The sequence below is a fragment of the Cherax quadricarinatus genome, chromosome 79 (genome assembly GCF_038502225.1).
Source record: "Cherax quadricarinatus isolate ZL_2023a chromosome 79, ASM3850222v1, whole genome shotgun sequence".
Taxonomy (NCBI): domain Eukaryota; kingdom Metazoa; phylum Arthropoda; class Malacostraca; order Decapoda; family Parastacidae; genus Cherax; species Cherax quadricarinatus.
Window position 1 is genome coordinate 16,106,978 of NC_091370.1, and position 271,388 is coordinate 16,378,365.

General features: G+C 39.9%; 6 protein-coding genes across 17 annotated transcripts; 1 reads left to right on the forward strand and 5 right to left on the reverse strand.

The window, feature by feature from the left end:
- Positions 1-24,700: 24,700 nt before the first annotated feature.
- Positions 24,701-75,772, reverse strand: LOC128702667 (heparan sulfate glucosamine 3-O-sulfotransferase 5). 4 transcript variants are annotated; one of them, XM_053797028.2, is made up of 7 exons: positions 75,510-75,772; positions 70,402-70,628; positions 69,852-70,126; positions 64,063-64,283; positions 60,185-60,314; positions 58,918-59,083; positions 24,701-32,203 (listed from the first exon to the last, which is right to left on the reverse strand). In XM_053797028.2, exons 2-7 carry the CDS (start codon positions 70,607-70,609, stop codon positions 32,154-32,156), a joined length of 1,050 nt encoding a protein of 349 aa, XP_053653003.1. In that variant the 5' UTR covers positions 70,610-70,628; positions 75,510-75,772; the 3' UTR covers positions 24,701-32,153. The 4 variants fall into 4 exon arrangements, with proteins under 4 accessions (XP_053653003.1, XP_053653005.1, XP_053653002.1 ...); XM_053797030.2 differs by lacking the exon at positions 24,701-32,203 and having other exon boundaries at positions 51,264-59,083; positions 69,852-70,078; XM_053797027.2 differs by lacking the exon at positions 24,701-32,203 and having other exon boundaries at positions 51,264-59,083; positions 69,852-70,114.
- A 22,947-nt stretch (positions 75,773-98,719) lies between these two features.
- Spec2 (CDC42 small effector protein Spec2) lies at positions 98,720-114,664 on the forward strand. Of its 3 annotated transcripts, XM_070101976.1 has the most exons (5): positions 98,720-98,848; positions 98,996-99,179; positions 105,497-105,684; positions 110,128-110,328; positions 111,290-114,664. In XM_070101976.1, exons 3-4 carry the CDS (start codon positions 105,604-105,606, stop codon positions 110,326-110,328), a joined length of 282 nt encoding a protein of 93 aa, XP_069958077.1. In that variant the 5' UTR covers positions 98,720-98,848; positions 98,996-99,179; positions 105,497-105,603; the 3' UTR covers positions 111,290-114,664. The 3 variants fall into 3 exon arrangements, with proteins under 3 accessions (XP_069958077.1, XP_069958080.1, XP_069958078.1); XM_070101979.1 differs by lacking the exon at positions 98,720-98,848 and having other exon boundaries at positions 98,909-99,179; XM_070101977.1 differs by lacking the exon at positions 98,720-98,848 and having other exon boundaries at positions 98,914-99,190.
- A 144-nt stretch (positions 114,665-114,808) lies between these two features.
- LOC128702664 (uncharacterized) lies at positions 114,809-129,850 on the reverse strand. 2 transcript variants are annotated; one of them, XM_053797025.2, is made up of 6 exons: positions 129,107-129,850; positions 125,424-125,598; positions 124,995-125,242; positions 124,579-124,689; positions 123,367-123,430; positions 114,809-116,434 (listed from the first exon to the last, which is right to left on the reverse strand). In XM_053797025.2, the coding sequence occupies exons 2-6, from the start codon at positions 125,512-125,514 to the stop codon at positions 116,289-116,291; spliced, it is 660 nt and encodes a 219-aa protein (XP_053653000.1). In that variant the 5' UTR covers positions 125,515-125,598; positions 129,107-129,850; the 3' UTR covers positions 114,809-116,288. The 2 variants fall into 2 exon arrangements, with proteins under 2 accessions (XP_053653000.1, XP_053652999.1); XM_053797024.2 differs by having other exon boundaries at positions 129,021-129,850.
- A 147-nt stretch (positions 129,851-129,997) lies between these two features.
- On the reverse strand, positions 129,998-144,936 carry LOC128702663 (uncharacterized). Its single transcript, XM_053797023.2, has 6 exons — positions 144,687-144,936; positions 141,634-141,827; positions 137,576-137,793; positions 134,485-134,592; positions 133,732-133,945; positions 129,998-132,388 (listed from the first exon to the last, which is right to left on the reverse strand). The coding sequence occupies exons 2-6, from the start codon at positions 141,704-141,706 to the stop codon at positions 131,625-131,627; spliced, it is 1,377 nt and encodes a 458-aa protein (XP_053652998.2). The 5' UTR covers positions 141,707-141,827; positions 144,687-144,936; the 3' UTR covers positions 129,998-131,624.
- Positions 144,937-147,661: 2,725 nt separating this feature from the next.
- On the reverse strand, positions 147,662-173,052 carry Alg12 (Alg12 alpha-1,6-mannosyltransferase). Of its 4 annotated transcripts, none has more exons than XM_053797020.2 (12): positions 172,829-173,052; positions 167,305-167,430; positions 166,062-166,194; positions 163,972-164,145; positions 163,605-163,758; positions 158,659-158,803; positions 158,121-158,347; positions 157,358-157,603; positions 156,349-156,535; positions 154,342-154,927; positions 153,872-154,035; positions 147,662-149,387 (listed from the first exon to the last, which is right to left on the reverse strand). In XM_053797020.2, the coding sequence occupies exons 1-12, from the start codon at positions 172,829-172,831 to the stop codon at positions 149,277-149,279; spliced, it is 2,256 nt and encodes a 751-aa protein (XP_053652995.1). In that variant the 5' UTR covers positions 172,832-173,052; the 3' UTR covers positions 147,662-149,276. The 4 variants fall into 4 exon arrangements, with proteins under 4 accessions (XP_053652995.1, XP_053652994.1, XP_053652992.1 ...); XM_053797019.2 differs by having other exon boundaries at positions 154,297-154,927; XM_053797017.2 differs by having other exon boundaries at positions 153,872-154,927.
- Positions 173,053-178,067: 5,015 nt separating this feature from the next.
- LOC128702661 (glutamic acid-rich protein) lies at positions 178,068-243,577 on the reverse strand. Of its 3 annotated transcripts, XM_053797013.2 has the most exons (17): positions 243,446-243,576; positions 224,817-224,910; positions 222,549-222,800; positions 220,830-221,020; positions 217,019-217,155; positions 214,929-214,992; positions 214,649-214,693; positions 211,920-211,994; positions 191,097-191,156; positions 189,117-189,241; positions 188,340-188,411; positions 187,721-187,800; positions 187,342-187,421; positions 183,919-184,108; positions 182,121-182,213; positions 181,214-181,349; positions 178,068-179,030 (listed from the first exon to the last, which is right to left on the reverse strand). In XM_053797013.2, the coding sequence occupies exons 2-17, from the start codon at positions 224,896-224,898 to the stop codon at positions 178,811-178,813; spliced, it is 1,902 nt and encodes a 633-aa protein (XP_053652988.1). In that variant the 5' UTR covers positions 224,899-224,910; positions 243,446-243,576; the 3' UTR covers positions 178,068-178,810. The 3 variants fall into 3 exon arrangements, with proteins under 3 accessions (XP_053652988.1, XP_053652990.1, XP_053652989.1); XM_053797015.2 differs by lacking the exon at positions 188,340-188,411 and having other exon boundaries at positions 243,446-243,577; XM_053797014.2 differs by lacking the exon at positions 191,097-191,156 and having other exon boundaries at positions 243,446-243,575.
- Between the last annotated feature and the right edge of the window lie 27,811 nt (positions 243,578-271,388).

The window sequence follows — 271,388 nt, forward strand, 5'->3', positions numbered from 1 at the left end:
GTGACCTAGCATGGTCCCCCTCCCTCCACCGTCAAGGTGACCTAGCATGGTCCCCCTCCCTCCACCGTCAAGGTGACCTAGCATGGTCCCCCTCCCTCCACCGTCAAGGTGACCTAGCATGGTCCCCCTCCCTCCACCGTCAAGGTGACCTAGCATGGTCCCCCTCCCTCCACCGTCAAGGTGACCTAGCATGGTCCCCCTCCCTCCACCGTCAAGGTGACCTAGCATGGTCCCCCTCCCTCCACCGTCAAGGTGACCTAGCATGGTCCCCCTCCCTCCACCGTCAAGGTGACCTAGCATGGTCCCCCTCCCTCCACCGTCAAGGTGACCTAGCATGGTCCCCCTCCCTCCACCGTCAAGGTGACCTAGCATGGTCCCCCTCCCTCCACCGTCAAGGTGACCTAGTATGGTCCCCCTCCCTCCACCGTCAAGGTGACCTAGCATGGTCCCCCTCCCTCCACCGTCAAGGTGACCTAGCATGGTCCCCCTCCCTCCACCGTCAAGGTGACCTAGCATGGTCCCCCTCCCTCCACCGTCAAGGTGACCTAGCATGGTCCCCCTCCCTCCACCGTCAAGGTGACCTAGCATGATCCCCCTCCCTCCACCGTCAAGGTGACCTAGAATGGTCCCCCTCCCTCCTCACCTTCCTCCACACATGAGACTGACACATTTCACCACCCTGTATGAACACCATCCTGTAAGATGGAATATAACAGGGTAACACAACTAGCTTTTATTCCCATTATATAACTATTGCATGGAACAGTGCAGTAGCACACTGCTCATCTATCCAACTTAGATGGAAAAAAGTGACCTCGGACTAGTGGTGGTCACATAGAAGAAAGTATTTCTCGAACCACAACTCTTTCGACTACACGATGGTCATTAAGGCTGCATGTCACCACCTTTCAAGAATATTTTAATACCCTAAAAAAGAATTAAATACATTTTCAACCTGTGTACATTAAGAGATACACACATCTCAGTGTGTATACACTGAGAGATAAACATTTCCCAGTTCAAACACTAGCAGGCCAGTTCTAAAACTAGCAAGCCAATTTTAACACTAGCAGGCCAGTTCTAAAACTAGCAAGCCAATTTTAACACTAGCAGGGCAGTTCTAAAACTTGCAAGACAGTTCTAACACCAGCAAGCCAATTCTAACACTAGCAGGCCAGTTCTAAAACTAGCAAGCCAATTCTAACACTAGCAGGCCAGTTCTAAAAACTAGCAAACCAGTTCTAACACTAGCAAACCAGTACTAACACTGGAAAGCCAGTTCTAACACTGGAAAGCCAGTTCTAATATTAGCAAGCCGGTTCTAACTAGCAAGCCAGTGCATGTGCAGTGTATCTGCACATTTCGGGCTAAAGATCCGCATCAGTCACCTTGCCCAGGTTTTGTGTGACATCCAGCCAGACGATGCTGTGATCACTGATGATCAGTGTCCCGTAGCTTGATCGCTAGCGCACTTACCTCAGGTGCGGCTGGAAACATTAGGACGTGTTTCCTTAAGACACCTGCTCTCAATGTTCACCTAACAGTATAATAGGTACCTGGGTGTTAGTCGACTGGTGTGTGTCGCATACTGGGACAAAATTAATCTAATTTGCCCGAAATGCTCAGCATAACAAGCGGCTTTCTATACAGTAGTATGTCATTGGTGTCAGCTATGGTCTGTATAAGTTGTATCATGCACGTGTAGAAACAAAGGTTATTATTATTAAAATATTTTAGATTAACTCTGAAAATCTTTTCTTCCTACATGACTTGGATTCAGTAAATCCGACGACTGGTTTCCATATTTGACTCTGATTGATATTCAGATATAGAGACCGCTTCTAGGTTCAAACTGTGTTTTGTTGACAGGATAAGAGATGTTATCCTGTCTCATCTCATTTCAAAGGCAATCCTATCTAAGGTATTATACCACCACCCCCAGGATGCCACCCACAACAGATGAATAACAGCCAGGTACCTACTGAGTGCTAGGTGAACAGGGGAAACAGGTATAAGGAAATATTCCCAGGTGATCTCTCCTTCCAGCTTCTCGTGAGGGACAAGATGGAAACTGCTACAGGTATTGCCTCGCTTCCTCGGGTACTGCCTCGCTCCCTCGGGTACTGCTTCGCCCCTCAGGTACTGCTTCCTCCCTCTGGTACTGTCTCGCTCCCTCGGGTACTGCCTCGCTCCCTCGGGTACTGCCTCGCCCCTCAGGTACTGCCTCGGCCCTCAGGTACTGCCTCGCCCCTCAGGTACTGCATCGCCCCTTGGGTACTGCCTCGCTCCCTCGGGTTCTGTCTCATCCCTCAGGTTCTGCCTCATCCCTCAGGTTCTGCCTCATCCCTCAGGTTCTGCCTCATCCATCAGGTTCTACCTCATCCCTCAGGTTCTGCCTCATCCCTCAGGTTCTGCCTCATCCCTCAGGTTCTGCCTCGTCCCTCAGGTTCTGCCTCGTCCCTCAGGTTCTGCCTCATCCCTCAGATTTTGCCTCACCCCTCAGGTTCTGCCTCGTCCCTCAGGTTCTGCCTCGTCCCTCAGGTTCTGCCTCATCCCTCAGGTTCTGCCTCGTCCCTCAGGTTCTGCCTCGTCCCTCAGGTTCTGCCTCATCCCTCAGGTTCTGCCTCATCCCTCAGGTTCTGCCTCATCCCTCAGGTTCTGCCTCATCCCTCAGGTTCTGCCTCGTCCCTCAGGTTCTGCCTCGTCCCTCATGGTCTGCCTCATCCCTCAGGTTCTGCCTCATCCCTCAGGCTCTGCCTCATCCCTCAGGTTCTGCCTCATCCCTCAGGTTCTGCCTCATCCCTCAGGTTCTGCCTCATCCCTCAGGTTCTGCCTCATCCCTCAGGTTCTGCCTCATCCCTCAGGTTCTGCCTCGTCCCTCAGGTTCTGCCTCATCCCTCAGGTTCTGCCTCATTTCTCAGGTTCTGCCTCGTCCCTCAGATTCCGCCTCGTCCCTCAGGTTCTGCCTCGTCCCTCATGTTCTGCCTCATCCCTCAGGTTCTGCCTCGTCCCTCAGGTTCTGCCTCATCCCTCAGGTTCTGCCTCATTCCTCAGGTTCTGCCTCATCCCTCATGTTCTGCCTCATCCCTTAGGTTCTGCCTCATCTCTCACGTTCTGCCCCATCCCTCAGGTTCTGCCTCATCCCTCAGGTTCTGCCTCATCCCTCAGGTTCTGCCTCATCTCTCAGGTTCTGCCCCATCCCTCAGGTTCTGCCTCATCCCTCAGGTTCTGCCTCATCCCTCAGGTTCTGCCTCATCCCTCAGGTTCTGCCTCATCCCTCAGGTTCTGCCTCATCCCTCAGGTTCTGCCTCATCCCTCAGGTTCTGCCTCATCCCTCAGGTTCTGCCTCATCCCTCAGGTTCTGCCTCATCCCTCAGGTTCTGCCTCATCCCTCAGGTTCTGCCTCATCCCTCAGGTTCTGCCTCATCCCTCAGGTTCTGCCTCATCCCTCAGGTTCTGCCTCATCCCTCAGTTCTGCCTCATCCCTGTTCCTCATCCCTCAGGTTCTGCCTCATCCCTCAGGTTCTGCCTCATCCCTCAGGTTCTGCCTCATCCCTCAGGTTCTGCCTCATCTCTCAGGTTCTGCCCCATCCCTCAGGTTCTGCCTCATCCCTCAGGTTCTGCCTCATCCCTCAGGTTCTGCCTCATCCCTCAGGTTCTGCCTCATCCCTCAGGTTCTGCCTCATCCCTCAGGTTCTGCCTCATCCCTCAGGTTCTGCCTCATCTCTCAGGTTCTGCCCCATCCCTCAGGTTCTGCCTCATCCCTCAGGTTCTGCCTCATCCCTCAGGTTCTGCCTCATCCCTCAGGTTCTGCCTCATCCCTCAGGTTCTGCCTCATCCCTCAGGTTCTGCCTCATCTCTCAGGTTCTGCCCCATCCCTCAGGTTCTGCCTCATCCCTCAGGTTCTGCCTCATCCCTCAGGTTCTGCCTCATCCCTCAGGTTCTGCCTCATCCCTCAGGTTCTGCCTCATCCCTCAGGTTCTGCCTCATCCCTCAGGTTCTGCCTCATCCCTCAGGTTCTGCCTCATCCCTCAGGTACTCACATGAACTTTAGAGAAGCCTTGAACTTTTATGAAATGACAATAAAAACCTGTTTTCGTCTCTCCTCATGCATTTAATTAGGAGACTTCACCTGGGCAGGTCAGGTGACGAGGTGGTTGATGTGATGGATGATTATGTGATGAATGGCGGGTGTGGAGGGTTGATGTGATGGTTGATGTGTTGGTTGATGTGAAGGACGGCAGGGCGACAGAGGCAGGGTAACACAGGCAGGGTAACACAGGCAGGGTAACACAGGCAGGGTAACACAGGCAGGGTGACACAGGCAGAGTAACACAGGCAGGGTAACACAGGCAGGGTGACACAGGCAGGGTAACACAGGCAGGGTAATACAGGCAGAGTAACACAGGCAGAGTAACACAGGCAGGGTAACACAGGCAGGGTAACACAGGCAGGATACACAGGCAGGGTAACACAGGCAGGGTAACACAGGCAGGGTAACACAGGCAGGGTAACACAGGCAGGATACACAGGCAGGGTAACACAGGCAGAGTAACACAGGCAGGGTAACACAGGCAGGGTAACACAGGCAGGATACACAGGCAGGGTAACACAGGCAGGGTAACACAGGCAGGGTAACACAGGCAGGGTAACTCAGGCAGGGTAACTCAGGCAGGGTAACACAGGCAGGGTAACACAGGCAGGGTAACACAGGCAGGGTAACACAGGCAGGGTAACACAAGCAGGGTAACACAGGCAGGGTAACACAGGCAGGGTAACACAGGCAGGGTAACACAGGCAGGGTAACTCAGGCAGGGTAACACAGGCAGGGTAAAACAGGCAGGGTAACACAAGCAGGGTAACACAGGCAGGGTAACACAGGCAGGGTAACACAGGCAGGGTAACACAGGCAGGGTAACACAGGCAGGGTAACACAGGCAGGGTGACACAGGCAGGGTAACACAGGCAGGGTGACACAGGCAGGGTAACACAGGCAGGGTGACACAGGCAGGGTAACACAGGCAGGGTGACACAGGCAGGGTAACACAGGCAGGGTGACACAGGCAGGGTAACACAGGCAGGGTAACACAGGCAGGGTAACACAGGCAGGGTAACACAGGCAAGGTAACACAGGCAGGGTAACACAGGCAGGGTAACACAGGCAGGGTAACACAGGCAGGGTAACACAGGCAGGGTGACACAGGCAGGGTGACACAGGCAGGGTAACACAGGCAGGGTAACACAAGCAGGGTAACACAGGCAGGGTAACACAGGCAAGGTTATACAAACACAACAAAGTTATATTCAACATTTACCTTCACGATACTTCATTATGCTAAGTTATCAACTATCATGAAGGAATAATTCAATGTTTGATGGAACCCATAAGAAAGTTCTACAATAATTCCCTTTACTCTGATTTTTCAGTCTCTATATCTGGCTTATTCAATTAACCAGGTTGTTAGTCTTTATGTGTGTCCAGTGACGTGAATAATGATACATTGTTTGCGTCATTATTTGTGTACAGTGACGTATATAATGATACATTGTCAGTAATTATAAAGGTCTCCAGTAAACGCACGAGACAAAAACAAGGAAGAAAAGTACTGGGCCCTCCTTCCCTCCAGCCTTCCCTCCCTTCCTCTTGTCACACCCTCCTTCCCTCCCTTCCTCTTGTCACACCCTCCCTCCCTCCCTTCCTCTTGTCACACCCTCCTTCTATTCACTATTATCGTATATAATTGGGTAGCAGCACACTGGTGATATTTCCAATTTTGCTAAAGAAAACTATTTTCTCCCTCTCTTTATTCTTCCCTCCCTCCTTCCTCCTTCCTCTCTCCCTCTTTCTCTCTCGGTTTCTTGACCGGAGGGTAATAATGCTATGTTATATTAAAGAAAAGTACGACTAATGTAACTAATTATAGATAGTAGGGATAGTTTACTTTGTCTAATTCTCAGTACTGGCCAAGGTTGGTATGTCCGTATGTATGTACGTAGGTACGTGTGTGTGTGTGTTAGTTACCACTTTGTCAGAGGCACTTGTCGATAAGACGGCCTGTGTGTGTGTGTGTGTGTGTGTGTGTGTGTGTGCTGACCTATTTGTACTCACCTATTTGTGGTTGCAGGGGTCGATTCACAGCCCCTGGCTCTGCCTCTTCGCTGGTCGCTATCAGGTCCACACTCTCCCTGCTCCACATTCTTGAGTTCTGTTCGACTTACAGAAGCTTATTTTTACTGACATTTGAGTCATGTAAACAAGGTGTCCGGAAGTGCCTTCCCCAGCGTGTACATTGTCCAATGTATTTCCTGGCATAGTGAACACCTTGATAGGACGGCTACCACTCACTATACAGGCTATACTACCCCCTCTCCCTCACTACCAGTTTCTGTCAATATTAATACCTTCTATCAGAGAATGCTTTAGACTGCTAACTAAAAAAAATGAAGTATGGCAGAGAATGCTTTAGACTGCTAACTAAAAAATGAGGTGTGTCAGAGAATGCTTTAGACTGCTAACTAAAAAATGATATGGCAGAAATGCCTCATACTGCTAACTAAATAATGAGGTATGTCAGAGAATGCTTTAGACTGCTAACTAAAAAATGAGGTATGTCAGAGAATGCTTCAGACCGCTAACTAAACAGTGAGATATGTCAGAGAATGCTTCAGACTGCTAACTAAAAAAATAAGGTATTTCAGAGAATGCTTTAGACTGCTAACTAAAAAATGAGGTATGACAGAAAATGCTTCAGACTGCTCTGAATCGTCGAAATATACAATATTACAGCACATTTTTCTTATTTTTAATTAATTTGCGTAATTTTAAAAAATCATATAAATTGTCCAGTAAGATGTAAGATCCGCAGGCGGTCTTCAGAAGCTCCTTTATACAGTGGAATGTGTTGAAAATGCATATGAAAAAATACATTCAGAATTGAATACCACAAGCTATGAAAGCCTTTTTATGTGGTTTATTTTTTTTTATTTTTTAAATGGCATTTATAGTGGTATTTTTTTTTTTATATTTATTGTGATTTTTTCATAATATACCTACTGGCTCTGCTGCTCTAGCCAATAATGGTGATGATGATGTTGTTGATGATAATAATAATAATAATATTAATAATAATAATAATAATAATAATAATAATAATAATAATAATCTTTACAAGTACATATACAAGGTATACAGACCATAGCTGACATCAGTGACATACTACTATATAGAAAGCCACTTATTATGCTGAGTATTTCCCGCAAATTAGGTCAATTTTTTCCCAGGAAACACTTTCTGATGTTTCCACCCGTACCGGGGATCGACCCACGGACCTCAGTGTGTGAGGCGAGTGCGCTAGCAATCGAGCTATGGGCCACTAACATTCTTCTGAACTTCCCTCTTCTGGCACTCTTTCCCTCTCCCTCTCTCTCCCTCTCTTGTGATTCTACTACTGTTACTAAGAGCATATTTGTACATTCTAAAGCGTTTTGTAGATAAATGGGTCAGAGAACCGACAGGATAAAGAATTAAGACACTTGCGCAATGCTTGGGTATCTTAACTGTGGAAACGTTTCGCCAACCAATGGTTTCTTTAGTCCAGTACAGAGATGAATGGTTGAAGAACAGAAGGAGTTTGAGGTAATCAATCCCTCAGACTTTTTTACTCTTAAGACTTTTGGCGTAACTTTTAGAGTTTTTTTATGGAAATTTGAGTGTAAATATCCAATATTGCCACTAACAAGCGACTGTGAGCCACCCTCTACCAAGTCCTGAACGACCCCTGCTCCAATCTCAGATCCCTCACTGGAATTTCACAGCAGACCTAGAGACTGTTGACTGGCCTACAGAATTCTCCAATGCCAATGGTATTGACGATTGGACAGACATTTTTCTTAACAAAATACTTAGACTATACAACAATGTCCTATAAAAACGAAACAGATCACGAATAAACGGCTTGATTGCCCATGGCTAACCAGCAGCATTCTGAAATCCATAGATAAGAAACACCAATATGAAAAGCAATATAGACAGGGCTTAATACACAAAGATATTCTTAAACAATATTCAACAGTTCTCACCAAATTAATAAAGAAAGCCAAACAACTGTACTACTCCAGCAGATTCACTGACACAAGAAGAGATATAAAAAAGACCTGGAAAACACTTTCCCAGATTCTGGGGACCCACAAACTGAAAAAAACAAGAATATTGTTCTAACTAAACCTCATGAAACACCACTGCATCCCAGTGATACAGCTAACAAGATAAACGACTTCTTTTCAAACATAGGATCTAATCTCGCCAGTAAAATCCCACATACCAATGCCCGTGCCGGGGACTACCTAGATGGGAATTTCCCAAATTCCTTCTATCTTGTACCAACTGAGCCCACGGAAGTCACTGCGATCATAAAGTCACTTAAAAATAACTCGGGGAATCTGTCTCACGTCCCACCATTATTGTACAAGCGAGCGGCCCATGTCCTTTCGCATGCTATTACATTACTAGAAACTAGCACTTTCCCGACACTACTCAAGACAGCAAGGGTTACACCAATACATAAAGGTGGTGACCCTACAGACGTAAACAACTATAGGCCAATATCAAACTTACTACTGCTATCCAAAATCTTCGAGAAACTCGTGCACAGGAGACTACATTCATTTATAATGTCACAAAACATACTCAACCCCTGCCATTTTGAATTCAGGAAAAATAAAAGCACTAATGATGCAATTATAAAAATGCTAGACCTGCTTTACACAGCATTGGAAAATAAGGAATATCCACTAGGAATTTTTATTGACCTAAGAAAAGCTTTTGACACAGTAGACCACGACATCCTACTCCACAAACTAGACCACTATGGTATAAGAGGCCATGCGCTTGCATATTTCAAATCCTACCTTTCTAATAGGTATCAGTATGTCACCATTAAAAACACAGCCTCATCAATACGGCCACTTAATACTGGAGTTCCGCAGGGAAGTGTCCTTGGACCCCTGCTCTTCCTCATTTACATCAATGATCTTCCAAACATATCCCAACACCTGAAACCCATTCTCTTTGCTGACGACACGACTTATGTCATCTCCCACCCTAATCTTGCCACCCTCAACACCACTGTTAACGAGGAGCTGCTTAAAATATCGACTTGGATGACAGCCAATAAACTTACACTTAACACAGGCAAAACCTACTATATTATGTTTGGTAGCAGAGCAGGTGTTGCGCAACTTAACATTAAGATCGACAGCACTCTAATTGCCAGACATAATGAGGGCAAATTCCTTGGCCTATAACTCGACAACAACCTAAATTTCAGCACCCATATCCAGCACATAACAAAAAAAGTATCCAAAACGGTGGGGATCCTCTCCAAGATACGATACTACGTGCCGCAAACTGCCCTTCTCACACTATACCATTCACTTATATATCCATACCTCACCTGTGCTATCTGTGCTTGGGGTTCAACTGCAGCAACACACCTAAAGCCAATAATAACCCAACAAAAAGCCGCAGTAAGAATAATCACTAAATCCCATCCCTGGCAACCCCCCCCCACTCTTCATAGATCTAAACTTACTCCCTGTTCAGAATATCCACACTTACTACTGTGCAATCTATATCTACAGGACCTTAAATCCCAATATTAACCTTGACCTAAAACGCTTTCTTGATAGCTGTGACAGGATTCACAGGCATAACACCAGACACAAACATCTCTATGACATTCTCCGTGTTCGACTAAACCTTTCCAAAAATTCAATGTATTTCAAAGGATCTAAAATCTGGAACACCCTACCTGAAAACTCTAGAACTGCAGACACATTCATCACTTTCAAAACTACAGTTAGAAAACATCTTATCTCCCTGATACACCCCGACAACTAACTACATGATAACCACCTGGTGGTTCACAATTACGCTCACCCACTGACTATAAACCCAGAAATACTAATCTTAATCTTAAAATAATAAATCCTAACTAGTCATAAGTTTGCCTATGATACTCCAATATAGACACTTCGTATTGTGCCAAAACAAAAGCATTCACATTGCTAAACTCACAAATTATGATGTAGTCACTTAGCCTTAATACCATAATCTGTAAGGATTTAATGTTAAGAATTAATCTAAGTCTGCCCGAAATGCCTAGCCATGCCAGGTGTCCTAGTGGCCCCCTCTGTAATTAGCATTTTATAACATGTAAACCACGCAATACCCAAAACCTGTAAGCCCCACATTGTAACCCTTATAGAGAATAAACTTGAACTGAATTGAATTGATAACGAGGTGTTACCCTTTTAAATAGAGGAAATGCGAACAATTTCACGTGCCCTGGAAAGCTTTTTATTAGACTTGTTTTCCCTTATTAAATAGAGGCAATATCAACAATATCATGTGCCCTGGAAAGCCTCTAATCAGATCTGAAAAAAAAAATGACACTGTATAGCCTAACTCTCCCGACGAAGGGTTTAAATTAAAGTAGTTACCCCGTGTCTCTCAGTCCACCTCATTTTCCCTTAATAGAAAAATCATCCTCTGGAATATTATCATCTTTATTACTCTGACCTCTATATCACTGGCTGGACTCGTTCTTTCCACCTTGTTTCAAAATTCAAAAATTTATTTCTTTGCATAGTAAACAATGTGTAGTTTGCATGTAGTAAAATGTTAACGACAAAGAAAGCCACTAGCATGGATGAACATTTCGGGCAGTACTTGTCAGGGCGGCTTCACGTCCAGTATGGCTGACAAATAACCCTTGACTTCACATGCAAAATCTCATGAAACTAGAGCTCTAGCTCTGAGCTCCATCTCTTAACTTTCGATTGACTGGTGATTGTGATGAATGGTTTTGAAAACCATGCTTTGTATAAGACTGAACCTGCTTTGTATAAGACTGATGAAGCCACTGTGTGGCGAAACGTTTCTTCAATAAAGATTCCCATATGTTGCATAAGTGTCTCAATTCTTCAACTTGTCGGTTTTCAAAACCATTCACCACATCTGTCAGACACTGCATCATCATGAGATCTTGATACAAAGAATTCTTCAAAACTTGTCCAATCTTAGGACCAAGACCTACTTCGACTAGTGGATGGTACCACTATGACCCCGCCTCCTCCTGCTTCGCCTCACCTAACTACAGTATATAAGCCACGTCTACGGCCCTATGCTGTACATTCTACAAGATTGATGAACTGAACACATCGACTCCAGGCTGAGGGACTGATTACCTCAAACTCCTCTCCTTATACCTTCCTGCTTTGTATAAGACTGATGAAGCCACTGTGTGGTGAAACGTTTCTTCAGTAAAGATTCCCATATGTTGCATAAGTGTCTCAGTTCATTGACTGGTGAATTTAGTGTGCTCGTACATATACACACACACATACATAATATACATGAAAAAAAATATCACAGTGGAAACAGGAAATAAAACCAGAGCGCTTTTATTTTCTATTTTCACTGTGGTATTTTTTCGTATTTGTAGTCACGCCTTTTATTGTTATTTTTTCCACACCTACAGTCAGTACCTGACCAACCGGGCTGAGGTTCGTACGTTGGACTACGTGCGGCCAGCAATAACAGCCTGGTTGATCAGGCCCTGACCCACCGCGAGACCTGGTCATGGTCAGGCCGCGGGGGCGTTAACCCTCGGAATGCCCTCCAGGTGTACATACAAACAATAGGTACATATACATGTCTGCCTAGCCATTAAATATCTTTCAGTAGAATATGACGGGAAAGTCCCGAAATGATGCTCCCTTCCCTCCCAGTCTCCTTCCCTCCCTCCCACCCTCCTCCCTTCTCGCCGTCCCTACTATAGTACATCCACCCACTGACCACTTCACTGCTGAAGAGGCAGTTACCCACTCCCACATTCCACCAACCCTCATTAATCATTCCTCACTTCATCCACCCTCGTTAATCATTCCACATATCCACACCCCTCCCCTCATTCATTACGTAACAATTTCCCACACAAACCCCACAGTCATACCCACCCTTTCTTCATTACCTAATCATTCCCCACAGCCACACCCACCCTTCCCTCATTACCTAATCATTTCCCAGTCACACCCACCCTTCCCTCATTACCTAATCATTCCCTACAACCACACCCACCCTTACTTCATTACCTAATCATTTCCCACAGCCACACCCACCCTTACTTCATTACCTAATCATTTCCCACAGCCACCCCTCTCTTAACCTCAACGCAGCCTCCTACTCAGACCATATCGAGCGTAGTGTACCTGGAATCTTGAGAAAGAGTTATTCCTTCAATTATCAAGCTGATCTTGTTTATATGCTACACCCATACGGAAGGCACGTAAGAGGAGGAGGAGGAGGAAAGGGAGAGAGGGTGAGTTGGGAGGGGAAGGAAAGGCGAGGAGGGGAAGAAAAACAAGCACCGGCCATGTTTATAGACCAGTCCAGAGGCCAGGTCAGCCATACCCAGCGGCTGCTATCACGCTACCTCTAATTATAGGTCTCGCCCAAAAGAGGAAAATATGCTGCAAGAAAAAGCAAGTAACCAGCACCAGCTGTGCTTGAAGGCCAGTACCCAACATTATGTGGCAGGGATCACTGCCCAAAGTTCCTGGACCGAAGTAATCCCTTCTACTAGGACCCACCAGGTGACTCTGGTCAAGTCCCCCCTACCAGGCGCCTCCGCGCAAAGAAAATGGTGACCAGTTGCAGGGGGAGACTGATCTTTAAGAAATAAGTAAGTTTGTTAAGTAAGTAAGTAAGTTTATTCAGGTATACACAATACAGTTACATAGAATTATCATACATAGCAGCATATGTGTAGAGAACCTAGGATAACCCAAAAAAGTCAGAATTTATTCAAAATTTTATTTAAATTCATTTATTTGTTTATATAAGTTGCTCGTATTTAGGCTTAAATATGTGTACTTATGGAAACTCTACAATATTAATTGGGCTGTGTTATAGAGGCATTGATATTTTGAACTTATAGGGAAAGATTTTTTGACAAAAAAATGGGAACCCAACCTTATGTATTCCAGTTTTTTTTAGTTAAAATCTTTATTTTTCTCAAATATTAATTTACTCTACTATTTCCATACATGGACAAACCTCCACTTACATAATGCATTTCATGTATTTCTTTAAAAAGTGCATTAACAGTACCAGTTCTAAACGTGTATTCCTGTGTCAATAAATTAAACTAACCCAGCATAATCTCGCACTATGTGGGATAAACGTTCAGATTTAAACGTTTCCTGTTCATCATCAGTCGTCTCTCTGCTTAGCGTTTTATGGCTGGTTTGTGTAAATGAATTATTAACTGTATGTTTCTATAGTCCATATACCCATGATAAATTGTGATGAATGACTGTCAATAAGCAAATACAATACTGCTGGCTGTGTTGTATTGTAAGCTCCGTGGCTCACTGGTTGGTGTTAGGTTGGTATGTAACACTACCACGGTTCGAATCCCAGCCAGCATTTCTCTTTATTCACATGATTTTAGAGATTTATGCAGCCTACCTTAACCCAAACTAACCTAACCTAACAACTACTTCATTCTTCAGTTGCAGCACTGATTCATGTTTATTATTATTGGTAGTAGTAGTAATAGTATATTTATAGGGGAAACTCTAAACCCTTAAGAATCATACAACGTCTGAGGAATGAGACGTCTTCAAGTTTATAGGTAGCCCTCCTCCAGCAACAAGGTATACCCCTTTGTGTGTGTACTCACCTATTTGACTACAGGGGTCGGTTCACAGCTCCTGGCCCCGCCTCTTCGTGTGTGTGTGTGTACTGGCCTATTTGTAGTAACATTTGTCGTTGTAGGTGTCGAGCCACTGCTCCTGGCCCCGCCTCTTCGCTGGTCGCTAATAGGTCCACTAATAGGCCACCGGTGGCCCGGTGGCCTGGTGGCTAAAGCTTCCGCTTCATACACGGAGGGCCCGGGTTCGATTTCCGGCGGGTGGAAACATTCGACACGTTTCCTTACACCTGTTGTCCTGTTCACCTAGCAGCAAATAGGTACCTGGGTGTTAGTCGACTGGTGTGGGTCGCATCCTGGGGGACAAGATTAAGGACCCCAATGGAAATAAGTTAGACAGTCCTCGATGACGCACTGACTTTCTTGGGTTATCCTGGGTGGCTAACCCTCCGGGGTTAAAAATCCGAACGAAATCTTATCTTATCTTATCTTATCCAAAAGCTTTACCGTACCTCTTCGTGTGTGTGTGTACTCACCTATTTGTGGTTGCTGGGGTAGAGACTCAGCTCCTGGTCCCGCTTCTTCACTGACACACACTGTGTGGTGTGTTTCAGGAGAGGACTGGACGCACGGAGCCTGGGAGCAACATTACAGTTTGTAACCAAGTGTTATTACAACCAGTTCTGAACATTATGCTCATACCTGTGGGAAGACTTGACATCCTCGTGCTCACGAAGGCAAGAAGGTCGACAGTGTCACCAATAACGTGGAATATATAATCCCGATGCCAAAAATTTCGTTCTGCATCGATGGGTCGGCCATTTGCTGGCTGGAGTCACCCTGACTCCTGTCACATTGTATTTATTCTCAGAGCTGTATTTGGCTTTATTTAAAAAATAATATCGAAACATTGTCACAGGGGGGGGGATTAGGTTAGGTAAGGTCTGTCAGGAAACAGGACAAGTGTTTCCTGAAGCGGGTCTTAGTCATATGATGGGCCGCAACTGGGGCTTTTGGTTATCTGATGAAGACCTTCCACTGGCTAATTCGTCCAACCCTTTAAAAATTCTCCGCCCTTCCTAGTAATAAACCAAGAGGTTTAATACTAGGAGAGCAAAACGTCTGGGCAAGACTGAACATACGCTGCACCTGTTTATTTAGGTACAGGTACACATAAATACAATTATCATACTTAGTGTGAGAAATTATGTGTATGAATTTCACCGGTAAAGTATATTCAGTTACAGTTACACATAAATTATCATACATAGCAGCATATGTGTAATCACCTAGAATAACTCCCCCCAAATTCAGGTGACTTACTTCCATTGGACAAGCACCTAAAGTCAGTTCCTGATCAGCCGGGCTGTGGCTCGTACGTTGGTTTGCGTGCAGCCAGCAGCAACAGCCTGGTTGATCAGGCGCTGATCCACCAGGAGGCCTGGTCACAGACCGGGCCGCGGGGGCGTTGACCCCCGAAACTCTCTCCAGGTAAACTCCAGACCTGCATTAACATTTCACACACACACCTGAGAACTCTGGCACATCTAAAACTTATTGATATTGATGTACCTCGGAGACATGAAGTATTAAGAAGTAATAGGTTACCATATTACTCTTACTTCGATGTCCACCGTATACCTGGAACATACAATTCTTGAATTTTTATTAAATAAAATATTTCAAGCCAGTAACATTGTATTAAAAGTGGACTGTATATGATTTAGGAAAAATTACTGTGAACTTGATGACTAAGGATTTGTTTATTCTATATTTTTTTTTTGTTATACAAAACGAAATATATCTTATCAAATTATGGTCTTGATGATATATCCAAACGCCTCCCTACAAGCAGGTACGGTAATGTTGGCAAATAACTAGTTACCTTACCTCTTGTGTGAAGATTAAAACACACCGTGAGGCGACACACTAGTACAATCCACACGGTGGTCAGTTCATCCCATTAACACAGCGTCTCATTTTCTATTATTATCAGCATTAATTTGACAGTTATTTCAAAGATCTGGACCTTTCCAGACACACTACACATTAGTTCGTCCGGTCATGGTAGATTTTTGGCAGTAATATTTATATCGGCCCCGATGACCCACGATTAATTATCACTCATTACCACACTACACATTTCGCCATATGCCATTTTCCCCCCAAAATACGACGTACCAAGATATCTTACCTGGAGTTCACCTGGAGAAGGTTTCGGGGCTCAACGCCACCGCGGCCCGGTCTGAGACCAGGTCTCATGGTGGATCAGGGTTTGATCAACCAGGCTGTTACTGCTGGCCGTACGCAAGCTGACGTACGAACCACAGACCGGTTGGTAAGGTACTGACTTTAGGTGTCTGTCCAGTGCCTTCTTGAAGACAGCCAGAGGTCTATTGGTAATCCCCCTTATGTATGCTGGGAGGCAGTTGAACAGTCTTGGGCCCCGGACACTTATTGTATTGTTTCTCGGTGTACTCGTGGCGCCCCTGCTTTTCATCGGGGGAATGTTGTATCTCCTGCCGAGTCTTTTGCTTTCATATGGAGTAATTTTCGTGTGCAGGTTTGGTACCAATCCCTCCAGGAGGTTTGGTACCAATCCCTCCAGGACCTTCCAAGTGTATATTATCATGTATCTCTCGCCTGCGTTCGAGGGAATACAGATTAAGGACCTTCAACCGTTCCCAGTAGTTTAGGTGCCTTATCGCACTTATGTGTACCGTGAAAGTTCTTTATACACTCTCCAGGTCTGCAATGTCGCCAGCCTTGAAGGTGGCCGTTAGTGTACAGCAGTATTCCAGCCTAGAGAGCACAAGCGATTTGAAGAGAATCATTATGGGCTTGTCGTCTCTAGTTCTGAAGGTTCTCATATCCATCTTATCATTTTCCTAGCAGATGCAGTAGATACATTGTTGTGGTCTTTGAAGGTGAAACCCTCTGACATTATCACTCCCAGGTCATTCACATTACTTTTCCGCTCTATTGTATGGTTATAATTTGTGGTATACCCTGACCCATTTTTAATTTCTTCAAGTTTTCCATATCTGAGTAGTTGAAATTTTTCCTCGTTGAACTTCATGTTGTTCTGAGTGGCCCATTCGAAGATTTGGTTGATGTCCGCTTGGAGTCTCGCAGTCTTTGATGGAGGTCACCGCCATGGTGATCCGGGTGTCATCCGCAAAGGAAGACACTGATATATGACTTACATCTCTGTCTATGTCAGAAATGAGGATGAGGAATAGAATGGGAGCGAGTACTGTGCCTTGTGGAACAGAGCTTTTTACCGTGGCTGCCTGGGACTTTACTGTTTACTATTACTCTTTGTGTTCTATTTGTCAGGAAGTTGTAGATCCATCTACCAACTTTTCCCTTTATTCCTTTATCCCTCATTTTGTGTGCTATTACACCATGGTCACACTTGTCGAAAGCTTTTGCAAAGTCTGTGTATACTACATCTGTATTTTGTTTATCCTCTGCAGCATCCAGGACCTTGTCATAGTCGTCCAGTAGTTGGGACAGGCAGGAGCAACCTGCTCTAAACCTGTGTTGCCCTGGGTTGTGAAACTGATGGGTATCTAGGTGGCTGGCTGTCCTTGCGACTTAGAACCCTTTCAAAGATTTTTATTGTGTGGGATGTTAGAGCTATCGGTCTGTAGTTCTTTGCAATTGCTTTACTGTCACCTTTATGGAGTGGGGCTATGTCTGTTGTTTTTAGTGTGTATGGGATGACCCCTGTGTCCATGCTCCCTCTCCATAAAATGCTGAAGGCACGTGACAGGGGCTTCTTGCAATTCTTGACGAACACGGAGGTCCACGAGTCTGGGCCTGGGGCAGAGTGCATGGGCATGTTATTAATTGCCTCTTCAAAATCTTGTGGAGTTAGAATAATATCCGAGATTTTGGGGATGACCAAATTTTGGGTTTCATTCATAAAGAATTCATTTGGACTGTCGATCCTTAGTGGGGGCAGTGGCTCGCTGAACACTGAGTTGTATTGAGGCTTTAGTATCTTAATCATTTCTTGGCTATCATCTGTGTATGTCCCATCCCGCCTAAGCAGGGGCCCACTACTGGATGTTTTTTCCCCTTAGATTTGGCATAAGAGAAGAAGTATTTTGAGTTTTTTTTCAATTTCCTTTATGGCTTTTAGTTCTTCCTGTGATTCTTGTCTCCTATAAGATTCCTTCAGCTTAAGTTCGATATTTGCAATTTCATTGATTAGTGCCTCCTGTGAAAAATTACATTCACCTGGATGAATCTCATTAGATAAATACAAGTAAACGGTAACAAAGATAATTATTATTTATCAAAGTTACAGAGACAAGTAGGAATTTTTTGGACACCTAGGTCGCAAAAAATGTCCCCCTTCGATACCTACCATCTATCTCTCCACAAGTTGCTCTAAACCTATATTAACTGCAAATGAAATGTACATACACACCAGGAATTCTGGTAAAATTTAATGTAAATTTGTAGACTGCATATTAAAATTAATAAATGATTACATATACACATTTATATAACAGAAGGAGAATTTATAATCATAACACTCACCAATTAGTCTTGAGATTACTGTGTATCGTGTACAGAACCCCCCTCTACCCAAATTTATGATGATAATACTGGTCAGAATTACAAACATAATTTAGATAGCTTATCTGAGGTTCCTGGAGCTGTCTTGTACATCTGTTTAATGCTCAAGTTATGCAGGACTGCACATCCAACAATTTTGGCTCCTATATGAGAGGTTTTAAGCCCAATATAACCCCTAGAGCGACGAAAATTAAGCACATTACATTAACGTGTTTGTAACACATTCAAAAAAAAAAACAGTGGCGACTCTCCCAGCTCCTCAGTGCAGGCGCAGAGCCTCCCTGTCGGCTCCATTCTCTAAAATACACTTTTAATCAGGTTTATTTACACAGCATAATTTTGGGAAATTATTTCCTACACCTCCCTTCGTATTTCAGATATATTGACCCCACTCAGTAGCTCTGTGACTCTTCGCCTTCGTCTGTATAGGGAACGTCTCTTTCTAGTAAAGGACCCCAATGGAAATAAGTCACTCTGACTTTTTTTGGGTTATCCTAGGTTCTCTACATATATGCTGCTATGTATGATAATTCTATGTAACTGTATTTGTGTATACCTGAATAAACTTACTTACTTACTTACTAGTTTACATCTTCTCTTTCTTTTTCTTAATAGAATGTGTCTTGAGTAGATCTCAAGAACCACATTATTATTATAATCAAAAAAAAAAAGAAGCGCTAAGCCACAAGGGCTATACAGCTCAAGAACCACAGAATTCATTTTTTCAAGACATGATCTTATCCGTGTTGTTTAGGACATCTTCCCAGCTTGTTTCATTTAGTACATGGTTTACTTGATTTAATAACACTTCCAGGTGTGTAATACGTTTTCATTATTGAAATGTTAATTTCTTCCAACATTATAAATTTTTTTCCTTATTTAATAAACTCCTTACACTATATAAGGAAATTACAGATAATATTGGTTGTCATGTGACCCACCTAATAAAAGTCATATTGATGATACGCACCTACACGATTCCGTATAAACATTATTATCCCATCAATTCTTATACACAAATTATAGGAAAGTTATCAAAATTTTTCACACCTAGTAATATATGTGTAAATTACCTGGATAACCCAAAAAAGTCAAGCAAAGTGACTTAATTTCCACTGAGGTTTTTGACTGCTGTGGGAGACGACCTAAAAAAAACCAATAAAGAAGCCATACTTCTTGGCTTTCTTATATTAATATGGGTTATTACTCCTACGGGGGTACTAACCCGAAAAACAAATGTTTTACATCACTTTTTTTTCTGGTATTGGTGCAGGATACTGTAAATAGAGATCCACAGACGACAATAACAAATATTGAGACTTACTGACCACAGATGTTACACAGATTAACTTTTTAGCTACACCTCATACATAATTTAGAACTTTTCCAATGGTTTCATAGAGTAAATAATGTAGAATTTAACTAGGCTAACCTAGTGAAGTCAAAGAGTAAATTGTGTAGAATTTAGGCTAGTATAACCTAAAAATGCCAGAGTAAATTGTGTAGAATTAGGTAGGGTAGCCCAGTGAGGTCAAATAGTGTCTTATTTCCACTGGAGTCCTTGAGGTGCAGTGGCTGGTGGATCTTGATGCTTGTTGTCTCAGACAACACTAATCCTAAGTGTCCTTCATGGAACACTAACGTCAAAACTCAAGTCTGGCTTCTTGCTTTACATTCTCGTATTATTTTAGCGCATTCTCGTTGTTTCTCTTTCTGTTTTTTACACAGGGTTTTACAAGGTTAGGTTAAGGTTCCTACCTTATTTACAAGCTAAGAGCTGTTACCTACTTCAGCTCTCTCTCTATCTCTCTTTCATGGAATAGTCTAGTGATATTATGTCTGCCGGCTCATGAGTGTAAGGCAATAAAATACCAAAGTTAGTTAGATTTAAGACTTAGTGACTACACAAGCGTCATTAAAATCGCAATTAATCTAACACTAATATCAAGAAGGCTGTAACTTTCTGAAGTAAGACTGAGCAGCATTGGTTCCCTATCAAGGCAAGACCTGAATGTAAACTCCTTTTATTAGCATTTAAGGCTATTAAGTTTAATGAAAGTAAGAATCTTTCTGATATGCTTTGTGCCTCTTACATGAGGCTCAAGAATGTTTCTTCGAGGATGCTAAATGTTTAATTGATCTTACAGACTCTGCGGGGAGATATTGTGGAAAATTGCATTTATCTGAATGTAACTAATTATGTACATAACAGTAAATGATAATAAAGATAATTATTATTTATCAATGTTACATAGACAAGTAGGAATTTGGGACACCTAGGTCGCAATAAATGTCCCCCTTCGATACCTACCACTGTCATAACCACAAGTTGCTCTGGACCTATTAATTAAATGAATTATACATCAGGAATTCTGGTAAATATATAAATTTGTGGACTGTATATTAAAAAAATATTATATATAAACACAATTACATGACAGAAGGAAAATATATCTTAATATCACTCACCAATTTGACTGGATATTAAGTTGTATCATACTCAGAAAAAACTCACTAAATTTATGAAAACACTGGCCAGAATTATACACAAATCTAGAGAGCTTATCTGAGGTTCCTGGAGCTGTCTTGTCCAGTCGTCTGATATCTCAAGTTATGCAGGAATGCATGTCCAACAATTTCGCCTCCTATTTGAGAGGTGTCAGCCCAATTTCAACCTCTAGAGCACGAAAATTCCTTCCCATCACACAATGTTGTACACAATTCAAAACCAAGATGGCGAGTGACTCTCCCAGCCGCAGGTTTCCGTTTTCTATGACATAAATATTATTAAATACAGTATGGCCAGCTATTTACATATAACTACGTACTGTATTTCTGGAAAATATATACAGTATTTTCCACAGATATCTTTCATAGATTTCTCCCCCCACAGCTCGAGGAGAAATCTTTCACAGCAAGATACTTTTTCTTTGGTAGTTCACAGACTATATAACAGGCTGGCAATAACTGTTAGTTGGGAATCTGTTTTATGTCTCAGTTGAAAGAGCATCTCTTCTCGAGAGCTGAGACAGATTTAGGTGTATATGCAGAACAAGCCACATTGGGACAGAAATCTTTAGACCTAAATTTTTAGCACTCTTGTGCATCGTCAGGAGCTATGAAATGTTCCCTCAGATAATTTCACTTCTAACTATTGCTGTCTTGCAATATTACATAGCTCCTGACGACGTACGAGAGTATGAAAGATCTAAAGATTTCTATCTCTATGTGGCTTGTTCAGCATAGTTAAGATCGCCTGTTTGCATCTGGGTGTATATACACCGATATACACATTTTGGTGTATACAGACAATTCAGTGTATACACACTGAGACAATCACATCTGTGTATATACAGTGAGAGATAAACAACTCTCGGTATATACAGAATTTGCGATGCATACACACCTACATATACAAATCTCGAGTGTACATGACTTTGTTCATCAGCTGACTCATAACTCACCACTACTCTGAGCACTTTATTATGTAACCACACTTTTATTGCTATTATGAGCACTTGTGAAGATCATTTACTGCATCCTTTAAAATTTATTTTTCAAATAATTTTTGTTTTTACATTAGGGATGGTGGTGCCTTGATGCTAATGAAGGGAGGGTGGTGCCTTGATGCTGAAGGGAGGGTGGTGCCTTGATGCTGAAGGGAGGGTGGTGCCTTGATGCTGAAGGGTGGTGCCTTGATACTAGTGAAGGGAGGGTGGTGCCTTGATACTAGTGAAGGGAGAGTGGTGCCTTGATGCTAGTGAAGGGAGGGTGGTGCCTTGATGCTAGTGAAAGGAGGGTGGTGCCTTGATGCTAGTGAAAGGAGGGTGGTGCCTTGATGCTAGTGAAAGGGTGGTGCCTTGATGCTAGTGAAGGGAGGGTGGTGCCTTGATGCTAGTGAAGGGAGGGTGGTGTCTTGATGCTTGTGGAGGGAGGGGGTGGCTTGATGTTAGTGAAGGGCTCTGGATCCGTGGAACTAGAGCTGTGACCCTTACGGGTTTAGCGCTTCCACGGTGATGAAATAATTTCTACAATCATTTTTTGCACCCTTTTTGGATTTTTTTTTTTATAATCAATCTAAAGAATTGGTCACACAGCGCCTTGGAGAAAGGGAGGTAATTTTGCTTGATCCGAAGATGGAAGGGGGGTAACGCTAGCTCCTTGAATCAAGAACCCTTCACCAGTATTCCTTGAAGGTGGCCTGGTGGCAAAAGATCTCGCACGGTGAGGGATCCAGGTTCGATTCCCGGAAAAGGTTAGTAACATTAGGCGTGTTTCCTTACACCAGTTGTCCATGTTCACCTATCAGTAATAATGGGTACCTGGGTGTTAGTCGACTGGTGTGGGTTGCATCCTGGGACAAAATTGACCTAATACCTGTATACCTTGTACTTGTACTTGTAGAAATAAAGATATTATTATATTATTATTATTAAATAAGCTTCAATTTACTTAGGCACGAGTACAAATGGTGATACCTGACGCTGTCAGGAGGATGAAAAGAAGGGAAAAGGAGGTAGAGAAAATTGAGAAGAGGGGGAAGAGAAGAAGGGAAAGAGAAGTCAGGGGAAGAAGTAGGGAGGAAAAGAGAATGTGGGAAGAGGAAGATAACACAGAAGGGACTGGGGGCAAGAGCAGATGGGAGGAGGAGGAGGAGGATCAGGAGGAAAAGATGACTATTCTGCACTCTCACTGATCAAACACCGATGTTTGAATGTTGGACTCAAGCCTGCTTGGTTGTTAGGTCCCCTTGTTTGTCTTATATACAAGTCTCTCTCTCTCTCTTTGCCAACCCTGATCAATCAAGCTGATGGTTCTGGCTGCACACAGTTCAACATATGCACCACAGCCCAGCTGATCAGGAACTGACTTGAGGACATTAACAAGTTCCCTCTTGAAGACAACCAGAGGTCTGCTGGTAACCCCCTTATATATGATTATTATGGAGGAGCAATAAACCCATAGGGATTATACAGCACTTGTGGGGAGGGGGGGGTGAAAAGCATTCAGGCTTAATTCAGGGAACTGGAGCAGATCCAATTCCCTAGATCAAGAGCCCCTCACCAGCATCAAGAGCCCTCCCTTGAGTGGGGACCCCTTATATATGAAGGAAGGATGTTACAGCATATGTGATAATAACATTGATGCAATTATTAAATATCAGCTTTGACATTATCACTCCTAAGTCCCTTGTATTACTCTGTTGAGTTGTTTAAGGTTATTTTATACACTGTTCCAGTTTTTAGTTCCTCGTTTTTTTTCAAAGCTTGAGTAACTGAGGTAAAGCCATAGTAAGAGCGTATTAATATGTATTCATGAGGAAGCACTAAACCTGTAAGGGTCATACAGAGCATGGGGAATGGTAATTAGATTTGATCCATGGAAAGGGTAGTTCGACTCCCTTTGATCAAGAGCCTTTCACCCGCATTATGGCACTCATCTTCATATGAATTTTCATCCATAAAAACATGAATGCATCCATAGACACCCATTTTATTTAACTTACTAAATAGTCATATAAACTTGCCAATGACACTATAATTGACCGTCAAGTAATTTCTGATGAGGACACTAGAGGGCGCCACAGGATGACCTGGATATTATTATTATTATTATCTTGAGAGGGGTAATCCTAGATTAAATCTGCCCAAAATGTGCATTACTCATGGAGGTGGTCACACAAAACCCCCAGGGTACAAACAGAGCCTGGGGAAATGCGTATCGGTTTTTCATAACATTATATCACTTACAAAAGTTCTTCATTCATTATTATCACAGGTAATTTACAAATGTGGATCTGCCCTTCAAAATGGCAGAGTTTGGCCCACCTTAGAAATATTATAAGTGTTTATATTGGTAAGTTCTAACCTTGTAGGGTCATATAACACTCAGGAAATGAATCAAAAGCCCTTCACTGACATCAAGGCACCATTCCTTGAAGGGCCTTTCCATTATTTTTATATTCAGCACTAAACCCATAGAGGTCATGCCGTGTCTGGGAATGAGAGGTAATCAGGTTTGATCCAAGGAAAAGTAGCATAGTTCCAATTCATTAAATCAAGACCCCTTCAACAGCATCAAGGCATTTGAAATATCAAAGCAAACAACTGTCCATCACCCATCAAAGTAGTGACTTGCTAACATAATGAAGCACTGAGCCCATAGGAAATATATTTTGCAAGAGAATGAGATAGTAGCTGTTATTCCTTGGATCAAGAGCCCTTCACCTTCAAAGGTATTCAGTGGATAACCTTACACATCTAGGCTGAATCATTCCACTCAAACTCCCTAAATTTTTTACATTCACATACACATTCTCACTAGAATGTTTTAGTTCAATAAAAAAGAAAGCACTGTAGCTCTAAAAAATGACTTAGGCTATAAAACAAATCTGTATGTTATGCTTTTATTACATCAACAGTTATTAAGGTGGCATGAGAACTTGGTCATGTAAAAATAAGGCGATAACAAGTGCAAATGTGGGGAGAATCAGAACCAGATCTACAAGATTAAAACAAATCTATATTACAATATCCTTCACAAGGAAGGGATAAAAGAAGGCTCCCCATTATGTCCTTATTCTTTACAATTATCAAGGAATATACACTTGTAATGGTGGATGAGCCATCCTAATTAAGGGATAAAAACTGTATTATGACACAAATTATGGTAATACAAAAATAGATGTGGTAGTGAGTAACAAACTTTTCAATGTCTGCCCTCAACACAATTCGTGCATATTTGCTGCCTTTCTGAAATTACAGTGCTTAAATCAATAAAAAATATTTAAGTAAAGTGATATACTGTATAAATCCATAAATAAATTTACTGATACAGTCATAGCAACTTATTATCCCAAATACAAATACAATAAATGCTATTTACTCTGTACTTAATTTAGTTTAATCAATATACATACTATAGCATAATTTTCACTACTTCAATAATATTTTACACATTTTCTAAAAAATATATTTTTCAAAGAAATACTTGTATATATTTTTAATTTCTGGACATTTCAAACTTCACATTAGTACACTGCCTTTCATAAACATCATAATTACATAAATAAAAATGGTGTGCTTTCAGAAACACTGTACTTAATATATATCTTTCTTAAAATATCTTTCCATGTACTTAATATTGTAGGTAAGTACATGGAAAGATATTTTCCTGCTGCAGGTTTCTCAGCTACATCAAGATCAACTTATATTTTTCATATTCATTGGGGTAGAAACCTTAATGTACATTGTTGAAGCATTTAAATGGTTCACTGTTAACCCATAATTTGGTTAGGAAGCTTCAGAAAACATTTTAGTCAATCCTGAACCATTATCAATTTGTAATAGCCCAGAACAGCCCGAAACATTGTCTATAGTTCCATCTCTAAACAGTGAGTTAACGTCCGCAGTATTGTGACTTAGTCTTCGTTCAGGTGATAATCTTTCAACACAGCAAAGGGTAAAAGACCTTTCAATATACGATGCAGCCCCTTTAAATTCCTTCAAGAGGTGGTAGCATGCAAAGTTTAGGTGACCACGTGTCAAATCTAGGAGACAACTTGAAGAGTTGGGTGACCATATTCAGTCTTACCATGATATATTACAGGCACTGATTTTATTACAGTGGACCCCCAGTTTTCATAATTAATCCATTCCAGAGAGAGTGACTAAACTCGAATCTGATGATTTCTGAATTAATTTTCTCCATAAGAAATAATGTAAATCCAATTAATCCATTCCAGACACCCAAAAGTATTAAAAAAATAAGTTTGTACATGAAATAAACATTTACCTACACAGAAAAAATAAGACATGCAGAATAAAACAATAATAAAATGACACTTACCTTTATTGAAGACTTGATGAGTGATGAGATGGGAGGAGGGGAGAGGATGGAGGTGTACTACTGTTTGGAAGGGGAATCCCCCTCCATAATGACTTCAGGTACCTAGTCCTTTTCCGGGGTTACTTCCCTGGGATTTTCAGTGATACACCAGTAAAGGTTTCACTTTGAAATCCCCACTAGCATTACTACAGAACATGAGAGTTAGCCTGTCTTTCATAGGCTTGTGTCCTGGTAGCTTCCTTGATTTCCTTTGTCTTAGCCACGATAGAAGTGATGGTTGTATGGGGTTTGTTATACAACCTGGCCAGCTCTGCAACATGTACTCCACTTTCATATTTTGCAATGATGTCTTTCTTGAATTCTAGTGTTTCTCACCCTCTTTACCAAAGGACTGGCACTAGAAGCTTTCTTTGGGCCCATGCTGGCTTATTTAGCAGTTACAAGCACTAAAAAGAATGGAATAATACAAAATGTATCATATGAATGCATGGGATCATCTTCAGTAGCTGATAAACAATGGCACACTGGCTGTAAATGGTGTGTCAGGCCGCTCAGGCCATGCGGACACATTCGGGACGAATGACTATTACCAAGTTCAATGACGATCACCGAGCCAATATTTTGACAAAAAAATATTACTATTTCTGAATAGTGGTACCTCGGGATACAAACTTAATTCGTTCCAGAAGGCTGTTCGAGTGCCGATAAAAGCACGTACATAAATACACTTGTATAAATGTTTCAGTTTTGAGGTGTTCGTATCCTGAGGTACCACTGTATTACAAAATCCAATGACTACAAAATCCGGCGGTCAACTGTATTCTGGTAAAAGCACTTTCTCAGTGATGATTCAGCTCCTGTTAAATCACAAAAATTGCCACTTCCTGACACCAAAAACAAGAATGTGGAAACTAAAGAGGATCATCCAAAGCAAGCACATACAAGCCAGAAAAGAAATGGAATAAAGAAGACATCTTTGAAAAGCCATCACCAAATAATCCTCAATGAACAATCATCAATAATGAATCATTATAAAGAATAATCAATAAAGAATCATTAGCAAGTGAGTGAATTTAGGCACAGGTACACATAAGTACAATTATCACACACAGTGTAAATTATCTAGGATAACCCAAAGACTCATCAAAGAAAAATCATACTGCAATTATCAATGAAGGATTATTATAAACAATCATTAATGAAAAATAATCATCCATAAAATCATCAACAAAGAACCATAAAAGAAGTATCTATAATCATCAGTGAAGAGCCATGAAAGAATCATCATAAAGACTCATCAATTAAGAGCCATGAATGGCAGAAGTAGTGCTTCTATATGTTACTATAACACCTGTATGAATTATTATTATAGAAAACTATTTCCTAAATAACCTATGAGCATGATAATAAATGCCCATCAGACTTTGCTGTGTCGACAGATCGCACCACTCTGCTTTCTTGACACTAAACACAACACGCGACTGTGTGGATCTAAATGAAGTACTACCAAGAATAGTGAAGAAAAGGCACTTGTTGCTGAACAATCTTTTGTTGGGAGAATGGCTCTTTTCACATGTAATGAAAAGTTATCCCAGTGAAAGCGTGTTATGCAATGCACATTTTCTCGTCACATGCAAAAGTAGTACTATATTTTCAATGAACACGATTTTAACACTAAAGGTCACAAAATTTGTTTGCAGCTTACTATTCCAACTTATACATGATATGCAATAAAATAATTCATAAACATTTAATATGTAAGTACAAAAAAAAGAAACAATAATAGATTGGTACACAATATAAAAATGGTACAAAATGCATATTTCAGATTGTCAGTTCAATGGGTACATGATAAACATTAAATGACTAGAACATTTTGTAAACTTTCACCTTCACAGCAAAATATTGAAATTAAGTCTGATATAAAGCAGCTTCCTTACACATTACTCTATCAGCTACTACTACTGCAATATCAACTATAGGAACACAACCAACAAAACTCACAGAGGTAGAGATAACAATAATATTTACATATATTTTCTAACATGTTTGGCATATAGGAAGCTGTTGGTCACTTTCAAACAATTAAAATTATTACTCGTACAATTAAATCCAAGACATTGTCTGGAATAAGGGCAGGGTCAACATCTGTACTTTGTTCAAGAAAAACTTGCAACACTAAACATTAAGAAATAAAAATTACTGATATTTTTACTTATATTTTTTCTACATGCATGAATACAATACTATTTTAAGGCAATTTAAAGTTCAGATATTGCCAGCGCCCTTATTTCAGGCGCTGCCTTGTGTATTCTTCTGAATATAAGACTTTCAAAGAGAATGCAATTTCTTTGGTTATAAAACAGGGGCTTCTCCCTGTGCCACTCAATACTATATAAATTAGGGGGGAGGGGGGTTAACATTTCCCAGCAAATTCTGTTCATATTGAGAATTCTTGTTAGTTTAACCCATCCTTGGTCTCCTCACTCAGCACATAGGACAAGCTTAGAGGAAGACCAAATGGAAGAAACACACCATGGAACCAGAAATAAATAAAAATTATCTACTAACGTAAGACCTTGAAAAGTCACACTAAACTTGAGGAAGAAATCATGTTAAAAAGAAATATCTTAAAAAAAAAAAAAACACCTGTTTTACAATTTGTTAAAGCAATACATACAACGCAATTTCAGAAAGCATTACACTATGCTAGTTGAACCCTATGGAGTTCATTAAATCTATAAATTACAACATAAGTTGTTACTACTAAATGAATGTAGTCTCTCCTTATTTGCAATTCATTCTTGTTCACTACAATACTAAAACACTAACACTATTAATTTGAATTAAAATTTCATGCTTTAATTTATTCAAGCAATATTACTAAATGAAATACACCTGTGGCATTTTTAATCTCAACTAAAAAATAATTTAACTACCAACTATTTTGCTCAAAACATAAAAATATAATTCATCACAGTACAGTATAAGAAAACTCCCTTTAACTATGCAACAAAAAATCTTTTCAACAAAAAGCAAGACAAATATTACCCATGCTACAATATTAAATTAAAATAATCAAAAGTGTGGATTTCAGCCATTTAGCGAGGAGAAGGAAGATTAAAAGACTTTAGCAAACATCTCAATGAATTAATTATAAGATGAAATTTAGTGACATACAAAAAGCAAAAATCTCAATAAGTTAATTATAAGATAAAAATTTAGTGATGTACAAGGAGCAAATCTGACTTTAATTCACACTTAACACAAGTATTAACCAAATTTTGGTTGACAAAACAGAAACAATACTTGAACAATCTACAAAAAATACAACTACTGGTATTCCACAATTCTTGATAGATAAAAAGAAGAATATGAGTACAGTGGACCCCCGGTTAACGAACTTTTTTCATTCCAGTAGTATGTTCAGGTGCCAGTACTGACCGAATTTTTTCCCATAAGGAATATTGTGAAGTAGATTAGTCCATTTCAGACCCCCAAACATACACGTACAAACGCACTTACATAAATACACTTACATAATTGGTCGCATTTGGAGGTGATCGTTAAGCGGGGGTCCACTGTATTTGCAAATCCTTGAGATAAAGCTGCAAAACAACTTACAAGAGTACTGTTATTATCATTCTAGTGTATTAAAAAGCACTAAACACTTATGAATAATCAAATACAGACAACTAACAATGATAAATGCTAATTCTTGAGGATAAAACTACAGTGAATACTTTACTGCTGTATTTAGTCTTTTAGTAACACAGGAGTAAAACTACAACAAAACTAAAGTACAGTATTTGACTCACAACCCATAGGTCCTGGGTTGAAATCCTGGGCCAAGCAAAACACAAACAGTCAAGTATCCTCACAACCACTGTACCTCATTCAAGTCCTGGATTTGAAGCATATGGCAATATTATTATAATGTATTTGCCCAAAGTGTTAAATTTGCATGGGTCATTCAGTGCTGTATGGTAAACATTTGCTGAGATTAAAGAACATAAGAAAGAAGGATGAACACAAGAACAAAAGCTCAAAATTTGTGCAGTGATTCAGCTTCACTGTGCTCCCCTTCCTCGGACTTAACCTGAATGCCCACCATCCTCTAGACACTGCATGACCCATACAGATTTGGTGCTCCCCCAATAAATTAAATAATAATAATTCGGTTTAAGTTAAGAAGTCATAGAATTTATTTGCATTAGAGGTAAGACTCTCAGAGAGGAGAGCAGAGTAAGCAAGTCAGAGCTTTGAAAAGGAGGTTGAAAATAAAGTTGATATACCTTTTGATAATTATCATATATATTGGGAAGAGCTAAATCATAGTGCTTGGTTTATGTGAGGAAATCAGGTTTGATCCAAAGAATAAAGGGTAGCCCCAACTCCTTGGGCTCTGACTGAAAGAACAATCTATCAAAGATGTTGGACTGCTAGCATGACCTAACATTCAGTGGCACTGGCTGCCTCTCTACAACATGATTGTGTGTGAGTCTAGTAAGTTTAATACATGACTGAGAGACTCATTTCTCACAAATGACAGTGATGAAAGATGGATAGTTCAATTGTAATTTGATTACCAGCACCTTCCACTTCATTAAATCTGACCATCAACACTACCTCACATGTGCTAAGTCAGGGATAGAAAATATTGTGGGAGGGAGATGGGGGGAAAAAGAGGTAATCCCATTAGAGATTGTTAGGATGTGAACTGAAGAAAGTGTCGAGGAGTTTGCAAGTTTACTGTCCTGAACACTAGAATCTACAAGAACCTAGCACAATACAAACTCTTTCCATCTACCAGTGATGCAACACAGCTGGAAATGAATATGAAGGACACAGGGATATGAGGAATCTATGATCTATATCACTTGTAACACACTTCATGAGTGTGAAACGGCAACCAATTACATGGCTATGGTAATGACGTGGATACTGAGAAAATGCTACCAGACTCCAGCCCTTCAATCACTCAAGAAAAACAATGAGAATATCTCACTCCATCTAAGGATTTGAAACTCACTATAATCTAAGTGAAAATGGTAATGTGCAAGGAGGAGTTAATGCTGGTGTTACTGTGGTTAATGTTGTTGTTACTGTGGTTAATGTTGTTGTTACTGTGGTTAATGTTGTTGTTGTTGCTGTTGTAATAATGTTGGTAGAATTACCGACAATATGTTAGGTAAAAGGACACAAGTGCAACTAAAGCGACATTTTTATTGTGGCAATGTAAGCACAAGTCCAAGGTTTAGTACAAGACTTTTAAATGTAATTAAATTTATGCTAATAAACCATTTGAATATATGCAAACCATTTACTAATGGGGAGAACTCCACTGTATAACCAATCTACGAAAATTGCCAAGACTTGTAAAACATTTTAATGCTTACTTGTGTATGGGAACACAAAACTATCTCAAAGACCCACCTGCACTATGTACATCAAGGGTAACTCAAAGAAATACTACAAAATTCAGTGATATCTAGCAATTTAGTAAACTGAACAGTAGTTTGACTTAACAAAGTTGACCAGGATTTAATATTCTGCCAAATGTATTTGCTATTGTGTCTTGGGAATGATCCATTACCATGAAAAAAGTATACTGTGAGAAAATCAATTCTGATTTAATGAGATTCTATTATACTGTTCAGTATCTTCAAGCCACTCCTATGATATGAACTAACAACATAAAACTCTCCCTCTACTGCAAAAAAAAATTACAATTATTTGGTAATTTTTTTTTAATCTCTAGTGAAAAGCTGTATGGCATATGAAAAGATAATAAAAAAGTTAGAATGTAAAAAAAAAAAAAAAACGGTTTAGTTCTTAACCATAATTGCAGTTAATGTTTCCAATTTAAAACCCAGTGAGGTGGCTCAAACCTCTGTGGCAGCACCTCCACCTCACTATTGAAGGACCTGGGTTTGATCCTGGGATAGGCAGAGATGGCAGGCATATAGTATCCTCAGATCTGTTGCCCCTTTTCACCTAGAAGTTAACAGGTACCCAGGTGTTAGCTAACAGTTGTGGGTTGCATCCTGCAGTTAAGGGGAAAGGAACAGAATACCTTAGACAAAATGAGTCTTTGCTAAGGCAGAATAATAGCTCTTAGCCAGTAAATTCAACACTGTTAAAATAATGTGATTACCATATATCAGCAATGATACAAAGAAATATTAATACAAAGTGCAAAGTAAATAAAGAAAACATCCCAATATATATATAAGTTACTTTCAACAACTATGTTATCACTACTAAATCATGCAAAACTCCAACACTTGCCTATACTGATCTAAAATAACACAATAACGTATATGTAATCTACAACATTCTGAAATACCCCTCGGTGTCTCCCTTATTCCAAAATAAACATATTGCCTCAAACATTGCAACCTATTTCTCCTGAAATTGATTTAACACTGACAAAAAATTTGGTAACATTAATTAAACTTTGACCATACTCTTCAATAAAAAATAAAAATATATGAATCTAAGTTTAAATAATTACTGGAATATGTACAAAGTGGATGAATACTAATAAAAATAGCAATTACATGTGTGTGTGTGTGTGTGTGTATGTATGTATGAATATATATATATATATCTGAGTTTTCTTTGATTTTATCTTAATAGTTCTTGGTCTTATTACTTTTCCTTTTATATCCATGGGGAAGTGGAATAAGAATCTTTCCTCCGTAAGCCATGCGTGTTGTAAAAGTCAACTAAAATGCCGGGAACAATGGGCTAGTAACCCCTTTTCCTGTAAAGATTACTAAAAAGAATAAGAAGAAGAAAATTGTCAAAGTGGGAAGTCTGAATGTGCGTGGATGTTGTGCAGATGATAAGAAAGAGATGATTGTGGATGTTATGAATGAGAAGAAACTGGATGTCCTGGCTTTAAGTGAAAAAAAGCTGAAGGGGGTGGGAGAGTTTCAATGGAGAGGAATAAATGGGATTAGGTCAGGGGTTTCAAATAGAGTTAGAGCTAAAGAAGGAGTAGCAATAATGTTGAAGGATAAGCTATGGCAGGAAAAGAGGGACTACAAATGCATAAATTCAAGGATTATGTGGAGTAAAATAAAGATTGGATGTGAAAAGTGGGTTATAGTAAGCGTGTATGCACCTGGAGAAGAGAGAAGTGTAGAGGAGAGAGAGAGATTCTGGGAAATGTTGAGTGAATGCGTGGGGAGTTTTGAATCAAGTGTGAGAGTAATGGTGGTTGGGGATTTCAATGCTAAAGTGGGTAAAAATGTTATGGAGGGAGTAGTAGGTAAATTTGGGGTGCCAGGGGTAAATGTAAATGGGGAGCCTTTAATTGAGCTATGTGTAGAAAGAAATTTGGTAATAAGTAATACATATTTTATGAAAAAGAGGATAAATAAATATACAAGGTATGATGTAGCACGTAATGAAAGTAGTTTGTTAGATTATGTATTGGTGGATAAAAGGTTGATGGGTAGGCTCCAGGATGTACATGTTTATAGAGGGGCAACTGATATGTCAGATCATTATTTAGTTGTAGCTACAGTTAGAGTAAGAGGTAGATGGGAAAAGAGGAAGGTGGCAACAACAAGTAAGAGGGAGGTGAAAGTGTATAAACTAAGGGAGGAGGAAGTTCGGGCGAGATATAAGCGACTATTGGCAGAAAGGTGGGCTAGTGCAAAGATGAGTAGTGGGGGGGTTGAAGAGGGTTGGAATAGTTTTAAAAATGCAGTATTAGAATGTGGGGCAGAAGTTTGTGGTTATAGGAGGGTGGGGGCAGGAGGAAAGAGGAGTGATTGGTGGAATGATGAAGTAAAGGGTGTGATAAAAGAGAAAAAGGTAGCTTACGAGAGGTTTTTACAAAGCAGAAGTGTTATAAGAAGAGCAGAGTATATGGAGAGTAAAAGAAAGGTGAAGAGAGTGGTGAGAGAGTGCAAAAGGAGAGCAGATGAAAGAGTGGGAGAGGCACTGTCAAGAAATTTTAATGAAAATAAGAAAAAATTTTGGAGTGAGTTAAACAAGTTAAGAAAGCCTAGGGAAAGTATGGATTTGTCCATTAAAAACAGAGTAGGGGAGTTAGTAGATGGGGAGAGGGAGGTATTAGGTAGATGGCGAGAATATTTTGAGGAACTTTTAAATGTTGAGGAAGAAAGGGAGGCGGTAATTGCATGCACTGGCCAGGGAGGTATACCAACTTTTAGGAGTGAAGAAGAGCAGAATGTAAGTGTGGTGGAGGTACGTGAGGCATTACGTAGAATGAAAGGGGGTAAAGCAGCTGGAACTGATGGGATCATGACAGAAATGTTAAAAGCAGGGGGGATATAGTGTTGGAGTGGTTGGTACCTTTGTTTAATAAATGTATGAAAGAGGGGAAGGTACCTAGGGATTGGCGGAGAGCATGTATAGTCCCTTTATATAAAGGGAAAGGGGACAAAAGAGATTGTAAAAATTATAGAGGAATAAGTTTACTGAGTATACCAGGAAAAGTATACGGTAGAGTTATAATTGAAAGAATTAGAGGTAAGACAGAATGTAGAATTGCAGATGAGCAAGGAGGCTTCAGAGTGGGTAGGGGATGTGTAGATCAAGTGTTTACATTGAAGCATATATGTGAACAGTATTTAGATAAAGGTAGGGAAGTTTTTATTGCATTTATGGATTTAGAAAAGGCATATGATAGAGTGGATAGAGGAGCAATGTGGCAGATGTTGCAAGTTTATGGAATAGGTGGTAAGTTACTAAATGCTGTAAAGAGCTTTTATGAGGATAGTGAGGCTCAGGTTAGGGTGTGTAGAAGAGAGGGAGAATACTTCCCGGTAAAAGTAGGTCTTAGACAGGGATGTGTAATGTCACCATGGTTGTTTAATATATTTATAGATGGGGTTGTAAAAGAAGTAAATGCTAGGGTGTTCGGGAGAGGGGTGGGATTAAATTATGGGGAATCAAATTCAAAATGGGAATTGACACAGTTACTTTTTGCAGATGATACTGTGCTTATGGGAGATTCTAAAGAAAAATTGCAAAGGTTAGTGGATGAGTTTGAGAATGTGTGTAAAGGTAGAAAGTTGAAAGTGAACATAGAAAAGAGTAATGTGATGAGGGTATCAAATGATTTAGATAAAGAAAAATTGGATATCAAATTGGGGAGGAGGAGTATGGAAGAAGTGAATGTTTTCAGATACTTGGGAGTTGACGTGTCGGCGGATGGATTTATGAAGGATGAGGTTAATCATAGAATTGATGAGGGAAAAAAGGTGAGTGGTGCGTTGAGGTATATGTGGAGTCAAAAAACGTTATCTATGGAGGCAAAGAAGGGAATGTATGAAAGTATAGTAGTACCAACACTCTTATATGGATGTGAAGCTTGGGTGGTAAATGCAGCAGCGAGGAGACGGTTGGAGGCAGTGGAGATGTCCTGTCTAAGGGCAATGTGTGGTGTAAATATTATGCAGAAAATTCGGAGTGTGGAAATTAGGAGAAGGTGTGGAGTTAATAAAAGCATTAGTCAGAGGGCAGAAGAGGGGTTGTTGAGGTGGTTTGGTCATTTAGAGAGAATGGATCAAAGTAGAATGACATGGAAAGCATATAAATCTATAGGGGAAGGAAAGAGGGGTAGGGGTCGTCCTTGAAAGGGTTGGAAAGAGGGGGTAAAGGAGGTTTTGTGGGCGAGGGGCTTGGACTTCCAGCAAGCATGCATGAGCGTGTTAGATAGGAGTGAATGGAGACGAATGATACTTGGGACCTGACGATCTGTTGGAGTGTGAGCAGGGTAATATTTAGTGAAGGGATTCAGGGAAACCGGTTATTTTCATATAGTCGGACTTGAGTCCTGGAAATGGGAAGTACAATGCCTGCACTTAAAGGAGGGGTTTGGGATATTGGCAGTTTGGAGGGATATGTTGTGTATCTTTATACGTATATGCTTCTAAACTGTTGTATTCTGAGCACCTCTGCAAAAGCAGTGATAATGTGTGAGTGTGGTGAAAGTGTTGAATGATGATGAAAGTATTTTCTTTTTGGGGATTTTGTTTCTTTTTTGGGTCACCCTGCCTCGGTGGGAGACGACCGACTTGTTGAAAAAAAAAAAAAAAAAAAAAAAATATATATATATATATATATATATATATATATATATATATGTACATACATGTAAACTATTATATATGATATGCAACATTCCTGCTTGCTACATGCAATGTTTACAACTTCTAAGTATGGTAATTCCTTCTGTAGCTACAGGAATTTTGGAAATTTCACACCGAACCAAAAACGAAAAATATGCCAATGTTCAATACAGTGATAACAAACAAGACATTAAAGTACACATAATGGCAATGTGATGCATGCCACAACATTATACATATACATGTATGTAATTCAGTGTAAAGTGTATATCTTGGTGAACTGTGTGTGTGTATGTGTGTGTGTGTGTGTGTGTGTGTGTGTGTGTGTGTGTGTGTGTGTGTGTGTGTGTGTGTGTGTGTGTGTGTGTGTGTGTGTGTGTGTGTGTGTGTCAGATCTCTCTTGTAATTTAATTACATTAAATGTCAAAGTTACCAATACTGATCAATTTCTAATTAGAAATTTGCTGTCTGGTATAATTCTTCCTAATGGTTAAAAAAAAATGACCAATATGCTAAATAATGTATAATAAATTTAAGATCAAAATTCTATAATATGAACAATCAATCAAGAAATACATTGTGTGATTCAAGTAATATATCAAATATTACTGTAGAAGTTTGCTTTCTCTCATTATTTTATCCGAATAAAAAATTAAATTTCGTACACTAGCAGTGGGCATACATCCACAATTTTTAAAAGAGTGGACCGCTAAGCCAGATATGGGTCATCATATGACTAAGACCCATGTCAGGAAACACTTGTCCTATTTCCTGGCAAACCTTACCTAACCTAACCATATCCAAACATGACTACGTACATACATAAAATTTATTTAATAATCAGGCTGTTGAAATTAAAAAAATGCATATGGCAAAATTAGGTGGGGGAGAAATAAATAAGAATGTTGTAATTGAGAGGAATGGAAAGAAAGTCAGATGCAAGGCATGGAAGAAGAGTAGGTAACAAACACTGAGTGATAGCCTGGATACTTGGGAAGGATGGCTTCAAGCAGACTTGTCAGAAACCTATGCAAAAGCAAAATACAGGTGCTCGACTTACAATAGTTCGATTTATATTTTGACTTTACAATGGTGCAACTTGATGATAATTACCCAGCATGAAAGCAGTAAGTCAGTAACTTCTATTCATTCATTTACTTTTCAATACTGGTATTTAGGAACAGTAATTATTTATTTACTTATTCAGTGACAGTAGTTATTCATTTACTTATTTATTTAGCATATCATATATGTATGTACATGTTTGACTTACAATATTTCTGACTTACAGTGGGTTTGTTGGAACTTAATCCCATCATAAGTTAATTAAGGAGCACCTGTACTGTACAATGGGAGGTGCTACAGATCAAGCATAGGAGTGGGAATGAGCTAGGTCTTATATTATTATTATTATAATCAAAAAGAAGCGCTAAGCCACAAGGGCTATACAGCGCTGCAGGGTAGGGAAGGAAGCGAGGGTATTGGATGGCAGAAGGGAGGAGGGATGATCAGCAGGTTACAGAAAACAGCGGGGCAGGGGATAGTACGGGGGTAGAGGGTAGCAAGAGATTGAAGTAGAAAGGGCTGAAGGTATCAGAATTTGTGAAGTAAGTCAGTTGTTGTCAAAAAATCAATGAGAGAGTCCGGATGAAAGGTGGGTCCATCAGCGAGAAGGGAAGGTAAAGAGAGAGTAGCGGAGCGAAGACGACGACAGAGGTAAATTCTGCGTGCTCGTTGATAAAGTGGGCAGTCCAACAGAATGTGGCTGACTGATAATGGAGCTTGGCAATTCTCACAGAGAGGAGCAGGACGCCTCTCCATGAGATATCCATGAGTAAGACGAGTATGGCCAATGCGAAGATGGGAGAGAGTAGTCTCCCAACCTCGACACTGGTGATAAGAAGACGGCCAGTAACCTATACTCGGTTTAATAGATTGAAGTTTGTTGCCGAGCATAGTAGACCAACGTTGTTGCCAACGGGTGTGAAGGTGGAAAGATATTGCAGCAAAATAGTCCGTAAATGGAATACCTCTATAAGAAACTGGTAGGTCATGTACTGCTGACCGCGCAGCAGTGTCTGCCTGTTCATTGCCCTGTACGTCAACATGACCAGGGACCCAACAAAAAACAATATCTTTATGCTTGGTAAAGATGCGGCGTAGCCAAAATTGGATACGGAGGACTAAGGGGTGAGGTGTATCAAATTTTTGCATAGCCTGTAAAGCACTAAGGGAGTCTGAGACAACCACAAATGATGACACAGGCATAGATGCAATACGGATAAGTGCTGTAAGGATGGCATACAATTCAGCAGTAAAAATACTAGCCGAAGATAGTAAATGCCCTTGTACGACGCTGTCCGGAAACACTGCTGCGAATCCTACGCCGTCAGAAGACTTAGAGCCATCTGTGTACACGGCAATGGGATGAGAATGAGAGTGAAAGTGGTCAAGAAAAAGAGAGCGGGAAGCGACCGTAGACAGTTGGGCTTTCGAGCAAGGGAGGGAGAAAGAACAGACTCGAACAGCTGGAACTTCCCAGGGGGGTAGGGAAAAGTGAGATGCTACATGTACATAGAAAGGTGGTAGTTGAAGAGAAGACAAGAGCGAATGAAGGCGAAGAGAGAAGGGACGGAGTAAACAGGGGCGGCGAACAAATAAAGAATGTCTACTAATATCAGTGACCATTCTATAAATGGAAGGATTGCGGAGATCATGAGAGCGTACATAGTAGCGCAGGCAATGGGCATCACGGCGATCGGATAAGGATGGAACGTTCGCTTCTGTATAGAGGCTCTCGACAGGGGAAGAGCGAAAAGCACCAAGGCATAAACGTAATCCTTGGTGATGAATGGGGTTAAGGCTAGAGAGAGTAGCAGGAGATGCCGCTGAATAGATCTGGTCACCATAATCAAGTTTCGATAAAATAAGGGTGGAATGTAGGCGGAGGAGGGTTCGACGATCAGCTCCTCATGAAAGATGAGCAAGGGTTTTAAGAAGGTTCAGCCGGCTGTGACAAGTTGCTTTCAGAGAGGTAATGTGAGGTTTCCAGGATAACCTACGATCAAAGAGGAGGCCCAGAAACTTGACTGTATCATGTTCAGGGATACGGGAGCCATAGAGGTACAAAGGATGATCGGAGATGACAGAGCGTCTAGTGAAAGTAATTTGGTGGGTTTTAGTGCTGGAAAATTTAAACCCATGTGTGGTGGCCCAATTGGAAACACGGTCGAATGCATGTTGGAGAGAAACTGTAATGAGGTGACAGTCAGCGCCTGCACAGGCAATAGCGAAGTCATCAACATAGAGTGATGACCAAATATTTGATGGAAGACTAGAGGCCAAATCATTAATAGCAAGGAGAAAAAGTGTTGTGCTCAGAACACATCCCTGGGGGACACCTTCAGCTTGGATAAAGTCCGGGGAGAGCACATTATTAACCCGAACACGGAAATGCCTGTCAGTTAAAAAGTTCTTAAGGAAGGATGGTAGATTGCCTCAAAGGCCTAAGGAGTGGGCTTGGGCTAAAATATTATACCTCCAAGTTGTGTCATATGCCTTCTCAAGGTCAAAAAATATGGCAATAACTGAGTGGTTATTCGCAAAGGCATTACGAACATACGTATCCAAGCGTAGTAAGGGGTCTATGGTAGAACGTCCCTTACGAAAGCCATATTGAAGAGTGGAGAGACTGTTATGTGTCTCTAAATACCACACTAAACGTCTATTTACTAGGCGTTCCATTACTTTGCAAACTGCACTGGTAAGAGCAATGGGACGATAATGGGAGGTTTCATGTCCCGTAGTGCCTGGTTTGCGGAAAGGGAGAACAATGGCGGATTTCCACAGCTGTGGAAGAACTCCTTGTGACCAAATAAGATTGTAAAGGCGTAATAGGATTGCAAGGGCTGACTGATGTAAATGTTGTAGCATATGAATATGAATGTCGTCGGACCCAGCTGCCGATGATCGGCAAGCTGAGAGTGTTGCCTCCAGTTCTTGAAGTGTAAAAGGCACATTATACTGTTCTTCTCTGAGAGAAGAAAAGTCCAAGGGTGCTAACTCTCTGGCAGACTTTGAGGAAAGAAATGAGGGGCATAGATGGAGTCCCTGAGAAATACAGACCAGATGATTGCCAATTTCATTGGCAACATCTAGTGGGTTTGCTATATCAACACCGGCAACCCACAGAACAGGAGCCGGGTCAGGAGAATATTTACCACTCAGTTTTCGTACTTTTTTCCAGACTGCACTCATAGAGGAAGCAGAGGTGATGGTGGAGACATAATCTCGCCAGCAAGTGCGTTTAGCGTCACGGATGACATGGCGAGCGATCGCACGCTTCTGTTTAAAATCAAAGAGTCTCTCTGTGGTTCTATTGTACCGGTACCTGCCCCATGCAGCGCGTTTCAAACGTACTGCACGAGCACAAGCAGGAGACCACCAAGGCACGCATTTCTGAGAATGCCTGCCTGAAGTTTGGGGTATAGAATGAGAAGCTGCGGTTAAAACGGAGGACGAGAAGAGGTGTAAAAGCTCATCGATGGAGGACGAAGAAGGAACCTCTCTAAAAACAGTTAGGTGTGAGTAAAGGTTCCAATTTGCCCGATCAAATTGCCAGCGTGGGATGCGAAGAGATGGTGAATATGAAGGGGAAGTAAGAATGATTGGGAAATGATCGCTGTCATGCAAGTCCGGGAGAACAGACCAAGTGAAGTCTAATGCGGTGGAGGAAGAGCAGACTGAGAGATCGATGCAAGAGAGAGTATGAGTCCGAGGATCAAAATGGGTGTGCGTACCTGTATTTAAAACATGGAGGGGGTGGGTGGCAAGAAAAGCCTCTAACTGAATTCCACGGGAATCACAGCGAGACCCCCCCCCAGAGGAAATGGTGGGCATTAAAATCACCAAGTAACAGAATCGGTGGCGGTAATGACGAAGCAAGAAAGGCAATATCCGGAATAGATAATGCCCGAGAAGGAGAGAAATATAAAGAACAGAGCGTATACCACCTATGCAAGTGGATACGGGCTGCTGTGTAATGCAGCGAAGTATGAACAAATAGCTGATGGTACGGAATATCAGTGCGTAGAAGAAGGGCACTTTCATTAAAGGTCCCATCAGGAAAAGGATCTGAAGAATACAATAAATTATAGCCTGAGATGGGAGAGATAACAGCAGAGTGTAATTTTGGTTCCTGTAAGCAAACACCAAGAGGGGCAAACTGGGAGAGTAACATCTGAAGCTCACTCCGATTACCCCTGAGGCCGCATATATTCCACCGTAAATAGGCCATGATTGGCAATGATAAAGATACTTGAAATCCACAGGTAAGGGTTCCTACGGACTAGAGGGGTTAGAAAAGTCCACATGCGAAGGCAGTGGAAAACGTTCAAGCAGCGAAGGAACGGTGCGCTGTGAAGAAAGGAGTTGCGCAGATGGAGGAGAGGAGAGAGAAGGAACAGAGGGTGGATCAGTGTCCATTGATGGTTTGGTCTCTGCAATATATTCAGAGATTGCTTCAAGTGTTTCGGAATTCAGAGACGTCGTATGGGAGACAATATTGGAAATGGTAGGGGGAGGATGAGTAAAGATTGGAAATGTATTGGACTGTACCAAGGTACGGGGGGGCGAAAGGGTGGAGGGAACTGGAGAAGCGTGGAAGGGGACAGAAGAGGCAGAAACCTGGGAGGTGGCAGAAGAGGAAGAAACCTGGGAGGGAACAGGGGAGGAAGGTACAGTACGAGGAGGAGGGTGAACCTCTACACTTGTAACAGAGCCAGTGAGAGGGGGAGAACCAGGGACAGAGACAGGGAGGGTAAAATGAGGAGGTGGAAGATGGGTAGGAGGTGTTAACGGACCTTTTTTTGACTTTTGAGAAGTAGAGGGACGATTGGGAGGAGGTGTCATACGAGATCTCGTCGTTACTGAGACTTGTGAGAGAGAACACGAAGAAGCGAGATCAGACTGAGGCGTTGAAGTAGGGATGTCTGAGCCGAGGACAGCAAAAGGATTAGATACAGGAGTGACTATGGGAGAGGCAACCACAGAGGTGGGTGTAGAAGATGGGATACCAGAAGTGGGGGGACGTTTTGAAACAAGGGAATAAGAAACATGTGGGAGTCTTCCTTGGAGGCGGAGATGAGAAACTGCCATGGCATAAGGGAGACCTTCTGTCTCTTTGAGGTAACGGATTTCCCGCTCGTTTAAATAGACTTGACAACAGTGAGAGTACGAAGGGTGAGCCTCATAACAGTTAAGGCAAGAGGGAGATTGATTGCAAGACATATGAGAATGGTCATCGGCACCACAGACTGGGCATTCGGCGATAGATCTGCAATATTTCGCTGGATGGCCAAATCGCCAGCAATTTCTACACTGTTGCGGTGTAGGGATCACCTTTCGGACTTGTAACCGATGTCCTGCTATATAAACTGAGGATGGGAGTTCTCGGCTGTCAAAAGTTAAACGAGCCACATTGCTAGGGTATCGTCTCCGCCCGCGGGCAGGAAGAACGTAAGTGTCTACCTTGAGGATTGGGAGATCTTGGAGTTCCAGCTGTTCAAGAATGTCAGTGCCACATGTCTGGAAATTTTGTTGAACTATGGTATGGGGCAGAATGACGGTACCACTACAAGAATTGAGGGAATGATGTTTTTCAAGAGTGACAGGAACAGTATTGATATGGGAAAGACGAGAGAGCTCATGAGCCTGGGTAGCATTCTGTACGGTGATGATGCGCGTACCGCTCTTAAGAGCATGAAAAGAAATATCTTTACCAACATGGCGTAGGAGTGCCTTGCCAATACTGTGGTCAGAAAGATAGGCAGTAGAGGAAGTCGGTCGTAAAGTGAAGAATTTAGTCCATTGTTCAGTCTGAAACTGAGCGTGGAAAGGTAGTGAAGGACGTGTCGATCGTTTCTGAGAAGAACGAGAAGGTGGAGAAGTATCATCAGCAGGTAATTGTCGTTGGCGTTTAGGCGTGGGACCAGAGTTGGTCCGACGTGGAACGGGTCGGTGATTTGAAAATTGCCGCACCGTAGAGGGAGAGGCCGGAAGCATAGTCAGAGGAGAGCGAAGGTCCGATAAATCGAAGGAGTCAGTCTAGGCCTCAGTACCTGAAGCGGGTGAGGAAACAGCACCGGCAAGAGGTACAGAGGCATGAAGAGTGTCTGAAGAGTGGTCCAAAGACGAGGCGGGGTCAGAACGGGGTGCGGTATCAAGAAGGGGCCCGGGGGTAGGAGGTTCATGGACTAGGGCTGCCATGGTTAGGTTACTTCTTTCTTTTTGTTTTTAAGAAAAAAAAGAAAGAAGAAAAGAAAATAAAAATAAAAAAAAGAATAAAAAAAAGGGGGACTGGGGAGGGATAGTTCCTAGGAGGAATGAAAGGGCCAGAAATCTCCCTCCGCGCCCAAGAGGACCTCAGCACCACAAGTAGCGCAGATGCAGCATGGAACCCGTGCCATACCCTACCCATCATGCTAGTAAACTAACAATCCGGGATAGCAACCTCACATCTGCCGAGCTACCTCGGTGGACAAAAGAGAGGGCGGCCGGATATCCGCCACAAAGCATACCTCCTTCGGCCACCACCCCCGGAATCCGAAAGGTAGCTTCCAGAGATACACCCGTCGCCCGAAAGACACCCAAAGCTACTCCGGGATACCGGAGAGGGATCGGGACATCCCCAGGCGATCCAGATTCCACGGCAAACTATGCCACCGCCAAGAACCTCAACGGAATGGGATGGACCCCGGTATCCTTTCCCCTACCTAGGAACTAGCGCGCCTGTGGGAGACATCCCAAAGGCCGAAAAGAGGAAGGGCAAAAGGGAGGGGTGGGGAGGAGGAGGAGGAAAGGAAAAAGGGGAGGATGGGGAGGATGGGATAGGGGAGGGGAGATTGGGGGGTAATTAGGTTCGGTCTGAGGAAGAAGACCGACAGGTCTAATTCCTCAGACCAAGAGCCTCTTCACCATGCCAAGGAGCCCCCCCTTGAAGAGGCTAGGTCTTATAATGCAGCCCATTTTCATACCATTCAAGATTTTAACATGTATTTTCACCGAGATATCTTGTTTTTAAATGTGTTGCACCAATTTCTTTAAATTTGCTGATTTGTATTTGAATATGCATTCTTGAAAGTTTACACAACCTATTGTAACCAATCAAAAAAAATCTGTAAACAGGAACATCCAGAAACTGAAGCTAGGTAATGCATGTGAAAAACAACAGTGTAAAAATAAGGCTGGGTTGCATAAGACATGTAGAACAAACCAAATCAAACCAAACATTTCCTCAATAAAGGTATTTATCAACTTGTCGGTTCTCTGAACCATTTATCTGCAAACCAAATCATGTCTAGAAAAAAGAACACAAAGGCACAATACCGTGACTTAAACAGTACACAAATAACCCGCACATAGGAAAAAGAAACTTATGACATTTTGGTCTAACTTGGACCATTAACCAGTCAACTGTGATTGATTAATGTCAAAAGTTGGACCAAAACATTGTCATAAAGCTTCTTTCTCCTAAGTGTGGGTTATTTGTCCATGTTAGGAAAGAAAAGATCCCTGATTTTTTTTCCTGTCTTGAGAACAGCACCTTCAGAGGAAAGTTCCTAGTGTAGCATGACGTTGGAGGGAAACGTTTATTACTTGTAATCTAACTGGGAACTTCTGTTAATTTTTTACTTTGAAACTTAGTCATTCATCACTCAAAATATCTCTGGCTTGGCAAACTTCTTTCCTGGTGGACTGAGAACTTGAACCACATAATTTTTCTGGCCTCATGTTCATACAATAAGATCAACAATTTGCTGTTATAAAGTCATTATATATAAAATACAATAAAAAAATTAAATAATTATGAATTTTCCTGGTATTTTTAATTACTAGAACTGTTACTTACCATTTAAAACACTGTTCTTTGATAGTGTCTAAGAAACTTGTATACTCCAAGAACTGCCCAATAATGCAAAACATTATGCAGTAAATATATAATTTATCATAAAAAATCAATTGAGCACTGCAGATTCTATGAAAAGATTGTGTACATATTATATATGGACCCATTGTCTATTTCAAATAACAAAGATAGGTAATTATTCTCATAACAGTAGCAGGTACCTTGATGACCTGCCGACACAAAATTCTCACAGAATACCAGTATATATTAAAAGCAGCAAAAATGCCTTAGAAATTGTAACAATCACATATTTATTGACATAGTGGTAAATAATTGTTGAACATTTCTATTTCCATGGCACAAATTTGGCCATTTACAGATCTTGACAAAAATATCTGGGAACATCACACAAAAAAGTGATACCAAAACTTGAGAACAATTAACACATATCCTCCCAGTTCTTATATATTATATCCAGCTATGGAATAAAATATACTTCAAAGTAACTAACCTTCATAAAACTGAAGTCACTCTTATTGCAAAATAAGTATCCTTCATAAAACTGAAGCCAACATTATTACATATTCATTACCATGTGCAACATCAATTCTACATCAATAATTTTCACTATGAAAAATATTCGTTCACCATAGGGAACAATCTGAGAAAGCTTTGTGGTTTAATATTCATCTATCATCTAAAGTGGCTATAAATTATGTCAAGAGATATCAGAAGTCAAGTCAATGTAACATTAATATTTTGTATTACTTTCTAAAGTGTCATTTAAGATTTCATTACTTAAACAGTATACGATGTCTGGAAATTTCCGTGCATAAACTATCACTGAAATTGTACATTTTTGCAAGTTAAGATATTATGATCTTGACTCCATCACACCCAAACCCATTTTTTTTTTTCAAAGTCAATTTATATCTTAATTTACATTGCAAAGGTTATAACTTCCATAATCAACATACAAAATGTGTGTATGCAACACATGACAATATGCAATCCTCAGTGGACACTTCTGCGAACACCAGCTAAAACTGACATTCTTACATAGGACATTACAAAAACATCATAAAAAATATTTCACTTAGAATGATATTGCATATTTTCTACACCTTTCCACGAAAGTGACATGTATTGGTAGTCATTGAAATACTGTACAAGCTCCACTGTCAAAATGTGATGTATAATTAAATTAAGAATGTTGGAAAAAATAAGAAGGTATGGCAGAAACCCTTTCAAAGAAACCACAGAACTGGTGGAGTTTGAACCATGGTGAGTGAGTTTTACATCTCACTCATCATGGGTTCAAACTCCACGTTCCGTGGTTTGTTTGCAATCGTGTTATGATGATTTAATGAGTTGTTCAAAGAAAAATGTTGCCTCTGATGGTGCTGTGTATGACAACCATGCTTTATAATAAATATGTGCTTTATTATGCAAGGTCATACCTGTACTTATATGTCATTCACAATCAGCATAACTACTATATTTAACAAAGTGCTAAACCCGTATGGATCATACAACAAACAGCAGGAAAGAGGCTTGTGAAGGGAGGGAATCTGTGAAAAGGAAGGTTAACATCAATGTATTATTATTATTATAATTATTTGTTTATAGGGGACCATTAAATCCATAGGGGTCACACTGCACCTGGGGAATGGGATGCCATCAAATTTGATAAAGGGAAGGGGAGGTTAACTCCAGTTAATCAAACCAAGAGCCCTTCACCAGAGTAAGGAACCTGCCATGAAGGGCAAAGCCAGTGTAACAAGCCAGTTTTGTCTAAGTATTCATAGAGAATCTGCATTGAAGGACAACTGTTTGAGAAGAGGAAAGCAAGGGCATTTAAGTATAAAAAAATACACATGTCATTGCAATCAGTGTTAAAGAGGCTGTGTTTCTATGTGAGTGTGCAAGATTATCTGATTGAGATTAATTATCTGTAGTTACAAGAGCGGTGATATGCTCAGGGTGTTCTATCCTTAGTGTTCATCAAATAAATTTTATGAAGTTTCAAGTGACTGTAACACTTACTATCTCTTCCTATGAATAATAAAAGTCACAATACCATGGCTGAAACAATTCACAAATAACCTGCACTTAAGAGAGGAAGCATATGACCATGCTTTGGTCTGTCCTACTTCTACTATTACTCCCTTCTTCTACCACTACTCCATTTTTCTACTATTACTCCCTTCTTCTATTACCCTCTTACCCCTGTTTCCTCCCAGCCTGTTGTCTGATTCTCTGTTTTTTCCCTCTCACTTGTATTATTACTTTAATCATAACCATGCACTAAACCCATAACTGTCACCTCTCACTTGCAACTCCAATGGTCCTGTACAGACCAAAAAAAGCCACAAGTTTTCTTTACTAATGGTGGAGAATTATTATTATTATAATTAAAACTAAGCGCTAGACCACCAGGGTTATACAATGCTACAGTGGAGAAAAATGGTATAAAACAATGACACGATGGAAAAATAGACACGAATGCAGTGTTATGCAATCCCTTGACTGCTGCATTTGCATCTATTTTTCCATCTTTTACTAACTGTGGGTTATTTGTATTTTTTATATTCCATTCCAGTATTCTAATATTTGTGCATTATTATATTCACAGAGAAGTGATAAACATTTAGGTCACACAGTGTCTAAGGAATGGGAGGTACTGTAATTAGATTTGATCCAAGGGGAGGGCAGTTCAAATTTCCTGAATCAAGAGTCCTTAACTGGTATTCAGGACTGCATTCACATTGCTACTGCCCATCTTTGATTGCACAAATCTACTTCCTCTCTCTCTCTCTCTCTCTCTCTCTCTCTCTCTGTTTACACAAATAACCCCTACATAGGAAAAAGAAACTTATGATGATGTGTCAGTCCAAGTTGTACCATTAACTAGTTAGTGGTCCAAGCTGCACCATTAACTAGTTAGTGGTCCAAGTTGCACTATTAATTAGTTAGTGGTCCAAGTTGCATCATTAACTAGTTAGTGATCCAAGTTGAACCAAAACATCACCACGAGTTTCTCTCTCCTATGTGCGGGTTATCTGTATATTGTTCCAGTCATGGTATTGTTCCTATTTTGTTCTTTCTCTTTGTTTCTACTGTTTAATTCATCATATCATTATTCATTAATTTTATTTTTTCCTTTTTTTCATTAAGTCCCCATATTACTCAACATTAATTTTCCTACGTGAGGAACTGTTTCTTATTTTGTCATTACCCTTATCACTTTTTTCCCCATCTATCCTGATTTATCTTCAAGCTATTTTTTTATCTTTGAGCTTCATCTGCATTGCAAAACCTTTAAAATTATTTTTATGTTATTGTTCAAAAAACAAAAATCTAAACCCATATGGTTCATTCATGTGTGCTTACTTCTTTTGCCATATAATATTTATAGTTTATAGAACATTCAGTGGTTGTATTTTCCATATTATGTTTATCATTTAAAATTTACCTTTTAGGAATTAGTATGCCTCTTTAGCTCTTTGAAGAGCAATAAGTGATGCTTATTTTTTAATTTAATGGCTAATTCCTGCCAAGGCAGGGCAACTCAAGAGTAGAAAATACATTCACCATCATTCATTTAAACACCATCTTTCCAGAAATATGCTCACGTCACAATCAGATTGCCCTCCAACTGTAACATTCCCTCCCTCTTTCAGAGTCCAGACACTGCCCTTCCCACCTCCAGGACTCAAGTCCAGCTTACTTTTTTCCCTAAATCTCTTTCATAACAGCTACCTTGCTCACACTCCACCAGTATGTCCATTCACTCCTATTTAACATGCTCAGACAAACCTGCTGCATGCTCAATTCCCTAATTAACTAGTTATGCAAAACTTTATAGTTTTGTTCAGAGAAACAACTTTTCCATAGCAGACTAGAATACAGCATGTGAAAAATTTCTGATTATGAAACAACATATTATACAGATTTTAGTACTCTTCAGGTCAATTTTCAGTCATATTTTAGTACACATATAACCGTGGGAAGCGGTTAGCCGAACTTGAGTCCTGAAGAAGGGAAGTACAATTCCTGCACTTTAAAGGAGGGGTTTGGGATATTTGCTGTTTGGAGTGACATCTCAGCTGTCATATCTGCACACCTCTGCAAAGTCAGTGATTATGTGTGAATGATGGTGAAAGTGTTTCTTATTTTTTTTTAGGTCACCCTGCCTCAGTGGGAGGGGGCCAACGTGTTGAAAAATAAATATCCGTGGGAAGTACAGTGCCTGCGCTCTAAAGGAGAGGGTGGAGATATGCTGCAGTTTTTGAACTGTAATGTTAGCATGCCACTCACAAGACAGTGAAGGAGTGAGTGCTGATAAAAGTGTTTCTTCTTTTTTGGGCACCCTGCCTCGATGGGAAACATCTGGTGTAAAAAATAAAAAATATTTGTCTTCCTTCATTTGTTCTTCTTATTCTCATGTGTTATTAAATATTTACTTTAATTTTGGATTTCTACTACAAAGAATTTGACATTACCTTCAATTTTGAATTTTAATTTCAATGACATTTATAGATCTTAAACAATAGTAATATTTCACCACTCTTATTCTGACTGTCCATTCTCCATACAATTACCAAGTATTGTAAGTTCTCCTGAATATTACATCATTTAGTGTATGTTCCTCCATTACTATTTTCATGGGGAAGCAATGAACCCATATGAGCCATACAAGGGCTGCACATTTTCCCAGTTCACTGTCAATATCTATTGTGGCATTATCCACCTTATGCCATAACTGTACTACTCTTATAGTAAAGAAGTGTTTGTGATGTCTCTATGATGATTAGATGTGCATATCTTTGAAATACCTTTGAAGAGTTTCCAGAGTTTCACTACTCTCGGAGCCCAGCCATGGGCCAGGCTCATCTGGTGCTGCCTGGTCAACCAGGCTGTTGCTGCTGAAGGCCCACTGCCCCATATAACCATCACAGCCTGGATGATCTGGCAGTTTATATTTTTCTTGTTTAGGAACCTACCCTGTTATTCTTTATGCTCTAGTATATATCAGCCTGTTAGGAATTCTTCCATTCAATACTCTGACCCCTAACTAAACAAATACAGTGTATATGTCAAGCTCTGTGGTCAGGCAGAAATGAAGGGGCTTTCTTATAGCAGTGTTCAAAGAGTTCATCACTCTCCTGCCTAGCTCTTACAAGAGATCAGCTCTTGTCACCTGGAAGCCTCAACCCTTAGATGGGAAGAGCAAAAAATGGCATAGAGGGCAAAATTGTCTTACTACAATATTAAGGAACACATGATTCTCTATGACAGCTTTTGACAAGTAATTTCTCTTTCCACATGTTATGTAAATTCCTAAGCTTATGCACTAATACTAATGATATGTTTCACTTGCTTAAAATATTGAAGAGATACCTAAAAAAATAAAGTACCCTCACTATTAATGCTAAGACATGCAGCATAGAGGATAAAGTAAAATATAGGTACAAGCTAGCAATGTGCAAAGGTACAGTCTCCACGAAAAAAATTGTTGGTGGGCAATGCAAAAACAAAGTTTCTCACCAATCGTTTACCAGTCGGAAAGGATTAAAATTGTAACAAATGACTAGATACTGACATTTTGTACAATTTAAGTTCCTTAATAAAGATCCATAAAGGGTTTGTGTATTTTATGCCTCCATTTCCAAACCTTTTTTTTTTTTTTTTTTAGCATTTTTTTTTGTGGAGACCAAAGAGTAGTTAAAACTTTCTTTGTTGTCTCACCATCACCTAATACATTAAAATTTCTACATAAAATAAAAAAAAACAGCTAAAAGTACTTCTCTCACTCTTACAAAATATAATGGTTCTTGTTTTAAAAAAGAAACTGAGAAATATATACATACTATGAAAGCAATATTGATTAACAAATAATTTACCATGTGATGAGATGCCATAAACATTCTCAATAATAATTCAGAATTTTTTTTTAATACCTATTAGTATGGGACAGTTAAGATATTAACATTAGCTTGAAAAGTGGAATGACTGTTAATAATAAATATTATTTGCTAGGGTTTGAATGAGAAATGTGGCATGTGGAATGATCAGTTTAAAAATACAAAAAAAAAAAAAAAAAAAAAAAAAAAAAAAAATAAAAAAAAAAAAAAAAAACTGGAGTTTACATGAGAATACTACAAGCTGGGATATCGATATTTGCAAAATAACAGCTGTGAAGAAATAGTGAAATTCCAAGTGCTTTCATAATTTCTCACATTATCAAGGGCCTTGATAATATGAGAAATCACAAAAAAGCTTGGAATTTTACCATTTTTTCCACAGTGGTTATTTTGCATATTGTGATATCACCTGTGTACTGTGATCTTATTGCACACTATATATTTATATTTATGTGAAGTGCTAAAGTCATGTAGGTAACTGAGGGCAAGGAGTGGCAGAGGCTCAATCCTCTACCTACTAATCACGAAAGAAACTACTCTCACAGCCAGGCTTTTCCCTAAAGACATGTCAAAAACTGCAGAATCAAGGAAATGTCTGCAGTGCGCTGCAAGACAAAGCTCATATAAATATGCATACTATTCAACATTTGTCTTACAAAACATGTCATAAACCGTGCATTAAATTCAAAATATTTTCACTGAAAGCAATTCTTTGTCTGCAATAATTTCTTGAATATCAAATTAAAATAATTATAAGTTCAGCAATTTAAAAACAAAGCCAAAAAATATATTGCACAAGGCATCCTTAATATTAAACGCTTCCACATCATTTATAATTATTATTATGTTTGAAAATAAATGCCAACCCACGTGGGTTGTATAACGCAGCATTTATAAATGAGAAAAAAAATATGAAATTCTTATTTAGCCATATCATCAGGGTAATATATGTATATATAGATATATATATATATTCATAAAAATATAATTTCTTGTTAAATATTTCCTGATGAGTCAATATATAACATAGTGTATATCTTAGCCTAATACCACAGTAGAACTGTCTGGTCCCAATATGCTGCACATTTTCTTTACAAGCCAAACTCAGCCAAGAGTGTTCAGAGATGAGTAATTGGTTAAAATGACTAGAAGAAAATAAATCATGTCACTCACATGGTCAGGTATAAATGTAGCAAAGTATTCAGATATGGTCTGATATCAGGAGTAAGTCTTATTCACCACCTGATGCAAAGCTTACAACACAAAGCTTTCTTTGTTTTTCAGTAATTAGTATATTTATACAAAAAAAAAAAAAAAGCTAAACGTGTGTAAGTCATACAGCACTGTTGCTGATCCAGAAATTGTTAGTGTTGCTTACCAACTATTAAGTACTGTACAATAGTTTCCAAACCTTTAATGCTAGACTGGCAATCCCCCAGAAAAATATTAATTTGGAAAATGAGGCAAACTCTGGATTATATTTTCAATAATTATGAACTTATAATCCTACTAAAATCATAAATTTTACATTATTGTTTGTCTCCTAGTTTCCTTGCACTGACCTCTAATAGTCACAACTTTTATTTTTTTTTTTTACCACATGAACTCTCTCCTGCCAATGTAGTGACCCCCCTCCCCCTCCCCTCAAAAAAAAGAAAGCAGCACATTAACTTTTCATTCAATAGCTGTCTTGCCAAAATATGTGTACACCTGACAGGACAGCTACTGAATGAATGATAGTAAACGCACAGTGATACCTCATATATCCGGCCTGCCATTATCCGAACCTCGCCGATATCTGAAGAGGCCCTGGGAATGGGCAAAATTCTAAAATTATTACCAAAACATCCAAACAGCTGTTTGGATATGGCGGAAGGCTGAATCAAACTTGGCAAGCACTTTAGTGTACTGGTTGGGCACTAGGAACCATGCTCTTCGCCTTCCTTTTAGCAATACTACAGCTGTGTTTTGTCCTAGCTATCTTGTGTATGGCACCAAAGAGGGCCAGGAATGTGCTTACACTAGAAAAAAAAGAGGGAAATATTGTTGCATGTGGATGCAGGTTGGTTCAAGGCTGGGGGAAAAACTACAGAAGACGACGTGCAGGACTGGCTAGTGTGATGAAGATATTAAGGGTGTGCAATCTCTGATAGATGCAGAGATTGCAGAATCAGTGTTGGACCTGGAACATTCCAATGCCTCCAAGACCCAAAACTTCAGCAGCAAGGGCAGGTGTCAAAACACTTTTGAGTATTTGGAGCATCCACTATCCACAGCCCATTTGAAAAAATACAGGCCTGTGGTCCATGAAATCCAGGAGGCTGTTATTTGAGCGCAGAGTGTCTAGTCCCACTGCCAGACGACATTGGATTCGTTTTTTAAACCTACAACGCCGTCGCCAATGGCGATATGACGGGGTACGGATGGCGATATGACTCTGCAGATGTGAATTTTTCCCCCCTCACATATCCAGAAACTCCGTGTTTCCAAACCAGTCTCAGCTCATGTAGTTCAGATATGAGAGGTATCACTGTATTTCCTTTTTCTGAGTTATCGTACTTTAGTAGGAGAAATCCGATGTGGCTAAAACACAAGGAGGCATGGCTAGAAATTATTCAGCCAAAATTTTGATATTTATGCATCAATAATTACTAAGAAAGTTATTTATGATGAGTAAAAATTTGTTTTAAATATTAGGGGCACAGTGTATTAAGAAATGTAGTGTGCTATATATGCAGCATCAAAGCAAAAGTGCTCCTTTGAACAAGCGATCACCAAATGTTAGCATTCTGCAACCTAAAGGAAGTGAAACCAGAATTAAAAAGGTGGGAAATACAAGAGATTGATACCCAGGGAAAGTTGGGGTGTGAGCAAGGTAACATTTTATGAAGGGATTCAGGGAAACCTGTTAACCAGACCCGAGACCTGGGGGTGGGAAGTGTACAGTGACTGCACACTTAATGGAGGGGTTAGAGATATTTTCTGTTTGGAGGGACATCTGAACTGTTGTATCTGTGCACCTCTGGCAAGACTGTGATAGTGTGAATGATGCTGAAAGTCACCCTACCTCAGTGGGAGACAGTGTGTTAGAAAAAAAAATTCTGGCACGAGAACAATGGAATCCTTAATTCAGTAAACAATCCACCCAGGAAATTATGAAGTTTTTCCAACCAGAAGTGCAGAAGCAATAGAAAAATTTGTACCTCTGCAGGGAAAATAAATGAGATGCTTAGAGAACCCATAATTCAATTAATCAATGTAGGGAAGAGAACTAAAAACAACAGAGAAATGAAAAAGTGCAGAGTAAACCTGATGCTGAAGAAGAGTAATTAGCAGCTCTTAGAATTTCTCAGGAAATGGGAAAAAGAAAAAAGGGCCTATGAGTTACCAGCAACAGATAGTAAACTAGCAAATTACAAAATTCATAACGTAAATACAAATGTAAACATGATGCATTTTAGAAAGAGGATCTCTACTTTTTGCATTAACACCAAAGCATGGAAAAATAAAAAGCAGATCTGAAGAAACATTAATATAGCAAAGCTAGATAAATTAAATGCAAAAATATGAAAGTACAGTAAATAATTTTCTATGAGAGTGCAACCCTATGTGAGCATTAAATATAGAACCCTTATATCAAACCATTAGTAACATTAACAAATGGTGAATAAGACTTACTCCTCTACTGCAGACCCATCAAAGCTTAAGATATGGCTAACTAACAATAGCTAATCATTAGCATATTTTTTTTGGTATTACTGATGTACTGTACAGATACAGAAACTGGAGAAAAATATATCCTAAAAGACACTTTCTTATAAATAATCTTCTCAAAGAAAAATAAATGTTGTACATAAGATAATATTAGAATATTACACATGTATGATAGATAGCAGCTAACCACAAAGCTGTACATTATTCAATATACATCAATATCAGTGCAAATAGAGGCCTGGAAGGGATGTAAAAGCCACTTCCAGGCTAAGTGCAGGACTGGACAGACTCGTTACTAAATGTCGCTTGAACATGGACACAAGATGAACTTTTTAATCCACATTAACATCATGCATCACTTTGTAATTATTTCAGACATATAATATATGTAATTAGTTAAAAAGCTAGGATTTTAAGGATACTAAATAAACATCAATCTTTGGAATTTGAACCTGTTCCAGCTTTCTTAATTTAAGAGAACCTCGTCACATGCTATTCAGAAGTGCAGCATTAAGCTAAGACTGTAGGGGGAGTCAACCCTTCTTATCATTGGGTTGTAAGTGTAGCTCAAGACGGGCATTTAAACCTTCACATCAGTTAGTTGTAAGTTTAGTTTAGGGTGGGAGATACAATGAGAATTAAACCTTCACATTACTGTAGTTGGTACTTGCCAATGATGTAAACTTCTTACCCAGTCCCAAACAAGATACAATATTGATATGTATCGAGGCTTTTATAGGCTTACACTTAAATACACTACTGCATTACTACTGTTTATGAATGTAATACAGCATCCCATGCATTAATCATTAACACTATTGGTACTTTCCTCTAATCTTCCTTACCATGGATGATTCTCAAACTGGTAACTGGTGTTCATGATTTAACTGAATTTCTTTTTATACAATAACACATATTTACAAATATTGCTGACTTTTCTAATTGAAAAGTAGAGTTGAAGTTCATCTTATGTCCCTGGATAAAAGGCAACGACAGTGACAAAAAAAAATGACAACACCCACAACTTGTACTGGACCCTACTAAGCCCAGACGTTGGTGCAGTGGGAACTTGGTGCTCCCTAGACATTCACCAGACCCAATAAGGTCTAGGTAATGGTGCAGAGGGTTATACATGCTGTGCAATACAAGAAAAAAGACGAGAGCTCACCCGTTGAGCTAAAGGTCAATGACCTGGAGACTTTTTTTTTTTCCTTTTTTTCCCCCTTTTTGTCAGCTGCAGCAAATATAACTACTGTATATCCCCAGTGCTGCTACAAAAAGATGCTGTTCCAAGATTCAGCTCCATTCCTGAAATCCACTAGGTGCAGCTTGGAAGGTTCTCATCTGATTCTGATTATTGTGGATAATTGACACCCTGCCTCGGTGAGACAGCCAGTGTGTTAAAAAAAAAATTGTACAGTGCATTCTGTACCACCTTATGCACTTTTACAGTATAGTGATACTAGGATTAGTATCATGAACAATGACCGATGTAAAGTGAAAAATCACTTGGACAAAAATAAAAATCACAGGTATGAAAAATCTGTCTTGCTTGCGCTTCATATTTTTGTCCAAATGGTGCATCACTTTCTACTTATTGATACATTTTTAGATACCAGTGTATAGATTCCTGTCTTAAAAACTAACTCAAGTTGTATAAAAATCTGAATACATCAAAACTATCAGTTCACAAAACATAAAACATACTTCTGTTTTACAATACACAGAGAGACAAACTTTCAATCAATTCTTTAACAACCACATCATATATATTCTTTGGAACAGAACAACAAGCATTCAACATGAAAACTTTGTATAAACCATATGCAATGCACACTGTACAGTACATGTATATATTTATTGCAATGGGATAAATTATAGAGCCACTCACTATGTGTGTACATATGTGGGTGTACGCTTATGTGTGAATGTGCGTTTGAGTGTGTCTCAAAGTTTGGTGATTGGCGGTAGTACATTATAAGTTGTTAATATGCTGATGCTTGGTATTATACCAACTTTCTGAATGAAAATGAATATCCAGCTATGGCAATATTATCAATGCCCTGAGGTTATAGTTATAATCCTAATAGTTTACATTAAGAAAAATAATTAAATTTATATCTCTTAAGAAAGAGAATACATATATAAAACTAATTTTCACGAATTTTCTAATCACCCAATGACATGCAGACACTTTGCAATGACACTGCATTCCATTTCTTAGTGAAAATAAAACAGCAGCATATTTTGTTGCCAAGGTACTATATAACAAAAGTAAATAAAAGCACTCTAGTTTTTCTGAAGAAATTATTCAGATTCACACACTTAAAACTCAGTGTCAAATATACAACACTAATTATACATACAGAACTCCCAGTAATGTGCAGAGAACATTGAAAACTCAGAGTGGATGAAAAGTAGAATAAGTTAACTAAGGAGAGTGGCAAAGACTTCCTTCATTCACAGCTTCAAGAGAAGGTATGAGAACTTGAGAGGCTGGAGTCCAGTAACCGCTGGGGTGACTTGAGAAATCATAATAACACAATTGCAAACAAACCACATTAAGGGTGAGATTAGAACCCATGGTGAGTGAGCCGTACCCAGGCCATGGTTTCTAGCCCCACCTGTACTGTGGTTTAATTTTTTTTCAGGGATGATGTCTTAATCCTTTCAAGACAGCTGAGTGAAATTTTTATAACTGAGACAAAAGGACATATTTAGGGAAGAAGTATAAGAGGACAGTGTATCAGCCCACTGAGACATTCTTCTGTGCACATCACTGAGAATTCCTAATCTTGGTCAAACCCTTTTAGCTATTAGCATCATCCTCATTCATACTAGAATAACAGACATGCATCCACATTCAGTGCATCCACCTCCACATTACAAAAAATATATTAGATTTCATTTGTGTACTGATGCTAACCCTTGTTGTTCACCCACAGTCCTGATGATGGTTTGCATCCAAACAAATTTTTCTTTAAAGAGCTGCAGGCAAGACTAAGGCATAATAATCAGCAGTCAAACCTGCATCACATAGTACATTTTGAAATTTTAATTTTTTTTTTTTTTTTTAACCATTACCATATGGGTATTTAAGTCTCAATATTAGTTGCAAATAATGGTGATTCATTTACAAATTGCAAACTATGAATACAAGAATTTCATTGCTACATACTGTTTTACTTGGATACCAATTAGAATAATGTACCTAATTTTGTAGCTCTCTACATGGTTTTTAATGTAACTTTCTATGTAACATTTATTATATCATTATTAATATTATTATAATTATATTAACAAGAAAATGCTAAGCTTTTTTGAGTCATACAACACAGAATGCCAACCTTAAATATATACCTCAAGTGACCTGTCATCTCAAATGTGGGTGATCACATGGTGTTAGCGACTAGTTGGAAAACATTGCAGTCAATTTACTCAATGTTGGGATAATAAATAACATTAAAACAACAGCGGAAATGAAACTACTTTCAAAAGTAATTCCCTTTGACTCACAAAAGCCAGTTAAAAAAAAGTTATCGTCTGGTGAGAATTATTAAATGTGAGTTGAACCAATTTGTGTGAAATTATCCGACTGCGTATGTTGTGATAGTTAACCTATCTTCTCTTGCATTTTATCATAGAAAAATTAACAACAATGATACAATTTGTGTTGCTATACTAAATTTGATTATTGTAAGTCAAATATAATTCCCAATGACCCAGACTGAGCCAGAGCACTGTCAAGTCACTTACATTTGTCATTTTGTATTTGTCATTTACTATTAAAGAAAATAAGGAAACAATAAGTAAAATACTCTCCCACATCAGTAACAAACACTGCAACATGGTGGGCATTCATCAATGATATTATCATAAAATTAGAGTAAAATATATAATCACCATAAAATTGTACTATAATTACAAAATATACAAAAATCAGTCTATGTGATGATTGTACATTTGCACTGGAAACCACTGGAGTCACACCTCCCATACCAGCCCCACTTTACTGCAAAATGTGCATTAAGAGGTTGGCCATCCAAAGTTACGTCCCATCATCTCATAGAACTGCTCATTAAAAGGGGCAAAAAACTTACGTAGCCGAGACATTACTGCAGGATCAACGTGAGGGTGTGGTCGACCCTTGGCATCTGTTAAGCATTTTTGGAAGGTTTCATTTCTCATACAATAAAAACCTTTGGTCTCATTGAAGTAGAAATTATCAGGTTTTATATGAAGAGGAAGTCTCAAAAACTGCTGCACCTGCAATAAAATAGCAACAAGTTGATTGACTGCAATATACTACCATGCATGTACAAGTGATAAGATTTTTTTTAACATGTCAGCCATTTCCCACCAAGGAAGGGTGACTCAAAAAGAAAAAACTTTCATCATCATTCAACACTTTCACCATCACTCATAGTGATAAGATATGAAGACATAAAAAATACTAAAATTCAGGTCAAATGAGAATTTTTTTTTTTCAAAAAAAAAAAAAAAAAAAAAAAAAATGAGAATAATGTTAAATATTCAAACTACCTAATTTCAAAATATCTTTATTTTTCTTCCTGGTTATCCATTACAGAAACAGAGATAATCAACCGCTTGCTTCTGGCAATTTAGTTAGATTAAATAATAGATATTACGATGGGAAGAATTTTGATTTGCTTTTCCCAAGAAGTTAGCATGACAAGTTACAAGTTTCTGAAACTGATCTGAGAAACACACAGGAAAGTAGGGAAAATGCATACGAATTTAAGTAAGACTTAGTAAGATTATCCTGATATCCTCTTATTTAAGAGACAGAAACTACTTGGTCAGAAATGTGGAACACAGGTAAGAGAGATCTGTATATTTTTGCCTTAGTCAGAGACCCTCTTCAGCAGACAGAGGATCTTGGACTGAGGACAAAATGTACAGATCTCTCTCTAACTTGTGTTTCAAATTTCTGTCAGAGCAGTTTCGAGCTTCTCATTGATTTGTGTTCATAATGATTAAATCAAAGCACATTTAACAAGCTTCCACGTTATAATCCTTAACATTACTGTAGTACAGTACAGGAAGTTTCCCTACTTACAAACTCCCAAGTTACAAACATCTGCACTTGTAATGGGATACTCAGAAACTTATTAAAGCCTTACAACCACTAAGCTGAAGTACACACATGAAATTTAATCATCTTTTGTACTAATATCACGTACATAAACTCATTTTGAGCTGGAAAAAAGAAATGAATCTTATTTGCAAGCTGAAGACATCCTGTACCTCCCTATCATTTGTCTACTAAGGGCAAGTGGATTCGAAATCTTCCTCTGCAAATGATGGGTGTCATATAAGAACACCAAACTAAGTGAAGGTACTAACCTTATCAATTTCAGTAAATGGATCAGATACAAGATTATCACCATCAATGATATGTATTTGCTCACGGGGAAATTCTCTCAGCCATCTCAGGACATGTACAGCATACTGGCTTATCTGTATTGCTTTGAATCTGCAAGAAGTTACTGTATTAATTATACACTTTTGAGTGTATGTGTATATGTATGTATCTATGTGTGTATGTATGCATTTGTGTGTGTATGCATGTATCTATGTACAGTGGACCCTCAACCAGCGATATTAATCCGTTCCTGAGAGCTCATCGTTAATCGAAATAATCGTTAGTCAAGTTAATTTTCCCCATAAGAAATAATGGAAATCAAATTAATCCGTGCAAGACACCCCAAAGTATTGAAAAAAAAATTTTACCACATGAAATATTAATTTTAATACACACAAACTGAAGAAGACATGCACAGTTACATGACCTTACCTTTATTGAAGATCTGGTGATGATTGATGGGATGGGAGGTGGGGAGACCGTTGATCTTCTTAGTGTTTAGAAGGGGAATCCCCTTCCATTAGCACTTGAGGTAGCAAGTCTTTTTCTGGGGTTACTTCCCTTGTTCTTTTAATGCCACTAGGACCAGCTTCAGAGTCACTGGACTTCTGTCGCACAACATATTTGTCCATAGATACCTGTACCTCTCGTTCCTTTATGACTTTCCTAAAGTGGTTCACAACATTGTCAGTGTACAGGTTGCCAACATGGCTTGCAGTAGCTGTGTCAGGGTGATTTTCATCAAAAAAGGTTTGCACTTCAAGCCACTTTGCACACATTTCCTTAATCTTAGAAGTAGGCAACTTCTTCAATTTCTCTATCCCCTCCTCTGAAGCAGTTTCCTCAGGTCTGCCCTCTTGCTGTTCAAGATGATCTAGCAGCTCATCAGTGGTTAGTTCTTCATTGTCCTCCTCCACCAGCTCTTCCACATCCTCCCCACTAACCTCCAACCCCAAGGACTTCCCCAATGCCACAATGGATTCCTCAACTGGCATAGAATTCTCAGGGTTAGCCTCAAACCCTTCACAATCCCTTTTGTCTACACATTCTGGCCACAGTTTTTTCCAAGCAGATTTCAAGGTCCTCTTAGTCACTTCCTCCCAAGCCTTACCTATAATGTTTACACAATTGAGGATGGTAAAATGATCTTTCCAAAACTCTCTTAGAGTCAGTTGAGTTTCTGAGGTCACTACAAAGCACCTTTCAAACAAAGCTTTTGTGTACAGTTTCTTGAAGTTGGAAATGACCTGCTGGTCCATGGGCTGCAGGAGAGGAGTGGTATTAGGAGGCAAAAACTTCACCTTAATGAAGCTCATGTCCCTAGAAAGTCGCTCTGCCAAGTCTGAAGGATGACCAGGAGCATTGTCTAATACCAGGAGGCACTTAAGGTCTAATTTCTTTTCAATTAGGTAATTTTTCACAGTAGGGGGGAAATGCATGGTGTAACCAGTCATAGAAAAAGTCCCTAGTGACCCATGCCTTACTGTTTGCCCTCCACAGCACATTGTTTTTCCTGAACACTGGGAGTTTCAGAGTGATACACCAATAAAGGCTTCACTTTGCAATCACCACTAGCATTGGCACACATCAACAGAGTAAGCCTGTCTTTCATAGGCTTATGTCCTGGGAGTGCCTTTTCCTCCTGAGTAATGTACGTCCTGCTTGGCATTTTCTTCCAAAACAGGCCTGTTTCGTCACAATTAAACACTTGTTCAGGTTTCAGTCCTTCACTGTCTATGTACTCCTTGAATTCCTGCACATATTTTTCAGCCGCTTTGTGGTCCGAACTGGCAGCCTCACCATGCCTTATCACACTATGAATGCCACTACGCTTCTTAAATCTCTCAAACCAACCTTTGCTGGCCTTAAATTCACTCACATCACTAGTTGCTGGCATTTTTTTAATTAAATCGTCATGCAACTTCCTAGCTTTTTCACATATGATCGCTTGAGAGATGCTATCTCCTGCTATCTGTTTCTTGTTTATCCACACCAATAAGAGTCTCTCAACATCTTCTACCGCTTGCGATCTCAGTTTCCAAAACATAGTTGCACCTTTGGCAAGAACAGCTTCCTTGATTGCCGTTTTCCTGCCCACAATAGTAGCGATGGTTGATTGGGGTTTATTATACAACCTGACCAGCTCAGAGACACGCACTCCACTTTCATACTTAGCAATGATCTCTTTCTTCATCTCCATAGTAATTCTCACCCTTTTTGCTGTAGGGTTGGCACTAGAAGCTTTCTTGGGGCCCATGGTGACTTATTTTGCAGGTGCAATCACTACAAATGCTGTGATAATAGGAAATGTTCCAGTTGTATTTTTGGAAGCGACCGCGGTGGCTGGCTTGTAAACACTGGCACCCACGGGACAAGTGAGGCGAGCTCAGGCCAAAGTGGACGTGTCTCGTACGGAACGAATAGCGCTGGTTGGGTTTTTAAGCGCTAGTCGAGGCAAAATTTCTGCGTTAAAATGTATCGCTAGTCAGATTTATCATAATCGATGCCATCGCTGGTTGAGGGTCCACTGTATTTGTGTATGTGTATGTATAATATCATGCATTTGTATATGTTATTCGTGATTTCAATCATCAGTTATATACAGAGCTATATACAGCACAATAATGTGAAAAAATTATGTTGTAGCATAGTGTTACCATTAATACAGGAGGGCCCCTTTTACACCACTTCACTTTACGGCATTTCGCTAAAGCAGCTGTTTTCAATTACAGTAGAACTCCCACATCCACAGATTCGATTTCCATGGTTTACCATGGCTTGAAAATAACCCTTAATTTTGTTTAATAATGACCCCAAAGCACAAAAGTCGTGATGGTGGCAGTTCTTGAAAACCTAAAAAAGCCATGAAGTGTTTCCCATCAGTGAAAAAATGCTAATTCTCAACTTACTGTGCATAATTTATTAATTATCCTTTATCACTGGTATGTATGTTTTGGGTATCCACATATATCCCCCGTGGATACGGGGGTACTACTGTATACCCAATCTTTATTTTTTCAGACTTCCTACACCATTCACTATAAGCCAAAGATGAAAATATTTTTAGTTAAGTAATGTGTGTACTGTATATGCATTTTTTAGGCCTAACCCTATTGCTCACTTAATATATGATAGTGTAAACATATTATCAGGCTTTCATATGCATTGGAAAGGGAAAAAATGCAGTTTCACTTTACAGCAACCTTCACTTTACAGTGGTAACCCAGAACCTAACCTGCTGTACAAGTGGGCCCTACCTGTAATTACATATTGCATGTATTGTGGCTAAGATGGTGTAGTTGTCATGCCAAATAGGTAAAACTGGTCAATTAACAATAACTCACTTAAAATTAAGTCCTTTCTAAAATTTTCTCTTAAACGTTTAAAGATATATTTTTTCCATTTAAGTTATGTAAAAACTAATAATTTTGTACCGAAAGAACCTTAGAAAACTTACCTACCATTATTATAGCAAGTGCAATTTAATTTAGCCTAATCCAACTAAATATATTTTAGATAAGTTTGCAGTAATTTAACAATAAACAAACACAATGAAATATATATTTTTCATTAAGTTCAGAATGATTTTTGTGAAATTACTGCATACACAAATTTTCGCTTGCCTTATTCGGCAAGAAGAGCGTTGCTATTTAGGCCAAAATCACAAGTTTTACCTATTCGGCACGACACAGTCATGGTCATACAGCAGTAATGCCACCGGTTCATTCCTTAAGGGCACTGCTTATACTGCTCCAAATTTAGGTATCTTCACTATCAAGCCTTCCATGTTTTTATATACAGTATTATACACTACTGCACTTTGGTCATCAAGTCACAGAAACTAAATTATAATACCAACCCATCATTAATTTCACCGTCAGGTGTTAGAACTTTCTTGTGAAATGGGGCGACCTGTTTTCCTTTCCGCATTTTGGCCTCCATTATTTGGGCATAATCGGACAGGACTCGCATTGCCGGCTCCCGAACGATCAACAAGAGTTTAATGGTCTCGTTCATGGCGCGTATTCTCGCTGGTGCCTCACGAGAGATGAAGTACGACGGAGTCTTTTCTATTGTAACCTGCCAGAGAAAATTATATTTAATACTGTGGGTAATACTGTATAAATTTTGTAAAGGCAATTGTTTATTGCCATTTTCACAACCTCAGACTCATCAATTGTATCTTCTGTACAAAATATCAATTCTTAGATCTGTGTTTATAAATTCCTTTTTCTGGTGATTTACAGCATATTATATAATACAACATCTGAGACTACTGTAGTAGTCCTTTCTTTGCCTCCATGAATAACATTATCTCCACAGTATTTTTTTTTTTGTCAAAAGCACTGGCTGTCTCCCATCAAGGCAGGGTGACCCAAAAAAGAAAGGCAAAAGTTTTTCTTTTTACATGTAGTAATATATAGTATGTATACTGTGATATATTTTCTATCCAATGACACCTATGATATATTTTCTATTTAATAACACCTGTTGAATTATGTAGTACTTTTGGGGGTTGACCTCAACACAAGCCTGCTTTTCAAAATAGGAATTTAAAATTTATTATTATTTTTTTTTTATTAACACACTGGCTGATTCCCACCAAGGCAGGGTGGCCCGAAAAAGAAAAACTTTCACCATCATTCACTCCATCACTGTCTTGCCAGAAAGGGTGCTTTACACTACAGTTTTTAAACTGCAACATTAACACCCCTCCTTCAGAGTGCAGGCACTGTACTTCCCATCTCCAGGACTCAAGTCCGGCCTGCCGGTTTCCCTGAACCCCTTCATAAATGTTACTTTGCTCGCACTCCAACAGCACGTCAAGTATTAAAAACCATTTGTCTCCATTTACTCCTATCAAACACACTCACACATGCCTGCTGGAAGTCCAAGCCCCTCGCACACAAAACCTCCTTTACCACCTCCCTCCAACCTTTCCTAGGCCGACCCCTACCCCGCCTTCCTTCCACTACAGACTGATACACTCTTGAAGTCATTCTGTTTTGCTCCATTCTCTTTACATGTCCAAACCACCTCAACAACCCTTCCTCAGCCCTCTGGACAACAGTTTTGGTAATCCCGCACCTCCTCCTAACTTCCAAACTACAAATTCTCTGCATTATATTCACACCACACATTGCCTCAGACATGACATCTCCACTGCCTCCAGCCTTCTCCTCGCTGCAACATTCATCACCCATGCTTCACACCCATATAAGAGCGTTGGTAAAACTACACTCTCATACATTCCCCTCTTTGCCTCCAAGGACAAAGTTCTTTGTCTCCACAGACTCCTAAGTGCACTACTCACCCTTTTTCCCTCATCAATTCACCTCATCTTTCATAGACCCATCCACTGACACGTCCACTCCCAAATATCTGAATACATTCACCTCCTCCATACTCTCTCCCTCCAATCTGATATCCAATCTTTCATCACCTAATCTTTGTTATCCTCATAACCTTACTCTTTCCTGTATTCACTTTTAATTTTCTTCTTTTGCATACCCTACCAAATTCATCCACCAACACAAATATTCACACCATTCATGGTTTATTACATTCTTTTAATGCAGAATTTTCCTCAAAAATCTATCCCACTATCTACAAAATATGAAACTGCATGCAAGGCGACTAGTGCAAATATTTTCTGCCACTCCACACAAGCGGAACACTATATTAAGATATCTCCCTATACAGAATACAATATATTTTTTTTAGACCATCAGGCATTTGCTACCACCAAGGTAGCATAACTCCAAAACAGAAAAATATTCCGCTTTTTTATTTTAGTAAACACAAAGAAAATGTACATATCAGCCTTCCATTGCCAACATTTTAGTCACCTATGATACACATGACTTAAGCAAATGAAGTGTAAGTAGAAAGGAAATACTACAGAAATAAGAACTATTAAGTGATATAGAAAACAGTAAAAAATAAATGTATACTAAATGTCAGGAAATGCATATAATATTTATCCATCATCATAAATGTTCATGAGACAGAAAAGAAGGTTCAATAATACAGCCAGTGCAAAACTTTCTAACAGAACAATCACCAGAGTGTTCCGTAGCTCAACTGCTAGCACACTCAGCTCACACACTGAGGTCCGTGGTTCGATCCCCGGTATGGGTGGAAACACTCATGCGTGTTTCCTTAAGACACCTGCTCTCCATGTTCACCTAGCAGTAGATAGGTACTTGGGTGTTAGTCGACTGGTGTGAGCTGCATCTTGGGGGACAAAATTTACCTAATTTGCCTAAAATGCTCTGCATAACAAGGGCTTTCTGTATAGTAGTATGTCACTGATGTCAGAAGGGCCTATATACATTGTTAAATAACAAAAAAAGGCACAATACTGTGACTGGAATGATACACAAATAACCCGCACATAGAAGAGAGGAGCATACGACATTTTGGTCCGACTTGGACCATTTACAAAGTCACACTAACAAAAAGGAGAGAAGGAGGGGTATATATAGGCAGGAGGTGGTAGTAGTAGCAGCGGCGGCGGCGGCAGCAGCAGCAGCAGCAGTAGTAGTAGTAGTAGGGGAGGTAGTAAGAAAAAGGAGGAGCCAGTCAAATACTAAGAAAGAGGAGCACTGCAAGGGAGCTAGGTGCCCACAGAGGGTAAGAGCAAGAACAGAGAGGGGGGATAAATAAATAAATAAATAAATAAATAAAGGAACAAATACACAAGGCAGAAGAAAGACAACCCAAAGGAGAAAAAGGAAAGAGGAAAGAGGAAAGGGGAAGTGGGGAAAGAAGAAAAAGGAGGAATCAGGTTAAGTCATGGGTGTTCTGAAGTTTGGAGCATTTTACAGTGTAGTGGGAAAGGAAGGCATCTACAGAGACGAAGCCAGGACTAAGATTCACACAAGGAAAGTTGTGTACTAGGGAGGATTCAACCAGACGGCGACTTACTACCTCCCCCACTACTACTACTACCATCTACCTCCACTACTACTACTACTATCACCTCCTGCCTATATATACCCCTCCCTCTCTCCTTTTCATTAGTGTGACTTTGTAAATGGTCCAAGTCGGACCAAAATGTCATTGTAAGTTCCTCTCTTCTATGTGCGGGTTATTTGTGTGCTATATACATTGTACTTGTATTTGTAGAAACGGCTTATTATTATGGTAGCACCTTCTTGTAATCTGCAAGCTTCTTAAATCTCCATAAAACCCAAGAGTTGAGAATGAAATAGTCTGTTGCCACTGGTATCAAGAAAATATTGGCAATCTGACTGGCATTTCATCAGCAGCGGTGAGTTGCTATGTGCTTTGTTTTCTTTGGTTTATCACTGTTAGATCTGGCCAGCTATTGGATGGATAACCACACTGACAACTTCACCCTAGACTAAAGGTAACCTCACAAAGTCATGATTTGGAGCAGGTTTATATACAGGCATTCCTCATTAATACAACGGGTAAGGCTACAAACTGCTGCCATAAAGCAAATATCAATTTAAAGCGATCATAGCCATTTTCTTGCTTGCCAGTGCATGTAAAAGCCTAAAAACATGTTTACTTGATCATTTATTAAGTGTGCAATAGGACAATGCTACAAAATTATGCAAAAGTAAAAATAATATAAAAAATTGGAAACTGCTAAAAACTATCTTAAGGTCAAGGCAAGCACCAGAAATAATAAACATGAACATAATTGAGAAGCTCTGCATCAGCGAAGTGCTCTAAAGTGAGCGCCATACTAACAAGGTATGCCTGTATTTAGGTGATCATATTATAAATAGCATACAATATCAGCAAGTTGATGTGTAAGACACGTGCAACACTCAATATTTACCAGAGCAAGTATGCTTTTATTTAGATTTTAGGTAAATAACAAAACAACTACCAATAACATCTACAATAAAGGGGTCAAAAAAATTTTATTTTTGACAAATGAGAAACTTAAAAAAAAATTCTGGGCTTTCTTGAAGGTGTCATGAACCCAACCCAAATTTTCCCAAATATTGTTCACATTACATAGGAAGAAATTACATAAAGCCTCAATTTTAGAAACATAACTCTCTCATTATATGAGATTCTGAAGTGTAGAAATTTTTCTGCAAAACAACAAGACAAAATTAGAAAATTCACTGTATTGGAAAAATGGAATACTATACCATGACAGTACTGTACCAGAGTACAATCTGGAAAAACGAACATGAAAAATAAGTGAAATTATATGTAATTAATACAAACATTGGCTAAGAGAAGGCAAAGAAGGAGCGGTGATGCCAAAGACATTAGTGAACAAAGATTATGCAAGGAAGTACAAGAAAATGATATAGCACATGGATAAGGTCTTCTCTAAATTACCTTTTTCTTGCATGGTGGGAAGCAGCAGCTGGCTTATAAAGATCATTTCATGGTATTAAAGAGCCCTTTCTTAAGATTATATTATTCTAGCATCTTAATTATATAAGAATTTAGCCATTATGTCTGGCACAAAATGTTACTGACCAGAGCTAGGTCAAAAAAATAAATTTTGTTGAATTTACTGGTTGTTGTTGTAGTTGCTGCTTTTTAAGAGCAATGACAGCTTATTTTCTGTGAGCCCATAACTTAGTGGCTAACAAATAGGGATTTTTCAAATTAAATACAGTGGAACCTCTGTTTTTCATATGCCCTGATTTTCATATGATTTGGTTTTCGACGACTTTTTTTTATCAAAATTTTGTCCCAGTTTTCATACATCCACTCAGTTTTCGTAGAGTTGCCATACCAAACGTGTCCATCTGCCCGTGCCCACACAGAGCATCCCATGCATTGTGACTCAGTCTGCCTTTGTTTCTCATTGCATGAGCATCACCTCACATGTTCATCCGAAACATTTCATAAAAATCCATTGTTTTTGTGCTTGTTTATTGAGTGCCAGAGAAAGTTCCGAGTGCCAGCCCTTTGATAAGTAGGCAAGAAACATGGTAGAATTCAAGAAACAACTCGTAGCAAAGTACGAAAGTGGAATGAGTTGCAAAGGTTTGTGGAGAAATATCCCCCTAACAAAGATGTTGCAAGCCGTGTCTGTAACATGTTCAATGACAATGCCTTGTCCCATTTTTAGGCAAATCTTAAAGAGATGCCAGAAACAGGCCTCTCTGGACAGATTTTTTGTGCGACAGGGGTCCAGTGATTCAAACTGGTCCTAGTGCCAGTAAAAGACAAAGAAGGGAAGTAACCTCAGATCAGGCCTTGATACCTGAAGTCCTTATAGAGGGATGTTCCCCTTCCAAACAATAACTCCTCCTCCCTCTCTCCTCCTCGCCATCTTCCATATCCCAACAAGTCTTCAATAAAGGTAAAAGTGATGTTAAATGTTCATTTATCCATTTCATTAGTTATTTATATTTATTTCTCATTGTTTTCAGTTTTTGTACGAATCGGTTTTTGTCAGACTTTTTGGAATGAATTAATCACGAAAACCAAGGTTCCACTGTATTGTATATGTAAACAAATATGATTAGGGAATTTACTCAATGAAATATTTCCTCTAAAGAAGTAAGAGGAAAACCATTTTCATCATAAAACTTAATTGTCATAATTCAAGACTGGTTCAATAACCATTATTGTACATCATAAATACCATGGAATGATCTAAACACAAAAGCGAATTAAAGCAAATTTTGTAGTTACCTGATTATCAAAAGAGTATGGCATCCTTTTTCTATACCACTCTAAGCCATTTGCATAACGTTCATCATCATCAAAGAAATGCATCTCTAATCCATTCTTCTGTATATGGGGATGCAGATTGAGCATCTCAATGAGGGCTCGAGTACCACATTTACGTACACCAATGATCAGGGCTTGGGGTAGTCTCCGTTGCGTACCTCGGATACGAAGTCGTTTGCGGTAAGCCTCTGTTGTGACGGAATCAAGCCCAGTTGTCTCAGATGCTGCTGGTGGAGCTGGAATTATTTTCTTGTCACACTATCAACACAAGCAAACTGGCACACAGTTATGATTCAAAAAGCAGTTTTGAAGCATCCCTCTAAAAGCACTGATCAGATTAAACAAATCTAACTGGGTTATTAACTTTAGTCTTTAGTGTCTACTGGAAGAGTAAAAGGAAAGATGAGTAATGTACTGTGACAAAAATAGAAATATTAGAAGAGAGCTTATAAGCTTAAAACCGATCAAAGCATGAAATCCAGTGTGCCCTACTCACAAGAGCATCACTTACCATATACTGCAGCAGCTCCCATGGGGAAGGTATAGTAGAGAACTAGACAAACAAGTAGTGATGTGAGAACAATGACGGGGGCCATCCGCCGCAATGAATTAAGAGGTGAGGAGCTCTCGCAGCGTGGCCCCATCAGTGGCCCCCAAGCTGGCTTACGTCCCAAGTTATCACTCCATGTAACGTGACAGCCCTCATTCCCACATGACATGGCTATCTATCCATGCCACCTAAAATATATGCAAATCTGATGAATATTATGCCTGTCTTTTACCCATCCTGTGGGTGGTAGTCAAAATATTACAGAGGCACATAATGGGTCTAGGGACTGCTTTAACATTACAGATTCACATAATGGGTCCAGGGACTATACAGACAGTTGTAAAACTGCCAATAATTAGTTTAAAGTCACCATATATCCTAAAGAGGAAAAACAGCCACCTATACACCAAAGAATGCTCAACCATCTACTTATTTAGAGTGAATTATTATTATAGTATTCATATTATTTTTTTTTTTTATAATCATAAATAAGCACTAAATCCATAAGGGTCATACAGTTATTATATTCACATGAAAGAGCTATGGCACAGGAGTCATACAGTGCCCGGGGAATGGTAGGTAATCACATTTGAGCCAAGGAAGGGGAAGTAATCTCTAATTCCCAGCACACAAAGCCCTTCACCAGAAAAAATCAGTGAAATCAGTGAGTTTTAAAGTATCCACAAGAGGTCACTTATATAGAAGCAAAAGATGTACACAAGTGTGAACCAAAACATTAATTTAATTTTCTTGAAAAGCATTTTCCACAAAATCAAATACATTCCTTTTTTTTTTTTTTAACATATTGGCTGTCTCCCACCATGGCAGGGTGACCCCCCCCCCCAAAAAAAAAAAAAAAAAATTTCACCATCATTTACACTATCACTGTCTTGCCAGAGGCACACAGATACAACAGCTTAGATGTCCCTCTAAACAGCAACTATCCCAAACCCCTTCTTTAGAGTGTAGGCACTGTAATTTCTTCCTTTCTTGGAATAGCTAGTACTTTGCATCAGGTCTGTACAATGTTTAGGGCTAACATCTAAAGAACAAGGATAATTTACAAGGGTAAGTCCTCCTCTACCTGTTACCCCTGCTCACTTAGCAATAAGCAGGTGTTAGCCAATTGTTGTGGAAGAGGATCAAACGACTCCAATGGAAATAAGCCAGACATAGTGACTTTATCGAGTAATCCTGGGTTACTAACCCTCCAGGTTAATCTGAAGTCTTCTTCCTTCTTCTCCTCCTCCTCCTCCTCCTCATCATCATCATCTCTTTAAGAGGCAGAGCTCCTGTACAAGAAAGTATTGTTCAGAAGTGAAGTGAAGGCAGTCTTTATAGTCACTGTAAACAAAGAGACTTCCTCATACAAAGGAACCATTGTATATACTATACTCAGGAACTGTGATCAAGTGACTAAGAAACTAGCACTTGTAGCATCAAAAGTTCTTAGAACATTATACGTAATACAAACAAGATATACACAAATCTAATATCCCATATGAATTTAAAATAATACATACCATACTGTCCTGTACAGTACAGTACACAAAGTTGTGGCAGTATTTTCTTGGTCAACAAAAATGCCTGTTGAAGCAGACCCCTTAGTCATAATGACTTGATTGATGATTATGATGTACTTGCAGTGGAAGCTCTAGCAGTTTTACATAGGGGTGGCAAAAAGGTTGGATGAGGGGGGGCTATGTGGAGTATACCTGGAGGATGTTCTGGGGGTCAATGCCCCCATGCCCAGTATTCAATATTAAACTAATATTAAAGTTATTTATGTACTTCCTACAAGCCATACAAATTATGGGGATTATACAGTAATATTGTTATTGTTATCTTTATTTGGCAGCTGATATAATGTTTAGGGGGCTTCAGCCCCCTTTGGTTCTGCCCTGTGTAGCAGTGCTAGGAACCCACCCCACTTAAAAAATTAATGGATTACAATACATTATATCTTAATTCTACACACCTCTATGTGTCCATAAAATCGAAATAAAATCTAGGTTAAAAAAAAGAATTCCGTCACAAAAAAAAAATTACGACAAGCATCACTGAACAGAGTACACAGTGCTAAAAATGTAGTATCTTAATTTATTTCAGTTTATTTCAGAACACTACTTTTATTATATTCGTAGGAGGTGCTAAGCTTATAAGGGTCCTATAGCACAGGGTAAATGGAAGGCAATGAGGACTGATCTGTAAGTTTATTCAGGTATTGGTACACAAATAGTTACATAAATTATCATACATAGCACCATATGTGTGCATTACCTAGGATAACTCATAAAGTCAGACAAAGTGACTTATTTCCACTGGAGTCCTTGAACCTTCATTTCTTCCCTCCTCAATGGTGATGCCTTAATGCCAGTGAGGGGCTCTTCATCCAAGAAATTGGACTCATGCTCTTCTTCCTTGGACAGAACTTGAATACTCCGATGATAGATTGCCTATAGAGGTTATCCTAGGTAATCTACACTTGTACTGCTATGTATGATAATTTATGTAACTATATTTGTGTGTATCTGTACCTGAATAAACTTATTTAATATTTATATTATTATTTTTATTATTATTATATTCATAGGGAAGTGCTGAAGCTATAATAATACAACACCTGGGGAATATGATGTAATGAGGTTTGATCCAAGGAATTGGAGGCTAGCTCACATGCCTTGGATCAAAAGCACTTCACCAGGATAGTCAACCCTCTTGAGCAGCCTTCTTGGATTATTTTTTGGTTAAATCTATCATTTATCACCAACGAAAACCTACACTAGAAAACAAACACTAAACCTACATTATAAAAAAAATATATGCCTGTAACCACAGTATAAATTGTAATGGTCTACAAATGCCTGTATTTAGAGACTTATTAGTATTATTATAATCATGTTGGAGTGCTAAACCCATAGGATTATACAGCACATGTGGGGGGGAGATGGAAAGTATTCAGGCTCAATTCAGATCCAATTCCCTAGATCAAGAGCCCCTCACCAGCATCAAGGAACTTCCCTTGAGGGGTGTATTTAGAGAAAACAGGTTTTAATTTAAGCTTAAATTTTATAATGGTGTTATATAGGAATGTAAGTAAGTTTATTAAGTCATAGTTACACATAAGTACAATTATCAATAACAAGTTTATTTTAGCATGATACATGTTTGTACAAAGGACTGTAACAATTTGGTGAACATGCCATAAGCCCCTTTTTGGGTTATCCTACCCAAAAAAAAAGTCAAAGGGACTTATTTCCAATGGGGTGCTTATTATATTTATTAATACTATTATTTTCAAGGGGAAGCGCTATACCCAAAAGGTCACAGAGCACCTGGGAAATCTGAGACAATCAGGACTTGGTCCTAATACAGGGGAAAGGTAGCGCTAACTGCTTGGAACTAGAGCACTTCATCATCAAGGCACTACCACTGAAGGTACAAAATCCACCGCATTAAATTATTATAATCAAGGGGAAGCGCTAAACCCGTAGGATTAGACAGCGCCTGTGGGGGGGGGTAGAAGGTATCCAGGCTTAATTCAGGGAACCAGAGCACAAATCCAGTTGTCTAGATCAAGAGCCTCTCAACAGCATCAAGGAACCCTCCTTGAGGAGCCACCGCATTAAAGAATAAATGTTTATCTTATCTTCTTGGGTGATGATGCTGGACCCCAGATGCAGCCTCACTATTATCTCCCGTCCCATACGACCCTAGAGCTAAGCCACAACACAAATTTATTTCTGCCGTATACACTAATATAGTTTATATGTAATAAAACACTGTTAAACACAAAACAATCCACTAGCATGCCATGCATTTCAGAATAATCTTAATGCTTACAGATTACTTAAGAATTAGACGGGAGATAAGCCAGGAGATACTCCAGGAGATAAGCCAGGGGATACTCCAGGAGATAAGCCAGGGGATACTCCAGGAGATAAGCCAGGGGATACTCCAGGAGATAAGCCAGGGGATACTCCAGGAGATAAGCCAGGAGATACTCCAGGAGATAAGCCTGGGGATACTCCAGGAGATAAGCCAGGAGATACTCCAGGAGATAAGCCAGGGGATACTCCAGGAGATAAGCCAGGGGATACTCCAGGAGATAAGCCAGGAGATAAGCCAGGGGATACTCCAGGAGATAAGCCAGGGGATACTCCAGGAGATAAGCCAGGGGATACTCCAGGAGATAAGCCAGGGGATACTCCAGGAGATAAGCCTGGGGATACTCCAGGAGATAAACCTGGGGATACTCCAGGAGATAAGCCAGGGGATACTCCAGGAGATAAGCCAGGGGATACTCCAGGAGATAAGCCAGGGGATACTCCAGGAGATAAGCCAGGAGATACTCCAGGAGATAAGCCTGGGGATACTCCAGGAGATAAGCCTGGGGATACTCCAGGAGATAAGCCAGGAGATAAGCCTGGGGATACTCCAGGAGATAAGCCAGGAGATACTCCAGGAGATAAGCCTGGGGATACTCCAGGAGATAAGCCTGGGGATACTCCAGGAGATAAGCCTGGGGATACTCCAGGAGATAAGCCAGGGGATACTCCAGGAGATAAGCCAGGAGATACTCCAGGAGATAAGCCTGGGGATACTCCAGGAGATAAGCCTGGGGATACTCCAGGAGATAAGCCAGGAGATAAGCCTGGGGATACTCCAGGAGATAAGCCAGGGGATACTCCAGGAGATAAGCCAGGGGATACTCCAGGAGATAAGCCAGGGGATACTCCAGGAGATAAGCCTGGGGATACTCCAGGAGATAAGCCTGGGGATACTCCAGGAGATAAGCCAGGAGATACTCCAGGAGATAAGCCTGGGGATACTCCAGGAGATAAGCCTGGGGATACTCCAGGAGATAAGCCAGGAGATAAGCCTGGGGATACTCCAGGAGATAAGCCAGGGGATACTCCAGGAGATAAGCCAGGGGATACTCCAGGAGATAAGCCAGGGGATACTCCAGGAGATAAGCCAGGGGATACTCCAGGAGATAAGCCAGGGGATACTCCAGGAGATAAGCCACACCAGCAGAAACTATCAAAGGCAAACTGATATCTTCTAACCTTTTTTTCTCCCTGTGGTCCCTGGCCAGAGAGGCAGGTGAAGGGGCCGTGGTGGGGGAGGTGCCTGTGTGTGTGTGAGAGAGACAGTAGCAGCAGCAGCAAGGTGCTGCTAGTGTGGCAGCCACGGCTGGCCCCCGGCCCTCCCTGGCTCTCCCATCATTCACTCTCCCCTACACAACACAATTCTACGCGATCTGCCAGTGCCTAGTGCCAGGAGGGGCCACTGCCGCCGCTCCCCGTCACACACGCCCCGTGCCACACGCCCCCACACTACACGCCCCCTCACACGCACTCTCACACGCCCCCTCATCCACATCATCATACCATATACACCTCTCTCTCTCTCTTTTGAAAGTAATTATTACTCAAGAACAAATATATCAAGTTCCTGTTGCAAAATACAAGCATTTTGTCTCTACAGAAAGCTGTGAATGTTTCTTTTAAGAGAAAACGAACTGAAGACGCAAATTCAATGACTAACTTTGATAGTTTTATCAGTGAGTCAGTTTATTCAAGTACACATAAATACAGTTACATAAATTATAGGTACACATAAATACAGTTACATAAATTATCATACATACCAGCATATGTGCATATTACCCAGGATAACCGAAAATAATTAGACAAAGTGACTTATTTCCATTAGGGTCCTTGTAATATCTTGGGTAATTTTACTTGGGTACAGGTACAAATAAATAGTTACACAAATTGTCATACAAAGTAACATATGCGTAAACTACTTAGGATTACTCAAAAAAGCCAGACAGAGTGACTCGTGTCTATAAGAAAATGTTAAAGGTACTTATCTTGCAAATAATTATTCATTGAGGCCTCTTACATAATTTTATATTTCACAAGGTTTTATGTAGGAAATTAAGGGGAATTTAATCTTGGAAACCCCAATATAATCAAGCATTGTGACTTATTTTCATTGAGATCTTCGAATTTCCATTGAAATTCACGAATTTCCATTGAAATTCTTGAATTTCCATTGAAATTCTTGAAATAGGATAGGATTTCGTTCGGATTTTTAACCCCGGAGGGTTAGCCACCCAGGATAACCCAAGAAAGTCAGTGCGTCATCGAGGACTGTCTAACTTATTTCCATTGGGGTCCTTAATCTTGTCCCCCAGGATGCGACCCACACCAGTCGACTAACACCCAGGTACCTATTTGCTGCTAGGTGAACAGGACAACAGGTGTAAGGAAACGTGTCGAAATGTTTCCACCCTGAAATTCTTGAAATTCTTGAATAACCATTGAAATCCTTGAATATCCATTAAAATCCTTGAATTTCCATTGAGATCTTGAAATTTCCATTGAGATCCTTGAATTTCCACTGAAATTCTTGATTATAATTATTATTATTATTATTATTATTATTATTATTATTATTATTATTATTATTATTATTATGGGGAGCGCTAAACCCATAGGATTATACAGCGCATGTGGGGGGATGGAAGGCATTCAGGCAATTCAGGGAACCGGAGCACAGATCCAATTCCTTAGATCAAGAGCTCCTCACCAGCATCAAGGAACCTCCCTTGAGGGGTGAAATTCTTAAATTTCCATTGAGATCCTTTAATTTTTATTGAGATCCTTGAATTTCCATCGAGATCCTTCAATTTCCATCGAGATCCTTCAATTTCCATCGAGATCCTTCAATTTCCATTGAGATCCTTCAATTTCCATTGAGATCCTTCAATTTACATCAAGATCCTTCAGTTTCCATCGAGATCCTTCAATTTCCATTGAGATCCTTCAATTTCCATCGAGATCCTTTAATTTCCATTGAGATCCTTCAATTTCCATTGAGATCCTTTACTTTCCATCGGGTACCTTAATTTCCACTGGGATCCTTTTATTTCCATTGGGCCTTTGAATTCCAATGATGACCCTGTATTTCCATTGGGGTCTTGCTATTCCATATAGAACAAATTAACTTTATACATTTATACTCTAGTTTGCTCTTGTAGATCATTATGGAGGAAAATGTTCTGCGTTATGAGCATCTTGTTTGGAACTTGAAAACATGTACAGTACGTGTCATGAACACTAAGAGCCAGGTAGCCTCCATAAGAAGCTCTTTTTTTGAGCTAGATGCTTGAAGGCAAATGCAGTACCTTCTATTGTTCACTGGCAATACCTGGAGTTCATGTTTCCTGTGTCAGATTCAGTTAAATTTAGTGCACATGATTATAGGGGCAAAATTATTTTGGGACACAGTTTAGCCTATTATACAGTATTTATAATAAACACAACGTAGGCAAGATAAGCAGTCTGGAGAGCTTTTATACCACCTTATGCTAGGTTAAATTCATATAATGTACTATATTATATGCTCGTATGTGTGACCTGAAGACCAATGTAGTCTAATGGTTCCTGTTTGTCTTAAAATATGGGACTATATTTGATGACAATTACCCTGTATCCACTGACTTACTGTAGATTTTAATTAGCGGTTTGGAAAATGTATTTGCAGCTCTTTCCAGAATACATGGTGATAATGTATCAACCCTAGTGTCCCTGATGTGTCCAGCCTACTGTGTGCTCACTTAACTGTTTGCAGGGGTCGATTCATAGCTCCTGGCCCCGTATGTGCGTCAACTCTAGTGTCCTTGATATGTCCAGCCTACTGTGTGCTCACCTGTTTGCAGGGGTAGATTCATAGCTCCTGGCCCCGTGTGTGCGTGTGTGTACTCACCTACATGTGGTTGCAGGGGTCGATTCACACCTCGTGTGAGTACAAAGTTCCTTACCTCACTAGTCTATTTATTTAATAACATTATAGAAAACACAATCACGGAAAACAAAAATATACCTCCACCTGTGAATAAAATATAAATTTACTAAGAATAAACTCGCATACATAAATACCAGCAGTGTAGGCGGGCAAACATTCCTATAAAAATATGTTAATGGGACAGCCTCGCCATCTATTAATGTAAGGAATAACATTGACTACATCAGTACCAGACACCGCCAGAGGAAGAACAGTGCAGTGTAGCGAGTGTTCTACCTTGTAGTATAGAACCTTTAATTCTGTACTTACTACGGAGTACGGGAAAACGTATTTACACTATAACTTCCCTTAATAAAATAGTTTGTGGGTACCGAACTGGTTATAGTGCGTCAAAATGTTCGTAATATGAGGATTTTGAACAAGAGAGTTGGTTGTAATAGGGGAAATATTGGTAATAGAGGATAGAGTGGTCGTGCGTCAGGCTGTGAAGGCGTCGTGGTGGTCGATGATCACAGCCTCTACTGGACATGAATGGAGGTGAGTAACCTATAATAGACTAGTATTTCCTCCCTTTTTAACCACCTTAATCCTTTATTGCTTCATTTAGTTATGTGTAAAGAGAGACATGTTGCTCTTCATACCTCGAAAAAGAACCCGAATAGTTGCAGTGTTTTGTGTGAAATCGAATGAGTTCTTATAAAGCGTAGTGCATAAAATAAATATGACTGACCCACTGAATACAAATAAAGTTTAAGCATTTTATTATTAGTTAAGATTTTGAGAACAAAAATATTTAACATCCAGTGTCTGTTCTTTCTCAGTGTGTGTATGTGTGCGTATATATATATATATATATATATATATATATATATATATATATATATATATATATATATGTCGTGCCGAATAGGCAGAACTTGCGATCTTGGCTTATATAGCAACGTTCTTCTTGCCATATAGGACAAGTGAAAATTTGTGTATGCAATAATTTCGCCAAAATCATTCTGAACCAAACGAAAAAAATATATTTAACTGTGTTTGTTTAGTATTAAATTACTGTATACAAATCTAAAATATATTTAGTTGGGTTAGGCTAAAATAAATTGCTTTTGCTATAATAAGGTTAGGTAAGTTTTCTAAGATTCTTTTGGTGCAAAATTAAATTTTTTTTCATTAACATTAATGAAAAAAATATATCTTTAAATGTATAAAAGAAAATTTCAGAAAGAACTTAATTTTAAATGAGTTCTTGCTAATTGACCAGTTTTACATATTCGGCACGACATATATATTATATATATATATATATATATATATATATATATATATATATATATATATATATATATATATATATATATATATATATATATATATATATTGGTTACTATAGTATGCACACCTCGTTAATGTAAATAATTAATCAGGTTATTTTAGGTAATTTACACGTTACTATGTATGATAATTTGTGTAACTGTATTTGTGTATCTACATAAACTTACGTGTTTACCTGGAGTTTTCCTGGAGAGGGTTTCGGGGGTCAACGCCCCCGCGGCTCGGTCTGAGACCAGGCCTCATGGTGGATCAGGGTCTGATCAACCAGGCTGTTACTGCTGGCTTGTGGCAGCACCTTAAACATCAGAATGGGGAAGAAGTGTGATGTGACTTTGACTGTGGAACGACTGTTGGTGGCAAACGGGATGTTTTGAGTATCTCAGAACTGCTGATCATCTGGGGTTTTAACACAACAGTCTTTAGAGCTGATAGAGAATGGTGTGAAGAACGCAAAACATCCAATAAACAGCAGTTCTGTTGGCAAAAAATGCTTTGCTAATGAGGGAGATGAGAGGAGAATGACCAGATTGGTTCAAGCTGGCAGGAAGGTGACAGTAACTCAAATAACCATGTGTTACAAGAGTGGTATGCTGAAGAGCATCTCTGAATGTACAATACGTCGAACCTTGAAATGGATGGGTTATATATATAAGCAGATAACCACATCAGGTTCCACTCCTGTCAGCTAAGAACAGGAAACTGAGGCTACAGTAGACACAGACTCGCCAAAACTGGACAAGTGAAGATTGGAAAAACGTCGCCTGGTCTTACAAATCGCGATTTCTGCTGTGACATGCAGATGCAAAGGTCAGAATTTGGCACAAACCTTGGGATGTTGTGGGATGGGTAAGTCGCAACCGATAAATCTACAGCAACTGCGTAATGCTGTCATGTCAACATGGACCAGGATTTCTATGGAATATTTCCAGCACCTTGTTCAATCCATGTTACGAAGAATTCAGGCTGTTCTGGGGGCAAGGTAGACCCTACCCAGTACCAGAAAAGTATACCTCATAAAGTGACTACTGAGTGTAAAATACCGACATAATGGAAAAAAGACAGATGCAGTATAACGATTCTTTATTAAAGACATTTCACCCACAAAGTGGTCTTTATTATGTCACTAACATAAACCTAGAGAGGGAAGGTGAGCCTGTATATAAGGACCGTAGTTTGTGACTTAATAAAGCCCACTGTCTGAGCGAAACGTCGTCAGTAAAGAATCGTTTATACCATATTTGCATCATTTCTTGCCCTAGTGGACTGGTGACCAGTTTTCAACATACAGAATTTGTGGAAGAGAATGTTGTGTGACTGAGGCATCAATACAGCTTAAGGCATCATGTTGAGTGTCACGATCTCATAAGGTTCTTTGGCTGGGGTAATGCAAGACAGTAACTGGGAAAGAGGTCATTACCAGAGGTGAAGGGAAGTGTTGCTTTTGCCTATTCCTTGGGAAGCACCAAACCCGTAAAGATCATACAGCGCTTGGAGAAAGGGGTAATAGGCTACGATTCATTGGATCAAGAGCCCTTCACTAGCGTCAAGGCACACTTCCTTGAAGGTGAGGTGATGTGATAATATTGAATTTATTGATGCTGGCCTCGTGAATAAATATTATCTAAATACGTCACGCATTCCACTTGTAGTTTTTTGGAAGTTAACATATGTTTATATACAGAATATACCTCCAGTGTATGCATATAACTATGTGTGTGACGGTTGCACAACTCTATAGAAGTCTGTTAAACATTTAACCTGAATAAATTATGTATTATTATTAGTTAGGTAGTAGTTTTAATTGTTTGATTTGCGTGTATGTACTGAGAACAACTGTACATGTACACGTGAGCTTACTTTAATCTCTAAATCAGAGATTAAAGTAAATTCTTAGTGTATGTATATCAGTAATGTTACTGTAGTAATTTAGTATCAACTGTGTAATGTATCCCTACATAACACAGAGACTTATGCACTGGAACTAAGTCTCTGGCCTCACGCCTTTGCTTTAAGCTAAGGGGCTGACCCGTATTAAGGCTGAGGTACTGATCACCTCATAATAGACCTAGGTATTGATTATCAACTTTCTGTTGGCTAAGAAAGTTTGAACAGTAATGAAATATGTGAAGTACATTTGTTTCAACAAGTCAGAAAAAGGAATACTTAAACAGACCAGTGTAACCTAGTGCATGAGCAAGTTGGGTGTTCAATACTGGTAAACGAGGGTCCCAGGCAGTGTGGTCACGGTGATGCCCGCAAGTCACCGCTGGGTCACAGCTTCCCAGGTACTGTGGTCACGCTGATGCCCACAAGTCACCGCTGGGTCACAGCTTCCCAGGCAGTGTGGTCACGGTGATGCCCACAAGTCACCGCTGGGTCACAGCTTCCCAGGCAGTGTGGTCACGGTGATATCCACCAATGGGTCACAGTGGCCTCCAAGGCAGTGTGGTCACGGTGATGTCCACTACAACTCACCACTGGGTCACCATGGCTTCTCAGGCAGTGTGGTCATGGTGATGTCCACTACAAATCACCACTGGGATTCCCAGTCTCACATTGATTCTCCGAAATTCGTTAAGATCGATAAGTCTACATGCTAGGCTAACCGTGGGTGGCGGGGCAGCCTAGTGTGGGGGCGGCGAACTCAACTATTCGTACTCTCCCTTCAAGGGAGGAAGTTAGCAAGTTTAGGCACAGGTACACGAGTACAATTGTCATACATAATGTAAATTACCTAAGATAACCAAAAAAGTGAGAAAGTGACTTATTCCCAGTGGGAATAGATAAGAAATTGAGATATCTTGCCCATCATGATATTTATCAAGTTCACAAGGAAAGTCCTGGTGAAATCATTTTTCTCATATTTGTGGTCATATGGGTTGAGTCTCAGCTCCTGGCCCCTCTTGGCTGTGTTCCTTCCTAGCCTAGTGGAACTTATCATATCTATTCTTAAAGCTGTATAACAATTCTGCATGGAATGTGTGGTATGTCTACTCAAACAATTCATTTCTAATACATTAGTCTTGTAAACATTTCATTACCATTGTAACTTGCTTAGCTAACAATGTTGAGGCCCAGTTCCTCTGACCACAACTCATTGATGGGTACAATGCGACTACATTCCATAGGATGAGTATGGACTGACTACCACCCGAAGGATGTATGGTGACTACTTCCCACAGGATGAGTGTGGGGTAACTACCACCCTCAGGATGAGTGTGGGGTAACTACCACCCACAGGATGAGTGTGGGGTAACTACCACCCTCAGGATGAGTGGGGTAACTACCACCCACAGGATGAGTGTGGGGTAACTACCACCCACAGGATGAATGTGGGATAACTACCACCCTCAGGATGAGTGTGGGTAACTACCACCCACAGGATGAGTGTGGGGTAACCACTACCCACAGGATGAGTGTGGGGTAACCACTACTCACAGGCTGAGTGTGGGGTAACTACCACCCTCAGGATGAGTGTGGGGTAACTACCACCCACTGGATGAGTGTGGGGTAACTACCACCCACAGGATGAGTGTGGGGTAACTACCACCCTGGTTTAGAAAGACACGTAAGCAAACACTATGACATATTAGAACGCAACACTGGAAACTACAAAATTTCAAAAACATTGGCATACATGATACTTAAGCACCACCAACCCAACAACACAGGAGTCACATGATTTCAACGTCTACCCGTCCTCATCATAGACAGAGGTTGTTTTGATAAGGACCTGCCTCGCATGGGCCAGTAGGCCTTCTACAGTGTTCCTCCATTCTTATGTTCTTATGTTCTTATGACATTCCTCAGGTCACGTGCGTCACACCTCACTCTCCGCCTATATATATAATGCCTTTCTACCTCTGTATGTTAGAAGTGATCAAGGTCCCAGGACCGAAACGTTTTCTAATAAATATGTCATAGTGTTTGCTTACGTGTCTTTCTAAACCAACTTGTCGGTATTTATTACCAAGGTTTATACCAACTACCACCCTCAAGATGAGTGTGGGGTAACTACCGCCCACAGGATGAGTGTGGGGTAAATGCCACATACAGGATGAGTGTGGGTAACTACCACCCACAGGATGAGTGTGGGGTAACTACCACCCACAGGATGAGTGTGGGGTAACTACCACCCTCAGGATGAGTGTGGGTAACTACCACCCACAGGATGAGTGTGGGGTAACTACTACCCATAGGATGAGTGTGGGGTAACTACCACCCACAGCATGAGTGTGGGGTAACTAACTAACCACAGCATGAGTGTGGGGTAACTACCACCCACAGCATGAGTGTGGGGTAACTACCACCCATAGGATGAGTGTGGGGTAACCACCACCCACAGGACGAATGTCGGGTGACCACTACCCTGATCCACCACGAGGCCTGGTCACGGACCGGGCCGGGGGGGGGCGTTGACCCCCGAAACCTCCTACGAGCATACCCATAGGATGAATGTGAAGTGCTTAATAAAATATCAAACTCTCCCATATGCCTTACCTTACATCAACAAACACTGGAAGGAAAATGTATAGTATCAGCACCATCACAGAGGGACAGGATCAATGACTCGCAGATTTAAGCAACCAGAACGACTAATATGTAAGTGTATGACGTCACACGTTCGCAATATGCTTCTGCGAACTGTTTTTTTCCTTCGTAATTATCCTTCTACGAAATGTAGTTTTTCGTGTAATGATTAATATTTACTTGTAATAGTGAATGGTCGTGTATCCGTTCATGAGAGTGTCAGGAGAGGCAGCATGAACACCATTGCTGTTGTTGCTTTTATTGCAGCGGCTGCTACTTTTGTTGCAGTGGCTGCTACTTTTGTTGCAGTGGCTGCTACTTTTGTTGCAGTGGCTGCTACTTTTGTTGCAGTGGCTGCTACTTTTGTTGCAGTGGCTGCTACTTTTGTTGCAGTGGATGCTACTTTTGTTGCAGTGGATGCTACTTTTGTTGCAGTGGCTGCTACTTTTTTGCAGTGGCTGCTACTTTTGTTGCAATGGCTGTTACTTTTGTTGCAGTGGCTGCTACTTTTGTTGCAGTGGCTGCTACTTTTGTTGCAGCGGCTGCTGCTTTTGTTGCAGCGGCTGTTACTTTTGTTGCAGCTGCTGTTACTTTTGTTGTAACAGCTGCTACTTATCTTGCAGCAGCTGCTACTTTTCTTGCAGCAGCTGTTTCTTTTGCTGCAGAGGCTGCTGTTTTTGTTGAAGCAGCTGCTGCTATTTATGCTCCTGTTGTTTCGTTGTTGTTAATCCTACTACTGATGCTGCTATTGTTGATAATGCTGTTGCTTTTATTGTTATTATTAATACATATGTCACTCATCCTCCTACTGCTGTTAAACACACACACACACACACAAACCATACCCCCGGCCGGGATTGAACCCGCGGTCATAGAGTCTCAAAACTCCAGCCCGTCGCGTTAGCCACTAGACCAGCAGCCACAATAAGATTCATCCAACTAGGTATATTTCTACACCATAGGAAGGTTAGCACAGGCACCACTGTGACCACAAATGCCACGCTAGCTGGAGATTCGTCTGTAAAAACTTGCATTTGTGGTCACAGTGGTGCCTGTGCTAACCTTCCTATGGTGTAGAAATATACCTAGTTGGATGAATCTTATTGTGGCTGCTGGTCTAGTGGCTAACGCGACGGGCTGGAGTTTTGAGACTCTATGACCCCGGGTTTAATCCCGGCCGGGGGTATGGTTTGTTTGCAATCGTGTCATTACGATTTCTTGAGTCATGGAGACACACACACACACACACACACACACACACACACACACACACACACACACACACACACACACACACACACACACACACACACACACACACACACCGTGTACGTCTGGCCCATACTGGAGTATGCAGCACCTGTTTGGAACCCACACTTGATCAAGCACGTCAAGAAATTAGAGAAAGTGCAAAGGTTTGCGACAAGGTTAATTCCAAAGCTAAGGGGAATGTCTTATGAAGAAAGGTTAAGGGAAATCGGCCTGACGACGCTGGAGGACAGGAGGGTCAGGGGAGACATGATAACGACATATAAAATACTCCGCGGAATAGACAAGGTGGACAGAGATAGGATGTTCCAGAGATGGGACACAGAAACTAGGGGCCACAATTGGAAGTTGAAGACTCTGATGAGTCAAAGGGATGTTAGGAAGTATTTCTTCAGTCATAGAGTTGTCAGGAAGTGGAATAGCATAGCAAGTGAGTTAGTGGAGGCAGGAACCATACATAGCTTTACCTGGTTACCTGGAGGTTATTCCGGGGATCAACGCCCCCGCGGCCCGGTCCATGACCAGGCCTCCCGATGGATCAGGGCCTGATCAACTTGGCTGTTACTGCTGGCCGCACGCAGTCCAACGTACGAGCCACAGCCCGGCTGATCCGGCACTGACTTTAGGTATCTGCCCAGCTCTCTCTTGAAGGCAGCCAGGGGTTTATTGGCAATTCCCCTAATGCTTGATGGGAGGCTGTTGAACAGTTTTGGGCCCCAGACACTTATGGTGTTTTCCCTTAGTGTACCAATGGCGCCTGTTACGACTTAATCTTCACCGTAACAATAGGGGCACAAATAACTCCATTTTTTTTGTTAGCTTTATTTTATTACCAATCATTTAGCTTCATTGGTATTTGGTTAGTGAATTAAAATAACCACAAGTAATTATAAATGAAACACTATACAGCAAGAAACCCAATCTTAAGTTCAAATTCTCATTAACAGAGTATGATAAAATAATTTCAATTAATAATCTACTCTTTTAGAAAGGTCTAGGGTAACGAAATAGTTATCTTTTATAAGTGACATGAATTACCAGACTAATGGCAAAGGCAAGACTTTGTATAAAGTTTTAGTTTAAGCTAGGAGCTTTGGGTTGAAGACCCGTACCGAGTCAGAGCTAGGAGCTGACTGACTCACTCAACTACTTCATAGTCAGACTTCAGCTCTGCCAGAAGGCGACGCGTGGCGTCAATTCTAGAACCACCAATTGGTCACTACAGTAGTGGTTACACATTCGTAATACCTAACCTAATAATAATATAATATAATATTATAGTTATAATAATCATGGGGAAAGATATAATATACAATATAATACAATGAGAGTACTTTTGATTCATACTGTACCCGATAATAATATATAGTCGAACCTGCTTTATCTAGCTAGTAATAAAGTGGTTCGCGATATATTATTACAGAACTTATTTTAACCAGGCCTTTTATTTTTGTATATAATGGAGTGAAGTAGGGGCGCATAACACCTCCCCCCTCGTGACTGACGGTCGCCATTGACTTGTACTCTGTGGTGGGTAGCATCTGTCATAGCAGAGGTTGTAACATAGATAGCAGTCCTACATCATCTCCAGCTTTCTCCACAACATAGATGGTCATAAAAGTACCGACTCATACTGTTAAAAATAAAGGTATATTAATAAAATTTCAAGGCCTAGAGAGGGCATCAGCAATGAGATTATGTTTTCCTTTTATATGGGAAATGGTAATAGAGAAGGGTTGAATTCTCAAAGCCCAACGAAGTATTCTGGCATTCTTCGATTTCATAGAATTTATGAAGGTCAAAGGATTATGATCGGAGTACACCGATATCTGATGGGTAGAAGATCCTAAATATACATCAAAATTCTCTAGGCATACAACGAGAGCTAAGGCTTCTTTTTCTATAGTTGAATAATTAATTTGGTGTTTCTTTAACTTAGAAGAAAAATAAGAAACAGGTTGTAATAGGTCAGAATTTGGAGCCTTCTGTAACAATGCGGCTCCCAAAGCATACGCACTGGCATCTATTTGTAAGTGGAATGGTTTATTAAAATCAGGACTTAGCAATACTGGGGAAGAGGATAGTAATCTTTTTAAACGATTAAAAGCAATTTCACAGTCCTGAGTCCATGAAAACTTTGTTTTTGGACTTGTTAATTCAGTTAGGGGAAAAGCTACCTGTGCAAAATTCGGACAGAACCGACGGTAGTAACCGGCAACTCCTAAAAATCTTGATACGCTTTTCCTATCCTTAGGGGTAGGAAATTCTAAGAGGGCCTTTACTTTGGCGTTCAAAGGAGCGACTTCACCTTGTCCAATCCGAAATCCTAAGTATTTAATTTTCGTCTGGCCAAACTCACACTTGGACAAATTCACTGTAAAATTATATTTACTTAAGGCGTCAAACAAGGCTTTAAGCTGTCTAAGGTGTTGGGGCCAACTGTCGCTGTATACGACTAAGTCGTCTAAGTAAGCTTCTACTCCGTCCAATCCGCCCGTAAGTATGTTCATAATACGCTGGAACGTAGAGGCCGCGTTACAGAAGCCGAAGGGCATAACGCAATACTTGTATAGGCCACCAGGTATCGTAAAAGCCGATATCTCTTGAGCTCTTGGTGACAACGGGACTTGGTAATACCCTCTTAACAAGTCCAATTTACTGATATACTTAGCTCTCGAGACCTTGTCTATTAAGTCGTCAATTCTGGGTATTGGAAACCCATCAGGCACTGTTACAGCATTGACTTTTCTAAAATCCGTGCACATACGGGAAGTCCCATCTGGTTTGGGGACTAGAATGCACGGGGATGCCCAAGGACTGTTACTTGGTTTTATCAACCCGTGTGAGAGTAAGAAGTTCACCTCTGCCTCTAGCTCACCTTGTTTCTTGGGACTCACTCTGTAGGGAGATTGCTTGATTGGAGTAGGTTCTCTGAGAGTAACATCGTGCACACCCAACGTACACGGTTTTGGGACGTCATTGAATAGGTGGAGATTTGCCTTAATCAGGGATTTTATTTCGTGTCCTTTGTCCACTTCCAGATTTATCAGTAGAGAATTTAAATTCTTTAAGGCTGTCGAATTGTTCAGAAGAACTGGTATTCCTATCATTTCATCCGAACTTATTGGAACCCGTTCTTGGTTCAGAGGTGTTATAGTAGAAACTGGTGAAACGATTCCTGAATAGGGTTTAAGTTGGTTAATGTGATACGTCCGTTGTGAGTTCCTCTTCTTCGGCGTCCTTACCAAGTAGTTCACGTCACTTAGGCGCTTCACGATTTCTAAAGGACCTTCAAATTTGGGCTGTAGAGCATGTCCCTGATGAAATCGTTGAACCAGAACTTGATCTTTTGGTTCAAATGAACGAAGTTTAGTTCGACGATCGTATTCCTCCTTCATCTTACTCTGTGCTTGTCGTAAGTTTTCGGCGGCCAATTCTCTAGCTAGGCTCAGGCGTTCTTTCATTAAGGTAGGAGAGCTCCTAAGAGTCGGCGTTTCTTCCCCGGTCCAAGCTTCTTTGAGAACCTGTACTGGTCCTCTAATTTGATGCCCATATATTAGCTCAAATGGCGAAAACTTCAAGTTGTCTTGTTCGCTTTCTCTTAGGGCAAACAAGAGTAGTGGAATACCTTCATCCCAATCTTTGGAATACTGTAAACAATAGGACCTCATCATAATCTTCAAAGTTTGATGGAACCTTTCCACCACGCCTTGTGATTGGGGTCGATAGGCCGTCGCGTAAACCGTCTTGACCCCTAACTGAGCCAAGGCTTCACGGAAAAATTTTGAAGTAAAATTCGACCCTTGATCCGATTGAACTTCTCTTGGAAATCCAAAGTGAGAGAAGAACTTAATCAGTGCTCTCACTATTAGGCGAGCATTAATCCTCCTGAGAGGAACTGCTTCCGGGTACCTGGTGACGGTGTCCATGATGGTGAACAGGAACTGGTTGCCCTGCCGAGTCTTGGGTAGCGGGCCGACACAGTCGATCACCAGACGTGAAAAGGGTTCGCCTGTTACTTGTATAGGGTTCAACGGCGCAGGTGGTGGATTATGTGCAGGTTTGCCTACTAGTTGACACACGGAACAGCTTCTTACATACCGTTCCACTTCTTCCTTCATTTTTGGCCATGTGAAGTGCTTAGCAATTTTTCTAAAAGTCTTCTTTTGTCCCAGATGTCCACCTTGAGGACTGTCATGAGCAAACTTACATGCTAAATTTCTAAACGGGGTAGGCAAGACCAGTAGATGATCACTTTTAAGAGATCCTAGTTTCTTTTTCAGTAAGTCCTTCTCCCAATAGTAAGAGCTGTCACTTTTAAGGGCTTCTTCTCCCAACACAGCAAGCTTCCTGAGGTCACTCAAGGAGGGGTCTATTTGGAGTTCTCTTACTAGATCCTCCTTCGAGAATAAATCTATTTCGGAAACCACCGACTTAGGAACTGGTATCGGTTCTGGGTGGATTGTTGGCTCTACACTCGAGCTTTCGTTGAATATGTCTTTTACTCCTACGTCGACGTCGTCCATGACTTCCTCCGATACCAACTGAGAACGCGACTGTTTGGTCATCGCCCGGGTTACTACGCTCAGAGGAAAGAGGGTAGGTTCCGTTCGTCGGGCTTCGATGACGTAATTTTCCTCGGTTGGATTTTCCATAACTATGGGCTCTTTCCATATTCCTTCTTCCGCTAAGTCGTTCCCAATCAATAGGTCTACGTCTTTTATGGGGAAGTTAGTTGGAGACACTCCGATTGACGTCCAGCCTGTAAAAATAGGAGTTTCAACATATAACTTGTACAGGGGTACTCGCGTAGTGGAGCCACCATAAGCTTCCAACAGAGCGTCGAAACCCGTATATGATCTGGCGGGGAATGATAACAATCCTTCTCTTAATAATGTTAAGTAGGACCCCGTATCCCTAAAGGAATTTACTTGCAACAACTGGCTATCGGTAATTCCTACTTTGCTTTTGGAAAAGTAAGGACTCATAGCTCTTGACAAGTTTGACGATGATACCCATATTCTGCTTAGTCAACTAGGAGGATCTGTTCCTTTTCCTTGGGACAGAGCGTCTACTCTTGGCTCGGACTTCCTTGGATGAGTCGTAGAGGATATGATTTGTGTGGGCAATCTATAGGATGGACTCCTTCCCTGGTCCCTATCACGCTTAAAGCATTGTGATTTGAAATGTCCCAGCTTCGAACAGTACGAACATTTAATTTTTTCCCATGACCTATCTGGTCTATAGGATGGGCTCGATTGAATTTGGTGTTTTACTTCGGGTTTACTTGTTACACGGGAGTGAACGGGTTGGGTAGGTCGCTTACCGAAAGGCTTCGCAGGTTCGGGTCTCGTTGCTGGTTTGATAACCTGGCTGCTTTCAGATTGTACCAACCTCTGGGAAATCTCAAAGTTGTCTGCCAGCGCCGCAGTCTCTAACAACGTTGTTTGCGGATGGCCAACAAGATACTGGCGAACTCCCTCTGGAAAATTTGCATACAAATCTTCTAGTAACATTAATTGTGATAGATCTTTTAAAGTCGTGACCCGAGAAGCTCGACACCAACGTTCAAACGCCACTGCTTTCCCTCGGGCAAAATCTAAATAAGTTTGTCCTGTTTGCCGTTTCATGGAACGAAAAGCTATTTGGTAACTAATAGGGAGCATGTCATATGCTTCTAAAATAGTTCTCTTTACTACGTCGTACTGGACATAAAACTCATATGGTAAGGAGGCGACACAAGACTGCGCCTTTCCATATAGAGACGTGTGCAGCAATGTGGCCCATTTGTCTTTGGGCCAGCCCATTGAACGTGCCTGATTCTCAAAAATTTCAAAGAATTCATCTAAGTCTGTTTCGTTAAACTTAGGTACCATTAGAGCTGCTTTATGCAAGTCAAACCCGGTTACCGTGCTCTTCACGTCTCTTTCTTCCGGAACTCCCTTCTGCTTTGTTTCAAAACGAAACCTTTCACGCCTAAATTCTTCCTCGTTTAGACGTCTTCTAGCTTCGATTTGAGAGTTTTGTAATAGTAATATGCGTTCTATTCTCTCTAGTTGTTCGGACGTGAAATTCCCAAGAGGTAATGACACCGAAGGGAATTCGGGCATCTTCTCCGGAAGTATTTTGGGACGAGCACCAGTCCTAAAATTATCCCCATCATTTGACTGAGGGTTCGTTCCAACCACTGATACATACTCCGGGGAAATGAACGGGGGAGAGCTTTGAGACTGGACTGAGTAGTAAGGCCTTGTAAACCCTGGTTCAACTTCATTATTTAAGGCAGTTCCCGTCCGTGGGATTTCTACTTCCTCAAACTGAGAAATAAAACTATCTTCCGAATCTAGTTCTGGCATTGCTTGGGTTTTCGGAAATAATCTATCCTTAATTAGGGACCTAAGAGTCTCTGCGCTATGGTATCTATTATAAGGTATATCTAACTGTCTAGCTATTTGCCAACACGTCTGTAATTTTAAAGTGTCAAGAGTAGCCTCTGTTAATTCATCTAATAATGACTTAATTTCTGGATCCATTTTCTTAATTCTCGCAAGGGAGCTTAATTTTAATGCAAAACAAATATGTACTTCAGGGTAAGTAGCTCCCGGACAGACAACCCATTTGTTACGACTTAATCTTCACCGTAACAATAGGGGCACAAATAACTCCATTTTTTTTGTTAGCTTTATTTTATTACCAATCATTTAGCTTCATTGGTATTTGGTTAGTGAATTAAAATAACCACAAGTAATTATAAATGAAACACTATACAGCAAGAAACCCAATCTTAAGTTCAAATTCTCATTAACAGAGTATGATAAAATAATTTCAATTAATAATCTACTCTTTTAGAAAGGTCTAGGGTAACGAAATAGTTATCTTTTATAAGTGACATGAATTACCAGACTAATGGCAAAGGCAAGACTTTGTATAAAGTTTTAGTTTAAGCTAGGAGCTTTGGGTTGAAGACCCGTACCGAGTCAGAGCTAGGAGCTGACTGACTCACTCAACTACTTCATAGTCAGACTTCAGCTCTGCCAGAAGGCGACGCGTGGCGTCAATTCTAGAACCACCAATTGGTCACTACAGTAGTGGTTACACATTCGTAATACCTAACCTAATAATAATATAATATAATATTATAGTTATAATAATCATGGGGAAAGATATAATATACAATATAATACAATGAGAGTACTTTTGATTCATACTGTACCCGATAATAATATATAGTCGAACCTGCTTTATCTAGCTAGTAATAAAGTGGTTCGCGATATATTATTACAGAACTTATTTTAACCAGGCCTTTTATTTTTGTATATAATGGAGTGAAGTAGGGGCGCATAACAGCGCCCCTACTTTTTATTGGGGGCATTTTGCATCGCCTGCCCAGTCTTTTACTTTCGTAGGGAGTGATTTCTGTGTGCAGATTTGGGACCATTCCTTCCAAGATTTTCCAAGTGTAGATTATGATATATCTCTCCCTCCTGCGTTCCAACGAGTTCAAGTCAAGTGCTTCCAAGCGTTCCCAGTAGTTAAGGTGCTTGACAGAACTTATACGTGCAGTAAAGGATCTCTGTATACTCTCTAGATCTCCGATTTCACCTGCTTTGAATGGAGATGTTAATGTACAGCAGTATTCCAGCCTAGAGAGAACAAGTGATTTGAAAAGGATCATCATGGGCTTGGCATCTCTCGTTTTGAAAGTTCTCATTATCCATCCTATCATTTTCTTTGCACGTGCGATCGTGGCACTGTTGTGATCCTTGAAAGTGAGATCCTCAGACATTACTACTCCCAGGTCCCTTACATTATTTTTCCGCTCTATTGTATGGCCGGAGTCAGTAGTATACTCTGTTCTAGTTATTATCTCCAGTTTTCCATAACGGAGTAGTTGGAATTTGTCCTCATTGAACATCATATTGTTTACCGTTGCCCACTGGAAAACTTTGTTTATATCTTCTTGGAGGTTAACCGCGTCCTCAGCAGATGACAGCCTCATGCAGATCCTAGTATCATCCGCAAAGGATGATACGGTGCTGTGGTGTATATCTCTGTTTATGTCTGATATGAGGATAAGGAATAAGATGGGGGAGAGTACTGTGCCTTGTGGAACAGAGCTCTTCACTATGGCAGCCTCCGATTTAACTCTGTTGACCACTACTCTTTGTGTTCGATTTGTTAGGAAGTTGAAGATCCATCTCCCCACTTTCCCAGTTATTCCTTTAGCACGTATTTTATGGGCTATTACGCCATGATCGCATTTGTCAAATGCTTTTGCAAAGTCTGTGTATATTACATCTGCATTCTGATTTTCTTCCAGTGCATCCAAGGCCATGTCATAGTGATCCAGTAGTTGTGAGAGGCAGGAGCGACCTGCCCTGAACCCATGTTGCCCTGGATTGTGCAGATTTTGGGAATCCAGGTGATTTGCAATCCTGCTTCTTAGCACTCTTTCAAAGATTTTTATGATGTGGGACGTCAGAGCTACTGGTCTATATATATTTGGGGCCTAGTTCCTAGGCCTTTTGTGTATCCACATGCTCTCGCGCTACCGTCCACAGGATGGATATGGGGTGCACAATAAACTAGCCACTTCGGTGGCAAAATCTAATCTCTAATCTACTGGTCTATAGTTCTTAGCTAATGCTTTGCTGCCACCTTTATGGAGTGGGGCTATATCCATTGTTTTAAGTGACTGTGGAATTTCACCCATGTCCAAGCTCCTCCTCCATAGTGTACTTAGGGCACGCGAGAGGGGTTTCTTGCAGTTCTTAATGAAAACAGAGTTCCACGAGTCTGGGCCCGGGGCTGAGTGCATAGGCATGTTGTCAATGGCTTTTTCGAAATTTATCGGAGTTAGGGTAATGTCGGAAATATGGCATACATTTATGGAGCTTTGAGGCTCATTCATGAAGAAATCATTTGGGTCGTCGATCCTCAGACCGATCAGGTGAGGTATGATAAAGCTCATGGAACAGGGAGAGAGAGGACCTAGTAGCACTGGAGACCTGGAGAGAGTTTCGGGGGTCAATGCCCCCGCGGCCCGGTCTGTGACCAGGCCTCCTGGTGGATCAGCGCCTGATCAACCAGGCTGTTGCTTCTGGCTGCACGCAAACCAACGTACGAGCCACAGCCCAGCTGATCAGGAACTGACTTTAGGTGCTTGTCCAGTGCCAGCTTGAAGACTGCCAGGGGTCTGTTGGTAATCCCCCTTATGTGTGCTGGGAGGCAGTTGAACAGTCCCGGGCCCCTGACACTTATTGTATGGTCTCTTAACGTGCTAGTGACACCCCTGCTTTTCATTGGGGGGATGGTGCATCGTCTGCCAAGTCTTTTGCTTTCGTAGTGAGTGATTTTCGTGTGCAAGTTCGGTACTAGTCCCTCTAGGATTTTCCAGGTGTATATAATCATGTATCTCTCCCTCCTGCGTTCCAGGGAATACAGGTTTAGAAACCTCAAGCGCTCCCAGTAATTGAGGTGTTTTATCTCCGTTATGCGCGCCGTGAAAGTTCTCTGTACATTTTCTAGGTCGGCAATTTCACCTGCCTTGAAAGGTGCTGTTAGAGTGCAGCAATATTCCAGCCTAGATAGAACAAGTGACCTGAAGAGTGTCATCATGGGCTTGGCCTCCCTAGTTTTGAAGGTTCTCATTATCCATCCTGTCATTTTTCTAGCAGATGCGATTGATACAATGTTATGGTCCTTGAAGGTGAGATCCTCCGACATAATCACTCCCAGGTCTTTGACGTTGGTGTTTCGCTCTATTTTGTGGCCAGAATTTGTTTTGTACTCTGATGAAGATTTAATTTCCTCATGTTTACCATATCTGAGTAATTGAAATTTCTCATCGTTGAACTTCATATTGTTTTCTGCAGCCCACTGAAAGATTTGGTTGATGTCCGCCTGGAGCCTTGCAGTGTCTGCAATGGAAGACACTGTCATGCAGATTCGGGTGTCATCTGCAAAGGAAGACACGGTGCTGTGGCTGACATCCTTGTCTATGTCGGATATGAGGATGAGGAACAAGATGGGAGCTAGTACTGTGCCTTGTGGAACAGAGCTTTTCACCGTAGCTGCCTCGGACTTTACTCTGTTGACGACTACTCTCTGTGTTCTGTTAGTGAGGAAATTATAGATCCATCGACCGACTTTTCCTGTTATTCCTTTAGCGCGCATTTTGTGCGCTATTACGCCATGGTCACACTTGTCGAAGGCTTTTGCAAAGTCTGTATATATTACATCTGCATTCTTTTTGTCTTCTAGTGCATTTAGGACCTTGTCGTAGTGATCCAGTAGTTGAGACAGACAGGAGCGACCTGTTCTAAACCCATGTTGCCCTGGGTTGTGTAACTGATGGGTTTCTAGATGGGTGGTGATCTTGCTTCTTAGGACCCTTTCAAAGATTTTTATGATATGGGATGTTAGTGCTATTGGTCTGTAGTTCTTTGCTGTTGCTTTACTGCCCCCTTTGTGGAGTGGGGCTATGTCTGTTGTTTTTAGTAACTGAGGGACGACCCCCGTGTCCATGCTCCCTCTCCATAGGATGGAAAAGGCTCGTGATAGGGGCTTCTTGCAGTTCTTGATGAACACAGAGTTCCATGAGTCTGGCCCTGGGGCAGAGTGCATGGGCATGTCATTTATCGCCTGTTCGAAGTCATTTGGCGTCAGGATAACATCGGATAGGCTTGTGTTAATCAAATTTTGTGGCTCTCTCATAAAAAATTCATTTTGATCTTCGACTCTCAGTCTGGTTAGCGGCTTGCTAAAAACTGAGTCATATTGGGACTTGAGTAGCTCACTCATTTCCTTGCTGTCATCTGTGTAGGACCCATCTTGTTTAAGTAGGGGCCCAATACTGGGCGTTGTTCTCGATTTTGATTTGGCATAGGAGAAGAAATACTTTGGGTTTCTTTCGATTTCATTTATAGCTTTTAGTTCTTCCCGCGATTCCTGACTCCTAAAGGATTCTTTTAGCTTAAGTTCGATGCTTGCTATTTCTCTGACCAGTGTCTCCCTGCGCATTTCAGATATATTGACCTCTTTTAGCCGCTCTGTTATTCTTTTCCGTCGCCTGTAAAGGGAGCGCCTGTCTCTTTCTATTTTACATCTACTCCTCCTTTTTCTTAGAGGAATAAGCCTTGTGCATACATCGAGTGCCACCGAGTTAATCTGTTCTAGGCATAAGTTTGGGTCTGTGTTGCTTAGTATATCTTCCCAGCTTATATCGGTTAGGACTTGGTTTACTTGGTCCCACTTTATGTTTTTGTTATTGAAGTTGAATTTGGTGAATGCTCCCTCGTGACTAGTCTCATTTTGTCGGTCTGGGGCTCCTCGCATACATGTCTGAACCTCAATTATGTTGTGATCTGAGTATATTGTTTTTGATATGGTGACATTTCTTATCAGATCATCATTGTTAGTGAATATGAGGTATAGTGTATTCTCCAGTCTAGTAGGCTCTATTATTTGCTGGTTTAAATTGAATTTTGTGCAGAGATTTAAAAGCTCGTGTGAGTGTGAGTTTTCATCAGAGCTGCCTCCTGGTGTTATTTCTGCAACAATATTATTTGCTATATTCCTCCATTTTAGGTGCCTTAAGTTGAAATCCCCCAGGAGCAAGATGTTGGGTGCAGGAGCTGGAAGATTTTCCAGACAGTGGTCAATTTTTAACAGCTGTTCCTGGAATTGCTGGGATGTTGCATCCGGAGGCTTGTAGACTACCACAATGACTAGGTTTTGGTTCTCGACCTTTACTGCTAAAACTTCCACTACGTCATTTGAGGCATTAAGCAGTTCTGTGCAAAGAAGTGACTCTGCAATGTACAGGCCAACCCCCCCCCTTTTGCCTGTTCACTCTGTCACATCTGTATAGGTTGTAACCTGGGATCCATATTTCATTGTCCAAGTGATCCTTTATGTGGGTCTCAGTGAAAGCCGCGAACATTGCCTTTGCCTCTGCAAGCAGTCCACGGATGAAAGGTATTTTGTTGTTTGTTGCTGGCTTTAGACCCTGTATATTTGCAAAGAAGAATGTTATCGGACTGGTGGTATTGTTGGTACTGGGGGGAGATTTTTTTTCCGGCATTAGTATCTGTATCTGTTGGTTTGGAGTGGAGGCCATCGACTGTGGTTCCACTCCAGGAATGACTGGATTTGGTGTACGATTTCTGCCATTTCCTGCCAGTTTTTTTTCCTTCCTGGCACTAGCACTCGGTGAAGAGGCGGGGCCAGGAGCTGAGTCTCGACCCCTGCAACCAGAATTAGGTGATTACAGTTAGGTGAGTACACACACACACACACACTATATATATATATATATATATATATATATATATATATATATATATATATATATATATATATATATATATGTAGAGTGAGAGAGAGAGAGAGAGAGAGAGAGAGAGAGAGAGAGAGAGAGCAGTGCTTAGCGGAAGTCAGTGGCTGGAGTAAAGAACCTATGATAGTGTTACTTTTTCTCTCTTCGTATCCTGCTTACACATATTATTTCGTTTTTTAACATATCTTTAGTCTGTTTTTGTTTAGCTGTTGAAATATCTGATATACATATATAGTATGACTGGCCAGTCGTTCCCTTAAACGAATCTACCTGGACTTCCTACTCATTTCTACAACATTTGCAAGCTCCTGATGATGTGTTAATTGCAACACGAAAGGCCTAGAACTATCATTCAACTCCCCCGTGGTTGTTTGGCATCTTGTATCGCGTGTTCGCGATTACTGCATAACCTATTATACATTCTTACTAAGTAAACATGAAATAAATCACTTCTAACAGCTGAGAAAATGAGAGGCCAAGAGTTGGAGTCCAACTTTTGTTGCATTGGAGTCAACTCTTTCAATACAACTAGGTAATTAGAATGAAGTTCACTGCATCTATTACAGTACTCACTTCTTCATATAGTGAATAGTGCTTAACTCTCCTTTTTCTTCTTGAAAGTTTATTACAAGTTTAAATTTCTTCCTAGACTTTATAAGATGACTTTTTCAGCTTTTTTTTCAACACGTGAATTAACTCATTGAACAATTGAGTTTATAATAAAACATGTTTATAATAACGCCCTTTGAGTGTAACGACACAAGGGTCATTATTGATTATTAAATGAGACGGATACCTCTTAAAGTAATGCGTTCGAATATAAATTCGCGACGCTTGAATCAGTCTAATTCATTAAACATACTTTGACTATTATATTTTTCTCGTCTCAGGTATATTTAATGATGTGTAATGGATGTATAATTGTGATATTTTGGCTCAAAAAAAACAAGAATAGAAACATCTTTTTCTCGTGAATGTTTATGTGGGGGAAATTTGTGCTATGTTCGAATATATTCATTCGACTTCTGTTACTGGAAGTGATATCACTTTGGGAGTTTTAGAGAAAATAAATAGCTTAACTTGTATCAAGAGTTTTTCGATATATATAGAATTATTGTAAGTATCACGGACAATACTCACAGATTACTTTAGTTTGATAATGTATATATTTTTAACTTTGCTTTTAGTTCGGACACATTCATGAGTAATTGCAGGCAGTGAGGTGTTGGTTATTTTCATAGATTTTCTTGTTTATCATAACAGTAGTGTCGCCGGGCGCTGACTACACTCACTTAAAAGTTCTGCAGAGTCAGCGGGGAACAAGTGGCTTAATTTACAACGATTAGATTAACGAAAAAAGGTGCCTGAAAGCGGTGTATTGAGGAAAGAGAGATCTGCCCATCTGTCTTGACACTGGGTCGGGCTGCCAAATTTCTCAAAAATCACCGTAAGTCTTTAGTAAGTAAGTTTATTCAGGTACAGGTACACATAAATACAGTTACATAAATTATCATACATAACAGCATATGTGTAGATTACCCAGGATAACCCAAAAAATTCGAAGTGACTTATTTCCACTGGGAACCTTGATTATTATCTGATATTCCATGGAGATGAATTTGTACATGGTGCATACAACCTCCATTAACATTAAATTAAAACTTGTGAGTCTGTTTACCGATACTATGTGGGTGACTTGACAAGAACCCTAATGAAAATAAGTCCTTTTGTCTTGACCTTTTTTTTTGGTTATCCTAAGTAATTTACACATGTTACTATGTATCATAATTTGTGTAACTGTATTTATGTGTACCTGTACCTAAATAAACTTAATTCCTCAGATCATTCATGTTGCATATTGTTTGTGCTTTAAGGACTGTGCATTGATTTAAAAGGTAACCATTTATGTTTTTAGGGATTCTGTTGGTATATTGGGTAGTCTTTTAAGGTGAAGGCACATTCCTGCAATGGGTTAGCTGATGTTAGGTAATTGTACCCCAATGAAAATGTCTTAACCCAGTTCTAGGTCAGTACAGATAGATGCATCTGTCACATGCTCAGCAGACAGAGGATCGAGCCTCCACCACCACCAGGTCTTGCACTGAATGACCCACAAGGGTTTAGTGCTTAACATGGATTAAACTACAGATTATCTTATTCTAGATTAAATTTGCATAACTTGCTATTTATATCTTTATAACCTGTGTGTGCCCTCAGGAACATTGTAATCATTTTTTATGCTATGTATGCAAAGTTTAAATATAAATTTAAGACTTTAAGCCCTTTTAAGGAATTATAGAGATATTCTAAGTTAAGTCATCATAAAATCTCATTTTAGATATCTATGATGAGTTTGTATATACAGTAATTAATTTTAGAATGCAAATTACAGGGTTATCCTAGGTAATTTACACTATGTATGATAAATGTACTTTTGTGTACCAATACCTAAGTAAACTTGCTTACACAGGTTTCACCCTTGAAACAAATTCTTCTTTGATATGCCTCTTGTTTGCTTGAATCTAAATAAACTTGTTGCACATAGAAAAGGCCAAATATGTGGAATAATTTGAGAGATAAATTAAAAAATTGTTACTTAATGATTTTGAGCAAGATCTTGAGTGTGTGTAGGCTTAATGTATTTTTCTGAAACAATTTCTAATGACACAACATTAGAGGTGTAATGTTGGCATTAAAGTGACCCAACAACAGATAGTGTACATAATGTGAAAAGTCTATATACAAAATTTAAATTCTTTTTTCAACAAACCGGCTGTATCCCACCGAGGCAGGATGGCTCAAAATGAAAAACAGAAGTTTCTCTTTTTAAATTTAGTAATATATACAGGAAGAGGGATTACTATCCCCTTGCTCCCAGCATTTTAGTCACCTTTTACGACATGCATGGTGTACAGAGGAAGAATTCTGTTCCGCTTCCTCATGGAAAATAATTTAAACATTAATGTGCATTTAAAATCCGTGTCAGCGGATGGGTTTATGAAGGATGTTGACCACAAAATTGATGAAGGAAAAAAGGCGAGTGGTGCGTTGAGGTATCTGTGGAGACAAAAAACGTTATCTATAGAGGCAAAGAAGGGAACGTACGAAAGTATAGTGGTACCAACACTTATATGGGTGTGAAGCATAGGTTGTAAATGTTGCAGCGAGGAAGCCGTTGGAAGCAGTGGAGATGTCCTGTCTAAGGTCAATGTGTTGTGTATATATTATGCAGAGAATTCGGAGTGTGGAAAAGGTGTGGAGTTAATAAAAGTACAGTGGACCCCCGGTTTACGATATTTTTACATTCCAGAAGTATGTTCAGGTGCCAGTACTGACCGAATTTGTTCCCATAAGGAATATTGTGAAGTAGATTAGTCCATTTCAAACCCCCAAACATACACGTACAAATGCACTTGCATAAATACACTTAAATAACTGGTCGCATTGGGAGGTGATCGTTAAGCGGGGGTCCACTGTATTAGTCAGAGGGCTGAAGAGGGGTTGTTGAGGTGGTTTGGTCATTTAGAGAGAATGGATTGAAGTAGAATGACATGGAGAGCATATAAATCTGTAGGGGAAGGAAGGTGAGGTAGGAGTCATCCTCAGAAAGGTTGGAGGGAGGGGGTAAAGGAGGCTTTGTGGGTGAGGGGCTTGGACTTCCAGCAAGTGTGCTTGAGCATGTTAGATAGGAGTGAATGGAGACGAATGCTTTTGGGACCTGACAAGCTGTTGGAGTGTGAGCAGGGTAATATTTAGTGAAGGGATTCAGGAAAACCAGTTATTTTTATATAGCCGAACTTGAGTACTGGAAATGGGAAGTACAATGCCTGCACTTTAACCCTTTGAGGGTCGACAGGCCCTCTCCAAAACTCGTTCTCAGGGTCGGCCAAATTTAAAAAAAAAAAAAATTATTTTATCTTATGAAAAGATAGAGAATTTTTTCCCGATCATAAAGACACCAAAAGTTTGAAATTTGATAGAAAACTTACGGAATTATGCTCTCGCAAAGTTAGCGGTCTCAGCGATGTTTACGCATCGGCGATTTTGCCCACTTTGAGCCCCATTTTCGGCCAATTTCACTGTACTAGTCGACAAAAAACATGAATATTTCGCTAGAACTCCATTTTTTCTATCGAATGGATGCAAGAAACCACTCATTTATGAAATTCAACTATCCAGTACAGTGGTCAGAATTTAGCAATTTTGCCAATTTCACACAAATTTCAAAAGATGCCAATTTCGGAATAGGGTCCAGAATAAACAAGAAAGACATTCCTGGCACTAAAATGACATTTCCTCTAGTCATTAGTCATGTCTCAAGTCCCCTCTTATATTCTTTTGCTTTCCACTTTGAATTTTTATTTTCACAAAAAATATAAGATTTACTGTTATGCAGACTACTGCATTAGTGTAAAAAATGGTATAAATATTATTGGTGCACTTGTGAAAGAATATTAGACTCGCCAGTTGACGTGTATTGCACGCTTGGCACGATTTGTTTACTTTTGAAGTTTGGTAAAAATCGAACATTTCTGCTACTTTGAGCTCAATTTCAAGGCACCTTTCTTTGTAAAACCAGTCAAAATCATCTCAATTTCTGTAATATGTCTTCCATTCTATAAAATGAGACCAAGAAAATTAGAATACAACAATAAATACCATACAAAAATACACTGCAAAGTCGCTGATTTATTAAAAAAAAATGGTCAAAGTTTTTTTTTTCTCATTATGCACTGTGTGCTGCAGGATTTTTTTTAGACTGTGCACACTGACCACATAGACCCATTCTTTCATATGAAGGCCTACCAGCTTTCTCCCACTAGATTTGAGGCCGCTAGAATTTATGAGTACTAGTACGTCAAAAACGCCTACGCGTAAAACATACTAGTACGACGAAAACCCTCAAAGGGTTAAAGGAGGGGTTTGGGATATTGGCAGTTTGGAGAGATATGTTTAAGAGATTTTTGTCTTTGTATATGCTTCTAAACTGTTGTATCTGGGCACCTCTGCAAAAAGTGATTATGTGTGAGTGAGGTGAAAATGTTGAATGATGATGAAAGTATTTTCTTTTTTTGAGATTTTCTTTCTTTGTGGGTCGCCCTGCCTCAGTGGAAGACGGCCGACTTGTTGAAAAAAAAAAATTAAAATGTATCTTTAACATCAGTAATGAAAGGTAAATTAAGATTGCTGTATCAGTATAAATAGTCTCCTACTTGCCAAATATTGAAAAAAAAAATAGTTTACCAAAGAATAATGTATAATCTAGCTTGTTTCTAGATTCAAAGTGAGGGAGGGTATACTACTGGTTGGGCATTTCAATGCAATTAGGTTAGTTTGCTAGATATGTAATAAATTCTTTCGTGATAAATAGGGGGGAAGGAATAGAGATAACTGTTAATAAATAAAACAAGGTTTCTCTTTCTCTCTTTCTTGATGAACTTTGTGTTCAAACAATTGTAGAAGTAGAAGTGATGCAAGGAGGGAAGAGTATATGGAGAAAAAGAGAGAGGTTAAGAGAGTGGTGAAGCAATGTAAAAAGAGAGCAAATGAGAGACTGGGTGAGATGTTATCAACAAATTTTGTTGAAAATAAGAAAAAGTTTTGGAGTGAGATTAACAAGTTAAGAAAGCCTAGAGAACAAATGGATTTGTCAGTTAAAAATAGGAGAGGAGAGTTATTAAATGGAGAGTTAGAGGTATTGGGAAGATGGAGGGAATATTTTGAGGAATTGTTAAATGTTGATGAAGATAGGGAAGCTGTGATTTCGTGTACATATAGGACAAGGAGGAATAACATCTTGTAGGAGTGAGGAAGAGCCAGTTGTGAGTGTGGGGGAAGTTCGTGAGGCAGTAGGTAAAATGAAAGGGGGTAAGGCAGCCGGGATTCATGGGATAAAGATAGAAATGTTAAAAGCAGGTGGGGATATAGTTTTGGAGTGGTTGGTGCAATTATTTAATAAATGTATGGAAGAGGGTAAGGTACCTAGGGATTGGCAGAGAGCATGCATAGTTCCTTTGTATAAAGGCAAAGGGGATAAAAGAGAGTGCAAAAATTATAGGGGGATAAGTCTGCTGAGTATACCTGGTAAAGTGTATGGTAGAGTTATTATTGAAAGAATTAAGAGTAAGACGGAGAATAGGATAGCAGATGAACAAGGAGGCTTTAGGAAAGGTAGGGGGTGTGTGGACCAGGTGTTTACAGTGAAACATATAAGTGAACAGTATTTAGATAAGGCTAAAGAGGTCTTTGTGGCATTTATGGATTTGGAAAAGGCGTATGACAGGGTGGATAGGGGGGCAATGTGGCAGATGTTGCAAGTGTATGGTGTAGGAGGTAGGTTACTGAAAGCAGTGAAGAGTTTTTACGAGGATAGTGAGGCTCAAGTTAGAGTATGTAGGAAAGAGGGAAATTTTTTCCCAGTAAAAGTAGGCCTTAGACAAGGATGTGTGATGTCACCGTGGTTGTTTAATATATTTATAGATGGGGTTGTAAGAGAAGTAAATGCGAGGGTCTTGGCAAGAGGCATGGAGTTAAAAGATAAAGAATCACACACAAAGTGGGAGTTGTCACAGCTGCTCTTTGCTGATGACACTGTGCTCTTGGGAGATTCTGAAGAGAAGTTGCAGAGATTGGTGGATGAATTTGGTAGGGTGTGCAAAAGAAGAAAATTAAAGGTGAATACAGGAAAGAGTAAGGTTATGAGGATAACAAAAAGATTAGGTGATGAAAGATTGAATATCAGATTGGAGGGAGAGAGTATGGAGGAGGTGAATGTATTCAGATATTTGGGAGTGGACGTGTCAGCGGATGGGTCTATGAAAGATGAGGTGAATCATAGAGTTGATGAGGGGAAAAGAGTGAGTGGTGCACTTAGGAGTCTGTGGAGACAAAGAACTTTGTCCTTGGAGGCAAAGAGGGGAATGTATGAGAGTATAGTTTTACCAACGCTCTTATATGGGTGTGAAGCATGGGTGATGAATGTTGCAGCGAGGAGAAGGCTGGAGGCAGTGATGTCATGTCTGAGAGCAATGTGTGGTGTGAATATAATGCAGAGAATTCGTAGTTTGGAAGTTAGGAGGAGGTGCGGGATTACCAAAACTGTTGTCCAGAGGGCTGAGGAAGGGTTGATGAGGTGGTTCGGACATGTAGAGAATGGAGCGAAACAGAATGACTTCAAAAGTGTATCAGTCTGTAGTGGAAGGAAGGCGGGGTAGGGGTCGGCCTAGGAAAAGTTGGAGAGAGGGGGTACAGGAGGTTTTGTGTGCAAGGGGCTTGGACTTCCAGCAGGCATGCGTGAGCGTGTTTGATAGGAGTGAATGGAGACAAATGGTTTTTAATACTTGACGTGCTGTTGGAGTGTGAGCAAAGTAACATTTATGAAGGGGTTCAGGGAAACCGGCAGGCCGGACTTGAGTCCTGGAGATGAGAAGTACAGTGCCTGCACTCTGAAGGAGGGGTGTTTATGTTGCAGTTTAAAAACTGTAGTGTAAAGCACCCTTCTGGCAAGACAGTGATGGAGTGAATGATGGTGAAAGTTTTTCTTTTTCGGGCCACCCTGCCTTGGTGGGAATCGGCCAGTGTGATAATAAAAAAATAATATAAAAAATAATGTATTTTATAATGTATATTGTCTTGACTTCTTTCCTAAGTATGTAGAGATAAAGGGCTCTGTGAAGGAAGTATGAAGTTTCTTAATTTCTTTGGATTTCTTTGAATTTCTTTGGATTTCAGGAATTTATATATATTTTTTATGATTTCCCCTAGATTATGAAAGATTAGACCTTGGGTAAGGTATTCGGAGGTTCGCCTATCCTCCTTGGCTAATCTCCATACCTGTACATTGTGTGGTTGTGTGCATCATCATAGACCCAATGCCCATCTATTCTTCAACCATGGCTGGTGATGTGTGGGGCCAATGGTTTGCTTGCTGCATCACTCAACAGCCACCACAGGTGAGCCTTTGCATTCCTGCTAACTTTTTTTTTTTTTTCTTTTACTATAGCATTTAAGTTTAAGGTATTAAATCTTTCATCTGTAATTTGCTACAAATATCTAAAATAAATCTTGTATTATATTTGAGGAAGGGTTTTCTAGGAGAGGATGAAAGTTTATTATAGTAATCTATAGCTGAAGATGGTATATTACCTAACAACTGAGTTTGTATTACTTTCCACACTTGGAAGCATCATTGGAATCTAATGCAACTTGCCTTTTATATCGTCCACTTTTGGTTCTGTAATTTAGCATTCCTAAAATCCTGTTTCTGACTGGGTTTCTTTATTGATAGCCCTGTTAACCCAGCTAGTAAGTGATTTTTTAGGACTTTACGAAGATGCTGTTTTTTTTTTTTTTTATTTTTTGACACCTTGTTTCCTCTGGTAATTACAATTTTGGCAAGATCACCCTGAATATCAACTAATTTTGGATACTTCAGTGTTACTCTTGAATGAGCACCTGAAACTTTCATAGGTGCAGTTTTTTAATTATAAGCCCTGGAGGGTTATTACTGCAGGATGATAAAAGAAAGCCAAGCAATGTGGCTTCCTTAAATGGTTCTGTTTTCCCCTTCTCTAGAATGTGACCCAAAATAATTTGCCAACTCAGTAGTACTGTATCTATATATTGCTGGACAATGATATAAAGTGTAAGGAACTTGCTTCTGCATCTTGCTTTGTCCCAGATTCAGCCCAGCCACACAGGATCTTTACAGTTGTGAACTGAACAATAAACCACTTAGCTAAGAGACAATTCTTGTTGGTTTGGTTATTGTCAAGGGAAAGTTATCCTTTTATGCTTGCAGAGGAAACTGGAAAAAAGATGGCTGCTTTCACTCAACACACAGGTGAGAAAGCAGATAATACTGAGCATGAAAAAAGTAGAAAGGCACATTTACAGGGATGAAAAGGAAAATTAATTACATTTTGAATGGGTAATTCAGAGCTATATAAAATGCAGCAGGTTTGAAAGTGGTATTTCAGTGCTGAATTTCCAAATATGGGAGGGCTATGCATATCATCTTTTTAGTGTTTCATGTTTTTATTGGCTTCAAATTGATCCAATGTTCATTATGTTCCACCCACTGGTGATGGTCATCAGCCCATGGAACAATGGCTCAGTTGAAAGCCAATGGAAATGTGGAACACTTAAAATAGGTGCTGTATATGAGGGTCCCTCCGGTAAATGAAACAATGAAGAAAAAGGATACTGTACCTCTAATTTTGGTGTCCCTAATTGCTGTATGAACCTTATGATTTAGCTCAGTTTCTTTATACAGTAATAATTTACTTTTCCTTCAGTAGTTCCATAAGCAAGCCTATGATAAGCAGTTTGTTGCCTGTGTGGATTCTCAAGTTTCCTCATGAAAATGGGGTTTCCTAATTCTTCATATTATAGTCAAATGTATTATAAAACGTTGGGATCCCCTTGGTGTTCGTGGGATTCAGTATTACACTCCTGCATTTCATTCAGGCTGTTTGTACATTCTGCCATGTCATCTGCTTTCATAATGTACTGTATTTCTAATATGCAGAGTTGGAACCAGTCATACCAGCTTTTTCCAGGTATGTATTATAATACAGTATATACAGTGTATATATATTGTGCCTGCATATACTTCATATCTTGTGGCTTTTAAGCACTTCTTGCAGTTCTGATGTTTGGCTGGGTGAATGTTAGCAGTGAAGTATATATTGCACGTTTTATAGGTCAGCAATTTCACCAACTTTAGGTGGGGTTAATGTACAGCAGTATTCTAAAATTATGCACACTTTAAAAATATTGGCTTAGCATCTTGTTTGAAAAGATCCTGTATTAGCTTCTTTTTTTTCTGGTAATCATGATGGTTATCATTTTGTATTTAAGAGTAAGATCTTCCATCATAATGCTTCTTGCACTTTGTGATTTTATTTGTAATTTTGTACTTTTTTTTTTTTTTTTTTTTGAAAATTTTCTTGAATAAAGAATAAGATATTTTCCTTTGTGTAGCTCACTGGATTTGGTTTATGTTGCCTTTCAGGTGTACTGCATTCTTAGCAGTGCAATTCTTGCAGATCCTAGTATGAGCCACAGAGGATGATAGGGAGCTGCAATTTTTCTTATGCTGAAGTGAAAATAGAGGCATGATGAGTATTATTCCTTGAGGAACAGCTTTCACAGTGGAGGAATCTGATTTCATATGATTGACTATTACTCTTTATAATTGGTATGCTAGAAAGTTAAAAATCCATTTTCTCAATTCAGTAATTACTCTCATATTTTGTACAATTATACATTAGTCATTTTTTTAATAAAAAGCTTTCATAGGTCTATGTATAGTAAAATGACATTTTTTCTAATCTTATTACATTAAATGTTATGCCAGTAATCCAGTAGTTGTAAAACTAGAGCATCCTTTGCTAGGAAAAATAATAAACATTTCTGCCATTTCATAAAAGTATGAATTTGTTCATGCAAATTGTTTTAGTAATTTATTCCCTCCAGACAGATGGCTTCTGCTAAAGTGCTGTTCATTTTCAGATCATGTACTGTTCATTACCACATTTTCTCCAGCATTATATATGGCTACTTCAGCTTCTATTTCCTCCTACCTCTCAAACTTGCTTATAATATACATATCTTTATTTCTACATGTACATGTATAAGGTATACAGGCCTAGCTGACATCAATGACTTGCTACTTAATGTATATAGAAAGCAGCTTGTTATGCAGAGCATTTTGGGCAAATTAGGTAAATTTTGTCCCAGGATGCAACCCACACCATTTGACTAACACCCAGGTACCCATTTTATACTGATGAGTGAATATTGACAACTGGTGTAAAGAAACTTACCCATTGTTTCAACCCTCACTGGAAATCGAACCCGGACCCTCACTGTGTGAAGCGAGAGCTTTTACCACCAGGCCACGGGCCACTTGTATACAGCTTACTTTACCTCTCAATATTTTCCATAGGACACTTGTAGAACACCCTTCAAGGGGGGTGTCTTTATGTTGGTGAGGGTTCTTGGTGTAAGGAATTGAAGCTACCATTAATTTCCTTAGATCAAACATGATTACCTCCCATTTCCCAGGTGCTGTAAGATCCCCTATGGGTTTAACCTTTTCACTGTCCAGACGCTCAATCTGAAACTTGTCTACAGTGTCCAAGAATTTAAAAAAAAAAAAAAAATTATGAAATGCTAGAGAATCTTTTTCTGAAGGTAATAAAACAAAAAGTACGAAATTTGATGGAAAATTGACAAAATTACGCTGTTGCAAATTTTGCTGTTGGTGATATTTACACATTGGTGATTTTTCCCAGTTTGAGTCCCGTTTGAGGCCAATTACAGTGTTCCATTTGACCAAATTCTGAGATATTTTTGCTAGTATATCTTCGTTTTATTGTTTGAGCACAAGAAATCACCCAATCAATTATTTTGACTACCCAATAAAGTGATCAGAAATTGGTAATTTGGCCACTTCCACACAAGTAGATAAGTTCATTTGCTCATCAAGTTTTCTTAAGCAAAAATGGTAAGATATTAAATAGGGAGATTGAGTTATTGGAGAGAGTATCTTAATGAGTTTAACCTGGTCTATAATGGGCAGAATGTTTGGGGCAGGGAATAATAGTTTAACAAGGAAGAGCCACCATCCATTTGTTATTTTACATTTTTTTCTTGTTATGAGGGGGTAGAGCAAAATCTGTTACTTTACTGTTGATTTTTTCCTGTGTCCAGTGCCTTGAGCCTTATTAGGGTTACTGTGTCTGTGGGCAAATGTAGGCAGGTGAGAAGTTTCCAGGTAATCCTCTATAAACAGTTTTCCAAGGTTCTTTTATTTTCATTTTATTATCAGCATCAGTTGTGTGTAAGTCTTGCTTTACCTTTTCCATGGTGTTATCTACCTCTTGCTCTTAGCCTTGTATTTCACTCTTGTCCGTGTAAGCTTGGCATCCACCATACAAGTGACTACGTAGACTATATCCAATGAGTACTTGCTGATCTTCTCTGACTCACTGTACTTGTCCATACCTCTCATCTATGACCACTGTTATCCTAATGTTCCATGCTCGTATTACTTATTCCTCTCGGTTATTAAGTCATTCATTTCTTTTGTACCTCATGCCATTAAAGCAAACGGAAGTTATGAACCATTTGAAATACGTATGTGATAAAATTGAATAAAATATTAGCAAACATGTTGTATAATAAACTAGCTAGTATAACAAATAAGCAGGTATATAATTAAAATGTAAGAGTTACTGAATTTGTTTGTCAGGCACTAGAATACTGAACCCCTTGATAGTATGTATAGAACGAGTGATGTTTGCTCTTGTTAACGAGTCGTTTCCTATAGTTGCATTACTTTTTTCTTAGAGCTAAATCATATACCCTAAATTATTGTCTTTTTACAGCGTCGGCGTCGGCGTATAGACCGCTCCATGATTGGAGAACCAACCAACTTTGTTCATACGGGACACATCGGCTCGAGTGATGTTCAGATGGGCAATAACCAGTTAGCCCAGTTACAGTCCCAGATGAAAAGTAAAGGAGGTTATGAAGAGGCACTACCACACAATCACATGATGACAGTTGTACCGGTGAAAAGAACATAAGTATGTCCCAGGTCATTTTTTTTTATAACTGACTTTATCAAATTAAATTTTGTACCATTGTGAAATTACCTAACTTGTAGAACCTGTATATACAGTAAGGATTAAATATGTACTGTCTTTATTAAGTAAAGTTAAATCTCTGGTACAGGCACTTAAAAAATGTTCCATATTAGAGTATATTTTACTTGAATGCACACACTTCTCGTATACCTATATAAATTTGGTGATTGAAATCTTGTTCAATTTCTTGAAGAGACATCGTGCACTAAATTTGGCGTTCTCCACGTATGCCCCTAAATCTCTTGCATCATATGTCATTAAAAATATTTATCATAATAAAATGATGCATATTTTTCTCTGGATGAGCATTAATTTTAAGTAATTTGTGAAACTGTAGACCTATGCATGTTGTCCAAGAACTAGTCGAAGGTTTATTTCTTCAGATTAATTTTAATGTCTTCTACCTGTTACTACATGTAAAGGGTTCCCATTCAAATAGTGAGTGGGGTAGAGTAACAAAGATTAACAAATATATGACAACATATATTGTGTTTTTTGAATGTATCTTGAGACAAATCACTATAGGTATTCATAGAATTTTACTCTGAAACTGAAGTTTTTGTAGTGTATTTCTGCTATATGTCATAATGTCTATTTGTTTTAATTTATTTCATTCTGTATACAGTAATCCATATCAGTTTGGTGCATTTTTAAAAATACAATAATGCAGTAATAGATTAAACATTTCTTGATATTTCTTTTAAAACAGTATGTCAATTTTCTTTAATTATATTATGTCATGTTTAATATATTTACTTTTTTTGGAAGGTTATTTTGTCGTGTTTGTAGTATTGAACATAAAACATAACTATGTTATTACTAGATTAAATGCAGGGCAGAAGATATAATAATATCCTAACAATTTAAAAAATATTATATGCTGTATTTTTCTTCATTTCAGAGAATGTATAATGTAGCAGAAAGCTGAAAAAATGTTCTTCGGTTCAACTAGGGCTCGGGGTCAACTACATTAAATCTTACAATACTGGAAGATTTAGATCTTGCCATATAGGTGTTTAACCTGTGCTGTCTCTAATGTCCATGGTGCTTCTGATATTCAGGTTATATGTCTTGGGTGCCAGCCCCATTTTGGCTCGTCTTGACTCGTGTAACTTGTGTACTGTACTTCATTAAGGTTTATTAGGACCCAGTTATTGTTAGCTACCACTACTACTACCACCAGCATTTACTGTAAATCGTGTGTGAAAGTTCAGATTTTAGTCCATATTTACGAATATTGATTTAAATATTCCGAGTATTGTGCTCCAATTTATACTAAAGATTTTTAAACGATACTTAAAGGAGTAATTAAAGCACAAAAACCCTGTATATGAAGTCTCCTGTAAAGGAGTTGTGTGCACATGAAATAATTAAAAAAAAAAAATTTGCATCTTACTTCGCTGTGACTTCTTCAGGTGAACTGCATATTCCTGAAGAATAGATTTTAGTGTTTGATTCTCATAAATCTCGCAAATGGTTTGTAGTTCCCATGGTAAATGTCAATAAATTACTGCATTCTTCAGTAACCTCAGCAGCCCTCTCGCATTTTTTTCATTGGAGGGTATGGTATATTTACTGAAGTGTAAGTTTTGGCATACCTTACCGTAAACCACATTCTTCCATGGGCAAATAAGTTTGGGTTTGGTAATGCTTTGGGAGCTTGTTTTTTTTTTTGGCTGGGAGTTAGTGTCATTTTAGTTTTTAAGGCTGGGTTAATGTCTCATATTTTGTACAAATATTGAATATATGTAATAATGTAAGTAATCACAGTAATCATCCTGTTTGTGTTGGAATAAGAGATTTTTGTAATTTAATTTTGACTTAGTATTAATTAGGTAAGTGAAGCTGTTAAGCTACCAATTGTAGGTGGAAGACTGATCTGTTAATTTAATGTTCTCAAATTTTTGCAGTGTTTGCTTCCTATGTTGGTCCTACTCTGTAACAAGTCTGTCCTGTAAGTGATCCAAATTTGCCTTGTATAGTTATTTCACAATACGTATCTGGAAACAGGTGAACATGTAGTACTTCATTAGCTGTTGATTAATTGGCGTCGGTTATCTGCTTCCTATATTTCCATAATACAAAAGTTCATTCACGATTGTTGAAAGAAATTAAGTCAGCTGCTTTTTGTCATAATATTAAAATTAATGAATCTGATAATTTGGGAAGCATGGAATGAATATTTAATTATCCCAGAATCACATTTCAAATTATATTTTTATGAATTTTATATGAATTATTATACAAAAACAAGATTCTTGTGAACTAGATACACAAATGAAGTTAGCTTTAAACAAACTAGATACATACACAAACTAGGTACTAGGTGCAAATCACTCAGGTAGACAGTGAAAATAGTTTCATCATTGAGGTGCCATTATTAACTTGTGTAGACAATCTCTTATTCATATTTGAGGGAAAATGTGTACAGAACAAAAATACATGCCAAGCATTCCAGACTGCCATCATTAATGAAAAATATATTTTGATAATCATGTTGCCACCTTTAATTTTACAAGAATCCAATACCTTGTCTTGCCAACGCAAACCTTATCCGAGAGAGAGACTTTGACGAGACTCTTGTCATGTTGTGACCTTATACAGTGTCCCAGCTAGTGAGAAGTTATGGCAGTGTTGTTATATTTCTCTTCATGTACTTGTAAGAATTTGTGCTATTTTTGCTGGCTTCAATAGAGAAGTTTTTAGTGTTTCTGGTTAGAGGTAACTGGTAGGGAAAAATAAGTGTATAAAATGCCATTGCATTTAAAACAAGTGACAACAGAAAATGGTGCAGAATATATATGTAACATTGTTTAGTACTGTTTCTTTTTACCTTATCTAGAGGATAGTTAACAGGTTCATGCTTTAAAAGGTTGTTTGCTTATAAAAAAAAAAATACTCCTAGCTGGGGGACTGTTTAGCCTTATCCCGTGCCTTCCGTAACCCAGTCAGCACTATAACCTTACTAGGGACCAGGGATCCCCATTGACATTCACATGTCCATCCATTTTTTAACCCTTCATATTTTTTTGCCTCTATTGTATGTCAAAAGACCAACCTTATTAATAACATGATTGAGGCACAGCTGATATAGCTCTCATAAATAAAAACAATAGCTATAATACGGTATCATGACATGTTTACTCCCTTAAAAGGTAATGATGTTTAGCTCAGTAAATAACTTGCGTTCAATTTTTGCATTTATATATTGGCTTTCAGTAAGGAAAAAGTTATTTATGATAGTGAAATAAGAATTTTTATAATTTAACAAAGTTGTACTCTTAGAGTTACTGTATGCATTTTTAATAATGACCAGTGTTTTAGGTAATGGACAAACCTTTCTGGTGTTAAATTAGAGAAATATATATATATATATATACATTTATTTAAACATTCGTGTTGTATGTTAAGCCATGTTGATGTTTTAAGTGTTCAGAAATCCTACGAGTAGTAAAATTTATTGCCAAGGTATTTTTTACAACTTGGTTGTAATGTAGCCAGTTATATATCCAGACTTATCTCAAATAATAATTTGTCAGGTATGGTTTTAGCATCAAGGAAATTGTTCTTTGAATGCATAGGAATAGTGCTCTGCCACTGTCTTCCTGTAAATAATTTATTTATTTTAAAGGAATTCATATATTCAGTGATTACAATTTTTTAAGCATGCTATTTCTCAATGTCATTGGTGATACGCATTTTCTGTTTGTTTTTCTCGATAAATGCTTTTGACATTGAGGTAATATAGTACTGATTTGTGTATACATTTTTGCCAGAGAAATTTAGAACAATTGAATTTCTCTTACTCTTAAGATACTCAGAAGTCATTTTTTTTTTAATTGATGTGCAAAGATTCAAAGAGATTGTTTTAATCAGCTTTAATCTGCATGCTAATTTTTTATGTTCCAGATTAATTCTTTATTTTCTGTTCTTTGCACATTGGTGACTTTGCATGATATTTTGACATTGACATCAATATGTACAAATTGCCAAGAAATACAGCTTACTGTCCCAGAGAAAATGTAATGGTAGAAGATTTAGAGTAAAGTTCTACATATTAAAGGTTAATAACTTAAAAATGTTTTTTTGTGTGTATATTGACAAGGAGGAATAATTCTGTAAGAGTGAGATGTGCTCACAAACTCGAAGGCACAGATGTACTTCAGCTCTGTTCAATCTCTGGTTCTTCCATTTGGTAATTGCATCACTGTTAAAGATAATTTCACCTTTCATATTGTGAGAAATGCAATAGTACCAAATAAAATGCTGAACTTAGTGTGGTATTATTTATTGCCCGAGGAGAAAGCCATACCCTGTTGAGCCCTTCTGTCAGTTGGAAGGGATTACATTCTTTTTTCATACATGAACCAATCTCTTATCTATCACATGGAAAATACATATTTAAACCCGAGCACAATTTGCAATTCAACCAGTGGCATGGCATAGTGGATTTAAGCTTGCTCAATAAGAAAAACCAGTAAATCTCCAGGGCTCATGTACTGCACAGCAGATGTTTTGCATTAGAAACAATAGATGTGAAAATATGTTGTCTTCATAAGCAGCTGCCCTTTAAGGGAAGTTCTCCTTGAGGGAGGTTTCCTGATGCTGATGGACTCTTGATCAAAGGAACTAAACTGGTGTCCCAATGTCTCGACTAGTCTGAATGCCTTCCACAACATCAAGTGCTGTATGACCACAGGCATAGTACTCCTCATGAATGTAAGAATAATTCAAGGGGGGGTCGTCATTGTGCTGGTCGAAGGCTTTTGATCTAAGGGCTGGTAGATACTTCATTTCTTCGGATCAAACATTATCTCCTGCCCATCCCATTCCTCAGTCACTCTGACACTTATAGATTTAACACCTTACCATGAAAGTATAAAACTGATTACTGTATATTGATCAAAGGCAAGGAAGTGGACCTGTCCTACAAATTGATCACACCTGATTGCCTCTCATCCCCCATGAGCTGTATGACCCTTATGGGTTTAGTGATTCCCTTTGTAATAATATATAATTTATAAAGTAATGGCTAATATTAATAATTAAGATTCGGTCTTATTGTATAAAATTGTATTACTGCATATGGTTAACGCTTAATAGTTAAGTTAGACAATATTTGCATAAATTTAAATTTCTTCACATAATTGTTTTCATGAAATTAATACTTAAAAGACCACTTTCTGTTTGCAGAAATGTATTCTATGACAATGTTTTAAATAAGATGGAAAACCAGCTCTGGTAAATCAGTAGATTCTTGACAGTGCTAGACTATATTGCAGCTGTATGCCAGTGGTTGCTTGCTTCATGGATGGGTCATCTAGCAAGACCTGTATTAAGAGACTTTCCTAATGACCAAAACACCACTACTACTGAATATTCATAGATGAAAAATCAGATGTAAAGTATTATAGAGAGAACTGTGTCTACAAATGTAAACCAAAAACTCATCCAAGCAAACTAGTACTTTTGCTCATTACATTCTACCTTGCCACGGTGGGAAACAGTCGATGTGTTAAAAAAAATACTACTACCAGTAGTTCATTACAATAACTAGCATAATTATCAGATACCTTCTTTGTCTGTTTAGTAATTTATACAGAAGGGGTTACTAGTCTCTTACTCTCAGCATTTTAGTCACCTTTTACAACATGCATTGGTTTAGCACTTCCCCTTGATAATAATAATAATACAACATGCATTGCTTATGGAAAAATTCTCTCCCACTTGACCCTGGAGATGAAATGCTAAAAATAACAAACTATTAAGGGATTAGAAGAAAGCTCGGATGAATTTATAGAATTGCAATTTTAAACATCCAGGACCAAGTACAGTATGCATGGCTGGCTAGCTTCTAGTGTTCTAGCACAGACTGAAACTGCTTGTAGTAATAACTTGGGCTAGTACTCAACATCTGTCAGCTTGTTGCTCTTGCTCTTCAACACCTTTATCTTGTACCTGTACCAGCAACATGCAGCAGTCATCACCACTGCCACAACGACTGATATCACCAGGGTGATCAGGAACAGGGACGCGAGGGTTTGTTCTGCAACATAAGGAGAAAAATAAGTCACAAAGTTTCAAGCTGCCATAAGCTATGCAGTGTCTGAGGGCAGTGAACATGATCATTGATCATGTCTGCATAGGTGGTGGATGGGATAATGTCACACAGCTTACATCTAATCATGCCCATGTGTGTGATGTGACATCTTAACTGATAACTGGAGGGCAAGGAAGAGACTTATTACACATGTGATATGACATCATAAAGATCATAATTCATCTACAGATCTTGTCACTGATACCAAGATCTATCAGGGAAACATTTGGAATATTGTAATTCTATTTGAAGTACCTGTACAATTAAGGAAGGTGCCTTGAAGCCGGTAAAGAGATCTTGATTCAGGGAACTGGACCGAATATTCACTTCCTTGGATCATACGTGACTGCCACCTGTTCCTCAGGCTTTGTATGACCCTTATAGTTTGCTGCTTTTCCATAACTAATTATTATTATAATCAAAAAGAAGCGCTAAGCCACAAGGGCTATACAGCGCTGCATTTTCATAACTAAAATAATAATAATGTACAGTGTGTGTGTACTCGCCAAATGTGGTTACAGGGGTAGAGTCACAGCTCCCAGCCCCCTCTTCATTGGTCACTACTAGGTCCACTCTCTCCCTGCTCCATGAGCTTTATCATATCTCTTCTTAAAACTTTGTGTGGATCCTACCTCAACTACATCATTCTCCAAACTGTCCCGCTTCTTGACAACTCTATGACTGAATAAGTACTTCCTAATATCCCTGTGACCCATCTGAGTTTTCAGTTTCCAGCTGTGACAACTTGTTGCTATGTCCCATCTCTGAAACATTCTATCCCTATCCACCATGTCAATTCCTCTCAGTATTTATAAGTCGTTATCAAGTCCTCCCTATCCCTCCTGTCTTCTAGTATTGTCGGACTGACTTCCCCCTCTCCTCGTAGGACATACCCCTCAGCTCCAGGACTAGTTTTGTTGCAAACCTTTGCACTTTCTTTAATTTGTTGACATGTTTGACCAGGTGGGTTCCATACTGGTGCTGCATACTTCAGTATGGGCCCGACTTACACAGTGTAGAGTGTCATGAATGACTCCTTAGTTAGGTGTTGAAATGCTATTATCAGGTTTGCCAGGCACCCATATGCTGCAGCAGTTATTTGGTTGATGAGCGCTTCAGATGTACTTGATATGATGCTCACCCAAAGACCCTTTTTCTTGAGCGAGTTTTGTAGCCTTTGACCTTTTAGGCTGTATTCCGTCTGCAGTCTTCTATGTCCTTCCCCAAGCTTCATAACTGTATGTGTGTGTGTGTGTACTCACCTAGTTGAGGTTGCAGGGGTCGAGTCCAAGCTTCTGGCCCCACCTCTTCACTGGTCGCTACTAGGTCACTCTCCCTGAACCATGAGCTTTATCGTACCTCTGCTTAAAGCTATGTATGGATCCTGCCTCCACTACATCGCTTCCCAAACTATTCCACTTCCTGAATACTCTGTGGCTGAAGAAATACTTCCTAACATCCCTTTGATTCATCTGTGTCTTCAGCTTCCAACTGTGTCCCCGTGTTGCTGTGTCCAGTCTCTGGAACATCCTGTCTTTGCCCACCTTGTCAATTCCTCTCAGTATTTTGTAAGTCGTTATCATGTCCCCCTATCTCTCCTGTCCTCCAGTGTCGTCAGGTTGATTTCCCTTAACCTCTCCTCATAGAACATACCTCTTAACTCTGGGACTAGTCTTGTTGCAAACCTTTGCACTTTCTCTAGTTTCTTTACATGCTTGGCTAGGTGTGGGTTCCAAACTGGTGCCCCATACTCCAATATGGGCCTAACGTACACAGTGTACAGGGTCCTGAACGGCTGCTGGTGATGAGATCATTACTTTCTAGATGTTCCACCATTCTTCTCCTGACAATCTTTTCCATGATTTTGCATGCTATACATGTCAGTGACACTGGTCTGTAGTTTAGTGCTTCATGTCTGTCTCCTTTTTTAAAGATTGGGACCACATTTGCTGTCTTCCATGCCCCAGGCAATCTCCCTGTTTCGATAGATGTATTGAATATTGTTGTTAGGGGTACACATAGCGCCTCTGCTCCCTCTCTCAGGACCCATGGAGAGATGTTATCTGGCCCCATTGCCTTTGAGGTATCTAGCTCACTCAGAAGCCTCTTCACTTCTTCCTCGGTGGTGTGTACTGTGTCCAGCACATGGTGGTGTACCCCACCTCTCCGTCTTTCTGGAGCCCCTTCTGTCTCCTCTGTGAACACTTCTTTGAATCTCTTGTTGAGTTCCTCACATACTTCACTGTCATTTCTTGTTGTCTCTCCTCCTTCCTTCCTTAGCCTGATTACCTGGTCCTTGACGGTTGTTTTCTTCCTGATGTGGCTGTATAACAGCTTTGGGTCAGATTTGTCTTTTGCTGCTATGTCGTTTTCATATTGACGTTGGGCCTCCCTTCTTATCTGTGCATATTCGTTTCTGGCTCTACGACTGCTCTCCTTATTCTCCTGGGTCCTTTGCCTTCTATATTTCTTCCATTCCCTAGCACACTTGGTTTTTGCCTCCTTGCATCTTTGGGTGAATCATGGGCTCATCCTGGCTTTTTCATTATTCCTGTTACCCTTGGGTACAAACCTCTCCTCAGCCTCCTTGCACATTGTTGCTACATATTCCATCATCTCATTAACTGGCTTCCCTGCCAGTTCTCTGTCCCACTGAACCTCATTCAGGAAGTTCCTCATTCCTGTGTAGTCCCCTTTCCTGTAGTTTGGTTTCATTTGTCCTGGCCTTCCTGCTTCCCCCTCCACTTGTAGCTCTACTGTGTATTCAAAGCTCAAAACCACATGATCGCTGGCCCCAAGGGGTCTTTCATATGTGATGTCCTCAATATCTGCACTACTCAAGGTGAATACTAAGTCCAGTCTTGCTGGTTCATCCTCTCCTCTCTCTCTTGTAGTGTCCCTTACGTGTTAGTACATGAAGTTTTCCAGTACCACCTCCATCATCTTAGCCCTCCATGTATCTTGGCCCCCATGTGGCTCCAAGTTCTCCCATTCGATCTCTTTGTGGTTAAAGTCGCCCATGATCAGGAGCTTTGCCCTGCATGCATGAGCTCTTCTGGCCACTGCAGCCAGTGTGTCAACCATCGTTCTATTGCTCTCATCATACTCTTGCCTTGGCCTCCTGCTGTTCTGTGGTGGGTTATACATCACTGCAATTATCACCTTGGGACCACCAGAGTGAAGCGTTCCCGCAATGCAATCACTTTCTTTTCCGCTGTCTCCTCTCTCCAGCTCATCAAAATTCCATACGTGTTTAATCAGCAGTGCCACTCCTCCACCCCCCCCCCTGTTCCTTCTGTCTTTCCTCAGGATCCGGTATCTCGCTGGAAAGCTGGCATCTGTTATCATACCTGTAAGCTTGGTTTCTGTGATCGCTGTGATGTCTGGTGATGCCTCTCTGACTCTTTCGTGCCACTCCTCCCACTTGTTTGTTATTCCATCAGCGTTTGTGTACCATACCTTCAGTTTCCTTTCCAACACTGTGGTTTGGGGGGCCTGTGGGGGTGGGAGGCCTGGTAGCATACTGTGGGATTCTATGGTTGGGGGTTGGATGGAAGCTGTGGGTATGGATTGTATTGTGTGTTGGGATGGTGTGATAGGTTGTGGGGTTCTGAGGATAGTTGTGTGTGTACTTGCCCTTGCTGCTCTGTTCTGCTCTGACTGACCTCTGCTGGTTCCATCCTTGTCTCCTTTCCTAGCTCCTTTCGCTTTTTTGTCCTCTCCCTCAGCTGCTGTGTGTGTGTGTGTGTGTGTGTGTGTGTGTGTGTGTACTCACCTAATTCACCTAATTGTGGTTGCAGGTGTGTGTGTGTGTGTGTGTGTGTGTGTGTGTGTGTGTGTGTGTGTGTGTGTGTGTGTGTGTGTGTGTGTGTGTGTGTGTGTGTATGTGTGTGTGTGTGTGTACTCACCTATTTGTGGTTGCAGGGGTCGAGTCACAGCTCCTGGCCCCGCCTCTTCGCTGATTGCTACTAGGTCCACTCTCTCCCTGCCCCATGAGCTCTATCATACCTCGCCTTAAAACTATGTATGGTTCCTGCCTCCACTACATCACTTTCTAGGCTATTCCATGGCCTGACTACTCTATGACTGAAGAAATACTTCCTAACATCCCTTTGATTCATCTGAGTCTTCAACTTCCAATTGTAACCTCTTGTGTCTGTGTCCCATCTCTGGAACATCCCGTCTTTGTCCACCTCGTCTATTCCGCGCAGTATTTTATATGTCGTTATCATGTCTCCCCTGACCCTCCTGTCCTCCAGTGTCGTCAGGCCGATTTCCCTCAACCTTTCTTCATAGGACAATCCCCGTAGCTCTGGGACTAGTCTTGTTGCAAACCTTTGCACTTTCTCTAATTTCTTGACGTGCTTGACTAGGTGTGGATTCCAAACTGGAGCTGCATACTCCAGTATGGGCCTGACGTAGATGGTATACAGAGTCTTAAACGAATCCTTACTGAGGTATCGGAACGCTATCCGTAGGTTTGCCAGGCGCCCGTATGCTGCAGCAGTTATCTGATTGATGTGCGCCTCAGGAGATATGCTCGGTGTTATACTCACCCCCAGATCTTTTTCCTTGAGTGAGGTTTGCAGTCTTTGGCCATCTAAACTATATTGTGTCTGCGGTCTTCTTTGCCCTTCCCCAATCCTCATGACTTTGCATTTGGCAGGGTTAAATTCAAGGAGCCAGTTGCTGGACCAGGATTGTAGCCTGTCCAGGTCTCTTTGTAGTCCTGCCTGATCCTCGTCCGATTTGATTCTTCTCATTAACTTCACATCATCTGCAAACAAGGACACTTTTGAGTCTATCCCTTCCGTTATGTCGTTCACATATACCAAGAACAGCACAGGTCCTAGGACTGACCCCTGTGGAACCCCACTTGTCACAGGCGCCCACTCTGACACCTCGTCGCGTACCATGACTCGTTGTTGCCTCCCTGTCAGATATTCTCTGATCCATTGCAGTGCCTTTCCTGTTATGTGTGCCTGGTCCTCTAGCTTTTGATGTAACCTCTTGTGAGGGACTGTGTCGAAGGCCTTCTTGCAGTCCAAAAATATGCAGTCGATCCACCCCTCTCTCTCTTGTCTTACTTCTGTCACCTTGTCATAAAACTCTAGTAGGTTTGTGACACAGGATTTTCCTTCCCTGAAACCGTGCTGGTTGTCAATTATACACTTGTTTCTTTCCAGGTGCCCCACCACTCTCCTCCTGATGATCTTCTCCATGACCTTGCATACTATACACGTTAGTGATACAGGTCTGTAGTTTAGTGCCTCATGTCTGTCTCCCTTTTTAAAAATTGGGACTACATTTGCCATTTTCCATACCTCAGGGAGTTGCCCAGTTTCAAATGATGTGTTGAAGATCTTTGTTAATGGCTCACACAATATCTCTGCTCCCTCTTTAAGGACCCATGGAGAGATGTTGTCTGGTCCCACCGCCTTTGAGGTGTCAAGTTCGCATAGCAGCTTCTTCACCTCCTCCTTGGTTATATGTACCTCATCCAGCACTTGCTGGTGTGCCCCCCTGTTCTGATTTCTTGGAGTCCTACTGGTTTCCACTGTAAATACCTCTTTAAATCTTGTGTTGAGCTCCTGACAAACCTCTCGGTCGTTTCTTGTGAATTCCCCATCACCCTTCCTCAGTCTGATTACCTGGTCCTTGACTGTTGTTTTCCTCCTGATGTGGCTGTACAACAGCTTCGGGTCAGTCTTTACTTTTGATGCTATGTTATTTTCATATTGTCTCTGAGCCTCCCTTCTTATCTGTGCATATTCGTTTCTGGCTCTTCGGCTGATTTCTTTATTTTCCTGAGTTCTCTGTCTTCTGTACCTTTTCCATTCTCTAGTACACCTAGTTTTTGCCTCCCTACACCTTTGGGTGAACCAAGGACTCGTTATGTTCTTCCCATTATTTCTGTTTCCCTTGGGAACAAACCTCTCCTCTGCCTCCTTGCATTTTGTGTGTGTACTCACCTAGTTGTACTCACCTAGTTGAGGTTGCGGGGGTCGAGTCCGAGCTCCTGGCCCCGCCTCTTCACTGATCGCTACTAGGTCACTCTCCCTGAGCCGTGAGCTTTATCATACCTCTGCTTAAAGCTATGTATGGATCCTGCCTCCACTACATCGCTTCCCAAACTATTCCACTTACTGACTACTCTGTGTGTGTGTGTGTGTGTGTGTGTGTGTGTGTGTGTGTGTGTGTGTGTGTGTGTGTGTGTGTGTGTGTGTGTGTGTGTGTGTGTGTGTGTGTGAATATGTCTTGCATGGACCCCAGATTTTTCTGGTATGGACCACTGAATGTGCAGAATAAAAACTAAACACATCTGAAGAGAACATCACATATTTCCTAAAACAATAATAATAATAATAGAATATTTTTATTTCTACAAGTACATGTACAAGGTATACAGACCATAGCTGACATTAATGACATACTACTATATAGAAAGCCGCTCATTATGCAGAGCATTTCGGGCAAATTAGGTCAGTTTTGTTCCAGGATGCGACCCACACCAGTCCACTAACACCCAGGTACCCATTTTACTGATGGGTGACAATAGATAACCGGTGTAAGGAAACACGCCCAGTGTTTCTACCCTCGCCAGGAATCGAACCCGGACACTCATGAATTACCATGAATATTTGTAACTGAAAATATAATTATTCCCCCCTCCCACAGGAAAGACTATTTCAAGTGCCTTGCACTTCTGCACCCTCCCCCTCCCCACTGCCCCTCACCCATTAACAACCTTCGCACACTCCTAAGCTTAGCACTTTCTTCCCTTTAGCGCTGTATAACCCTTACGAGTTTAGGGCTTAAACTTATTATAGTATAATTATTATTATTATTTGCTGGACTACAAAGTCAATTTGACCTACCTGATGATTCAAATGAAGCGGTGGAGACGTCTGGAGGCGTACAGTCACTTAACTCAGCTCGTCCCTGCAAAATACAGCATTATGCAAGCAATACAGTAGCTGATGCTACATAAGATAATGCAACGCTTTTCAATAATTACTTTGTATAGGCGCTACACTCGTGACTCAGTTGATGGACTACCCAACTAAATTACGACTCAGGGTAGGTTCCTTGATGGTTGTGAGGTCCTCTTAATGTAGAACTGAAGTTGTTCTACCCATACTTAGATCAAACTAGATTATTTCCCACTTCCCAGACACTGTATGACCTCTACAGATTTAGCGCTTCCCTATAAATGCAACAGTTAGTAGTAGCAGCAGCAGCAACAACAGTAATTATAATGATAATAATTTTGGTTAGTGAGTGCCTGTTCTTTCAAGAGTTGTAGCGCTGTATGACCCTGGTAGGTTTAGCGTTTCCCTTTGATTATAATACTAATAATGTTCTTACACAGAAATAACTGCAGAGAAACATATATTTATGTTCAAGAGTGACAGTATGATCAGCTCTGAGAAGATGTATGCTTTCAACTAAGACATAAAAGCATGAACAGATTCCTGACTCTTTAACAGACACTCCCAACCTGTTACATAGTCTGGGAGCTACAAAAGAAAAAGTCTCTTTTGTGAAAGATTTCCTCCCGTAGCAGGAGGCTTAATCAGTTCGTAGAGGTCAGCAGCATCCTTGTAGAACCATTCTCAACCTGAGCTCATGTAAGAGGCACAAAGCCTATCAGAACATTTTTTGTCTTTATTAAACTTAATAGGTTTAAATGCTAATAAAAGGAGCTTACATTCAAGTCTTGAGAGGGAACCAATGCTGCTCATGCAAGTATGGACTAGTGGGAACTCCAATTGGGACAGAAAATACCAGTCTAGCTACACGATTTAACACAAACCAAGGTCCTTTTTTTTTTTAGCAAATACATAGTTCATTGCCACTGTGACTTGTTTAGTTATCATAACTTTGCTGCCCAGTCCCTGCACCCATTACGTGCCTCTCCCATCTTCAGACTACCACCCACAGGAAGGGTATGGGATATATAATAAACCTATTTAACTAATTTAGGCAGGCAGACAAATAAACAATTGCAAAAATTAATTCCAGAGGAAACAAGATCGTGGAAAGGGACCAAAATATGCATAAGTGAGCCACATGGATCCCTGTCTGACCTTGATCATGAGTTCGACTACTTGAAACCTGTAGACGTTGAGTAACACACGGACGTCGGACTTGTTATAGGTGATGGTCTTGTTGCCGTCCATCTTGGTCTTGAGGGAGTGCTGCAAAGTGAGTCAGGGACATATATTATTCTACCACACCATCAGCAAGCAAAGTCTAAATAAATAAATAATATATATATGAGCAAATTATTCGACTGGGCCACCTGACCCTATGGATGTGGTAAGGGCACACTACCAGTGTAGACTAATGTATAATGGAGATAATGGAGGGCTCTTGATTGCAGCTAACCTCTTCTCCCTTCTTGAATCAAACCTGATTACTTCCCGTTTCTTTGGCGCTGTGACCCCTACATGTTTAGTGATTTAGAACGAATATATGGAAGGTGAGGTATGTCGCAACCTACCTCGTCGTTGTCACTGTCGTTACTGAAGATGAGAGTATGCCAGGTATCGGTACACAAGAGGTCTGACGTGATGGTACAGTTCCCAGCTGTCCTCCGTATCTTCTTGGCTGTTGAAATAACCGTCAGCCGAAGCACTGCCGTCACTCCTTCCTCCTTGTTTTGTCCTCCAAGACACCTCAAACACACTTCTCCTGGCATCTTACTGAAGGATTTCACCATTTCCAGTCTGGTCTTGTTGACTTCTTCACCTATGGGAAAGACTCTAGATATAAGTTTAACCTTGAAGCTGGCAAAAGGCTCTTAATTAGAACCCTCTAATCATGGGTAATTACCTCCCGTTTCCCCGGCACCTTATGATCCGTATGGGTTTTGTGCTTCTCCCATGAATATCAGTTTAATTACATGGTGACTGCTGCTATCTTCACTTACTCTTGGAGAGGGACTGGGTGACCAACAGCATCAACAGGAAGGAGAGGAAGTGTGTGGTTATTTCCGGGGTATTTGTCCATCTTTCCGTCATAGTTTCCTCGTTTGCTGCAGTTCTGAGTGACTGCTTCACCAACAGTAGTTACAAGTGATACAACGCCGTCTCAAAACGGGAAACCTGCAACAAAAACAAACATATGTAACAAAAACAAACAAATGTAATATATACAGACTTTGCAAAAGCCTTCTACAAGTGTGACCATGGCGCAATAGCGCACAAAATGCGTGCTAAAGGAATAACAGGAAAAGTTGGTAGATGGATCTATAATTTCCTCACAAACAGAACACAAAGAGTAGTAGTCAACAGAGGTGTTACAGACCGGGCCGCGGGGGCGTTGACCCCCGGAAGTCTCTCCAGGTAATACCTGGAGTTTACCTGGAGAGGGTTTCTGGGGTCAATACCCCCGCGGCCCGGTCTGCGACCAGGCCTTATGGTGGATCAGGGCCTGATCAACCAGGCTGTTACTACTGGCCGCACGCAATCCAACGTACGAACCACAGCCCAGCTGGTCAGGTACCGACCAGTGCCTTCTTGAAGACAGCCAGGGGTCTATCGGTAATCACCCTTATGTATGCTGGGAGGCAGCTGAACAATCTTGGGCCCCTGACATTTATTGTGCTGTCTATTAACGTGCTAGTGGCACCCCTGCTTTTCATTGGGGGGATTTTGCATCGTCTGCCGAGTCTTTTGCTTTCGTTGTGAGTGATTTTCGTGTGCAAGTTTGGTACTAATCCCTCTAGGATTTTCCAGGTGTATATAATTATGTATCTCTCCCGCCTGCGTTCCAGGGAGTACAGGTTCAGGAACTTCAAGCGTTCCCAGTAATTGAGGTGTTTTATCTCAGTTATGCATGCTGTGCATTTTCTAGGTCAGCAATTTCACCTGCCTTGAAAGGTGCTGTTGGTGTGCAGCAATATTCCAGCCTAGATATAACAAGCGACCTGAAGAGTGTCATCATGGGCTTGGCATCCCTAGTTTTGAAGGTTCTCATTACCCATCCTGTCATTTTTCTAGCAGATGCGATTGATACAATGTTATGGTCCTTGAAGGTGTGATCTTCCGACATGATCACTCCCAGCTCTGTTGTGTGGTTGGAATTTGTTTTATACTCCGATGAAATTTTAATTTCCTCACGTTTACCATATCGGAGTAACTGAAATTTCTCATCGTCGAACTTCATATTGTTTTCTGCAGTTCATTTAAAGATTTGGTTGATGTCCGCCTGGAGCCTTGCAGTGCCTTCAGTGGAGGACACTGTCATGCAGATTCGGGTGTCATCTGCAAAGGAAGACACAGCACTGTGGCTTATATCTCTGTGTCCGATATGAGACTGAGGAACAAGATGGGAGCGAGTACTATGCTTTGCGGAACAGAACTTTTCACCGTAGACGCCTCAGACTCTGTTGACTTCTACTCTTTGTGTTCTGTTTGTGAGGAAATTATAGATCCATCTACCAACTTTTCCTATTATTCCTTTAGCACACATTTTGTGCGCTATTACACCATGGTCACACTTGTAGAAGGCTTTTGCAAAATCTGTGTACATTACATCTGCATTCTGTTTGTCTTCTAGTGCATCTAGGACCTTGTCGTAGTGATCCAGTAGTTGGGACAGACAGGAGCGACCTGCTCTAAACCCATGTTGCCCTGGGTTGTGAAACTGATGGGTGGTGATCTTGCTTCTTAGGACCCTTTCAAAGATTTTTATATGGGAGGTTAGCGCTATCGGTCTGTAGTTCTTTGCTATTGTTTTACTGCCGCCTTTGTGGAGTGGGGCTATGTCTGTTTTTTTTAAATAACTGTGGGACGATCCCAGTGTCCATGCTTCCTCTCCATAGGATGTTAAAAGCACGTGATAGGGGATTCTTGCAGTTCTTGATGAACATGGAGTTCCATGAGTCTGGCCCTGGGGCAGAGTGCATGAGCATGTTATTTATCTCCTGTTCGAAGTCATTTGGCGTCAGGATAATGTCAGATAGGCTTGTGCTTACCAAATTCTGTGGCTCTCTCATAAAAAATTCATTCAGATCTTCGACTCAGTCTGGTTAGCGGCTCGCTAAAAACCCAGTCATATTGGGACTTGAGTAGCTCACTCATTTCCTTGCTGCCATCTGTGTAGGACCCATCTTGTTTAAGTAGGGGCCCAATACTGGATGTTGTTCACGACTTTGATTTGGCATAAAAAAAGAAATACTTTGGGTTTCTTTCGATTTCATTTACGGCTTTTAGTTCTTCCCGCGATTCTTGACTCCTGTAAGATTCCTTTAGCTTTAGTTCGATGTTTGCTATTTCTCTGACCAGTGTCTCCCTACGTATTGCAGATATATTGACCTCTTTTAGCCGCTCTGTTATTCTTTGCCTTCGCCTGTAAAGGGAGCGCCTTTCTCTTTCTAGTTTGCATCTCTTTTTTCTTAAAGGAATATGCCTTGAGCATACATCGAGTACCACAGAATTAATCTGTTCTAGACATAAGTTGGGGTCTATGGTGCTTAGACTATCTTCCCAGCTTATATCACTTAGGACTTGGTTTATTGGTCCCACTTTATGTTCTTGTTATTGAAGTTGAATCACATTTTGTCGGTCCAGGTATAGTGCTATTAATGTAGCGCTGTTATTATAGATGGAAAATGCCTACAATTTGCATAATTTGTAGGTGTCTGAGCCAATGGAGTTAATTTTGGGCCTGACTGGATTATCTGGTATATGCGTTTGATTAATTCATATATATATGAGTTATTATTTTTTAAGTAGCTCATTTTTGCCTTTCGACAGTCATTATATTCTATTAACTGAGACTAGGGAATTCTTTCTGGGTTTGCATATTTATATTACTCAGTGGATCACCCATCTTACCCAAGTAGTTAGTTTTATCCGTAATTACTTCTGCATTTGATCTTTCCCTATATAATTCGATTGCTGGCACACTCAGCTCGCACAATGAAATCCAGGGTTCGATCTCTGGTACGGGTGTGAACATTAGGACGTGTTTCCTTAAGACACCTGCTGTCCCCGTTCATCTTTCAATAAAATGGGTTCCTGGGTGTTAGTGGACTGGTGTGGGTCGCATCCTGTGACAAAACTGACCTAATTTATTATTATTATTATTATTATTATTATTCAGTGATTCGGGTGAAGGATTCTTGGCCCCTGAGCTTCAACTTACACTGCTCGTCTTCGGATCATACATAACTGGTTTCTATTTCCGAGGCGCTGTATAACCTTACGGGTTTAGCGATTCACCAAGACAATAATAAAAAAATATATTTTTAGAACTTCACTGTAAACAAACCACGGAACGGGTGGGGTTTGAACCCAGGATAAGCGAGTCATAAAACTCCAGGGCAGTGCGTAAACCACTCCTCTTATTAGGATTTCATGACTGATCTGCATTGTGTTTAGAACTCTGGAACCCCTATTTAGTAAAAAAAAAAAAAACTGGCTGTTTTAGTTAGGAAAATGACAAAATTTCATATATGAATTATTGTTAATACATTTCACATGTATTCAGAGTATATTTGTCAATGGAAGTTTTAACTTACGTGGTGTAATAATATCTGTAAGATGAAAGGCTCCTGAATATCTTGTTCACTGTTTCACATCTTTATAACATTTTCGTATCACCTGCCTTTCTATCCTTAATTTGGCTGGATATGATATATGGAGGATAACACCAGGGCTGGTGTGGATGTCTCGGCTGCTCAACACAGAATAATGATGAAGCTAGCGGGAGAAAAATGTGAGTTATCTACACTCTTCATATCCTCACACGAGACTGAGGCGGACACTATCAGCTCCAAGTAATGTTATTAACGCAATTCCTTTGTTCTTCAGGGAAATGATAACGTCTAAAGGATTACAAAGGTTCCATAAGAGTAATAAGCAGGGCACTTGATGCAGGGAGAGCTGATACAGTTTGATTTGTATGAAAAGGAAGTTGGGAACTATTAGTCTCTTGTGATAAGAGTTTCATTATTTGGGTCATAATCTTTGACAGCAAGCCGTATAGGTTTACCTAGGATTAGAGGGAGATTTATTAACGTTATTAAGTTCCCTCAAGGGAGATTCCTTGATGCCGGTGAGGGGCTCTTGATGCAAAGAATTAAACCTGTTCCTCCCGTAATGCTATGCATACAAGTGGCTTTGGCATGCTGCTCTTACCTGTATTTTTTTGTACCTCTGTATGTATGCTCAAATTATTAAATAAATCAATAAATGAATAAATAAACCTGGCTGCCTCTTGCTCTACAAGGTCTCTGTACAACACCCTAAATATAATTATAATAAGCGACGTTACAGTTTCACTTAAAATCATTGACAATTATAACGAATTTGAGTGATCCAACCAATTGGACAACCTTCTTTCCCTGGACCAAATCTGACTCCTACTAGTTTAGCGATTTTTAGTGAATGACATAATAATAATAATCTTCATATATAAACTGGCATGTGTTTGGACAGGCATAGGTGCATTAATCAATAGTTATGGACCACAAATGTTATGGGTAAAAAAATAAAATAAAATAAGCGTTTATTTTTTTTTGTCGCGCAGTACATTAGTGAACTATGATGTTGAATGTTTGAAAGAAATAAGAGTGACAGTGCATTAAATAGTATAGTACACAGACAATACACGTCGATATATATTTCCTAAATCAAGGCGGCCGTCCCCTAGCAAGGTAGGGTGACCCATTAGTTTAATATGTTTATTATGCACCCCATACCCATCCTGTGGGTGGTAGTCAAAAGATTACAGAGGTACATAATGGGTCCAGGGACTGGGCCGCAAAGTTTTGATAGCTGAGCAAGTTACTGAGGTAATGAACTCCAGGTAGATCTGGTCACAATCATGACAAGTCATAAAGGTATTTACAGATTACAGAGGCACATAATGGGTCCAGGGACTGGGCCCCAAAGTTTTGATAGCTGAACAAGGTACAAAGGTAATGAACTCACAAGCTACAAAGGTAATGAATCATGTAAGTAAGTAAATTTACTTAAGTTTATACAGGGTGAACCATAGATGAAGATCCAGTCTTTTATTCTCTTTCATAATTTATTATACAAAACAGGTAATATAAACCCTCTTATGTATATATTATTAAACTGACGTACATTATTATAATAAAAAAGAAGCGCTAAACCACAAGGGCTATACAGCGCTGCAAACGGACGTACAATAAAAGATTAAATAAATGAAATTACATGAAATTCATTACAGAAAATTATATATCAGTTCTTTAATATGCAAAACAGATCTTATACGATTTTTTCTTCTGTGTAGTCACACGGGTACACTACAGGTATTGTTCCGTTTAACACACTTTTCATAACAGTAATTAAATCTTTTTTTTACACCTATCTGAAGTCATTTGAAACATTAGCCTCCATATCTTAGGCACACTTCCACCTCATTTCCAAAAGGATGCGGCAACACTCGACTAACACCCAAGTTAATGCATCTCAACTCTCCCAGGATTGACACCAGGTCCTTCGGTTGTTGGCTGAAGGCGCTACCGACGAGCTATGAGCCATTGTTACAAAAATAACACGCACATAGAAGGGAGGAGCTTACGACGACGTTTCGGTCCGACTTGGACCATTTACAAAGTACATATGGTCCAAGTCGGACCGAAACGTCGTCGTAAGCTCCTCTCTTCTATGTGCGGGTTATTTGTGTATCGTTCCAGTCACGGTATTGTGCCTTTTTTTTGTTATTCATTAACTTGTTACATCTATTTACCTGATCTTCCGTTTAGGATCGTCTATTATTTGCACACTTCAACATGATGGATCATAACAAAATAGCAGTGTTGCAGTTGGGTAAAAGTTTTGATAAAATACTGACAGTTGAGAAATAAAACACATGTGCAGTGCTAGGATATTGAGGTAACTTTCGCCACGAATGGCGTCTTCAACACTAAATTATTATTAGAATAAAAAAAGAAGCGCTAAACCAGAAGGGCCATACAACGCTGCTTCAACACTAAAGAAACGTGTCCTCGTTAAAATATCCTAACACTGAATTATGTCTGCATGTGACTTATTTCAATCTTGTGGCTATGAAAATCTCTGCCCTGTCAAAACTCTCATTATTACCCTCGAAAACGCTAGTAGAGACGGTGGGTGACTTTAGGTAAGAGACGTCAATGTTTTATATATCGAAAAGTGCCAATTTGTGTGTTCTCATCAAGATGACATTGAGTGTTGTCAGTCGAAGCTGATGTGAGGGGAATTAGTTCAGCATCAGAATAGGAGAAGTGGGGAACCGAGTAAGTCCCCTCGATGATCGGATAACTGATCTCGGGCCGTTCGCGTCTGGTTCCTCTTGGAGTACTCTTGTTGCTGTTGCTGCCATTGCTATGTTGACTACGAACTGTGAGGAAGTTTCCAGCGCGATCTGTCAAGTTGTGTAGGCTATCTCGTTCATCTGTGTTGTTGTTGCTGTGTTTGCTCTCATCCCCGGCGTAACAGCTGCATTTGCGGTCATCCATGTTTCTGTTGTATTTGCGTTCAGCCGTGTTGTTGCCGCTGTATTTACGTTCAGCCGTGTTGTTGCTACTGTATTTACGTTCAGCCGTGTTGTTGTTGCTGGCATTAAAAGGAGTGTAGATACGGCTGCTCCAGCTGTTAAATCCACTTGAACCCTGCCTATCAGGAGCGTCGTCGTTCCGATTTAAGAACGACAACGTACCCCTTATTGTGTCAGCATAGACGGGGGTACGTCTGAAAGTGGACCTCTCTCGTCGCAAACGGTTGCGTCTGTTACGGCAGTAGATACAAAGCAGCACAGAAATAACCCCAATAAGCAGGCCCACCAGCAGGGACACCAGCAGCAGCACTACAACCGGCACTCCACCAACCTCACCAAGTACTAGCAGAAAAGATAATGCTCTTGAAACATCCATTTCTGCGGAAAGAAAAAATATCTGCAGTCCAAAGGATTGTTGACAATTTTTTTTTTTAAGTTTTCCTGTTAATCTATTGCTTTCTCTAACTGATAAAGTGGGTCACAACAGCCTAGGGCACAATAAATTAACCTCGCAGCGGCTCTTCCAATTTTTCAGGAATATTGATACATTCAATGGATTTTTTTTAACAGTAACTGATTATTAATCAAAATGTTCTAAAATTAAACAATATTTTTCCAGTGTCAGTTTATCTTCCCATCTCAGGGTATATACAGCAAGTGTGTTTATTTCTGAATATAACCTTATTTTTGGAATTAGAGTATTTCTTAGGGAAAGTGTATAGATAAATGGCCTTGATGATCCTTGAGCTATCAAACTAACTCTCCAGCGGTTTAAGTTCTTAAACGACCTTTAAAATGCAAATTCTTGAAAAAGTAAATAACATTAATTACTGCACTATATTAAGCTGCTATACAATGAAGAGTTATTAAAGCGTCATGTATAGATGATGGCGCTGTGCACTGAACCCTCATTTCAAATAAGAAAAATGTATATTTGTCATGCATAATTACGTTTGCGTGCGTAAGAACGTTTACTTGTATGTATACTGAATGAATGTATATACTCAGAGATGGCTGTTTATCCAGAATGTCATCTTACTAGCCATTCTGGAAAAATAAACTGACTTGGCCTAATAACTCATACCCAAATATAGCTACATTGTAATGCCTCGTGAAAGAATTCATTGTGCAAATCCATTATTATTGTTCCTAATTAAATAACTTTGTAAATAATTCATTACTACTAAGCTGGGCTCATTGCATGTCTTAGTAATCTTTGGCTACAACCCGGCTAACATTTAATGGGTATGGGGTGACTACCTCCCACTGGATGGGGTGCCCACTTCCCATAGGATGGATATGGGGTGACTACCTCCCACAGGATGGGTATGTGATGACTACCTTCCACGGGATGGGAATGGGGTGCCCACTTTCCATACGATGGATATGGGGTGACTACCTCCGACAGGATGGGTATGTGGTGACTACCTCCCACAGGATGGGAATGAGGTGCCCACCTCCCATAGGATGGGTATGTGGTGACTACCTCCCACAGGATGGGTATGTGGTGATCACCTCCCATAGGATGGGTGTGGTGACTACCTCCCACAGGATGGGTATGTGGTGACCACCTCCCACAGGATGAGAATGAGGTGCCCACCTCCCATAGGATGGATATAGGGTGGCTACCTCCCACTGGATGGGTGCTGGGTGCATTCTGAAGCCAGGAAACTAAAACTAAATTAGTGTACGTGTATTACCAACACTGAAGAAAAACTTACCTCCGTCAGTGGTGGTGCTGTTGACTTCGACACTTGTGGTAGACCATGACGAGAGCATGACGACTTTTCTCTCATGAAAGAGGCTATGAGAGGGGAGCGAGGTGAATGTTTCATTTTCAGTTATTGGTGCGAATGGCGTAGATTCCATCATCTTGGAAAGGTGTGGTGAGGGTTTGATGGTCTCTCTAGGGCAAAGCTTAATTTCGGCGTTTCCCTGTTGCAAATAAGCAAGTAATATTATATTCACGTCTATGCTACATATATTTAGTTTTCATATTCTAAAATTAATATTTTTACTGATTATTAAAAGCTTTAAATAATTCGTGATGTTCAGAATCGATGCAAAATCTAAAATTAATGACATTAGTCAATATAATCGTATTAGGATCTCTACTGACGCTATACAATTATTTTGTAAATTACTGAGCCTGCATAATTATTCTGTAAGAACAACAAATCCCGTTCGTTCTGAGCTAACATCAGTGTGACCATATGATATGAAGTTTTACAATAAGCCTAGAAATGTTGTGCTGTGAACTATGATATATGTCAAAAAACTTCATTACATAAAGTCTGACAATAGGATTAAAAAGTTGAATATACCTGGAGGGGCTTTCGGGGCTACTGTAAACCGGTTGCTATCTGATGAGTTGTTTGTGCAGTCATGGATTCACCCATAAAAGCATTACAGTGTAATATGTGGTGCTGAGTAAAGACAACTAGAAAATCAAGTGTAAACAAAAAAACTCTTACCGTGATACACAAGGTGATGTTGCTGTAGTGAAACCTGGACTGCCAGGCCTCTAACATGGTAGGCTTGTATGTCACTTGCTCGCCGTCTAGCTCAACTCTTAGGCTGTGCTGTGGGGGAAGGGAGGCTTTTAGTACATACCCATGGATACAGGCACATTTTATTAATCTTTGTGGCAGCTGGTGGATACGGCCTCTGGTCTTCAAAATCCCCTCCCTCATCAGTTACATCAACAAGACTAGAAGTTCTAATATATTTCTCTCAAGTCAATCCTCATGCCCAATAAAGACAGATGGGTAGATCAGTGCCAACAAATTGTGGGAGGGGGCTCTTATGTTACTACTGTCTCCCTCAATACCTGCTTGCCTCCCCAACACCCACCAAATTGGGGCACAGATCCAATTCCCTAGATCAAAAACCCCTCACCAGCGTCAAAGAACCTCCCTCGAAGGGACTTCCTCCTGAATAAAATAAATATCACTGAAACAGGACACTCACTTCTTCCAGTAAGAAAAGACAATGTTACGTTTACCAATTAAGTACGACATTATTATGTTATTTGTGGAAAACAGGTAAACCCATCGGGGTTATACACTGCCTGGGGAATTGGGGGAAATATTAACTGCAAGCTGATGGATACTGTGGAAAATAATTTCCCAAAATTTATGCTGTGTAAATAAACCTGATTAATACGTTACTATTGTTCTGTTGAGTGCATTTTAAATAAGAGAATCGACAGGGAAGCTCTGCGCCTGCGCTGACGAGAGGGGAGAGTCGCCATTGTTTTTTTGAATGTGTTACAGGCACGCTAATGTAATGTGCTTAATTTTAGTCGCTCTAGGGGTTATATTGGGCTTAAAACCTCTCAAATAGGAGCCGAAATTGTTGTATGTGCAGTCCTGCATAATTTGAGTATTATGCAGATGGACAGGACAGCTCCAGGAACTTCAGATATGTCTATTTATGTTGAAATTTTGGCCAGTTTTCTCTATATATTTAGACAGGAGTTTGAGTATGATACACAGTAATCTCCAGACAAATAGGTGAGTGTTATGATTATAAATTCTCCTTCTGTTATATAAATGTGTATATGTAATCATTTATTAATTTTAATATAGTCCACAAATTTATATTAAATTTTACCAGAATTCCTGGTGATGTACATTTCATTTGCAATTAATATAGGTCTAGAGCAACTTGTGGAGGGATAAATTATGGTAGGTATCGAAGGGGGACTTTTTTGCGACCTAGGTGTCCTAAAAAATCCTACTTGTCTCTGTAACTTTAATAAATAATAATTATCTTTGTTACCATTTACTGGTATGTATCTAATGAGATTCATCCAGGTAAATGTAATTTTCCACAGATACACTCACTCCACTTCCTCTCTGGAATTTCCTCTATTGTAAATAATTCAAATATAGCAAACCTAGTCCACTAATTACAAGGGCTTGAGCTTGCTGAAATACTTAAATTCTGATATATTATTATATTCAGCACAGTATTTATATCCGCCATCAAGTGTTGCTGAATCATTAACGTTTTATATCGCGTGCGTCAAAATTTCTATACCAGAATTCGCCCCCCCCCCTCAGGCGCTGTATAATCCTCCGGGTTTAGCGCTTCCCCCTTGATTATAATAATAATAATATTCCAGAATCAGTGCTTCTGTGGAAACTTACGCAGCGCTGTATAGCCCTTGTGGTTTAGCGCTTCTTTTTGATTATAGTAATAATAATGTGGAAACTTATTTCACGAAACTTTTCATAGTATATAAGCTTTAAAAGCCCTTCACATTTATATAATACTTATACATAATATTTATCTTTCTAGGCAAACACACAAGTTGTAAATAACCGTAGGAATTATTAATACAATTTTAGGACCTAAAATAGTTAGAATTAGATTTAATGTTGGAGAATTAGTTAGCAGGCAGTTCAAAATTCGAATAAGGTCAGTTAAGAATCGCTAACGAGATCAGTTGCATCTCAATCACCAACGAGGGAAGACGCGACACGAATGTAGTCAGAAAACCGGCGTTAAATACACTTGGCTGGGGAACAAGATAACCTTCAGCGGTTTCCCGAAGTATAGGATACTTGTCCCTATCAGGCACACTCGCAGTGAGGCGAAATCTATAATTCCTAGCAACATAGTCGGCCATTATTGGGGAAAAGTAGGTAGCTAGTATGTGGGAGAGTAGAACCAGACACTAGTGAAGTCCATCTACAAATGTGGTGTCCAGAAGGTCAGGAAACATCGAGTTTCTTCCACCAAGCAAGTTAGCTCTACGTTTTGTACACTCACACGTCAGCAGCAGTAATTTGAAATTTGTTGCAAGAGCCATATGTAAGCCTGGGAGAATCAACTCCGGAAGTCTGCGTCAGTAGCAATTGCTAACTTGCAGTCCCCTCAAGGGAGGTTCCTTGACGCTGGTGAGGGGCTCTTGATCTAGGGAATTGGATCTGTGCTCCAGTTCCTTGAATTGAGCCTGAATACCTTCCATCTCCCCCCCCCACATGCGTTGTATAATCCTAAGGGTTTAGCGCTCCCACATGATTATAATAATTATAATAACTTTTGCAGCTTACAAAGGGGCAGTACGCATAGAAATTTCCAAAGCTTGTGTTATCTTATCATTGGGAGATTGTTTTATAAACCTACGATACTGTACTCGGCTGACTGAATTTCACCAAGGGCTGTATGTGGGAGTACATGGGGTGTACAAAGGCCAACAGGGGGGTGTATGTGAGTATTACACGGGTGTATACAGGAGTACAAGGTGTATAATTGGGTATATGGGAGTACATGGTAATGGCAGATTCCATAAGACTAACTACAGTTTACCTCCATTTCTGTCAATGTAGTTGAGGTTAGAATATTACAGAAGAAAGCTGCGTATCTTATTGTCACCAACAAAATGTTGCACTGCTGTGTACCAAACGATCACCAACTTAGTATTGCACTCTTGTGTACTCCTAAAGATCACCAACTTAGTATTGCACTGCTGTGTACCTAACGATCACCAACTTAGTATTGCACTGCTGTGTACCTGTGCCTAAGGATCACCAACACAGTGTTTCAATTGTGTACCTTACGATCACCAACATAGTGTTGCACTGTGAGGTTGTGTAGTTGGCCCACTGACAAAAGTTTCTTCTTGATGGTAGCAGAGCCTGCTAGGATCTCCTGGTTGCTTCTAGATGGCTTCAGCATCAGCTTCAACACCAGTTTAGTGCCCTCTTCTAAAGGCAACACGCAAAATCGTACATTTTGTCGCTCTGAAAATAACCCACTGTCGCAAATTTTGCCTGTGGAAAAAAATTAATTTTGCTAATTAATATTCTTTAGAATCTATACGTTAATTTGAACCTTAATGACATAAAAAGCAGTGTATAAATTTGAGTACTGTTCCTCTTATAAATTCCCTACATGTCAAATTGGAGAAGAGGTCACACAACAGTAAGAACAAGATGAGTAATAACAATACTTCACCTATTCATTTAATCATCGGTTAGTTTAATATCTTTATTATGCACCCCATACCCATCCTGTGGGCGGTAGTCAAAAAATTAGAGGTACATAATGGGTCTAGGGACTAGACCCCAAAGCTTTGATAGCTGAACAAGTTACAAAGGTAATGAACTCCAGGTAGATCTGGTCACAATCATGACAAGCTACAAAGGTAATGAATCATCTACACTTCTATACATGGTTACAATCATGAACAAATACAAAGTTAATGAATCATATACACTTCTATACATGGTTACAATCATGAACAAATACAAAGTAATGAGTCCTTCTCACAAAATAAAGTAACATTTAATATATTTAAAAACATTTCAACAACATATTTTCTAAGACATCACTAGGACCCTCTGGAGCACTTTACTCCAGGACAACACTAGCACCCTCAGCACTGTCCTCCAGGACAGCACTATCAATATGCTTTATATATTTATCTTTCAATTTATATAGTTTGTATTAGACAATAGATTTACCTTCAATATTATTTGAGTTTCTAGATTCTAGGGGGATGGCGAAGTTGGTGAAGGGCTGTTCATCTTAGAAATTAAATATGTCCTACCTTTTCTTCGAATTAAATCGGATTACATAAGAAAGAAGGAACACTGACCCATGCGGAGCAGGTCCATGGCCCCCCCCCCCGGATTAGCCCAATGACCCACCCAGTCTGGTCACCTCCACTCAAGGAAAGAGCACGGCACCAGACCCAGCAGCACAAGCTAGTCAGGTCCAACTCACACCCACTCATGTATTTATCTAACCTATTTTTAAAACTACACAACGTTTTAGCCTGAATAACTGTATTCGGGAGTTCCACTCATCCACAACTCTATTACCAAACCAGTGCTTTCCTATATCCTTCCTGAATCTGAATTTTTCCAGGTTGAAACCATTGCTGCGAATCCTGTCTTGGCTGGAAATTTTCAACACGCTATTTACGTCCCCTTTATTCCTGTTTTCCATTAACCTCTACTACGCCCATTCCCCAGACTCTAAGACTTACAGGTTTAGCACTTTCCCCTTAATATAATTTGAGCCATAAAACCTAAGAAAAAATATGTATTTGCCCCACGTGAAGTCTGTGATGAATCATAATATATAATTATAATCATGGGGGAGCGCTGAACCCGTAGGATTAAACAGCGCATGTGGGGGTGGGGAGATGGAAGGTATTCAGACTCAATTCAAGGAACCGGAGCACAGATCCAATTCCCCAGATCAAGACCCCCTCACCAGCGTCAAGGAACGTCCCTTGAGGGGTAAATCATGATAAAACAATTGTCTCAACAGTAATCCTGGTGGACTGTTGTTTACAAGACCTTAATTTATCCTTCTAACTAATGCTATCTTAGGTGAAGTTCCAGCCACAGCATTCTTAGACCAAAAAATTTTTTTTGTATGGAATTATATACAGTTGACCAGCCACATATGATGTGGTCACATTCACTTCTTTTTCGTAATGTACATTAGTACATACAATATTTATATATATATATATATATATATATATATATATATATATATATATATATATATATATGTATATATATATATACGTATATATATATATATATATATATATATATATATATATATATATATATATATATATATATATATATATATATATATATATATATATATATATCTATATATATCTATATATATATATATATATATATATCTATATATATATATATATCTATATATATATATATCTATATATATATATATATATCTATATATATATATATATATATATATCTATATATATATATATCTATATATATCTATATATATATCTATATATATATATATATCTATATATATATATATATCTATATATATATATATCTATATATATATATATATCTATATATATATATTATATATATATATCTATATCAGTAAAAGTAGGCCTTAGACAAGGATGTGTGATGTCACCGTGGTTGTTTAATATATTTATAGATGGGGTTGTAAGAGAAGTAAATGCGAGGGTCTTGGCAAGAGGCGTGGAGTTAAAAGATAAAGAATCACACACAAAGTGGGAGTTGTCACAGCTGCTCTTTGCTGATGACACTGTGCTCTTGGGAGATTCTGAAGAGAAGTTGCAGAGATTGGTGGATGAATTTGGTAGGGTGTGCAAAAGAAGAAAATTAAAGGTGAATACAGGAAAGAGTAAGGTTATGAGGATAACAAAAAGATTAGGTGATGAAAGATTGAATATCAGATTGGAGGGAGAGAGTATGGAGGAGGTGAACGTATTCAGATATTTGGGAGTGGACGTGTCAGCGGATGGGTCTATGAAAGATGAGGTGAATCATAGAATTGATGAGGGAAAAAGAGTGAGTGGTGCACTTAGGAGTCTGTGGAGACAAAGAACTTTGTCCTTGGAGGCAAAGAGGGGAATGTATGAGAGTATAGTTTTACCAACGCTCTTATATGGGTGTGAAGCGTGGGTGATGAGTGTTGCAGCGAGGAGAAGGCTGGAGGCAGTGGAGATGTCATGTCTGAGGGCAATGTGTGGTGTGAATATAATGCAGAGAATTCGTAGTTTGGAAGTTAGGAGGAGGTGCGGGATTACCAAAACTGTTGTCCAGAGGGCTGAGGAAGGGTTGTTGAGGTGGTTCGGACATGTAGAGAGAATGGAGCGAAACAGAATGACTTCAAGAGTGTATCAGTCTGTAGTGGAAGGAAGGCGGGGTAGGGGTCGGCCTAGGAAGGGTTGGAGGGAGGGGGTAAAGGAGGTTTTGTGTGCGAGGGGCTTGGACTTCCAGCAGGCATGCGTGAGCGTGTTTGATAGGAGTGAATGGAGACAAATGGTTTTTAATACTTGACGTGCTGTTGGAGTGTGAGCAAAGTAACATTTATGAAGGGATTCAGGGAAACCGGCAGGCCGGACTTGAGTCCTGGAGATGGGAAGTACAGTGCCTGCACTCTGAAGGAGGGGTGTTAATGTTGCAGTTTAAAAACTGTAGTGTAAAGCACCCTTCTGGCAAGACAGTGATGGAGTGAATGATGGTGAAAGTTTTTCTTTTTCGGGCCACCCTGCCTTGGTGGGAATCGGCCGGTGTGATAATAAAAAAAAAAAAAAAATATATCTATATATCTATATATATATATATCTATATATCTATATATCTATATATATATATCTATATATCTATATATCTATATATCTATATATCTATATATCTATATATCTATATATCTATATATCTATATATCTATATATCTATATATCTATATATCTATATATATATATATATATATATATATATATATATATATATAGATATATAGATATATAGATATATAGATATATAGATATATAGATATATAGATATATAGATATATAGATATATAGATATATAGATGTATAGATGTATAGATGTATAGATGTATAGATGTATAGATGTATAGATGTATAGATATATATATATATATATATATATATATATATATATATATATATATATGTATATATATATATATATATATAGATTTATATATCTATATCTCTATATATCTATATATATATATATCTATATATTTATATATATATATATATATATATATATATATATATATATATATATATATATGTATATATATATATTTACCTTGTGTATCTAGTAGGTTAAATAGCAGCAGTAGCAGCACCTGTAGGCCTCTGTACCAGCGACTGTAATCCATTAGTGCCACTAGTACAATTCTTGATGTGTTCTCTCACTGTATTTCAACTTAAAAATCATATTTGCAAATAGTGCATCTTGCTTTTGAAACTATTTTCAAGGACATTTATCATCTCCATCACCTGGAAATAAAAAGGCTTTTTTATTATTTGATTCTTTTGTGGAACTAACACATCTGCCGGATCTTACAAGAGCCGCTCCTGTAGTTAGTTTCGTTAGAAAATTCACTTTCACAAACCCAAAGAACTATTATCATTGCGTCACTACACATCTGAAAAGGCTATGCAAGGTGTACCGTCCAAGAACATAAGAATAAAATAACATTGCATTAGTCTACTGGTTCATACTATGGAGCTCTTACTCATACCCACTCATATACCCGTCCAATCTATATTTAAAGCAACGAATATTCCATTCGTCTACAACTCTTTTGCCAAACCAGTATTTCTCTATAGACTTTCAAAATCTAAATTTGCCTAACTTGAATAGACTGCTGAGTCCTGTCTTGGTTACATGCTATCAGGACATGTATATCCCCTTTATTTATTCGTTTTCCATTTGTTTGCTTCATTCATATCCTAACTCATAAACTAGTATTTAGTCACTTAGCCATAAGACCAACTTACCTCATAATTTGTAATATTTTACAATTAAGAATGAAACTAAGTATGCCCGAAATGCCTAGCCATGCTAAGCGTTCTAGTGGTACACTCTAATCACAATTTTACTACATGTAAACCAAACAATAACCAAATTTCTGTAAACTCAGCATTGTAATCCTTATAGAGAATAAACTTTGAATTGAATTGAATTGAATTGAACTCTAAAGTGTTTCCATAGAGTACAAATTCACTGCCTTCAGCCTGTATTTCACAGGAAAGGTTTTTAATGCATGAAATCAGCTTCATCATTCTTATCTACATATTTTCCAGAGCACTTATGTCTATTCTGTAATATGGAGACCTGAACTGAGCAGAATAATCTAAATGAGAAATACCAAAGATATATGAAGATGAAGTTCTAACCTTAAGACTATTATTTATACTTCTTGATATGAAGACAACAATCCGGTTGGCTTTAGTGAGAACTATTATACACTGTTCACTTGGCTTTAAATATTTGCTAACCAGAACTTTTTTTTTTTTTTTTTTTTTTTTTTTTTGCGTATAAGTACCATAGCTATTTTCTTTTTAGAAGTAGAACCTTGTATTTGTCCACATCGAACTGCATTTATTTATTTATTTATTTATTTATTTATTTATAATTTGAGCACACTTACAGAGGTACAAAAAAAAAACACAGATAAGAGCAGCATGCCAAAGCCACTTATACTATGCATAGCATTACGGGCTGGCTTAAAATTAACTTAAGATTAACTAAGCAATGATGAAATCAGTGAAAAACATTAATGTAAACTGATTACTATAAAGCACAAGTGAGTATTACAAAGACAGGTCATATGGTTGCATGCATTGTTGTAAATTCAGTAGAATGGAGTATTCTGTTAGGTAGTGAATTTAAAAAATAATAAAGTTAGATTGGGTTTTAGGTTTAACATTTATGTGATATAATTGTGAGAAACATTTAAGATATACAATTTATAAGGTTCAGTTATTCAGTATTTATTTGGTTTTGGGTGAGTAAGTGATCTTTGAGAAGAGACTTGAATTTATAAACAGGTAGTGTTTCTTTTATATTTACAGGTAATGAATTCCAGATTTTAGGGCCTTTTATGTGCATTGAGTTTTTGCATAGCGTGAGATGGACACGAGGAATATCAAAGAGTGATCTGTGCCTTGTGTTATGGTCATGTGTTCTGTTGAGGTTGGCAAGGAGATGTTTGAGGGGAGGGTTAATATCAGAGTTGAGTGTTCTATGTATGTAATAGGTGCAGTAATAAGTATGGATGTTTTGTATGGTGAGTAGGTTGAGTGTATTGAATATTGGTGGAGTGTGCTGCCTGTAGTGAGAATTTGTTATCATTCTAACTGCCATTTCTTCAATCCTAAAATTAACATTTAGCTTTCTCGATGGCCTATTTTAATGTCATCTACAAACTTACTTATGTTGCTCATTCTGATTCCTCATTTATGCACACATTCTGTTGTCTATCTGTCAGCCATGATTCGACCTAGCAAATTAGTCCTATACCATGCACAGCTTCTTTTATCAATTTCCTGTGTGGAACTCTTATCAAAAGCCATGTTAAGTCTATATATACAATGTCGTATTCTTTATCGTGATCTAGAACCTTAAATAATAAAAATATTAATAAATTCGTAAGGCAGAGATGCCCTTTTGTATATTCGTGTTAATATTGATCAAATTATATATTTCAAGGTGACTTCCAATTGCATCAGCAATTACTGAATCCATCAATTTTCCCTCAATTGAGAGTAGGCTAACTGGTCCATAATTTGAAGCTTAAAACCTATCTCCAGCTCTGTAAATGAATATCACGTTTATAATTTTTCAAATCTTTGTGGCCCAGAAATCTGGTAGGATACCCATTTGTAGTGATCTGTTATGAGACTAGTGCATGGTTGTCTAAGCTCCTATTGGCATTTTTTTTATTTCAGTTTTTCTAAGGACTGTGTCACTTGTGATTTTGATTTTGCATAATTTCTTTGTTGGTGCCTTGATGCTGAAGTAATAATGAGTACATAACCAGGGGCTTTCCTTGTGCTATATGAAATGTCATCCAATTCTGTACAATGTATCATGTGGAAATAAAAAAAATGAGTTTGAGTAGCAGGGCTTGTAAGATGACTAATAACACTCAATACAGGATACAGTGGTGATAATAGTAAGAGTAGTTGGGTAACTTCTACAAGCAGAGCTGTATAGTCCTTGTGGCTTAGCGCTTCTTTTTGATTATAATAATAATAATTCTACAAGCAGAATACAAAAAAAAAATTATAGTAATAGTTGAGTAGCAATATAATTGTTATTTTAACAACGTAACGTAAATAATATATTACCACAGATCTTGAAAGTCGGTTATATCTTGAGTAACACTGAACTCAGCCAACAAGAATATGAATCTTCAGCAAGTGAAACTTCAGAAATATTCTGCGGGTTCTTCTCTGTCTTATATTCCACGAGGCGCTTTTGGGTGTTGTTCCTTGCAAGGAAAGTGTTGTATCACTGCTGGCTCTTCCTTAATGTGTCTTATCAGGTGAGCAATGTGTATCTGACTACTCAGTTGATAGAGGCCAGCACCATTGCTTGCTACCTCCATTATCACAGTCATTGACAGTCATGTTAAGCTCCGCCTTTTATTGAGTCATGAATGATTTCTCAGAACATTGCATGAACATTTTTTATAATGTAGCAGTTTCTGCAAGCTAATAACGTATTTGTTTCAGTAACTTTTCAGTACTTTTTGTTAGACCTCACCATGGCATGGTCATTAGAAAGAAAAAGAATTCATTCATGTTCGTAATGTAGAAAGGAAAAAAATAACACTTGGTATATTTCTGATCCGAAAACGGAAGAGATAAATTAGATACGGTCACGGAGGGGGAAATGACGAAGCATAATTATATGAAGAATAAGACATTTGTGCCACAGTTGGGTATCTTTGTTGATGATTGAAATATTTCACCTACACAGTAGGCTTCTTCAGTCAAACAGGCAGCAGGCATGGTAGCGAAGTGAATGTGTAATCGGTCCATCAACTTTGGTGAAATAGTTTTGGAGGTGGTCAGTCCTTTAGCTTGGAGAAGTGTTCAGCTCCATAGTCTGGAACAATGTGAAGTTGGAGTCAAGACTCCATTCCTATACTTCATCTGTCATGGAGCCGAACTCTTCTCCAGGCTGAGGGACTGACCATTTCAAAAATTATATCACCAAGGTTGATGGACTACATCATCTTTACTTAGCTTCCATGTCTGCTGCCTTTGTATTTGACTAAAAAGGCCTACTGTGCAGGCGAAACGTTTCAGTCAATATAGACATTCAAGTGATGTTTTACAAAATGGTATTATATACCACTTTGAAAACATGATTAGTGGGAGTGTTTGCCTGCACAAGCTCAAATATCGGATATTATATGCAAAAAAAAAAAAATGTTCTATTTAGTCAGTCATCCAATTTAAAATGTTACTAAGGTACACCAGTAAACCTAAAAAATTACAAAATCTAAACTACACTAACATTCGTTCTTGTTTTAGCACTGATAATTTATGGATGATGATTAAGACATGTGCAACAGTTGTGATCCTTATTGTTGAAATGTTTCGCCTACACAGTAGGCTTCTTCAGTCAAATACAGAGGCAGAAGGCGTAATAAAGTGAAGATGACGTAATCAGTCCATTAACCTTGGAGAAATAATATTTAAGGTGGTCATTTTCTCAACCTGGAGAAGAGTTCAGCTCCATGATCTGGAACAATATGAAGCTGAAGCATAAGAATGGAGTCTTAAAGACTCCAGCCTCATATTGTTCCAGACCATGAAGCTGCGTGGTAATTATAAGGATGTTAAGAGTAGTGGTTATAGGGATGGATGTTATTAGTGGTAGTTATAAGGATGTCAGTATTATTATAATAAAAAAGAAGAGCTGATCCTACAAGGGTCATACAGCGCAGAAGGATGTTAGTAGTGGTGATTATAAGGATGTTAGTAGTGGTAATTATTCGGATGTTAGTAGTGATAATTAGAATATTAGTAGCGGAGGTATTATTATGGGGAGAGCTAAACCAGTAGGGATTATACAGCGCCTGTGGGGAAGATGGGCCGGAAGGTATTCAGGTTTAATTCAAGGAATTGGACAGATCCAATTCCCTAGATCAAGAGCCCCTCAGCAGCATCAAGGAACCTCCATTGAGAAGAGTAGTAGAGGTAGTAATTATTATAATGGGGGAGCGCTAAACCCGTAGGATTATACAGCGCATGTGGGGGGGATGGAAGGTATTCAGGGAACTGGAGCACCGATCCAATTCCCTAGATCAAGAGCCCCTCACGAGCATCAAGGAACCTCCCTTGAGGGGAATGGAGGCAGTAATGGTGGTGAATGAAGGCAGTTGTGTTATCAGATGACTCATGGCCACAAGCACAGATAAGATCTTGCCTGATACAAAGTTTATCACACCTGCCCTCTACACTGTTACACCTTTTCCCTCCCACCCTCTCTACAACCCTTTCCATTCCTCTGCCTCCCACTTTCCCACCCACTCCAGAGTGGGTCTGTTGAGGAGGGTAAAGCATTCTGTGGAGGGCAACAGCAGTTCTATGGAGGGCACAGTAGTTCTGTGGAAGGCAGACTAATTCCATGGAGGGCAGAGTAGTTATGTGGAGGACCTAGTAGCTGTGGAGGACAGAGTAGTTCTGTGGAAGGCAGAGTAGTTCTGTGGAGGGCAGAATAATTCTGTAGAAAGAAGAGTAGTTTTGTGGAAGGAAGATTAGTTCTGTGGAAGGCAGGGTAGTCCTGTGGAGTAGGGCAGAGAATTTCTGTGGAAGGAGAAACAGTAGTTCTTTGAAGGGCAGATCAGTTCTGTGTAAGACAGAGCACTCCTCTGGAATAGTGCAGAGTAGTTCTGTCGAGTCAGGCAGAGGGGTTCTTTGGAGGAGGGTTGGGTGACTATGAGCGAGGGTAGAGCAGTTCTGAGTATGAAGGTAAGGTAGTTTTGTGGAAAAGATGGCAGGTTGCTCTGTTAAGGGCAGGGTGGTTCTGTAGAGTGCAGGTAGTTCTGTGGAGGAGGGCAAGGTGGCTCTATAAAGGAAAGTGGGCCTTGCAGGGTAGTGTCAATCAGGGGCAAAGTGTAGACTAAGGGTGGCCACACTGCTTCCAATACATTTTAAAACAGAGCCTCAAAACATGTCAGTATTTTAATACAGTACATTTAAGAGGAAATGCTAAGTCTGTAAGGATCATACAGCACCTGTCACTGTCAATATAATATCTGAAAAGCTGACTTAAGATAACAAATCCTGTGAAGGATTCATTGAAAATGTTATATTTCTTCATAACTTTATTTATGTATTAAAACCATAATTTTTATATGTCCTCATGGAATAAAATGTAGACGTATATTTGCATGGCAATGACCTATTTATTTCCGTTTAGGAGTTGAATTAGTTAGCAGATCACAAACATTGTTAAACTATACTGTACATTAACTACTGTAAAGTCACCTTCCTATAGCTGCCAATGGGGCACTAGCCAACTTATCATAAAATGTCATTGGTAATATATTTATAAACTATTTATAAACTTTTAGGATGCAGTCTTAATATTTAGTTTCCACATTTGGAAAGTGTGTTGCTGATTATTATAATTATTATAATCAAAACCAGGTGCTAAACCCACTAGGGTCATACAGCACTGTGCTTATTATAAGCTTCTGGTTATTTAGAGATGAGGAAGGTATACGTTTGTAACTCACAAAGCAATTTTTGTTTTCATTCTAATTTATCTGAAACATTTCAGGAAATACGTACTGCAAAGATTTCACAAAGAGAAATGTTACCTATTAGTGAAGAAAACTTGAAATAATGTTGAAGATCAGTTTATTGCAGCTTTAGCAACATAAAAGAATGCACAGTACTCTAAATATTTTATCTTGGCAATTATTATTATTATTATAATCATAACTAAGCACTAAACCCACAAGGGTCATACAGCTTATCTTGGCAGAGACTGATGGGTTGGGTTTCTTTTATTTCATGTTGACCTTTATCTGCTCTGGTTCAGTAAAGTTTGATAAGATGTTAAAACTTTTGTATGCTAATAAAGTAGGCAAAATAAGTAGCACTTCTCAGTAAAACCATACAACACTTTAAAACTCAAGTTAATATGAAGGAAATTCTTTTGCTGGATATTCATCTCCAAAATAATATGGGTAGTGTCCCTGGATCTGTGTACAAGGTGATACAATGTGGCACTTCTGCAATATTACTGGGCCCACAGGGAACTTAAGTGCTCAAGCTGTATTTCTGGTGGTGCTCATTCTCATGATTCTTATGAGCTACAGTCTGACTGGCTTAATGCTCTACACCTGCTCTAGGAATAGCAGATGTAGTGCAAGGAAATCATCCCTCTGCTCACAAATGAATTTCAATTCCATTTTATGTTTTTTCACTGGCCACTCAATCTTTGCTATATACAATACTGTACCATACATAATTCTATAGGTCTGTGATGCAAGTCACTTATGTAAAGCCTGTTTCACAATAGAACAAGAATATTCGAGGAAGCAATAATATTCTTATCTGGGCCTCTAAATTTAACCAGCATTTGATTTATATTCTCCATTCTGGTATATATATGCATAGTGAACATTGCTATTATTCATTAGTGATTTTTAGTGATTGTTGTCATTTGCATTTAAGTCAATGTATATATAAATAAATGTAGGATTTTTTGCCTCAGGAGACTGAATTTGTATAGGCAGGTGTAGTTCAATACACCATAAAATAATTTTCAACAATTCTGCATTCAAGTTGCACGGCCCAGTGTAGCAAATTGTAATGTCCACAATGCAGGTGCCAACACAATGGACACAAAACAGTGCAGTTAGCTGCACAGTTTAGAACAGAGACGAGAGGGTAATGAGGGGCATACAGTGATTAGTATAGAGATGTGCCAATATAGCACACTGCACAGAAGATAAAGATGTTCCAACAAAACTGTCTGATCTTCATAATAATCTCCTCCAGCATAGAAAGTGAATCATCTTCCTGAAATATTACAATGTAATTTAAATATACACTTAAAAGTTGTTGTTATATTCAAAGTGTTCAACACAAATTTTTTTTTTTTTTTTTTTTTTTTTTTTTTTAACACCAGTCATATCCCAGCAAAGAAGAGTTACCCCAAAAAGAAGAAACACTTTCATAGTCATGTATTCAATCATTGTCTTGCGAGAAGTATGCTTACATCACAGTACAGATGGCCCTTTGAACTGCAATATTTCAGCCCCTCCTTCAGAGTGTAACGCTGTACTTCACAACTCAGGACTTAAATCCACCTAACCGGTTTCCTAAAATCCATTCATAAATGTTACCCTACTCTCATTCCAAAAGCACTTCAAATCATAAAAGCCACTTGCCTCCTCTCACTATCTGTACTGTTTGGACATCCAAACCCCTAGCACTAAAAACCCCCTTTACTCCCTCCCTCCTACCTTTCCTGAGATTACCCATACCCTTCCTTCCCTCCACCCCAGACTTATACACCCTCTTAGTCATCATATTTTCCTCTGTCCACTTTTAGTGTCCAAACCACCTCATTAACCCCAAAGTAACATTCATGAATGGATTCTAGGAAACCAGTTAGCCATACTTGAGTTCTGGAGGTGGGAAGGTTAGTGCCTGCACTTAGGAGGGTTGGGGATGTTGCAGTCAAAGGATAACCTGAATTGTGATGTTGGCTCACTTCTGGTAACACCACAATTGAATAAATAATGGGTCACCCTGCCTTGGTGGGGGACAGCCAGTGAGGTTAAATTATTATTATTATAATCAAGGGGGAAGCGCTAAACCCGGAGGATTATACAGCGCCTGGGGGGGGGATGTGGAAGGCATTCAGGCTTAATTCGGGGAACTGGAGCACAGATCCAATTCCCTAAATCAAGAGCCCCTCACCAACATCAAGGAACCTTCCTTGAGGGGAGTGAGGTTAAAAAAGTAATATCTGCTTAAAATGAATTTTACATTCCTACTTGATTAATAAAATTGAATGAATGGTTTGATTGTGTTATTTTCACAAAATACATACTTAAAGAAACACATTCAAATACAGTACAGGAGGGCCCCGCATACACACCACCCTCTTTTCAGTGTTCCATGTTTTTGGTGGTTTTCAATTGAGCCACTGTTCATTGTTTGGTGCTTTTTCTGCTTTTCCGCCATTTTCACACAACAGTTGTGTAAGGGAAAGGCAAGTGTTGTTTATATTGTATTTTTTTTTTTTTAGATGTCAGCTATTTCCCACCAAAGCAGGGTGGCCCAAAAAGATATATACATATACTGTTTACTTAACTGTTGTATCTGTTTTTTTATGGCTAGCTGTATTGAGCACTTAATACATGATAGTGTAAACACGTTATCAGGTGTTTTAGACGCATTTGATATTGAAAAAACACTTTTCCACCTGCTGATGATTTTCGCTCATCGTTGGGGGTCAACATAACAGCTGTAGAAACAGGGCCCTCCTGTACTAGAGCATATTTATGGCATTTTTAAGATGCATTACTATTGTATTAGTTACTAGATAAGAAAAGGTAAAATAATAAGCAGTGTTTACAATGATCATCTTATTGTCTCAGTGGAAGAAATCATTTCACTCCAAACATCAATGGACTACAACTCTCCATAAACATTCATCACTTGGGAAACGTACTGTTAATGAAGTCGTCACATGGGCCACCATTTTACTGTAACACAAAACAACTGTCTCATACACTTATAACCTTTCAATCTCTAGTAAAAGTTATCAGAATTATTTTTTAACTCTACTATCAGATATAGTACACAACATTTCTAAAGCCTATAATAAATGGAAGAGGGTTGACAAGCCATCTCATGTTCACAGTTCACAACTAAGCCACAATTTGCAGACAAAACTTCAGATAAAGTCCTTGTATGCCCCAATAATGATCCAGGATGGATTGAAATATAATCTCAAGTTTCCTCTAAACTGCAGGTTAGGTGCAAATTGTTGTAACATGGTACATTATTGTAACCTTTATTCAAAGTTTTCAACATTTGGTCAGTTGCTCTCACCTTTATACATGACATGAAGAAATTGTCTTGAAAATAACTAATGTATAGTTCTGGCACATAGTTAAATAAGCTTAGATTTACTTGTCATCCTTTGAAAACATTAACTAAACATGAAGTTTTAAATTTAATTGTATTTTATTCTTTAATTTATGGTAAACTATTGCCATTGGATTTTGTGATCAGTACTGCTTTTGGCATTAAGTGAAATTTTATAAAAAGTCACTAATCACTGAGAAAATGTTGAAACTAGACACTTGTAAAACTGACATGACTATATATATTGGCTGGTCAGTCTTTATAAAGATCAATGGAAAAGCTTTACCTAATTCCTTGGAATGTACTCTGGAGCAAAGAAATACCTGATAAAATATACCTAAAAGATGTTGGAGGGCCAGGCCCCAAAACTACATACTACCATAAGATACTGGAGTGAAAGACTGATAGAACTGTAAAATAAATCCAGCATAATTATTATTATTATAATCAAAAAGAAGCGCTAAGCCACAAGGGCTATACAGAAATCCAGCATAAGCAGGGGCACCATGGGCACAATAAGAGAACATACTATCAACATCCATGGTCCACAACTAGGCAGCCTATTAACAGATATCAGAAATACTGCTGGAACAAATGTAGAAGTCTTAGGAGAGGAAACTGAGTTACATACCTCTGTCAAGTGTCAGATCAATCAAGCTATGATGCTTATGTGGGCCACTAACAGCAACAGCCAGATTGAACAGTCACTTGACAAGGATGCTTGGCCAGAGGCTGGGCTAGTAAGATAGAAAAACCCTTGAAATGGGTCACAAGTATATCACCAGGTACACCACTCATGAGGAATATGACACTGTATATTTAGATTATACATGTCTTTTTTTTCTTTAGTCAATTCATCTAAAGCAGTATCTGAAAAAATCTACCATTTCATATAATTACATAAAGATTTATTTTTAAAGGGTTTAATAGAGTGAGAAATATACCACAGGACGATTTTTCTTCCTCAATTTGCAAAGGCTATGAAAGAACACTTATCATTATTCACTGTAAAACCTATGGTCATTTAAACAGTAATACTCTCCTCAATAATGAACAATGAGCAACAAATGAGCCAACAACATAGCTATGTAAATGTGATCATTAATATTATATTTAGTGTAGTCCATGAGAAAGTGGAGAAGAATCATTCCTCCGTAGGCCATGCGTGTCGTAAGAGGCAACTAAAATGACGAGAGTAAAGGGATAGTAACTCCTCCTCGGTGGGAGACGGCCAGTGTGTTAAAAAAAAAAAAAAGTGTGTGCATGTGTGTGTTCAAATCAAGACTTGAATAATAATGCATTAGTGCTATCAACAATAAATATTGTTACAGAAAACAGTACAGGAAGTGAATTGAAAGAAGAGGCTTTTGGAAATGAAGTAAGTAATGCAGTTTCTAACTTCTCGTGAAATGCTAACATTTTCATCATGCAGCACTGAAATTTCAAGAATGCTGTGCCAAAGTAGCAGCATCACAATATACAGATTTTAGAACAAATCAATCAGAAATTGAAGCTGTAGAGCAGATTCCTATTATTTTCTCTACTCTTCAGAATAATTCAGCTGAAACTGTAATCCTCAGTTTCATATTCTCTATACATGTATTAGCTTACATCATAAGTTCATGCCACCAAAAAGCCAACAGCAAAGTATACTAACCAAATTTCAGATTAGATATTTCAAGCTATCTCTGCATACTATATCATTAGTGTGCATAAAGTTATTTCTATATCACAAAAATATAAATCTATGAGCATTACAATAAAGGCACTTTCTAGGAGCAGTATCATATAGTATATCTTTCATACACATTGAAAATTTTATTATCTGAAACCGGTATTTATTGTCTTTTGTAAAGGAATGGATTCTGATGATTAAAAAAAAATTACTGGGTACCATAGTCAAAATGCTCTACTGTCTATAAACGGATAACTAAAGATTTAAAAAACATAATAGCAATACAGTAAATATTTTGGATGGATGAATAATGGTGAATGTGTTTCCTTTTTTTTTTTCTTTTTTTGCCACCCTACCTTGGCTAATGGTCAATACAGTAACAATGATAAAATTGAGGGGTGTGAGTATGTTAATATTTCTAGTTAAAATGAGCTGATAGATGCATGAAGCACATCCCTTCTAGATAACATGGGGGTAATTTCATTCACTCAGTCATGTCCATACACAAGCATATACACAATCTCATTCCCCCCCCATCCCCTATAGGGTCACAAACCAAGTGCTATTAAAATTAAATACAACACTCTAACAAGAAAGCACACTACTGGAATGTCAAACCCATTCTGATTAATAAAGTTTATGTCTCTGCATGCTTGGTTTTCTGGTCACCAGCTCTCGGTGGTAGTGGTGTTACCTGGGATTCACGCAATATTTCTTTGGCACTTACTTCATCAGCTTTACCCTTGGCATCATTTTCATCTAATGTTAATGTCACTTCAACAAGCTCAGCTTCCTCTTCGTCACCAACATCATCAACTTGGTCTAAATCTTCCCCAATTTCTGTGCTCTCCTCAGGGGGTAAAGTAGCTTCACCTTTGTCATCAAGAATTTCTGGATTGGTTTCAAGAACAGTGTCAGATATATCATCACTGGCATCACTCTGTATATCAATATTAACAAAAACATCAGCATTATCATTAACATTACCATTGCTATCTACAGAATTAATTTTACCTTCAGTCTTATCCTTCACATCAATATTTTCCTTGCCTTTATCACTACTCAAACCTACATTTTCATTATCAATATTATGATCCTCATTACTGATACTAGCTTGATCTACATGATCGTTATGAACCTCTTCAGTGTTACCTTTAGAATACTTGTTGACATCAGAAATATCATTAGGATCATTACCACCTGAACTGCAAAGAGTACAAGTTCCTGCAATGTCATCTTTTTCATCACTTCCTAAATCTTCAACCACTTCCAAGGGCTCCTCTGCTGCTTCAATTATCTCTTCCCTAGTACAAGATTTAGAGGTATCTTGCTTATCTACATGAGCATGAACATCCTCAATATCAATAATTTCCCCTTCAGGGGCAAAGCAGCCAGTATTTGGAAGTGTGGGTTCTGAAAGCATACCAGTTTCTTCAGTGACTATTTCTGGTTCCATGTTTTCAACAATACCTCTGTTATATTCTACTTTCTCTCCCTGTAACTGTGGCTGATTTATACTCTCCATATTCATTTCATCACTTATCTTGCCTTCACTTTCTGTTTTATCTGTCACTTTCTCTTCTGACTTAAAACTATTCTCCTCTAATATGTCTTTGCGATCTTCATCCTCGATAGGTTTATCTACACTTTCTTCCTGCGTCAGCTCTTCTCCTGTGCTAGTGCTTTCTATCACTATTTCTGGAGTTTCAACAGGAATCCATGACCAATCTATGCTTTCTTCATCTAGATTCTTTAACAGAAACACTGCTGGCTTGACTCTCACCTGTAGAAAGAAATATACAGCAAAGAATCCATTAACACACAAGTACTGTAACAAATTAGGGGAACATAATACTGTACAAGAGGTCCCCAAACTCAGAAATGTCCCTAGTAACACCCCTGCACTTACAAATAGGGCATTTAAGAACTATTTAATATTTTGCCACCTCTAACCTGCAGTACAAACATGAAATGCAACCATCTATTGAACTACTGTTTTCTACACAAACAACTCAAAGTGAAAAACCAGAAGCACAACTCATTTGAAAGTTGGAGTCCTCCTTTATTATCACAAAGTTGTAGTAGGAAAGTTGGAAGTATGTGTAACATAAATGGATTTCAGCCATGATTTTTTTTTTTTTTCAACAAGTTGGTCGTCTCCCACCGAGGCAGGGTGACCCAAAAAAGAAAGAAAATCCCCAAAAAGAAAATACTTTCATCATCATTCAACACTTTCACTACACTCACACATTATCACTGCTTTTGCAGAGGTGCTCAGAATACAACAGTTTAGAAGCATATACGTATAAAGATACACAACATATCCCTCCAAACTGCCAATGAAATATAATACAGTATACATATTGTATTTTACAAGTTAAAAGTTCACAATGAAATCAAATAAAATCAATAGTCTGCTACTAGGCTGGGTTATCCAAAGAAGAAAACACAAATATCATGGTTCATTGATAACTCACCAAACTACAACCTCCCCAAAACAGTGTGATGCCCACACAACTTTTGGTAACCACATGACCAAGAGCATATTATAATCATAGGGGAGCGCTAAACCTGTAGGATTATAAAGTGCACGTGGGGGGGAGGATGGAAGGTATTCAGGCTCAATTCAGGGAACCAGAGCACAGATCCAATTCCCTAGATCAAGATCCCCTCACCAGCATCCAGGAACCTCCCTTGAGGGGTACCAAGAGCATAGTCATAAGGAAGATTGAAACACTAAAAGTTGCAATGGTTGGCGGATAAATATGCGAGAATCTATAAAAGGACTTTCAAAATGAACATAGATAAGTGCAAGGTGATGAGAGAAAAAAAAAGTATAGAATATGAAAGATTGAATATCAGATTTGAGGTAGGAAACATGGATGAAGTGAATTTATTCAACTACGTACAAGGGAGTGGATATTTCGGTAGATGGAATGTGAGCAAGGTAAAATTTATGAAGGGATTCAATGAAGCTAGTTAGCCAGACTTTAGTTCTGGAAGTGAGAGGTACAGTCCTTGCACTCTGAATGATGGTGGGGATGTTGCAATTCAGAGGGTCATTTGAACTGTCATGTCTTCACACTTCTGAGTAATAGTGAATGGATTTCCTTTTCTGGGTCACCCTACTTTGATGGAAGATGGCCAGTGTTAAAAAATATGAATAATAATTATAAACTGGGACAATTATCTTACAAAAAATACCTTTACTGGAGGAAATTGCTGATAATTGAAACTGAGATGTGAAAATGCTTCTACTGAAGAGACAATCTCATGAGAGGACGTGTAATGCTTCAGATTGTATGAGTATTTTGACTTGGCCTCGACCAGAAGGTGACTGAAAGACCTCATACTTTTACTTCCTGCTTTCATATTTTCTGTCTTGTTGTATCTGAAAAAATTTGAAGGTGAAACAGGCTTTTTTTCATAAAAGTATGAATATGCAAAAATTGCACCTGTTACTTTGGATTACAAAAAAAAAAAAAAAATAAATAAATCTTATCAGAGTGCAAGTACAGTATAAATATAAATTCAATAATTTTCAATTTATGCTGAGTAGACAAACGGGGATTTTTTCAATTATTTATTATGCTGCTTCCTGCCAATGTAGTTGATCCTCTGAAAACCAATCGTCGTTGCTAGAGGTTCAGAAGGTAAGGAAATAAAACCCATACCTACTGACAGCATTATTTCTCCTACATCTGATAATGGTTCCAGAGATCATTGCCCCTGGTATCTGGTCTGAAATAAGGCCTCAAGAACTGGAAAGTAATAGGAAACTAACATATTAAGAAATGCACAGGAAATATAATGTAGACATTAGTTTATAGTAGTAATTGTGACATTTATAGAGCACTCTGACTGTGTAGGTCATTCAGTGCTCATAGCCATACAATACGCACAAAATAAAACAAGAATAAAATTAAACAATAGGGTAAAAGTTTTTATGATTTACCTGTCATCTAGTATGTCAATGTAAAATGTTTAACAGGCTTCCATTTCACACATGACAGGATGGTAGTACCTCCCCGGATGGTTACTGTCTACTAACCTCTATATAAACCTTAAAGGTTTAGTATTTCTTTGATTGCAATTAATAAACTTCTACTAACCTACTACCTACTTCTTTATCTGGAAGTATGAAAACAACAGGTGTTCAGTACTGCTCTATATTTTTAACTACTATATGTTTGTGAAACATGCCTTAACTCACCTCCAGTGATCATGAAGTTGTGTAAACCTTGATACTCCAGTTTGAGCTACATAGTTATCAATATGAACATTGGCAAATGCATCTGGAGGGATTATCTGATGCAGCTTGTGTATAGCTGCTCCTCCCGGATAATTATTGGCTGATATGGTGAGCAGAAGAGTGGTGAATGCCGCATTCACTAGCAGATGGAGCACACATCCAATGGCTAATAACTGACGAGTGCCAGATTTTTCTCGACCTTCCCAGCTGTAACACAGGTACATTACTGTAGTCATAAAACATAATTTTGAACTTATAACCACTGTATGAACATAGCTGTAAATATTTATTTTTTTACTCGTTTTGGGATCAAATGAGAACTAATGACTACCATATTTCCCAACAAAGCAGTGAAACTCAAAGATAATGCAATTATTAGCAGCTTTCTAGCTGTCCCTCCAAAAGCATAACTTAACCAAAGTGGGTTACTACTGATAATAATCAGCCTAAAGAATTAGATTATAAATTAATGTTTTTATAAATCATACATTACTTGCAAGCTAAGCTACAGTGCAGATTTGCTAAACAATACAGGAAAACATCATAATCATTAAATAATTAGGTTATCTGGAAGAGAATCTCACTTAACCTACCCAGTATTTCTCCATTCTTTGTAGTGAGCTTAGCATCCCTAATCAAATCCACATTAATATAATGGTAAACCAGGCAGAATCTTCAAACTTGAATGTAATGTAGTAAATAACATATAATTTAAGAAACTTACAAAAATTGGCAAGCTCTGGCAGCTGCAATGTTGAAGACTGGGAAGACATATATAATAAACCGAAGTTCCTTGTGGGGCAGAAAGGAATACAGGATGACAAATATTAGAGCTGGTGTAATTAGTACTTGCAACCGCTTGTCAAGGGCCACACCTACAGGAGCCAAGAGAAAGCTTGAACCCAAAGCTCTTGGTAGTGCAGAGTACCAGTACCACAAAAATGGTGAAGTCTGATAAAAGTTAAGGATACATATAAGAAATACAGTACCTTCATTAATCAGAAACAAGCAATGTTATTCAGTTCCATGAAGATTTTATTTTGAGTGAAGAACTTTTTCTTTTTCAACCAGAAGGAATATCATCTTTGAATACTGAAATTAGGAGGAGGCCGGAGGCAGTGGAGATGTCATGTAGTGTAAGCATGCAAATAATATAAGATGTAGTGAATATATAGTTTTTCTATGAAGAGGGTGAAAATGAATCATATAAGTACAAGGCTGATCATTGCAATAAAACAACCTTTTTTATACTGAAAGGATACACCCCAGGTACTGCTTTGGTTTTTATAAGTATTAAACCAGAAAACTTCTCCTTCTGGCCACAGTAGTCGACCCCAGAACAGTGAATCTATGGCAATAGTTGTCATTAAGCAGCAGAGTCCAGCTGGTATCACACACTGAAGAAATCTGTGATGGACAGAAAAACAATAAAGGAGTGTTTGAGAATAAATAACACCATATGGCAATCTTTAAAGGAAACACAGAAATGAGGAAGAGACAAATTAAAGTTATCTAAATCATGTGAGGTATTGCTTTGATACTCATAGAACTGGTGGTGATAAACGTGCCATTACTGGACACTAATGTTTGTGACCCAAAAACTGAATGACTGAGTTACTAAACTTTTAGAAATACAAGAGCTTTGCTAATGTAATGTTATTGGACTGTGCAAAGGAATGGAATAATCTACAAAATAAATTGTACATTGGTGTATCTTAATGGTTTGTTCATTATATCCCCGAAATAGTGTTTCTCTCTTATGAATTATCCTGAGTTTTAATAATAAACTTTGAAATTGGAAATTATATATTTTTTTTTTTGGTGAAAATTCAGAATATTAATTCTTACATGCCAAAAACACATGAATTATTCACAATAAAATAATTATTTTTAACACTTTTTTGTTGGAACAAAACTAATAATTTATATTTATTTATTTACTCTATTTTCTACCATTCTGGTCATTTCCCACCAAGGAAGGAAACACATTTAATATTCATTCAATATATGTCTTGCCAGAAGTGCACAAAGATGACAACTAAAATGACCCTCCAAAATGCATGGTTTTTCCCTTGATCTCTTCATAAATATTTCTGTACCTTCCTCACACTCCAACAGAACATCAAATCACAAAAACTTTTACTAATTTTATAGATCAATTACTGCAGTTGTACTAAGAGTTAACAATAAATTACAAAACTATAAAAAGCAATAGCATTTATACATGTATAGACATTTCTTATATTATTCTCTTTTTTTCTTTCACATCTAATACATGTATCGTATTTCCGGCACAGGATCGTATGAGACATGTAAGACAGAGTTTCCAAGCAGTTGTAACGTAACATTAGTAAACAACTGCTAAAGAGTAACCCAAAACCTACCCTTGACCCTGACCTTGAGCATTTAAGGCGCAGGCTGATTTTCCAAGAATTTTTGTGGGGAAAAAAGTGCACCTTATATGTACACCTACCATCCGACTTACGACCAAGTTCGGTTCCGAGAAACCGGTCGTAAGTCGAACTTTACTGAACATCAACAAAACATTTTTGTAATGACAATTTTATTGTTTTATTTTGGTATTTCATGTTTTACTTTACTTTTCATGTTGTTAGTACTGTATTTTATACTGTAAGGTTTAGGATAAACACTGTGTACAACACAAATAGTTGTTTATTTCCCAGAAATTTGGCATAAAAAACACGGTCGTAAGTCGAGTGTTCGTAAGTCGAGCAGGTCGTAAGTCGGATGGTAGGTGTATTACGTTAGTTTGTAATACATGGCCAACTTGGCTATAATGTGTTGCCTAACTTGGAATCATCTACTGTATGCAATATACTTGCAGGGAGCAACGTACAACCATGTACTATAAAGTTGCCAAGTGTAACCAAAAAACTCGGATTTCTCAATACTATAATTTGATAAAAATATAAACAACCCAAGAGCTTACTCCCTGATATGAAGTAATTATTTTTGAGTACTAAATGATCTATCCAAACTACTGTATTGTGGAGATACTAATATTTAATAAAGTTTTTAAAGACAAACTATTTCTGAATACTGTAATATTCTGGTAAAGATATTTACACTACACTTAAGCAATAATCTTTCTTTCTTTCAACACACTGGCCATATCCCACCGAGGCAGGGTGGCCCAAAAGGAAAAACAAAAGTTTCTCCTTTTACATTTAGTAATATATACAGGAGAAGGGGTTACTAGCCCCTTGCTCCCGGCATTTTAGTCGCCTCTTACAACACGCATGGCTTACAGAGGAAGAATTCTGTTCCACTTCCCCATGGAGGTAAGAGAAAATAAACAAGAACAAGAACTAGAAAGAAAATACAAGAAAACCCAGAGGGGGGTGCATATATATGCTTGTACATGTATGTGTAGTGTGACCTAAGTGTTAAATAGAAGTAGCAAGACGTACCTGAAATCTTGCATGTTTATGAGACAGAAAAAAGGACACCAGCAATCCTACCATCATGTAAAACAATTACAGGCTTTCGTTTTACACTCACTTGGCAGGACGGTAGTACGTCCCTGGGCGGTTGCTGTCTACCAACCTACTACCTAGGACGTAAGCAATAAATTATGACATAATGAGGAATGACAAAAAAATAAGTCACATTACTGGTACTATTCACAACCCACAAACTGGAGATGTACCTAGACAATGTTTGAGTCAATAGTGGATATACACAATTATGGCTCAGGATGGCCCAAAACGTCCAACTCAAGGAGTGATAACATTTGTACCAATATTGAGATATACATTTTTTCCAGTTTTTCTCTCAAGTTATTATTTGCCATATGATGAATATTGTACCATAAGCATATTGAGAAGTGAGCTGTTTGAGTTGTATGTTAGTTTTATGCTGAAATGAATGTAAATCCTGAATGCAGACCATTTTGCATGCAGGAAATTGTTTCCTAAAATCAGAATTAAATTTTATATTAAAGGTAGCCTATACTTCTGATACATCTTGGAAATTTTCAACAAAATTGCCTACTAACTTTTAACCAACAATGAAGTGAATGTATCCCTCACATAATGCTTGGCCAAATATTTTTCTTGCAAAACTGACGTGTTTTTCCCTATGGATTTAATACTTTTCCATTGCTGTATTTACTGAATTATATATGTCAGATACACTCTTCAGCTAATTTTTAATCTTTTCTTATGACCAGACCTTTCTCCTTATAATGGCCTACTATCATTAAACAAAATATTTCCAGTATACCTGCCTTGAATTTCTTGTTGCTTAATCTGGTCATTCTTCTAATGCAACATAACCCCTTTCATATACTGTACTGTACAGTATGCTGTAATGCATTTCTAGTTCTTGCACTATACAAGAAATTGTTCCATTTGCACATTGCATCTGCAAACATTAAAGCAGACTGTTCCACCCCATACACCACTTTTTCCACATCTGCAATCAAATAGTGGTACCTCGGGATATGAACAGCTGAAAACTTGAACAATTATGTAAGTGTGTTTATGTAAGTGCTTTTCTAAGTGTATTTTTGGGGGTCTGAAACGGATTAATCTAATTTACATTATTCCTTATGGGAACAAATTTGTTCGGTATCGGCACTCGAACAGCCTTCTGGAACAAATTAAGTTTGTATCCCGAGATACCACTGTATTATTTTCTTCTGTCAATTTGTTAAAGCATTATAGTAATTTCCAAAAATGAAAATCTCTTTATTCATCAACATTCCTCAAATTACACTATTTATCAGCCCTTTTTCACAAATAAAGGTGGTTTCCAACTATATGTACAAGGTGTGAGGAACTAGATAAATGACTTATTATAGTTTTAGATATGTGGAGAGAATAATAGATAATACTACAAGGAAAACATACAGAAGTATGGTTCATAGGGTCAGTGTGATAGGCAAGAAACCAATACAATATCCTTGAAAGATAAAGTATAGGAGTGAATATAGGAAAATATTCCATGTGGGAATAATGGAAATAAAACAGGAAAGCAGTACATGTTCAACAAGTTTAGTATGTTAGGTAAGACACACATGCAACAGTTAGGTATCTTTATTTCGAAACGTTTCGCCTACACAGTAGGCTTCTTCAGTCGAGTACAGAAAAGTTGATAGAAGCAGAAGATACTTGAAGACGATGTAATCAGTCCATCACCCTTAAAGTTTTGAGGTGGTCAGTCCCTCAGTCTGGAGAAGAGCATTGTTCCATGGAATGAAACAATGTGGAGATGAAGTGACAGGATGGAGCCTTATATAGCGCCAAGAGGTGAGACGTAGGTCACTAGAAGAGGTAAGAACTCAGATGCTGGGAGGTCAGGTCCCTCTCAAATCCATCCGTTCTCACTAGTAGAGGTTGTCGAAGTTGATTGTAGGTCTGTACCAAGATACCCTTGTGTTGCAGTGTCTGACAGATTGAACATTAAAATGGTATAAAATACCGACAGGTTGTTAGGTAAGACACATATGCAACAGTTAGGTATCTTTATTTCGAAACGTTTCGCCTACACAGTAGGCTTCTTCATTCCATGGAACAATGCTCTTCTCCAGACTGAGGGACTGACCACCTCAAAACTTTAAGGGTGATGGACTGATTACATCGTCTTCAAGTATCTTCTGCTTCTATCAACTTTTCTGTACTCGACTGAAGAAGCCTACTGTGTAGGCGAAACGTTTCGAAATAAAGATACCTAACTGTTGCATATGTGTCTTACCTAACAACCTGTCGGTATTTTATACCATTTTAATGTTCAAGTTTAGTATGCCAAAGTAAACAAGACAAGGCTGATCAGACTGTGCTGAAAGCAAAGTTTAGGGAGTTCAAAACACTAATACAGGTTGGCCATCACTAATCCGGCATCAGTGGAACCTGTAGTGTGCCGGATTAGCGAGTTTACCAGATTACAGAGTGGTTACGTTAGAATACACTTAATTAACCTATCAATAGAGACTTTCTGCTACATCTTCCTCATTGTCATTACTGCTTACTCCTCCACTGGCTTGTTGCTATGGATTTACAACCATCTGCACAATTTCTGAGTCAGTATAAAGATGAAATCTGAAATTATGCTAGCCGAAATTACTGCTGGATTACTGATGGAACAGGATAACTGATTGCTGGATTAGTGATGGTCATCCTGTATAACACCATTTTCAAATAATCATTCTCACAATTGTAAAACCAGAGGAAGTTGATTAACTCACGGTAGGGTCTGTAATCTTCGAGTAAGGAGATCAGCCAGCAACATGGGCCCCAAAAATAGACATAATTCAGAGCGGAATATCAACACTGCAATTCCACACGTCCATATAAGTGCATGGTGTTGCTGCTCCAACCAGAAAGAGAATGCAAGCAGAGCTGAAAAACAATTCAGATGATAAGCTAATTGAAAAAACAATACATTACACAAGCATAGTGCATAATGAATCTGCACTATGTGAAACTCTGCACTGCAATTCCACAAGCAAGTTAATTAATCACAGGCTATTTTTTGTAAATAGTATCTATAAAAAAATTTTATTACTGCAGTATCACTTTGCTAAAAAAAAATCTAAAAAATTGCTGTCTTACCAACAACAAGTGCAAATGTATTTGGAAGTGGGCGACTTAAGTAGTACATGAAATGGAACTGGGAGGCTGTGATGAATGTGAACCAGAATGTGAGGGGCAGTCCAAAACTCTCTTGTAACTGCTTGCGGAGTCTTCGCCATGCCACAATAACCAGAAGTCCCAGTACACCACGCACTGCTCAAAAATATTTAGTATTTTTATGTTAAAAATTAAAAAATAAACACTTACGTAAACCCTATAGGTCATTTTTGTATTTGAAATGTATAGTCAACATGACATATACCATTTTAACCCTTTAACTGCGTCGAACCTCTTAGTATGCAAATGATGACTGTGTCAGACGTTCCAGTATGAACGATTTTTCATTCCTTCAAGTATGTCACTTGCCATTATTTTTTTTACCTCAGCACAACTGTTTGGGTCATCTACAATCTTTTCACGTCTTTGAAAAAAATCTAAGACCAGACAGGTCAATCATGGGTAACACTACCTAACTAGCATATGTAAGCAATGAAACCAGGATCTGTTGTTCCACCAGCAGCTTCCCTCAGCATAGTATGTATGTGAAACTGCCAGGAAGATGCCCCATTTATTCCAAATTTATTAATTAATTTCATCATACTAATAGTGTAATTCAGCCAAAAAGCACACTATGTAGATTTAACCTAGAATAACCGAATAAAATCAATCAATGAAACTTATTTACATGTTTTAATGAGTATTTATACCTTACAACAACTGTAATATCAAATGATTTCCTTGTAAATACATGTATATGCTTTACAGTGATCTTGAAGGCACACAGGTGTTATGGACATAGAAATTACATTATGTTTACATAACCCAGGATATTCCCTCCAACCTAAATATATGTACTATATATGTATTCATAACATAATAATAATCCAATACAGGTGCATAATAGATACAGTATTAAACTAAAACAATAAAGTCAAAGTGATATATTTCCATATACTGATAAATATTTACAGCAGACACTTGCTAATTTACTGGTTTAAATTCCTGTACCTATAATGAATCTGCCAACTGTAAACTATATTTAATAAGAAATTATGGTAAAGAATAAAAAGATTTCTGGAACTGGCAACTGGAACCCCTCAATTCTGAGACTCTTCAAATAATTGAGACAGTATGTGGAGGGAGGCATTTAGTGTACCTGGTGACATGACCTACAGGAGAGTGCAGAACAAATGATTTTACTGCCAATGACATTAAAGCATAAGGTTTCCATTATCCTGAAGAGATACTGAGATTCAAAACAGTCACAACAGTTAATGATATAATTAATTTTTCTTTCATTTGTACAATGTGCCTGTTTATAACAAGAATGCATGTTCCCAATCTATGTGGTTGAAAATTTGAATATACCTCGAGGGTATTCCGAGGGTCAATAGCCTGGTCAACCAGGCAGTTACTGCTAGCTGCACACAGATTGACATATGAACCACAGCCTGGCTTGTCAGGTACTGACTTCAGGTGAATAGGCGAGCATTCTTGTGCATACATTAAGGATCGTTTGTGTTTGATGATTCTAATGTTAAAGTTCTTTCAGTTGTCTAAACAACATAGTTGTCATTGTACTATTATTATATTTAGGGGAAGCACTAAACCCAGAGGTTATACAATGCCTGGGAAATGTGAGGCATTCAGGAAGTGGTGAACAAATCCAATGACTAATCAAGAGCCCCTCACCAGTATCAAGGAACCTTACTTGAGGGAAGCTATCACCACAACCATCCCAAATTTCATCATGTTATGGCTAATGAAATCCTGATGTTATCATGGCACTGGGGTAACTTGTTCCTGGTTCACCTGTAGGTATGTCACTTGCTATATAATTCCCTCTATTTATATGCTGGTGTATCTGCTTGAAGAGGGTCTCAGAACCCAGACCAAAAATATATAGGTACACTGTAGAAAATGAGCAATGATGAGTGTGGTTCCGTCTTCAGGTTACCCTATCTTGATAGGAAACTGACAGCGTGTTGCAAAACTAGCTACATATACACTTAAATATACTGTAGCATATATCTTCAAATGAAAAAACTAAAACAGCTTGAATTACTTACCAATGTACTGAGCAATAAATTTGTTGAGTCCAAGAAGTTGGATAACAGCCACAGCCGGGTAGGCAATTACTGACACCACTATGGGACCCACAAATGTACGTGGAACCACCCCTGGGAATTCCAAGTGGTCATACTGTGAAAAACAAAACAGACTGAAAGATCTAAATTACCAAATATAAATTATATTTTATATACTGTACCTCCTTTACAATATTGCCAAATAGCTCATTCAGAATTTTGTGTGTAATTCTTTTAAAAGTAGCTTAATCTGGGACCTGGTCAAGGAGAGGGTGACTCCCTAAATCACCTACAGGTAATCCTAGAAAAGTCTAATGTGATTCAAAGAATTATTTGTGAAAAAATATAAATGTTAATTGATAAATGGTGTATTAATAATAATACATTAATAATTAATAATATGCAATGACTTTCTTGACCAGGGGTTAGCAACCCCTGGCCCGCAGGCCACATCTAGCCCAGGTGAGGTTTTCGTCCAGTCCGCCAACTTAACACCTGGACACTAATTTTCTAATTAGTATCGAATATAGATGCAGTACTTCACTTCAAGGTTAATGATTTGTGATAAATTGTATTAAGTATTATTATAATTAGGTCAAAATTGGCTTAAAAAGATAATGGCAACCCTGAGTTTGAGAAAACAATTTTATATTACATTTAATAACATGGCCCTCCTCCAAAAGACTGCATCGTTGTCTGTCCCTCTCTCTCCAAAAGGTTGCTGACCCCTGTTCTAGACTATGGTGTGTGCAAAAGCAGATGCCTACTAGAAATGGGTGACAAGTAAATACAAGCTTACTAATCTTTACTCAACTTCCACTAGTGGTCTGTTCTGGAAAGGTGGAGTCCCTGACTGGATTCCTGTCAAGTGTGGACTGAACTTAAGACCTCTAAAGGTAATCCCTCTGCATTCCTTGCTTTATGAATAAAACTACTTAGTGTGAAAATGCATTATCCTGGAATGACAATTCAAAAATAAGCTGCATTACTACAGAATGGGTATCAAAAATCTAATTTATATGTGGATATATGTAGCATATATTAGCATTGTCTAAGCTAACACACGCTATGCAAATATGAATGTATGTGCATGCATATTCAATTATATTCACATTTAAGCATTAAATCTGGGAAATAAGAATAATTCTGGTTTGATCCAAGGAAGGAAACAGTAGCCATAGTTCATCGAATCAAGAATAATTCACTAGTATGAACCAGTAATTACCTCCTCCAGATTAATCCCATTGTAAAGCAGATCATGGCAGGCTTGTAGGTTAAAACTCTCTTCCACTTTGGTGTATGGAGCAGTTACAAGATGCAGCAGAGCCACACCCATGATCAACCAGTCCATCTTAAAATACAGAAAAAGAATAATGGGAATTAGTCACTGAATTTTTGGGGTTATCCCAGGTAATTTACACACATGTTAAACTATGCATGATAATTGTACTTTAGAGTAACAGTACCTATACCCAAGTAAACTTACTAAATCATGTTCTAAAAAATACTGTCAATGTTAAACAAATAAAATGAACTGTGCACTGTACTAAAAAATCAAACCAAAGTCACTGAAAATCTATGAATACTTTAATAAAAAAAAATTAGGTAATAAAAGACAACTGCTCCTCAGTGGAATTTAACCATTACTTTGAATTGTACAAGAAGTATATTCAGGTACAGGTACACATAAATAGTTGCATAAATTACCATACATAGCAGCATATGTGTAGATTACCTAGTCCTAGGATAACACAAAAAAAAAAGTCAAAGTGACTTATTTCCATTGGGGTCCTTGACAATACTATTAAGTTTCTTTACATTTGAGATATCACAGTATTTTGAAAGCAAATGGTCAAAAACTTAACCTAACGAAACTCGCCCAACCCAAGCTAAATAACCAAATGTAGCTTAACCTTACTCCATTATCAGTAGACATGTATCTTTGTTTACACTCAGCCATGCATATAACATGGCTGAATAATACACGCTGACTGGCTCAGATGTGTTATTTTTTTTTTTTTTTTTTATTATCACACCGGCCGATTCCCACCAAGGCAGGGTGGCCCGAAAAAGAAAAACTTTCACCATCATTCACTCCATCACTGTCTTGCCAGAAGGGTGCTTTACACTACAGTTTTTAAACTGCAACATTAACACCCCTCCTTCAGAGTGCAGGCACTGTACTTCCCATCTCCAGGACTCAAGTCCGGCCTGCCGGTTTCCCTGAATCCCTTCATAAATGTTACTTTGCTCACACTCCAACAGCACGTCAAGTATTAAAAACCATTTGTCTCCATTCACTCCTATCAAACACGCTCAAGCATGCCTGCTGGAAGTCCAAGCCCCTCGCACACAAAACCTCCTTTACCCCCTCCCTCCAACCCTTCCTAGGCCGACCCCTACCCCGCCTTCCTTCCACTACAGACTGATACACTCTTGAAGTCATTCTGTTTCGCTCCATTCTCTCTACATGTCCGAACCACCTCAACAACCCTTCCTCAGCCCTCTGGACAACAGTTTTGGTAATCCCGCACCTCCTCCTAACTTCCAAACTACGAATTCTCTGCATTATATTCACACCACACATTGCCCTCAGACATGACATCTCCACTGCCTCCAGCCTTCTCCTCGCTGCAACATTCATCACCCACGCTTCACACCCATATAAGAGCGTTGGTAAAACTATACTCTCATACATTCCCCTCTTTGCCTCCAAGGACAAAGTTCTTTGTCTCCACAGACTCCTAAGTGCACCACTCACTCTTTTTCCCTCATCAATTCTATGATTCACCTCATCTTTCATAGACCCATCCGCTGACACGTCCACTCCCAAATATCTGAATACGTTCACCTCCTCCATACTCTCTCCCTCCAATCTGATATTCAATCTTTCATCACCTAATCTTTTTGTTATCCTCATAACCTTACTCTTTCCTGTATTCACCTTTAATTTTCTTCTTTTGCACACCCTACCAAATTCATCCACCAATCTCTGCAACTTCTCTTCAGAATCTCCCAAGAGCACAGTGTCATCAGCAAAGAGCAGCTGTGACAACTCCCACTTTGTGTGTGATTCTTTATCTTTTAACTCCACGCCTCTTGCCAAGACCCTCGCATTTACTTCTCTTACAACCCCATCTATAAATATATTAAACAACCACGGTGACATCACACATCCTTGTCTAAGTCCTACTTTTACTGGGAAAAAATTTCCCTCTTTCCTACATACTCTAACTTGAGCCTCACTATCCTCGTAAAAACTCTTCACTGCTTTCAGTAACCTACCTCCTACACCATACACTTGCAACATCTGCCACATTGCCCCCCTATCCACCCTGTCATACGCCTTTTCCAAATCCATAAATGCCACAAAGACCTCTTTAGCCTTATCTAAATACTGTTCACTTATATGTTTCACTGTAAACACCTGGTCCACACACCCCCTACCTTTCCTAAAGCCTCCTTGTTCATCTGCTATCCTATTCTCCGTCTTACTCTTAATTCTTTCAATTATAACTCTACCATACACTTTACCAGGTACACTCAACAGACTTATCCCCCTATAATTTTTGCACTCTCTTTTATCCCCTTTGCCTTTATACAAAGGAACTATGCATGCTCTCTGCCAATCCCTAGGTACCTTACCCTCTTCCATACATTTATTAAACAATTGCACCAACCACTCCAAAACTATATCCCCACCTGCTTTTAACATTTCTATCTTTATCCCATCAATCCCGGCTGCCTTACCCCCTTTCATTTTACCTACTGCCTCACGAACTTCCCCCACACTCACAACTGGCTCTTCCTCACTCCTACAAGATGTTATTCCTCCTTGCCCTATACACGAAATCACAGCTTCCCTATCTTCATCAACATTTAACAATTCCTCAAAATATTCCTTCCATCTTCCCAATACCTCTAACTCTCCATTTAATAACTCTCCTCTCCTATTTTTAACTGACAAATCCATTTGTTCTCTAGGCTTTCTTAACTTGTTAATCTCACTCCAAAACTTTTTCTTATTTTCAACAAAATTTGTTGATAACATCTCACCCACTCTCTCATTTGCTCTCTTTTTACATTGCTTCACCACTCTCTTAACCTCTCTCTTTTTCTCCATATACTCTTCCCTCCTTGCATCACTTCTACTTTGTAAAAACTTCTCATATGCTAACTTTTTCTCCCTTACTACTCTCTTTACATCATCATTCCACCAATCGCTCCTCTTCCCTCCTGCACCCACTTTCCTGTAACCACAAACTTCTGCTGAACACTCTAACACTACATTTTTAAACCTACCCCATACCTCTTCGACCCCATTGCCTATGCTCTCATTAGCCCATCTATCCTCCAATAGCTGTTTATATCTTACCCTAACTGCCTCCTCTTTTAGTTTATAAACCTTCACCTCTCTCTTCCCTGATGCTTCTATTCTCCTTGTATCCCATCTACCTTTTACTCTCAGTGTAGCTACAACTAGAAAGTGATCTGATATATCTGTGGCCCCTCTATAAACATGTACATCCTGAAGTCTACTCAACAGTCTTTTATCTACCAATACATAATCCAACAAACTACTGTCATTTCGCCCTACATCATATCGTGTATACTTATTTATCCTCTTTTTCTTAAAATATGTATTACCTATAACTAAACCCCTTTCTATACAAAGTTCAATCAAAGGGCTCCCATTATCATTTACACCTGGCACCCCAAACTTACCTACCACACCCTCTCTAAAAGTTTCTCCTACTTTAGCATTCAAGTCCCCTACCACAATTACTCTCTCACTTGGTTCAAAGGCTCCTATACATTCACTTAACATCTCCCAAAATCTCTCTCTCTCCTCTGCATTCCTCTCTTCTCCAGGTGCATACACGCTTATTATGACCCACTTCTCGCATCCAACCTTTACTTTAATCCACATAATTCTTGAATTTACACATTCATATTCTCTTTTCTCCTTCCATAACTGATCATTTAACATTACTGCTACCCCTTCCTTTGCTCTAACTCTCTCAGATACTCCAGATTTAATCCCATTTATTTCCCCCCACTGAAACTCTCCTACCCCCTTCAGCTTTGTTTCGCTTAGGGCCAGGACATCCAACTTCTTTTCATTCATAACATCAGCAATCATCTGTTTCTTGTCATCCGCACTACATCCACGCACATTTAAGCAACCCAGTTTTATAAAGTTTTTCTTCTTCTCTTTTTTAGTAATTGTATACAGGAGAAGGGGTTACTAGCCCATTGCTCCCGGCATTTTAGTCGCCTCATACGACACGCATGGCTTACGGAGGAAAGATTCTTTTCCACTTCCCCATGGACAATAGAAGAAATAAAAAAGAACAAGAGCTATTTAGAAAAAGGAGAAAAACCTAGATGTATGTATATATATATATGCATGTGCGTGTCTGTGAAGTGTGACCAAAGTGTTAGTAGGAGTAGCAAGATATCCCTGTTATCTTAGCGTGTTTATGAGACAGAAAAAGAAACCAGCAATCCTACCATCATGCAAAACAATTACAGGTTTTTGTTTCACAGTCATCTGGCAGGACGGTAGTACTTCCCCTACGTTTTTACAATACGGTATCTGCAAGAATAACAGTTTACACACGAAATATTTATTCAGCGGTGTCAATAGGTTGTATGTGTTTAAATTTACTGAGTTATCTTAGATTAAATACACAACGGTTCTCTGTGACCTCTAAACCAGTGTACAAATTCGTAAGAAAGTTAATTTAGGTACAGGTACACGTAAATACGGTTACACAAATTATCATACATAGTAATGTGTGTAAGTTATTTAAACCAAAAGTATCAAAGTGGCATATTTCCATTAGTAAGTTTATTCTGGTATATTATTATTATTATTATAATGAAGGGGGAAGCGCTAAACCCATAGGATTATACAGCACCTGGGGGGATGTGGAAGGCATTCAGGCTTAATTCGGGGAACTGGAGCACAGATCCAATTCCCTAAATCAAGAGCCCCTCACCAACATCAAGGAACCTTCCCTGAGGGGTATTCTGGTATAGGTACACAAATAATTACATAAATTATCATACATAGGAGCATATGTGTAGATTACCCAGGATAACCTGAAAAAGCCAAAGAGACTTATTTCCCTTGGGGTCCTTGTTATATCTTATTATTTAAACCTTAAAAGTTAAAACAGCCAAGAGCTCGAGTACTGCAAAATCGTATATTTATTTCCTAAATTATATCTTAACTATGCACACATACATGCTGTGTATATTAAAATATTTAGGGGGGCTGAGGAGAAGTGCTAAACCCGTCGGGGTCATACAGCACCTGGGGAATTGGTAATACGTAAGTTTATTTAGGTACAGGCTTGATCCAAGGAAGTGGAGTTAGTTTCAATTTCCTGGATGAAGAGCCCTTCACCAGCCTCACGGCCCCCCCATTGTAAAGATTTAAAATATTATAATCATAACTAAGCGCTAAACCCACAAGGGACATACAACGTTGAGTATTATTATTAGCGCTGTATGTCCCATGTGGGTTTAGTGCTTAGTTTTTATAATTTTATTTCATTCATGGGTGAGCGCCGCTGGACCCATAAGTCACGCCATAATGGGAGGCTCTCAGGTTGGATCCAAGGCAGGCGAGGTCAGATCCAATTCCTTGGATCAAGATTCCCTCAACAAGATGAAGGCAGGAGCCTTGAGGACTCCACACACACACACATAAAGATGAGTGAAGACGAGGTGTGTCTCACCATGTTGGTGTGTTGGGCCGGGTAAGCTGTGTGCTCACATTATCCTGGTGACCTGACCTCTTGACACCACCCTTGCAGGTCACAGAGGTCAACACTGCCAGTGGTCACCACAGCCAGGGTAATAAGGCTGAGGGGAGGTCAATATCACAGGTTAACAAGTGGTGCCAGCAGGAGCCGCCATCCTCAGCACGCAGCTGCTGCCTCAACACTATTATTACATTCATGGCGGGGGCGCTAAACCCGTGGGGCTCATATACTCAGCAGGGAACGCTATACCCATGGGGCTCATATACTCAGCAGGGGCACATATACACTGGGAGGCAGTTTGATCCAAGGAAAGGATGATCAGCTCCAATTCTTTGAATTAAGAGCCCTTCATTTATACCTCAGGATGGTCACCCATCCATAGCTATTAGTACTATTATGGTATTCATGGGGAGCTAAACCCGTAGGGCACATACTGGCAGGCAGGTTTGATCCAAGGAAAGGATGATCAGCTCCAATTCCTTGAATTAAGGGTCCCTCGCCATCATTTCTACCTCAAGATGGAAATAAGTCACTCTGACTTTTTTGGGTTATCCTAGGTTCTCTACACATATGCTGCTATGTATGATAATTCTATGTAACTGTATTGTGTATACCTGAATAAATTTACTTACTTACTTACACCCATCCAGAGGTAGCACTGTTATGACATTCAGGGGGGAAGCTAAACCCGTAGGGGTTATACACAACCTGGGGAATGGGAGACAATTAGTTTTGATCCGAGGAAGGGGAGATTATCTCGAAGAGCTTCCCAGGATGGTCAAGTCACCCTCAGACCTCCAATTACCATTACCATTCATGGATGGGGAAGCGATAAATCCTAAGGGAACGGGAGACAATCAGGTTTGATCCAAGGAACAGAGAGGGACAGCTCTAGTTCCTTGGATCATTTAACCCACATCAAGACACCATCCTTAACGGAGTCCGTTTCCGATTATATACTCTAAAGTTCATAGGAGTTGGGCTCCAGCTTTTGGTCCAGCCTCTTGACTCACTAGGGTGAAATAACGTTGATATATATTTTGGAACAGTTGGATGGAGTCCGCAGTAATTCATTTATTGCCAGAAACCCCTCAAGGAAGGTTCCTTGATGTTGGTGAGGGGCTCTTGATTTAGGGAATTGGATCTGTGCTCCTGTTCCCCGAATTAAGCCTGAATGCCTTCCACATCCCCCCCCCAGGCGCTGTATAATCCTCCGGGTTTAGCGCTTCCCCCTTGATTATAATAATAATAATAATATTGCCAGAAAGTGACATACAAAATACATTACGTATATACTGCAGAGAGTATACAGAAATATATAAAGGTTTATGAAGAAACAGGATATATAGATAGGGTATATAGATATATTTATAAAATATATGGGTATATAGATACAAGGTATAAAGAGGGTAAATATAGATATTTATAAGGTATATAAGGGGAGTATATATATATTTTACAAGGTATAAAGTATATATATATATATATATATATATATATATATATATATATATATATATATATATATATATATATATATATATATATATATATATATATATAGAGAGAGAGAGAGAGAGAGAGAGAGAGAGGAAATATATACTATTGGTGTCAGCGCTAATAAAGAGCTCCGCTGCTCCACCACTGTCGTCTGTACCTACAAATATTTTGCTTAATAATTGAATTAAATTATTATTATTATTATAATCAAGGGGGAAGCGCTAAACCCGGAGGATTATACAGCGCCTGGGGGGGGGGATGTGGAAGGCATTCAGGCTTAATTCGGGGAACTGGAGCACAGATCCAATTCCCTAAATCAAGAGCCCCTCACCAACATCAAGGAACCTTCCTTGAGGGGAATTGAATTAAAAATATTCAACTCAGAAAGTTATTTTTTTTTTTTTTTTCAATCACCAAAACTAATGTGTGTGTGTGTACTCACCTATTTGTGGTTGCAGGGGTCGAGACATAGCTCCTGGCCCCGGAGGCCTGGTGGCTAAAGCTTCCGCTTCACACACGGAGGGCCCGGGTTCGATTCTCGGCGGGTGGAAACATATCGACGCATTTCCTTACACCTGTTGTCCTGTTCACCTAGCAGCAAATAGGTACCTGGGTGTTATTAGTCGACTGGTGTGGGTCGCATCCTGGGGGACAAGATTGAGGACCCCAATGGAAATAAGTTAGACAGTCCTCGATGACGCACTGACTTTCTTGGGTTATCCTGGGTGGCTAACCCTCCGGGGTTAAAAATCCGAAGAAAATATTATATCTTAGGTTATCTTATCTTTTCACTGATCGCTACTAAGTCCTCTCCCTGCTCCATGAGCTTTGTCATACCTCGTCTTAAAACTGTATGGTTCCTGCCTCCACTACATCACTGGCTAGGCTGTTCCACTTCCTGACAACTCTATGACTAAAGAAATATTTCTTAACATCTTTTTGACTCATCTGTGTCTTCAACTACCAATTGTGACCCCTTGTTGCTGTGTCCCATCTCTGGAACATCCTGTCTGTCCACCTTATCTATTCCTCTCAGTATTTTGTATGTCATTATCATATCTCCCCTAACCCTCCTGTGTGTGTGCTTGCGTGCGTGCGTGCTCACCTAGTTGTGGTTGCAGGGGTCAAGTCAGCTCCTGCCCTGTGTATGTCATACAGAATTGGTAAAATTGGTTAATTAGCAAGAACTCATTTAAAATTAAGTCCTTTCTAAAATTTTCTTTTATATAATAATAATAATAATAATATCCTTATTTACTACAAGTACATGTACAAGGTATACAGACCATAGCTGACATCAATGACATACTACTACGTATATAGAAAGCCCCTTGTTATGTGGAGCATTTTGGGCAAATTCGGTCAGTTGTGTCCCAGGATGCGACCCACACCAGTCGACTAATACCCAGGTACCCATTTTACTGATGGGTGAACATTGACAACTGGTGTAAAGAAGCACGTCTGATGCTTCCACCCCTTCGTCGGGAATTGAACCCAGACCCTCACCGTGTAAAAATAATAGAACAGCTGAAGGCTTATAAGGCCAAGATAACACCTCATGGTCAACATCCAACACCTCACCTATCCCTTATGATGGTGCAGGTGAAATGATTAAGGACTTGTCAATTATTATAATCAAAGAGAATCACTAAACCTACAAGGGTTACACAGCACAGCTCAGACTTGTCAAACATATCAAACATATTCTTCCCAAATTTTATTAATCATAAATAAATCTAATCTCCATGGGAAAGTGGAACAGAATTCTTCCTCCGTAAGCCATGTGTATCGTAAGAGGCAACTAAGATCCCAGGAACAAGGGGCTGATAACCCCTTCTCCTGTATGCATTACTATAGTTAAAAAGAGAAACTTTTGTTTTTCTTTTTTGGGCCACCCTGCTTCAGTGGGATGCGGCCGGTTTGTTGAAAGAAGAATAAATAAATCTAATTTGTATAATTCTAAGGAATCTTGAGGAATTTTTAATCAGACGTTTTTACTGAATCAAGATTTTTAAACATAATTTTGATTTTAAAATTTATAAGTAAAGTATATCAAGAAGGTTTCCATGGTAAGAGATAACCAACACATTCTTGGTTGAATGTGATTAGTTGTCTGTTTTTTGAACTGCAATACAATCACAGACAGGCGCTCTTATCACTGCAAGTCAAGCCACGGGGAATGGAAATCTTCAGCTCAAGTGCTTTCACATGACTGTCATCAGGAGCTATGCAATATTGCAACAGGAGGAGTGAGGGGAAGTTTTCTATGATTAAGGTAGCATGATGACACCAGCCAGTTCCTCTCATGATGGACAGAAAAAGAAAACAGCATTTCTAGATTGCAATAGTTTTGAAACTCATTAAAATTTTTATTTCACACTATAAATTTCCCTCCGTATTTTCTCACTAAATATTTTTTATTTCATACTATAAATTCCATCCTGTATATTCTCAAATCTATGCACTTTGTGAAGCCAACATTAATTATTGTGTACACATATCCTAATGACAAAACATGCACACCAAACTGCTGTGTTGGCTTGTTTCTCATTGCCAAGTTAGTGCTGTGTTGGCTTATTTCTCATTACCAAATTAGTGCTGTGTTGGCCTGTTTCTCATTACTAAATTAGTGCTGTGTTGGCATGTTTCTCATTACTTAATTAGTGCTGTGTTGGCATGTTTCTCATTACTTAATTAGTGCTGTGTTGGCATGTTTCTCATTACTTAATTAGTGCTGTGTTGGCTTGTTTCTCTCTATAGATACTCAAAAATTAGGGACAAAGGAATTAATGTACAATTGCTATGGATCCCATCACACATTGGATTACTCCTTCATGATAAAGTTGATATGTTAGCCAAGAAGAGTATCCAGAAGGAGAACGTAGAATATAACTTTGGTATAACTGTGTCTAGCATTAGGAATAATATTAGAAGAGAAGTAAATAATGAAGATGATTGTTATAGGAATGCAGTTAGAAGCCTGAGTAGATCTATAACCCACTATGATAACATGAACGTAGATAAGTATGTTTATGGAGCAACTTGCAATGTGAACAGACTGACTGATGTTGTAGTGGCCAGGCTTAGGCTTGGTTACAAGTACTTCTGGCAGTTTGGGAGACACACAGATGATGATCAAACTAAATGTAAATTATGTGATCAGGCATATGGTCACTCTCTTGAACACTATGTGCTTAATTGTCCACTTATTCAAGAATACAGAGACAGACAGTATAATAACCTATGTGACATGTCAAGATATCTTATTAATGAAAATAAGATACCAGATATACTAAGCAAATTTCCTAAATTTGCTTGTAACAGATAAGTGAACTATAGATATGTAGATATAAATCCATATGTATTCCTGTTAACCCTTTGGGGCCTAGTTCCTAGGCCTTTTGTGTATCCACATGCTCTCGCGCTACCGTCCACAGGATGGATATGGGGTGCACAATAAACTAGCCACTTCGGTGGCAAAATCTAAAATCTCACTACTAAATTAGTGCTGTGTTGGCATGTTTTTCATTAGTAGATTATTCTTTTCACCAAAATTTTATTTTTTACAATTTTGACCTAACTTATTACTTGTATACTGTAGATAAAAACTTAACTTGAATCCTATAATACATAACCAGAATTTTTTTCAAGACTTTGCCATAAAGACAAAGGGACACACTCGTAAATAGGGTTTTCAACAGATAAATGAAACTAATTTTATAATCATATATTTTTATCACAAGGGTTACAAAAATGTGTTCAAATACCTATCAGTTTTCACACATCCTAGCTTACTATAACAAAGTATTTCTTGCCACAAACTATTAAATATATAAAGTGTAACTGTGTTGAAGCACGCTATTTTCTCCATGTATTTTACTGTAGTTATAATTTTTATATTTCAAATAAAGAATTGACATACCAAGAAAATTTATTTTTGTTAGGGATATAATGAAGACTGTCTTGGAAAGCTTATAATTTTTAATGAACCCAGTGTATTAACCTATGTTTGATTGCAAGTGTTATTACATATACTCTTTGGTAATAAAGATACTAACTTCAGTGAAGTCCTACAATGTTTCACCCACAGGTGGGCTTTTCAAGCATTTTTTCAACAAACTGGCCACCTCCCACCAAGGTAGGGCAACTGAAAACATAAGAAAACACTTTCACCATCACTGTCTTGCCAGAGGGATGCCAGTACTAGTTCAAAAAGGCAAATATCCCCATATATGTACTAGAAAAACTACACCTGTGGGACTTCACTGCAATTAGTGTCTTTATCACCACTTGTCAGCACTGTGCCTCAAACTGGCAACATGCATTCTTTATTATGTGAGAAAAATAGTAACTAGGGATGTTATCTAACAAAAAATATTTGCTCTACTTCAGCAATGTTCTCTACATACAGTATCATTGGAATAAGTCCCTTATTTGCTTTTTTTATTCTACTTTTTAAGTCGCCGGAAAACTGTTACTACTCAAGGTTGTTGTTTCATCTTCCTCCACTTCAGGTTCCTCATTATGCAAACGATTTCGTCTCCTCTGTTCCTTGCGTTGCCTTCTTATCTCTTTCCGCTGTTCTTTTCGTTTCTGCTTCTGCTGATGACGGCGCTCTTTCCGGCGCTCCTTTCGTTGCATCCTGCGTGTTTGCTTTTTATTTTTAATAGCATTCCTGAAATGCACAAAAATGTATAGAATGAGATTAAAAAGAATAAACAACTGATAAAATTCAACAAAATTATTGTAAAACTTTGTTAAACATGGGAATTGTGTTCCCATATGCTTAACAAGGATTTAGAGAAACTGGTTAGCCAGACTTGAGTCCTGGAGGTTGGAAGTGAAGCAACTGCACACTAAACGAGGGGGTTTGGGATATATGCCATTGGAAGAGACATCTAAACAGTCATATCTGTGCACCTCTGGCAAGACAGTGATAGTGTGAATGATGGTGAAAGTGTTTCTCTTTTGGGTCACCCTGCCTCAGTGGGAATGGGCAACATATTAAAATAAAAAATATCTTAAATGTTATACCTTAGAGAAGAGCTACTATTATGCTAAAATGTATAATTTTTGTGCTACACAGGTTTGAATACACTGTCACTGTTTTCTAAGTATGCAAGTGTGACATATGAGTGTCTGTCAAATTCCATTTATGTGACCCTCCTGTGACACATGCACTTATCTGCATCAAATTCCATCATCCATCACTCCAAGTACTCAGTTTAGCAAAGTTCCCTTGCAAGGGTTTACAATAATTTATATTTCTTATGTCTTATAGGATTTTTGCATCATCCACAAACATGTTCACAGTTTTGGAAAGCTCTTGTGTCATTTATTAAAATATAAACACTATCAGGGCAAGCACAAATTTCCATGAGTTCTCTGGTGATATACAGTGGAACCTCTACTTGCGAGTGTGTCCACGTGCGAGTTTTTCCAAATACGAGCAGTCGATGGGTCGATTTTTTGCTTCCATACGCGAGCAAAATTTCCACAAGCGAGCAGACCTCAAGGCAGGTTCCTTGACACTGGTGAGGGGCTCTTGCTCTTGATCTCGGGAATTGTATCTCATTTGTTTGTTGGACTATCTTATTGAAACTTGGGCAATGTATGATGGAAAGATGCTTCTTAATGTACACCAAAAATGAAAGAAATCTAAGCATAAATAATGGAGTTCACTTCTCAGCAATTAGATGGCAGTGTTTACCACAACAAAGAGGGAGCAGTTGTGGCCACCTCCACCTGTTACATAATGACATATTTTATTCATTCTAGAGTATGTATCGTGTTTCTATGTTATTTATATTGTCTGTTATGTCATATTAGATGAACTGTGATACATAAATAAGCCGTATAGATGATATTAGCGAAATTATTCATGAAGAATTTTGCCCGGTGTCCAGACAAACTCTCGTCCACCGCCGACACCGCCCATACCGCTACATGAATGACATATTTTATTCATTCTAGAGTACGTATCATGTTTCTATATTATTCATATTGTTTGTTATGTCATACTAGATGAAGTGAGATAGCTAAATAAGCCGTAGAGTTGATATCAGCGAAATTATTGAAGTACAGAATTCCACTGGAACGGATTAATTGCATTTCAATTAATTTAAATGAGGAAAAGTGATTCTGCAAACGAGCAAATCCAGTTGCGAGCAAGGTCATGGAATGGATTAAACTCGCAAGTAGAGGTTCCACTGTACTTTCAAAGGTACATTTTTACTCTTACCACTGTGTGTTGTTTCATTTCAGGGAAAAAACTCACTATGGCTTCTTGTAAAGTTAGATCAAACTTTTTCCCATTACTGCACTGACTTTGAATGGAATAAAAATAATGATCAACCATTTGATGTTCTTCCAAATAATACTTCACTATATATTCTTAAAAAAAATGAACAGCATTTATCATGTTAGCTGTGAACTTGGAACATCACTTACCACATGTCTGCTGCAAACTTGGAACATCACTTACCACATGTCTGCTGCAAACTTGGAACATCACTTACCACATGTCTGCTGCAAACTTGGAACAACACTTACCACATGTCTGCTGCAAACTTGGAACATCACTTACAACATGTCTGCTGCAAACTTGGAACAGCACTTACCACATGTCTGCTGCAAACTTGGAACATCACTTACCACATGTCTGCTGCAAACTTGGAACAGCACTTACCACATGTCTGCTGTGAACTTGGAACAACACTTACCACATGTCTGCTGTGAATTTGGAACAGCACTTACCACATGTCTGCTGTGAACTTGGAACAGCACTTACCACATGTCTGCTGTGAACTTGGAACAATACTTGCCACATGTCTGCTGCAAACTTGGAACAGCACTTACCACATGTCAGCTGTGAACTTGGAACAACAGGATACAAAAGTTGATTTGCAACTCTCTTCTCCTATTGCAAACTGATGATTGGCAAATGTTGTTACGATTTCACTTGTAGTGTTGCATGAGGTCCTGGGTACATCTCCTGCATATAGAATAAAAACTTTTAGCTTGCTAAAATAAATACAAGACTCATGTTCAATTTTATTTCTAATTACTGCAATACAACAAGAAATGTATGAAGAAAGGTTGACAGGCAAGCATCTGCAAGAAACATCGTAATCTTTCCCACCTCGTGTTTGCCTAATTTGGTTGTCATGTTAGTTCATCTCCAGACTCAGGTTGTTTCTCACTGAGGCAGGGTAACCCCCTCCCCCCAAAAAAAAAATTCTTTTTATATTTAGCAATTTATACAAGAGAAGGGGTTACTAGCCCCTTGCTCCTGGAATTTTAGTCGCCTCTTATGACATGCATGGCTTATGGAGGAAGGATTCTTCTCCACTTCCCCATGGAGTAAATGATGTTATGCAACAGAAAAACACTGCCCAGTTTCCTATGCCGAGTTGAAAGTCTAACAGAGTTAATAAGATAATTGATTCCCATTCCTTTAAACAATTAATGTACTGTCACATTCAATTTCTTCTAGAAAAACAATGCAATTCTTCCTTCAACCTCTGCAGAATTAATTAAACATCTTGATCAATTTCTGAAGAATGGTTACAATGTCTGCTGCAAATGCCCTCCCCCCTTGCAAAACAAAAAAAAATCAACTTCAACTGTCCCTGATAAAATTATCAATAACTAATCTGACTTTAAATAAAACGGATCACATCTAATTACTGTATATCAGTGTTAGAGTGGGTTACTTAGATTTCCCTAGAGAATAACAAAACAGAAGTACGTTTTTCGCACTCACCCTCTTCTACTGAGGTATTGAGTATAATTTGATATTTTTTGTGCTTGACTCCCTGCTTGCAGCAAAACTTTATCCCTGGATGATGAATCTTCTCTATAACAAAAAATATACAGATTAAAGAACTATAATTATTACTGAGATTATGTCATCACTCACATACTGACTCAACAACATACTCACCGGGGAAGTCAGATAAAGATACTAAAAAATCATGGAAAGTGAAATTAAAGTACAATTGTTATGGACTCCACCATACACTGGATTATTGCTTCATAATAAAAATTTATTAGCTAGCCAAAAACATACCCTGCAGGAACAGTGTAGATTATAACTTTGGTGTGTCTGTTTCTAGCATTAGAAATAATATTAGAAGTAAATAATGAAACTGAATGTTATAGGAATGCAGTTAGAGGACTGAGTAGATCTATCACTCACTGTGATAATACAAATGTAGATAAGTTTATAGAGCAACCTGCACTATGAAGAGACTGACTGATGTAGTAGCCAGGCTTAGGCTTGGTTACAAGTACTTCTGTCAGTTTGGCAGACACATAAATAACAAAAAAAGGCACAATACCGTGACTGGAACAATACACAAATAACCCGCACATAGAAGAGAGGAGCTTACGACGGCATTTCGGTGTGACTTTGTAAATGGTCCAAGTCGGACCGAAACGTCGTCGTAAGCTCCTTTCTTCTATGTGCTGGTTATTTGTGTATGGCAGACACGTAGATGACAATCAAACCAAATGTAAAATATGTTGTCAGCCCTACAGTCACTATCTTGAAAACTATGTGCTTAATTGTTCGTTTATTAGAAAATATAGATAGATAGTATAACATCATATTCTAGCTGCCCAAAGTATCACACTAACATGCTAATATTACTACCATAAACACTGTTACCCCTTCTTACTTAATAACTTCAAAAATATTACTAAATGATTTGAACCCTTATTACAGTAAGTGGCTTAATAATTTACTTGTATTGTATCTCAATAAATCTCAGTTGCTCAGATACATACTAAGATTACAGTACAGAATAAGTCACAATAATGTGGCTGCAAAACTTCACAACTAACATACACTTTAGAGAGGAAACTTTAGAAAATATTTCGATCCATCCTGAACCATTATCAAGAAGCTAAAGTATGGCATAAGTGACAAATGGTAAAGCAATACATGCAGCCAATGGAGGCCTCTATTACTATGACATTTCAATTACATGAGGTTTTTATCAATTTGATAAAGCCTCATGTAGGTGAAATGTCATGAACCTTTGATGAGTTTTGAGAGTTTTTCTGCTCCCAGAGCTTGGCCATGGGCCAGGGTCATCTGGTTCTTGCCTGGTCAACCAGGCTGTTGCTGATGGTAGCCCAGTGACCCAAATATCCATCACTGCCTGGTCTTTGAAACAAATGTCAAGATTTTATGTGGATGTAATCCTGCATTAGCCTCGCAGCATTTTCACACCTTCCCCAAAACCACAAAAGCACAGAAGTAACTAAGCAAATATTTTACATGATACTCAGCCTTTCTCAGGATTCATTAAAAAACTTAATTCATATGCCCTTTAAGCCTATTGGTACAAAGATTTCACATTTCATGACTAACAAATTGTGCAAGCAAGACATTTTAGGTGTGAACACTGCTTAGTCTACTAATAGCAGCATTCCCACACTTCTGTCCCTGCCGTCATTTAAATAAATTTCCATCTCAGCTATTGTGCAACAATAAATAATAAATTAGCCATTTATAAAAGTTGGAAGAAAGAACAGAGCATTAGTTTAGGCCTTACTTTTATCTCTGCGTCTCATTTTCTTTTGTCTCCTGTTCTTTCTGCGAGATGTCTGATTTTCTCCTTCCACGTCAGCTGGCACACTGCTTTCCTCTGCCGACGGGTCTTCCACACTGCTAGGACTGTCTTCCACCTCACTGCTGTCAGGAGTAGCTCCCAGGAGAATGTCTATCAGTCTGTCTTGCTCTAGCTTCAATACACCATGATGAAAAATAATGATTATATGCACACCTCTAATTGCATTATAATTATTATATTTATGAGGAAATGCTAAACTCATATTTATGGAGAAGCACTAAACCTGTTGGGTTCACATAGTGCCTGGGGAAAAATTAAGGTAACCAGGTTTTATTTGAGGGTAGGGTAGCCCCATTTTCTTGGATTAAGAGCCTTTCACTAGCATCAAGGCATCCCCTAAATGGGAATGTGGCTATTGCTTGTGTTGATACATATAATTAGATGGTGACCAGTCCTTGCATGCAGAATCTCGCCATGATTTACAATTTATTACAGTGGTTATTATGACCAGCATTTTGCATTTGGGGACAGTGACGTGCATGATCATTCCATCCTAAATCTACGTTAGTACTGATCATAAAAAAAAAAAAAAACACGGGCGGGGATAGAACCCATGATCAGACATAAAACTCCAGACCAACACGGTAGCCACTGGGCCTGTTCGTTGGTCTGGACTTTTATGACTCCCTGATCGTGGGTTCTATCCCCACCCGTGGTATGGCTTGTTTGTAATCGTGTCATTACGATTTCGTGAGTCATGATGACGGCTTTGAGGAGACTTGAGTTAGAGCTAGTCAGGGTCATGCTGGCAGGAGATTCATCTGTAAAAACTTGCATTTGTGGTCACAGTGATGCCTATGCTAACCTTCCTACGGTGTATAAATATACCTAGTTGGATGAATGTTGTTGTAGCCCGTTGGCCCAGTGGCTAGCATGTTGGTCTCGAGTTTTATGACTCTCTGACTGTGGGTTCTATCCCCGCCCGTGGTATGGTTTGTTTACAATTGTGTCATTACGATTTCGTGAGTCATGGTACTGATCACGTTTTTCCATGAAGGATGTAATTTAGCATCTAATCTTTTCAAAGACTTTTCATGATGTGTGATGTTAGGGTTATTTTTTTTTTTATTATCACACCGGCCGATTCCCACCAAGGCAGGGTGGCCCGAAAAAGAAAAACTTTCACCATCATTCACTCCATCACTGTCTTGCCAGAAGGGTGCTTTACACTACAGTTTATAAACTGCAACATTAACACCCCTCCTTCAGAGTGCAGGCACTGTACTTCCCATCTCCAGGACTCAAGTCCGGCCTGCCGGTTTCCCTGAATCCCTTCATAAATGTTACTTTGCTCACACTCCAACAGCACGTCAAGTATTAAAAACCATTTGTCTCCATTCACTCCTATCAAACACGCTCACGCATGCCTGCTGGAAGTCCAAGCCCCTCGCACACAAAACCTCCTTTACCCCCTCCCTCCAACCCTTCCTAGGCCGACCCCTACCCCGCCTTCCTTCCACTACAGACTGATACACTCTTGAAGTCATTCTGTTTCGCTCCATTCTCTCTACATGTCCGAACCACCTCAACAACCCTTCCTCAGCCCTCTGGACAACAGTTTTGGTAATCCCGCACCTCCTCCTAACTTCCAAACTACGAATTCTCTGCATTATATTCACACCACACATTGCCCTCAGACATGACATCTCCACTGCCTCCAGCCTTCTCCTCGCTGCAACATTCATCACCCACGCTTCACACCCATATAAGAGCGTTGGTAAAACTATACTCTCATACATTCCCCTCTTTGCCTCCAAGGACAAAGTTCTTTGTCTCCACAGACTCCTAAGTGCACCACTCACTCTTTTTCCCTCATCAATTCTATGATTCACCTCATCTTTCATAGACCCATCCGCTGACACGTCCACTCCCAAATATCTGAATACATTCACCTCCTCCATACTCTCTCCCTCCAATCTGATATTCAATCTTTCATCACCTAATCTTTTTGTTATCCTCATAACCTTACTCTTTCCTGTATTCACCTTTAATTTTCTTCTTTTGCACACCCTACCAAATTCATCCACCAATCTCTGCAACTTCTCTTCAGAATCTCCCAAGAGCACAGTGTCATCAGCAAAGAGCAGCTGTGACAACTCCCACTTTGTGTGTGTTAGGGTTACTGGTCTGTAATTCTTGGCTAGTGCTCTATTGCCTTCTTTATGCAAAGGAGACAGTTGTATCTGCACTCTTCAAGGCCTGTTGGGTGCCCTGATGATTAGTAAAGTATTCTTGAACTATGAAATTAGAGCTAACCTCCTATTTCTTGGATCAAACCTGATCATCTCCAATCCCAAAGGCATTATATAACCCCTATGAGTTTAGCACTTTCCAAGTACATAAATTACTGAACTGAAGGGAATACCAATATTTTATTTTTTATTTTATTTTATTTATTTTATGTTTTTGCAAACAGTACATTGAGATTTTGTATTTACAATAGTGGGTTGCAATACAAAGAGAGCCTCTATTATGCCTAGGCATTATGGGCCAACTTAACATTATTGGCTTACAGACTACTTAACACTAAGGATTATATCATAGTTGTACAGTATATGCATAAAAGTATCAGTGTAATAATACATGTATATGTATGTATGTATACAAATATTATTATAATACCAACATAAGAATAAAACAACAGTGTAATACAGTACAGGAGAGCCCTGCTTTACAGCACTTCACTTTACATCATTTCGCTAATTCAGCAGTTTTTCAATTATACCCATTTTTCATTCATTCAGACTTCATACAATAAATATATTCACTACTCACTATAAGTTAAAGTTGAAAATACTTTACGGAAAGTATGTTTTCTCCATGGGGAAGTGGAAAAGAATTCTTCCTCTGTAAGCCATGCGCATCATAAGAGGCAACTAAAATGCCATGAGCAAGGGGCTAATAACCCCTTCTCCTGTATAAATTATCCCGTATACCACCTGCCTCGGTGGGACACGGCCGATTTGTTAAAAAATTATGTATATAAAAGTAAGTAATGTGTGCACTGTATGTGCATTTCTTAGGCCTAACTCTATTGCTCACTTAATATATGATGGTATCAACACGTTATCAGGCTTTTATATGCATCTGAAAGAAAAAAAAAAGGCTATGTATGTTTCATGTTAAGAAATTTTTCCTTTACATTAGTAGCTCAGAACTTAATCTGCTGTGTAAGTGGGGCCCTCCTATACCAATGTCAGCATAAAACATCTCAAATATGGCACCAATATAAGAATAATATCATTGTAATACCAGTGTGAACATAAAACATCTTTGTAATAATTTAAGTACGAATTATGAGTATTCTCTTATAATGATGAGTCAGCGAACCTCAAACACCATTACCTGGGGGACTGTTGAGTTTAGATCTCCATTACCACCATCCATATGTAGAGCTGTGCTGTTGCCAGCTTGTGCTGATGTTTCTGCAACAATATGGTGTGAAAGCATATTAACATTATAATTAACAGCAATATCATATTAAGTTACCTAATACTGTATGGTCCATACTTTCATATACATACCATGTGCACATCAGAGTCTTCTACAGCTAAGAAAGACTACAAATAATAATAATAAGTATGAGCAAGGTAACATTTATAAAGGTATTCAGGGAAACTGGTTAGATGGACTTGAGTCCTGGAGGTGAAAAGTACAGTGCCTGTACTCTGAATGCAAGCACTGTATTTCCCATTTATTAATCACAGCTACTGTAATGCCTTACCATTCTGGTGCTTCCAGTTTTTTTTTTGCCGATGCTTCCTGAGCTTTTTCCATGAATTCTTTGAAAGTCGGCCATTTTGTCTTAGGAAAAAATTTAATTGGAAAGTAAATAAACTTAGATTAAATGTAAAATATAACAGTAATATCAAAGTTATGCAAAATCCCTAATTTACATTAAAAATTAAATGTTTAAAAAGTGAATAGAATAATGGCACATCAAGCCTCCTTCTGTGAACACTCAAGCAAGTATTGGCCCCACTTTACTATAGTACATTCCTTTTGTATTCAATGATGAACCTCTTTCCTTAGACTCCTCAACATTCCAGCTATTTTTTTTTTGCCTCATTGTATGAGTCATTTTGTCTTTTACAGCCCCATCTGCAAATACATCCACTTCCAAGTACAGTATCTAAATGCATACAGTATCTAAATGCATACAGTATCTAAATGTGTACAGTATCTAAATGTATACACTTCCTGTATACTCTTCTCTAATTTGACATCCAATCTTTCATTACCTAAACTTTTTATAACTCTTGTTATCTTGCTCTTTTCTGTGTTTTCTTATAAAATTATTATCTTCACTAGACTATACCACGAGTTATTATAATGGGTCTTACCTGTTTCTTCTGCGGTTCAACCGTCGATTATTCCTTTGTTTCTCCTGGTTCAATTGCTGGTGAACTTTACGTCTGAGTAATTGAAGTAAAACTTTTATCTCATAGAAAGATCATATTTAGAAACATTATACATACGTATTCAGAAATATTCTGTACTGCTAAAGAATACATAATTTATCAAACAGACAGCAGCTTCCATTACCCCCTCTACTCCAGACAACTAACATTAGTATGAAGAACAAATAGGCACAATACCATGACCAGAACAATACACAAATAACCCACACAAAGGAGAAAGCTTATGATGACATTTCAGTCTGCTTGGACCATTGACAAGTAACATTAGCCTTGCAGTCCTTGCCATGAAAGCTATTAAAGAATTCACTAGGGCATTCTATCTCACCAGGAACTGAGCCACAGTGAGGGTTTGCAGCATCCCATGTGAGGGATACAGTTGGGTTTATATGAACATAAATTACCATGTAAGGGATACAGTAATCTTTATAGGAACATAAATAACCATGCGAGGGATACAAACATGTCTATAGGAACATAAATAATCGTGTGTCCAAATCATGTGTGCACATGAGTGAGTGTGAGTGAGAAAGATGCAAAATTTCCAATTCAAACCTGTAAGTAATGTTTACAAAAATAATATGTGAGAATTCTTGTGAATAACTCTCATCAAAGGTCTCTGAATGGGACAACTTATCCCATCTCACTGAAAAATTATTTTTATTCTAAAAGATAAAAAACAGTTCATGGGACGTGAAATACCTGCCAGCTTGCCGAATCCTTTGCCGGTTCTCTTGCATCCTCCTCTTCCTCTCTAGGCGTCTTGCCTCCTTCCTTGCCTTTCTATTTTTCTGCCTTCTTCCCATCTTCACACTGCCAGGTACACTCTGATAATACAAAAAAGATAACTATTAATACTAAAGATCCAATTCACTATTTCACATTTTTTTACTTTCACAATATGATGAGATTCTACCAGTAATGTAATTTAGTAGATACAATATTTTATGTGATCAGATGAAATATAAATAAAAGTCTATTTTATATAATGGGAATGAAAGAACTCTTGTTGGAACTTAAAAATTGCATACTACTTTCTAAATGCTGAACAAATAGGTTCTGTTTTAGCCTTACAGTATTCCATGTACTGCTCCCACAACTACTACTACTACTACTATTGCCATAACCATTATTACTATCTATTCAAATACTACTGTACTATTACTATGCCCTGAGTGGTCCATGGCCATCTGATTATCCTCAATGTTTTTGTGACCTAACATGTGTTCCTTTGACCAAAGTCATTCCTTATATTGTCTCCATGTACCAGTACTCCAGGCAAGTAAGATTTACACACTGCTTCTCCAACCTGTTCTTAGAGGGCGGTATGTTTTGCACTTACAACATCAGTGATCAGTGTATTCCAGTGATTTATAAACAAAAAAAATTGTGCACATTTGCACTGCACCTCATGCCTAGAGTTTTTAAATTATTTTTCATCATTGAATCACTCTGTCGTCAAAACAGCACTTCACATTTGAGCATATCAAATTTGTTTAGAAACTTGAAAGGTATGAATAAGATCTAGCAGTTTTTGTTTTCTAAGAAATAGAGTAGATAACGCACTCTGAGTTTCTCTTCATGGGGTTTGTTTCCTAAAGGGAGGAAGGAAGAAGGGGATATGGGAAGTAAGAATGAGGGATATATGTACTACCACTACTACTAAGTAGCAAAAATATTAAAATTGATACAATTTACAATAGAGAGGTAGCAAAATATTATAAGTAGGACAGTTTACAATAGTATAATTTTGAGTGTGTATTAGTGAAGGTACGAGTTCTGTTGCCCTTCTCCACACTCTCCCCAGTTTATCTTCATCTTGTATATAAATTGAGAAACAAAACTGTACAGTATATTCAAGGTGAGGTCTGACAAGTGATTTATTGTCTTTATTGTCTCTGGTATTTTGTACTTGAAATGTCTACCAAAGAAACCATAATATATTATTTGAATATTCAAATAGATAGCCAGTAAGAATACTGCCTCATTCAGGGATGGGGGAAATTCAACATGGCTTAAAGTAGTGAAAAGTCCAGTGGTGCCTGGCACTCGGCAGGAGGGTTGAGGTGTATTTTTGTGTCCATCCTCCTCCAGGGTCTCCTTATGACAATGGTGTAGGGGAAGAGAACATCATAGCCCAAGAGTGTGCCTGGCTAGTGGGACAGGTGGTTTTTAATGAATGTGCTGTTGGGGTGTGAGCAAAGGAACATTCATGAAGGGATTCAGGGAAATTTGTTAGCAAGACCTAAATCCTAGAGACAGGAAGAGCAGTGCCTGTGTGATGAAAAAAGAGGCAGAGATGAAACAGTCAGAGGGTAATCTGAATTGTCATGTCAGCACACTTCTGACAAGACAGTAACTGAATGAATGATGGTGAATGTGTTTCCTCTTTTGGGTCACCCTACCTTGGTGGAAGACAGCTGTTGTGGTAAAAAAAAAATGGTAATGAGCTATAGGTAATGTGTATATCATTGGGCCAGATTAGTACCACTGAGTCTTGGTCAGAGGGAAACATAATAGTTTGATGACCTATTATTACTATTAACTCAAATGTTAATGTTCCTCAAGTTACACCTTTGTAAACTATAATGCTTTATAAATTTACCAACATATGGTCCTCAGTTATTTTGGTAAAACTCTGCAGATTTAAACTAGAAAAAATTGAAGACCAAGCATACATACATCGTCATCCTCATTTCCATTGTCTCTCACCCAGCTGCTTAAGATGTCTTGCTCATCCACCTGCAGACCCCAACACTCATTAGGCAATATGTAATGTTATAACTAACTGATACACGAAATAAAAAAATGGCCTATTTGATGTAAATAATAACTGTCATTATGTATAAGCACTAAAGAATTTATATGCTCTAGTAAAGGAATGTACTGTATAGGCATTTGCATGTAGTGTAAATGCAAGTTTGAGTAAGAGTATTTACAACTATTATTATATTTTTCCTTATGATTTACTGTCTTTTGTTTTTAAATTTATCATATTTGACCTTAAAACTTTCCAAATTTTATGGCACACACACCACCTTGTAAACTAGTTCATCAGTTCTGGAATGAGGGCAGCAGATGAGGTGCCAGTAGGTAGATGAAATGCCCCACTTCAGCCTATTGTCTAGGCCATATACACTGAGCAGTCAAGCTAGAACAAGTCTGCTGCCATCTGTTGCAATGGGTACTCTGAGGGTGGAGTGATGAGCAGTGGATTCTGGTTCTGAGAGAGAGATAATGTTCATTTGTTTCTCATGTTGATCGATGGTACTGTGTACTATGAGTTGGCCTCTGACCCAGGCAAGAACAATACCCCTCATTACAATAAAATATACAATATTAACAGGCTGATGAATTATACACATGTGAAACACCTGGGTATCTTTATTTTCAAGATTTTTTGCCAACCAGTGGATTTTCAATTCAATACAGATATTACATACGAAAGAGAAAAAGATGAAGTGATCAGTCCCTCAGCCTTGAAGGTTTTCAATTACCCTAATCCTGATGAAGAACAATACCTACCGAGCCCAGTGATACACTGTATTGCGTAAACTTCGGTGAGGTAAGGGGTCCAGAAATGCATAACTACTTCAGTCACCAAATATGCAACATACAGTTAATAAGCTGAGTAAAGTCAATGAAAAGTATTTAGTGTCATAAGTCAAATAATAATTTTCTTTTTTATGTGGGATGCAATTGTGCAAATCTAGGTCACTCTACATACTGGTATTCTACATGGGGTTAGAGCCATCTGGTGTCAAAGTTATTCTGGAATTATCATATGCTCACACCCTTGCTTGAATGTGTACATCAACAGCATTTTCTCAATAACCCACACAAGTTCATCCCAGGAATGGTTATGTTTGGAGCACTAGGGGCTAGAACATCCACCAGGGTTGTGTGAATGCATTAGACTGGAGTGAGTGGAGACAAGTGTGAGTAAAGTAACATTTATGAAGTGATTCAGGGAAACCAGTTAACTGGACTTGAATCCTGGAGATCCACAGTACAGTGTTTGCAGTGTCTTTATTCCTGAGGGGTAAGGATATTACAGTTTGAAAGACTGTGATATTTGAATACTTCTGGCAAGACACTGACTGAATAAATAACACTGAATACATTTCCTCTTTTTTTTTGGGGGGGGGGGTGTCACCCTGCACCAATGGGAGAGGACTGGTGTGTTAAAAAAAAGATTATTGGAATTGTCCACTTTAAATAAAATAAATGAATACACATATTCTTTTCCCAAAATGGGTTGAAGCAGGGCACCCTGCTTACAGGCTCTGACCCTCTTTACTAACAGGGTCAGCCTTTTTTTTTGGGAAATTCAAGCACATACTATCTGCTCCTCCATAAGGTCTATATACAGTAATTGCTATCATTTCAATCTGTTCACTTCTGGTAAGACAGCTATTGAATGATGGTGTCTCCTCCTTTGAACCACCCTGCAATAGATGTACTGAATGGGATGGTGCTGATCTGAAGATGAGTTGTTTAATAGGTTTTTTGGCCTCTAGATGTTGCATACAATTTTTTGACAATCAGTGACAAGACAGTGATGGAGTGAATAATGATGAAAGTTTTTCTTTTTTGGGCCACCCTGCCTTGGTGGGAGTCTGCCGATGTGTTAATAAATTAAAATAAACTTATTAGTTAAAAACAAAAAAGGCTAGTTTGAAAGGTCTCCTCTTATAATTCTCTTTCAAACAATGGCACAATTTTTCATACTTTCCAAGTATCTGCTAGATTATCTTCCTTTGGTAAAGTCCCCAAAATATGCGAGTGTTTATGTGAAGTTTTCAAGAAGCTATTAAATATCAGAATACAATATTGTTAGTGTTGCCATCACCACTGTTATACAAACACACTGTGGAAGTCCTGAGTATATGTGGTACAGGTGGCAGCCTAGGATGCCACCTGGTAGCAAGGGGTGACATACCATGCTTGGTTTTTCTTTTTTCTCAGACCCCAGTGCTTCGGCTTTAAGGTAAAAACCACATTTAAGGGTAATTAGACCCTCAGAGTAAAATTTAGGGTAAGCCAAAATTTTCAAAATCTTTAATGAGTATTCTGTTATTACTGATCTATGATTTGTTTGTAGTTTTTGTTTCACAATAACCTGCTCGTAGTTGATGTTTACATTAATAAACAAAAGAGGTGTTCTATGCTTTAAAGACAGTGTGTTCAGTGTGTTTTATTTCTGCAGAGGTTATGCTCTGGGTGGAGTGGGAGGTGCTGTTGATGGTGGGAAAGGGCACCTTCGAACGATCTCACCTGAGGCACAAAACATGCCATGCATATATAACTGATATTACTGCACCTACTACTACTTCTATTCAGTGGCATAGCAGAGTTCTAACATCATGGGAATTGAACACTTATTACAATAAAAAGGCTCTGCTTACTATCTTAAACATAGCTTATTTTATGGTAGTAATTGCTGTTTTGTGCATCTTTCATCAACATTCTTAATTGTAAAATGAAATGATCACTAATAGTTAACAATTCCATCATTTAAAAACATGAAAAAGGCCTATATGTATTCTTGTAGTGGTAAAACTAAGTCACTTTCAAAAGTGTTGTGATGTTTGACATCATTTGGATGAACACTTTCTATCATTTATAGCTCTGTAGCTCTCATTGCTGTATAATCCTCCAGGTTTAGTGCTTCCCCCTTGATTATAATAATAATAATGTAGCTCTCATTATCCAAGTTCTTCTGTATAGAGCATTATAGGAAAAACAAAACTGTATGTTTTGAATATAAATTAGCACAATATATAATTGGGAATGCTACAGTAAACAAAAAGGGCAAATAAAACATTTAATATGCTCAGGGAAAACAACCACTCTCCCTGCTTCCTACAGCTACACCACTGCTACTACTATTACTAATACTACTACTGCTGCTGCTATTATTAAAATACTATTACAGCCAAATAACATTAATACTGTACATCAATCTGTTCTAGTTATAACATTGTTTATGTTCATATAATGATACTGTAGACTAAAACATTAATTACTCATAAAATATATACATCACATACAGTTGGCTGTCAATTAACATGGTCGTTACATTTTGGAAAAATGGCTCGATTAAAAAATTGTGTAAAATGAACTGAAGAACTTATGAGAAAAACATGGTTACATTCCTCACACAACCTAACAAAAAGCCTAACAAATTTTTTTTTTGTCTTGAAATTACCAATGACAATGATAATAATGAAACTGTAGGTGGATGCAACATATGGTATATGTGATGATATAATTATAACTACAAAGGTTTTATATATATGTATCTTTATATGTGAATGCTTCTAAACTGTTGTATTCTGAGCACCTCTGCAAAAACAGTGAAAATGTGTGAGTGTGGTGAAAGTGTTGAATGATGATGAAAGTATTTTCTTTTTAGGGATTTTCTTTCTTTTTTGGGTCACCCTGCCTCGGTGGGAGACGGCTGACTTGTTGAAAAAAAAAAAAATATATATATATTCTTTTCTTTCAACACGCCGGCCGCATCCCACCGAGGCAGGGTGGCCCAAAAGGAAAAACGAAAGTTTCTCCTTTTACATTTAGTAATATATACAGGAGAAGAGGTTACTAGCCCCTTGCTCCCGGCATTTTAGTCGCCTCTTACAACACGCATGGCTTACGGAGGAAGAATTCTGTTCCACTTCCCCATGGAGATAAGAGGAAATAAACAAGAATAAGAACTAGAAAGAAAATAGAAGAAAACCCAGAGGGGTGTGTATATATGTGCTTGTACATGTATGTGTAGTGTGACCTAAGTGTAAGTAGAAGTAGCAAGACGTACCTGAAATCTTGCATGTTCATGAGACAGAAAAAAGGACACCAGCAATCCTACCATCATGTAAAACAATTACAGGCTTTCGTTTTACACTCACTTGGCAGGACGGTAGTACCTCCCTGGGTGGTTGCTGTCTACCAACCTACTACCTCAATATATATATATATATATATATATATATATATATATATATATTTTTCCAACAAGTCGGCCATCTCCCACCGAGGCAGGGTGACCCAAAAAAGAAAGAAAATCCCCAAAAAGAAAATACTTTCATCATCATTCAACACTTTCACCACACTCACACATTATCACTGCTTTTGCAGAGGTGCTCAGAATACAACAGTCTAGAAGCATACACATATAAAGATACACAACATATCCCTCCAAACTGCCAATATCCCAAACCCCTCCTTTAAAGTGCAGGCATTGTACTTCCCATTTCCAGGACTCAAGTCCGACTATATGAAAATAACCGGTTTCCCTGAATCCCTTCACTAAATATTACCCTGCTCACACTCCAACAGATCATCAGGTCCCAAGTACCATTCGTCTCCATTCACTCCTATCTAACAAGCTCACGCATGCTTTCTGGAAGTCCAAGCCCCTAGCCCACAAAACCTCCTTTACCCCCTCTCTCCAACCCTTTTGAGGACGACCCCTACCCCGCCTTCCTTCCCCTATAGATTTATATGCTTTCCATGTCATTCTACTTTGATCCATTCTCTCTAAATGACCAAACCACCTCAACAACCCCTCTTCTGCCCTCTGACTAATACTTTTATTAACTCCACACCTTCTCCTAATTTTCACACTCCGAATTTTCTGCATAATATTTACACCACACATTGCCCTTAAACAGGACATCTCCACTGCCTCCAACCGTCTCCTCGCTGCTGCATTTACCACCCAAGCTTCACATCCATATAAGAGTGTTGGTACTACTATACTTTCATACATTCCCTTCTTTGCCTCCATAGATAACGTTTTTTGACTCCACATATACCTCAACGCACCACTCAACTTTTTTCCCTCATCAGTTCTATGATTAACCTCATCCTTCATAAATCCATCTGCCGACACGTCAACTCCCAAGTATCTGAAAACATTCACTTCTTCCATACTCCTCCTCCCCAATTTGATATCCAATTTTTCTTTATCTAAATCATTTGATACCCTCATCACCTTACTCTTTTCTATGTTCACTTTCAACTTTCTACCTTTACACACATTCTCAAACTTATCCACTAACCTTTGCAATTTTTCTTTAGAATCTCCCATAAGCACAGTATCATCAGCAAAAAGTAACTGTGTCAATTCCCATTTTGAATTTGATTCCCCATAATTTAATCCCACCCCTCTCCCGAACACCCTAGCATTTACTTCTTTTACAACCCCATCTATAAATATATTAAACAACCATGGTGACATTACACATCCCTGTCTAAGACCTACTTTTACCGGGAAGTATTCTCCCTCTCTTCTACATACCCTAACCTGAGCCTCACTATCCTCATAAAAGCTCTTTACAGCATTTAGTAACTTACCACCTATTCCATAAACTTGCAACATCTGCCACATTGCTCCTCTATCCACTATCATATGCCTTTTCTAAATCCATAAATGCAATAAAAACTTCCCTACCTTTATCTAAATACTGTTCACATATATGCTTCAATGTAAACACTTGATCTACACATCCCCTACCCACTCTGAAGCCTCCTTGCTCATCCACAATTCTACATTCTGTCTTACCTCTAATTCTTTCAATTATAACTCTACCGTATACTTTTCCTGGTATACTCAGTAAACTTATTCCTCTATAACAGGGATATCTTGCTACTCCTACTTACACTTTGGTCACACTTCACAGACACGCACATGCATATATATATATACATACATCTAGGTTTTTCTCCTTTTTCTAAATAGCTCTTGTTCTTTTTTATTTCTTCTATTGTCCATGGGGAAGTGGAAAAGAATCTTTCCTCCGTAAGCCATGCGTGTCGTATGAGGCGACTAAAATGCCGGGAGCAATGGGCTAGTAACCCCTTCTCCTGTATACAATTACTAAAAAAGAGAAGAAGAAAAACTTTATAAAACTGGGTTGCTTAAATGTGCGTGGATGTAGTGCGGATGACAAGAAACAGATGATTGCTGATGTTATGAATGAAAAGAAGTTGGATGTCCTGGCCCTAAGCGAAACAAAGCTGAAGGGGGTAGGAGAGTTTCAGTGGGGGGAAATAAATGGGATTAAATCTGGAGTATCTGAGAGAGTTAGAGCAAAGGAAGGGGTAGCAGTAATGTTAAATGATCAGTTATGGAAGGAGAAAAGAGAATATGAATGTGTAAATTCAAGAATTATGTGGATTAAAGTAAAGGTTGGATGCGAGAAGTGGGTCATAATAAGCGTGTATGCACCTGGAGAAGAGAGGAATGCAGAGGAGAGAGAGAGATTTTGGGAGATGTTAAGTGAATGTATAGGAGCCTTTGAACCAAGTGAGAGAGTAATTGTGGTAGGGGACTTGAATGCTAAAGTAGGAGAAACTTTTAGAGAGGGTGTGGTAGGTAAGTTTGGGGTGCCAGGTGTAAATGATAATGGGAGCCCTTTGATTGAACTTTGTATAGAAAGGGGTTTAGTTATAGGTAATACATATTTTAAGAAAAAGAGGATAAATAAGTATACACGATATGATGTAGGGCGAAATGACAGTAGTTTGTTGGATTATGTATTGGTAGATAAAAGACTGTTGAGTAGACTTCAGGATGTACATGTTTATAGAGGGGCCACAGATATATCAGATCACTTTCTAGTTGTAGCTACACTGAGAGTAAAAGGTAGATGGGATACAAGGAGAATAGAAGCATCAGGGAAGAGAGAGGTGAAGGTTTATAAACTAAAAGAGGAGGCAGTTAGGGTAAGATATAAACAGCTATTGGAGGATAGATGGGCGAATGAGAGCATAGGCAATGGGGTCGAAGAGGTATGGGGTAGGTTTAAAAATGTAGTGTTAGAGTGTTCAGCAGAAGTTTGTGGTTACAGGAAAGTGGGTGCAGGAGGGAAGAGGAGCGATTGGTGGAATGATGATGTAAAGAGAGTAGTAAGGGAGAAAAAGTTAGCATATGAGAAGTTTTTACAAAGTAGAAGTGATGCAAGGAGGGAAGAGTATATGGAGAAAAAGAGAGAAGTTAAGAGAGTGGTGAAGCAATGTAAAAAGAGAGCAAATGAGAGAGTGGGTGAGATGTTATCAACAAATTTTGTTGAAAATAAGAAAAAGTTTTGGAGTGAGATTAACAAGTTAAGAAAGCCTAGAGAACAAATGGATTTGTCAGTTAAAAATAGGAGAGGAGAGTTATTAAATGGAGAGTTAGAGGTATTGGGAAGATGGAAGGAATATTTTGAGGAATTGTTAAATGTTGATGAAGATAGGGAAGCTGTGATTTCGTGTATAGGGCAAGGAGGAATAACATCTTGTAGGAGTGAGGAAGAGCCAGTTGTGAGTGTGGGGGAAGTTCGTGAGGCAGTAGGTAAAATGAAAGGGGGTAAGGCAGCCGGGATTGATGGAATAAAGATAGAAATGTTAAAAGCAGGTGGGGATATAGTTTTGGAGTGGTTGGTGCAATTATTTAATAAATGTATGGAAGAGGGTAAGGTACCTAGGGATTGGCAGAGAGCATGCATAGTTCCTTTGTATAAAGGCAAAGGGGATAAAAGAGAGTGCAAAAATTATAGGGGGATAAGTCTGTTGAGTGTACCTGGTAAAGTGTATGGTAGAGTTATAATTGAAAGAATTAAGAGTAAGACGGAGAATAGGATAGCAGATGAACAAGGAGGCTTTAGGAAAGGTAGGGGGTGTGTGGACCAGGTGTTTACAGTGAAACATATAAGTGAACAGTATTTAGATAAGGCTAAAGAGGTCTTTGTGGCATTTATGGATTTGGAAAAGGCGTATGACAGGGTGGATAGGGGGGCAATGTGGCAGATGTTGCAAGTGTATGGTGTAGGAGGTAGGTTACTGAAAGCAGTGAAGAGTTTTTACGAGGATAGTGAGGCTCAAGTTAGAGTATGTAGGAAAGAGGGAAATTTTTTCCCAGTAAAAGTAGGCCTTAGACAAGGATGTGTGATGTCACCGTGGTTGTTTAATATATTTATAGATGGGGTTGTAAGAGAAGTAAATGCGAGGGTCTTGGCAAGAGGCGTGGAGTTAAAAGATAAAGAACCACACACAAAGTGGGAGTTGTCACAGCTGCTCTTTGCTGATGACACTGTGCTCTTGGGAGATTCTGAAGAGAAGTTGCAGAGATTGGTGGATGAATTTGGTAGGGTGTGCAAAAGAAGAAAATTAAAGGTGAATACAGGAAAGAGTAAGGTTATGAGGATAACAAAAAGATTAGGTGATGAAAGATTGAATATCAGATTGGAGGGAGAGAGTATGGAGGAGGTGAACGTATTCAGATATTTGGGAGTGGACGTGTCAGCGGATGGGTCTATGAAAGATGAGGTGAATCATAGAATTGATGAGGGAAAAAGAGTGAGTGGTGCACTTAGGAGTCTGTGGAGACAAAGAACTTTGTCCTTGGAGGCAAAGAGGGGAATGTATGAGAGTATAGTTTTACCAACGCTCTTATATGGGTGTGAAGCGTGGGTGATGAATGTTGCAGCGAGGAGAAGGCTGGAGGCAGTGGAGATGTCGTGTCTGAGGGCAATGTGTGGTGTGAATATAATGCAGAGAATTCGTAGTTTGGAAGTTAGGAGGAGGTGCGGGATTACCAAAACTGTTGTCCAGAGGGCTGAGGAAGGGTTGTTGAGGTGGTTCGGACATGTAGAGAGAATGGAGCGAAACAGAATGACTTCAAGAGTGTATCAGTCTGTAGTGGAAGGAAGGCGGGGTAGGGGTCGGCCTAGGAAGGGTTGGAGGGAGGGGGTAAAGGAGGTTTTGTGTGCGAGGGGCTTGGACTTCCAGCAGGCATGCGTGAGCGTGTTTGATAGGAGTGAATGGAGACAAATGGTTTTTAATACTTGACGTGCTGTTGGAGTGTGAGCAAAGTAACATTTATGAAGGGATTCAGGGAAACCGGCAGGCCGGACTTGAGTCCTGGAGATGGGAAGTACAGTGCCTGCACTCTGAAGGAGGGGTGTTAATGTTGCAGTTTAAAAACTGTAGTGTAAAGCACCCTTCTGGCAAGACAGTGATGGAGTGAATGATGGTGAAAGTTTTTCTTTTTCGGGCCACCCTGCCTTGGTGGGAATCGGCCGGTGTGATAATAATAAAAATAATTTTTACAATCTCTTTTGTCCCCTTTCCCTTTATATAAAGGGACTATACATGCTCTCCGTCAATCCCTAGGTACCTTCCCCTCTTTCATACATTTATTAAACAAAAGTACCAACCACTCCAACACTATATCTCCCCCTGCTTTTAACATTTCTGTCATGATCCCATCAGTTCCAGCTGCTTTACCCCCTTTCATTCTACGTAATGCCTCACGTACCTCCACCACACTTACATTCTGCTCTTCTTCACTCCTAAAAGATGGTATACCTCCCTGGCCAATGCATGAAATTACCGCCTCCCTTTCTTCCTCAACATTTAAAAGTTCCTCAAAATATTCTCGCCATCTACCTAATACCTCCCTCTCCCCATCTACTAACTCCCCTACTCTGTTTTTAACGGACAAATCCATACTTTCCCTAGGCTTTCTTAACTTGTTTAACTCACTCCAAAATTTTTTCTTATTTTCATTAAAATTTCTTGACAGTGCCTCTCCCACTCTTTCATCTGCTCTCCTTTTGCACTCTCTCACCACTCTCTTCACCTTTCTTTTACTCTCCATATACTCTGCTCTTCTTATAACACTTCTGTTTTGTAAAAACCTCTCGTAAGCTACCTTTTTCTCTTTTATCACACCCTTTACTTCATCATTCCACCAATCACTCCTCTTTCCTCCTGCCCCCACCCTCCTATAACCACAAACTTCTGCCCCACATTCTAATACTGCATTTTTAAAACTATTCCAACCCTCTTCAACCCCCCCACTACTCATCTTTGCACTAGCCCACCTTTCTGCCAATAGTCGCTTATATCTCGCCCGAACTTCCTCCTCCCTTAGTTTATACACTTTCACCTCCCTCTTACTTGTTGTTGCCACCTTCCTCTTTTCCCATCTACCTCTTACTCTAACTGTAGCTACAACTAAATAATGATCTGATATATCAGTTGCCCCTCTATAAACATGTACATCCTGGAGCCTACCCATCAACCTTTTATCCACCAATACATAATCTAACAAACTACTTTCATTACGTGCTACATCATACCTTGTATATTTATTTATCCTCTTTTTCATAAAATATGTATTACTTATTACCAAATTTCTTTCTACACATAGCTCAATTAAAGGCTCCCCATTTACATTTACCCCTGGCACCCCAAATTTACCTACTACTCCCTCCATAACATTTTTACCCACTTTAGCATTGAAATCCCCAACCACCATTACTCTCACACTTGATTCAAAACTCCCCACGCATTCACTCAACATTTCCCAGAATCTCTCTCTCTCCTCTACACTTCTCTCTTCTCCAGGTGCATACACGCTTACTATAACCCACTTTTCACATCCAATCTTTATTTTACTCCACATAATCCTTGAATTTATGCATTTGTAGTCCCTCTTTTCCTGCCATAGCTTATCCTTCAACATTATTGCTACTCCTTCTTTAGCTCTAACTCTATTTGAAACCCCTGACCTAATCCCATTGATTCCTCTCCATTGAAACTCTCCCACCCCCTTTAGCTTTGTTTCACTTAAAGCCAGGACATCCAGTTTCTTCTCATTCATAACATCCACAATCATCTCTTTCTTATCATTTGCACAACATACACGCACATTCAGACTTCCCACTTTGACAATTTTCTTCTTCTTATTCTTTTTAGTAATCTTTACAGGAAAAGGGGTTACTAGCCCATTGTTCCCGGCAGTTTAGTTGACTTTTACAACACGCATGGCTTACGGAGGAAAGATTCTTATTCCACTTCCTCATGGATATAAAAGGAAAAGTAATAAGACCAAGAACTATTAAGATAAAATCAAAGAAAACTCAGATGAGTGTGTATAAATAAACGTGTACATGTATGTGTAGTGTGACCTAAGTGTAAGTAGAAGTAGCAAGACGTACCTGCAATCTTGCATATTTATGAGACAGACAAAAGACACCAGCAATCCTACCATCATGTAAAACAATTACAGGCTTTCGTTTTACACTCACTTGGCAGGACGGTAGTACCTCCCTGGGTGGTTGCTGTCTACCAACCTACTACCTATTATACATATATACATATATACATATATATATATATACATATATATATATATATATATATATATATATATATATATATATTTTTTTTTTTTTTTTTTTTTTTTAAACAAGTCGGCCGTCTCCCACCGAGGCAGGGTGACCCAAAAAAGAAAGAAAATCCCCAAAAAGAAAATACTTTCATCATCATTCAACACTTTCACCACACTTGCACATTATCACTGTTTTTGCAGAGGTGCTCAGAATACAACAGTCTAGAAGCATACACATATAAAGATACACAACATATCCCTCCAAACTGCCAATATCCCAAACCCCTCCTTTAAAGTGCAGGCATTGTACTTCCCATTTCCAGGACTCAAGTCCGACTATATAAAAATAACCGGTTTCCCTGAATCCCTTCACTAAATATTACCCTGCTCACACTCCAACAGATCGACAGGTCCCAAGTACCATTCGTCTCCATTCACTCCTATCTAACACGCTCACGCACGCTTGCTGGAAGTCCAAGCCCCTTACCCACAAAACCTCCTTTACCCCCTCTCTCCAACCCTTTCGAGGACGACCCCTACCCCGCCTTCCTTCCCCTATAGATTTATATGCTTTCCATGTCATTCTACTTTGATCCATTCTCTCTAAATGACCAAACCACCTCAACAACCCCTCTTCTGCCCTCTGACTAATACTTTTATTAACTCCACACCTTCTCCTAATTTTCACACTCCGAATTTTCTGCATAATATTTACACCACACATTGCCCTTAAACAGGACATCTCCACTGCCTCCAACCGTCTCCTCGCTGCTGCATTTACCACCCAAGCTTCACACCCATATAAGAGTGTTGGTACTACTATACTTTCATACATTCCCTTCTTTGCCTCCATAGATAACGTTTTTTGACTCCACATATACCTCAACGCACCACTCACCTTTTTTCCCTCATCAATTCTATGATTAACCTCATCCTTCATAAATCCATCCGCCGACACGTCAACTCCCAAGTATCTGAAAACATTCACTTCTTCCATACTCCTCCTCCCCAATTTGATATCCAATTTTTCTTTATCTAAATCATTTGACACCCTCATCACCTTACTCTTTTCTATGTTCACTTTCAACTTTCTACCTTTACACACATTCCCAAACGCATCCACTAACCTTTGCAATTTTTCTTTAGAATCTCCCATAAGCACAGCATCATCAGCAAAAAGTAACTGTCAATTCCCATTTTGAATTTGATTCCCCATAATTTAATCCCACCCCTCTCCCAAACACCCTAGCATTTACTTCCTTTACAACCCCATCTATAAATATATTAAACAACCATGGTGACATTACACATCCCTGTCTAAGACCTACTTTTACCGGGAAGTAGTCTCCCTCTCTTCTACACACCCTAACCTGAGCCTCACTATCCTCATAAAAACTCTTTACAGCATTTAATAACTTACCACCTATTCCATATACTTGCAACATCTGCCACATTGCTCCTCTATCCACTCTATCATATGCCTTTTCTAAATCCATAAATGCAATAAAAACTTCCCTATCTTTATCTAAATACTGTTCACATATATGCTTCAATGTAAACACCTGATCTACACATCCCCTACCCACTCTAAAACCTCCTTGCTCATCCGCAATCCTACATTCTGTCTTACCTCTAATTCTTTCAATTATAACCCTACCGTACACTTTTCCTGGTATACTCAGTAAGCTTATTCCTCTATAATTTTTACAGTCTCTTTTGTCCCCTTTCCCTTTATATAAAGGGACTATACATGCTCTCTGCCAATCCCTAGGTACCTTCCCCTCTTTCATACATTTATTAAACAAAAGTACCAACCACTCCAACACTATATCCCCCCCTGCTTTTAACATTTCTGTCATGATCCCATCAGTTCCAGCTGCTTTACCCCCTTTCATTTTACGTAATGCCTCACGTACCTCCCCCACACTTACATTCTGCTCTTCTTCACTCCTAAAAGATGGTATACCTCCCTGACCAGTGCATGAAATTACTGCCTCTGTTTCTTCCTTAACATTTAAAAGTTCCTCAAAATATTCTCGCCATCTACCCAATACCTCCATCTCCCCATCTACTAACTCCCCTACTCTGTTTTTAACTGACAAATCCATATTTTCCCTAGGCTTTCTTAACTTGTTTAACTCGCTCCAAAATTTTTTCTTATTTTCATTAAAATTTCTTGACAGTGCCTCTCCCATATATATATACATATATATATATATATATATATATATATATACATATATATATATATATATATATATACATATATACATATATACATATATATATATATACATATATATACATATATATACATATATATACATATATATACATATATACATATATACATATATATATATATACATATATACATACATGTTAAATATATACATATATACATATTACATATATACATACATATATACATGTATATATATATATACATATATATATATATATCTATATATCTATATATATCTATATTTTTTTTTTTTTATTATCGCACTGGCCGATTCCCACCAGGCAGGGTGGCCCGAAAAAGAAAAACTTTCACCATCATTCACTCCATCACTGTCTTGCCAGAAGGGTGCTTTACACTACAGTTTTTAAACTGCAACATTAACACCCCTCCTTCAGAGTGCAGGCACTGTACTTCCCATCTCCAGGACTCAAGTCCGGCCTGCCGGTTTCCCTGAATCCCTTCATAAATGTTACTTTGCTCACACTCCAACAGCACGTCAAGTATTAAAAACCATTTGTCTCCATTCACTCCTATCAAACACGCTCACGCATGCCTGCTGGAAGTCCAAGCCCCTCGCACACAAAACCTCCTTTACCCCCTCCCTCCAACCCTTCCTAGGCCGACCCCTACCCCGCCTTCCTTCCACTACAGACTGATACACTCTTGAAGTCATTCTGTTTCGCTCCATTCTCTCTACATGTCCGAACCACCTCAACAACCCTTCCTCAGCCCTCTGGACAACAGTTTTGGTAATCCCGCACCTCCTCCTAACTTCCAAACTACGAATTCTCTGCATTATATTCACACCACACATTGCCCTCAGACATGACATCTCCACTGCCTCCAGCCTTCTCCTCGCTGCAACATTCATCACCCACGCTTCACACCCATATAAGAGCGTTGGTAAAACTATACTCTCATACATTCCCCTCTTTGCCTCCAAGGACAAAGTTCTTTGTCTCCACAGACTCCTAAGTGCACCACTCACTCTTTTTCCCTCATCAATTCTATGATTCACCTCATCTTTCATAGACCCATCCGCTGACACGTCCACTCCCAAATATCTGAATACGTTCACCTCCTCCATACTCTCTCCCTCCAATCTGATATTCAATCTTTCATCACCTAATCTTTTTGTTATCCTCATAACCTTACTCTTTCCTGTATTCACCTTTAATTTTCTTCTTTTGCACACCCTACCAAATTCATCCACCAATCTCTGCAACTTCTCTTCAGAATCTCCCAAGAGCACAGTGTCATCAGCAAAGAGCAGCTGTGACAACTCCCACTTTGTGTGTGATTCTTTATCTTTTAACTCCACGCCTCTTGCCAAGACCCTCGCATTTACTTCTCTTACAACCCCATCTATAAATATATTAAACAACCACGGTGACATCACACATCCTTGTCTAAGGCCTACTTTTACTGGGAAAAAATTTCCCTCTTTCCTACATACTCTAACTTGAGCCTCACTATCCTCGTAAAAACTCTTCACTGCTTTCAGTAACCTACCTCCTACACCATACACTTGCAACATCTGCCACATTGCCCCCCTATCCACCCTGTCATACGCCTTTTCCAAATCCATAAATGCCACAAAGACCTCTTTAGCCTTATCTAAATACTGTTCACTTATATGTTTCACTGTAAACACCTGGTCCACACACCCCCTACCTTTCCTAAAGCCTCCTTGTTCATCTGCTATCCTATTCTCCGTCTTACTCTTAATTCTTTCAATTATAACTCTACCATACACTTTACCAGGTACACTCAACAGACTTATCCCCCTATAATTTTTGCACTCTCTTTTATCCCCTTTGCCTTTATACAAAGGAACTATGCATGCTCTCTGCCAATCCCTAGGTACCTTACCCTCTTCCATACATTTATTAAATAATTGCACCAACCACTCCAAAACTATATCCCCACCTGCTTTTAACATTTCTATCTTTATCCCATCAATCCCGGCTGCCTTACCCCCTTTCATTTTACCTACTGCCTCACGAACTTCCCCCACACTCACAACTGGCTCTTCCTCACTCCTACAAGATGTTATTCCTCCTTGCCCTATACACGAAATCACAGCTTCCCTATCTTCATCAACATTTAACAATTCCTCAAAATATTCCTTCCATCTTCCCAATACCTCTACCTCTCCATTTAATAACTCTCCTCTCCTATTTTTAACTGACAAATCCATTTGTTCTCTAGGCTTTCTTAACTTGTTAATCTCACTCCAAAACTTTTTCTTATTTTCAACAAAATTTGTTGATAACATCTCACCCACTCTCTCATTTGCTCTCTTTTTACATTGCTTCACCACTCTCTTAACTTCTCTCTTTTTCTCCATATACTCTTCCCTCCTTGCATCACTTCTACTTTGTAAAAACTTCTCATATGCTAACTTTTTCTCCCTTACTACTCTCTTTACATCATCATTCCACCAATCGCTCCTCTTCCCTCCTGCACCCACTTTCCTGTAACCACAAACTTCTGCTGAACACTCTAACACTACATTTTTAAACCTACCCCATACCTCTTCGACCCCATTGCCTATGCTCTCATTAGCCCATCTATCCTCCAATAGCTGTTTATATCTTACCCTAACTGCCTCCTCTTTTAGTTTATAAACCTTCACCTCTCTCTTCCCTGATGCTTCTATTCTCCTTGTATCCCATCTACCTTTTACTCTCAGTGTAGCTACAACTAGAAAGTGATCTGATATATCTGTGGCCCCTCTATAAACATGTACATCCTGAAGTCTACTCAACAGTCTTTTATCTACCAATACATAATCCAACAAACTACTGTCATTTCGCCCTACATCATATCGTGTATACTTATTTATCCTCTTTTTCTTAAAATATGTATTACCTATAACTAAACCCCTTTCTATACAAAGTTCAATCAAAGGGCTCCCATTATCATTTACACCTGGCACCCCAAACTTACCTACCACACCCTCTCTAAAAGTTTCTCCTACTTTAGCATTCAAGTCCCCTACCACAATTACTCTCTCACTTGGTTCAAAGGCTCCTATACATTCACTTAACATCTCCCAAAATCTCTCTCTCTCCTCTGCATTCCTCTCTTCTCCAGGTGCATACACGCTTATTATGACCCACTTCTCGCATCCAACCTTTACTTTAATCCACATAATTCTTGAATTTACACATTCATATTCTCTTTTCTCCTTCCATAACTGATCATTTAACATTACTGCTACCCCTTCCTTTGCTCTAACTCTCTCAGATACTCCAGATTTAATCCCATTTATTTCCCCCCACTGAAACTCTCCTACCCCCTTCAGCTTTGTTTCGCTTAGGGCCAGGACATCCAACTTCTTTTCATTCATAACATCAGCAATCATCTGTTTCTTGTCATCCGCACTACATCCACGCACATTTAAGCAACCCAGTTTTATAAAGTTTTTCTTCTTCTCTTTTTTAGTAATTGTATACAGGAGAAGGGGTTACTAGCCCATTGCTCCCGGCATTTTAGTCGCCTCATACGACACGCATGGCTTACGGAGGAAAGATTCTTTTCCACTTCCCCATGGACAATAGAAGAAATAAAAAAGAACAAGAGCTATTTAGAAAAAGGAGAAAAACCTAGATGTATGTATATATATATATGCATGTGCGTGTCTGTGAAGTGTGACCAAAGTGTAAGTAGGAGTAGCAAGATATCCCTGTTATCTTAGCGTGTTTATGAGACAGAAAAAGAAACCAGCAATCCTACCATCATGCAAAACAGTTACAGGTTTTTGTTTCACAGTCATCTGGCAGGACGGTAGTACTTCCCTGGGTGGTTGCTGTCTACCAACCTACTACCTATACATATATACATATACATATATATATATACATATACCTATACATATATATATATATATATATATATATATATATATATATATATATATATATATATATATATATATATATATATATATATATATATATACACATGTATATATATATTTCTCAACAAGTCGGCTGTCTCCCACCGAGACAGGGTAACCCAAAGAGAAAGAAAATCCCCAAAAAGAAAATACTTTCATCATCATTCAACACTTTCCCCTCACTCACACATAATCACTGTTTTTGCAGAGGTGCCCAGAATACAAGTTTAGAAGTATATACGTATAAAAATACACAACATATCTCTCCAAACTGCCATCTCCCACCGAGGCAGGGTGACCCAAAAAGAAAGAAAATCCCCAAAAAGAAAAATACTTTCATCATCATTCAACACTTTCACCTCACACATAATCTCTGTTTTTGCAGAGGTGCTCAGAATACAACAGCTTAGAAGTATATACGTATAAAGATACACAACATATCCCTCCAAACTGCCAATATCCCAAACCCCTCCTTTAAAGTGCAGGCATTGTACTTCCCATTTCCAGGACTCAAGTCTGGCTATATAAAATAAATGGTTTCCCTGAATCCCTTCACTAAATATTACCCTGCTCACACTCCAACAATAATATTTCTTACCTTAAATTCTGGATGCTGGTGTATGTTGATGATTTTGAAAGGAGTGAAGAGGGATGGTGCATCCCTAATGGGCTAAAGTGGAAGGTGGTGGGTCACTGACTGAAGTGAATGACTGAGGGTCTTGCACTCATACTGATAGTTGTACTGGAACACTGAGGAATTATGTAATATGTCTCCGGTCTGTTTTATCCTGCAGTACTTTATACAGCTGATGGTAAGACATCATCAGCTGCTCTAGACCCCCATTTCAGAACAAGTGCTTCTTCATTTGTCAGGGTCCTCTTCATAGAAAAAGTCTGTAACTTTACAAGAAATATGGAATTGCTTATGCACCTGTCTGTTGCAGTATTATCTGTTTTTCTGAAGGTTCTTCTTCATCCTCATTTCTTATCTTCCTCCTTTGTATCTGGACAATGAGCTCATTTATATCTTGCTGCATATCTTCAGAGTTCTCACCCAGAATATCCCTGCCAGCTGAACAAATTCCTGGACCAGACTCTCAATGGGAGAAAGCCTATAAAAATATGCATTCCCCACACTAGGCCATAATTTTCCCAGCCTGCATTAAATGTTGACATAGTTGATGTCATTTGCAATGTTAAATTTATGCCAGAGGTCTGGAAGAACAAAGTCTGAGTCATCATTTATTGCTCCGACAAGTTTCTACATCACTTTCTGTGTGTAGTTTCACTTTATTAAATGTGTTAACACTCCTCAATCCAGTGGTTGTATTGAGGATGTAGTGTCAGGTGGTAAAAACACAACTTTTACACGCTGGTGCACATCCTCCAAGAGTTTTGGGTAAGTAAGGGAACTATCAAGAAGAAAGAGAACCTTGCATGCAAGGTAAAACACGACTTCCAGCCAATAAATGAAAAATGAAAAGGAAAATGTTTAATAATTCCTGTCATCCATGTTGACTGGTTTGACCTCCAAATAACCAGTAAGGTGGTTTTATCTGTACCATTTAAAGTACTGAGAGCCTAGGAGGTAAATAGCCATGAACTTACACTTAAGTCACTTGACGTATTACCGCAAAGTAATAATTTACTCCATGTTATACGATAAATGCAGCATGTTCAGAGACAATATGCTGCAATTCTTCAACAGTGTTAAAGTGAAAACGTGTTAATAGATCATGTGTTAATCAATGATCTACTGTATTACATTCAGATATAATAGTGATTATGAAATGTTATAACATTCCAACATTTGCTGAGCTTCATCTGGAAATAAAATAAACTGATTAATAGGTCAGGTTAGTTTAAGTTAATTTATGTACAATAATTTAATTATTAATAACTACCTTCCTTCAAGGAAAATCCCTGAGGCTCATGAAGAGTTTTTGATCAAAGGAGTAACCCATCTCTCCTTTCTCTGACCAAATCTGATCACATCCCATCTCCCAGGTGCTGTATGGCCCATATAAGTTTAGTGCTTCCCCATGAATATGATCTAGATGTGACACATTCTGAGAGTTTTCCTACTCCTGCAGCTCACCAAGGGCTAGGTCTTCCTTATGATTGCCTGGTTATTGGTGGCCAGTTGGCCACATATCCATAACTTGGTTGATCTGACGCACTGCAGAGGTTGTAGGCATGTTTTCTATTCCCCCCCCCCCCCCACCACCACCACCACTCAAGGGAGGTCCCTTGATGCTGGTGAAGTGCTCTTGATCTAGGGAATTGGATCTGTGCTCCAGTTCCCTGAATTGAGCCTGAATACCTTCCATCCTCCCCCCCCCACATACGCTGTATAATCCTATGGATTTAGAGCTCCCCCATGATTATGATTCTATTTTCCCTCTTGAATTCTAGAGGACTTGAGCTTGTCAGATATGTATGTTGGGTGGGCAGAGGTAATAAAGAAAGTTTTTTTTATCTTCCACTCTCCTAATTTTTTTTTCATTATAAACAATGAATCTACCGTTAATAGTGGGCCAATTTTTAACTTGGATTTTCCATGTGTGTAGAAATATTTAGCTTTTTTTTTTGCCATTTCTTGAACAGCTTTTTGTTCCTTATGCTCTTCTTCCATCTGGTAGGAAAGTTTCAGTTTCTGTTCTATGTCGTTAATCTCTCATTGTAAGTTATCTTTCCTTTATTGTGATATAGTCTCATTTTTAAGCAGTTCTATAATACTTTTTTTTTATTTTGCACATTCATCTTAGTTCTCTTTCAACAGATTTCTTTTTATGGCTTTCTCAGCAGAACATATTTTATACAGACCCTGTAAGCTTCTGTATTTAGCTCTGTCATGTGCCGGTGTGGGTTTAGGCTGTTCAGGACTGTTTCCTAGGGAGTGTTTGAAAGTTCATTTATCTAGTCCCAATCAATTCTCTGGTTACTGAAGTCACACTTGCTAAACAGTCCTTCCTGGAATGTCTACATGTGTTCCTATGCTTCTATATACTTCAGTGAGTTTGTAGTCTGTGTACATATAATGAACTTGAGATTGTTATACCCTTGATTAGTTATTCAATGTTCATCCAGATCATGTCTAGAATATTTCCATTCCTGTCTGGCTCTCTTATCTGTTGATTTAAGAGATCTAATTAACAACTGGTTAACAACAACCTGGTTAAGAACTACCTGATTATTTTCTTCAGTCGAGTCTTCGCTCTCCCCTACGTCATGTTCTTCATCTTCCTCTTCTTCATCATTCTCCTATATGAAGAAAACATTAAATTATCACTTTGCACTTACTTTAAGTTTATTAGATGATGGTTTCTATACAACAATCAATTAAGATTCCACAGAAGGATATACCAATGCTCTCAACTGCAAATGTAGTACCAATATTCTAGAAAATGACAGGACTTTGCAAAGCTGAAATGAGACAGGACCAGGAGCTATGCTTGACCTCAGTAAACTCAACTAAGTGAGCACAATCACTATACTAATGACTTATACTCATTACTTTAAATCTAACAACTTTAATAATTACATAGTACAGTATTGGGCCCCTACTTAAACAAGATGGGTCCTACACAGATGACAGCAAGGAAATGAGTGAGCTACTCAAGTCCCAATATGACTCAGTTTTTAGCAAGCCGCTAACCAGACTGAGAGTCGAAGATCAAAATGAATTTTTTATGAGAGAGCCACAGAATTTGGTTAACACAAGCCTATCTGATGTTATCCTGATGCCAAATGACTTCGAACAGGCGATAAATGACATGCCCATGCACTCTGTCCCAGGGCCAGACTCATGGAACTCCATGTTCATCAAGAACTGCAAGAAGCCCCTATCACGACCTTTCACCATCCTATGGAGAGGGAGCATGGACACGGGGGTCGTCCCACAGTTACTAAAAACAACAGACATAGCCCCACTCCACAAAGGGGGCAGTAAAGCAATAGCAAAGAACTACAGACCGATAGCACTAACATCCCATATCATAAAAATCTTTGAAAGGGTCCTAAGAAGCAAGGTCACCACCTATCTAGAAACCCATCAATTACACAACCCAAGGCAACATGGGTTTAGAACAGGTCGCTCCTGTCTGTCTCAACTATTGGATCACTACGACAAGGTCTTAGATGCACTAGAAGACAAAAAGAATGCAGATGTAATATATACAGACTTTGCAAAAGCCTTCGACAAGTGTGACCATGGTGTAATAGCGCACAAAATGTGTGCTAAAGGAATAACAGGAAAAGTTGGTCGATGGATCTATAATTTCCTCACAAACAGAACACAAAGAGTAGTAGTCAACAGAGTAAAGTCTGAGGCAGCTGTGGTGAAAAGCTCTGTTCCACAAGGCACAGTACTCGCTCCCATCTTGTTCCTCATCCTCATATCTGACATAGACAAGGATGTCAGCCACAGCACCATGTCTTCCTTTGCAGATGACACCCGAATCTGCATGACAGTGTCTTCCATTGCAGACACTGCAAGGCTCCAGGCAGACATCAACCAAATCTTTCAGTGGGCTGCAGAAAACAATATGAAGTTCAACGATGAGAAATTTCAATTACTCAGATATGGTAAACACGAGGAAATTAAATCTTCATCAGAGTACAAAACAAATTCTGGCCACAAAATAGAGCAAAACACCATCGTCAAAGACCTGGAAGTGATCATGTCGGAGGATCTCACCTTCAAGGACCATAACATTGTATCAATCGCATCTGCTAGAAAAATGACAGGATGGATAATGAGAACCTTCAAAACTAGGGATGCCAAGCCCATGATGACACTCTTCAGGTCACTTGTTCTATCTAGGCTGGAATATTGCTGCACACTAACAGCACCTTTCAAGGCAGGTGAAATTGCTGACCTAGAAAATGTACAGAGAACCTTCACGGCGTGCATAACGGAGATAAAACACCTCAATTACCGGGAGTGCTTGAGGTTCCTGAACCTGTATTCCCTGGAATGCAGGCGGGAGAGATACATGATCATATACACCTGGAAAGTCCTAGAGGGACTAGTACCGAACTTGCACACGAAAATCACTCACTACGAAAGCAAAAGACTTGGCAGACGATGCAACATCCCCCCAATGAAAAGCAGGGGTGTCACTAGCACGTTAAGAGACCATACAGTGAGTGTCAGGGGCCCGAGACTGTTCAACTGCCTCCCAGCATACATAAGGGGGATTACCAACAGACCCTTGGCAGTCTTCAAGCTGGCACTGGACAAGCACCTAAAGTCGGTTCCTGACCAGCCAGGCTGTGGCTCGTACGTTGGTTTGCGTGCAGCCAGCAGTAACAGCCTGGTTGATCAGGCTCTGATCCACCAGGAGGCCTGGTCACAGACCAGGCCATGGGGGCGTTGACCCCCAGAACTCTCTCCAGGTAAACTCCAGGTATATTGCAAATGAGCATTACTGGTGGCCTGGTGCTAAAGCTCTCACTTCACATGGTAAGGGTCTGGGTTTGATTCCCAACCAGGGTAGAAACATTGGGCATGTTTCTTTATACCTGTTGTCTATGTTTACCTGGGTGTTAGTCGGCTGGTGTGGGTTGCATCCTGGGACACTGACCTAATTTGCCTGAAATTCTCAGTATAACAAGGGGCTTTCTGTATACTAGCAGTATGTCAGTGATGTCAGCTAGGCCTTTATACCATGTACATGTACTTGTAGTAAATAAAGATATTATTATATTATATTATTATAAGTCATCAATAAATATGCAAATACATTAATTCAGAAGTGCAGCAACTTGCATAGCTAACAAAATGTTTAGGTTCAGTCCCATTATGTGATTTTATATTCTTCAATTACCACTCAGGATGGGTATGGGGTACATAATCAAATAACATCAAACTAGCTAGGAACCAACCTACAGCATTATAAACTTCCATTGCTTACCTGATACTTAGCAGAAGGGTCAACACAGACCAGTGCTTGGAGCTCCTTGGGGTAGATCTGAGGGTTAGGGTCCCCACCATAGTAGGTGCTACCAGGGTTGGAAAAGGGACTAAAATGCCGGGAGCAATGGGCTAGTAACCCCTTCTCCTGTATACAATTACCCACAGTGCGGAAGGGCATGGGTCATAATAAGCGTGTAGCCTTTGGTGCTGTAGATGTAAATGACCTCAGTTAAGGTGATGCAAGGAGGGAAGAGTATATGGAGAAAAAGAGAAAATGACTTGGGGTAGATCTGAGGACCCACTACCAGGGTTAGGGTCCCCACAGGAAGGGCATAGTAGGTGCTGTAGATGTAAATGACCTCAGTTAAGGTGATAAAATGATACAAGCATCAAAAAAATATAATTTTAAAAGCTGATTATGTATGGGCCACACTAAACTCGTACACGGTCACCTAAGAGACCCTAGCACCACTCCGTATGAAGTGTCAGGCAGTGCTGATAGTCTATCATCTTTTGTTGACTGTCCCAGTTAGTTTAATATCTTTATTATGCACCCCATACCCATCCTGTGGATGGTAGTCAAAAGATTACAGAGGTAAATAATGGGTCCAGGGATTGTGACTGTCCCAGTCATCAGAAAGTATGCAGTCTTCATTTTCAACCACTCCTTAACTGCCCTGACATTATTACTCTATCTACACTCCTCTCTGACAGTCCCTCCTTTAATGTTATATCCAATGACTGTCTGAAAATTCTCATATTTTGATTTCAACACCCCCAATTCATCAATTCCATAATATGCAGGTCACTGAACCGATGTACATACTTTCACAGTAATTTATTTGTAAATGACCACTTCTTCATTTGCAACATGTCTCATTGTACTTATGACTGTAATGAATTACCCAAGCTGTACTAACTTAAATTTTGTGATAAATGGTTTAAAAAATGACAAGTTGAAGATTGAGACACTTATGCAACATATGGGAATCTTTATTGAGGAAACGTTTTGCCACACAGTGGCTTCATCAGTCCAACACAAAGTAGAAAGATGTAAGGACAGGAGGAGTTTGAGGTAATTAGTCCCTCAGCCTGGAGTTGATGTGTTCATTTTCCTCAATAAAGATTCCCATATGCTGCATAAGTGTCTCAATCTTCAACTTAAATTTTATTCTAAGTCCAAATACACTTATTAAGCCTCATGATTAGCTTGCCTGCAAAACATCTGCATCATCAGTGACTTTCTTGTATCCATTTACAATAAAATCACACTCTATTCTCTCATCACTTTGCTCTTTTATATGTTCACTTTTAGTTTCTTTTCTTGTACACACCTTCACAAATGTCTTCATTACTTTTGCCAACTTCTCATCATAATCTCCCAAAAGCACTGTGTCATCAGCAAAGAATAACTATGACAACTCCCACTTTCTATCAGATTCCTTATCTTTTAGCCCCACACTTTTTTTCATCATTCTACCATTCATTTCTTTCAGGTGTCATATAGTATATATAACCACAGTGACATTAAACATCCCTGTCTAAGGCACACTTTTACTGGATAATATTCCCCTTCTCTCCTTAATGCCTTTCAATCTGAACCTTACACTCTTCATAAAAAACTCTTTATAGCCTTCAATAAATTGTCTTTAAACATGTAATAATGAACACAGCACTTAAAAATCAATTACCTTTTAACCATAGGAATGCAACTTGTTTATATTTTAGACCTCATGTATATAGTTTCCTTCCAAGACCTAAACTGCTTATGAACACTGTAGTTTAATAAGACACATGAGCAAATACTAAGACATATTTACTGCAAAACATTTTGGTCCTGGGAGTGAAGTGATCAACCTGGAGTTTACCTGGAGAGAGTTCCGGGGGTCAACGCCCCCGCGGCCCGGTCTGTGACCAGGCCTCCTGGTTCCAAGACCAAAATGTTTTCTAATATATACATGTATATACCCTAGTTTTAGCTCACACATCTTATTAAACCACTTATTTGTATCAGTTACAGTACAGTTGCTCCTCACAGTATGATGCTTCGAATTATGATGTTTCGACTTTTTGATGGTGTAATAAAACTATAAAATTTCTTATTTTTTTTGTACTGTACAGTAATGTACATTATTAGTAGGATAAACTTGTAATCATTTATTTACTTTTCGTACTGGTATTTAGTTAGTTACAGCATTTATTTGTTAATTTACACATTCAGTGACAGTAGTTATTTACTTACTTATTTATCATATCATATTCATATTCGACTTACAATGGGGTCAACAGAGAGTAGCCCCATTGTACATCGAGGAGCACCTGTATAGCAATAGTTTATCTGTGGGTGAGTGAACCTAAGTACACTTACCTCATAGTGAGACAGCCACACTCTGGAGGTGTGAAAGTGAGAGCCAGCACCCCGCCACCCACCAACCGTCCCTGAACCCACCAGAAATCATCACTGATCTTTTCCCAAGAACTAAGACTAGGGGAACTAGAAGTGCTCTGTAAAATATAAAAAGGATTTAGCTGCAGCATTCATTTTCTTATAGTACAATGTGAGCTATAGGCAATGATCAGTCCACTCCAAGTGTTTGTTTCTTAAAAATGTGTTGTGGTGTTCACCGAGTGCTATTTAATAATAATAATAATAAAATGCCGGGAACAATGGGCTAGTAACCCCTTTTCCTGTAAAGATTACTAAAAAGAATAAGAAGAAGAAAATTGTCAAAGTGGGAAGTCTGAATGTGCGTGGATGTTGTGCAAATGATAAGAAAGAGATGATTGTGGATGTTATGAATGAGAAGAAACTGGATGTCTTGGCTTTAAGTGAAACAAAGCTGAAGGGGGTGGGAGAGTTTCAATGGAGAGGAATAAATGGGATTAGGTCAGGGGTTTCAAATAGAGTTAGAGCTAAAGAAGGAGTAGCAATAATGTTGAAGGATAAGCTATGGCAGGAAAAGAGGGACTACAAATGCATAAATTCAAGGATTATGTGGAGTAAAATAAAGATTGGATGTGAAAAGTGGGTTATAGTAAGCGTGTATGCACCTGGAGAAGAGAGAAGTGTAGAGGAGAGAGAGAGATTCTGGGAAATGTTGAGTGAATGCATGGGGAGTTTTGAATCAAGTGTGAGAGTAATGGTGGTTGGGGATTTCAATGCTAAAGTGGGTAAAAATGTTATGGAGGGAGTAGTAGGTAAATTTGGGGTGCCAGGGGTAAATGTAAATGGGGAGCCTTTAATTGAGCTATGTGTAGAAAGAAATTTGGTAATAAGTAATACATATTTTATGAAAAAGAGGATAAATAAATATACAAGGTATGATGTAGCACGTAATGAAAGTAGTTTGTTAGATTATGTATTGGTGGATAAAAGGTTGATGGGTAGGCTCCAGGATGTACATGTTTATAGAGGGGCAACTGATATATCAGATCATTATTTAGTTGTAGCTACAGTTAGAGTAAGAGGTAGATGGGAAAAGAGGAAGGTGGCAACAACAAGTAAGAGGGAGGTGAAAGTGTATAAACTAAGGGAGGAGGAAGTTCGGGCGAGATATAAGCGACTATTGGCAGAAAGGTGGGCTAGTGCAAAGATGAGTAGTGGGGGGGTTGAAGAGGGTTGGAATAGTTTTAAAAATGCAGTATTAGAATGTGGGGCAGAAGTTTGTGGTTATAGGAGGGTGGGGGCAGGAGGAAAGAGGAGTGATTGGTGGAATGATGAAGTAAAGGGTGTGATAAAAGAGAAAAAGGTAGCTTACGAGAGGTTTTTACAAAGCAGAAGTGTTATAAGAAGAGCAGAGTATATGGAGAGTAAAAGAAAGGTGAAGAGAGTGGTGAGAGAGTGCAAAAGGAGAGCAGATGAAAGAGGGGGAGAGGCACTGTCAAGAAATTTTAATGAAAATAAGAAAAATTTTTGGAGTGAGTTAAACAAGTTAAGAAAGCCTAGGGAAAGTATGGATTTGTCCGTTAAAAACAGAGTAGGGGAGTTAGTAGATGGGGAGAGGGAGGTATTAGGTAGATGGCGAGAATATTTTGAGGAACTTTTAAATGTTGAGGAAGAAAGGGAGGCAGTAATTTCATGCACTGGCCAGGGAGGTATACCATCTTTTAGGAGTGAAGAAGAGCAGAATGTAAGTGTGGTGGAGGTACGTGAGGCATTACGTAGAATGAAAGGGGGTAAAGCAGCTGGAACTGATGGGATCATGACAGAAATGTTAAAAGCAGGGGGGGATATAGTGTTGGAGTGGTTGGTACTTTTGTTTAATAAATGTATGAAAGAGGGGAAGGTACCTAGGGATTGGCAGAGAGCATGTATAGTCCCTTTATATAAAGGGAAAGGGGACAAAAGAGATTGTAAAAATTATAGAGGAATAAGTTTACTGAGTATACCAGGAAAAGTATACGGTAGAGTTATAATTGAAAGAATTAGAGGTAAGACAGAATGTAGAATTGCGGATGAGCAAGGAGGCTTCAGAGTGGGTAGGGGATGTGTAGATCAAGTGTTTACATTGAAGCATATATGTGAACAGTATTTAGATAAAGGTAGGGAAGTTTTTATTGCATTTATGGATTTAGAAAAGGCATATGATAGAGTGGATAGAGGAGCAATGTGGCAGATGTTGCAAGTTTATGGAATAGGTGGTAAGTCACTAAATGCTGTAAAGAGCTTTTATGAGGATAGTGAGGCTCAGGTTAGGGTATGTAGAAGAGAGGGAGAATACTTCCCGGTAAAAGTAGGTCTTAGACAGGGATGTGTAATGTCACCATGGTTGTTTAATATATTTATAGATGGGGTTGTAAAAGAAGTAAATGCTAGGGTGTTCGGGAGAGGGGTGGGATTAAATTATGGGGAATCAAATTCAAAATGGGAATTGACACAGTTACTTTTTGCTGATGATACTGTGCTTATGGGAGATTCTAAAGAAAAATTGCAAAGGTTAGTGGATGAGTTTGAGAATGTGTGTAAAAGTAGAAAGTTGAAAGTGAACATAGAAAAGAGTAAGGTGATGAGGGTATCAAATGATTTAGATAAAGAAAAATTGGATATCAAATTGGGGAGGAGGAGTATGGAAGAAGTGAATGTTTTCAGATACTTGGGAGTTGATGTGTCGGCGGATGGATTTATGAAGGATGAGGTTAATCATAGAATTGATGAGGGAAAAAAGGTGAGTGGTGCGTTGAGGTATATGTGGAGTCAAAAAACGTTATCTATGAAGGCAAAGAAGGGAATGTATGAAAGTATAGTAGTACCAACACTCTTATATGGATGTGAAGCTTGGGTGGTAAATGCAGCAGCGAGGAGACGGTTGGAGGCAGTGGAGATGTCCTGTCTAAGGGCAATGTGTGGTGTAAATATTATGCAGAAAATTCGGAGTGTGGAAATTAGGAGAAGGTGTGGAGTTAATAAAAGCATTAGTCAGAGGGCAGAAGAGGGGTTGTTGAGGTGGTTTGGTCATTTAGAGAGAATGGATCAAAGTAGAATGACATGGAAAGCATATAAATCTATAGGGGAAGGAAAGAGGGGTAGGGGTCGTCCTCGAAAGGGATGGAAAGAGGGGGTAAAGGAGGTTTTGTGGGCGAGGGGCTTGGACTTCCAGCAAGCGTGCATGAGCGTGTTAGATAGGAGTGAATGGAGACGAATGATACTTGGGACCTGACGATCTGTTGGAGTGTAAGCAGGGTAATATTTAGTGAAGGGATTCAGGGAAACCGGTTATTTTCATATAGTCGGACTTGAGTCCTGGAAAAGGGAAGTACAATGCCTGCACTTTAAAGGAGGGGTTTGGGATATTGGCAGTTTGGAGGGATATGTTGTGTATCTTTATACGTATATGCTTCTAAACTGTTGTATTCTGAGCACCTCTGCAAAAGCAGTGATAATGTGTGAGTGTGGTGAAAGTGTTGAATGATGATGAAAGTATTTTCTTTTTGGGGATTTTCTTTCTTTTTTGGGTCACCCTGCCTCGGTGGGAGACGACCAACTTGTTAAAAAAAAAAAAAATAATAATAATATTAATATTAATATTCAGTATTGCATGTGTAGCTGGCATTCCTGTTGTATTCAAGTTATAAATGTTCCTCTTATACATTTCTTTCTTTCTTTCCTATAGTTAGCTTTCTTTTCCTTAATTATTTACATATCATTTTATACATGCATATACTGGAGTTCAGTTACATACCTCCGAGTCAGAAAATTCAATGATGGACGTATTAAGGTTATTTACTTGATGTTCAATGTCCCACTGACCCTTGGTAAGGTTCATCGTGGATCCTTTGGAAAATCCACCCACTCCACAGGAAGACTTGCTGGCATATTTGCTGAGAGTGAGGAACACTGAACCTTCTTCTGCCACCAGAGATTCCACTAACACTGAGAGAAAGAGTCAAGAAATTAATAGTAGATGGACATCTGCTAATGCATTAATATTAACAAAAGGAATGGATGGATGATTGGAGAAACATTGTAGAGTATTTACATGACTATTCTCATCTACATTTATGGAGAGTCAGCTCCAGCTCCTGGACCTGTCTCTTGACCATTAATCACTCAGCAGTGATGACTGACATATATGCTTACCTATATTTATGAATATCGAGTGCCAGCTCATGGGTACTGGATCTTGGTCATAATAAATCAGTGGTAATGCTTCCCCATATGAACTTGCCTGTGTTTGTGAGGGGTCGAGCTATTGTTCCTGGGACCCACATTTCGACCATTAGGTTCATATATATATTTGAATCCACTACCTCTGCACCTCAAGAATTCCACTTGTTCTTTATATTCATGCTAAAGAAGTTCCTTCCAGAATTAATCATTAATTTATATTCTTGTGGCAATCATTTCAAAGTATCAATTATTTATTCCATAACTTATATTGTCAACTCATACTATTTAAATTATAACCTTGCCTGGGAATATTAAGGTCAGTAACAGAGTACTATACAGGAATTTTCATAGTAAATCCATATACCGATAAGTGTTTCAAAGTAGTCATTATATATCTGGGACATCATACTCAAATGTTCAAGAAAGATTCCAGTACAAACATCCAAGAAGCTACTGTTCAAATATCCTGAAATACACTTCTGACCATCATCCTGTATACTGCTAATGAATGTGAACATTCAATCGTTGCAGAATCAGTAGTTTGTATCTTAGCAACTATTAATCATAGCTTTCTGCATGCATTCAAGTGTCACACATTCCTGCATAAACAATGTATCATGTGGAAATAAACCTGAATTTGAATATAACCTCCAATAAAGCATGACTAAAACACCACATAATTAAATTCAACTTACACTCAACTTTAGTACAACTAGTAAAATTCTGTTAGTAATGCACAATATTTTTTATTAAAGATACTATATGTGAATGAGAGCACCAAGACAAGCTGGATGCACCATGGCAAATTTTATTTTTAAAACACTGGCCATCTCTACGAACGTAAGGCGACTCACAGAAACACTTTCACTATCAGTCACTCTATCACTGTCATGCCAGAGGCACATACGAACTACAGTTCTGATGCCCTTCAGGCTGAGTGCAGGCACTGTACTTCCCACCTCCAGGACTCTAAGATTGAATAACTGGTTTCCCTGAATCCCTTCACAAAATGTTACCTTGCTCACAATCCAACAGCTCATCGGGTCCCAAATACCATTAATGTACCTCTGCTCACTCTTATCTAACACATTCGCACACACTTGCTGGATGTCCAAGCCCCTTGCACACAAAACCTAGATACATGTATATACTATAAATCTATAATTTATGCAAGATAAACAAATACATGTACCTTGTACTAATCACTTATAGTAAATACTACTAAAATTTTAAAGTTATATAATATGTATGATGTTTTGTTTTAAAAAAGGAATTATTAAAAAAAATTCACCTTGGTAATCAATGTCAGGATTCAAAAGACCTTTTTCATCCAGAGACACAGAGATGGGTGCAAACGATGATTGCTCATCCTCCGTAGCAGTTGTCTCTTCAGTATCTGCTTCAGGGACTACATTTTCATCACTCTCCAGATCACTACTGCTGTTAACACCAGGATTTACCATGAACGTGTAGGTGTCAAACTGGGCCAGCCAATTCCCAAGTGCATCCTCCAGGAATTCTCCCTCCAGATTTCTTCCATGTGCTTTTACAAGAGAGAAGATTTTCATTAGTATTGGAAAAGTCCAAGTTCACTACAGTATTATGAATTAGAGTGTTTCCAAAGGAAAACTTAAAACACAAATGAGAATCTCCTTATATAAATGTGGTTATAAACTATAACCATAATTTTTAAAGAGGTGGACTGGTAAGCCAGTGGAAGTCCTTGGTCAGATGACCAAAAGCTCCAGCTGCAGGTCATCATATGACTAAGACCCAGTCATGAAACACGTGTCCTGTTTCCTGACAAATCTTACCTAACATGACCCTCCTATATCATGAAAATAGCAAATTGTGTAAGCAGAACTAGGGGACTGATCCAGTGCCCTTCCTTCACCAATTCTATGACTAAGATGGTATAGCTCTGGATATAAAATAGCAAGAACACCATTCAGTTTCCAGTACTCCTTACACAGTAAACCTTGTGAGTTATGCAGGGTTTGGCAACACGTGGGTGTCTGCCTCTGCTTATTCCACATCGGTTGATTCCCACCAAGGCAGGGTGGCCCGAAAAAGAAAAACTTTCATCATCATTCACTCCATCACTGTCTTGCCAGAGGGGTGCTTTACACTACAGCTTATAAAACTGTCACATTAACACCCCTCCTTCACAGTGTAGACACTGTACTTCCCATCTCCAGGACTCAAGTCCGGCCTGCTGGTTTTCCTGAATCCCTTCATAAATGTTACTTCACTCACACTCCAACAGTACGTCAAGTATTAAAAACACTTGTCTCCATTCACTCCTATCAAATACGTTCACGCATGCTTGCTGGAAATCCAAGCCCCTCACACACAAAACCTTTACCCCCTCCCTCCAACCTTCCCTAGGCCGACCCCTACCCCGCCTTCCCTCCACTACAGATTTATACACTCTTGAAAGTCATTCTACCTCGTTCCATTCTCTCTACATGTCTGAACCACCTCAACAACCCTTCCTCAGCCCTCTGGACAACAGTTTTGGCAATCCCGCACCTCCTCCTAACTTCCAAACTACGAATTCTCTGCATTATATTCACACCACACATTGCCCTCAGACATGACATCTCCACTGCCTCCAGCCTTCTCCTCGCTGCAACCTTCATCACCCATGCTTCACACCCATATAAGAGCGTTGATAAAACTATACTCTCATACATTCCCCTCTTCGCTTCCAAGGGCAAAGTTCTTTGTCTCCACAGACCCCTAAGTGCACCGCTCACCCTTTTCCCCTCATAAATTCTATGATTCACCTTATCTTTCACAGGCCCATCTGCTGACACGTCCACTCCCAAATATCTGAATACATTCACCTCCACATGTATCATTATTTTAAAATGATTCTCAAATGAATGAGAATTGGACACACTCGCCTCACCAGTGGATATCCGCTCACCAGAGATCCTGTCTCTCTACAGTATTATTATGGGGAGCGCTAAACCCATAGGAATTATAAAGCATCTGTGGGGGGAATGGAAGGTATTCAGACTTAAACCAGGGAATTGGAGCACAGATCCAATTCCCTAGATCAAGAGCTCCTCGCCAGCATCAAGGAACCTTCTTGAGGGGCATGTGCCTCTCTACAGGTCTTGTGAACATGTGCTAATTGTGATAGAAACCCTAGATCCTTAGGGATCATGGTGTGTCAGGGTCAAGGGAAATAATTTGGCCTGATCCATAGAGGGTAACTTAAGTTTCTCGGATCAAGAATCCCTCAGCAACGTCAAAGCCCTCCCCTTTGAAAGGTACATAATGGATCCAGGAACTAGGACACAAAGTTTGATAGTGGTAATGACCTGCTTACATGTTCATATCTCATTACTATTGTAACCAGATATAAACATGTAAATAGTTCATTACCACTAACTTGCTCAGCTATCAAAACTGTGCTGCCCAGTCTCTGGACCCATTATGTACCTCTGTAATCTTTTGACTACCGCCCACAGGATGGGTATGGTATGCTTAATTATTAAACTAAAAATAACAAAGGTTATTATTATTAAGTAGAGAAAGAAGAACTAACCACGTTGTGGAGTGTGTATAGCAGTGAAGGCAGCACCCCACAGACACACCAACACCAGCACCACACCTACACTCATTGTCATGTGCTCTCCTGCCTGTAGACATAACACTTAATTAAAAAAAGGGTGCAAGAAAGGTATAAGTAGGTTTATTTAGGTACAGGCATACATAAGTACAATTATCATACAAAGTTTAACATGTGTGTAAATTACCTAGGATAACCCCCCTCCCAAAAAAGTCAGACAAAGTTACTTGTCCTGTACAGGTTTTACTGGGTCCTGTACAGGTTTTATTGTATTCATTAAACCCTTAAGAGTCATACGGCACCTGGAAAATGAGAGGCAATGAGATTTCATAATTCTTTTCGGGAGCCTTGAAAGAACATAGAAATGCAGATTGAGGAAAAGTTCACTTGTGTACAGTTCAGGATGTTAAATGAAACGTTTGGCCACGAGTGGCTTCATGAGTCCTCGTGGCGAAACGTTTCATTTAATAAGTGTCCCTTTTCCTTAGATGTCCAGTGGCTTGGTTGGCAGCACTCTCGCCTCACACTAATTATTAGTAGTATCACCATACTATGTACAACCATATAGATTGAGGCTTTTGGTGGGCGAAACGTCTAAATAAAAGTTCCTCACATGTTTCACATGTCTTCTAAATACTTTCACCAGTTATTCACTGAAAATAAATAATACAAAATTTTTTATTTATTAGTAAATTTGCAAACTTTTACCACACATCCTTAAAATTAATCTTCTCTAGTTTAAGGTTGGACATTCAGTGTTCAGTGGTCAGTCGTCACGTGAGGTCACAGACCCTGAGCTGCTTGGGGATTAGCGTGGACGGTTACAAAGCATGGCTTGCTTCTACAGTGTTTTAAAAGCTGAGGTTGGAGAGTTGAAGGAGGAGGTCTTGCTTCTCCAGGAGGAGATTAGGAGGCTGAAGGTCCACCTCAATGGGCCTGGGAGAGAGTGTGAGGTGGTTGGAGATGTGGGGAATGAGGCTTCTAGCAGTGAGGTGCAGTCTGTCTCTCACTGTGAGGAGGCTGTTGGTGGGGTGGTAGCAACGGCTACCAGCAGTGAGGTGCAGCCCAGCACCTGCTACAAGTGGCGAGTTGTTCACAGTAATGGGAGGCGCATCAGAGTAAGGAAAGTTAAGAGTGCAGATCTGAAGGTAGGAAATCGCTTCTCTGTTCTCCAGGATGAATGTACTTCAGTGGCCAGTGAAGGTAAGGGTACTACTGCCCCTGCTAATGAAGGTAAGCGCATTCTTGTGGTTGGTGACTCTCAGGTAAGATATGTTGATCGTGCTTTTTGTAATAGGAATAAGAAGATGAGAGATAGAGTGTGCTTCCCTGGAGCTGGTGTTGGGGACATTGTCAACAGACTGGATAATATCATGTCAGGTAATGGGAACAAGCCCATTATCTGTCTCAGTGCTGGTGGAAATGATATTGGGAAGGGTAGGAGAGAAGAGCTGCTAGATAAGTACAGGTCAGCTATAGATTTCATTAAGTCTAAGGGAGGGATCCCAATCATATGTAGCATCTTGCCTAGAAGGGGAGTAGGAAATGAATGGTTGTCTAGGGCAATTGGTGTAAATTGCTGGCTAGACAGATACTGCAAGGAACTTGCAATCCCATTCATTGACAACTGGAACAACTTTTATGGCAAACATGATATGTATGCAAGGGATGGGGTTCATCTCTCTGGGGCAGGGGTGGTAGCACTTGCAGACTCGATTGAGAAGGCCATTGGTGAAATGCCTATGATTTTAAACTGATGGAAGATAGAGGTATGGGTGTGTGTGGGAAACAAGCAGGTTGCAACACTAGGGTTGGAAACAGTAAATGTATAAAAGGCATTCAGCATGAAGTTATAAATAAAGACAATAGAACAGGTCAGCAAACAAAGGGGGACAGCAGAGGGCAGCAAGGGACTAGCTCCCTTAAGGTTTACTATACTAATAGCAGGAGTGTTAGAAATAAGATAGATGAGCTAAGATTAATTGCAAGTGCAGGAAACATAGATATTATTGCTATAACAGAGACCTGGCTCAATCTGAAAGATAGAGAGATGCCCTCTGAATGTCACATACAAGGCTATAAATTATTCCACACTGACAGGGTCAACAGGAAAGGTGGTGGAGTAGCGATGTATGTCAGAGACAATTTAAATTGTTGTGTTAGACAAGATATTAAATTAGAAGCGTCAGCCACTGAATCTGTTTGGTTACAGCTTCTCGAGGGCCGAGAAAAACTAATTTTGGGTGTGATTTACAGGGCCCCAAATCTTGATAGGGAGTGCAGTAAACTTCTATGGGACGAAATTCGTAAGGCATCTACATACGAAAATGTTGTGCTAATGGGAGATTTCAACTATAGACAGATTGACTGGAGCAATTTGACAGGAAATTTAGAGTCGGGTGACTTTCTTGATACGATCCAGGATTGTTTTTTAAAACAGTTTGTGACAGAGCCAACTAGGGGAAATAACCTCCTTGACTTGGTTCTTGCCAGTAGGGAAACACTAATTAATAATCTTGAGGTTAATGATGAGCTTGGGGAGAGTGATCACAAATCACTCAGTTTTAACATATCATGGAATTCCCCTAATAATGGCAATCAAGTCTCCGTCCCTGACTTTCGCTTGGCTGATTTCATAGGACTGAAAAATTACTTAGGTGGGCTGAACTGGAATGACCTGACTAGGGGTCAGGTAGGTGGTGATGGTTGCCGATATGATGCTTTCCAGGGCATAGTTCTAGCTGCTCAGTCAAATTATGTTCCAAATAGGGAAATCAGATCAAACAAAAATGATCCTAAATGGATGAATAATAGATTAAAATATCTGATTGGTCAAAAGAGAGGCATATATAGGCAAATCAAAAGAGGAGAGGGGCAATTAAGAAATCGATATATTCAGTTAAAGAGAGAAATAAAAAAGGGAATTAGAAAAGCAAATAGAGATTATGAGGTTAAAGTTGCAAGAGAATCGAAGACTAACCCAAAAGGATTCTTTCAGGTATACAGAAGTAAGATCAGGGACAAGATAGGCCCACTCAAAAGTTCCTCGGGTCAGCTCACTGACAGTGATAAGGAAATGTGTAGAATTTTTAACACATACTTCCTCTCAGTTTTTACACAGGAGGATACCAGCGATATTCCAGTAATGATAAATTATGTAGAACAGGACGATAATAAACTGTGCACTATTAGGGTCACAAGTGACATGGTCCTTAGGCAAATAGATAAATTAAAACCTAACAAATCCCCAGGCCCTGATGAACTGTATGCAAGGGTTCTAAAGGAATGTAAAGAGGAGCTTAGCACACCTTTGGCTAATCTTTTCAACATATCACTACAAACTGGCATGGTGCCAGATAAGTGGAAAATGGCAAATGTGATACCTATTTTCAAAACAGGTGACAGGTCCTTAGCTTCGAACTATAGACCAATAAGCCTAACCTCCATAGTGGGAAAATTTATGGAATCAATAATTGCCGAGGCAGTTCGTAGCCACCTTGAAAAGCATAAATTAATCAACGAATCTCAGCATGGTTTTACAAAGGGGCGTTCCTGCCTTACGAATTTATTAACTTTTTTCACTAAGGTATTTGAGGAGGTAGATCATGGTAATGAATATGATATTGTGTATATGGACTTCAGTAAGGCTTTTGACAGGGTCCCACATCAGAGACTATTGAGGAAAATTAAAGCACATGGAATAGGAGGAGAAATTTTTTCCTGGATAGAGGCATGGTTGACAAATAGGCAGCAGAGAGTTTGCATAAATGGGGAGAAATCAGAGTGGGGAAGCGTCACGAGCGGTGTTCCACAGGGGTCAGTGTTGGGCCCCCTGCTGTTCACAATCTACATAAACGACATAGATGAGGGCATAAAGAGCGACATCGGCAAGTTTGCCGATGACACCAAAATAGGCCGTCGAATTCATTCTGACGAGGACATTCGAGCACTCCAGGAAGATTTGAATAGACTGATGCAGTGGTCGGAGAAGTGGCAGATGCAGTTTAATATAGACAAATGCAAAGTTCTAAATGTTGGACAGGACAATAACCATGCCACATATAAACTAAATAATGTAGATCTTAATATTACGGATTGCGAAAAAGATTTAGGAGTTCTGGTTAGCAGTAATCTGAAACCAAGACAACAGTGCATAAGTGTTCGCAATAAAGCTAATAGAATCCTTGGCTTCATATCAAGAAGCATAAATAATAGGAGTCCTCAGGTTGTTCTTCAACTCTATACATCCTTGGTTAGGCCTCATTTAGATTATGCTGCACAGTTTTGGTCACCGTATTACAGAATGGATATAAATTCTCTGGAAAATGTACAAAGGAGGATGACAAAGATGATCCCATGTATCAGAAACCTTCCCTATGAGGATAGACTAAGGGCCCTGAAACTGCACTCTCTAGAAAGACGTAGAATTAGGGGGGATATGATTGAGGTTTATAAGTGGAAGACAGGAATAAATAAAGGGGATGTAAATAGTGTGCTGAAAATATCTAGCCTAGACAGGACTCGCAGCAATGGTTTTAAGTTGGAAAAATTCAGATTCAGGAGGGATATAGGAAAGTACTGGTTTGGTAATAGAGTTGTGGATGAGTGGAACAAACTCCCAAGTACAGTTATAGAGGCCAGAACGTTGTGTAGCTTTAAAAATAGGTTGGATAAATACATGAGTAGATGTGGGTGGGTGTGAGTTGGACCTGATAGCTTGTGCTAACAGGTCGGTTGCCGTGTTCCTCCCTTAAGTCAATGTGACCTGACCTGACTAGGTTGGGTGCATTGGCTTAAGCCGGTAGGGACTTGGACCTGCCTCGCATGGGCCAGTAGGCCTTCTGCAGTGTTCCTTCGTTCTTATGTTCTTATGTTCTTATTCTAAAATTATGACAAAAAATATGCAAGTTTTTTGAATATTAAGACACACATGAAACATTTTGCTTACACAGTAGGCTTCTTTAGTCACATACAGAGTGAGCAGTGTAGTAGTGAAATAAAGATGATGTAATCAGTCCATGAATCTTAAAGAAAAACTATTTGAGGTGGTCAGTCCCTCAGCCTGGAGAAGAAAGAGGCATTGTTGTCTGTGTTTAAGGCTGCTGCTTACCATAGCCCCCAAGTCCTCTTCCAAATCTCTATGGCCATGTTCTACATTATTTAATTTATAAGCGCTACGGTATAGACATTCCCAAGCTTCAGAACTTTGCATTTATCTACAGTGAACTGCATAAGCCACTTTTCTGACCACAAAGTGAAGTTATTCATAAATGCGTTTGAATCAATTATCCTATCTTTGTCATCAGCGAATTTGCTCATATCACTAGTAATTCCCTCGTCAAGATCATTGATATAAATTATAAACAACAATGGGCCTAAAACTGATCTCTGTGGAATGCCACTGGTTACAGATCCCCATTTATGAACACTGCTTTAATTTAAGTTCGTGAGCCATGGTCTACATGTATGGGTGCCAAAATATAGGCATGCCCGGGATGCCCAAATTTCACGGTCAAGGACCACAATAATGCCACTATCACATCTGCGAGGAAACTGATAGGATGGATAATGAGAACTTTCAAGACGAGATGCCAAGCCAATGATGATCCTTTTTAAGTCACTTGTTCTCTCTAGGCTGGAATACCGCTGTACATTAACATCCCCATTTAAGGGAGGTGAAATTGCAGAGCTAGAGAATGTACAGAGAACCTTTACTGCAAGTATAAGTTCCATCAAACACCTTAACTACTGGGAGCGCCTGGAAGCACTTGACTTGTATTCACTGGAGCGCAGGCGAGAGAGATAAGAACATAAGAACGAAGGAACACTGCAGAAGGCCTACTGGCCCATGCGAGGCAGGTCCAAGTCTCCTACCGGCTTAAGCCAATGCACCCAACCTAGTCAGGTCAGGTCACATTGACTTAAGGGAGGAACACGGCAACCGACCTGGTAGCACAAGCTATCAGGTCCAACTCACACCCACCCACATCCACTCATGTATTTATCCAACCTATTTTTAAAGCTACACAACGTTCTGGCCTCTATCACTGTACTCGGGAGTTTGTTCCACTCATCCACAACTCTATTACCAAACCAGTACTTTCCTATATCCTTCCTGAATCTGAATTTTTCCAACTTATAACCATTGCTGCGAGTCCTGTCTAGGCTAGATATTTTCAGCACACTATTTACATCCCCTTTATTTATTCCTGTCTTCCATTTATACACCTCAATCATATCCCCCCTAATTCTACGTCTTTCTAGAGAGTGCAGATTCAGGGCCCTTAGTCTATCCTCATAGGGAAGGTTTCTGATACATGGGATCAACTTTGTCATCCTCCTTTGTACATTTTCCAGAGAATTTATATCCATTCTGTAATACGGTGACCAAAACTGTGCAGCATAATCTAAATGAGGCCTAACCAAGGATGTATAGAGTTGAAGAACAACCTGAGGACTCCTATTATTTATGCTTCTTGATATGAAGTCAAGGATTCTATTAGCTTTATTGCGAACACTTATGCACTGTTGTCTTGGTTTCAGATTATTGCTAACCAGAACTCCTAAATCTTTTTCGCAATCCGTAATATTAAGATCTACATTATTTAGTTTATATGTGGCATGGTTATTGTCCTGTCCAACATTTAGAACTTTGCATTTGTCTATATTAAACTGCATCTACCACTTCTCCGACCACTGCATCAGTCTATTCAAATCTTCCTGGAGTGCTCCATTGTCCTCGTCAGAATGAATTCGACGGCCTATTTTGGTGTCATCGGCAAACTTGCCGATGTCGCTCTTTATGCCCTCATCTATGTCGTTTATGTAGATTGTGAACAGCAGGGGGCCCAACATTGACCCCTGTGGAACACCGCTCGTGACGCTTCCCCACTCTGATTTCTCCCCATTTATGCAAACTCTCTGCTGCCTATTTGTCAACCATGCCTCTATCCAGGAAAAAATTTCTCCTCCTATTCCATGTGCTTTAATTTTCTTCAATACTCTCTGATGTGGGACCCTGTCAAAAGCCTTACTGAAGTCCATATACACAATATCATATTCATTACCATGATCTACCTCCTCAAATACCTTAGTGAAAAAAGTTAATAAATTCGTAAGGCAGGAACGCCCCTTTGTAAAACCATGCTGAGATTCGTTGATTAATTTATGCTTTTCAAGGTGGCTACGAACTGCCTCGGCAATTATGATTCCACAAATTTTCCCACTATGGAGGTTAGGCTTATTGGTCTATAGTTCGAAGCTAAGGACCTGTCACCTGTTTTGAAAATAGGTATCACATTTGCCATTTTCCACTTATCTGGCACCATGCCAGTTTGTAGTGATATGTTGAAAAGATTAGCCAAAGGTGTGCTAAGCTCCTCTTTACATTCCTTTAGAACCCTTGCATACAGTTCATCAGGGCCTGGGGATTTGTTAGGTTTTAATTTATCTATTTGCCTAAGGACCATGTCACTTGTGACCCTAATCGTGCACAGTTTATTATCGTCCTGTTCTACATAATTTATCATTACTGGAATATCGCTGGTATCCTCCTGTGTAAAAACTGAGAGGAAGTATGTGTTAAAAATTCTACACATTTCCTTATCACTGTCAGTGAGCTGACCCGAGGAACTTTTGAGTGGGCCTATCTTGTCCCTGATCTTACTTCTGTATACCTGAAAGAATCCTTTTGGGTTAGTCTTCGATTCTCTTGCAACTTTAACCTCATAATCTCTTTTTGCTTTTCTAATTCCCCTTTTTATTTCTCTCTTTAACTGAATATATCGATTTCTTAATTGCCCCTCTCCTGGTCAGTGGTCAGTCGTCACGTGAGGTCACAGACCCTGAGCTGCTTTGGGGATTAGCGTGGACGGTTACAAAGCATGGCTTGCTTCTGCAGTGTTTTAAAAACTGAGGTTGGAGAGTTGAAGGAGGAGGTCTTGCTTCTCCAGGAGGAGATTAGGAGGCTGAAGGTCCACCTCAATGGGCCTGGGAGAGAGTGTGAGGTGGTTGGAGATGTGGGGAATGAGGCTTCTAGCAGTGAGGTGCAGTCTGTCTCTCACTGTGAGGAGGCTGTAGGTGGGGAGGTAGCAACGGCTACCAGCAGTGAGGTGCAGCCCAGCACCTGCTACAAGTGGCGAGTTGTTCACAGTAATGGGAGGCGCATCAGAGTAAGGAAAGTTAAGAGTGAAGATCTGAAGGTAGGAAATCGCTTCTCTGTTCTCCAGGATGAATGTACTTCAGTGGCCAGTGAAGGTAAGGGTACTACTGCCCCTGCTAATGAAGGTAAGTGCATTCTTGTGGTTGGTGACTCTCAGGTAAGATATGTTGACCGTGCTTTTTGTAATAGGAATAAGAAGATGAGAGATAGAGTGTGCTTCCCTGGAGCTGGTGTTGGGGACATTGTCAACAGACTGGATAATATCATGTCAGGTAATGGGAACAAGCCCATTATCTGTCTCAGTGCTGGTGGAAATGATATTGGGAAGGGTAGGAGAGAAGAGCTGCTAGATAAGTACAGGTCAGCTATAGATTTCATTAAGTCTAAGGGAGGGATCCCAATCATATGTAGCATCTTGCCTAGAAGGGGAGTAGGAAATGAATGGTTGTCTAGGGCAATTGGTGTAAATTGCTGGCTAGACAGATACTGCAAGGAACTTGCAATCCCATTCATTGACAACTGGAACAACTTTTATGGCAAACATGATATGTATGCAAGGGATGGGGTTCATCTCTCTGGGGCAGGGGTGGTAGCACTTGCAGACTCGATTGAGAAGGCCATTGGTGAAATGCCTATGATTTTAAACTGATGGAAGATAGAGGTATGGGTGTGTGTGGGAAACAAGCAGGTTGCAACACTAGGGTTGGAAACAGTAAATGTATAAAAGGCATTCAGCATGAAGTTATAAATAAAGACAATAGAACAGGTCAGCAAACAAAGGGGGACAGCAGAGGGCAGCAAGGGACTAGCTCCCTTAAGGTTTACTATACTAATAGCAGGAGTGTTAGAAATAAGATAGATGAGCTAAGATTAATTGCAAGTGCAGGAAACATAGATATTATTGCTATAACAGAGACCTGGCTCAATCTGAAAGATAGAGAGATGCCCTCTGAATGTCACATACAAGGCTATAAATTATTCCACACTGACAGGGTCAACAGGAAAGGTGGTGGAGTAGCGATGTATGTCAGAGACAATTTAAATTGTTGTGTTAGACAAGATATTAAATTAGAAGCGTCAGCCACTGAATCTGTTTGGTTACAGCTTCTCGAGGGCCGAGAAAAACTAATTTTGGGTGTGATTTACAGGGCCCCAAATCTTGATAGGGAGTGCAGTAAACTTCTATGGGACGAAATTCGTAAGGCATCTACATACGAAAATGTTGTGCTAATGGGAGATTTCAACTATAGACAGATTGACTGGAGCAATTTGACAGGAAATTTAGAGTCGGGTGACTTTCTTGATACGATCCAGGATTGTTTTTTAAAACAGTTTGTGACAGAGCCAACTAGGGGAAATAACCTCCTTGACTTGGTTCTTGCCAGTAGGGAAACACTAATTAATAATCTTGAGGTTAATGATGAGCTTGGGGAGAGTGATCACAAATCACTCAGTTTTAACATATCATGGAATTCCCCTAATAATGGCAATCAAGTCTCCGTCCCTGACTTTCGCTTGGCTGATTTCATAGGACTGAAAAATTACTTAGGTGGGCTGAACTGGAATGACCTGACTAGGGGTCAGGTAGGTGGTGATGGTTGCCGATATGATGCTTTCCAGGGCATAGTTCTAGCTGCTCAGTCAAATTATGTTCCAAATAGGGAAATCAGATCAAACAAAAATGATCCTAAATGGATGAACAATAGATTAAAATATCTGATTGGTCAAAAGAGAGGCATATATAGGCAAATCAAAAGAGGAGAGGGGCAATTAAGAAATCGATATATTCAGTTAAAGAGAGAAATAAAAAAGGGAATTAGAAAAGCAAAAAGAGATTATGAGGTTAAAGTTGCAAGAGAATCGAAGACTAACCCAAAAGGATTCTTTCAGGTATACAGAAGTAAGATCAGGGACAAGATAGGCCCACTCAAAAGTTCCTCGGGTCAGCTCACTGACAGTGATAAGGAAATGTGTAGAATTTTTAACACATACTTCCTCTCAGTTTTTACACAGGAGGATACCAGCGATATTCCAGTAATGATAAATTATGTAGAACAGGACGATAATAAACTGTGCACTATTAGGGTCACAAGTGACATGGTCCTTAGGCAAATAGATAAATTAAAACCTAACAAATCCCCAGGCCCTGATGAAGTGTATGCAAGGGTTCTAAAGGAATGTAAAGAGGAGCTTAGCACACCTTTGGCTAATCTTTTCAACATATCACTACAAACTGGCATGGTGCCAGATAAATGGAAAATGGCAAATGTGATACCTATTTTCAAAACAGGTGACAGGTCCTTAGCTTCGAACTATAGACCAATAAGCCTAACCTCCATAGTGGGAAAATTTATGGAATCAATAATTGCCGAGGCAGTTCGTAGCCACCTTGAAAAGCATAAATTAATCAACGAATCTCAGCATGGTTTTACAAAGGGGCGTTCCTGCCTTACGAATTTATTAACTTTTTTCACTAAGGTATTTGAGGAGGTAGATCATGGTAATGAATATGATATTGTGTATATGGACTTCAGTAAGGCTTTTGACAGGGTCCCACATCAGAGACTATTGAGGAAAATTAAAGCACATGGAATAGGAGGAGAAATTTTTTCCTGGATAGAGGCATGGTTGACAAATAGGCAGCAGAGAGTTTGCATAAATGGGGAGAAATCAGAGTGGGGAAGCGTCACGAGCGGTGTTCCACAGGGGTCAGTGTTGGGCCCCCTGCTGTTCACAATCTACATAAACGACATAGATGAGGGCATAAAGAGCGACATCGGCAAGTTTGCCGATGACACCAAAATAGGCCGTCGAATTCATTCTGACGAGGACATTCGAGCACTCCAGGAAGATTTGAATAGACTGATGCAGTGGTCGGAGAAGTGGCAGATGCAGTTTAATATAGACAAATGCAAAGTTCTAAATGTTGGACAGGACAATAACCATGCCACATATAAACTAAATAATGTAGATCTTAATATTACGGATTGCGAAAAAGATTTAGGAGTTCTGGTTAGCAGTAATCTGAAACCAAGACAACAGTGCATAAGTGTTCGCAATAAAGCTAATAGAATCCTTGGCTTCATATCAAGAAGCATAAATAATAGGAGTCCTCAGGTTGTTCTTCAACTCTATACATCCTTGGTTAGGCCTCATTTAGATTATGCTGCACAGTTTTGGTCACCGTATTACAGAATGGATATAAATTCTCTGGAAAATGTACAAAGGAGGATGACAAAGATGATCCCATGTATCAGAAACCTTCCCTATGAGGATAGACTAAGGGCCCTGAAACTGCACTCTCTAGAAAGACGTAGAATTAGGGGGGATATGATTGAGGTTTATAAGTGGAAGACAGGAATAAATAAAGGGGATGTAAATAGTGTGCTGAAAATATCTAGCCTAGACAGGACTCGCAGCAATGGTTTTAAGTTGGAAAAATTCAGATTCAGGAGGGATATAGGAAAGTACTGGTTTGGTAATAGAGTTGTGGATGAGTGGAACAAACTCCCAAGTACCGTTATAGAGGCCAGAACGTTGTGTAGCTTTAAAAATAGGTTGGATAAATACATGAGTAGATGTGGGTGGGTGTGAGTTAGACCTGATAGCTTGTGCTAACAGGTCGGTTGCCGTGTTCCTCCCTTAAGTCAATGTGACCTGACCTGACTAGGTTGGGTGCATTGGCTTAAGCCGGTAGGGACTTGGACCTGCCTCGCATGGGCCAGTAGGCCTTCTGCAGTGTTCCTTCGTTCTTATGTTCTTCTTATGTTCTTATGTTCTTATTTGCCTATATATGCCTCTCTTTTGACCAATCAGATATTTTAATCTATTGTTCATCCATTTAGGATCATTTTTGTTTGATCTGATTTCCCTATTTGGAACATAATTTGACTGAGCAGCTAGAACTATGCCCTGGAAAGCATCATATCGGCAACCATCACCACCTACCTGACCCTTAGTCAGGTCATTCCAGTTCAGCCCACCTAAGTAATTTTTCAGTCCTATGAAATCAGCCAAGCGAAAGTCAGGGACGGAGACTTGATTGCCATTATTAGGGGAATTCCATGATATATTAAAACTGAGTGATTTGTGATCACTTTCCCCAAGCTCATCATTAACCTCAAGATTATTAATTAGTGTTTCCCTACTGGCAAGAACCAAGTCAAGGAGGTTATTTCCCCTAGTTGGCTCTGTCACAAACTGTTTTAAAAAACAATCCTGGATTGTATCAAGAAAGTCACCTGACTCTAAATTTCCTGTCAAATTGCTCCAGTCAATCTGTCTATAGTTGAAATCTCCCATTAGCACAACATTTTCGTATGTAGATGCCTTACGAATTTCGTCCCATAGAAGTTTACTGCACTCCCTATCAAGATTTGGGGCCCTGTAAATCACACCCAAAATTAGTTTTTCTCGGCCCTCGAGAAGCTGTAACCAAACAGATTCAGTGGCTGACGCTTCTAATTTAATATCTTGTCTAACACAACAATTTAAATTGTCTCTGACATACATTGCTACTCCACCACCTTTCCTGTTGACCCTGTCAGTGTGGAATAATTTATAGCCTTGTATGTGACATTCAGAGGGCATCTCTCTATCTTTCAGATTGAGCCAGGTCTCTGTTATAGCAATAATATCTATGTTTCCTGCACTTGCAATTAATCTTAGCTCATCTATCTTATTTCTTACACTCCTGCTATTAGTATAGTAAACCTTAAGGGAGCTAGTCCCTTGCTGCCCTCTGCTGTCCCCCTTTGTTTGCTGACCTGATCTATTGTCTTTATTTATAACTTCATGCTGAATGCCTTTTATACATTTACTGTTTCCAACCCTAGTGTTGCAACCTGCTTGTTTCCCACACACACCCATACCTCTATCTTCCATCAGTTTAAAATCATAGGCATTTCACCAATGGCCTTCTCAATCGAGTCTGCAAGTGCTACCACCCCTGCCCCAGAGAGATGTACCCCATCCCTTGCATACATATCATGTTTGCCATAAAAGTTGTTCCAGTTGTCAATGAATGGGATTGCAAGTTCCTTGCAGTATCTGTCTAGCCAGCAATTTACACCAATTGCCCTAGACAACCATTCATTTCCTACTCCCCTTCTAGGCAAGATGCTACATATGATTGGGATCCCTCCCTTAGACTTAATGAAATCTATAGCTGACCTGTACTTATCTAGCAGCTCTTCTCTCCTACCCTTCCCAATATCATTTCCACCAGCACTGAGACAGATAATGGGCTTGTTCCCATTACCTGACATGATATTATCCAGCCTGTTGACAATGTCCCCAACACCAGCTCCAGGGAAGCACACTCTATCTCTCATCTTCTTATTCCTATTACAAAAAGATATATCATAATTTACACCTGGAAGATTCTGGAGGGACTGGTCCCTAATATGCCCACAGAAATCACTCCATACGAAAGCAAAAGACTTGGCAGGCGAGGTAACATACCCCCAGTGAAAAGTAGGGGCGTCACTGTTACAATAAGAGAAAACGCAATAAGTGTCCGAGGCCCAAGACTGTTCAACAGCCTCCCACCAGCCATAAGGGGCATAACCAATAGACCCCTGGTTGTCTTCAAGAGGAAGCTGGACAGATACCTAAAGTCAGTGCCGGATCAGCCTGGCTGTGGTTCGTAAGTTGGACTGCATGCGGCCGGCAGTAACAGCCTCGTTGATCAGGCCCTGATCCACCAGGCGGCCTTGTCATGGACCGGCCCGCAGGGGCGTTGATCCCCTGAATACCCTCCAGGCAGGTAAGTAGTGATTACCAGGCGAACAGGAGCAGCAGGTATATGGAGTTAAACCCAGATACCTATTTACTGCTAGGTGAATAAGGGCAGTAAGAGTAAGGATACTAAAACCTAGGTAACGGGACAGAAGCAGTAGGTGTTAGGAGACGTACAAATCTTGTGCCCAATATGTGTAATTATTTGTATGAGGACCTGTGAATGGTCCTTCAGGTCCCATTGCTGCCTTCCAACCAACCAGCGGCAAAGCCCTCGGTTCACAACCGAGGAATCCGGGTTCCATCCTGGGCCGGATAGAGATATTATACCTGTTGCTCTTGTTCACATAGCAACAAGCATGTGAGTCAGTTACAATAAATTTGCCTTCTCAACTTGAAAACCCCTCAAGGAAGGTTCCTTGATGTTGGTGAGGGGCTCATGATTTAGGGAATTGGATCTGTGCTCCAGTTCCTTGAATTAAGCCTGAATGCCTTCCACCCCCCCCCCCGGCGCTGTATAATCCTCCGGTTTAGCGCTTTCTCCTTGATTATAATAATAATAATCAACTTGAAAAAAATTAGCCAGTAGCCTAGCATGGGACCAGACCAACTCGTCCACCCACATCCACTCATATACCTGACTAATAGTAAATATGATAATGGTATACAATACCAGCAAGTTGATAAGACACATGTTCATCAGTTAGGTATCTATTTCGAAACATTTCGCCTACACAGTAGGCTAGTGTAGGGGGGGGGGACGTTTCAGGATAAAGATACCTGACTTGCTCATGTGTCTTACTTATCAACCTGACTAATAGACGGAAGTTATACTGTTGGCTTTCTTGGGTTATCCTGAGTGACCTGACCTGACTAGGTTGGGGGATTGGCTTAAGCCGGTAGGAGACTTGGACCTGCCTCGCATGGGCCAGTAGGCCTACTGCAGTGTTCCTTATATTCCTAAGGTGAATCTGAGTTACTGACCCCCCGGGATAATATTCCGCAAAGAAAAATCTAAAAATAATAATAATCTTTAAAGTCAATTACATCTGGTTTGACACAGTACTACACGTTCATAAATCTAATTATTATTGATTCCGGGGGTCATCGCCCCCGCTGTCAGGTCCCAGAGCAGGCCTCCTGGTTACAATAAGAACTGGTTACAATAGGAACACTGCAGCAGACCTACTGGCCCATGCGAGGCAGGTCCAAGTCTCCCACCGGCTTAAGCCAATGACCTAACCTTAAGTCTGTCTTATTTCCACTGAGGCCCTCAATTTTGTCCCCCAGGATGCGACCCACACCAATCGACTAATACTCAGGTACCTAGTAGCTTGCTAGGTGAATGGGACAACAGGTATAAGGAAACGTCCATTAGATTATTGAGATTTATATTAGATTATTGGGATTTATATAGATTATTGGGATTTATATAGATTATTGGGATTTATATTAAATTATTGGGATTTATATTAGACTACTGAGATTTATATTAGACTATTGGGATTTTACTTGTTTTATATTAGATTATTGGGATTTATTTAGATTACTGGGATTTATATCAAGAAGTGTAAGCAACAGAAGTCCAGAGGTTATACTACAGCTTTACACATCATTAGTAAAGCCTCACCTAGATTATGCAGCTCAGTTCTGGTCTCCATATTACAGAATGGATATAAATTTGTTAGAAAACATTCAGCGAAGAATGACAAAATTTATTCATAGCATTAGAAATCTTCCGTATGATGATACATTGAAGTCCCTTAAATTGCATTCCTTTGTAAGATGAAGAATGAGGGGAGACATGATCGAAGTGTTTAAGTGGAAGATGGGTATTAACAAAGGGGGGTATAAATAAGGCCTTGAGGATATCTCTCCAAGAGAGAACCCGCAATAATGGATTCAAGTTAGATCATTTTAGGGAATAAATGGTATAAAATACAGACACAATGGCAATATAAACACAAATGCAGTATAATGTGATCCTTTATTGACTACGTTTCGCCCACACAGTGGGCTTTTTCAAGTCACAAACAGAACTACCTGGGGTGGAAGGAACGCGAGTATTTATAGTCCGGCTGAGGTCAGGTGAAGAATGCTGCATCTGATGATGTATCGAGTGGGGCTACAGAGTCTAAAAACTTGGTTTGTGACTTGAAAAAGCCCACTGTGTGGGCGAAACGTAGTCAATAAAGGATCACATTATACTGCATTTGTGTTTATATTGCCCTTAGATCATTTTAGCTTTAGAAAGGATATGACAGTATTGGTCTGGAAATAGGGTAGTTGATGAGTGGAACAGTCTGCCTAGTAGGGTTACTGAAGCTAAAACTTTGGGTAGTTTCAAATTTAGGTTGGATAAATACATGAGTGAGAGGGGTTGGACTTGAGTAGGACTTGCACATGAGTTAGTGGTTTTATCAGAGGTTATTGTTAGGGTAGAACTAAAGTGGGTTGGGCAAATATAACATTCTGTTAGTGGGTTGAATTTGTGAAGGACCTGTCCAGTATGGGCCAACAGGCCTACTGCAGTGTTCCTCCTTTCTTATGTTCTTATGTCTCTACCCTTGCCGAGGATCGAACTACGGACACTCAGCGTGTGAGGCGAGAGCGTTGCCTGGTACATGAATGGGTACAGATGAGTGTGTTAGACCTGCCTAGCATGAGCCAGTAGGCCTGCTGCAGTGCTCCTCCTCTCTTTATGTTCTTAAAGCCGTCCTGCTCCACCTCTGTTAGTGTGACTTTGTCAATGGTCCAAATCGGACCGAAACGTCGTCGTAAGCTTCTCTCTTTTATGTGCGGGTTATTTGTGTATGTGTGGCTTATTTCCAGTGGGGTAAAGACCTTTTGTTATGTCCTCCCAGGATGCTACCCACATCTCAGCATGGTTTTACAAAGGGGCGTTCCTGCCTTACGAATTTATTAACTTTTTTCACTAAGGTATTTGAGGAGGTAGATCATGGTAATGAATATGATATTGTGTATATGGACTTCAGTAAGGCTTTTGACAGGGTCCCACATCAGAGACTATTGAGGAAAATTAAAGCACATGGAATAGGAGGAGAAATTTTTTCCTGGATAGAGGCATGGTTGACAAATAGGCAGCAGAGAGTTTGCATAAATGGGGAGAAATCAGAGTGGGGAAGCGTCACGAGCGGTGTTCCACAGGGGTCAGTGTTGGGCCCCCTGCTGTTCACAATCTACATAAACGACATAGATGAGGGCATAAAGAGCGACATCGGCAAGTTTGCCGATGACACCAAAATAGGCCGTCGAATTCATTCTGACGAGGACATTCGAGCACTCCAGGAAGATTTGAATAGACTGATGCAGTGGTCGGAGAAGTGGCAGATGCAGTTTAATATAGACAAATGCAAAGTTCTAAATGTTGGACAGGACAATAACCATGCCACATATAAACTAAATAATGTAGATCTTAATATTACGGATTGCGAAAAAGATTTAGGAGTTCTGGTTAGCAGTAATCTGAAACCAAGACAACAGTGCATAAGTGTTCGCAATAAAGCTAATAGAATCCTTGGCTTCATATCAAGAAGCATAAATAATAGGAGTCCTCAGGTTGTTCTTCAACTCTATACATCCTTGGTTAGGCCTCATTTAGATTATGCTGCACAGTTTTGGTCACCGTATTACAGAATGGATATAAATTCTCTGGAAAATGTACAAAGGAGGATGACAAAGATGATCCCATGTATCAGAAACCTTCCCTATGAGGATAGACTAAGGGCCCTGAAACTGCACTCTCTAGAAAGACGTAGAATTAGGGGGGATATGATTGAGGTTTATAAGTGGAAGACAGGAATAAATAAAGGGGATGTAAATAGTGTGCTGAAAATATCTAGCCTAGACAGGACTCGCAGCAATGGTTTTAAGTTGGAAAAATTCAGATTCAGGAGGGACATAGGAAAGTACTGGTTTGGTAATAGAGTTGTGGATGAGTGGAACAAACTCCCAAGTACCGTTATAGAGGCCAGAACGTTGTGTAGCTTTAAAAATAGGTTGGATAAATACATGAGTAGATGTGGGTGGGTGTGAGTTGGACCTGATAGCTTGTGCTAACAGGTCGGTTGCCGTGTTCCTCCCTTAAGTCAATGTGACCTGACCTGACTAGGTTGGGTGCATTGGCTTAAGCCGGTAGGGACTTGGACCTGCCTCGCATGGGCCAGTAGGCCTTCTGCAGTGTTCCTTCGTTCTTATGTTCTTATGTAACAGTCAACTAACCCTAAGATGTGAACATAACACGCTACCACTGCCCCACGAGGTTAACGTGTGGGTAAGTCTAAAATGCGTTGCCTCTGGGTTACCTGGATTACTAATATTAATAGTGGGTTCTTCAATGGTGGTAAATTACAGATTTAAACTTCAGTAACCCAACAAAAATTGATTGGTTAATTAAGTTTAAAGCCTATCCACTACACAAGTCTCATTAGGAACGCATGTTACATGTTCACCACCAGTCAATGATGTTTTAATATGTAAAATACGTATTAAAATAAACTCGGTTTATATACACCGGACACTTCTCGGTATATATACCCTTCGATAATTTAACAGTCGGTGTGACTAATCTGCAGTGGGGTAAAAAGCTTATCTTTTATCACTGTAACAATGATAAAACATTGCACAAACGGCGTTTGTTGGAAAAGCACAGAGGAACAAAGGCAAGAGCAGCGTAAGTACTCACACTCCCTCCCTCCGTCCAGCCTGGGTGTTGGGTAGACACTGTTGTCTCTCGGTGCTATTGTCCCGGGTGCAGGGGAACCTCACTCCCTCCAGATGGGGGATCACAGGAAGGACAGAGGGAGGGAAGAGGCAGAGGGGGAGGGAGAGTGTGAAGAGGTAGAGGGGGAGGGAGAATATGAAGAGGTCGAGGGGGAGGGAGAGTGAAGAGGTAAAGGGGGAGGGAGACTTTGAAGAGGTAGAGGGGTAGGGAGATTGTGAAGGGTAAAGGGAAGGGCGAAAGAGAAGAAGAAAGCATAGGGAAGAGAGGAGTGGTGCGCTAATAAAGGTGAGGTCTGGAGAAGGAAGATGGGCTGGGGCGGGACTTGGTGGTAGTTAGTTCGTCAGGGTACACAATGGTCTCTTGACACGGGTCTTTGTCAAATGCTGACCGCTTAAAGCAGTAAAAGGAGAGTAATCAAGAGGAACAATTAAGTAGAAGACGACTTTCTTGGTATTATTAACTCCGGAGGGTTATTAACTAAGACCCTCACAAGCAATGTGGTTTCTCTCCATTGACCTCCTTGGGATGTAACCCACTACACACGACTAATTCCTATAACTTATTCCTTTTAGTTTGTAAAGAAAATTTATAGCAATTCGCCCACTACCATGAATTTTTTAATATCTAAGAAACCTCCTTCAAGCGAGGTGCCTAGATGCTACCTGGAGGGGATCAACGCTCCGAGAGTTTGGCTACTCTCTGAGCCCGGCCATGAGCCAGGCTTGTATAGTGTACTCCCGTCTGTCGAATCTTTTGCATTCGTAGGGAATGATTTATGTGTGCAGATTTGGGACCAATCCCTTTAGGATTTTCCAGATGTAGATTATGATGTATCTTTCTCGTTAGCGTTACAGGGAGTCCAGGTCAAGGGACTTCAGATGTTCCCAGGAATTAAGGCGCTTGACTGAACTAATATGTGCAGTGAAGATTCTCCGTACATTCTCTAGATCTGCAATTTCACCTGTCTTGAATGGGGGTGTTAGTGAACAGCAGTATTCCAGCCTAGAGAGAACGAGGGTATACCTGGAGGTTATTCCAGGGATCAACGCCCCCGCTGCCCGGTCCATGACCAGGCCTCCCGGTGGATAAGGGCCTGATCCACCGGGAGGCCTGGTCATGGACCGGTAATCGAACCCGGGATCTTTCTACTGTGAGCTGAACTGTCTCGCCAGTGAGCTATTCCTCTCCCCTAAACATCTCCATGGAAGTGGGAGAAGACATGTGTAAACAAAGCTTAAAAGATATTAACAAGAGAGAGGGAATACATGAAGAGGTCATGAGGTTAGTGATTCAAGAGAGAGTACATCGACTCTTATTTTTTAAATTAATATGACTAGATACACGGATAAAATTTACCCAGGTACTGTAGTGTTCTTACACAAGACGGGAGTCTTCTTACACAGAAAAGATGAGAGAGGAGGTTGGGATAGGAAGGGGAGGGATACAGACAGGGTTTGAGGGAGGTGGCCCAGTCTCTTACTCCCCGGAGGCTCTGTGAGGAGTCGTATCCAGAGGAATTTTTACCCTAATGCGTGTAGCGTGCTTGTGGCTGCAGACCAGTAAATACAGTGGTGTGTGTGTGAACATCTCTATGTGTGTATGTTGGCAGGGAACTGCTGTCTCCGCCCCCATATCCTAATCATTAATTAACTAATGTATTGACTTCCTAACCACTGCCTTGTACCCAACATTGTACCCAACATTGTACCCAGCCTTGTATCCAGCCTTGTACCCAACATTGTACCCAGCCTTGTATCCAGCCTTGTACCCAACATTGTACCCAACACTGTACCTAACATTGTACCCAATATTGCACCCTGTCTTGTACCCAACACTACCCAGCCTTGTATCCAACACTGTATCCAACATTGTACCCAGCCTTGTATCCAGCCTTGTACCCAACATTGTACCCAGCCTTGTACCCAACATTGTACCCAACATTGTACCAAGCCTTGTACCCAACACTGAACTTAACATTGTACCTAACATTGTACTATTTGCTGCTCGACTACGTACTATTTCCCTCGTCAGCAATCCTGGACCAATATGTACCGTGTCATGAGGATTTATTCAATTCTATCCATTTGCTTGTTAAATATTAAAAGGCAAAAAAATATTAATACTAAACGAAAAATAATAAGCGTATAATGATGCCGAATACAAATTCTCTCTTTCCTAGTACTCAGAAAGCATAAAACCATGAGAGAATTTCTCCTCCAATGCCTCACCGAAGGTGAGACAAGGAATATAACATTCTTTATTATGAGTAGTTGTGATAGTGGAATGGTGGTGGTGATGGTGGTAGACATGGTGCAAGTGGAGGTAATGATAGTAGTAATGGTGGTAGCAACGAGAGCAATTATCAAGGCGGTGCCGAACGCACTTCCGTCCGATAGCCAGGAAGTGCCACTACCCTTCACGCCTCTAAGTGTATTCTCTCTCTCTCTCTCTCTCTCTCTCTCTCTCTCTCTCTCTCCTTGTCTCTCTCTCTCTCTCTCTCTCTCTCTCTCTCTCTCTCTCTCTCTCTCTCTCTCTCTCTCTCTCTCTCTCTCTCTCTCTCTCTCTCTCTCTCTCTCTCTCTCTCTCTCTCTCTCTCTCTCTCTCTCTCTCTCTCTCAATAACTCGATGATGAGAGGGAGAGGAAATATATTAACTGGTTCTAGCACTATAAAACTCCCTGGGAGAAGTTTGCAGGTGTCACGTCAGTGTAAAGACACACCACTTCACAAGGATAACTGAAACAAGAACCAGAAGCTGTTTGTTGAAAAGTAAACCACAAGGACTATTATTATTATTAGTAGTAGTAGTAGTAGTAGTAGTAGTATTAGTAGTAGTAGTAGTAGTAGTAGTTGTTGTTATCTGGAGTCTACCTAGAGGGTATTCCAGGGATCAACGCCCCCTAGACCCGGTCCATGACAAAGCCTCCTGGTGGATCAGGGTCTGATCAACGAGGCTGTTACTGCTGGTCGCACGCAGTCCAACGTACGAACCACAGCCCGGCTAATCCGGTACCGACTTCAGGTATCTGTCCAGCTCCCTCTTGAAGACAACCAGGGGTCTATTGGTAATGCCCCTTATGGCTGGTGGGAGGCTGCTGAACAGTCTTGGGCCCTGGACACTTACTATGTTTTCTCTTAATGTACTATTGGTGTCCCTACTTTTCAGTGGGGGTATGTTGCATCGCCTGCCAAGTCTGTTCTCGTAGGGAGTGATTTCTGTGTGGAAATTAAGGACTAGTCCCTCCAGGATCTTCCAGGTGTAGATTATGATGTATCTCTCTCGCCTGCGCTCCAGTGAGTACAAGTCAAGTGCTTGCAGGAGGTCCCAGTAGTTAAGATGTTTGATGGAACTTATATGTGCAGTAATTAGTAGTAGTAGTAGTAGTATAATACAGTAATATTATAATATAACAGTAGTAGTGGTATAATATAGTAGTAGTATTATAATATAATAGCAGTAGTATGACAGTAGTAGTAGTATAATATAATATAATAGAGCCTGGGAAGAAGGTAGCTCCACTGCCCAAGAACAAGAGTGTTCCCACCCACCCACCCACCGACCTTCAGGGATGGATTCAATGTCTGGTTGGACGGGTGATCACTCCAGCTATTCCTTGGAGCTCCTGAGAAAGTGGAGACACCGGACAATCTAGTGGATGAGTCAACCTCAATCATCAAGCTAAAGTGTCCCGTAAGTTTGGAACCATAGTGCAAAGTAAGCAGTTCTCTATTTTTCATTTTGCAGGTGCTTATGATGGTGTTTTTGAGTAAGGAAGAACGCAGCCACATAATTCTACTCTAAGGAAATCGTAGTCAGAGACAGGTTGCTGAGGAATTTGGTAGCAGATTGCAGCTAAACCGTCAGTTTTTGGCGTAATACTCAATTAATTTCTTAGAGCTTTCAGTTTGGTTTATTTGCAATCGTGTCAATACGATTTCATGAGTCTTGGAAATTTAGGTTGAAATAGATTTGTTAAGTTTTGCAACGCTAAGCTAGAATAGGCTGGGTTAGGTTTTTTTTAAGCTAGGGTAATTTATGTAGAGTGGGTTAAATTAGGTCAGATTAAGCTAGGCTAAATGAACTGGATTGGGTTAAACCAGGTTAAGTTATTTTACGTTACGTAAACCTATAAACTCATTTAAAGTAACAAAAAATAATAAAAACAACCGTATTACGTCAGGAAACGAGAAAAAAAAAACAGGTAACGTTTAACTCCGAACGTTTGTCGTGGTGCTAGAATAAGCTGGTGTCAGAGCAGCAGTGTGAGATGCTATCAAAGCTTTATGAAGCTTGAAACCTTTAAGGATCATTAAGCACAAGGAGGCTCCATCCTTTGAATGAAAATTATGGGCGATGTGTAGCCAGCCAGGCTCTCGGTAATGTCTCCATTCTCTCCATAGAGTCAAGACATTCTTTAGTGTCAAAATGTAATAATCGTACATCTTCGTTGTTTATTTTCAGCCACCTCGTTGGCAGACTTAGGTTAGGTTAGGTTAGGTTAGGTAAGGTTAGGTTAGGTTAGGTTAGGTTAGGTTAGGTTAGGTTAGGTTAGGTTAGGTTAGGTAAGGTAAGGTTAGGTTAGGTTAGGTAAGGTTAGGTTAGGTTAGGTTAGGTTAGGTTAGGTAAAATTAGGTTAGGTTAAGTTAGGTTAGGTTAGGTTAGATTAGGTAAGGTTAGGTTAGGTTAGGTTAGGTAAAATTAGGTTAGGTTAAGTTAGGTTAGGTTAGATTAGGTAAGGTTAGGTTAGGTTAGTTTAGGTTAGGTTAGGTTAGGTTAAGTAAGGTTAGGTTAGGTTAGGTTAGGTTAGCTTATGTTAGGATAGGTCAGGTTAGGTTAGGTTAGGTTAGGTTAGGTTAGGTTAGGTTAAATAACAAAAAGGCACAATACCGTGACTGGAACGATACACAAATAACCCGCACATAAAAGACAGAAGCTTACGACGACGTTTCGGTCCGACTTGGACCATTGACAAAGTCACACTGTGTGACTTTGTCAATGGTCCAAGTCGGACCGAAACGTCGTCGTAAGCTTCTGTCTTTTATGTGCGGGTTATTTGTGTAGGTTAGGTTAGGTTAGATTAGGTAAGGTTAGGTTAGGTTTGTTAGGTTAGGTTAGGTTTGTCAGGTTAGGCTAGGTTAGGTTAGGTTTTTCAGGTTAGGTTAGGTTAGGTTTGTCACGTTAGGTTAGGTTAGGTAAGGTTAGGTTAGGTTAGGTTAGGCTAGGTTAGGTTAGGTTAGGTTAGGCTAGGTCAGGTTAGGCTAGGTTAGGTTAGGTTAGGTTGGGCTAGGTTTGTCAGGTTAGGTTAGGTTAGGTAAGGTTAGGTTAGGTTAGGAAAGGTTAGGTTAGGTTAGGCTAGGTTAGGTTAGGTTAGGTTAGATTGGGTTAGGCTAGGTTTGTCAGGTTAGGTTAGGTTAGGTAAGGTTAGGTTAGGTTAGGTTAGGTAAGGTTAGGTTAGGTTAGGCTAGGAAAGGCTAGGTTAGGTTAGGCTAGGCTAGGTTAGGTTAGGCTAGGTTAGGTTAGGTTAGGCTAGGTTTGTCAGGCTAGGTTAGGTTAGGTAAGGTTAGGTTAGGTTAGGAAAGGTTAGGTTAGGTTAGGCTAGGTTAGGTTAGGCTAGGTTAGGTTAGGCTAGGTTAGGTTAGGGTAGGTTAGGTTAGGCTAGGTTAGGTTAGGCTAGGTTAGGTTAGGCTAGGTTAGGTTAGGTTAGGCTAGGTTAGGTTAGGGTAGGTTAGGTTAGGCTAGGTTAGGTTAGGTTAGGTTAGGCTAGGTTAGGTTAGGCTAGGTTAGGTTAGGCTAGGTTAGGTTAGGTTAGGCTAGGTTAGGTTAGGGTAGGTTAGGTTAGGCTAGGTTAGGTTAGGTTAGGCTAGGTTAGGTTAGGCTAGGTTAGGTTAGGCTAGGTTAGGTTAGGTTAGGCTAGGTTAGGTTAGGGTAGGTTACTCAGGAAACGGGACTGGTGTTTCCACATTAATCGCGACCGTATTTAATAATATGATTATTTGTTGTTAGTACGTAGCTCAACATCGCCTAATATAATCGCAATTAATCTAACCAAAAAGAGCCTAATCTAGCCAACTTTAAATAACCTAACTTTAAATGAAGTAAAGCCAAGTAAATAATGTTAGCAATTTTACAAAGGAATGACATTAAGAACCTCTTACGAATTACAGATGAATAGCTGGAAAATATGCATATCCATATACTTAACACAAGTAGTGACAGCAAGGCTGATAGTAGCAGTAGTAGTAATAGTGACAGTAAGGCTGATAGTAGCAGTAGTAGTAGTAGTAATAGTGACAGTAAGGTTGATAGTAGCAGTAGTAGTAATAGTGACAGTAAGGCTGATAGTAGCAGTAGTAGTAGTAATAGTGACAGCAAGGCTGATAGTAGCAGTAGTAGTAGGAGTGACAGTAAGGCTGGTAGTAGCAGTAGTAGTAGTAGTAATAGTGACAGTAAGGCTGATAGTAGTAGTAGGAGTGACAGTAAGGCTGATAGTAGCAGTAGCAGAAGTAGTAGTAATAGTGACAGCAAGGCTGATAGTAGCAGCAGTAGTAGTAGTAGTAATAGTGACAGTAAGGCTGATAGTAGCAGTAGTAGTAGGAGTGACAGTAAGGCTGATAGTAGCAGTAGTAGTAGTAGTAGCAGTAATAGTGACAGTAAGGCTGATAGTAGCAGTAGTAGTAGGAGTGACAGCAAGGCTGATAGTAGCAGTAGCAGCAGTAGTAGTAGTAATAACAGTGACAGTAAGGCTGATAGTAGTAGTAGTAGTAGTGACAGTAAGGCTGATAGTAGCAGTAGTAGTAGGAGTGGTAGTAGTAGTAGTAGTAATAGTGACAGTAAGGCTGATAGTAGTAGTAGTAACAGTAAGGCTGATAGTAGTAGTATTAGTAGTAGTGACCGTAAGGCTGATAGTAGTAGTAGTAGTAGTAGTGACAGTAAGGCTAATAGTAGCAGTAGTAGTAGTAGAACAATCGAAACTAAACGCTTAACCCAAAAGGGTCATACAGAGCTGCAAGTATTTAGTAGTAGTAGTAGTAATTGTGATGTTATTGCCGTAATACTTGCTATATTTACAACCATTCCTATATAAAGCTAGCGAAACAAAGTGAATGTGTGCCTTGAGTTTCAAAAACAATTGTATTGATGGTGTAACCTTCCCTGGGTGAGCAAGCAGGTTGTTTCTTTCACCCAGCAAGTATCACTCTCACGTCCTGCTTGACCACACCCCTGAGGAAACCTGTTCTATTTGCCTGTTGGTGCACCCGTTGTTTCTTGTATTTGCTAGAGTCATGTTAAACACTAGATGTATTTTGGTTGTTGGACGATCCTCGTGTTACGTAACATCAGTCCTCTGTACTGCAAGGCACACGAAAGTCATAGTGCAAACTGCGGAATAAATTTGTTATGCAGTTAAATATTAGTATTGAAGGATTTTTAAGTTTAAGGATAGTGACACTCACAAGCTATCACATGGAAACTAAATGCTTAAGTCTGACCAGGTGTGTTCTTCAGATATTGCACTGGCCCCAGCAATTTCAAGTTTATTAACTAGGTTAGAAGATTAAGAAATTTGCATCTACAAAGCCTAATATCCCCAAAAGTTCCATCAGTATCTTAACATAAGTCAGCCATTAAAGACTGAAGTCATTCAGAAGAAGTATATTCCAAATATTTAATGGAAAATACTGCTGTACCATTCCGAAAATAAAACTGGCAAAATAGCACCTACTCACTCCACTGAGAATGGCAACATTCTTTGAAGCAGGATACATGAGTGCTTATGCTTGAAGCCGCACAGAAGAGGTTTTCTAAGGTAATCACATGGGAATCAAAATCGGGAATGACCCTTATAAAACTGAGAAGAGGGAACTTGCACGTGCCAGTTGTTCCATGAGCTTTTCTCTAGTTATAGTTCACCATGACTGAGAATTTGAAGCTGATCGGATAAGGCTTTCAGACAATGTTGTCCTTGTTTGTTATCAGATCTACAGTAGGAGCTTTTTATCGTTGAGGTCGTTCCATCCTTCTCTCCCATAATGGAACCCACAACAGCCGGCTAACACACAGGTATCTATTTAGAATATGGGAATGAGCCTTAATAATTGATATCGACAAATGGGCAGTAGGGACGACTATTTAGATTAGTAACCCCTGAAAGTTAATAACCCGAGAAAGACAAGCGGTGTGGCTTATTTCAACTGGGACCCTTTTAAGGTCCGCCCGAAGGATGTGACGCAACAGTCGATTAGCATCCAGGTACCTATTTGCTAGGTGATAATGGGAGCAAGGCGCACTAAATGAGCGGTATGTGTAAGGAATGGGAGGCAGGTGAAAGGAGACTTAGCCATACGTCTCACCTCACCTAAGGAAATGAATCCAGGTCTTTTTGATAGTGAGCCGAGTGCTCTTCCAAGGCGCTACGAGCCTTAAAAAACGCGTTGCAGAGTAAGCTTTTATAGGGACAACATTGTACTCTGTTTCACTCTTGATAAAATTCTAACAGAGCGAAACATTGAACCAACAAAAGGGTGTTCTGCCACTTTTCTTCTAGCTACGAGTCACAAAGCCTACATCCAGAAAAACAAAATCGCTGAAACGGTGGAGAGAATAAACAGAGGAGGGGAGAGACAGAGGGCTGATGGATCGATACTTGGCGCTTGGGAGAGTATTTGTCGTGGTGACTGTTGCTGGGGCGGTGGTGGCTGTTGATAATTAAACAAAACTGCATACATGAGCAGAGCGTTGCTACCATTGTCTATATGATAGTTATATAGTGGGAACGAAAGCTAGCTAACCATGTTATATCCCATTACATTGTATGAGATTCACACCTGGCGCTGAAATTTGTCAGCTTGAGCTGGGGGACTGCAGTAGGTTGTCTATGTTCACCCATCAGTAAAATGGGTACCTGGGTGTTAGTGGACTGGTGTGGGTCTCATCTTGGGACAAAACTGACCTAATTTACCCGAAATGCTCAACATAACAAGCGGCTTTCTATAATAGTAGTATGTTACTGATGTCAGCTAGGACTGTATACCTTGTACATGTACTGGTAGAAATAAACATATTATTATTATTATTATAGAAGCTTCAAAGGTTTAGTCCGGTGAGACAAGAGTTGCTGGGGTCAGTGGTGGCTGTGGTTGCTGGGGTCAGTGGTGGCTGTGGTTGCTGGGGTCAGTGGTGGCTGTGGTTGCTGGGGTCAGTGGTGGCTGTGGTTGCTGGGGTCAGTGGTGGCTGTGGTTGCTGGGGTCAGTGGTGGCTGTGGTTGCTGGGGTCAGTGGTGGCTGTGGTTGCTGGGGTCAGTGGTGGCTGTCGTTGCTGGGGTCAGTGGTGGCTGTGGTTGCTGGGGTCAGTGGTGGCTGTGGTTGCTGGGGTCAGTGGTGGCTGTGGTTGCTGGGGTCAGTGGTGGCTGTGGTTGCTGGGGTCAGTGGTGGCTGTGGTTGCTGGGGTCAGTGGTGGCTGTGGTTGCTGAGGTCAGTGGTGGCTGTGGTTGCTGGGGTCAGTGGTGGCTGTGGTTGCTGGGGTCAGTGGTGGCTGTGGTTGCTGGGGTCAGTGATGGCTGTGGTTGCTGGGGTCAGTGGTGGCTGTGGTTGCTGGGGTCAGTGGTGGCTGTGGTTGCTGGGGTCAGTGGTGGCTGTGGTTGCTGGGGTCAGTGGTGGCTGTGGTTGCTGGGGTCAGTGGTGGCTGTGGTTGCTGGGGTCAGTGGTGGCTGGGGTCAGTGGTGGCTGTGGTTGCTGGGGTCAGTGGTGGCTGTGGTTGCTGAGGTCAGTGGTGGCTGTGGTTGCTGGGGTCAGTGGTGGCTGTGGTTGCTGGGGTCAGTGGTGGCTGTGGTTGCTGGGGTCAGTGGTGGCTGTGGTTGCTGGGGTCAGTGGTGGCTGTGGTTGCTGGGGTCAGTGGTGGCTGTTGCTGGGGTCAGTGGTGGCTGTGGTTGCTGAGGTCAGTGGTGGCTGTGGTTGCTGGGGTCAGTGGTGGCTGTGGTTGCTGGGGTCAGTGGTGGCTGTGGTTGCTGGGGTCAGTGGTGGCTGTGGTTGCTGGGGTCAGTGGTGGCTGTGGTTGCTGGGGTCAGTGGTGGCTGTGGTTGCTGGGGTCAGTGGTGGCTGTGGTTGCTGGGGTCGAGTGGTGGCTGTGGTTGCTGGGGTCAGTGGTGGCTGTGGTTGCTGGGGTCGATGGTGGATGTGGTTGCTGGGGTCAGTGGTGGCTGTGGTTGCTGGGGTCGATGGTGGCTGTGGTTGCTGGGGTCAGTGGTGGCTGTGGTTGCTGGGGTCGATGGTGGCTGTGGTTGCTGGGGTCAGTGGTGGCTGTGGTTGCTGGGGTCGATGGTGGCTGTGGTTGCTGGGGTCAGTGGTGGCTGTGGTTGCTGGGGTCAGTGGTGGCTGTGGTTGCTGGGGTCAGTGGTGGCTGTGGTTGCTGGGGTCAGTGGTGGCTGTGGATGTTGGGGTCAATGGTGGCTGTGGTTGCTGGGGTCAGTGGTGGCTGTGGTTGCTGGGGTCAGTGGTGGCTGTGGTTGCTGGGGTCAGTGGTGGCTGTGGTTGCTGGGGTCAATTGTGGCTGTGGTTGCTGGGGTCAGTGGTGACTGTGGTTGCTGGAGTCGATGGTGGCTGTGGTTGCTGGGGTCAGTGGTGGCTGTGGTTGCTGGGGTCGATGGTGGCTGTGGTTGCTGGGGTCAGTGGTGGCTGTGGTTGCTGGGGTCGATGGTGGATGTGGTTGCTGGGGTCAGTGGTGGCTGTGGTTGCTGGGGTCGATGGTGGCTATGGTTGCTGGGGTCAGTGGTGGCTGTGGTTGCTGGGGTCGATGGTGGCTGTGGTTGCTGGGGTCAGTGGTGGCTGTGGTTGCTGGGGTCGATGGTGGCTGTGGTTGCTGGGGTCAGTGGTGGCTGTGGTTGCTGGGGTCGATGGTGGCTGTGGCCGTGGTTGCTGGGGTCGATGGTGGCTGTGGTTGATGGGGTAAGTGGTGGCTGTGGTTGCTGGGGTCGATGGTGGCTGTGGTTGCTGGGGTCAGTGGTGGCTGTGGTTGCTGGGGTCAATGGTGGCTGTGGTTGCTGGGGTCAGTGGTGACTGTGGTTGCTGGAGTCGATGGTGGCTGTGGTTGCTGGGGTCAGTGGTGGCTGTGGTTGCTGGGGTCGATGGTGGCTGTGGTTGCTGGGGTCAGTGGTGGCTGTGGTTGCTGGGGTCGATGGTGGATGTGGTTGCTGGGGTCAGTGGTGGCTGTGGTTGCTGGGGTCGATGGTGGCTATGGTTGCTGGGGTCAGTGGTGGCTGTGGTTGCTGGGGTCGATGGTGGCTGTGGTTGCTGGGGTCAGTGGTGGCTGTGGTTGCTGGGGTCGATGGTGGCTGTGGTTGCTGGGTTCAGTGGTGGCTGTGGTTGCTGGGGTCAATGGTGGCTGTGGTTGCTGGGGGTCAGTGGTGGCTGTGGTTGCTGGGGTCGATGGTGGCTGTGGCCGGGGTTGCTGGGGTCGATGGTGGCTGTGGTTGATGGGGTCAGTGGTGGCTGTGGTTGCTGGGGTCGATATTGGCTGTGGTTGCTGGGGTCAGTGGTGGCTGTGGTTGCTGGGGTCGATGGCGGCTGTGGTTGCTGGGGTCAGTGGTGGCTGTGGTTGCTGGGGTCAGTGGTGGCTGTGGTTGCTGGGGTCGATGGTGGCTGTGGTTGCTGGGGTCAGTGGTGGCTGTGGTTGCTGGGGTCGATGGTGGCTGTGGTTGCTGGAGTCAGTGGTGGCTGTGGTTGCTGGGGTCAGTGGTGGCTGTGGCTGCTGGGGTCAGTGGTGGCTGTGGTTGCTGGGGTCGATGGTGGCTGTGGCCGTGGTTGCTGGGGTCAGTGGTGGCTGTGGCCGTGGTTGCTGGGGTCGATGGTGGCTGTGGCCGTGGTTGCTGGGGTCGATGGTGGCTGTGGCCGTGGTTGCTGGGGTCGATGGTGGCTGTGGCCGTGGTTGCTGGGGTCGATGGTGGCTGTAGCCGTGGTTGCTGGGGTCGATGGTGGCTGTGGCCGTGGCTGCTGGGGTCAGTGGTGGCTGTGGCTTTGTGCTGGGGTCGATGGTGGCTGTGGCCGTGGTTGCTGGGGTCGATGGTGGCTGTGGCCGTGGTTGCTGGGGTCGATGGTGGCTGTGGCCGTGGTTGTTGGGGTCGATGGTGGCCGTGGCCGTGGTTGCTGGGGTCGATGGTGGCTGTGGCCGTGGTTGCTGGGGTCGATGGTGGCTGTGGCCGTGGTTGCTGGGGTCAGTGGTGGCTGTGGCTTTGTGCTGGGGTCGATGGTGGCTGTGGCCGTGGTTGCTGGGGTCGATGGTGGCTGTGGCCGTGGTTGCTGGGGTCGATAGTGGCTGTGGCCGTGGTTGCTGGGGTCGATGGTGGCTGTGGCCGTGGTTGCTTGGGTCAGTGGTGGCTGTGGCTTTGTGCTGGGGTCGATGGTGGCTGTGGCCGTGGTTGCTGGGGTCGATGGTGGCTGTGGCCGTGGTTGCTGGGGTCGATGGTGGCTGTGGCCGTGGTTGCTGGGGTCAGTGGTGGCTGTGGCTTTGTGATGGGGTCGATGGTGGCTGTGGCCGTGGTTGCTGGGGTCGATGGTGGCTGTGGCCGTGGTTGCTGGGGTCGATGGTGGCTGTGGCCGTGGTTGCTGGGGTCGATGGTGGCTGTGGCCGTGGTTGTTGGGGTCGATGGTGGCTGTGGCCGTGGTTGCTGGGGTCGATGGTGGCTGTGGCCGTGGTTGCTGGGGTCGATGGTGGCTGTGGCTTTGTGCTGGGGTCGATGGTGGCTGTGGCCGTGGTTGCTGGGGTCGATGGTGGCTGTGGCCGTGGTTGCTGGGGTCGATGGTGGCTGTGGCCGTGGTTGCTGGGGTCGATGGTGGCTGTGGCCGTGGTTGCTGGGGTCGATGGTGGCTGTGGCCGTGGTTGCTGGGGTCGATGGTGGCTGTGGCCGTGGTTGCTGGGGTCGATGGTGGCTGGTCGATGGGGTGAGTTAAGAAGTGGTTCATTCCGGTCACAACCGGCGTTACCTCACCTCCGCAATTATTTTTCTTGTTCATATAGATCCGCGCTGTTTGTTAGCTTGATTGCTAGCGCCCCTGCACCCTCCTGCCTTCTCTTCAGGTTTCTGCCAGGCGTCAGACCGTCGAATCCCGCCATCACAGTGAATTGTTAAAATCGTTTATTCAGCTTACTAACCAATGTTTTAAAAGGGACAAAAACTATTTGCTACTGCCTGCTGGTGGGGTCAAATGGTCTCCATAAAAACCCACGAATCGCCGATTGTGGCTGTAGCTAATCTCTCCAGGTAAAAGGATTTCCTGGTTAGCATACTATTTATGACCTATGGTGCGGTTGGCAGAAGAACGGACTTTTTTCTTATGGGCGTCAAACAGTAGGTCGAACCTAACACGCCTCTAATCTATTACATTATTACGAAATTTTCAGGACGCAGGGCTACGCACACGCTCGCACCCACAATTTTACCGGTAGGTTACCTGTAGTCGATTTTGGGAGTCACTGCCCCTGCTGCCCGGTCCCAAACCAAGCCTCCTGGTGTTGAGGGCCTGATTGATCAGACTGTTGGTACTCACCGCCCGCAGTCCAACGAATGTACCACAACCCTGTTGATGTCAAGGCCAGTCATGATATAAATCATCTTAACATGAGAAGTTTAGCTAACACCCAGGTACCTACTTACTGCTTGGTGAATAGGGACAGCAGGAGTAATGAAACATTCCTAACGTTGCCACCTATGCAGGGGATTGAAACACTGACTTACTTACTTACTTAAGCATGTAAGCTGAGTGCGTTCCCAACAAAACAAACCGAAGGGAATGGAAACTAGCTCAAGTTCCCAGTGCTTCGTCAGGAACTATGCAATGACGCAATATGTAGATGTGATGGAAATTCTCAGAGGTAAGTAGAGTGTGGTCTGTGCCATGTTCTTCCTCTCAGAAGACTCTTGATGGGAGTCCTCTGAAGGTGACCCTCGGAAATGACTACAGGTAACCTACAGATATATGTAATGTGTAAAACCTCTACATATTGAATCCTAAATAAAGAAATGCATAAATCGTGATATAAAAATAACGTAAGTCCTATTATAGGGATTGGTGGTGAGCAGGTTATTTACAGCCTTTGTCACTCTGGTGATGGGTGCTTGTTCTCAATTAGTAGCGGTTTAAGCTCACACATGAGGAATCTTGTTCAATCTCCGGAAATGTGGAAGCTGCTCACCTAGCAGTAAGTAGGTACCTGGGTATTAGTCGACTGGTGTGGGTCACATCCTGGGGGACAAGATTGAAGGACCCCAATGGAAATAAGACAGACAGTCCTCGATGACTCAGTGACTTTCTTGGGTTATCCTGAGCGGCTAACCTCCCAGGTTAAAAGTCCGAACAAGTCATATTTTATCTTATCCTATTCGGATTAATAATATGAAAATCTTCTTCTAACCAACTAATTAACTATGGAGCATAAAAAACTGGTATTATTATTATATTCATGGAAAGCTTTAAACTCTCAGGGGTCATACAACGCGTGGGAAATAGGAAGTAATTTTATTTAATCCAAAGAGGAGATGGGCAGTTCAAATTCCTGCCAAAACTAATAGTTTCCGATATTTTCATTTTCTATGATGAATGGCTAACCTTAAAAGAAAACGTATTTTTTTCAATTTGAACGCACACTTAGTTAGGTTTAAGGCCCTGCACTGTGGGATTTTTTCTTGTACACTTGCATTATAATAAATTAATTTATAAAATGGTAAACTTTTAGTAGTGTATACACACTGAGAGACGCATCTCATGGTGTATATACACCGACTCTGTGGACTCAGCAAACTAAATGAATGATCTATTAGTAGACGACTTTATTCGAATTATTAGCTTCGCAGAGCTAGTAACCCAAGAATACCAAGTAGGGTGACTTATTCCCACTGGGGGTCAATTCTGGGTCCTTTCCCCAGGCTGCGACCCACAGCAGTCGACAAACACCAAAGAACCTAGCTACTGCGAGGCAACAGGAGCAGCAGGTGTTAGGAGACTTTACATACTTCTTGCCTCTCCTAGGGTTTGACTTCCGGTTCCTCTTTGAAGTTGATATATGTTTATTTAGGATTAAATCAGTATCCACGTTTGACATGTGACTAATTTAAATTACTGCGTCTTATACATACTTAGTATAATGGTGACAAGTGATGTAATTTTTATCTAAGAAAAGCGAAAATGCCCCTACATGATAGTGGCTTTCTTTGTACTTAGCAAACCAAAATTGTAATTACACATTGTAACTTTTACAAAGAAATAAACCTTTATCTTTTAAACAAGAGTAATTGTTTTCTCTGTAAACATGTCTTTATAGTGTGGAGGTGAGAGAGAGAGAGAGAGAGAGAGAGAGAGAGAGAGAGAGAGAGAGAGAGAGAGAGAGAGAGAGAGAGAGAGAGAGCAGGTCACATTTGCTTATAAAACCTACATACTACTTAATTCTAGTCCTTGTATATAAGAATGTTTGCATGTATGCACGTTTACATGCGTGGATACGTCCCATGTGACCTCACATTTTCCACAAGATGAACGCACCTAAAAGTACCCAGTATAACTGCGATTAATATTAATCTCGTCCTGGATCCCTAGCGAGGTGAGACAGCGTTGGGACGATACTCCTGCAAGTGGTATATTTACTCTCGTTTGTGAAGGAAGACCATTCTCGCTCCTCCCGTAATAATCATACAGATTTTAACGATTCCTTTTTCAGCCACCTTCTTGCCACCGCCCACCTCTAATATGACACGGACAAGAGGTAGGAAGATTTTAAGGAGAGGTTCTAAAGCCGTATTTATTATTATTTTTATTATTATTATTATTATTATTATTATTATTATTATTATTATTATTATTATTATTATTATTATTATTATTATTATTATTATTATTATTATTATTATAAATAGTATTCTGCTGAACGATCAAAGGGTACTTTATCTGCATTACGAAGATGAAGCCCAAATGTAGACGGAAATACAGAAATTAGGCAAAGACTGTATTTTGATCTCCATCTGGTATTTCCCTTCCCTGTAAGTTAATGGTGAGTTAATTTATGTTTCAAGAAATTTGTGTAGGCCCAAGAATACTCACATCTTGGATGCTTGGACGCGAGTAAGAAGGGTATCGCATGGGCCAGTAGGCTAATGCCTTGTGTCTTAGTTCTAATACTCTGATTAATCAAACTTATGTTTCAAAATTTTCCTCCATAACCGTCCAATCACACACGTACATACACACCAGCGAAGAGGCGGGATCAGGAGCTATGAATCGACCCCTGCAACCACATACAAGTACATACAGGTGGGTGCACATACTAGCTCTTACTTACCAGAGACTCATCCAGTTGTATCAAAATGTTCTACGTTCAGCTGTGACCAAACTCGTTCTTGTTCCCAACATCCTGAGAGATGGAGAAGTCTCCAGCTTTGCTGGAGCGAAACCTTTGAAGCTGCCGCAGTTGCTGAGCCTTAGTGAAATGCTTGACGATATCCCCATATCCTACTGAGGTTTTCGAGCTCACTGACAAATTCCATTACATCACATATCCAACTTATCCAGTGTGATGGAATATGACAAGGAAACATAGCCGGCTTTTGTTCCACAATATAACTGTCATTTAGAATAAGGATAGCTGTACACTGTGGGTGTTCCACTATTTAACTCACATAGAGTAAGGTAGCTACACATTACTTGCACTTAATTTAAAGAAAGACTAAGACTCACGGGGCTTCAGTAATACTCATCAGAGACTATCCAATTTCCCCCGGGCGCGGCCCTGATCGTCCAACCCTGACCTAGGAAGCCACAGGCGTGAAATTCACCTCCCTCAAAGCAAAAAAAATTTTGGGTCGTGGCCCGTCCCCGAGCTCTCTCTCTCTCTCATCTTAATCTAAATTCATCAAGAGCCAGTGGTGATGATTAGTCTCAGGTCGTGGGATTGGTTATGGTGGGACAGAACGAGAGAGATGCAAGGTGGTACACGAAATGTTGGAGAGGTGTACGACAAATGTTGGAGAGGTGTACATGAAAATATAGAGGTGTACATGAAATGTTGGAAATGTGTTTACAGGCATGAGTCAAATTCCTCTCAGTGTATGTCTCGCCTACCTGGAGTCTACCTGGAGGTTATTCCGGGGATCAGCGCCCCCGCGGCCCGGTCCACGCCCAGGCCTCCCGGTGGATCAGGGCCTGATAAATCAAGTCAAAATAGTTGGATATGTTAACGTGAATTAACTTGGCTTGCATAATTTTACACAAAAATTAACTTAACAGTATAACCTAACCATATTACAATTAACGTAACAGAAAAATAACTTAATCCTATGAAACCTACACAAGGTCGGTCTAAATTTAGCTGGTATTATATTCTATAAATAAAATATTTAAATTTTCTTTTATTCAAACCGATTTTCGCGAAGTTATTGTAACAATGAATGAAGCTTCTCTTGTCTGGCAAAACGATCTTTGCCAAATAAGCCAAGTCGGTAAGTTTGGCTTCAAAAGTTTGATATATGAGGGAGGGGTGTCCACGGAGGTAAGGGGGTGTTCCCGGAGGGGTGGGGGTGTCCACGAAGGAGGGAAGGGGTATCCACTATCCTAGAATGGGTTGCCCGTTACCAGTAAAGAGGTTTTCATGTAAGGGTTGCCCACTAGTCAAATGGGGTGGCGACTACCCATGTTGGTGGTGGTGGGGGAGAGACCATGAATGGCGCTCCACAGGAGTTCAGACCTTTATAAAAGCTTCATTTTTCAGACATCACAGACGTTGTATAACACTTACTGGATCAACGCTTCCCTATGAATTCAATAATAATAATAATAATAATAATAATAATGATAATAAAATAATAATCATAGCTCCCAGGAGAACCAGCATATATAACTTTAAAGTCGAGAATTTTATATATTCACTTTATCATTGCTCTTGGAGGTAAAACAATGTATTACACCGCTGCTGTTGCACTGTTAATTAACAACAACAATTATGATAATAATAATAATCACTTTTTTTTACGTTTGTAGATGGTGTTTTGTTCGGCAGGAAAATGTCTCCTGAACAAGTCTGTACTGACTTGTTTATGTATCCACCAGCCTGACGGAGTTACTTTTTAAACCATGTTTAAAAACCAAAGGATCAGCACGTAATTATGTCCTAAGATGGGATGATTATACACCCCCCTATATTTACTATATTAGGTTTTAAAGCCAATTGACTATATGAAGGTCATAGAGGCTACATTTCACTTGTACATCTGTGTCTGTAATTTACAACTGTGTATACCCCATATACCAGTTTTTCGCCGCTCGAATAATCATTCAATATAAACCCTTTCCAGTCCTCTATTTTATATGCCGTTATTATGTCTCCCCTGCTACTATCCACTAACGTAGTCAGGCTCTGTTCCCTTTGTCTCTTCCCTTAGCCCTCTCCATAATTCATCTCTCATAGATCCAGGAATAGTCTCATTGTGACCCTTTATACTTTCTCCAGTGTGTGAGTGTACGTGTATGTAAATGTCTGTGTGCGTATTTGAGCATTCGTGTATGTACGTGCCAGTGATATTTCGTAAAGGCAGCCGAAGCAAAGGTAATGGAGTTTGTCATGGTCATTACGAGAGATGGAGTCACAGACTGATTAGATTCCCACGAGTTTGGCTCCTGTATTATTGGGAAATTTGCATAGTTTAAACCCACCAGGCGCCGACTCTAGTTTACTATTGTATTTTACAAAACTAAAATGTGAAAAAGATTAAATAATAAGTCGTCATGGGAGGTTGTATAGGACAATGAAATGGAATAGAAAAAAGGAAAGGATAAAAATATAAACCACAAGGTTAAAAAAAGGAATGTGTCTAGAATGATATTACAATTATAAAACTCTTGTATATATATATATATATATATATATATATATATATATATATATATATATATATATATATATATATATATATATATATTAATATGTATATCTATATATATTTATATATTATATATATATATATATATATATATATAAATATATACATATATACATATATACATATATACATATATACATATATACATATATATATATATATACATACATAAATATATATATATATATATATATATATATATATATATATATATATATATATATATATATATATATAAATATATATATATATACAGTGTATATATATTTATTTATATTTATATAAATATATACTGTATATATATATATATATATATATATATATATATATATATATATATATATATATATATATATATATATATATATATATATATATATATATATATATATATATATATACATACATACATACATACATATACTAGTATTCACCTATGTCCAGTCAATTACGGGTTATATATTCATTTATGCGTTTACTGCTAGAGATAACATATATACCTGTTGATTTGTGGCTTCATCAATATGCGATTTGCGGTTGATTAAAATTTATATGGATTTATATGAATTTCAAGTTGAGGTGGTTGGTTGTTCAAGCCCTCAACCTAGTGGGCGTTTCAACCCATAGCTGGTAGGGGGTTTCAACCCATAGCTGGTAGGGGGTTTCAACCCATAGCTGGTAGGTGGTTTCAACCCATAGCTGGTAGGTGGTTTCAACCCATAGCTGGTAGGGGGTTTCAACCCATAGCTGGTAGGGGGTTTCAATCCATAGCTGGTAGGGCGTTTCAACCCATAGCTGGTAGGGGGTTTCAACATATAGCTGGTAGGGGGTTTCAACCCATAGCTGGTAGGCGGTTTCAACCCATAGCTGGTAGGGGGTTTCAACTCAATAGCTGGTAGGGGGTTTCAACCCATAGCTGGTAGGCGGTTTCAACCCATACCTGGTAGGCGGTTTCAACCCATACCTGATAGGGGGTTTCAACCCATAGCTGGTAGGCGGTTTCAACCCATAGCTGGTAGGGGTTTCAACCCACAACTGGTAGAGGTTTCAGCCTACAATCAGGAGAGGTTTGAACCCACAATTGGGAGAGGGTTTAAACAATAGCCTGGAGTGATTTTAACACAGAGAGATAACCAATAGCTGGGAGAGATTTTAACACAGCCGGGAGAGATTTTAACAGCCGGGAGAGGTTGCAACACAGTCGGGAGAGGTTGCAACACAGCCGGAAGAGGTTGCAACACAGCCGGGAGAGGTTGCAACACAGCCAGGAGAGGTTGCAACACAACCGGGAGAGGTTGCAACACAGCCGGGAGAGGTTGCAACACAGCCGGGAGAGGTCACAACAGCCGGGAGAGATTGCAACACAACCGGGAGAGGTTGCAACACAGCCGGGAGAGGTTGCAACACAGCCAGGAGAGGTTGCAACACAGCCAGGAGAGGTTGCAACACAGCCGGGAGAGGTTGCAACACAGCCGGGAGAGGTTGCAACACAGCCGGGAGAGGTTGCAACACAGCCGGGAGAGGTTGCAACACAGCCGGGAGAGGTTGCAACACAGCTGGGAGAGGTTGCAACACAGCCGGGAGAGGTTGCAACACAGCTGGGAGAGGTTGCAACACAGCTGGGAGAGGTTGCAACACAGCCGGGAGAGGTTGCAACACAGCTGGGAGAGGTTGCAACACAGCCGGGAGAGGTTGCAACACAGCTGGGAGAGGTTGCAACACAGCTGGGAGAGGTTGCAACACAGCTGGGAGAGGTTGCAACACAGCCGGGAGAGGTTGCAACACAGCTGGGAGAGGTTGCAACACAGCCGGGAGAGGTTGCAACACAGCTGGGAGAGGTTGCAACACAGCGGGGAGAGGTTGCAACACAGCTGGGAGAGGTTGCAACACCGCCGGGAGAGGTTGCAACACAGCCGGGAGAGGTTGCAACACCGCCGGGAGAGGTTGCAACACAGCCGGGAGAGGTTGCAACACAGCCGGGAGAGGTTGCAACACAGCCGGGAGAGGTTGCAACACAGCCGGGAGAGGTTGCAACACAGCCGGGAGAGGTTGCAACACAGCCGGGAGAGGTTGCAACACACTTGAACTAGATTTGAATAATTAACTGTCACATAAGTACTACAGATCTGATCCAAAATAATAATAATAATAATTTAACAAGCCTTTCAAACAGAGTTCCTTAATAAAAGAAATAACTTTGGTATTTACATTCTTCATTAATTTGAACACAATACCTCGACATAAGGATCAAATTTCCTCGACATACAAATGAACAGCTGCAAAGCTTTTCCACAAGAGAATTAATTAATTTTTTTAAATAAGTTTTTGACAATAAGTGGACTATAAAGGCTGTAAAATTTTGGATAAAACGTGAACGGGCAAAACATATTTTTTGATTGCTTGATTTTTAAAAGACGATAAAATTTATCAGTAAATGAGGGCGAGTCCATTAACAAAAAATATTTGTGCATAGGGAACACAAAACCCGTAGGGATTATACAACGCCTGGGGAATAGATGGTAAGTATATTTAATCTAAGATAGAGAAGGGCAGCTCTAATTTCTTGGATCAAGAGCCCTCTACAAGCATATTATTATTATAATCAAGGGGGAAGCGCTAAACCCATAGGATTATACAGCGCCCAGGGGAGGGGGGGATGTGGAAGGCATTCAGGCTTAATTCGGGGAACTGGAGCACAGATCCAATTCCCTAAATCAAGAGCCCCTCACCAACATCAAGGAACCTTCCATGAGGGGCCTCTCTACAAGCATAAAGATTAATTTTAAAAGCCTATGGTATATGAAGGTGACGTCACGAGGCAAGACGCCGCCATACTTCCTCCAGCAGCTGCACGTGTGGCTTATATTGTGTTACTCTCTTGTGTATTTCAAGAAAGCAGCGTTTTCTTGGAGGATTTTCACACATCTAATACCTGTTGTAGTGCGGGGGGGGGGGTCGAAAAATAATGTGGCATGGAGGAAAAGTGTTTTTATGGAGTAAAATGGTCGGGGAGGTTGAATAACAGCGTGGACAAGACTACGTCTCAACACTACACTCGTTCTACCCATGTTTCAGGTACTGTACCTCGGTGGTTACATGTAATCATGTTGAAAATGGGTTCTAGAATTGAAAATGGTTGGGCATAGGGTATAGGAAAGCACTGGTTTAGGAATAGAGTTGTGGTTGAGTGGAACAAACTCCCGAGTACAGTTATTCAGGCTAAAACGTTGTGTAGTTTTAAAAATAGGTTAGATAAATACATGAGTGGGTGTGTGTGAGTTGGACCTGACTAGCTTGTGCTGCTGGGTCTGGTGCCATGCTCCTTCCTTGGGTGGAGGTGACCAGACTGGGTGGGTCATTGGGCTAGTCCGGGGGGAGACATGGACCTGCTCCGCATGGGTCAGTAGGCCTGTTGCAGTGTTCCTTCTTATGTTCTTATGTATGGGCCCATTGTTCTTCCTTATTTATCATGCCCTTCAAGGGAAGTTTGTACTTTCAGTTTTATGTATTTTTGGTAATGCGTCATTTAGATTATGGTGCATAGTTCTAATCTTCATTTTACAGAATGAACATAAATGCGCTGGAAAATATACAAAAGTTCATTCTGTGTCAGAAACCTTTCCTACGAATCTATGACCACATGGCCCGTTGTTGTTCACAATTTACATAAACGACATAGATGAGGGAATAAATAGCGACATTAGCAAATTTGCTGATAATACCAAAATAGACCGTCTAATTCATTCTAATGAGGACATTAGAGCACTCCAGGATGATTTGAATAGACTGATGCAATGGTCGGAGAAGTGGCAGATGCAGTTTAATATTGACAAATGCAAAGTTCTAAATGTTGGACAGTTAAATAACCATGCCACATATAAACTAAATAATGTAGATCTTAATACTACCGATTGCGAAAAGAATTTAGGAGTTCTGGTTAGCAGTAACCTAAAACCAAGACAACAGCGCATTAGTGTTTGCAATAAAGCTAACAGAATTCTTGGCTTCATATCTAGAAGTATAAATAATAGAAGTCCCCAGGTTGTTCTTCAACTCTATATATCCATGGTTAGGCCTCATTTAGACTATGCTGCTCAGTTCTGGTCACCGTATTGCAGAATGGGTATAAATGTTCTGGAAAACGTACAAAGGAGGATGACAAAGATGATCCCATGTATCAGAAATCTTCTCTATGAGGATAGACTGAAGGCCCTGAATCTGCACTCTCTCGAAAGGCGTAGAATTAGGGGGGATATGATCGAGGTGTATAAATGGAAAACAGGAATAAATAAAGGGGATGTAAATAGCGTGCTGAAAATTTCCAGCCAAGACAGGACTCGCAGCAATGGTTTCAAGTTGGAAAAATTCAGATTCAGGAAGGATGTAGGAAAGTACTGGTTTGGTAATAGAGTTGTGGATGAGTGGAACAAACTCCCGAGTACAGTTATCGAGGCTGAAACGTTGTGTAGTTTTAAAAATAGGTTAGATAAATACATGAGTGGGTGTGGGTGGGTGTGAGTTGGACCTGACTAGCTTGTGCTACTAGGTCAGATGCCGTGCACTTTAAGTGAATGTGACCTGACCTGACTAGGTTGGGGCATTGCTTGGGCCTGTGGGGGATTTGGACCTGCCTCGCATGGGCCAGTAGGCCTGCTGCAGTGTTCCTTCTTTCTTATGTTCTTATGATTGGGTGTGAGTTGGACCTGACTAGCTTGTGCTGCTGGGTCTGGTACAGTGCTCCATCCTTGAGTGGGGATGACCAGACTGGGTGGGTCATTGGGATAATCCGGGGGGTGGGTCATTGGGATAATCCGGGGGGGGGGACATGGACCTGCTCCGCATGGGTCAGTAGGCCTGTTGCAGTGTTCCTTCTTTCTTATGTTCTTATGTAAATGACTATTTGTAAAGTAAAAGGACACAAGTGCAACTAATGTGACATTTATTGTGGCAACGTTTAGCTCTCCAGGAGCTTTATCAAGCCATTACATAATGGCTTGATAAAGCTCCTGGAGAGCGAAACGTTGCCACAATAAATGTCACATTAGTTGCACTTGTGTCCTTTTACTTTACATATTGTCGGTAATTCTACCAACTTTATTAAATGACTATTTGTTGAAATTCCTCAACGCTACTTTTAGATTTGCGAAACCAGCATTTTCTGCAGAGGACATTCATCTAATGTATGTCTCTGGCTCTGTGCTTATCAATATACTTACTAGGTTTATCTTCTTGAGTGAGATTTGCAGCTTCTGTTCCCCCGAGCATATACTCAGTTTCCGGTCTTCTTACTCCTTTCCCAGTTTTCATAACCATTTTCAAGAAGCCAGGTCCATTTGTTGCTTTTCCTTTTCTTCATCAGTTTGTATTCCTAATTTTATATTATATACACGCAAGAGATGTGTGTGCGCGTACGTTTATGTACGTGTGTGTGTATGTGTGTGTACACATCAATTATTCATTATTCTACTTGTTATATTCTTTTTACTTAATTACCTTCATTAAAAGCAGCCAGGCAGATCGGCTTGTGAAGTTTTAGTCAAACTTCTCACAAGTTAGCCAGTACGAAAAACGTGATGAGAATGATGTCATTTATAATAAGATTATGGCCTGTTTTAACATTCTATCCGTATTACGGTGTAGTCAGACCTCCAACTCCTCATTAGCCGAGCAACTTACATGAAGTGATTATGCAACGTAGATTTGGGTTTATCTTTGGGAAGAAAACCAGTTTATAATCAACAAGTGGCTAATATCTGCACCAATCTTCGTTAATTTTACTTGGTGGACCCCTGGGGGATTGATCTCATCTATCACATTTGACTAGGATTAATGTCTAGTTTCAACTTTTCCGATGACCAACGTTTTCTAAAATCATTTAAAATTCGCCAAGGATGTATTATACATATTTTGCTGTAGTACAAGAAAATAAATATTACAAAATAGTGTGCAGTTATATAAATTGTATCATAGGCTGGAATAGCATAGTCATATAAAATTAACACGGCTCTTTATTTGTTTGATACAAGAGAACGATATGGGGTGATATAAATAAATTACCACCATAAGACGACAGACGTAGCAGTGACAAAAATTATGGCATTCCGGTAATTTCAAAATAATAATAGGAAGGTAGAGTGGCGATAAAGACACTTAGCAACGAACAAGCCTTTGTTAGGAAGGGAAAGCGGACCTTTCTTGTTAAAGTGGGATGGGGTAACTTGTAGTATATAGCATCTTAAGGGATACTTTTTTACGGGGTAGATTGGCAAGACAAGAGGAAGGCCTCGGAAATGTTCCAGTTTTTCACACCTTGATGCTAGTCAAGGGCTCATGGTATGAGGAATTAGAGCTCCCGTCTCCATCCTGGATGACTGTCTCCCATTCCTCAAGTATTGTAAAACTCTGGTATAGAAGTCTGCAAATCTGTATACTAAAAAAATGAGGGAACTGGAGAGCAAAGACCCAGATAGATGTGTACAAGACGTTTTAAGGAAGCTTTCATGTCATTCGTTGAACAAATCAGTTTTGGGTCGCTTTCTAGTCATCAGTTGAACATCCAGCTATATAATAATCACATCTCTCCTAACAGACAAAATATCACAACTGACAAGGAATAAATTCATCAGCTTATGAATGTTTCATAACTTATAACCTATATGAAATTAAATTCGTACCTTCAATAACCAATAAAGAAATTTTGTAGCTTCACCTAAAAAATCTGTAAAACGTATCACAATTATTGATATCACGGGATGAGCTGATTTGCGTCAATAAAACGCGGATTAAAAGGGATTTAATACTCTTTTGATGAACTCTTATGGTTTAATCCTATTTTCAAAAAAGTGTTCGAGATTATTTTTTCAGTGTGTATGTATTTGTGTGTATGTGGGGGTAGGGATGTAAGTTGCCAAAGGCACTTGTCGCTAGACACTTGTCCTGATATATTTGTGTGTGTGTGTCATGTTCCTCAAGGCATAAACTAACTTATAAACAATTGCAAGCTGTAAATCATTTTTAACACCAGAAGCATAAACTATTATCTCTCTTATCAGATGATCAGAGCGGATGCCCCATCCACAGTCACCTGTATTGTTTATACACTTGACTACTAACTGAACAAAAATATTTTCCTTACTAGATTTCTAAGTATTGAGGCACACGACTTCAAAGTAATGATTTTTTAGTCATTTCACAATTTGTATATCATCTAGCCTGTGTGTATCAATTTACTCAGTTCAAGAAGAGGTTGTGTATTGAGAGGAAACCTTACAGTGTTGCAAACTTTACTCCGTATCAAGGCTATACCAGAAGGCATGCAAAGGTCTTTATTACCGTGCAGAAGTAGAAGAAAAAGAAGACGAATTCCTAAACCTAGAATGTTAGTAATACAGGATAATCCAGGAAAGCCAAGTAGTGAGGCTTATTTCCATTGAGGTCCTTTGGTTCCCTTTCCCAGGAGGCCACCCACAACGGTCGGCTAACACACAGGTACCTACTCATGTTAATGAACAAAAGCAAGAGGCACCAGGTGTGAGGATACATACCCAGCATCTCTACCCGCCCCAGGATCAAAACTCGCGCCTTTGGTTGTGAGTAGATACTACCACTGAACCATGACTGTAATGAAAACAAAGAGCGATGGAAACCACGTAACAGATGACGTTTCGCGCTTAATAGAGCATCAATTCTACATAGACTATAAAAAACCGACTAACTAGCAGTGTTTTACGCCGCCGGTCGGCTACCGGTCATTCAGTAGAAAGCATCTGTAGTGGTATTTACAACACTTTCACCTGGTCTGCCACTATAATTACTTGTAGAGTGGAGGTCTCACTTGCATCACCAACCCATTGATTGTTTCTTTGGCTTTGTTTTATATATATCTTTGTGTTTTTATCTTTTCTTTCTTTGGTCACTACACCATAGGATAACGAGTAACAACTTCGGCTCATGTAAACCATAATTTGTAGAAATAGTTTATCATTTATCATTACTTTTGTAGCTATGGGCAGCGCTGTATAGCCCTTGTGGTTTAGCGCTCCTTTTTTATTATAATAATAGTAATTTGTAGCTATGGATAACTCTGTTCATAGTATAGCTTGCGGTGCACATGCATGACGGCTATATTATAACATAACGATAACTATGCATTTGATTATGTGTCCAGTTTTTTTAGGCATTACATGTTATTTATAATTTATAAGTTGATCAGTCCCTAGTGGATTTTTGGGAAGGAGACACTCACTCTTCAACAAATGGTGCCACTCAAAAAGTGTTAATGGGGGTTAATGGCAAATAAGTTAATCATATTCACTGTGATGAACTTTTCAGTAACAAATCAGCTGACTTTAGTGTTTATCTTGAATAATATGATCCAGATGATTTTAACACTGCTTTGGAAATAGCTGAAAAATTTTTAACTGGTAAGAAGGCGAGGGGTAACGGTCATCCTCATTTTGATAATTCACAACGTGACTGTAAACCTTTTAAAAGGCTTTCTCAAGTTATTGCTCGATAACGAAAATCAGAAATAAACATTGCGAAATTGATCAGAGGGCATTGCACAATCCAGTAGTTGCATAAACCTTTTCGTAGTTATTGCAAACAGAGTTGAAAAATTGACGCAGATCGAGTCAGGCGTTCACAGGTTATCAATAAAAACCACGAAGGAAGGAAAAAATTAAGTTAACCATTTAAAAGCACATCTTCCGGGATAATTAATAAGACTGTTGATAAAAAAATGAGGCTTTAAAACCAGCAAGAATGCTTAGTAGTGAATGCTAACACTAGTGAATGTTCACCTCTTAGTGTGTAGCTACCATGACGCCGCTACAGTCAGTTGACTATATCATCAATTTTAATTTTAGATTATTATTATTATTACGTTGGTAATGTTTGTCAGGAATCAAGACAAGTGTTTCCTGACCCACAGCTGGGGGTGTTGGTCATCTGACCCAGGCTTGCCGTTTACTTATCGGTCCACCGCTTTAA

Bases quoted from the DNA above. Each gene is read 5' to 3' on its own strand.
- LOC128702661 (XM_053797013.2), bottom strand. From the start codon at position 224,898: ATGACAATGAGTGTAGGTGTGGTGCTGGTGTTGGTGTGTCTGTGGGGT. The intron at 191,157-211,919 runs GTAGTTCTTAAC...TGGGGTCTGCAG, and splicing joins CGACTGAAGAAAATAATCAG to GTGGATGAGCAAGACATCTT. The intron at 181,350-182,120 runs GTGAGTGCGAAA...TTCTATATGCAG, and splicing joins CAATACCTCAGTAGAAGAGG to GAGATGTACCCAGGACCTCA.
- LOC128702664 (XM_053797025.2), bottom strand. From the start codon at position 125,514: ATGACGGAAAGATGGACAAATACCCCGGAAATAACCACACACTTCCTC. The intron at 123,431-124,578 runs GTCAGACAGGGA...TGTATTTTGCAG, and splicing joins TAGTCGAACTCATGATCAAG to GGACGAGCTGAGTTAAGTGA. The intron at 116,435-123,366 runs GTAGGTCAAATT...CTTATGTTGCAG, and splicing joins CGCTTCATTTGAATCATCAG to AACAAACCCTCGCGTCCCTG.
- Spec2 (XM_070101976.1), top strand. From the start codon at position 105,604: ATGCCCATCTATTCTTCAACCATGGCTGGTGATGTGTGGGGCCAATGG. The intron at 105,685-110,127 runs GTGAGCCTTTGC...GTCTTTTTACAG, and splicing joins TCACTCAACAGCCACCACAG to CGTCGGCGTCGGCGTATAGA.
- LOC128702663 (XM_053797023.2), bottom strand. From the start codon at position 141,706: ATGGATTACAGTCGCTGGTACAGAGGCCTACAGGTGCTGCTACTGCTG. The intron at 137,794-141,633 runs GTAAATATATAT...TTTTTTCCACAG, and splicing joins TAACCTACTAGATACACAAG to GCAAAATTTGCGACAGTGGG. The intron at 132,389-133,731 runs GTAAGTTTTTCT...TTCTTTCCGCAG, and splicing joins CAGCACCACCACTGACGGAG to AAATGGATGTTTCAAGAGCA.
- Alg12 (XM_053797017.2), bottom strand. The intron at 158,348-158,658 runs GTATCCTTTCAG...AACTTTTATCAG, and splicing joins ACCAAAGCAGTACCTGGGGT to ACTTCACCATTTTTGTGGTA. The intron at 157,604-158,120 runs GTAAGTTTCTTA...CCTGTGTTACAG, and splicing joins GCCAGAGCTTGCCAATTTTT to CTGGGAAGGTCGAGAAAAAT.
- LOC128702667 (XM_053797026.2), bottom strand. From the start codon at position 70,609: ATGTCATGTGGGAATGAGGGCTGTCACGTTACATGGAGTGATAACTTG. The intron at 60,315-64,062 runs GTTGGTATTATA...AACTTCTTGCAG, and splicing joins GACGGTGAAATTAATGATGG to ATTCAAAGCAATACAGATAA. The intron at 59,084-60,184 runs GTTAGTACCTTC...ATTTTATTGCAG, and splicing joins CATTTACTGAAATTGATAAG to GTGCAGCAGTTTTTGAGACT.